At 38.0% G+C, this 288,358-nt stretch overlaps 3 protein-coding genes and 2 long non-coding RNA genes across 73 annotated transcripts in view; 3 read left to right on the plus strand and 2 right to left on the minus strand.

Annotated features, from left to right (window-relative positions):
- Window positions 1–7,730: 7,730 nt before the first annotated feature.
- On the plus strand, window positions 7,731–36,669 carry arsj (arylsulfatase family, member J). 3 transcript variants are annotated; one of them, XM_073907385.1, is made up of 2 exons: window positions 7,731–8,442; window positions 32,864–36,669. In XM_073907385.1, exon 2 carries the CDS (start codon window positions 32,982–32,984, stop codon window positions 34,239–34,241), a length of 1,260 nt encoding a protein of 419 aa, XP_073763486.1. In that variant the 5' UTR covers window positions 7,731–8,442; window positions 32,864–32,981; the 3' UTR covers window positions 34,242–36,669. The 3 variants fall into 3 exon arrangements, with proteins under 3 accessions (XP_073763486.1, XP_688265.3, XP_073763484.1); XM_683173.7 differs by lacking the exon at window positions 7,731–8,442 and adding an exon at window positions 22,711–23,453; XM_073907383.1 differs by lacking the exon at window positions 7,731–8,442 and adding an exon at window positions 30,766–30,901.
- Window positions 36,670–51,189: 14,520 nt separating this feature from the next.
- Window positions 51,190–52,935, minus strand: LOC141375152 (uncharacterized). Its single transcript, XR_012382744.1, has 2 exons — window positions 52,889–52,935; window positions 51,190–51,994 (listed from the first exon to the last, which is right to left on the minus strand). It is a non-coding gene; the product is annotated as an uncharacterized lncRNA (long non-coding RNA).
- An 18,391-nt stretch (window positions 52,936–71,326) lies between these two features.
- camk2d1 (calcium/calmodulin-dependent protein kinase (CaM kinase) II delta 1) lies at window positions 71,327–226,132 on the plus strand. 18 transcript variants are annotated; one of them, XM_068222230.1, is made up of 21 exons: window positions 71,352–71,599; window positions 72,092–72,186; window positions 131,466–131,525; window positions 141,827–141,881; window positions 146,596–146,661; window positions 157,837–157,909; window positions 177,497–177,599; window positions 180,213–180,296; window positions 182,734–182,828; window positions 185,514–185,636; window positions 186,146–186,229; window positions 193,801–193,843; window positions 194,403–194,437; window positions 201,878–201,937; window positions 208,400–208,444; window positions 210,064–210,112; window positions 212,280–212,579; window positions 220,011–220,086; window positions 220,187–220,281; window positions 222,467–222,700; window positions 224,536–226,132. In XM_068222230.1, exons 1-20 carry the CDS (start codon window positions 71,538–71,540, stop codon window positions 222,697–222,699), a joined length of 1,836 nt encoding a protein of 611 aa, XP_068078331.1. In that variant the 5' UTR covers window positions 71,352–71,537; the 3' UTR covers window position 222,700; window positions 224,536–226,132. The 18 variants fall into 18 exon arrangements, 12 of the variants coding, with proteins under 12 accessions (NP_001108180.1, NP_001003602.1, XP_068078331.1 ...); XM_068222231.1 differs by lacking the exon at window positions 157,837–157,909 and adding an exon at window positions 163,139–163,211; XR_012382377.1 differs by lacking the exon at window positions 212,280–212,579 and having other exon boundaries at window positions 208,400–208,451.
- A 4,814-nt stretch (window positions 226,133–230,946) lies between these two features.
- On the plus strand, window positions 230,947–232,198 carry LOC141375153 (uncharacterized). The gene is made up of 2 exons (XR_012382745.1): window positions 230,947–231,063; window positions 231,531–232,198. It is a non-coding gene; the product is annotated as an uncharacterized lncRNA (long non-coding RNA).
- ank2b (ankyrin 2b, neuronal) overlaps window positions 232,096–288,358 on the minus strand; it is a 245,000-nt gene continuing 188,737 nt past the window's right edge. For 21 of the 50 annotated variants that reach the window (XM_073906471.1, XM_073906470.1, XM_073906469.1 and 18 more), the window contains 22 exons: window positions 285,226–285,324; window positions 284,383–284,537; window positions 282,828–283,039; window positions 282,012–282,219; window positions 279,970–280,066; window positions 279,580–279,808; window positions 274,554–274,679; window positions 274,349–274,471; window positions 273,877–273,909; window positions 273,424–273,445; window positions 264,416–269,311; window positions 263,860–263,937; window positions 260,581–260,712; window positions 260,099–260,245; window positions 259,510–259,684; window positions 259,346–259,418; window positions 246,938–247,027; window positions 246,668–246,751; window positions 244,583–244,747; window positions 238,212–238,400; window positions 237,946–238,037; window positions 232,096–233,530 (listed from right to left, as the gene is read on the minus strand). In XM_073906471.1, the coding sequence (XP_073762572.1) occupies window positions 233,302–233,530; window positions 237,946–238,037; window positions 238,212–238,400; window positions 244,583–244,747; window positions 246,668–246,751; window positions 246,938–247,027; window positions 259,346–259,418; window positions 259,510–259,684; window positions 260,099–260,245; window positions 260,581–260,712; window positions 263,860–263,937; window positions 264,416–269,311; window positions 273,424–273,445; window positions 273,877–273,909; window positions 274,349–274,471; window positions 274,554–274,679; window positions 279,580–279,808; window positions 279,970–280,066; window positions 282,012–282,219; window positions 282,828–283,039; window positions 284,383–284,537; window positions 285,226–285,324 (7,654 nt within the window). In that variant the 3' untranslated portion in view covers window positions 232,096–233,301. The remainder of the gene's footprint in view (window positions 233,531–237,945; window positions 238,038–238,211; window positions 238,401–244,582; window positions 244,748–246,667; window positions 246,752–246,937; window positions 247,028–259,345; window positions 259,419–259,509; window positions 259,685–260,098; window positions 260,246–260,580; window positions 260,713–263,859; window positions 263,938–264,415; window positions 269,312–273,423; window positions 273,446–273,876; window positions 273,910–274,348; window positions 274,472–274,553; window positions 274,680–279,579; window positions 279,809–279,969; window positions 280,067–282,011; window positions 282,220–282,827; window positions 283,040–284,382; window positions 284,538–285,225; window positions 285,325–288,358) is intronic. The other 29 variants (XM_073906502.1, XM_073906501.1, XM_073906498.1 and 26 more) reach the window with 9 other exon arrangements.

A 288,358-nucleotide genomic window follows, 5' to 3' on the forward strand; every position in this document is an offset into this window, starting at 1 on the left:
AAAACCAAACAAATTAAGGTAAATATAAGTGTTTTGTATACATGAAAAGCTAGTACCAATTCTAAGCTAATCAGTGAAGCTATTTTACATTTTTTCACAATAAACTGTTAAAATGTCATTTCCACCGGTCATTCCCATCACCGCACACATTTAAAAAAAATATTTAAAGAGTTCTCATCACACATTAAAAGTGTATTCACATTGTATAAGTTCATGCTCTACTATTTCATATACAAACTTTTTTTATTTTCTAGTAAGCTCTGAACCAAATTAATATTCAATTTTAGAATGTGTTAGGTGTACAACTCAGCAACTAATTTATTTAATTGACAAATGTATAATTATTATATATATTTTGGAAAGACTGATTAAATTAGATACAAAAATGATCTTAGACAATGTTTGACTGCCATAATTTATATCATTTTAAAATAAGCTGTATGTTGAGATGTTGTGGAATTGAAAATTATATAGTTTGTGATGGAAAAAATGTTTCTCTTTTATCTAAGTTTGTCCTCTTACACATCTCAAAATTAGACAAATTGTTTAAACTTATGAGGCTGTGTAACGTTAATTTTGAACAATTTTTTTTTACTCAACTTCACAAGGCTTAAAATGCCCGTAGTTGAAGAATGGCCCACTAGTGAAATCAAACAAACACTGTATGAAATGTAATATACAATACTTTTAGTTCAATTTAATTAAAAACAGAGATAAACAGAGTATGGTAAATTATATTTTTTTCTGATAAAAACATTTATTATTATGTTTATCACCTGAATTATATATTTTTTTATGTTGAAAGAAATGGGTAAAGAAGAAGAAGGTTGCTGATTCAAGCCCCGGCTGGGTCCGTTGGCATTTCTGGGTGGAGTTTGCATATTCTCCTCGTGTTTGCGTGGGTTTCTTCCAGGTGCTCCAAAGACATGCGTCATAGGTGAATTGAATTAGCTAAGAAAATAATAAATGCTTGAAGATTTTGAAAGCTTAAACTGCAAAATTCTGTCAATTATTATTTCATGACTAAAGTCTAAAGATTCAATATATTTTTGATTTACTTTTAAATATACTGAAAACCTGTCTCCAATTTAAACTGTTTACGAAGAAAAAATCTCGGAACCCGAGAGAGAGTGTTTAAAAGGATAAATGTACATACCTCCAGAGCATTACACACATCACATACCTCAGAACTTGCTGGAATCTCAGGCATCAGGCTTGCCAGTGTTTCAGGGTTCAGTGACTCTAAGAAATGCACAAACATACAAATGTTCTCTAAGTTGGAACTTTAAGTAAAAGAAAAAAAAAAGATAAATGAAATATAATGGCAAAATGGCAAAAGGATTCACATTGTGTGAAATTGTTGTATACTAAAAATTCATTTATTCATTCATTTTAGTTAATCTCTTTATGAATCAGCGGTTACCACAGCAAAATGAACCGGCAGCTTATCCAGCATGTTTTACACAACTTTTCTAGCTGCAACCCAGTAAACACCCACACTCTCACATTCACACACATACACTACGGCCAATTTAGCTTACTCCGTTTACCTATAGCACATGTGTTAGGACTATGGGGGCAAACGGAGCACATGCAAACTCCACACACAAATGCCAACTGACCCAGGCTGGGCTCAAACCAGCTACCTTCTTGCTGTGAGGCTAATTGCCTCAGTGCTAACCACTGAGTCACTGTGTTGTCCTTATGCTAAAAATAATTGACATTATAGTCGTATTATGTCTAGATTTTCTGTTAGCTAGAACACCCCAATAACACAAAAATTTGTTAAATTAAGTTTTCTTTTTTATTATTATTACAGAATTATTATTAAGGACATTCAGTAATGTTCCTTAAAATTTGTGTAAATGTTAGCATAATTTTGTCAAAAAAAAAAAAAAAAGTTTCTGGAAAACAATGTTAATTAAATAAAAGAAATTAAAACATTTTTAGAGAACAATGTTGCTGGAAGGTCTTTGGGATGTTACAAGTACTTGGATGTTTTCACAATGTTGATAAAAAACCTTCTTAGAACATTAATCTAATGTGAATTAAATGCTCTAATTAAATTTTGAATATACATTCTGAGAACCCTATTGTAGAATGAGACGTTATGAAAATGTTTCGAATAACATCATAAAATAATAAAATATAATGCTAAAAATAATGTTAATATATTGTCTAATGGGGCGACATAGTGGTGCTGTAGGTAGTGCAGTTGCCTCATAGCAAGAAGGTCACTGGTTAGTTGGCGTTTCTGTGTGGAGTTTGCATGTTTTCCCCGCATTTGCATCGGTTTACTCCGGGTGCTCTGGTTTGCCCCACAGTCCAAAGACATGTGGGACAGGTGAATTGGGTAGGCTAAATTGTCCGTAGTGTATGATTTTGAATGAGTGTGTATGGATGTTTCCCTGAGATAGGTTGCAGCTAGAAGGGCATCTGCTGAGTAAAACATATGCTGGATAAGTTGGCGGTTGAGGGCGAAGCAGTGGCACAGAAGGTAGTGCTGTCGCATCACAGCAAGAAGGTCGCTGGGTCGATGGTTCGAGCCCCGGCTCAGTTGGTGTTTCTGTGTGGAGTTTGCATGTTCTCCCTGCGTTCACATGGGTTTCCTATGGGTGCTTTGATTTCCCCCACAGTCCAAAGACCCTGGATTAATAAAGGAACTAAGCTGACAAGAAAATTAATGAAATAATTAAGTTGTCGGTTCATTCTGCTTTGGCAACCCCAGATTAATAACATTTTTTAAAAACATTTTTACTTACTGAGAATTAAAGGATAACATTCTTCAAAAATGTATATAATATGAATGGAATGTTCTGGGTTTCCTAGAGATGGGTTGCGGCTGGAAGGGCATCCGCTGCGTAAAAAACTTGCTGGATAAGTTGGCGGTTCATTCTGCTGTGGCGACCCCGGATTAATAAAGGGACTAAGCCGACAAGAAAATGAATGAATGAATGTTCTAGGTGGCGAAGTGGTTAGCACTGTCACCTTACAGCAAGAACATTGCTGGTTCAAGCCTCAGTTGGGCCAGTGTCATGATTACCAGCGATTGTATTCCATAAGATCGCTGGATTGCACGAACAATCACCATGGACTACAAATCCGCCATTTCTGGACTACATATTCATACATTCACTCCGGGACACATGCTTTCTCATCTAGACTGATTACTCGCACCACCTGTGGATTGTCAGAGACTGATTACACACACTATTTAAGCCACACACTTACCCATTCAGTTTGCAGAGTCTTGTTTATCAGTAGATGACATTACAACACGTTATTCCTTGTCTTGTTTCCTCGTGTTTTACCTAGCCTTGTATTCTCGTTCTCCCTGCCTCTGACCATCTGCCTGTTATTTTGACTTTGACTCTGGATTGCTCTCATATATCTGTTTGCCCCTGTATTGACCACTGCTTGCCTGATTACGAATAAACCTGCATTTGGATCTTACCTCAGTTGTTGGTGTCATCCCCAGTGGTTACAGCCAGATGCCATTTATGTGTGGAGTTTGCATGTTCTTCGCTTGTTGGCGTGGGTTTCCTCCAGGTGCTCCGGTTTCCCCCAAAGACATGTGCTATAGGTGAATTGGGTAAGCTAAATTAGCTGTGTGTATGGGTGTTCCCAGTGATGGGTTGCAGCTGGAAGGCCATACACTGCAAAAAATATGCTGGATAAGTTGGCGGTTAATTCCGCTGTGGCAACCCCAGATTAATAAAGGGACTAAGCTGAAAAGAAAATTTAATGAATAAAGTTAGCAGTTCATTACACTGTGGCGACCACTGATTAGGGATTGTGGGATGTTTTCCAAAAAGAAAATAAGTGAATGAATGAATGAGAAAATGGAATGTTCTAATAATGTTATAAACAATGTTAAAACGGCATACATTAAATGTTATGAAAACATTTTGAAAATGTTAACCAAAAAGCCAACAGCCTGTGTGATAAGGAATTAAATAAATATGTAATTTTTAACAAGACTGCATCTATACCTTTTTCAGAGCCATGCCTAGAACTGTGTACGTAAAATCATTCATTAATAATCTTATTTTAAAACAACTGACTGTTATTGCAGTATAAATCTTCTGTTGCCGGATTGGTTTTGGCATATAGACATTTGTTTACATATGGGGCAGCCAGAAGATGGGCTCCATCTGCTGAGCCCTATATTCCCCCCCGAGGTTTCTTTCCTCGCTGCATTTGCCTTTGGCTTGCTTACAGAGAATGTGAAGGTACTCCTTTGTGAAATAATACAGGTTGTGAAAAGTCTGTTAGGTGTACAGTTTTGAGTAAACTGATGTGCCTGAATTATTGGTCTATTTGTTCTTCTTTGCTGGAAAGATTGCACTATGGATTTGTAGATTTTTAAAATTGTTCAAAACAGGCCTTTGTTAAAGATCAGTTTTTCCTGATGTGTCACAATGTTTTTAATTAAGGAAGAAGAAAAAGCATTATAGTGCTGACAATGTTATCTAAAATCACACGAAAGTTTTGAGTGGACTGGATCTGCATGTGCTTTGCAACACAAAAAAGTGGTACCTGGTTAAAACACAGTGCTATTTGCTGTTATGTCTTGCAGGTGTAATGGCACACGTCTGTTACCACACATTCATCAAAACAGGAACATTCCATCAACAAACTGCATGCCTAACTTCAGTAAAATATGACAACAAAAAGCTATTTTTGAGCCTGTTGTGCCCAGACATGTTGAACACACAGCACATGTGTTAAGAAAGTGACTGTCAAAGAATCTAGTACAGGTAAAGCATTGATCTGCTTAGTGGTGATCTTATTAGATGAGCAAACCATTGATTTTGAGGCACCTGAACCAGACATCTTGATACTTAAAGGGTTAGTTCACACAAAAATGAATTTATTATTAATAATTACTCACCCTCATGTTGTTTCAATTTCAATAGAGATCTTAGTTCACAAATTCAGATAATTTAGATGAAATTTGACAGCTTCCACATCCTTCATTTAAACCAATTGTCAAGACCTTCCAGAAAATTAAACAAAAACATTATCAAAAAATTCCATGTAACTTCAGTCCAATCATAGGTATTACAGCGAACACTTTTGTGTGCCTATACATCTTAGTTCATTTATATATTCTATCCTGTATCAGGAAAGGGTGCACATTTGGTTGGGGGAGATGTATTGCCCATATTAAATACATGCCCTGACCTGATATACATCTTCCTGGAACCGACTCTGAACTGCACAATATGTCTCCTTTGTCACATTAGAGTTTGTGCTTGCAAAATTCTGTCGTATGGCACTGTTAAATGAAGCGGGCTTAAACAAGTTGATTAGATGTTGAAAAAGTGTGCGATTGCGTCATATACTTAATTTCTGTACAGAAAAGTCATGTTTTGATCTTCAAGTGGTCTCATGCAATTGTTTGATGAGATTTCACAGGTCAGAGTTCACCAAGCTTGAACTATGCTGTGCAGTGACATGTGAAACTTTTCACACGAGCTTGCGTTTCCAGTCTGGACCCAGTCGCCGTATTTCAGAGAAGTGCATACTTGTTCTTGAGGGCTGGTGTCCTGAAGAGTTTTGCTCTAACTTTAATCAAAAACACCTGAACATGTTAATCAGTGGCTTTAAGATCACTAGAAAGCTATATAGTCAGGTGTGTTTGATTAGGCTCAGGGCTAATCTTTGTTGGACACTGGCACTCCAGGACCGAGTTTACCCTGCCCTGCTCTAATTAGTTGCTCTGTGTCTTATTAAATCATTGCCCACAGTTGCTCAGCAGCGTTTGTATGAATGTTGCCCTGTGTATCATCACTTTTAGAGGTGACTTATTTCATTGACTTGGAATTTTAAGGTTTTATCTGCATTTTAAATGATTTTGACATTTTGAGCGTCAAAGTTTTTGTATTCCATATGGCAAACAATATGTGTGTAAATAAATATTGTTTATTTTTTCATACATTATCATGACAAAGACCCTAAATGTACTCTTAAATTCTCTTAAATTTGGGGTAAAAAAAAACTAAGCAAATGCAGATAGAACTTTCTAAACCTAATTTCCCACTTGAAAATATACAGTGCATCTGGGAAGTATTCATAGCGCTTGACTTTATCTACGTTTTTTATGTTACAGCCTTACTCCAAAAAGGACTAAATTAATTTATTTCCTCAAAATTATACAAACAATTCCCTATAATTTTGAACTGACAAAAAAACCCTGAAAAATCACATGTACATAAGTATTTATAACTTTTGCTCAATACCTTGTTGATGCACCTTTGCCAGCAATTACAGCCTCAAGTCTTTTTGAATATAATGCCACAAACTTGGCACACTCGTCTTTGGGAATTTTTGCCCATTCCTCTTTGCAGTACCTCTCAAGCTGTATCAGGTTGGATGGAAAGTGATGGTGTACAGACATTTTCAGATCTCTTCAGAGATGTTCAATAGGATTTAGGTCTGGGCCACTCAATGACATTCACCGAGTTGTTGAGAAGCCACTCCATTTTGGTGGTGTGCTTTGGGTCATTGTTCTGCTGAAAGAAGAAATTCTTCTGTAATCTTCCCCAGCCTTGTGCCTCAAGACAATCCTGTCTCAGAGGTCAACAGACAATTCCTTTGTCTTCATGCCTGGTTTGTGCTTTGACATGCACTGTCAACCCTGGGACCTTATATAGACAGGTGAAAGACTTTTCAAATCATGTCCGATCAACTGAATTTACCACAGGTGAACTCCAGTAAAGCTGCTAAAACATCTCAAGAATGATCAGTGGAAACAGAATGTACCTGAGATCAATTTAGAGCTTCACGGCAAAAGCTGTGAATACTGTTGTACAAGTGATTTTTCAGATTTTTTTTAAAATAAATTTGTAACAATTTCAAAAAATATATTTTTTTCACATTGTCATTATGGGATATTGTGTGCAGAATTTTAAGGGAATAAATTAATTTAATCTATTTTGGAATAAGGCTGTAACATAAAAAACTGTGAAAAAAGTAAAGCTCTATGAATACTTTCCGGATGCACTGTAAGGTTCTGTCTGGCACATAATTAATTGAAGCACTTTTCAAGAAATACAATTAGTCTGCTTGTTAATTTAATAATAATTAAATATATATATATATATATATATATATATATATATATATATATATATATATATATATATATATATATATATTGTTATTTTGTAACAATATGTTGATGTTTCAGAAATTATATATATATATATATATATATATATATATATATATATATATATATATATATATATATATATATATATATATATATATATATTTTTTTTTTTTTTTTTTTTGCTTTTAACATTTATTTAATGTTTTAGGATCAATATTTTGTCTTGTTCAAATTAAGTGTAACCCAGTAGAAGGAAGTTCTACAAGTTTTAAAGTAATCTTAAGGTTATTTATTTATTTATTGTCTATCTATCTATTTATTTATTTATTTATTCATATTGGTTCTAGAACAGAATTAAATCTAAAATGTGTTTTGCATTCATTTGTGAATATACATCCTAATGTTGATGTGTAATATATGAGCGTCTATCTCTGAGAATATGATAAGATAGCAAGTTTGATCAACCTTTACTGAAATACATGGGGTTAACAAGTTTGGTAGGTGTTCCTACATGATTGGTTTATATGCGTGTAGTCCCGGCCTCTGGTGTGGAGTGTGAAATGTGATTGGCTGTTGGGAAGAGAGAAGGGAGAGAGGAGACACAGCCGGCAGTTTTGGAAACTGAAGGGGAGACTCGCGTCGCGGCTGTTATGATTGCGTAACATTCACGGAGAATAAAAAACAAGAGATAGTAATAGATATTGCGTGTGAACAACATGTTTTTGATTACTTTGAGTTTGTTTTGTGTTTGTTTTAAGTTCGCGGTGTGTTTTCATCATATAAGTTTCCAGTGTCAGTTATTAGTCAGTTAGAGTGAGTGAGCATTTTTTAAATGCCTAGATTGTCAACTGACAGTTACGGAGGACTAATGCTGAACTGAGAGAGAGACGGTTAAACTGAAAATAAGGAGGAGAAAAAAGAGACTGTTAGATTAGTATGAAACAAGGATGAAAGAGTCAAAGAGGAGCAAATAGCACCACAAATAACCTGAATACTATGTGAGATTTGCCTCTCATCAGCTGGGGAGGAAAAGTGAAAGTGAGGATTTGAAAGACCCGCGGCAGAAGTTCGCCGATCGATCGCGGCTCGTTGGCCCGTTGTTCACAAGTGTTGTCAGTTTGGAGAACTGTCATATATTGCTGTCATCTGGATCGCTGTCATTTGGATTGCTGTCATCTGGATCGCTGTCAACTGGATCGCTGTCATCTGGATCGCTGTCAACTGGATCGCTGTCAACTGGATCGCTGGCATCTGGATCGCTGTCAACTGGATCGCTGTCATCTGGTTTGCTGTCATCTGGATCAAGGTCATCTTCATCTGAGGTATCTTGTTTAATTTTATTTGTGCTCAGGAGAGTGAAGAGGCCATTTTCATTTTCCCGGCCACAACGTACACTAGCAGCGATACAGGCCTGCAACGGGGGTGTATGAATGTGTGAGTGTGTGGGCCCACAGAGTATTGAGTTGTTTATGGAGATGCAGTGAGCATAAAATACTGCTGTGTGTTTTACAGTATAGATTTATACTAATAGTTTATATAGGTTTAATTCAGTGTGTAATTTAGTGACACAATTGTGGCCACTTTCAAAGAGAAACATATTCAGTCACTCTTGGTCACTTGTTGATTTGTAGGTTTGATTGTTGGAGTGTAGAAAGGTGGTATTTTTCTATATTGGTTTAATTGATATTCTTCATTGTACTGTAAATTGCTGGGTTTGACTTTGGGTCATTTTGCTGTCTTTTAGCGGTGCATAAGTTCTATATTTTGTATTTTGTTTTGCATCTGGGGTTTTTCCCAATGTTTACATTTCTATTCTAATTAAATTATTTATATTTTCTGATTTATCTAAGAGTTTTATTGTTCAAAGAGTTTATTTATAGTAATTTATTAAAACACAGGAAATATTTGTATTCTCATCTGACTTATTTACATTACGTCATTGAAATATATCAGAGGGGCCTACTTCAACATATTTGTAGGCGTTTAGTGTATTGAACCTGGAGCGCTATCTTAAACTTAATACACCTAGGTGGCGCTACATAAAGTGGGGGCTCGTCCGGGATCTCCCTCTGATACATCAATGATAAGTTCATAAAGAAAGAAGAGACAAGTTAAATTATCTGAATCCAAGCACCTACTGTCTTCTATTCAAAAGTTCATAAACTGTCGCTATGGCTTTGAGAAAGGACCCCAGTCTTCAAGCAGAGTTAACAAAATGGTGTGAAGCAGCCAGTATTGATTCTACTCATGCTTTAATCCTGTTAAATGTACCTGTTTACACAGAAGTGGCAGAGATTGAAGATGTAATGGAAACTGTCAAAGCTCTGGGAAGGGTTCGAGTGAGGGACACAAGAGAAGGACCTACTGCCCAGTCTATGATGGTTCTATGTGAGTGCCGACAAGCCACTGACTCCACCCGTATTCCTCCTGAAGTGACAAGGGGGGAAAAGAGTGAGCCCTGGTCAGTTATCGTGATTCAACCAAGTGAAAGTGCCTCTAATACAGATGCTGAAGGATTCTCTGAAAAGCTGACAAAGTTCCTGATGGAGGAAGGGAAAACTTTCAGTGACGTAAAAGCTTTAATTACACCCCACAGTGCTGGTGATAGTTCTCCTGAATCAATTATACGTGCAATGGGTGAAGTACTGGAAAAGACCATAAAGCCAACAAGTGATGGAAATGCATACCGACGACTTCGGACATTTTCAGCCATTGTTCCAACCCCAATTGGAGAGGAAAATATGGATAACTGGATAGATCAAGCAAGGCTCATGATAACTGAGTGTGACTGTACTGAAAAAGAAAAACGACGCAGAATCATGGAAAGCCTTAAAGGACCAGCAATGGAAATAGTGAGAGCTGTTCGTTTCTCAAATCCAGAAGCAGGTGCTTTAGAGTATGTGGAAGCATTAGAGAGTTCCTTTGGATCTTCAGAGTCTGGTGAAGATCTGTATTTTAAGTTTCGACTTATGCGTCAAAATGCAGGGGAGGCATTATCAGAGTTTCTGAGGAGAATTGACAAAGCTCTAAAAAAAGTGGTGGAAAGAAATGGCCTGTCTTTCAGAATGACCGATAAAGTGCGAGTAGAACAACTCATTCGAGGGGAAGTGAATTCTGATCTCATGTTGCTACAGTTGAGGCTTCGAGAACGTACAGCATGCCCACCTTCTTTCCTGAGTCTGCTGAAGGAAATACGTGAGGTAGAAGAGAGTGAAGCTTCTCGCCACAGAATGTCAGCTAAAGCCAAATCCATACAGTATTGTGATGAAACCACAAGCACATCTGTCATTCAAGAACTCAAAGGAGAGATTCAAGAGCTGCGTGCACACTTATGTGGAGTCATGCCCAAAACTGTTTCTACTTCTTCTTTGGTGGTTAAATCCAGAGAGAAACCTAACCAGATGGAAAAAACAGAAGATGTAGAAGTTCAAGAGTTAAAGAAACAAGTTCAGTACTTACAACAACAGTTGGCAGTTATGAGTGTCAGTCCTTCTCAGGGCTCACTAGAGGTTACAGAACAACGGCCAAAACCATCACAGTCCACTTCATCATTATTTAGCCGAAAGTCAACCAGAACAAAAGATGATTATTTCTGTTACAAATGTGGACAAGACGGTCATATTGCGACAAAATGTCAAGCCCCACAAAATTCAGACCAAGTAATCCAGAAGCTAATTCGTTCTTTGCGGCAAGCTAAGAGTTTTAAGTCCGAGGCTAATGAAAGCAGAAAAACCCAGAACCAAGTTTGTTTCTCTAAAAAGAGTCAGACAGACATAAACAAAGCCAGCAGTATTCCAAAAGGCCTAGTTGGACCAGCATCAACAGTAGAAGTGACAATTAATGGACATTTATGTCAAGCCCTGTTAGACAGTGGATCACAAGTGACAATAGTGTTTGAGAGTTGGTACTCTAAGAATTTAAATTATGTACCGATTCACCCCTTGACTGGATTATCCATATGGGGCCTCAGTTCGTCCAGTTATCCTTATAAGGGATATATAGTAGTGGATGTCACTTTCCCGTTCTCAGTCAGTGGAGTAAAGGAGCCGCTGTCCATCTTGGCTCTCGTATGTCCTGAACCTCAAGGGCCCTCCCAGTTACCAGTCATTATTGGAACAAACGCCAGTTTCTTCCAGCGCCTTGCTACTCTCAGTCATGATGTAAAATCATCCAGCACTGCACAAGCTTTAAGAATTCATACTAACCTTCCTGAAATCCATCTCAATCAGCAGACATGTAAAAATACCTTAATCGACCAGCCTGAGGGGAAAGTACGGTGGATGGGACCTGAAAAGTGTGTAGTTCCATCTAGAGGAGAAGTACTGGCTGTCTGTAAAATAGAGACTGAAAAACCCTTGAGAAAAGAAATTTTTGTGGTAGACTCACCTGAAGAGGACAATCTTCCAGCTGGTACATTCATAACTCCATTTGTGCTTCCCTTTTCCACCATTCAAGATAACAGTGTGCAAGTGTTAGTCCATAATGAAACCTCAAAGGACATTTCAATTCCATCGGGTACAATAATGGCCAATGTGTACCTTACTGACACACTTACTGTTGGTTCTGGGGAAAAAAGCTCTCAAGTAATTGACCCAAGCCTGTTTAAATTTGAAGAGTCATCCATTCCTGAGTTATGGGAAATGCGACTCCGTCAGAAGTTGGCAGTCAGAAGTGATGTCTTTTCTACCAATGAGTGGGATGTGGGATTAGCCCAAGGAGTTGAACATAACATTAGACTGACAGACACCAAACCTTTCAGAGAGCGCTCCAGACGCATCGCTCCTGCAGACATCGAGGATGTGCGACGCCATATCAAAGAACTTTTAGAGGCTGGAATAATTACAGAATCAAGAAGCCAGTATGCATCGCCCATTGTAATTGCAAGGAAAAAGAGTGGAGCAGTTAGGATGTGCATTGACTACAGAACTCTAAATGCTCGCACCATCCCCGATTAGTGCACTACTCCCAGGATTGATGATGCTCTGGACTGTTTGGCTGGCAGTAAGTGGTTTTCTGTGCTAGATCTTCGCAGTGGATATTATCAAATAGCTATGGCTGAGGAGGACAAAGAAAAGACAGCATTTATCTGTCCTTTAGGATTTTTCCAGTTTGAACGTATGCCTCAAGGGATTACTGGAGCTCCAGCCACATTTCAACGGCTAATGGAAAAAGCTGTTGGTGACATGCATCTCCTTCAAGTAATAGTCTATCTGGATGATATCATTGTGTTTGGGCGCACTCTTGAAGAACATGAAGAGAGACTATTAAAAGTTTTAGATCGACTCAGAGAGTGTGGCCTCAAAGTTTCAATTGATAAATGCCAGTTTTGTCAGTCCCAAGTACGTTATGTGGGGCACATTGTGTCAGCTGCTGGAGTATCACCAGACCCAGCTAAAGTTGAGGCAGTAACCCGCTGGAAAATGCCCACTGATCTGAAATCACTGAGATCCTTTCTTGGTTTCTGTGGATTTTACCGACGATTCATAAAAGACTACTCAGCCATTGTAAGGCCATTAACAGAACTCACTAAAGGGTACCCACCAACATCTGGCCAAAACAAAAAGACAGCAGATGTCAGAAAATATCACAAAACGTCTGAGCCTTTTGGAGAGCGTTGGGATGATAACTGTACAGCAGCATTTCACAAGATCATTTATTGTCTCACACATGCCCCAGTACTTGCTTTCGCCGACCCTAACAAATCCTATGTTCTTCATGTGGATGCTAGCCTTAATGGTCTGGGAGCTGTTTTGAATCAGGAGCATCCTGGTGGACTTAGGCCAGTAGCCTATGCAAGCCGAAAGCTGAGTGCATCTGAGCAGCGTTACCCCATTCATCAGCTTGAGTTCTTGGCGCTTAAATGGGCAGTTGTGGACAAGTTCCATGATTATCTTTATGGTGCTCAGTTTGTGGTGAAAACAGACAACAATCCACTTACCTATGTGCTGTCCAGCGCCAAGTTGAGTGCAACAGGTCACCGATGGTTAGCTGCTTTAGCCACATACAACTTTAGCTTACAATACAAGCCTGGGAGTCACAACACGGACGCTGATGTATTGTCACGCTACCCCTTTGAATCAGCTATCTCAACAGAATGGAAGGAAATTTCAAAGTCAGGAGTAAAAGCTATTTGCCAGCTGGCAAGAATTAATGAAAGTGATGAGTCATCCTCCAGGCTAGTGGATCATCTATGTGTCTCTCCTCACAGTATCCCAGAAGCATTTGCTTGTCCCACTTCATTGAGTTTCAGTCCTATGGAACAGTTGAGCCATGAGGAGTTAAGTAAGGCTCAAGATGAAGATCCTGTAATTGGTATAGTGAAGCGAGAATTGGAGTCTGGACAAATACTTACTGATACTAGGAGTTCAGATGATTCAATTGCTCTGTTACGGCGGCAGGGACCCAAGTTGAAAATTGAGAATAAACTTCTGTACAGAGTTACCAACAGTTCCTGCAGAAAGGAAAATATACAGCTTGTCTTACCCTCAAGGTATTGGTCCCATGTACTGCGCTCCTTGCATGATGACTCTGGTCATTTGGGGGTAGAGAGAACAACTGAACTACTGAGAGATCGATTCTATTGGCCCCGAATGTCTCGCTATGTGGAGCAGTATGTTAAGAATTGTGGGCGATGTGTAACAAGAAAAACAGTACCTAAGAAGGCTGCCCCACTGAACCACCTAACCAGCAATGGGCCATTTGACTTAGTATGTATTGACTTTTTATCTATTGAGCCTGACTCCAGAGGTCTAAGCAATGTTCTGGTTGTAACCGACCACTTCACTCGCTACGCACAAGCATTTGTAACCAAAGATCAGAAAGCACTAACTGTGGCCAAAGTACTGTGCGACAAATTTTTTGTTCACTATGGCTTACCCACCCGAATCCACTCAGATCAGGGAAGAGACTTTGAGAGTGGTCTCATAAAAGAAATGCTTAACATGCTTGGTATAAGAAAATCCAGAACGTCACCCTATCATCCACAAGGAGATCCTCAGCCAGAAAGATTCAACCGAACACTGCTGTCCATGCTCGGTACTCTGAATCCTACAGAGAAACACAGATGGAGTCAGCACATCAACCGATTAGTGCACGCTTACAACTGTACTAAGAATGATGCAACTGGATATTCCCCGTACTATCTTCTATTTGGAAGAGAGGCTCGTCTGCCAGTGGATGGGTGTTTTGGAACTTCACCTGATGGAAAAGGAGCTGGTAGCCATCGACAATATGTAGAAAGAATGAAGTCAGAGTTACAACAAGCATATCAGTTGGCAACTGAAACTGCACAGAAAAGTCAAAAGAGAAACAAACGATTGTATGACAAGCACATAAAACATCAGACACTGGCTGTAGGAGATCGTGTGCTGACAAGAAATCTGGGTATGACTGGAAAGAACAAACTTGGTGACAAGTGGAATTCTGTTCCTTACCTGATAGTTGAAAAGCTGAATAACTTACCTGTATATCGTTTAAAACCTGAATCTGGAATGGGAAGTGTGAGGACTCTTCACAGAGACCATCTCTTACCTGTTGGGGATGATGTGAGATTGTCTGATTCAGGAAAAATTCAAAATACAGCTGCTCCAACAGAGATCAGGACAGAATCTGTGGGGAGAAAATATGGAAGAGGATTAAAGGAAATAAATCAGAACATGACAGGAAGTGGATTGAGAAATGACTCAGACAGTGAAGAGGATGACTTGTGGTATTACTACCCGAATAGGGTCGATGAAACTCAAAAGTATGTAACACAGGAGGAATCTTCAATAAATGAGGGAGCAGTTTACAATAAGGATGAATTGGAAACACCCGCTGCAGAGATGGATGACACATCAGTCACTGACCAGGGCCACGAAGCAGTATTGGAGCAGACTCCTGAGGAGCTTGAAGATCCTGCTCTAGAAGGGGGAGATCCTGGAACAGCCAATACTACTAGAGAGGTAGTAGAGCATGTTCATGTGCGACCTAAGAGAAACACAAGACCTATAGACCGATTGAGCTATGATTGTCTGGGGAGACCCACTAACAAGTCTTTAACCTTAGTTCACAGAGGAATGGTTGTAAAAGTACAAGGTGGGGATAGTTCACCAAAGTTTTGTAATACAGTGTGGTGCCACCCTATGGCACGGTGTACTCATTGTGTTCAAGTAAGCAATTGTGCTGAGCCTGAGATCACTATTGAAGTTTAATGAGGTAATCTCATGAGGACATGAGATGTTTAGAAGCGGGAGCATGTAACCCAGTAGAATGAAGTTCTACAAGTTAAGTTTTAAAGTAATCTTAAGGTTATTTATTTATTTATTGTCTATCTATTTATTTATTTATTTATTTATTCATATTGGTTCTAGAACAGAATTAAATCTAAAATGTGTTTTGCATTCATTTGTGAATATACATCCTAATGTTGATGTGTAATATATGAGCGTCTATCTCTGAGAATATGATAAGATAGCAAGTTTGATCAACCTTCACTGAAATACATGGGGTTAACAAGTTTGGTAGGTGTTCCTACATGATTGGTTTATATGCGTGTAGTCCCGCCCTCTGGTGTGGAGTGTGAAATGTGATTGGCTGTTGGGAAGAGAGAAGGGAGAGAGGAGACACAGCCGGCAGTTTTGGAAACTGAAGGGGAGACTCGCGTCGCGGCTGTTATGATTGCGTAACATTCACGGAGAATAAAAAACAAGAGATAGTAATAGATATTGCGTGTGAACAACATGTTTTTGATTACTTTGAGTTTGTTTTGTGTTTGTTTTAAGTTCGCGGTGTGTTTTCATCATATAAGTTTCCAGTGTCAGTTATTAGTCAGTTCAGAGTGAGTGAGCATTTTTTAAATGCCTAGATTGTCAACTGACAGTTACGGAGGACTAATGCTGAACTGAGAGAGAGACGGTTAAACTGAAAATAAGGAGGAGAAAAAAAGAGACTGTTAGATTAGTATGAAACAAGGATGAAAGAGTCAAAGAGGATCAAATAGCACCACAAATAAAGTGAAAATACTACGTGAGATTTGCCTCTCATCAGCTGGGGAGGAAAAGTGAAAGTGAGGATTTGAAAGACCCGCGGCAGAAGTTCGCCGATCGATCGCGGCTCGTTGGCCCGTTGTTCACAAGTGTTGTCAGTTTGGAGAACTGTCATATATTGCTGTCATCTGGATCGCTGTCATTTGGATTGCTGTCATCTGGATCGCTGTCAACTGGATCGCTGTCATCTGGATCGCTGTCAACTGGATCGCTGTCAACTGGATCGCTGGCATCTGGATCGCTGTCAACTGGATCGCTGTCATCTGGATCGCTGGCATCTGGTTTGCTGTCATCTGGATCAAGGTCATCTTCATCTGAGGTATCTTGTTTAATTTTATTTGTGCTCAGGAGAGTGAAGAGGCCATTTTCATTTTCCCGGCCACAACGTACACTAGCAGCGATACAGGCCTGCAACGGGGGTGTATGAATGTGTGAGTGTGTGGGCCCACAGAGTATTGAGTTGTTTATGGAGATGCAGTGAGCATAAAATACTGCTGTGTGTTTTACAGTATAGATTTATACTAATAGTTTATATAGGTTTAATTCAGTGTGTAATTTAAGCTGCTTTTCCACTATCGTGCCAAACCGTTCTAAGAACACTTCGGTACGGTTACGGTTGTTTCTCCACTGAGCCTGGAACGGCGCGGCACGATTACAAACCGTTCTTGGCCCGGAATTCTCGGCACGGTTAGACAACCGTGCTGAACTGTGCTGACAGATTCTGTGTGTTGACGTCGCGACTCGGTTGCTAAGCTACCACAGCTGGCTCAGCAGAAGCGCGCTAGTCATCAGACATCCTCAATAAACTACAGTACATTTAATATAAAATAATGATCCAGGTCTAAACGATACAGTTTGAAAAGGGTTTTAAAACCATAGAGCAGTCTCTGGCAGAGAAGTGAATAACTCATCACATTCTTACGAAGATATTTTATTCATTAAAGTTATTATTTTATTGACTTGAATACAGACCTACTTCGCCTGCTGAATGTGAGTTTATTGCACACAGCGCTGTATTACACAGCACAAAACTCGCTCTGATCCGGGAGAGACATGCCAGCGACTTGCGCTGCTGACTTTTTTCTCCTGCTGCGCATCGAATAAAGCGAATAAAGTCACGATTTGCATCGTCGATGTCCAAATTCCACAACAACATCACTACATCCATGGAACACGAACTTGCAGACTCTTTTAACAACGAGGAAATAATTGCACTTTTTAATTCAAAGCCAGGACAGCTTGTTAATACCGGCGAGACCACCTGAAGGACGGCGTGTTCGTGTTGTAATGTCGGCCGTCCAAAAGACTTTGCTTGAAAGCTTTACGGAGCGGCACTGTAACTGTCCAAGGTACTGTTGTATGATTTATATTATAGCATATGCACTAATAAACAAGTCAAAAGAATGAATGAATTAAATAAATATGGATTCTTAAATGTCAGTATTGCTTTTACTCAAAAAATATCAATACGTTTTGACAAATGTTTTATAAAAATAAAATGAGCAATTTTCATCATTTCAGCTATAGGCCATTATATGATTCAATTATACATAAGTTATATGACATTTATGAGGCATGTAACATGTTTCTGTGTTTTTTTTGTTCTTAGTGATCTTTTATATAGCTACGCAAATATTTTCTAAAACGTCTAGCAATAATTCGCCTACAGCTTGTTAGTTAATTATGAACACAAAAATAATTATAATAATAAAAATAAAATGATCAAAATAAAAAGATAATAGAGCATCATTTTGCTAAATATAAAAGTGCTTTATATGCTTTAAATCCTGCGATATATTTTCATATTCGTTTTTTATTTCACTTGCTGCATTCGTTATTTAATGTTTGAATAGTAAAACAAGTAACAGCCATCGCTTAATTGGTTTCATTTTACCATCAAAATGTAGTATATTTTATATCATTATCAACTTTTGATATAAAAATGCAGTGTAATTTAATTAATTGTTAAAAATGAAATAATTTATGTGCTGTGTTTTTATTAGTGAAAGTGCCCGCTCACCTTTGACAAGGCCTGTCCAAAATTATATTTCTGCCACTATAATGCAAATGCATTATTATTGTTGTCTTATCATTGTTTATTTTTCTGTTATGTTCAGAGATTTTAAATATTATTTATTTCCCCTACAATTATTTTCAATCATCACGTTACATTTTGGTAATTTTCCCTCCAAATAAAATTTAGCCAGAGCTGCGCAAGATATGAATAAATAAGGGTGCACATGTACCTATATTTAGCACCCCTATATGATAGAGCGGCATAACAGTGTTTAGTCACATGGTTGCTTTTGCTTTTATGAAAAAATAAATAAATAGTTTCGGCTCTTATTTAACTTTAATTGAACAAAGGGAGCCGTTTACATTGTGTTACCAAGGCAACTACTGATGCGTTTTGTGTAATGTTTTAAAGAGCTTTGTCGCAGCACGACCGTGGAAAATGAAACCGTATCCGTGCTGTCTGGCCCGGTTTGGCACGGAATGGAACAGTTCTGTTTAAAGAACGATTCAGCACGATAGTGGAAAAGTGGCTTTAGTGACACAATTGTGGCCACTTTCAAAGAGAAACATATTCAGTCACTCTTGGTCACTTGTTGATTTGTAGGTTTGATTGTTGGAGTGTAGAAAGGTGGTATTTTTCTATATTGGTTTAACTGATATTCTTCATTGTACTGTAAATTGCTGGGTTTGACTTTGGGTCATTTTGCTGTCTTTTAGCTGTGCATAAGTTCTATATTTTGTATTTTGTTTTGCATCTGGGGTTTTTCCCAATGTTTACATTTCTATTCTAATTAAATTATTTATATTTTCTGATTTATCTAAGAGTTTTATTGTTCAAAGAGTTTATTTCTAGTAATTTATTAAAACACAGCAAATATTTGTATTCTCATCTGACTTATTTACATTACGTCATTGAAATATATCAGAGGGGCCTACTTCAACATATTTGTTGGCGTTTAGTGTATTGAACCTGGAGCGCTATCTTAAACTTAATACACCTAGGTGGCGCTACATAAGCATACAAAGCTGTGCTAAATATTTTGTCCAGTGCAGATGTAGCAATTTTTTAAAATTAATATGGTCATATTTATGAAATGAAGAAACAAAACTATATCAAAATAACACAAACAGGAAACAAAATTATGTGGAATTTAGACTGCTTTTGAATTTAGACTGCTGTTCTTGACAAGATTGTCTATGAAATACTCAGACAGGGAGGTTTCTTCTCAATTTTGTATAGCACAACATTATTTAGTCGATTCTGGTTTTGCGTTTCTTTACCACTGTCAACTGAGCAGAGTGGTGAAATGATAAAGAAAGCTGATCCTGATTTGTCCTTGAACTTTATAGAGTCAATCTAGAGTTGGACTTTGTAGATTTGAAACCTTTTTTTTTTTGTCATTTAATAAGAATATGTCAATAATTCAGTTTAGACAAAAATGCCAGACAGAACCTTATAATTCTAAGATGAAGATTTGACTTAGGCCTTAGTAAATTTGTGAAAGAATGCATTGCATCTATGCCAACTAATTCTTATTAGATTTTAAGTAGTCTGTTAGGTTGGGGTTAGGGTTAGTGTAAATTAACATGTACTTGCAAAGTTTCTTATAGTCAGTTAAATGTCTGTTGAAGGAACAGTATCAACAGATATTAACAGACAGTCTACTAAAACTCAAATGGACCATCAAAATGAAGTGTTACCGGTGAATTTGCCACACTGACCAACAGAAAGCTATTGTGCTTCATACAGCACTTGTCGCTGAGAACTTTGTTATGTAAACATTTGCTAAAAAAATGAATTTACGTACTTTAGAATATTTGCAGAACCTCCACAGAAATAAAGGAGCCATCAATAGGGCAATACCTTTTCAAAAAAATGTAACCAGTGTCTATATTGGTACCTCAGAGGTACATATTACAAATAAATGTACCTTTCATGTACCATTAAGGGCACTTTTGAAGTGACAATGACAGCTTCTGTATCTTTCTAAAAGTGTGGATTTTCTGTGTTTTTTCTGTGGTACAGGATAATTGCAGTGCTTACTATGATCAACTAAGAAGTACACTTAGAGAGAATTAATTGCTGCCCCTGATACACCTTTGAATTGCATATGGTTTCTGCATTGTTTCTGAATTAAGTGAATGTGTTAACACTGCAAACATGCCAAAATTTAGCACTCAGCATGATTTCCATGGCTCAGTTCCCCATCTTGCAGGCTGGCTCTGGCTGCAGGGGACTTTTCTGAGCATTACAGAATTCAGAAAACCAATCAGCTCTTTTAAAAGAGAAAAAAAAAGTGAGCACAACTGGACTTTGAGCACTGAGTGTAAAGTGAATTACTACTGCTAATATCAAGACAATATGTACAAAAATCTCTCTTTTAAATATACCTGTTATCCTCATGGAGTACTATCAGAATACTTACGCCTTTTAAATAAGGCGCTATAATAAAAAGGGTTATTGAATATTGAATATCAGACTTTTTTGACTAAGAAAATATATTCTGAAGTGCCTAAATTCTATGTGTGAAAGTATGGCACACTCAGTACTGTATCGTATTTTACTGCATGGAGATGTGGTTTAGTACAAAAAGTCCTTTGAGATGCCTCTTTTTCTTTTAAATCAGGCCAAGGCAAAACACTGTAGATTCCTTCCTCAGGATGTATTAGTTTTTATGAGCAACGCGATGGGAAAATCTATTCATTGTTCTGACATGGAAATAAAGAGAGTTTGGAAAATTATACATTATCATAACATCTGACTGTACTTGACAAAAGGAAAAGATTTTTTATTAATGCAATAGAACTGCAAACATAATGCAACACAAAGGTACAGCTCAGACTGACTGGAATCATGAATTTCAGCAAATGTAATACATATAACTTAAACATCAAGGGGAATATGAATTTAACTAAACAATAAAATCATAAAAAAACAGAAAGCAATCCTTAATGATTTTGGGTTTCACACCAGTTCAGTTTCTAAAGTACCCAATAATATGGATACAGCCTTTATGATGCAAGCTGAGATTGCATCACTCAGCGATGCAATGTCAGACACAATGCACTCAGATGGAGCTAGTGACGTCACAGTGAGGGGTAGGGTTAGGGGTTAGGTTAGGTGAGCCCATTAAAAAGCATTAGATGCAGCCCAAATTGCACTTCACCAGGTCTGCATCCAGATATCTCTTTGTTAATGAATATGACTAAACTAATATTATAGGTACTGGAAACATTCCTTAGAGATTTTGGTCTGAATATGACATGATAGCATCACGCAGTTGCTGCAGATTTGTTGGCTGCACAACCATGATGCGAATTTCCCATTCCACCACATCCCAAAGGTGCTCTATTGGATTGAGATTTGGTGACTGTGAAGGCCATATGAGTACACTGAACTCATTGTCATATTCAAGAAACCAGTCTGAGATAATTCACGCTTTATGACATGGCGCATTATCCTTCTATGAAGTAGCCATTCGAAGATGGGTACACTGTGGTCTTAAAGCGATGGACATGGTCAGCAACAATACTAGGCTTTGGCATTGACACTATGCTCAATTGCCAAGAAAATATTCTCCACTCCATTAAACCACCACCATCAGCCTGGACTGTTGGTACAAAGCAGGATGGATAAGCTTTCATGTTGTTGACACAATTCAAATGTCACAGCAGACCCAGACCAGACCAGGCAACATTTTTCCAATCTTCTATTGTCCAATTTTGGTGAGCCTGTGCGAATTGTAGCCTCTAAAATCCCTCTAAAAAAAGTAGATCAGCAGTTTCTGAAATACCCACACCAGCCCAGCTGGCACCGACAACCACAGCACATTTAAAGTAACTTAAATCACCTTTCTTCCCCATTCTGATGCTCGGTTTGAACTGCAGCAGGTCATCTAGAAACCATGTCTACATGCCTAAATTCATTGCGTTCCTGCCATGTGACTGGCAGAATAGAAATTTGCGTTAACAAGCAATTGGACAAGTGTACCTAATAAAGTGGCCGGTATATATTTTTCAACTTTTGGGAAGCAGTCTACGTGATTTTAACCAGGCAGTCGGTAAGGAAGCAATACTTGGACTAGGCTACATAACAATTATGTATTTAAACAGCTTCTCTGTAGGCATTAGGTGTTTCCTATTTTGTATAAAAAGAACAGCATTACATAGTCTTATAGGTGTAACTAAACCACGAACCCAGATCTTGTGTGTTTCTCCATAAAGCTGTCCTGGGAAGTCCCATTCATTTTAGTGAACCGGTTCTTTTAAGCGATTTACTGATTTTGCTGCATCTGAAATTCAACACTTAAACGTGTTTCAAAACTTAAATACGTTTTGTTCCTTTTAAAATATCAAATCACACTGCTTTTTATAAAGCTGTAGATTATTTTACTTATAATGGTAGGCTTAAATATACATTTAAAAAATAAAAGTCAGTAGACATATCCAGTTGTTCAACTGAATCATTAGAAAGATTCAATTCAAAACGATTCATTCGCGACTTGGACATCTCTGTATGGAACTGAAGAGTAAACTTTTGCGAAAGATGAGACAGGGACGCGCTGTCTGTGGAGGCGGAGGTATCGACATCGACAAAACGACTTTCTTAGAAAATGTTGCTCTAACTAGACTATAAAATTCGCTTTTATTTGCTTGGTAAAATGATTGCTTTGTTCCTTTAAAATGTTATATGCGAACAATATTGAACAGAAATAGATGGTCACGGCGCAGCAGCATTCAAGTCCGTACAAAGGCTACAATACTTTAACAATGTTAGTGATGACAGGGTAGAACAAATTGCGAACCTAATTTCCAAGCGCGTCTGTTTCCCCAGTATCCCATCCTATAACATGACATGCAGCGGTGTTATTTTGCGCTGTGACACGAGTAAAATAGTGGGACCTGGTATTTTCAGTTTGCCTACAACTTCGCAAATCTTACTTATTGGGGAAATTATAGTGGATGGGGTCACTGTCAACGCACGGACAAATGGAAAAAAGTACCTTTCTTTTAACGCTTTTGACTACTTTTAGCTGCATTGTCAGCTCAACATACGGAACGTGGAAGAGCGGTTTCCAGTCGAATCTTGTGAACAACATGGACAAGCCGAACTCGCAGCCTCACATCATCTTTATCATGGTTGATGACCAAGGATTTCGAGACGTAGGGTATCATGGGTCCGAAATTAAGACCCCAACGCTGGACAGGCTCGCTGCAGCAGGAGTCAAGCTGGAGAATTACTATGTGCAGCCTCTGTGTAGCCCGTCCAGGAGCCAGCTGATGACCGGCAGGTGGGACATTAATGATGACATTACAAATCTATTGCTTCCAAAATGTTAGTACACTTTTAAAAATATTTTTGTTTGTTTTTACTACTTTGTTTTTAAACATCAGTAAGTTTAAATTAGAAAAGTGCATTACATTGTTAGAAAAACCGTAAAAGATTTAAAAAAAAAATCAACAAATGGATAAGCCTGGATTTCGTCGTTACTTTGAACAAACTAGCCTATACAAATTAGAAAATTTACTTTGCAGAAATGTTATTTGTGAGCTTATTTGTCTTTATAATAAATGTTATGTGATTAAATCATGGCACTGAAATGTTGCATGTGCATTTATTGCGGCTTTAAATTAATGCCTATTAGGTATACATTACTTCATAGGCAGTATGCTATAACAACTTATTTTTTCATATAAATACATACAAAAATCTGTTTACTAATTTTTCAATAGTTCAATAGTTTTACAATTATACTCATACTATTGAGGCAGAATAGTTTATTGTACAAGTTAGCTAGTTTTCTGGATTATTTTTTAGTGTGTGTGTGTGTGTGTGTGTGTGCATGCATGTGTATGTGTATGTGTGTGAGCTTGCATGTTCTCCACCCACAATAGTGTTGAATGCTTGACACCACCATTCCCATAGTCATGAAACATCTGGTCCACGCCTCAGAAAACAGGAAGGTTGCTAGGAATCTCTTTTGGTAATTTGCTTTGGAAGCAATGAATGAATCAACCCCTCCCCACATTCATTTACAATGAACGTGCTAAACAGAATGGTTTCTTGCCTGTAAAGAGGTTTTGGGGTGATATATGGTAGATCACTTCAAAGGATGTTCAGAACAGTCAGAAACCATTAGACATATCAAACAGCTCTGTAGAGTTCCTATGGTGGTACATGATTTGTTAGGCGCTTTGGATATAGCGTCTGTTAAATGACTAAATGTAAAAGTGACCTGTTTATTGTAATCCTGGCTTTCAGACTTTTCTATTCTCAGTGTAAAATGACAAATTAACTGGTGTAACTAACAGTGTAAACTGAGAAGTACAGTGCTTTTGATTGATGATTTTATGCCATGGAGAAGAATTAGGAAGAACTCTTACGCAATCAGGGACAACTCTAAGTCTAAATGACTTTATTTGCATTTATCAGAGAGCTAAAGACAACATTCCACCCTTTTCACTTTAGCATTAAGCTCTTTGATACATGTTGACATTTTTTATCTTAAGAAATGGACTAAAGGTTTTAATGCTTCTTTTATGAATTAACAGTTTCATAATTTTCAGCCTGTGGATTGTTTAATCTCTAAAGCTCTCTTCGCTAAAACGATTACATTACAGACAAAAAGGCTGAGATGTTTATCTTGGCCTCTGCTACGCCATTTCCTAATAATGAGACAGCAGTCTAAATGCTGAATGTGAGAGGAATAGGCAGTGGTCACGGTTTTGTTGGAAAGCTTTATGGTTCTCTGATGGGTGCCTGAATCCGATCCCTTTAGATCAGAAGTCTAAAAACATCACATCTGCCCGTATAAACAAGCTTAGAGTTTACCCTTTTAAGGTAATCACTACCATCTGATAAAAGAGACGAACTTCTCATAATCCTTCAAGTCTGTTAGATGTTCTGGCTTTATAGATTTTGTAAATTTAAGATTGTGTGAAGCATTTTGTAACATTGAAATTAAAATCAAAGCAAACAGTTTTGTGTTTAATTGATGTCTAATAGACATCAAAGAATAGCCCAAAACTAGACTAGTGGTCAAATAGACAGATTAGACAGACTTTATATGTGTAGTCATTCATTTCTGTCTAATTTTGGCTATGTTTAGACGCCTATTAGACATCTATTAGACATCTTTTAAAAGGAAAAAATGCTTGCTCGGATTGCTTATAAACAGGTGACACAATTGCCAAAGCGTACATTTTGTTACGAGTCAAAATTCCCATTTTCTGACCACCACCCTGTATAAGAAACAGTCCAACTATAGCCAAAAAACTGCCAAGCAAAGCAAATGAGATAAGCTATAATTACATTCTGGTCTTCATCAAACTGCCATCTATCATCACCACATTATAGTAAATAGGACTGCGCCCTTAGGATTCTTATCTTTGTACTTTATTCAACACAACAGATTCAGCTTACTAGCTTGAACTGTAAAAAGTTAAATAAAAAAACCCTGTTAATTAATTACATTTAATTCTGCCTTAGTTTTAAGTTAACTTATTTTAAATCTACTTCACTTTAAGCTGACTTAAAATAACGTCAAGTCAAATCTCATATGGCTTCAAAAAAACATGGTTGAAGCATGGTTAATTTATTTTAGTAAGCATAAAAAATATGAAAACAAATGTTATGGTGGGCATCCACTGTGTAAAACATATGCTGGATAAGCTGCCGGTTCATTCTGCTGTGGCGACCCCATATTAATAAAGGGACTAAGCCAAAAAGAAAATGAATGAATGTTATAGCATGGGTGGTACGGTGGCTCAGTGGTTAGCACTGTTGCTTCACAGCAAGAAGTTTACTGGTTCTAGTCCAGGCTGGGTCAGTTGGAATTTCTGTGTGGAGTTTGCATGTTCTTTCTGTGTTAGCGTGGGTTTCCTCTGGGTGCTTCGATTTCCCCCACAGTCCAAACACATGTGCTATAGCTGAATTGAATAAACTAAATTGGCCGTTGTCACATTCACCAGTGATCTCTAACTACCAGAGGTCGCTGGAAAACATTCTCATTCACAGAACTACAAATGTGTTTGTAAATGGACTTCAACTTCATACATGCTCTTCACCCACACACCTGCTTCCTCATTTAGGCTGATTGCACTCGCACCACCTGAGGACTTTCAGAGACTGATTAACGCACACTATTTAAGCCACACATTCACCCCTTCACTTTTCCGAGTCTTGTTATCTGTCACATTGACATTACAACGTGGTTTCTTTGTCTGCCTTTGCCGTGTTTTTGATTATTAGCCTAGCTTATCCTTTTTTCCTTGTCTGCCGCCTGCCTTTTGACCTTTTGCCTGTTATTCGTCTTCGATTGTGGATTGTCTGCATATATCTGTTTGCACCTGAATTGACCATCGCTTGCCTGGCTTTGAATAAACCTGCATGTGGATCTTAACTTCTGTTGTTAGTGTCACTCCCTGTCGTTACAGCCGTAGTGTATGGGTTTGTGAATGAGTGTGAATGGATGTTTCCCAGTACTGGGTTTTAGCTGAAAAGGCATTCGCTGTGTAAAACATATGCTAGATAAGATGGCGGTTCAATCCGCTGTAACAGCCCCTGATGAATAAAGGGACTAAGCCAAAGAAAAATTAATGAATGAATTTTGTGACACTACAAAAAGTAAAAGGCTGACTTAAAGTTTAAATTAAAGTTGAGTCAAATTAACCTTATTTTTGTCGTCTTGACTTAAATTTCACTTGCCTATTTTAAACGGCTTGTATAACTTAGAAATGTTAACTTAAGTTTTATACAACAGTTCTGTCTGATTCTCGAATCTGAAAGCAAGCTGAAATCAGTGTGATATTCTGCAATCCCAGAAGACACAGCCTCCTCACCCTTCTGTATTACTCCAACATGGAGTGACAGCAGAAGTTTGACAAATATTGCAGCTGTTGGACAGCATAATGTACTTTTGTAGCATTTTTAGTTGAGAATGTAGTTGTTTAGATTGCAACTATGCAGTTTATTTTTAAGGATAGTGGCTATCTTGAATATTTATAATTTCGGAGATACAACACCATCCACAAGGTGGTGACAGAGACTGCATAATAAGCCCCTAGAGGAGGAAAAACCCAGCGTAATTTCAAACTACAGCTGATCAAATCATTATAAAACTGGTAAGTGACTTTCTAAGTCGATCTCCCTTTTTTGTATGTTGTAGTGCTGTATTTAAACCATAGACATTGTAGTGTGTTGAGTGTGAGATAGAACTCACATATTAGGAATATACGTATTTTGTGTTGGCCACTTGCATAACCCTGTTTGGCCATCTGTTTCTAATGAGTCTCCCGTTGTCGTCACTGCAGACTAGTTCTATAAACAGAAGGAAAGAAGAAATGCCCGCATATGTTTAGCATTTGTCCTAATCGCAAACACAACAGTAATCTGGTGGTGTTTGCCTTGCTTTGCCTTTTTTGGGGATAATTATTTTGATATCCAGATTGCAACAGAAAAACTGGAAAATCCAGCCTTATAATCTTGAACTGTGAGCAAAATCACCTGTTTTGTCATCACTTCAGACATTACGTTAGAGAATCATTCAAATACTAGCTCTAAAGTGACATTTGTAAAGTAGCAACAGTTTCTGCTGTTCTGATGTCAGCTGCAGATGTGAATAAACAGCAGAAGAAAGTAGTTCCTCATACAAAAGGTTATTTAGACGATTATGGCGTTGAACAGTTGTATAAGTGCAGTATCACACTCGTAGCAGTGCGATATGACTGCATATCGTCACTGGTGGGACACTAAGACACTTGGCCATTATACAGTCATATCGCACTGCTGCTCATGTGATATTGCTCATATAAATACGTGAAAACTTATCGAGTCTGCAAATATTCTGCATATATATACTGCATATATATATATATATATATATATATATATATATATATATATATATATATATATATATATATATATATATATATATATACATTGTTTTTTTTTACAGTTTATAAAGTAACATTTTTACATTTACAGTAATAGCAGGATGATGAGATAATTAAAAAAATTAGGTAGATAGAATATGGTGACTTGACAACTTTGTGCTAAATTGGAAAGTTGATTCCAACCCAAACCTAACCCATGTTTTTTTTTTTTTTTAACATTTCATGTACAGATGTTGTTTAAATGATCTCTGCTCACATGGATCTTCAAAAGCAACAAAATATGCAATATTATGCATGCCAGGCCAGTAGTCTGTAGATGATGTCATTACTACAGTACGTGCCTGCACACATATACATTCTTTTACACAGAGGTGAATGCAAAGAATCATTGTGGCTCAGAATCTCAAATAGCACAAACACAGTCTTGTTGTCTACTATTGCTGTTTTGGTTGTCAAGTACTCAAGTATGCCAGACTTATAGCAAGCAACTGATATCACACTTTTTTTTTGTATTTTTTTGAGTTGCTTTTAAAATATTTCACTTTGGAAATGTGTCTAAAGGAATGGCTTAAGGGGCGACGTGGTGGTGCAGTAGATAGTGCTGTCGCCTCACAGTAAGAAGGTCACTAGTTCGAGCCTCGGCTGGATCAGTTGGCATTTCTTTGGGGAGTTTGCATGTTTTCCTTCGGATGCTCTGGTTTCCCCTACAAGTCCAAAGACGTGATATAGGTGAATTGGGTAAGCTAAAATTATTCGTAGTGTATGTGTGTGAATGAGTGTGTATCGATGTTTCCCAGTGATGGGTTGCAGCTGGAAGGGCAATCGCTGTATAAAACATGTGCTGGATAAGTTGGTGGTTCATTCCGCTGTGGCGACCCAAGGTTAATAAAGGGACTAAGCAGAAAAGAAAATGAATGAATGAATGGCCAAAGTCTTTTTTTTTTAAAAAAGTCTGAAAAAAAAGTTGTTGAATATCAAGACCTTGTTTGGATGAAAATGTAAATTTTTTCAGTTGACCCAATTCACTTGTAACAGATGGCGCTGGACAATGTAGATGAGGTTTTATGTGAAGTTTATTTAAAGAAAAGTGATGCAGGCAATTGTAGGTAATGTGTATGTGTAATGTGTATCCAATAAAAGTTGTCAAAATACATAGACTAATGCTCAGGCTAGGTGACAAAGAATCAAACAGTCAAAACATGGGAAGCCTAGACAAAGGAAAACACTTTATAATGTGTGTGAAAAAACAAGAATTAGGCCTAATGTATGTGTGTGTGCTGAGTTTACAGTCCAAGAAATCAGTACAGAATGATCTTCCTGCTGTGTGTGTAATCAGTCAGAATCAGAAGCCGGTGTGTGTGTGTGCGGTACACGGTGGAAGTTGCGTGTGTAATTCTCAGCGATCTGCAACTGTGCGATCACAGCATCACTAAACTAGTCTGAAATATTTGTCCACAACTCATTTGTAGCACAGAAGATCACAGAACATTGAATATATTTGTGGAATAAAACAAGATTAAGTAAATAAAAATGCGATAATTTTCCCTTTAGAATGAGAAACTTTTGGTTGGTTTTCTAGATTGGATGTCTCAGGACCATTGCTTTATATGAAGGATCAAAGAGCTCTTGGATTGCATCTAACATACAGTTAAAGTCAGAATTTATATATAAAAAAGAAGTATTCAATGGGGGCTAATAATTCTGACTTTAACTATATATATATATATATATATATATATATATATATATATATATATATATATATATATATATACACACATACAGTTGAAGTCAGAATTATTAGCCCCCATTGAATATATTTTTTTTTATATACTTCCCAAATGATGTTTAACAGAGCAAGGACATTTTCACAGTGTGTCTAATAATATTTTGTCTTGTGAAGAACGTCTTGATTGTTGTATTTCAGCTAGAATAAAAGCAGCTTTCAATCTTTCTAAATCCATTTTAAGTTCAAAATTATTAGCCCCTTTAAGCTGGTAAATATATGGTAAATATTTCATATTTATATATTATATATAATATATATTTAATATTTATAAATATTTATCAATAATAATAATTGTGACTTCAACTGTATTTTAATTTTCAATTTTGGCTAAACTAATTGTTGTAAGTTGAGCAAATAGCAGAAGATTTCTACAAAATCTAACCTTATACCACAAATACAAATTACATTTCACAATAAACCACTATTCTGAATAAATGCCCATCAGAAGTTCCATCTCCAAAATCACCAAAGTACATTTTCAAATTGTAGTAATATCCTCATTGACATTATTCTTTAATGCACATCAATCAGCATAACAAGCTGTTTTTAGAAATCAAGAAATCAATGGAAGTGAATGAGACCGGAAACCTCGAGCCAAAAAGATGTCCAATGGCTGCTCCCGTTCATCCATGTTGAATAAGGTCAATAAACAAACCCATGTCTGCAATCTTAACAGTGATTCTAGTAGAATAATTCACAGTTGGCAACTAATCAAATTCGAGAACCAGATAGAACTGTTAAATATAAGTACTAGATATAAAGAAGACATCATATCATGAGTATGTCAGTGTCTAATGCTGTGTACTGGTTACTGAAAAGAGAAAGAGGGTGTAATGAGTGTAGTGGGAACCAGGGAGCATGTTTTAAAGCTCTGTGGTCTGAATTTGATTAGCTGTAGAGAGGAGTATGTCCCTCTTATTGAAAGCAGATGTGGGAGGGATGTTGGAGCAAGCAGAAGAACATGGGTCAGCAAGGCTTCCAGCTGAGGTTGGTAGAGGATTAGGATTTTCTGGTGGCTTTTGTGGCCATGTCTTATGGGGCATTTAGATGGTGGTAAGTGGAATTTTTAGTTTAATATCAGCTACAGTATATGCTGGGGTTTTATATTTGCAAATTTGGTTATGCTACGCAAGAATGAAGCTGTGGTTGGAACTGTATTGTGCGGTAGGTGGATCATAACTGCTGTTTTTTTCACAGAGACAAATTTGTTTTGAGCTTGTCCTATTCAGTTTTACAGTCCTATTCCTGCCTTAATTCTGACTTTTAAGAATCTTATGATATGCATTTGGTCATTATTTGCTCTGATTGTTACATTGAATACTTTACAACGATCCTGTTACAGCTTAAGTTTGTGATTTTTGGTAGAAAAGAAAAGTATTTTACTATTTGTATTACCTCTTTCTTCAGTGCTGGACTCTTCATCCATATTTTCACTTCAATCACTTTTTATAGATTTTATAGTATATTAGTTTAGGGTTTTATTAAGGAGGATGATATATTTGTAATACAGGCACGTAGTAAAGTTGTTTTACAGTCCATATTATAATGACTAAGCACTTTGACATTAATGGATTAATTTCTCCATAATCTGGCTGATGGAAAGCAGAATAGGTAGAATGATCTGTGTCATTATAATGGCATTGACAAACTTGGTTGGTAAAAAAGTGGCCAGTATCAGAGGTTTTCGCTAAAATAACTAAGTACAAGCGTGAAAGCAAAAATGTATAATTATAAAAAACACGGCAAAGCAAGACAAGTAAAAAGCGTCATAATGTTTACTAACAGTATAACAAGACTGAGCAAAGAAAGACTGTGTGTTATTGTGCTGTATGAATAGTACAAACTAATCAGTCTTTGAGCAGCTTCAGCTGTGTGAGTGTAATCAAACGGGATCAGGAACAGTGTGTGTGTGGGGTGCATGACTGAATCTTGTAGTTCATGTAATGACGGATTTGTAGTTCTATGCAATCTGTGTGTTTACCAACGATCTGTAAGGATTTGATCGCTGGTGATTGTGACAATATGTGACATCAAAGGCACTTAACACTCATATGATAATATGAAAGTAAAATCTAATGTAATTTATTTACCTGCTTGGTCTAAACTACAGTTATTCTGTGTTTTCTGATGTGCAAATAACAGGTTGAGGGTGAGGGAAATATATGGGGCAAAAAGCTGTTAAAAGTATGTTACTATCTGATTGTAAAAATTTTATATTTTTATTTTTTTAAAATAATAACTCAATTACAAAACCTTTCCTTTTTGCCTTAATAATAATGTACTGTGTTCATAGTATAGTTGTACATTAAATAAATATAAATATTTCTGTTAGTTGGTTAAAAAAAATATCTGAATAATAGCATATTACCTGTAATATATACTATTATTTTATATTTGCTGTATTTGCTGTGCAAAAAATGTTGACTTTACAGTGTTCTGCTATCTACTCTTTCTCCAAAGAATTTTTCCAATGATCAAGCCATCCAATTTTTAATTTGAAGAACATTGTAAAGTTTCAAAGAATCGTTTTCATTTCAATAATGCAAAGAGTGTTTTTTTTGTTTTTTCATTTTAAAGAACCTTTAATGTGCATGTAACCATTTGTTTAATAAAAGATTTTGGTCAGTTTGCCTGCACTAGTTAATAGTTGACTTTTCAATCATGAATCAAAAAGGATTTTAATCAGAAGTTATATGATCATATCATGGATTAATACTGGTTATTTCCATTAGTACAACTGGCTAATTCCTACACAGCTACAGTAGTGTGATATTAAAGTAAGTGGACAAATATAATCGTATTATTTAAGGATAGCATATATATGTTCATCCATTTACTCCATTTGATTTTTTTTTTATCTTTCATTTAAAGGTCATTTTTTTCAAGTTTTTGCACTTTTTCTTGATTTGGATGGGCAGTTTAGGCCAATATATAATCTCAAATAAAGATTAAATGTCAGTTTTATTCGCTCCTTGTCATCTGTTGTTACTAATTTAGTGTCTGTTTATTTCTTAGATATCAAATCCACACTGGCCTCCAGCATTCCATCATCCGACCTACTCAACCGAATTGCCTTCCTTTGGAGAACATCACTCTTCCTCAGAAACTGAAGAACGCCGGCTACTCAACGCATATGGTGGGGAAGTGGCACCTTGGCTTTTACAAGCGTGCATGTATGCCTACGCAGCGTGGGTTTGACACCTTCTTTGGCTCTTTGTTGGGGAGTGGTGACTACTACAGCCATTACAAATGTGACAGTCCAGGATTGTGTGGGTACGATCTTCACGAGGGGGAAGAAGCTGCCTGGGAGCAGGACCGTGGCGTCTATTCCACCATCATGTATACGCAGAAGGCTGTGAACATTCTGGCATCTCACAACCCTAAACGACCCATCTTTCTTTATTTGGCCTTTCAGGCTGTGCACTCACCCTTGCAGGTTCCTGCCCGCTACCTCGAACGCTACAAGTCTATCCCAAACTTGCATCGTCGCAAGTATGCAGCAATGGTCAGTTGCTTGGATGAGGCGGTACGCAATCTAACTCTTGCCCTAAAGCAGTATGGTTATTATGACAACATGGTTATGGTCTACTCTTCAGACAATGGAGGCCAACCTATGGCAGGAGGCAGCAATTGGCCGCTAAGGGGCAGTAAAGGAAGCTACTGGGAGGGTGGAATACGAGCAGTAGGGTTTGTACATAGCCCTTTACTGGTCAAAAAGGGCACTAAAAGCAAGGCTCTGATACATATTACTGACTGGTACCCAACACTGGTGATGCTTGGTGAAGGTACACTTGATGAGAACCAGAATCTTGATGGTTATGATGTCTGGGAAGCTATCAGCGAGGGACGTCCCTCACCTCGACTGGATATTCTCCACAACATAGACCCCATCTACACAAAAGCCAAGAATGGCTCCTGGAAAGCAGGCTATGGAATTTGGAACACAGCCGTGCAGGCAGCACTCCGTGTAGGTGACTGGAAGCTTTTGACTGGTGTGCCAGGATATAGTGACTGGATTCCACCTCAGACTTTCTCCACACTCCTGCTGGCCAACCGTTGGCACAATGAGCGTGTGAGCTGGGATCGAGGCAAGTCTGTATGGCTCTTCAACATTACAGCCGATCCATATGAACGTGTGGATCTTTCTCGACAATACCCACATGTGGTTAAGAAGATGCTCTTTAAGCTTTTACGGTACAGCAAGAATGCTGTGCCATGTCGTTACCCTCCCAAAGACTATCGCTCCAATCCTCAGTATAATGGGGGAGTCTGGGGCCCCTGGTACACAGATGATGACCAAGATGAGGATGATAACCTTCTCTCATATGATTTAGAACAGATGAAAAGTTGGAAGAAAGCAAAACGGAGAGGGAAATTCAAAAGAAAGATTTGAGGTTGACAAAAGTTTATGCTGGCTCCCAGTTTGACTATCATGGTACACTTATGAACTCAGGGATGATTGACTGGCACAGTCATTTTCACTGATGTATGGATTTACCTTCAAACTCAAAAGTGAATTGTGTCTTATTTCAAACTTGTCTTTTCCGGTTCAATGTGCAAAAAAATAGTTTCACGCGGCCGCCTTTTTAAAAGCAAAATCAAGGCTGCAGTTAGGAAGAAACCCAAAAGTATCGCCTGTGCATTCTCAGTGCATTTATTGTGCATGGCCATACACCCATCACAATCATGAGGAAGGTCTCTCCACACCACCACCATTTTGCTCACAGTGATAGAGGCAATTTTAAAAGCAAAATCAAGTCTGCAGTTAGGAAGAAACCGAGAAGTATCGCCTGAGTTACACAGGAACATTGTGTATATATACTGATAATATATAATGGCTGTATATATTGTCAATGAAGAGAAAGTGAAATAAATTTATAATTTCACTGCCTTCATAGTGACCCAAAGGTATGTTTTGAATAGATAGTAAAAATAAAAAGGGATATCAGACCTCATTTTTAACTAAGTCAAGTGAAATGGCACTAGTTAGCTAAAGATTTGTTTCCCAAACACATGTTTTAGATGCCATTTATCAAACTCAGGTTAATGAACTGATTCTTTCACTATAATAGACTTGTCACGATACAGAATTTTCCACTAACATTTAAGCACTGTTGAGGGTGTTTTTAAACACCGCTGAATTGCCATTGTGTTCACCAGTGTAATGTAATGTGTGTATTTATATAGTGCTTTTATTGTGTATGGCCATACACCCTTCACAGTCATGAGAAAGGTCTTTCCACAGCACCAACAGCGTGCTCACAGCGATAGAACCGATTCAGGGAATGGGAATGATTGGGAGGCCATGATGGGTAAGGGCCAATGAAGGTAATTTGGCCAGGAGACCGGCATTACACGCCTATCTTTACAAGAAGTGGCATGGGATTTTTAATGAGCACACACAGTCAGGACCTCAGTTTAACGTCTCATCCGAAAGACGGCGCTCACTGACTGTATAGTGTGCCCTACACTTTTACTGGGGCATTAAGACTCACAAAGACCGCAGGTTGAGCACTCCCTGCTGGCCTTACAAACACCACTTCCAACAGCAACCTAGTTTTCCCTTGTGGTACTGACCAGGCTCAGTCCTGCTTAACTTCAACAAAAATTACTGTGATTGACCGTGAAGGTCATCAGTTCACCGCACTTAACAATGTTTACTGAGTGCAAACACAGACAAGCAATCCGCTGACAACTCGACTGATCTTCACAGCTTTAAAACAATTTAGTGTCCCTTTATTTGCACTCGGTAAAGAGCGGAGAACAGATGACCTTCACGGCCAAACACAGAATACTTTGGCAAAACAGCGCTGTATAAGAACGCGCCCAGCGGCACTTAAATGTTAGCGGGAAATTGACTTTTTAATATTTCCGTACTAGGACAACCCAATTACAGACAACACAAGGGTGTGCTACAGAGGACTGTATTATTAATCACTCACCTGGTTACATAGGCTAAAGCAAGGAAGCATCCCCATGGTGTTTACCTGGTGCCATGAACTGAAACCTAGGAGGACACCTAAGCGTAATACTCTTAAAGAGATTGTGACTTTGTTTGATGCCTAATATGCTTTTAATTGATTAAATTAAACTTAACTGAAGGATATTAAAGTGATGTTTACACCGCATCTGCACTTCGAAATGGCAGCAACAGCTTGAGGTTTGTAGTCCACAGCATGTTGTCGCAATGCCTACAGTGCTGATCCTGCAACTTCAAGCCGCGAAACAAGCTGTTTTTAACGTCTAAAAATGAATGGAAGTAAATGAGACCGGAAGTCTTGAGCCAAAAAGATTCAAATGGCTTCATCTGCTCGAATACTTGGTGAATACTTCTGTGTTTCTTTCTTTCGTCTTTTAAAATGGCTGCTGAGTGAAATAAGCATATTGACAATTTGTTTGTAGAGTGTAAACACTGTGGGACATTCAAAGCATGGCTGATGTTTGAATAGACTGACTTATGAACTTTTAGATCAAGCTATTTTTGGGCCAGGACAACCATCATCAAATAAAAGAAAAGCATCTCAATTTGGTGCCTTTCGATGTAATGATAAACATGCTGATGAAGGAAACCACTTAAATAACTACTGCAAGTCCAAAAGCTTGAACTAAATATAGATTTTTTTGTTATTGTTTTCTCGTTGCTCACAAATTGAAACTGGTGCTGTTTGAATTGAGAAAAGTGTTATAAGTGTTTTATCGATTACGAAATGTAAAATTTAGAGCTGTGTTTTACTTCATTAAACTGTTTTGTTTAATTCTTGCCTTGTCAGGCACCAGTTAAAACAACTTGAATGTAAGATCAATACACACTTCTTTTCTAAGTCACCTTTTCTCACAAATTTGTCCTTACTGCTAAATTTAGTTTGGTTAAGTAATGTTATACATGACATAATATATTAAGGGCCATATTTACTGAGCAGGGGTGCTTTCCCAAACAATGACATAACTAGTGGCTGAACGATCATAGTATGATGCATTGCTTGAGAATGAACTATGTGGTGACAAGTGCTTTCCCAAAATCGTAGTTTTGTTGTTGCAGATTCATCGTTTAGACCATTTTAGTTATAATGTAAAACCTCTATAATGACGCTCTTAACATGACGGAGTAACAACTTCTCCAGAGAAAAATAAATAAATAAATATATATATATATATATATATATATATATATATATATATATATATATATATATATATATATATATATATATATATATATATATATATATATATAGTATAAAACTGTATTTACATGCAAGCAGTAAAAAAAATCCAATATTAGTTTTAGTAAAAACATGCACTCGTTTTCTATATTAACTCAAATATACGTAAACTGCTATATATTTTATTTTTCACACCCTTACAAACAGTTACTGCAGTTTTTAAAGGAATACTGCAGTTTTAGTTAACTTCTGAAGTCTTTTTGGGCACAAAAAATTTAAGTATTTAAGTATATTGCATTATTACTGCAATACAACTAAAGTACTACTACAGTACAACTTTAGTACAACTACTGCAATAGTACTTCAGTTTACTGCAACTTATACTGCTGTTAAACTGTATTGTGCTGTATATGAACTGTGTTTATACTTCATTGTATTACAGTTTTGCAATTGTACTTCAGTTTACTGCAGTTATTGCTTGTAAGGGCAAGCTTTGGAGACGTAACGTAAATTTAACTTTTAAATAATAGGTCACCTATAGCTCACGAGCCATGACTGCGTTCAATATGGCATAAATGTTTTTAAAGTGCACTACAAAGTGAGCAGAATTGTCAATATGAAGATTGCTAGCTGTAAAAATACTTTGAAAGCAATTGACACCTAAGAGAGATGACTTTAATGTTTTTTTTTAAATCATTCTGAGTTTAAATGTTGGGCATAAGGTGGATAACTGGGAATAGAACACAACCAGGAACTATTCTTAACTACAGCTCTAGAGGTTTGCGATGCAGTTTTTAAATGTTCGTTGGAACGATGGATTTGGGAAACACTAAATCAAAAATGTTTGTAATGATGTGACCTGCATGAAGATCAGCATGAAACCTGTGGTTAGTAAAGGTACTCGTGGGGTGAAAAGTCCTGCAGGGGAACTATTGAAAATGCCCGAAGTTAATAACAAATACATCTTTACTTTGCATACTTTGCACTACTTGTGTGTATTGCCTCATCTTGTTGAATCACTAAATTCCTCCTCAGTTGTAGGTTGCTTTGGACAAAAGCATGTGCTAAATGACTAAAGCTAATGCCATCTACCAATAGCAATGCAAATGACATTGCAAATTAGATGGCTATAATCATATCTATCTATCTATCTATCTATCTATCTATCTATCTATCTATCTATCTATCTATCTATCTATCTATCTATCTATCTATCTATCTATCTATCTATCTCTCTCTCTCTCTCTCTGTATATATATATATAAATATATATATATATATATATATATATATATATATATATATATATATATATATATATATATATATATATATATATATATATATATATATTAGGGCTGTAACATACACAATATAAAATCGAAATCGCGACACTCAGATCTACGATCCTGTGTCGCGGTGTGATAAGGGAGAATCGCGACACACCCCGTGATACCTTTCCAATAACGTCACGCGTGCCAGCAAAATATGAGCTAATTAACACTTTTTTTCGTTCGACATTACAAGCACTGCTCCGTTTAAGCCCTCTAATATTTAGCCGGGAGAGCTCGCACGGAGCTCTTAGTAAGGGACCGTCTGAATGGGATATCAAAAACAAAACCAACTTAACCCCGCTTGACAACCGACAACGCCAGAAACATTGCCAATGCTGTCAAAGCATTCAGCGCATATACGATGATTTGCTCACACTGTTAATGTGGCTGCGCAGAGAGGGATGGGCATTCACCAGATGTCAGGTAACAGCGCAAACTTTTCTGTAACCGTGCTGTGCGATTTCTGTTTGAACCTTTGAGAGTGCTGACTGACAGGTGCTTTCAGTTAAGATGAACACAGTTTCTATAGTTATACTTTATTTAGAGATAAAGGTTTATGGCTCTGCATACAATCACTCTATCTTGCTGGAGTTTATAGCCATTTCGCTTTACTTCAGGATGCATTAACGCCGCTCTGAAGGTCTAATCGCTGTTTTAAGTTATGCAGAGCTGTATGAATATACAAATCTTGAATATCACAATAGTATTAAATATTACAATTGTAACAACACAGACAGCAACACTTTTGCACAATCGATACCCAGCTGATTCAGTCATTTCATAAGAGGACCGCACTTCTTCTTTTTTCCTTGTCAACATAAAGGCAGTGAGGTGCGCCTCGTTTTCGGCCCCTTGTTTAACTGCAAGGCATACTTAATTTGCGGGACCATAACGTATAACCCGTGCTGACACATTTGCCAAAGAAGCAAAATGGAAGAAGAATATTGCTGTTTGATACAGACCTGTTGATGCTAAACCAGCGCTTATGTTGACCTGGATCTGCGTAATAAATGCAACAAATAGGCTTTACTTTTTATTTTACAGCTTAAAGCATGTACGCAGATTAATGCAATATCATATTCAAACAACAAAACTGTTTACAAAAAGTCTGAGCGCATTGTTGCTGTCTTTTCATCACGCAGCGCGCGCACTTGAACCGCGAGGGAGAGAGAGGAAACCATAGGCTATATCAGGACATAATCTTTAAAATAATGATTTCTATTAAAATGTAAATGTTTTTGTTATTATAATCATAACAGCGGGGGATTAAATAAATGCATATTTTCCGTGGATCGGGCAATTTGAGGAAGTCTGCAATTTTTATTTGACGGAAGAAAAAAACATATGATTGGGGAAAAAAAGCCTATGCCGGTGTAGCGAGGCAGAGGGAAAACAGCGGCACAACAGGATGAGTTTACAGACAAGTCCCCGGAGGGGTGCTTTATTTACAAATTGTGCGTTGTGTAAAAGGTGCTCTTCTTTAAGGTGAGGTGCTCTGGTGCTCCGGGAAGTAGGTGAAGGACAGTGAGTAGTCGGGTGAAGGATCGTCACGAGCTGGAGTCCGCTATGGAGAGACAGAGAGACAAGCATTAGCACAGGGAGTCATAGAAAGAATGAAGCTCATCTTCTCCTGGTGTAGGTTGGGCTTATATGTTTCTCTGCTTGATGCCGTCCAGCTGTGAGCGATCCTGGCTTGATGATGGTCCAGCTGGGTGAAATTAGCGACCAGGGCGACGTGGCATGTAATCGCTCGCTACATTCTCCCCCCCTTAGCGTCGTCCTGGTCCTGCGGAGGAAAGGTAGAGTATTGAGAGGGGGGGTAGAATGGTTTGACAGACCTGCCCATCCTGACCATAGCCTTGAGAGCCCGTCGGCATTTCCGTGGGAGGCCCCGGCTCGATGTTGCACTGTGAAGTTATAATCCTGGAGCGACAGGAACCATCTGGTGACTCGAGCGTTGTTATTTTTCGCTGTTGACATCCATTGAAGTGGAGCGTGGTCGGTCACCAGGGTGAATCTTCTGCCAAGGAGATAATACCTGAGCTCCAGGATTGCCCACTTGATCGCCAGGGCCTCTTTCTCTACCGTGGCGTACCCGGTCTCTGCAGGGGTAAGCTTCCGACTCACGTACATGATGGGGTGTTCTTCATCGCCGTGGACCTGGGAGAGGACCGCGCCCAGGCCCGAGTCGGAAGCGTCTGTCTGAAGAATGAAGGGGCAGCCAAAGTCAGGTGCGTGCAGTACCGGTGAGGATGTTAGTGCCGTCTTCAGGGCTTGGAACGCGCCATCTGCTTCTCTGTTCCATTGTATCCTCTCTGGCTGCCCCTTTCTGGTCAGGTCTGTCAAAGGGCTGGCTATGGATGAGAAATTGGGAATGAAACATCTATAGTAGCCCGCTAACCCCAGAAATGCACGTACCTGGGTCTTTGTGGTGGGTTGTGGAGTTTCTTGTAGTGCTCTGATCTTGTTCTGTTGTGGCTGTATGAGACCTCTACTGATGTGGAAACCGAGGTATTTGGCTTCTGCTAGACCCAGGTGGCATTTCTTGGGATTAGCTGTGAGCCCAGCCCTACGAAGATCAAGGAGCACCCTCCGTAACCGGGATAGATGTTCTTCCCATGACTCGGAGTGGACGATAAGGTCGTCGAGGTATGCTGCTGCATACGGCTGGTGGGGTCTCAGCAGGATATCCATCATTCGCTGGAATGTTGCTGGAGCCCCGTGGAGCCCGAAGGGAAGAACCCGGTATTGCCAGTGCCCACCGGGAGTGGAGAAGGCGGTTTTCTCCTTGGCGCTTTCACTTAGTGGTAATTGCCAGTAGCCTTTGGTGAGGTCGATCGTGGATATGAATCGGGCTCCACCCAGCCGATCCAGCAGCTTTTCCACCCGAGGCATGGGGTACCCGTCGAATTTGGAAATTTCATTCAGCTTCCTGAAGTCATTGCAGAAACGGAGGGTGCCGTCGGGTTAGGGGACCATCACTATGGGGCTGGACCACGGGCTACGAGATGGTTCGATGATTCCCAATTTCCTCATCTTTTGGATCTCCTCTTTAATAGCCAGCCGGCGAGCTTCTAGTACTCGATAAGGCCTCTGCCGGACGGTGGTGCCAGGTGGGGTGATGATGTCGTGCTGGATGATGGTGGTTCGGCCCGGTTTCTCTGAGAACACATCCCTGAACTGACCGACCAAGGCTTGCAGCTCCGCCTTCTGATTCGGTGAGAGTTGCTCACCTATATGGACAACGGGAGAAGTTTCTTCTGAGAAGGCAACTAGATGACCTGGAGCTGCAACCCATTTCTTCATCAAGTTGATATGGTAAAGTTGTTCTTCTCTTCTTCGTCCCGGTTGACGGACTCGATATTTTACCGGCCCTACCCTTTCTACCACTGTATATGGCCCCTTCCAGGATGCCAAAAACTTCGAGGTGGTGGTAGGTATCAGGATCATTACCTTGTCCCCTGGGTGAAACTCTCTGGGTTGGGCGGGCCGGTTATATAATCTCTGTTGGGCGCGCTGGGCTTCGGTCAGATGTTGTTTGACGATGGGCATGACTTTTTCTATTCGTCCTCTCATGTCCCGCATGTGCTCAATCACTGACCGTTGTGGGGCTGGCTCTTGTTCCCAAGCTTGACGAGCCACGTCCAATAGCCCTCGTGGTTGGCGGCCGAACAGCAATTCAAAGGGTGTGAAACCTGTAGATCCTTGGGGAACTTCTCTGATCCCGAAAAGCACGTACGGGATCATGAGGTCCCAGTCGCGCCCATCCTCTGCCACCACCCTGCGGAGCATCTGCTTCAGCGTCTTGTTAAAGCGCTCCACCAAGCCATCAGTCTGCGGATGATAAACAGAAGTTTTTATTTGCTTTACCTTTAGGAGGCGGCAGAGGTCTGCCATCAACCGGGACATGAATGGGGTGCCCTGGTCGGTCAGTATCTCTGCTGGTATTCCTACTCGGCTGCATAATAAAAACAGCTCCTTAGCGATTGCCGATGACGTGGCTTTTCTCAGAGGGATCGCTTCTGGATATCTGGTGGCGTAGTCGAGGATGACAAGGATGTGTTCATGTCCCCGGGCCGACTTCGGCAAAGGCCCTATCAAGTCCATGCCAATGCGGTTGAAGGGCACCTCAATGATGGGTAATGGTATCAGAGGGCTGGGGGGTGGTCGTTGGGGAGACGTTCTTTGGCAGATGTCGCATGCCTGACAATACCTCTTGACTTCTCCATCCAACCCGGGCCAGTGGAAACGATCTCTGATCCTTTTGATCGTGTTGGCTGCTCCTAGATGTCCTGCCATCGGGTGAGTATGTGCCAGTTCCAGAACAGTCTCCCTTTTGGTCCTCGGGACGACCAATAGCATCTTCGTTTCCCCCCGCCTCTCTGCGACACAGTACAGCAGACCATTTTGTATAATAAAATGTGGGAGGGGGTGAGGGCTGGGAAACCGTTCGTTACCGTCTATGATCCGGACTTGTGGCCAGCAGTGCTTCAACGTTTCGTCTTCACGCTGTGCTCTTCCGAAATTGCCACCTGCGGTAATCTGTTGGAAAAGATCATAGTACAGGTTAGCCGATGATGACTCACCCCCTCTGTCGCTCTCGGTGGCCATCAGCGCTGGTTGGCGGTCCCGTTGAGCCCGTCCCTTACTGTTCTTCTTTGCACGAGCCGATCGAGCCTGATGGTGGGTGAGGAGATCATCGAACCCCGGCCAGTCTCTGCCCAGAAGAAGGGGTACTGGAAGATCTGGAACCACTCCTACTTCGACGCGCCAGCTTCCCGACTTCGTCGCTATGGTGACTCTTTGGGAGGGTACGTGGCGGGTATCACTGTGTACGCATGTAATCGGGATTCGACCTTTCCCTTCTTGATGGGATTTTAATGTGTTTAGGTGGACCAGTGTTATTGCACTTCCTGTATCCAGTGTGGCCGTCTGCATTTTCCCATCTAAGCATACTTTTCAGGTGGGAGCTTCGGGAGGGACGTTGCGATGTACCACGCACCCTTCCGTCCAGGCCGGGGTCGAGAGTGCTGTTGGCTCTGTGGGCATCGGCTCGTCGACTGGGCTGGGGACCGCCGGTCTGCTGCCTGGTCGTGCTGTGCCCTCCACCGGTCGCCATGGCGCATTTACCCTCCGGGGTGGCAGAGCCTCTCTCTTCCCAGTCTCCCGGGCCACGTGAGCTTCTGCCAGCTCCACCGCCTCCACCAAAGCGGCCAGCGAGTCGGGGTTCCTCATGCTGGTAAGTGTGCGGAGCCGTCTGGGTAGCGCCCTCATCATCTTTTCAATGACCACTTTCTCAGCGACCTGGACTGCGGTTGGATCTCCTCCCAGCAACCATAATCTTCCCAATCTGGATAAGTTGGCTGCTTGGGTCCGAACCGGCTGTTTGTCATCATATGACCACTGAGAAAATTGTTGTGCTGCGTTTATGTTGGAGAGTCCCATTCTGGCGAGTATCTCCTTTTTCAATGCTTTATAGTCGTCGTTTTTCGGTGTCTCTAATGCGAAATAAGCTCTTTGAGCTTCTCCAGTCAGGAATGGTGCTAACATCCTCGCCCAACTTTCCTTCGGCCATCTCTCTCTTTCCGCGATTACCTCAAAGGTGTGCAGGTAAGCATCAATATCGTCCAGGTTGCTGAGTTTTGTGATAAATCTATGGGCGCTCACCTCAGAAAACTGGCTGGAACCAGCCGCTTGGCGGAGCTGTTGTTCCATATGGTCTTGTCTGGCGGTGAGTTGTTCAGTTATCACTTGTTGTCTTCTTGAGATTTCCGCTAGATGGCGTACTACCTCTTCGATCGACATGACTCAGGAGGGGATGACAGCCGAGTAAGAGAGCGTGAGTGAGAGAGAGAGAGCGGATGCCTGTCTGTAAACAGAAGAAAAACAGAGAAAATTCAGTGGTTACTTCTTCTTACTGGTAAGTGCTGAATTTTTTTCCCTCTGAAAAAGCGCGCATTCTCCACCAGTTGTAGCGAGGCAGAGGGAAAACAGCGGCACAACAGGATGAGTTTACAGACAAGTCCCCGGAGGGGTGCTTTATTTACAAATTGTGCGTTGTGTAAAAGGTGCTCTTCTTTAAGGTGAGGTGCTCTGGTGCTCCGGGAAGTAGGTGAAGGACAGTGAGTAGTCGGGTGAAGGATCGTCACGAGCTGGAGTCCGCTATGGAGAGACAGAGAGACAAGCATTAGCACAGGGAGTCATAGAAAGAATGAAGCTCATCTTCTCCTGGCGTAGGTTGGGCTTATATGCCTCTCTGCTTGATGCCGTCCAGCTGTGAGCGATCCTGGCTTGATGATGGTCCAGCTGGGTGAAATTAGCGACCAGGGCGACGTGGCATGTAATCGCTCGCTACAGCCAGTTATTAAAAAGAATCAGTCTGTATTTTCGTTTTGTAATATAAATTAATTATTTAAGTGAAAATAATTTAGGGCAGTCCTATTTATTTTATTCATTTTATTTAGATTATTCTGCTCTTCTGTGCTAAACACTGCAGGTGCGTGGAAATGCTCTATTGTTCTGTTCCGCTATTAATATATAAAAATAAATCAGTATTTTAAAATGCAATATTTAATGTGTCAGACACAAAATAGACACGTCAATTTGTTTAATATAAAATTAATAGTAATCTGACCAGTTAACCGGTAATAACCGATTAATGAGCGGTGGTTGTCGGTTAGCAAAATTAACGAAATGAGCATCCCTAGTAGCTATTTAATTTACTTTTTCTATGTAAGAGAACTTGATTGAAAAAGAATTTTCAACATGCTTGAACCATCTGCACAATGGAGTTTAGTTCTGTTTGTAAACAGAAGTGATATAGCTTTGGCTATTTATTTATTTTATATATGGCTATATTTATATTGTTAATAATTTGCATAGTTAATATTGTTCTTTGATGTTAAGTTTATAAAGATTTTTCAAATGTTATTTAATAAAAAATAGTTTTAAAAATCTTTTTTTTTCCCACCCCACACGAAAAAAAAATTAATAAAAAATCGTGTTACGAACCGAATCGTGGGTCAAAAATCGTGATACGAACCGAATCGTGGGTTTGGTGTATCGTTACAGCCCTAATATATAGATAGATAGATAGATAGATAGATAGATAGATAGATAGATAGATAGATAGATAGATAGATAGATAGATAGATAGATAGATAGATAGATAGATAGATAGATAGATAGATAGATAGATAGATTTGTATCTGATTAAAAACCTGACACTCTGGCAGCTCAAATTGAAATCCTGGTTGGCTTTTTCATCATTACTGATGCAACATACTGCACTGTCTTATGCTGACAAAATCTCTTTGATGTAAAATCACTTTCCATAGGTGTATGGTAATTAACAGACACATTGAGCCTTATTTTAACAATCTTGGCGAATCCATTTCATTTTCACACATTCCCTTTAAGAATCAGCGTCGCGTTGCCTCGCTAGCGAGAAAACAGTTAAAGAGACCATCTGCAGCACAAGGATAAAGAATAAGCCTCCTCCATTCAATAGTATTTGGATTTTATAATGCAAGTTGAGATTGAATCTGTCAGCGATGCAATGTCAGACACAATGCAGTCAATGGAGCTAGTAATGTCACTGTGAGTGGTGGGGATATTTAAACTGGTTGCATGCAGCTCAGACTGCATCTGCACCAGTTCTGCACCGAGAACACTCGCCTTCCATTCAGCATCTTTCTTCTTGTACACACTCCACTGCAGACATCTATTAGCCTACATATTTAATTTAGTTTGTTAAGTGCAAGGATTTGTTTCAAAACTTCTTGTAAATTCAGTTCTAATTTCCAGCAAGCAAATAAATAAACATTAATTAACATTAATGCAGATTGTCCTGAATAAACTGAAAAAGCCCCCCAAGATGAGGCATAGAGGCAGTGGTTTTTATATTTATGTCGAAAATAATAATTTTTGTAACATTTTATTCCTTTAATTGTTTTCTTATGTAAAGATATTAGTGTATTGCTGTACATTCTGTGTGTATTAAGCAATGTGTAAGCATTTGAACCTGTATAGGTTCATAACTAACACACTGTGCTTAGGACTTTACACCAGTTTTAGTTTTGTCAATAGTGCTGTCTCTTTCAGTTCCTCAAAATAACAACAAACCATTAATGCGCCTTAACACACCTCCTTTAGAGATTGGCACACCCATGAGTCCACAAAATGTTGCAAATGAATTTGCTATTTATACAACATGGCACAAAGCATGAAAATTACAGCTGCACTGGTCTGAAAATAGCAACAAATCTCAGCAAACATGTCTTGAACCTTATTGGTGTATGATAGGGCCCAAAGTCTGTAATGTTCCATGTTAACTACACTAGTTCATAACATTCAGTGTGTAGAAATGTCTTGTTGGTTTATTCTTGTTGCATTGTGCTTGGTTAGCAGCACACATTCTAATACTTTCCTGCATTTCATCTTTTACTGAGTTTGTTTAGTGAATTTCAGCTGTGCGGTCTTGTCAGTCAATAAGCCAGATGCATGTGATCCTCAGATGCATGTGAACATTCCAGCAAATAGAAAAAAAATGAACATGGGTTTTATTGTTCCGTGCTACTCTTGAGCTCACCAAAATGACGCAGCTGGATTACATAATCTGGACAATTTCCTTGAGAACAATCCAATGATCCCTGGCCAATACAGCACAGCTGTCTTCATAAAGATAGCGTTAAGGAAAGCTGGAACTGATTATAATTCCCCACTATAATGCACCATATAACTAGTAGAATGACACCCTACCAGTTTCATATGTCAACAGGAGGTATTAAGCTTCCCTGTGAGACTGAATCTTTTGGCAGTGCATTGAATTCTTTGGCGCTGAGCTGTTTCATTTTTTAACTTCGTTGTTGGTTGGTTCACATGTATTCAATCTGTCAACGGACTGCAACACCTTGTTAGAGGATGTACTTTTGGTATTGCATCATTTTGCCACACAGCAACTTTTATATGCACACATTCAAGAAATGGTGTTTGCTGTTTGTTCAAACAATGCAATTTAAATGAGCTGAAACAACACAATTCTAGGGTTTATTTTGGGACAACTTCTTTTAAGTTCCAATCCAATTAAATTTGTAAAAACTAATACATTCATTTAATAACTTAATACTTCATTTTGTTCTAACACAAATCGATTGTGTGGAAGCCAGCATTTTTACAGTGTGCTTCTCAAACATGTGCTTGGTGTTTCAGCTATGTATTCACACATATTTATTTTTAACTGATAACGGTGTTGGAAAATTTGGGAACTAGTCCAAAAGAAAGGCCCATGGTTAATTATTAATGATGCTTGCTTACACATCTTATCTGTCTTTTGTTTTGTTTTGATTTTTGACTGTAGTCGGCTGTGAATAGTTGCATTTCAAAGCTTTAAAATGAATCAGAATTAGAAAGAGCTTTATTGCCAGGTATGTTCACATACGAGGAATTTGTTTTTATGACAGAGCTTCTACAGTGCAACAGAATTACAGAGACAAGACACAAAACAGATAATAAATATATTTTAAAAATAGAAGTTAAAATGTGGAAATGCATCAAGGCATTTCCAAATCAGCCATGGTACAGATTATATGTGTGAAATATATATTGCTCTAATCTTAACCATAATTTCAAGTGATGTGCGATACCACTGGTTTTTCTATACGATCTGAAATCAAGTAAAATAAAGGAGAGTATCGGCGATACTGATCTGATACCAATATTTTGCCCAAAATTACTGCTTGGAAAATTAAAGTAACAAGTAGTGTTAAAAATGTCACTTTAAACTAAATATTAGACATATTACGGTTTATTCTTGTTTATTGGTAAAAATTTATCATACTAGCGACGCAGTAGCGCAGTAGGTAGTGCTGTCATCTCACAGCAAGAAGGTCGCTGGTTCGAGCCCTTGCTGGGTCAGTTGGCATTTCTTTGTGGAATTTGCTTGTTCTCCTTGCATTGGCATGGGTTTTTCTCCGGGTGCTCCGTTTTCCCCCACAGTCCAAAGACATGCGGTACAGGTGAATTGGGTAGGCTAAATTGTCCGTAATGTATGAGTGTGACTGATTGTGTATGGATGTTTCCCAGAGATGGGTTGCAGCTAGAAGGGCATTCGCTGCGAAAAACACATGCTGGATAAGTTGGTGGTTCATTCCGCTGTGGCGACCCTGGATTAATAAAGGGACTAAGCCGACAAGAAAATTAATTAATATTTTATCATTCAAAAAAAAGCCAACTTACATATTCATTGTCACAAAAACTCAAGCCCCCAAAATATAGCCACATCGCCACATTTTCTCCCTCTGTACCTGGATAGTGCCTGCCTGCTAAACCTAAGTACTCTGAAAGCGATGTCTGTCTCGCTGTAGGAGAACCTGTGCCTCTCCTTTCCTCCTCTTCTGACCGCCTAGTCATGACGTTGTTATATGTTTGTGGTATTACCACAGTACCTCACTGTTTTGTTACATTAAGTTTATGAAAGTGAACTCAATGTAACAAAACAGTGAGGTACTGTAATACCAAAAACCATATTACGCACATAACTTTGCAGGTGAAAGAAAAAGTAGTTCCGATTATTCAGATAAACTAGGGTAATTGTGGTTATTTTCCTCTGTATTTCTACTTCTAATAAATTACAAATTTGCACCAAATTACTGAAATATCAATATTTTGATAAGAATCAATTCTAGAATATACAAAGCTGGTATCTGAGATATCAATTTTAGAATCGATTTATACATCTCTAATTTCAAGTTAATGACATACATTTAGTGTTAATGTGTACAGTGTTTGAAGGGGAATTTGTTTTTTTCGGGGTCAGCATATGGGTAAAGTATTGTTTTGTTCTAACATCACGACGAAACGGCTAACGAACTGAGTGTGTGATAAATCGTTCAAATTCGATTCTGAGTTCCTGACTTTTGATTTATTTATTTATTTTATTTATTTTTTTGATAAACACACTTTAAACATGCTGCACTTTCAGATTTAAACTTCAGCTCAGCTGGATGTTTTCATTGGCTTAGAGATGTGTTACACACCACATGGAAGATCATTTTCAAAATAGGAGCTCTTTAAACAATCATTCACTCTAGGGTTGTTCCAGTGTAGCCATTTATGAAGCGTATAAACAGCTGTTGCCAGTATTTTCAAGTGAAAAGAAGAAGCTTGGACCCAGAAACAGTTTTCATTCAATTAAACTAAACAGTATTAACAGTAAACTAAAAAGTATTTTCAGATGGCACCAGAAGTCTTCCCTTGTGTAATTAATTCCACCAGTACTTTAGATTGATGTCTACAATAGAGGCGAGGATTTAAACATCATAAACAAACCTGCTGATTGGCCAGATTAGAAACTTGCAAGTTAGGGGAAATGAAAGGTAAGGAAATGTGGTAACGCTTTCTTTTACAACCCGCAAAGTACCGCGTAAGTACAGTGAAATTACAGTGTACTTTTCTGTACTTACTGTGTAAGTATAATGAACGTATGTGTAGGTATGAGGGAACAAACCGTAATGCTTGGGTAAAAAGGGGGTAACAACCAGATGTTCATCACGAAAATGACCGCGTAAGTACAGTGAAATAACGGTGTACTTTTCTGTACCTATAGTGTAAGTATAAATAACGTTTACGTAAGTATAAGGGAACAAACTGTAATGCTCGGGTAATAAGGGGATAACAACCAGATATTTAGCATAAAAGGTACCGCGTAAGTACAGTGAAATAAGGTTGTACTTTTCTTTAAATTGCAAAAGAACAAACCATAATGTTTGCGTAAAAGGGGAGTAACAATAAGATATCCATCACGCAAAGAAGTATATTAAGTTTACGATGTACATTTCTTCAAGTATTGTATACATATAAAGAATTATGCAAGGATGGTGACAACCTATTGCTATCTGCAAATGTACTGTATATGCACCTGCGTGGTACATTAGTACTCTTATTCAGTGCTTGGGTTTTATATGGGGTGTTTAATGAATAAAAGGTTTACAACCTGTGAAATTATGAACCCTTATTGTATACTGTATGTATTTTAAATCTGCAATTCAATATAAAATATATTTCCATACACTACTTACCTTATGTTTACTCGTCGATCTCACCAAAGCCATCAATGTCTCCATAACTCACTATCAACAAATAACTTTGCATGACATAGTCCTACCGTCAGGGTTCAATGCAGATTAAAACAGGCTCGCATCTTTACTGCTGTTGCACAGGGGGGCTAACTGTTGCATTTCAGTAAATGTATAGCTGATGCTTTATAGAAAAATCTAGTAATTTGGTCTTCAATCAATAAAAACTGCTGCTGTAGTTTACTCTGTTCTTAGTGTTCAAGTATACACTAGTATGTTAAAGTTCAGCTTCTTCCCTCTTTGTTCCCTGTAGTTAAAGGGTAAATACAGTATTTGTTCCCTCCTTGTTCCCTGTACTTACAGGGTAAATACCACATTTGAGGGTTGTAAATTAAAGTGAAGCTTTGTTCCTCTCTTGTTACCTCCTTGTTCCCTGTACTTACAGGGTAAATACCACATTTGAGGGTTGTAAATTAAAGTGAAGCTTTGTTCCTCTCTTGTTACCTCCTTGTTCCCTGTACTTACAGGGTAAATACCACATTTGAGGGTTGTAAATTAAAGTGAAGCTTTGTTCCTCTCTTGTTACCTCCTTGTTCCCTGTACTTACAGGGTAAATACCACATTTGAGGGTTGTAAATTAAAGTGAAGCTTTGTTCCTCTCTTGTTACCTGTAGTTAAAGGGTAAATACAACATTTGTTCCCCCCTTGTTCCCTTTAGTTTACAATGTAAAATCTTAAAGGCAGTGAAATAAATATACAAACACACAATATATTTCTTCTTTACTTTGTAACCTTTATTTTAATAAATAAGCATTTTAAAAGACTTCATATTAATCAAACATTGTCTTGTCTATCATTGCCTATACTCATTCATTTTCTCTTCGGCTTTGTCCTTTTGTTAATCTGGGGTCGCCACAGTGGAATAAACCACCATCTTATCCAGCATATGTTTTACGCAGTGGATGCCCTTCCAGCTGCAACCCATCTCTGGGAAACATCCATACACACCCACTCACACGCATTCACTACGGACAATTTAGTCTACCCAATTCACCTGTACCGCATGTCTTTGGACTGTGAGGGAAACCGGAGCACCCGGAGGAAACCCACGCGAACGCAGGGAGAACTCCATGCAGAAACCTTCTTGATGTGAGGAAACAGCACTACCTACTGTGCCACCGTGTTGCCACCCAGCTGCAACCCATCACTGGGAAACATCCATACATACTCATTCACACACATACACTACGGACAATTTTACCTTACCCAATGTCACCACATATTTTTGGACTTGTGGGAGCACCCGGAGGAAACCCACGCTAACATGGGGAGAACATGCAAACTCCACACAGAAATGCCAACTGACCCAGCCGAGGCTCGAACCAGCGACCTTCTTGCTGTGAGGCGATTGTGCTACCCACTGCGCCTGCCTATACTCAAACTGCAAAATAACACATTATTTCCTTCCCCCTTTTTTTCTGGCATCTCTTGCTTGGCTTCCTCTTCTGCTCTTCTCAGCTTCCACTGAGGACTCTGATGGCGAGTGGCTGATGAAATCCCATGGGTCTTGCTGCTCTGCATTTATATAAAATATATGAACAGACAGAAAGGCTTTTAGTAAGCTATAGACATGTTTATTTTCCTGTTTAATGTGTGTGTAGTGGTTGTCCAACAATTTCACACACTAAACATTTACAGATACCATACAGACACTATACATTACTTACTATCAAACAAAAGTACTATTATCAGATCATATGGGAGATTGTGATCATTTATAGTGATAATAATTAAAGCGCAAAGGGGAAAAGGCTTAAATATATGTGCAGGCAGTATAGACTTTGAAGTAAAGATTATTTGCAGTTCAGTGTACATATTTAAATTCTGTGTCACTCATTAAATGGTAAGTAAATGTAACGTTTGGGTTAACTACCCCTAAGGTTAGTTTTTGATTAAAGTACATGTCTTATCCCATCATTAGTCCTAAATAAAGTGAAAGATAACATAATATGGTTGATGTACTGTTATGGACCCTTTTTACATTTCAGCACAGTGAATGGGAAAGTACAACACATTTTTTTACAATCTTCTTTGCTCAAATAAAATGAAAACTTTACGATGGTGTTGTCTCGACAATTAGAAAAATAAAAATATAGTGTGAAACTGATAACGCCAGCAAGAAGAGAGATTAGCTTCTAATTTACTCATGACCATAGACACTGTTTGAAACACCTCGCACATGTAATCATATTATATAATGCATACGTAGATACAAATAAATGTTATTTTATAAAAAAAAGTCATATAAAAAACTCAAGGATTTTAGATCCTGATGATCGTTAAACGCGTCATAACAGTGTTGTAAAAAGGGTGTAATTGTTAAAAATAGGTACAAACTTCAGATATAAACAAAAACCTAAACAAACACTTATATGTACATAACGTCATAAAAATACTTGTTTTATTTACCTCGCGCTGCCGTCCTTGTACTGCCGTGAACAGGAAATTCTGGGAATGGAGGACGGAGAGTTGAATCGATTCGTCTTCAACAAACCGATCAGTGTGACATCAAAACATCGCGAGAACAACAGACAGCTCCGTGTGCATTACCGTACGTTCACACCGAAAGCGGCGAGAGCGTCCAAGGTCGCTCTGGCCGCCCTGGCGACAACGCTGTCTGCCTTCAGCTCCGGCGGCGAGAGCGTCAAAACTCGCTACATTGATCTCGTACTTAAAGGAGCCGTTGCAGCATATCAGTTACATTCCTGCATAAAACATGTTTTTAGCGTGAAAATGTTGCGCACTTTTTATCAAATTCATATAACAATGGAAGATCAAGTTGCGTGTGGTGTGGCTTTGCTCTATTTATCCAATATGTGTCCATATGTCTGAAATATCCTGAAGCAGCAGTACTGTTTTGTACTGTCACATCGCGTGAGATTCCCGCTTTTTAAAGATAAATTTATATAACATTAATGAACATCAGTAACTTTTTTAATGTATGTCCCTGTAAGAAAACATTGGAAATCCGGCGACCGCAATAATCAAACCCTTGGGAACAATTGTGGTCGGAACCAAAGTTCACAGGTCTGTGTTCCCTTAACTGCTATCAAGCGGTGGACGTCTTCATTCTGATTGCTTGCCGCCGAACCGCGTCATAGCTCATTACCATAAAGTTGACTTCATTTCAACTCTCCTCGACGCTCACGCCGGCGAAGACGCGCCGCTCTGCTCCTCGCCGCTTATCGTCGCCTATCGCCGCCGCCTCTCATTGAAAATGAATGACTTCCGGCTACTTTGACGCTCTCTCCGCTTTCGGTGTGAACGTACAGTTAGAAATCCATCTCGCGATATTGTATCACTTCAGGTACGCGCCTACTGATTCGTTGATTCAAACGAGTTGTGAATCAAGAAGCCTCTAAAGATCCGAATCAAACTGCAGCAGCACGCCACGAGGTTTTGCCCAGACTTTTGGGACGTTTGGAATTGCTCCGTCTTGTCACAATGTAACACATGTGAGTAAATCGTTGTCAGTAAATAAGGCTATTGTTACGATTAGAAATTGTGCATTAACCAGATTATATTTATTTTGTTTCATTTGTTTTTAGCGTAAAATTAACGCTAGTTCATGGCCGAATCTAAACGGCCAGCAGCGAATATTTACCAATGTTTACTGTCGTTTACTTTGCACATCTTAGAGATGTTGCCAAAGTTCTTATGGATTTAGTTTCTTCATGTCATTCCAGAAAGACTGGATGATGAGCAGGTCAGATCTCTGTGGCTGTTGTCATACTGACTGTGCTGACGATTTTCTCCCTTTATACGTTAATTACAGCAAAGTTAATGACAAAATTAATGTTTGGAAATGTAAATTGATATTTTCTGTAGCATGCCAGTTTGATATATCAATACCCCCCCCCCCCCCCCCCCAATTACTAGTAACGTTTGCCTAGGACTTTAGCACAGTAGCCTACTATTTAAGCCTTTTCCCCTTTGCGCTTTAATTATTATCACTATAAATGATCACAATCTCCCATATGATCTGATGATAGTACTTTTGTTTGATAGTAATGTATAGTGTCTGTATGGTATCTGTAAATGTTTAGTGTGTGAAATTGTTGGACAACCACTACACACACATTAAACAGGAAAATAAACATGTCTATAGCTTACTAAAAGCCTTTCTGTCTGTTCATATATTTTATATAAATGCAGAGCAGCAAGACCCATGGGATTTCATCAGCCACTCACCATCAGAGTCCTCAGTGGAAGCTGAGAAGAGCAGAAGAGGAAGCCAAGCAAGAGATGCCAGAAAAAAAGGGGGAAGGAAATAATGTGTTATTTTGCAGTTTGAGTATAGGCAGGCGCAGTGGGTAGCACAATCGCCTCACAGCAAGAAGGTCGCTGGTTCGAGCCTCAGCTGGGTCAGTTGGCATTTCTGTGTGGAGTTTGCATGTTCTCCCCATGTTAGCGTGGGTTTCCTCCGGGTGCTCCCACAAGTCCAAAAATATGTGGTGACATTGGGTAAGGTAAAATTGTCCGTAGTGTATGTGTGTGAATGAGTATGTATGGATGTTTCCCAGTGATGGGTTGCAGCTGGGTGGCAACACGGTGGCACAGTAGGTAGTGCTGTTTCCTCACATCAAGAAGGTTTCTGCATGGAGTTCTCCCTGCGTTCGCGTGGGTTTCCTCCGGGTGCTCCGGTTTCCCTCACAGTCCAAAGACATGCGGTACAGGTGAATTGGGTAGACTAAATTGTCCGTAGTGAATGCGTGTGAGTGAGTGTGAATGGATGTTTCCCAGAGATGGGTTGCAGCTGGAAGGGCATCCACTGCGTAAAACATATGCTGGATAAGATGGTGGTTTATTCCTCTGTGGCGACCCCAGATTAACAAAAGGACAAAGCCGAAGAGAAAATGAATGAGTATAGGCAATGATAGACAAGACAATGTTTGATTAATATGAAGTCTTTTAAAATGCTTATTTATTAAAATAAAGGTTACAAAGTAAAGAAGAAATATATTGTGTGTTTGTATATTTATTTCACTGCCTTTAAGATTTTACATTGTAAACTAAAGGGAACAAGGGGGGAACAAATGTTGTATTTACCCTTTAACTACAGGTAACAAGAGAGGAACAAAGCTTCACTTTAATTTACAACCCTCAAATGTGGTATTTACCCTGTAAGTACAGGGAACAAGGAGGTAACAAGAGAGAAACAAAGCTTCACTTTAATTTACAACCCTCAAATGTGGTATTTACCCTGTAAGTACAGGGAACAAGGAGGTAACAAGAGAGGAACAAAGCTTCACTTTAATTTACAACCCTCAAATGTGGTATTTACCCTGTAAGTACAGGGAACAAGGAGGTAACAAGAGAGGAACAAAGCTTCACTTTAATTTACAACCCTCAAATGTGGTATTTACCCTGTAAGTACAGGGAACAAGGAGGGAACAAATACTGTATTTACCCTTTAACTACAGGGAACAAAGAGGGAAGAAGCTGAACTTTAACATACTAGTGTATACTTGAACACTAAGAACAGAGTAAACTACAGCAGCAGTTTTTATTGATTGAAGACCAAATTACTAGATTTTTCTATAAAGCATCAGCTATACATTTACTGAAATGCAACAGTTAGCCCCCCTGTGCAACAGCAGTAAAGATGCGAGCCTGTTTTAATCTGCATTGAACCCTGACGGTAGGACTATGTCATGCAAAGTTATTTGTTGATAGTGAGTTATGGAGACATTGATGGCTTTGGTGAGATCGACGAGTAAACATAAGGTAAGTAGTGTATGGAAATATATTTTATATTGAATTGCAGATTTAAAATACATACAGTATACAATAAGGGTTCATAATTTCACAGGTTGTAAACCTTTTATTCATTAAACACCCCATATAAAACCCAAGCACTGAATAAGAGTACTAATGTACCACGCAGGTGCATATACAGTACATTTGCAGATAGCAATAGGTTGTCACCATCCTTGCATAATTCTTTATATGTATACAATACTTGAAGAAATGTACATCGTAAACTTAATATACTTTGCGTGATGGATATCTTATTGTTACTCCCCTTTTACGCAAACATTATGGTTTGTTCTTTTGCAATTTAAAGAAAAGTACAACCTTATTTCACTGTACTTACGCGGTACCTTTTATGCTGAATATCTGGTTGTTATCCCCTTATTACCCGAGCATTACAGTTTGTTCCCTTATACTTACGTAAACGTTATTTATACTTACACTATAGGTACAGAAAAGTACACCGTTATTTCACTGTACTTACGCGGTAATTTTCGTGATGAACATCTGGTTGTTACCCCCTTTTTACCCAAGCATTACGGTTTGTTCCCTTATACCTACACATACGTTCATTATACTTACACAGTAAGTACAGAAAAGTACACTGTAATTTCACTGTACTTACGCGGTACTTTGCGGGTTGTAAAAGAAAGCGTTACCGGAAATGTCAAGTTGTACCCAAAATCATTCCCTATACCACCATTCACCATTCCCTGCATTAGTAACCTAATATATTCTATTTGAAGGAATGAAAAAAAAATTATTGAGTGCACCTGAAGGCATGCCATTTTCTCTAAAGAACATCTATAATGAAAATGCTCTTTTGTAAGCTGTTTGGACAGATCTGTGTGTGGGTATAATGTGTCCAAAGTAATATTGGAGTGCTAAAACACAATACGTCTCTTTTTTTATATTTCCTATTGTAAAATAGGATCCAAATCCATCCTATTTTGAGGCTCACTGCAATGTGACGTAGGAGTGCGGTTTCCCCACCCATTGAGCCGATTGACAGCCGCGCATTAACATGTCTCCACAGTGATATGTATAATCATATTAACAAGACAGGTCGTGCGCAAAGCAACTGGGATTAAAGTTCTGTTGAGGTCTCTGTGATCATAAATCATCATCAAATGTTATCAAGAGTGAGTTTTAAAAGTTTAAAATGTTTTTAAAACAGTGCATGTTTGATATGAATTACAGCAATTTTAACGTCTTTATGAACACAGTCATGTGTCAGTACAATTATAAAAGAAGACGCTTCAATCCCGGTTTGTGAATGTTAAATCAGGTTTATTTTGTTCATTAACATAACAGATATCCATACAGCAATGATTATTAACCGGTATCCTGTCACATTTGGCGTGCAAAAACAGTGAAAGGTAAACGTGTGTGCCATGTGTGTGTGTGTGTGTGTGTGTGTGTGTGTGTGTGTGTGTGTGAACTTTGTAACGACATTGTGTGTGACTCATCATGCAGAAAGGCTTGAATTAACTGCACAACAATTCATCCAATTTTCAGTATTTCTCAAAAACGTTACATAAGATCTGCTTCCTTCATGTCTGTCACTGTGCTGTTTATCTGCAGAGGTGGAGACACCGACAGGCACATTGAACGGTGGACGGGGAAAACTAGCATTAAAGGAACAAACCACAAAAACAAGGTACATTTTGATCAAAGCTGAAAATTACAAACTTCTGAAAGCTATAATAAATAATCTGCTGGGTGTTTTGAGCTGAAACTTTACAGACACAATCTGGACAAACAAAAGACCTATTTTAAATCTTGATTAAGGGGTAAACTAGGTGCCCTTTAAAGATTTCATACTTCTTGGTGAGAAGATGTGACCATTATTTATTAATAGTTAATTAATTATATAATACTTAAAACTTATTGAGCTGTCTATTTGCAATTAAGCAAAGTAATTGAATTTCTGTCATGTATACAGTCATTAAATCAATAATTTGTTTAGAAACTTCCACCAATAAGATTCCGCTATGGATGTCATCTTGTGTAAATCAACTTGGCATGCTAACTCACAATGCATCATGGGTATTTTCTAGCTGTTGAGTGTACACTAATTTTTCACCCTAAAAAAATACTTGGATCCACACAAATCCTTCATGTTTTCATAATACAAATTGATTGTTAACTTATTTTTTTTTTTAAATGTTGGTGGATTGAATGTAAAACAATGAAGTTGCCTTAAAAAAAGAGAATTGTGATGTTTCAACTTATTTTAAATAAGTAGTTTAAACAAGCAGCAAAAGTATTTTTTGTGTGTTGGGGTATGTTGTAGGTTGCACTGAGTGCACTTTAAAATGTAGACTATGGTTTTAGACATATTTAGAAATGGCTGCACCCTCACTATTTAAGGGTCTACACTCAAGCTATTACTTTTACTGCATGTTTAAACTATTTATTTAAAAAAAAGTTGAAACAACACAATTCTTAAAGGTGCTGTATGTAAGTTTTCGCCTCTTCAAAAGCATAAAAATACCATAATATGTGTGCAGATATTTAAGAAACATGCCAAGTGAACAAACTTATCTGAAGTCAGATATTCTGCTTTGTAAATGTGAGTTACAGAATACCTATCTTTGTTTTGGTCATTTTAACCTGCCCAATTTAGAAAATAAAAATTTCAGCAGCCCCGGTTGCCTTTGTGGAAAACAGCATATTTCATTTAGGCCATGTCTACACTAATCCGGATAAATTTGAAAACGGAGTTTTCCTCTAAAAACGCTTCACATCCACACTGTCGTTTCTATTCGTTTTCCAAAACTTTGTCATCCACACTGAAAAGACTACCAATGCTTTCAACCTGTACTGCACATGCATGAAACGTAAGACGCTTCGTCATGCGTCATTTCTGGCTGACGTTTATTTTCTTTCCGGCTCTTTGAAACGTTGCGGCAAAATGTCAAGGAAAAGCACAGAGTTTTTTAAATGGACTGACAATGAAGTAGAGTTGCTGCTTCGAGTAACACATGAATACAAAGTTGCAAAAGAGAGTGAAAATGTAGACTGGGAGACGTGCCAAAACAACTACGCCGATATACTGGACCGCTTTAAAGAACAGTATCCTGCTGATGACGCTGCTTACCCTCACAGTAAGGACGACATCACTAAAATCATAATCACAACGAAAATAAAGTAAACGAATTAGTAACATGACTGACTGTCACATGACAAAAAACGTGTCATCGTTTTCGAAAGACAGTTTTCACAGTCTACACTACAAGAAAAAGGCGTTTTTAAATTTATCCACTTTGGAGAGCGTTTTCAAAAATATACGTTGTGGATGGAAAGGCAAAACGGAGACAAAAATATGCGTTTTCAAATGAAAACGCATTAGTGTGGACATGGCCTTATTCAGTCATTCAGAAAGGCTCTGAAAGCATGCATCCGTGAACTAAATGTGACCTCTGGTGGACAGTAGAAGACTCCGAAATGAGATGCAGATTTAGTTTCACATGAGGTCATTAATAAGCAAATAATATGAATATTACAAACGTAAACATTAGGTGAGCGGGTTACATTGAAACCCTGTGTCCTAGCAATGAAATGAAATTTGCAATGACAAGCAATTTGGTTGCTTGCGTAAAACGAAACATGACAGCAATTCAAAAGCACAGAATAGTGCTCTTACTGCACTCCAACGAAATAGTAAGGTTTATTATCCAATTAATGCATATTAAACCTCTTTAACATTATTAAATATGCATGCTGAATCACTCATATGTTTAGTTGTAAAGTTCAATTTCAAACTGTTTATTTTCTTTTTAAGATCTGAGGTGAACTATCTGCTGCTGCTTTCAGTATGATGGCAATAAATGTCATGTAAAATGACATTCAAACTCACAGTATTAGCATTTAACACTAAACAAAGCTCATGAGGTGTTCTTGAGGTGATCAGTGTCAGTTTTCTGTTTTCACCTGTGAGAATAGAAGCCGTTTCTAAAATTTCTAAGTTTCAGGTGTTGGTTAGAACAAAAACTCCTTTTAATATGGAAAATATTCCTTCTATCGTGTGTTTTTGCTTTTATTTATAACACAGGTTAAATCACTCGCTCCTGTCATCAATTTGTCAACTTGCTCTTGCATTTGTTTTAATTTAGCAGTGCAATACTTATTTCAAATTACTGGGTGTCAGACTTACATACTGCACTTTTTTAGGACACCTTAATTGTTTTATGTTCACTCCACCTAAATTTGTAAAAACAATTAAGTTAATTTAATAGACTTGCGTTGGGATAACATGAAGAAATTATGTGGAACCCAACATTTTTACAGTGTAGAGAGCAATTTCGGATACAGCCCTCTTCTTACTCATACTAATGGATGCACAGTGTTTGACTTCTATTGCAGATGAAGTTTTATATGACTTTGAACATGGGCAAGGGTACTGTATTGATGCTCATATACTCTTCTGCCCCCCTTTTGCTCAGTGCTTATTTGCCAGAACCCATCAGAGCCTTCAGAAACCTGGAAACCAGTCTCCACCGGTTTAACAAGAGAGCTGGGCTCACAGACCTAGGAATGATGCCATGCCTTACAGCAGCATAGCCATTTGGCTTGTTGATATGTTTCTGAAAAGCCACTGCTCACTCCAGTGGATGGCACAGATCACCAGAGACCCACAAATTCTCCACATAGGAAAAGAGGGAGTGGCTGTCTTTCTCTGCCCTTGAGCTGATCTGAGATGGAAATCTATAAGGCTTCATTGCCATCTATACAAGGCACGCTGGCTGCCAACATCATGGAAGAAAGTCCCTCAACATTAGAGCTAATTCTCTCTTCCTCTTTAAACTCACTCAAACAATATAAGCAACTCCCTGCTTCAAAAAACCCTTAGTCAAATGATTCAGAATATTTTCTGAAGTGTTTGTTAACTGGTGCAGAATTTTGGATATGTAATGGCTAACCATTTATTCATTCATTCATTCATTCATTCATTCATTCATTCATTCATTCATTCATTCATTTATCCATTCAATGTATTCAGAATTTGCTTTTATTCTGGCCCAGATCTGACCTACACCTTACACTTGCTGGGTGTGGCAAAGTACAAAAGTCCCAGCATGCATTGCAGTATGAATACATTATATAGCTTATTAATGCTACAGTTTTCATTGCTTTTAATTCTGCTGTTTATGTTGACATTGTTCATTTTGTCACTTTTAGTATCTTTTTTGTGATGTTTGTTCATTTTGTTCATTTTGTTATTTGTCCCAATTTTTGAGGTTCATACTCTGATTATTGATGTCTCTGTGAGCAAAAGTTGAACCCTAGAATTTTTTTTAGCTTATTAACCTTCATAGTTCTGTGGCATGCGCAAGCATCTTATTACGTTACTTTTAATAATGGATTAAACATTGGTTAACATCAGTGAGTTTTATTATTTCATCACAGGTTGTGCCTTAATTTATTTATTTATTTATTTATTTATTTATTTATTTATTTATTTAGTTAGTTTTATTTTATTTACTTGGCTTGTTTGCTGTAATGAATCATTTTTCAAGCAAAGTTGTTAAAAGTTACAGCAGCCCAAAATAAAATGTATATTTAGAGCTTCAGGGCTATGAGCCTAACTAAAGCAAACACTTTTCTTGATGGTGACTTTAATCTATGTGGTTCACATATGTTTTAAGATAACTGCATGGGCCACATTAGCCATATCTTCTCTGGGCCACTTTAGGCTCACATCCACATTAGCCAGAGCTAACTGTGCCAAATATTTGCCAAAAGTGGCCCACATTAGTTTTATGATAACTGGTCCACATTTGCCATATCTTCTGCGGGCTACTATAGGCTAACGGCTGCACTTTAGGTTTAGACCCAGATCACCCTTAAACGACTGTGTTGCATTTTTGCCCACTGTGGCCCACATTTGTCCTCCATCATTTTGGCCCAATTTATAATTCTCCACATGGGCTACATTAGGCTCACATTTAGATTACATGTTGCCATAAGGGCCAGATCTTTGCCAAAGGAAGACCACCAGTGCCGCATAATTGCATGAAGTGGCCCACATTCGTATGCTATCTGGGGTAGGGTTTCTGAAAGGCACAAGATTGCTAAATCCTTCTTGTTCATTTATGCTGCCAACTTGGGACTTGGCATTACTTATAAAAGTTCTCGCTGGAGGCTTTTAAGGTAATGAGGTGGCATACTTGATAGCGTAGTCCAAAAAGCCACACACAAACAAGAAATATGAACCCACTGCTAGGGAGATGTGTAGGGCCATGCATATTATGAAAACAGCAAAGAAGCCTACTCTCAGAAAGAAACGTACACGGTGATACAAATAATGTTCCATATGGAACAGTTTTGTACCTTTGTAAAAGTTGTACCTTATATGGTACAGAAAAGACCATTTATGATACGGTTCTGTACCTCTTATGGTGCAATTGACATGAAGGTACACAATTGTTCTCATTAAAAAGGTACGTAAGTGTTGGACAACTCCTTTTTTATTACAATATCTATAAAAATTAATATTACTGGAAAGACAGATATTAAAACATGAATCATCATTTAAAAGCATAAGTGTGTACATTCAAATTGTGTATTTTCACAACAATAAACTTTTTTTGTAAACTGAAACATTGTTTAAAATATATTTAATGTTTCATATTTACTGAAAATAAATTGATGCGTTTTGGATATCGCAAAATGCCTTTAAATAGTTCCTGAAGGAACACATTTGACACGTAAGGTACAAAGTGTCTTGTCACTGTAGTAGTACCTTCATGGATCAGATTTGTACCTTTGATGAAGGTAAAATATTGTATCCAAAGCTACAAATTATGTCCTTAAAGGTACAAACTGCAACGATACAAATTAGTTTCTTTGTCTTAAGGTACATTACAACTCTGTTCCATAAAAAGGTACGGCTCCAGTGATAAGGGTTTGTGCCTTCTTTGATACAACATTGTACCATTTTTTCTGAGAGTGTATGACATTGTCGAATGATTGGACTTGTATAATATGGGAAAATAAATTTAGAGTCGATTCATATTATAAACAGGGAAAATTAAGTACAAATTTGCTTAACATTTTGGTCATGCTTTATTCTAAGGTACAATTTATTCTGTTAACAAACCCTTAACTGACTTGTAGCTCAATAAACTCCTAATTTGCTTCATATTATTTATTAGCTTGGTTTTGATATTGGTAGGGTTGGTGGTGTAGAATAAGATCATGCAAAATATGTACTTTCTAAGTACAAATAAAAAGAAAATATCTCAATAATAAGCAGGTCCCTCACAGAAAGAATCTATATAAACATATGTTTCAATATAGGTTTTGATATAGGTTTTTAATATATGTGACAGATAAAAAAAAAAAAATTGTTCGTTTTTCTATATGTACATGTATACACATTTATGTGTACATATATACGTGCATACATGTACACACAGTTAAAGTCAGAATTATTACCCCAACTCCCTGAATTATTAGCCCCCCTGTTAATTTTTTTCCCAATTTCTGTTTAACAAAGATTTCATCAACACATTTCCAAAAATAATAGTTTTCATAGCTCATTTCTAATAACTCATTTGTCATGATGACAGTAAATAATATTTTACTAGACATTTTACAAGACACTTCTATACAGCTTAAAGTGACATTTAAAGGCTTAACTAATTAGGCTAACTAGCCAGGTTAGGGGAATTAAGTATGTTAATTGTATAATGATTGTTTATCTGTAGACTATTGATCAAAAATATAGCTTAAAGAGGCTAATAATTTTGTCCCAAAATGTTTTTTTTTTTTTTTTTTTTTTAACTAAAAACTGCTTTATAGCCTAAATAAAACAAATAATACTTTCTTCAGAAGCACAAATACTATCAGACATACTGTGAACATTTATTTGGTCTGTTTCACATAATTTGGAAAATATTAAAAGAAAAAAGAAAAATAAATTCACTGTATATAGGTACACACACACACACACGCACACACGCACGCACGCACGCACGCACGCACGCACGCACGCACACACACACACACACACACACACACACACACACACACACACACATATATATATATATATATATATATATATATATATATATATATATATATATATATATATAGTAAAATTATTGAGATTTGACCTTGTAAATGTTTCAGTACAACTGGTAGACATCATAGTTTTCCATCTCCCATCACTTATTTGTCATAATAAAATTTCTTATCATGCCAATTTTTTTAAAGTTAGTTCTTAGTTAATGTCTTAATAATAGAAAATATGAGCTAAGCATCGTGTATTACAGTTCACAAAGTGAGATATGAGCTATATAGGAGACATCTTGTATGTCTTATATGTGGATATACTGTAAAGAAGCAATACAGGAGACTTATATGGCTTCTATATGCACAGATATGCACCTCAATTTTTCATATATGTGACATATATACACATATATACAGCATATATGTTACAATATATGTGCATTTATACTGCATATAGGTTTCGTATATGCTCATATATCCTCACATAGGTTCTTTCCATGTAGGGTAATAAGTCACTAGTTAATAGTGAGAATTGGTACTTAAACTAAAGGGTTACTACAATTTATATTTGCCGGTATTCATTTACATTTACATTTAGTCATTTTGCAGAGGCTTTTATCCAAAGCGACTTACAAATGAGGACAAGGAAGCAATTTACACAACTTTAAGAGCAACAAGGAATAAGTGCTCTAGGCAAGTTTCAGATATGTAAAGTGTAAGAAGCAAAACATTAGTAATTTTTTTTTTTAATACAGTTAGCGGTAGAACCAGAGAGGCAATTGCAGATTGGGAGGGAAAGTGGAGACTAAATAGTTGAGTTTTTAGTCATTTCTTGAAGACAGCGAGTGACTCTGCCGTTCTGATGCAGTTAGGGAGTTCATTCCACCAACTGGGCAGATTGAATGCGAGCGTTAGGGAAAGTGATTTCTTCCCTCTTTGGGATATAACCACGAGGCAACGTTTATTCACAGAACGCAAGTTTCTGGAGGGCACATAAATCTGCAGAAGTGAAATAAGGGCAGATAAGAAGGAGCAAAGCCAGAAGTCGCTTTGTAAGCAAACATAAAAGCTTTGAATTTGATGTGAGCAGCAACTGGCAGTCAGTGCAAATGGATGAGCAGCGGAGTGACATGTGCTCTTTTAGGTTCATTAAAGACCACTCCTGCTGCTGCATTCTGAAGCAGCTGAAAAGGTTTAACAGAGTCAGCTGGAAGCCCGGCTAGAAGAGAGTTGCAATAGTCCAGTCTGGAGAGAACAGGAACAAGGAGTTGAGCTCAGGCCCGGATTGGCTAATCGGGAGGACCGGGAAAATTCCCGGTGGGCCGGTCCGTTTTTTGGCCACGAGGGCCGGTGTCCCTAGTTCCAGAATCTGTTGCTCTCAGCAGTCACACTTTTTAAAAATAATTTATTTATTTACTTGACCACAGCCTTCTTATTCATTATTTTACCGCAGCTCTGCTCAGCTCTGCTCTACTATGACATCTATCAGACATTGGATTTTGGTTGATACCGTTATTACCATTATAAATACCATTATTTAATGTCAATGTAACACTTGTTTAAGATGTTGGCTCGACATTGGATTTTGGTCACTTTCTAACAACTTAAAATCAACTAAATATCAGTGTCATTTGATGACATTATTGGACATCAAAATAAAGTTCTCCTTAGAGCTGGCTAGACATTGAATTTCAGTCACCCGACATTTCAACCTAAATCTAACCTAATATTAACGTCTTATGATGTTGTGTGCTTGCTGGGCAATAACTAAACGCACTACAGAATGTTGCGTTTACACAAATTACATGTAAACCCATCAGCTTTTTACAGCGTTATACTCACTACTCTTGAGTATTTATGAAAGGGCTACTTTTTACTCACACTTTGAGTAATATTTACAGCAGGTATTTTTAATTTTTAATTTTTAAACTACATTTTTGGCAAGTAGTGCTACTTTTATTTGAGTATGATTTTTCAGTATTTTTTCCACCACTGGTTGTCTCGCAAAAAAAAAAAAAAAAGAAAAGAAATGTTGATAAATATATTTATTTTTTATTTTAATTAGCACTGAACACAAGACTTAAGCTACCTGTTTTAAGCTACTGTTGTTAAAAGCCATCCTCTGCAGACCATAAGTCTCTTTATTAGTTCGTGAAGACAGGGGAGGGGATCTCTGAGAATTCTTTGACAAACATTCCATCTGCCGTGTCAAACATTATTGCTGACCCTCACACACCCATCCCATGAACTGTTTACCCCACTACCATATGGAAACTTGTTTGAAAGAATCCATACTGCCACAAGACACTTTAACAGCTTTTCCTCCCAAGCTGTCAGGCTCCTTTCATTCCCTTGCAGCCCACTGACCTAATTGACATGCATTTGTACTGCTCATTGTTTACATTATGCAAAGAGTCCAAGTTATACAGAAAGACAGTGTTTACATGCTTTCTTGCTCACCACTGGATGCTTTTACATGCTGTGTCCTTACTGGACTAATGGATTTAGATTTGGTTATTTTTAAAATTATTTTAATGAGTTATTTGCTGTAACAATGCTGTATGTCTACTTAATATTGTGAGTAATTTAAAAGGAAGGTATGCATTAAAATATATTATGGCTTAAAAAGATGCAGTGAATTTTTTAAATTCCAGAATTTTGATTCCGTTATATTTGACACTTCAAACTAAAGTTTCTGTCACTGAAGCTTTTGTAGTTATCATTGTGCTTGCATATTCAGGGCTCAGCATAAATGAGTTTACCCCTCACAGATCTCTCTTTTAAATTGATATTTTCTATAGGATGTATTACAGTAATGCAAATACATTTGTGCAAATACATTAGATGCGTCAGTATCAAATTCAAAACTGTAACTAATTTACCCTCTCCCCAAATAAATAAATAAATAAATAAATAAGATCACAATTTATACATTAGTTTATGTTGGGGAAATTACAAAAAAAAATAGTAAGTTGGGGATAATATTAATAAAAATTTTAATAAACAGGAAAATTCATTCATTCATTTCCTTTTCGGCTTAGTCGGCTTAGTTATTAATCAGGGGTCGCCACAGCGGAATGAACCGCCAACTTATTCAGCATATATTTTATACAGCGGATGCCCTTCCAGCCACAACACAACACTGTGAAACACCCATGCACTCACATTTACACACACACACTACAGTCAATTTAGCTAGCATATTCAACTCACCTATAGCTCATGTCTTTGGACTGCGGAGGAAACCCACATGAACAGGGGGAGAACATGCAAACTTGACATAGAAATGCCAACTGACCCAGCCGGGGCTGGAACCAGCGACCTTCTTGCTACCCATTGCACCACTGTAAAGCCCCAGAAAAAATCAAGAAGCATGAAAAATACACAATTTTGCTGAAATGTTGTTTGTAATTTTTTTTGCAATGATTTAGTTGAATTAAATGTTTTATCTTTCAATTCTAAATATTTTAATGATAGTAACTGTTTAATAAAAATGTTTTGTTTAAATGTACCAAAACAGATTGTCTATATTCCCTGTAAAATAGATAAAAATGTTCATTTTCAAAAGATTTTGCTCTCATATATGCTGAGCACTCTAGATTATGAACAGTTATACATTTATTTACCATGTGATATACGCTCACTGGCCACTTTATTAGGTACACCTGTCCAACTGCTTTTTAACGCAAATTTCTAATAAGCCCACCACATGGCAGCAACTGAGTGCATTTAGGAATGTTGACATGGTCAAGATGATCTTCTGCGATTCAAACCGAGCATCAGAATGGGGAAGAAAGGTGTTTAAGTGACTTTGAACGTGGCATGGTTGTTGGTGCCTGGCGGGTTCTACAGAAAAGGGTTTTCTGTATAGGCGCAAATGCCTTGTTGATACATCATAAAGTGAAACGGGAGATTTGGATCATGGATGTGCAGCCGACAAATCTGCAGCAACTGCGTGATGCTATTGTGTCAATATGGAGCAAAATTTCTAAGGAATATTTCCAGTACCTTGTTGAATCTATGCCATGAAGGATTAAGGCAGTTCTGAAGACAAAAGGGGGTGCAATTTGGTACTAGTAAGGTGTACCTAATAAGTGTACCGGTAAGTTTATATGCTAACTATTATTTTTCAATGTAAATAAATACGATTATAAAAACTATAAGGATGACCTAACTAGATAATACTCATAATGAACTGTGAGGGTCAATGAACTCCGCTAGTTGAATCATAAATCTGTGCTTCAAACCACTGGACTGGGATTCTATTATTAAGTACTTTAATTGGGATTTATACATGCTAGTCTCCATGAAATTAAAATCAATTTCAGTTTGCTGATTTTTAAATGATCACACTGTAAAAATGGATTAGTTAAAAAAGTGTCTTGCCTTAAAAACAAATTGACTTTACATTAAAAAAGTAAGTAAACTTGTAGTTTGGAACTGTTAAGTTGACTTAACTTGATTTTTATTATTATGTGAACAGTTCATTTACTTAATTTTAGGACATTATGTTTAATCATGGGTAATACAGTGGCATAGTGGTTAGCACTATCACCTTACAGCAAAAAGGTCACTGGTTTGAGTCCTGGCTGATCCTCAGCATATTTGTGTGGAGTTTGCATGTTCTCCCAATGTTGGTGTGGGTTTCCTCCAGGTGCTCTGGTTCCCCCCACAGTCCAAAGACATGAGCTATGGGTGAATTGAATAAACTAAATTGGCTTTAGTGTATATGTGTGAATGTGCGAGGGGATGTTTCCCAGTACTGGGTTGGCATCTTCTGTGTAAATCATATGCTGTATCAGTTGACAGTTCATTCTACTGTGGTGACCTCTGATGAATAAAGGGACTAAGCCTAAGTAAAATGAATGAATGAATGAATGTATAATCATTTTAAAGTAAATTCAAAACATTGCTTTAAAAGCAACATGTTTAATCACTTTAATAAAAAGTAAAGTCAAAACTAAATGGTTTTTGCAGTCTAGACCAAACAGCAAACTAATCCAAGCTAAACTCTAAAAGCCAAGCTTGTGTGGTGTTTAGTGTCTAAATTCATTAACCTGTTTTCATTCACGCCTACATTAGTGGACTAATAAAAACCCCATGGAGGGATTATGATCACAGACTATAGCAACAGATAAGAAGGCATAACAGGGACCAAGGAATTAGGAACCAACACACAGGAAATGAACAAAGAAAAAGTTCATTAAACGCTACCCACTGCATTACCATGACGCCCCGCAAAAGAAAGTTATCCCAGTAAAATTTAAAACTGTCACAAGGAATTTGTCAAAAAATGTTTAATTTGATTATTAAGACAAGTGGATTTATTTATGTATTTATTAATCTATCTATATATATAACTGTCTGTCTGTCTGTCTGTCTGTCTGTCTGTCTGTCTGTCTATCTATCTATTTATGCATAAATCATGTAATGGAATGATATCTCATAAAATTTAAATACTTGAATGAATGAAAGAATGATTGGGTTAATGAATGAATGAATGAAGGATCTAATCATCAATGAATAGTTTTATTATCATAAGCACATGATTTCAATGATTTGATTTTTGTAAACATGTAATCTTGTGCATTGTTCGTAATTTGTTTTGTTTAAATATATGCTGCAATACAAAACAAGTATTATGTTTTTATTTATTTATAAAACAAGAATGGGTTCTTCTATGGTTCTGACAAGATATTTTCTAAATGAAAACATATCCCACAACAATTAAAATACTTGAATGAATGAATGAATGAATGAATGAATGAATGAATGAATGAATGAATGAATGAATGAATGGATGAATGATACATTTGCATGATTTCAATGATTTGATATTTGTAAGTATATAATCTTGTGCATTGTTTGTGATTTGTTTTGCTTAAATATATGCTACAATACAAATTATGTAATATGTTTTTATTTATTTAAAAATCAAGAACAGGTTCTTCCGTGGTTCTGACAACATAGTTTATATTATATGAAAACATTCCACAACGATTTGTTTTACCCTACAAATAACCCAGTATAAGTGTGTGTGTGTGTGTGTGTGTGTGTGTGTGTGTGTGTGTGTGTGTGTGTGTGTGTGTGTGTGTGTGTGTGTGTGTGTGTGTGTGTGTGTGTGTGTGTGTGTGTGTGTGTGTGTGTGTGTGTTTAGTTCAGGGTACCAACATTTTTCACTAATTTCACTTTACAAAACAACCCTGAACCAGAAAAGGTGACAAACATAATTTGTAAGAAAATCAAAAAAGAAAGGAGCTTTTGTCATCAAAGATTTTTAAGATAGCGTGTGGAAGAGGGGAAAAAGATACAGCGCTGGATTTGAAGGCTTAGTAAGTTAAGAGGATAATTCGTCATCCTGTTAACTCAAGGTGACAGATACGATAGATGAACGCTGCTATTTCATGCTTTAATTTAGGCAAGCGTTAGCCTACATAACAGTCTTAATATTAACAATTGTATCCTCGCCCATTCATTGATATCCTGCGAGGCAATAACTTGTGCACTTGTGTTCACGCCGCAAGGGGGAGCGCTTGCATTAAAATTCAACCAGATTACAGCAGAACGATATGACAGATCAAGCGCTGTTTGGAAACACGAGTCAATTAGTGAATCGATTTGTTAAAACGATCTGGTCAAAGGAATCGATTCATCGCTCTTTTTTAATCACAACGCAACAGCTATTTTATCGCGCGCTTATACAGAGAAAAATAGATCTATATCATATTAATGAGCCACACTGACTATGAGCTCAATGTTAAACATTAAGAATTTTATTCCAAAAGTTTCTAAAGGCAACTTTTCATAAACTCAAGCTTAAAATTATATAAAAAGAGACTGATGCATAGACAAGCCACTCTGCTAAATAAGGTAAAATATGGGATTCCATCCTTTAAAACTGCACGATGCTTGCAGGTTAAATGATATGTAAATGTATTTGGTTCGCAACAAAAGCGAGCATAGCCTGTAACAATGAAAATCGAATGATCTTCACAGACGGTTCAATTGAATCATCAAAAAGAGCCGGTCCACCAGAACGACACGTTAGCGAGTCGAACCCCAGTGATCAGAAGAGGTGCGGCGCTTCAACTTCAAATAGGTGTCACAACAGTGCGAGTCAGCATCTCAGACCTGCAGGAGCAATTGTAGTGAAAGACTTGGGCATTTTCATTTTTTTCCATAGTTGAAACATTTACTTTCGATCTGCACTGGGGATATACAGGAAGAGGCAACCGCAGATTACACTTTTGCGCTCAGATTGTTCTTCCTCACTTTCAGCATGGCTTCAACAACCTGCACCAGGTTTACCGACGAATATCAGCTGTATGAAGAACTGGGAAAGTAAGTATCACTTTTGCAGACGCTTCATATAACATTTTGAAACGTTTTCTGGGGGGTCCATGCTGGTAGATGAACTGACAGTTCACCTGTTAGTCTCAGTATTCTTCTGTACCTGCGGTCGCAAGTCTCTTCTCGGATTTCTTTTATGAGTTCTACTTACAGGTGATGTAAGCTTAATATGCTGCTATATTTTCTCTCATATTGGCGGGAATACCGAAAGACGGAATTCCCCCTTTGAAAAGCCATGCTTATTTTGTTTTCAAGAGAGAATTCTGTGAAGTTGACATGCATGTCCATACAGGTCTACCCCTGCTGTTCTATAAATACTTGACATATTCAAGACGAAGCAATTGTTTGTTTTAGAAAAAAATCTAACTTTCTTTAGAATGCGCAGTATTTTAGAGGAATAGATGGAAACTTGTTTAAAATAATTGATAAAAATACAACTACTGAAACATAAGTGATATCACAAAAATTATGTTTGACTTCCAGAGGAGCGTTTTCTGTGGTGAGAAGATGTATGAAAATCTCCACTGGTCAGGAGTACGCTGCCAAAATCATCAACACCAAAAAGCTGTCTGCCAGGGGTGAGCTCATGTTCAGTCTATCATAACAAAAACAACTTCTTGTTGTCCAACTGGTTCCACTGAAGTAAATTTAAATAAATGTAAAGTTATTTGTGACATGTTGGAATGTTCAATAGTGTTTCTTTGATGTATAATTGAGGTTCAATAACAGGCAGAGTTAGGTCATTGTTTTTAGTTGCACATACAACATCACAATTACTTTGTCATGGTCATGTAGTGTTTATTACAGATTACAAAAGCAAGCATCACATTATTGGCCTACAGCTGTTCATAGGGGTCCAACTACCACTTATTCTAAAAGTGTTCATGAGCATTTTATGTTTATGTACTTGTAATGTTAGTATGATCATTACATGAAAAATATTTGCACCTTACTTTAAATTGTTCTTTGCATGAGATTAATGTCACCATCAATTAGGCTGTCAAGATTTCAGTCTTGCTTTTTAAATCCCTGAAGATGTGACTTATTGCAAGCACACAATAGAGTGCTGCAGCCATGATGTCAAAACCTGAAGACTAAATCACCACTGTTTCCCTCGGTACTTAGACCATGAGTAAATTAAATTTACAATACACAAAACTTGTGATAAACAAACTTTGGGGTATTTTAATATTTCGTTTTACAATGTAATTGACATTTGATGCTAGGTAAAAAAAAAATTAGATCACACTTTATTTTTAATGGTCCATTTGTTGAATTTTTGAAGTTACAATGCATCTAAATGCTAACTAATTATCATTAGATTATAAGTAGACTGTTAGGTTAGGGTTAAGGTTGGAGTTAGAGTTAGGGTTAGTGTAAGTTGACATGTACTTGCAAAGACTCTTATAGTCAGTTAAATCTGTTGAAGGATCATATCAACAGAAATTAAGCAGACAGTCTTCTAATACTCAAATAGACAATAAATAAAGTGTTACCAAAATTATATATTTTGAAAGCAGCTCTCTTTAATTAAAAAAGTGTAATACAGTGCTGATACCAATCAATCATCTTTTCTCCTGTTTACTTCAAGAATTGCACTTTGAGGATAACACTTTCTCAAAAAGTTATTGCATTGAAGGAGGGTTCTAACCCTACTTTGCAATACACTCTAAAACATTCAAGAAACATGGGAGGAACTCAGTAAATAAATACCTAGCAAGCAACCACCTGGAGCACTACTTAGCAAAACCACTCAGAACTACTTAGCAACTGCATAACAAAACCCAAACCAAACACAACACCCCTTTGTTGTGGCTGTGAGTTTTGCATAGACAGGTACTGTATCAGAAGGTAAAGGTATGCAGTTGTGACAAAGTTACAACTAAACTACCAAACTGGGCGACTAATTTGAAGGTTAAATCATTTAAAACATTGTTTTTACAGATAATTTAACATTAAATATAAATGCTAAAAATAAAACCCCATAAAATACACATTTGAGCACACAAATATGTTTAATAACTTTTACTTTGAGTAAGAAGCACTGTAACAAGCAATCATGAATAAATGTGCACATACATTGACTACAAGGTAAGCACAAACTACACAATGCACATTATTGAGCAAATAAAAAGCACTGTAAATGAGCAACAAAACAGTGTTAATTAATTAACAACTTGAAAATTTATAAAGGACATCTATTTTACCCCTTTTTCAAGATTTAGGATAAGCCTTGTCTCCAGAATGTGTCTGTAAAGTTTCAGCTCAAAACACCCATTAGATTATTTAGTATACAATAGTATATTACTATTACTATTATATTACTATTTAGTATTTATAATGTATATATACATATGAGAAGTTTGTAATTATCAGCTCTGAGCATCTTGTAGCTGTTTTTGTTGCCTGTGCCTTTAATGCTAGTTCTCCCCACCACTGTTCCCACGTGCCTGTCAGAGTGTGCCTCAATCTTTGGCTTGGCTGCGTCAGATAAAGAGCACAGTGACAGACATGAGGGAAGCAGATCTCTCGTAATGTTTGTGAGAAATACTACAGTAAGAACTTTCCTAATGAGTATTGGATGTATTTGTAGTGGAGTTAATTCAAGCCTTTCTGCAACAATGAGTCACGCATGTGTACTCAAGGTAAACACATGTACGTGTACTCAAGTTAAACACATGTAAACATGTACGTGTTTAACTTTGCACTGCTTCTGCACGTAAATGTGATAGGATACATGTTAATATCCACTGCTGTATGGATATCTGTTATGTTATGCACTGTTTTAAAACATTTTAAACTTGTAAAACTCCTTCTTGATCACATTTCATGATAATTTATGATCACAGAGAGCTGAACAGATTTTTAATCCCAGTTGCTTTGCGCACAACCTGTCTTGTTGATATAATTATGCGCGTTAATATGGAGACATGTTAATGCGCAGCTGTTATTCAATTTAGGGTGACGCAGTGGCACAGTAGGTAGTCCTGTCGCCTCACAACAAGAAGGTTGTTAGTTCGAGCCTCGGCTGAGTCAGTTGGCATTTCTGTGTGGAGTTTGCATGTTCTCCCTGCGTTTGTGTTTTATGTCCTGAAGTAAAGCGAAATGGCTATAAACTCCAGCAAGATAAAGTCATTATATGCAGAGCCACAGACCTTTATCTATAAATAAAGTATATTTATGGAAACTGTGTTCATCTTAACTAAAAGCTATGTCACGTTTGCTAGCCTCACGCATCCCGCACCTGTCAGTCAGTCAGTCAGTCAGCATGTAATCTCAAAGGGTTTAACAAATAGCACACAGCACTATACGGTTACAGAAAAATTTGCACTGTTATAATTCACCTGTTAATATGTTTTAGTGCAATTATAATCTGCTATTAAAAACAACAACAATGAATGACTAAATGTTTTTAATGTGAAGTTGTAATGTAGAAGTGGAAGAATGCATTTTGATGTGGCACCTTGCCATGGAAGAATGAATGTAGCGAAAACCTTGCTCTTTAAAAGTTCTCTGTAGTTGTCTTGACAACACAAACACTGCAGCTCTGTGATGAGCTGCGTGCAAAACACTTGTAGCCGTTAGTAAACCATTCAAAAGATGCCCCTCTTAACGCAAAAAGTGCATTCAATTGCCCCTTATGCAGCCAAACTAAAAATGATAAAAAATAATATTGTTTAATCGTTTAACTGATACCATTAAACGGTTACGAACGCACCCTTTCGGTTAACGGCTATTTGATTATTTTGAGCATCCCTAAACAGCTCTCAAAAATTCTCATTCTCATCATAGGTGACCTTTAAGACATAAAACAGTTTTAAAGATTATAAAGTCATTGTCTGCACTGGGTGTGCACAAAACACTCTAAAGGTTCTTTGCTAAAGCCCAGACAGAAGGTTTGTTGTGTTCAGGGCTGTGTGATTTGGGAAAAATATCTAATAAGGATTTTTTTTGTTTTTTGTCAGATATTGTGTCTTCGATTTGATTTTCGTTTTAATTTTTTAGTCAAGCTTAAGCTCAGTAATCTCTATTGTAGCTTCGTGCTGCTTAAATGCATTGAGTGTTAGTTTAAGAAAGAAACATAAAATAAATTAACTTATATTATTTAGCAAACAACTCTCAAATTGTACTTTGCTTTTGCTTGCTACTAGATTCGAGTGTTATTGGCTTTTAGTTATTACTAAGTTCGTAATACGTTTTGTTTCTACGTTTTAGCACTACTCTCCTCATATAGCAACCAGTGGTGCTTTTTTAGGTGCTGGTTGTTGTATTTCCTCATGCTTTGGAAACAATTCTGTGATAGCTCTTGCAAATGATCTGTTTTTGTTCAGTGTCTGTGACTTTAAAACCAAAATATTTCCATATTACCGAGATGCTGTTTTTCTTTGATATTAATTAGTGTAGTAATGCTTCTGAAGCGGCAGACGCCATCATTCCACTCATTCGCACTTTCCTGTTTGTTTGTTTGTTTTATTGTGGGTGTCCCGCGTAGTTCGGATATTCAGCGCAATTATAATTGGGCAGAACGAAAGTGTGCTCACTCATTTGGCTAGTCATGCATTTGCTCTGGGTGGGGGAAATTACATAATATATATTTTGCATTGCAGCCTCGTGCGATTAGCTAAATCCAACGCTTTAAATCGCGACTGCAATTAGATTTCAATCATTCGCACAGCCCTAGCCGTGTTATTTTGGCAATTTATTATTGTTTCATTAAATTAATCTCTTTAAATTAATTTTATTTATTCATATATTTTATAAATCAAATAATCTACAATCTATATCTTTTACCCAACCTTAAAGTTGGCCTAAAGCACGTCTGAGGCATATTTACCTTACAGCCCATTTTAGTCTTTTTGTAAATTTTCCTTTTATGTCAATTTAATTAAATCATACTGTGTAAATGTAAATGCGTTTTTTTCCATTCATTAATGAGAATCGTTTTACATCTTCTGCCTTGATGACAAGTAGGTTGGCTTATCATCATAAAAATCACTTGTACTTAAACTGAAAGCTAGAAGCTTGTGACATCACTTGCCGCCCACTGAGCAGGCCTGTTGCTTACCTTTTCGGTCTTTCATGGGTCAGTCTGTCAATTGCATAATAGGCCAGGGGTGCTGTGTAAGCCTTGTGTTTCATGTCTGACTGAGCTTTCATAGGCAGCTGTTTGCTGAGTGCAGGCGTGGGATGGATCTGGTGTTCCTATATTGACTCATACTCTGTCTTTAATAGTCTGTCAAGTGATTGGAAGAAATCCGTCCTTTGTGTGTAAGAGAGACCTCATTACTGTTGGGAACACTTAGGAGGGTACAGAGTCAGTGCAGTGGCAAAACCTTAAGGCTGATGTAGGAGTGTAAGTTATATTAGAATAAAAAATATAATAAATATAAATTTAAGTCATATAATGTAATAAAACACACACACACACACACAAAATAAAACTAAATTGTAACCTTTAGTTTAGTTTGTAATCCTTTTATTCTTTTTTATATTATAAATCTGTTTTTATAATATAAAAAAGAAGTAAAGTTGGACCTGAAAGGTATGACTCTGCTTTAAAGTATGTGTAGTTTAAACAGACTAATGTGAACACCCTTAAGAGTTAGACTTTCCATTAGCAGTAGAAAATGACTTAAACTGGAGGCAGAGTATATAGCTGGGGCAGTAGTTTGCATTTTTGCATGCTCTGTTGAGCTGATGTTTCAGTCTGACTTTATGCATTTGTGTAAATTTCTGGTATATAAACCATTACTTCTGCTGATAGTGGCACCAATACTTGATTTGGTTATCCTGAACATCCCTTATGGGAATCTGAAATATGGCAATATATTCAAATTACATATATAATGTAATGTATTAACATATATAATGACCCATCATATATCATACAAGATCATGTTTGATATAAAATATTTACTTAAAAAATATTTTTTCTGCTTGTTCAAACTACTTATTTATAATGAGCTGAATCAACATAATTCTTGAAGGTTTTTATGGGATAACTTTATTGTTTTATGTTCAATCAATTTAATTTGTAAAAACAACAGTGTTTCTCTAGGATTTTTTTCCAGCTGTGGCGGTAGCCTTTTATACAGATTCATTAACTACCTACAGTATGACTTTATTTGTTCGTGCACACAACTTCTTGCATGCCCCCTCAAATATACGCTGCTCTAGTACAGATTTTCTTGTGCGCACTCAAATAAACACCGCTAAAGTGTGATTTAGTGCATTTATGTAACGGGTATGTCACGGTGGCACAGTAGGTAGTGCTTTTGCCTCACAGCAAGAAGGGCGCTGGTTCGAGCTGCGGCTGGCTCAGTTGGCGTTTCTGTGTGGAGTTTGCATGTTCTCCCTGCATTCGCGTGGTTTCCTCTATGTGCTCCAATTTTCCCCGCAGTCCAAATAAATGCAGTACAGGTGAACTGGGTAGGCTAAATTGTCCGTAGTGTATGAGTGTGAATAAGTGTGTATGGATGTTTCCCAGAGATGGGTTGCAGTTGGAAGGGCATCCGTTGCGTAATTATGCTGGATAAGTTAGCGGTTTATTCTGTGGCGACCCCAGATTAATAAAGGAACTAAGCTGAAAAGAAAATGAATGAATTTTTGATTGAATAGAGCTACAGAGCGGTATTATTGTTTTCTGAAATAAAGTGAAAAGCCATAAACTTTAGCAGGATAAAGTCATTGCAAGCAAAACCATAGACCTTTATTTCTAAATAAAGTTTAATTATATAAACTGTGTTCATCTTAACTGAAAGCTTCGTTGTGTTTGCTATTGCCTGATGCATCCCGCACCTGTCAGTCAGTCAGTCAGTCAGTCAGTCAGTCAGTCAGTCAGTCAGTCAGTCAGTCAGAATGTCACCTTAAAGGATTAAACAAATAGTGCACAGCACAACTACGATTACAGAATGGTTTGTGCTGTTATAATTCACGTACCTTTTAATACGTTTTGGTTTGATTATAACTCACTAATAAAAACAGCAACGACTGATTGTTTTAAATGAGATGCTGTAATGTAGCTGTGGCGGGATGAATTTTGGTGTGGCGCCCCGCCATGGAAGAATAAATGTAGCGGAAACTATAACCAATACAGTTAATGTAATCGATATGTGTCGAACATGAAAAAATTGTGTAGAACTCTCCATTTTTACATTGTAAAATATATTTCTATAATATATGCAACATATTTGTAAATATTGCAAAAATGGGCATTTGCATACATTTTGTCCAACCATTTAAAATACAAACTTGTACATATATGTTCAATTATATTAGCTGTAATTTTATATATATGTTCATTGTATATATACATTTATATATATGTTCATATATGGCCATATATCAGAATTGGGCATGTTATATTAATTACAAGCTTTGCCGCTTAGAAATGCACATTTGACTGTTACTTGATTAAGAATAGCAAGAGAGTGATTTGTGATCCAGATGAAGTATTTTATTTTAGAGAAGCAATCTGCCATCTGTACAAATTGTAAGAAATTCATGTTATGAATATGTGTAGATCAACTAGGGTAGTTCAGTAGTTCAATTAGGGGTTTGTATCTGAAAGATCTGTAACAAATTTGAAAGCTAGTTTGCAAAATATGACCATTAGCCCTGGTGATCTTACAGTGAATTATTTGTGAATTCTTTCTTCTATTTTACAAAAAAAAAAAAAAAAAAAAAAGACAACATTAAAGAAGAAATAATATTTATACTCACGGACACTTTATTAGGTATACCTTAATAGTACCATGTTGGACCCTCTTTTGCCTTCTGAATTGCCTTAATACTTCTTGTTGTAGATTCAACAAGGTAATGGAAATATTCCTCAGGGATTTTGGTCCATATTGACACAATAGCATCACGTAGTTGCTGCAGATTTATCGGCTGCACATACATGATGCGAATCTCCCATTCCACCACATCCCAAAGGTGCTTTATCAATTTGAGTTCTGGTGACTGTGGAGGTCATTTGAGTACAGTGAACTCATTGTCATGTTCAAGAAAAAAGTCTGAGATAATTCACTCTTTATGACATGGCGCATTATCCTGCTGGAAGTAGCCATCAGAAGATGGGTACACTGTGGAAATAAAGAGATGAACATGATCTGCAACAATAATGGTACTTATGGGCTCAAAGTGTGCCAAGAAAACACACCATTACACTACCATCACCAGCCTGAACCGTTGATACAAGGCAGGATGGATCCATGATTTCCTGTTGTTGATGTCAAATTCTGACCCTACCATCCGAATGTCACAGCAGAAATCGAGACTCATCAGACCAGGCAACATTTTTCTAATCTTGTCCAAATTTGGTGAGCCTGTATGAATTGCAGCCTTATATTCCTGTCATTAGCTCAAAGGAGTAGCACCCATTGTGGTCTTCTGCTGCTGTAGCCCGTCCGCCTGAAGGTTTGCATGTTGTGTGTTCAGAGATGCTCTTCTGTATACCCCGGTTGTAATGAGTGGTTATTTAAGTTACTGTTGTCTTTCTATCAGCTTGAACTAGTCTGGCAATTCTCCTCTGACCTCTGGCATCAACAAGGCATTTGCGCCCACAGAACTGCTACTCACTGGATATTTTCTCTTTTTCAGACCATTCTCTGTCAACACTAGAGATGGTTTTGTGTGAAAATCCCAGTAAATCAGCAGTTTCTGAAATACTCAGTCCAGCCCACATGGCACCAACGACCACACAATATTTAAAGTCACTTAAATCACCTTTCTTCCCTGTTTTAATTCTCGGTTTAAACTGCAGCAGATCATCTTGACCATGTCCACATGCCTAAATGCATTGAGTTGCTGCCATGTGATTGGCTGATTAGAAATTGGAAAGAGCAGATGGACATGTATATATTTGTAATAAGGAAAGATAAAGTGAAAATGTGTGCCCACTGTTTAACTGTGTCTTAGAGAGAGAGAGAGAAAGAGAGAGACAGCAAGGGAGATAGAGAGCAAGAAAAGCCCATTTAATTTTCATCATCCACTGAAGGTCACCTCTAAATTGGGATTCCCTCTTCTCTTTTCTACTCTGCTCTTATGCTCTGAATATTAAAGGACTTCTAGTTGGAAATCTCTCGCTGCAGGGATTTATCGATTTCAATTATTTTTCTTCACAGTAACAGGTAGAAGCTCTTACTGACTGATGGAGTATTTAGTGCTAAAGAAATAGCAGTGAGCTGCTTTGATTTCATTAATCCTGCTTAGGCTTTGACACTCTAAATGCATCTGTCTTTAGCCAAGTTGTCTGAGTAATGGACATGGAGAGAATGGAATCTAAAATCAGTGCAGAGACACAAAATGTCAGAGTTTGAAAATCCACTGGTGCAGCACTATTTGGTCTAAAAATCCAATGATTAATACTAATTAAATTCTCAGTTCTTTAATTTGGTACTATTATTTTTCATTCTGAAACATTGGTTTTACAATATGTAGAGTTTAACGTTGATTAAATGTTCAAAAATTCATATTTAAATTTTTTAGATTAATTTTTTTAACTTATATATGCATAGTGAATTCCAGTGTGTTTTTTTGTTGTTGTTGTTTTGGTATTAAATGTTCAGAGTATCTATATGGGAGAAAGGTCATTGAACTGATTCATAGCACAGAGTCTGATAAGGTTGTTGTTTCAATTTATGGAATTTTTTACAATTCATCTTGGGAAAGCCAAGAGAAAAGAGAGTGAAAACATGATAAAAAACAGCAATAAGCCTACCTGGAGCCTGACCAATAGGACAATATAAGATATTCCAAAGCTTTTTAACGAAAAAAAATATATATATATATTAAATAAGAAAATAAAGTAATAGTCATAGAAATTACCTATTGAGGCCATAAAATCAACATTTTAATGCTTGCTAAAAGGCCTCACACTCTAAAATCAGAAGCAAACTGTATACTCTAAACTTCATAATCTAAAGACGCATTTGTATAAAGCCTTGGGATAAGGACTGATAAAGTTCTTGGTGTATTCTTTTCATTTCACTATTGTGGGTTGGTCATTTTATGACCCAAAAGGATAAACATTCTTTTATTGCCATAAGATGTGAACACAGCCAAATTCAATCCTTCAGCCTATATATAATAAGCATGTTTAAATGGACATCAATAATCTGATTTTAATGCGATTAAGGCAATACTCTAATCAAAATAAACAGAAGTCGGATTATGATATGTGAAGTATGCCAATTTTAGTGTCATTAAACACCTGAAATTACATGAAACTCCGGAGGAAATGTGGATACAACACGTAAAACGGGATCATGAAGCATGAAAGGAACATTCAAAGAAAAACTCATGTAAACGCCTTAATCTTATTACTGTCTTATTCTGAATAAGGCAAATAATTTGATTGCATGTCCATGTAAGCATAGCCAATGTTGCCATAGACTGGCAGGGCACTATGTTGCTTATAACTCAAAATATTTGCCATCAGTAGGCAGACTATTTGGGTGTGGAAAAATGGAATTTGTAGGAAATTGCTCTTAGTTGAAACTTTCATTTTTAATTAGGAACTTTTATGTAATATTTTAGTAATAAACCCAAATCCACCAAAACATATTAATTTGTGGTTTTGAATTGCCTTATGGGAGGCATGATAGCTCATGCGTTAGCACTGTCACCTCACAGCAAGAAGTTTGCTGGTCCTGGCTGGGTCACTAGGCATTTCTGTGTAATTTGCATGTTCTCCTTGTTTTGAGTTAAGAGTATGTCTCCAACATTTATTAGCTCTGTAAGGAATTTTTATGAATGTCTCCAATAGACCCAAAGAACAGCATTAACCTTAAAGGGTTAAACAAATAACACACAGCACTACTAAGATTACAAAAAAGTTATTTCTGTTATAATACACTTACATTTTAATACGTTGTGATGCGATTATAGGTTTGTTGTTGCACGCGTACTGAAGAGCGGTGTTGTCGCGCGCGTTCTGATCAGCTGTGTTGTTGCGCGTACTCAGCGGTGTTGTCGCGCGCCTACTGGGCGGGACCGAGGGTATGCCGCGTCGCGGGGGCACTTTTGATCATTTTGGAAGGGCACTTTCTATCCAAGACTAAAAAGGGCATGTGCACTGCACAGGTTGAGCCCTATTTGTGCACGTGCCTGGTGCACCATGACCTGATCATTTTAAAGATCTCATTTCCTGGAGTTTACACACACATGACAAAAGCAGTGTTTTTGAAAACACTAGCAAAAATAATTGGCAAAAGTAAAGTTGGTAAAGTTGACAAGAGCCTTAAAAGCTTTTTCAAGAAGTCCTGTAGTGCATCTGCCTCTGCTTCATGTTCACAGAAGCAGATAATCAAGCAAGGGCCAAACAGCTGCATTCTGTCAATTGCACTGACTCTCTGGAGTGGTGGACATTGCAGTGATGTAATTTCCTGCATGCAAGTTGCCTGGCAAATAATACGTCTCCTCTGCAAGTTCACCCTCTGAGAGTGCACTTAGGATAACTGGGGGCATCACATGTGAAGCCAGAAATGGTTAACAGACATTGTTCCTGGCATGGAAGCAGTGATGAAGCAGATGCTTGGTGGTTAAGGCTTGAAATGTTTACTTTGAAAACAATAGAGTTAACATACATAGTTTTGTGTTAAGACCTTATTATCAATGTAATATTCTTAAATTCTTGTTTATTTGAAAAAAAAAACCTTAATGTATTTGAGAAAAAAATATATCTTTTAAATTAAATTTAGGCCTTCTTCATGCTGCAGTTTTGCAAAACAACAACAAAACCACAACAAAAATAATCAGCAAAAAAAAAAGCATTTACACTGTTAAAAAAATTGAATGTAAAAGTTGATGTTGGTATTGGGTTTGAAAACATTTCAGTAGTTCACATATTTTGAGTTAAAATCTACTTATTTTGTATGTTGTAAAATACTTTATTTTTAAACTTTTCTTTCATGCTTATTAAATCTTTTTATTTTATTCAAATGTAATTGCAATCATATTAAATTGATGGGCTTTATTTTAACAATCTTGGAACAAAGTCTTTGTTAAGCACACTTAACACTTTGTTAAGATTTGTTTCAAAACTATTTTGAAATTCAGTTCTAATTTCCAGTAAATTAATAAATAAACAATAATAACAAAGTGTGCTCAAAAAACTGAGTTATATTTAAACACACGTTCTATTCTTATGCCCCATAAGGTGATGCAGATGTCGCCAAAACCCCACAGGTGGACAAATCTAAACTTGCATGTAATAAATAATACTGCTAAAAATAATAGCATTATACAAATGCAAAGTTTCATGAATAAACTGAAAAAATACATTACATTACATTACATTACAAATTATAGTTGTGCTGGTCTGAAAATAGCAACAAATTGCGCCATTCATGTACTTTTCAGGTCTTAGACTAATGCTCTATTGAGGTCTATTAAATTGGGAAAATAGTTAATTTCCAGTATTTACTGCTATCACACCTAGAGTTTTGTTTCGGAACCTGTCTTGTTTGCCCAGTTAGCGCGGTTCGTTTAATTATATGTGAATCCATCAGTCGCTCTGAGATTTCTTGAATGAGGTGGTCTCGGCTCGATTGAAACAAACTCTGTAGCGCATCAATTGTAGTGAGAAAGCTATACAATATGAGCCCTGTTAAAACACAGTGTTTTATGGATATGTAATTGGCATATGGCTATATGAAGAGAAAATTATGAGAAGGGCAGGAGGTCATTCCAGACATCCCAAGTCTCCCGCAAATGCACAGAGACTCCAGGATGCCCAAAAAGGAGTGATAATCTCCTGGAAATCGCACATATCCCTCCCGGTCCTCAAATACATCGCATATTCTTCTCACCCCTCCTCATGGCATCCCTCCTCGCTCTTCAGACACGTCGCGCGCACCCTGCCAAACCACCACCTCCCAAGACAGCAGAGCGGGACTCTGCAAAATAAACCGTGAAACTGACCAATGTGAGGAGAGTTTACTCACACATAACTTGTTTTAGCTCTTTTGGTCTGTTTAGAAACACTCAGTGTGAAAGCGAACCGCACTAAGAGCAAAGAGCAACAATGTAACAATTTTAATCCTTGTTTCGGAACAACTGAATCAATTCACTGGTGTGAAAGCACCCTAAGGTTTGCAAACTCTTGCATCACATAATTTTAACAAAACAGTTTTGGGGAAAAGCCACATACAAAAGTGAATACGTATATAATCTCTCTCTCTCTCTCTCTCTCTCTCTCTCTCTCTCTCTCTCTCTCTCTCTCTTTCTGCTCTATGTACTTAAACTACTGTAGTTAAGGTCATTCATTAATTATGAATGATTATTTCTAAAAGGACACTTTGGAATTGAGGCTTTGGGTATTGGTATTATTAAGGTCTGAAAATGCATTTGCACACTGGAGTCAGAAGTTTCATCACCATATTAGATGCACTTTTTTCAGTTTTTGTCTTAGTTGGTTAAAATTAGATCATTAATGAGCCACTGTTACTACACTGGTTTCAATCAGAATTGTAGTGTGGTCCACAGATATTTAAAAATAAAAAAAATAAATGAATAAACTAACAACTTGGGAAAAAAACAGATTTACTTCTGTAGTATTTGCTGCATGGCTTTAAGAGACCATGTGTAATGTAAATCACATTTTTAAGACTCTGCTACTACAGTGTCATATTTTCCTATTGCAATTGTTTGATGAATCTTTTATCATAGTGTTATTATCATCACTGAATTTTATTAGTTAATAACTAAATGCTTACAATTGTTTTAATGCATAATTAGTGATTAACCAAGAAATTTACATCAGCTAATAAATGCATTTGTAGTTGTCATTATTGACCTAAAAACTAATGCTAACACATGGAAAAGTACAGAGAATTGTCAAAAGGCCTGTAAATAGGCACAGAATTGTTATTGCCGTAAGCCAGAAAAAATGTGGAAATGTCAAGGTTTGTTAATAAATTAATGTTTAAATAATGTTAAATGTCAATAAATCACCTATTAAACCTTCAAGCATGAATGAACACCACTGCGAACACAACTATCTGAACATTCTTAAAAAGCACTCTGTGTTAAATGATTGAATACCGGCCTATGTCTAAGCACTCGTGATGTAAATGTCACAATTCTTTTAAGTGGGTATATAGTAAAAAGCATGTTAACTATTTTAGACAATTGTACTATTTATATTATAATACAAATATATTGTTTATTTAATATTCTTTATATGTTGCTTTTGCAATTCAATAATTTCAGACAATTCATGTCTGGTTCGCTATGGTTTTGGCCCTGTATTTTGAACATGAAGACCAGTGAATTTGACAGATGGATAGCACAGGTGGTCTCTAATAGACTGACATTAACTGGATATTTATATTTGAACACACAGTAATCAGTAAAAAAAAAAAAATCTGACAAAATACATACAAAAACCTAAACAAATGTTTTTGAAAAACAGTCAGGTTTGTAAATGTTCTAAGATTTAATTTAATGGTCACCATCAGGGATGAACTCATAGGGCTCTATTTTAATGATTTAGTTGCAAAGTATAAACCACATGGCTCAAAAGCATCAAGGGCATGTCCGAATATACTTTTGCTATTTTAAGGATGGATAAATACGCTCTGTGCCCTAGCACAGGTCTAACAGAATTGTGCTTATTCTCTTAATGAGTTATGGGTGTGTTTTGAGCAAAATTGTGCATTAAACCAATCAGAGTCTCATCTCCATTTCCCTTTAAAAGTTAATAGCATTCGCCATTTTACATGGCAGACTTTGTAAGTAGAAAAACTAGTAGAAAATAGTTTAACAGACCATCTGCAGCTCAAGGATAAAGAACAAGTCTCCTCCATTCAACATCTTTACTTTCTCTTTACTTTACTTTTACTCTTTACTCTTTTACTTTTGTGGATAAGGAAGCAGTGTTGTACACACTCCACTAAAGACATCCATTAGCCTACATATTTAATTTGGTTTAAGTTTAAAGATTTGTTTCAAAACAATTTCTAAATTCAGTTCTAATTTCCAGCAAAAGAATAAATTACCAATAAAAATGAAGTCTGGTAAACAAAAAACATAAAAAAAAGTTTTGACCAAAAATGTGCTCGAAGAGTTATATACCAACACAAGTCCTATTCTTATGCCCCATATGCAGGGCTGGAGCAAGCTGATTTATCGATCTAGGTAAAAGACGGTCACGCCGCCCTCAACCCAAAATTAATGTGGGGGTGGGGGGTAGGGGTTGCTTGGGAGGGCATAGTCCATGTCAACTGTATAATCATTCATTCTTTTTTTTTTCAGCTTAGTCCCTTTATTCCGCCACAGCAGAATAAACCATTCCTTTTCTTTACGCATAGTTAATATATACAGTAGATAAATAAATTTTAGTATTTATCATATTGAACTAATTACTTTGTATATGTTACAAAGTAACATATATGTATATGTTAGTATATTCAGCGTACATGGACGTTTCTGCCGCCCTTAACGCGGATATAACTGAGGGCGCGGGTGGTGAGGGAGGTGTCATGGACGCAGCGCTCTCTATTCTGCCGTGCTAGGCGGCCACCTAGGTCGCCTCTATGGACGCGCCGGCCCTGCCCATATGGCGGTGAAGACCTCTTCGAAACACAACAGGTAGACAAATCCAAGCTTGTTTTTATTACAACAAATAAAAATATGCCAAATATTACTGCTAATAATAACATTTACAAATGCAGATTCTCATGAATACACATGAGGCATGGAGGCAGTGGTTTTTATATTTATTTAGAAAATGATTTTTGTAACATGATTCTTTAATTTTTATCATATGTAAAGATACTTGTGTATTGATGTACATCATGTGTGCATTAAGCAATGTGTACACGTTTGGACCTGCATAGGTGCATAACTAATGTGTGCTGTGCTGGACTTTAGACCAGCTGTCAGTTTGTCAAAGGTGCTGTCTATTTTAGTTCCCTTAAAATAGCAACATGCCAACAATGCACCTTAACACACCTTCTTTTTAGACCAGAAAACCCATGAGTAAACAAAATGGTGCAAATGGATTTGCCATTTAATCAACGTGGTGCAAAATGTGAAAATTAGGGTTCCGCTGGTCTGAAAATAGCAACAAACTGCACCAAAAATGTCTTGTCCCTTATTGTGCTGGCTGTATGACAGAGCCTATAGATGTGAATTGTTATTTTCGTATTTCTCTGATCAATGCTATGTCTGACCCAGTCAAGTTAAATGGATTTCTTATGGTTAATCCTGCAATTGCATGAAACCACCCACTGCAAACATGAATGTGTCAGGATAAATCAATTAACACCTTTTACATTTATGTATAAACTGATGCTGATTATGGGCATATCCACTTTTGTTGAATTTAAATATACCTCAAAGTACATTCAAACTAACTCTGATCGCAGACATGCTGGTTGTTATGTAACAGTGATTAGCTCACCAGAAAAAAAGTGTACACATGCACAGAGTGCACATAAAGACCAAATCCGAAAACCTCACAATTACTGTTTGAGCAACCTTCTATTCTCCAATGAATTCACCACTGACATTCTACAGTTGCATCAAACAAATGTTTGTGTTGGTTAGATTTAACCAGAAGTCTTCCAGCTGCAGTCTGTCTAAATATAGTGCTTCTAAAAGGAAAACTGTGAGAGACAACCATATCCACATCCAGAGCTTTATTTTGAAATGAAACCATGATCATGCTGCTTTTCCTGGTGTTTTCTTAAGAATTTTTTCTTTACTCTGTCTCCCACACATTTCCCATGTTCATGTTTCAGTGTCAAGCATCGGTTAACTTCTTTTCATGCCTTGAGCATGTCTGTTTATATCAGAGAGTTTGACTTCCTCAGGAGTCTCACTAGGAAATCAGTAGAACTGTCAGTCCAACCCAAGACTGTCCATTCACAAACCTATCATATGTTTGTACTGTGTTTGGTAGCTAATGCAGATTTTCCTCTTACTAGATTACATTTAGCAAATAATTCTCTGACTTATGTTTTGTTTTTAAACATGGTCAAATTTAATGTTTTCACATATTCATCCTTTCAAAGCAAATTACATTTATAGATGTGTAAATGTGCTACAATACCTTTAAGAAAATAATCATTACAATGGTATGTGTAAACAAATCAAAAGATTACACGTACTTACTCACAGATACGAGGTTTGATGTGGATTTTAAGGTCAAAATTATTAGCCCTTTTAAGCTATATTTTTTCTTCGATAGTCTACACAATAAACCATCATTATACCATGACTTGCCTAATTACCCTAACCTGCCTAGTTAACTTAATTAACCTAGTTAAGCCTTTAAATGTCACTTTAAGCTGTATAGAAGAGTCTTGAAATATATCTAGTCAAATATTATTTACTGTCATCATGGCAAAGATAAAATAAATCAGTTATTAGAAATGAGTTATTAAAACTATTATGTTTAGAAATTTGTTGAAAATTTGTCTGCTCTCTGTTAAACAACTTGGGGAAAAAAATAAACAGTGGTGCTAATAATTCTAACTTCAACTGTATAACCATTCATTCTTTTTCTTTTCGGGCTTAGTCTCTTTATTCCGAAACAAGAGAATGAACCACCCCTTTTTTTTTACTTATAGTTAATATATAGATAAATGCATTTTAGTATTTATCATATTGAATGAATTACTTTGTATATTTTATATATGTTTAGTATATTCAGCGTACTGAAGACATGGAAACTACTGAAGAGTTAGCACTGTGTTACTTTATTTGATTAATCGTGAAATATAGAGGTCATTTCCTGTTGTCTCAGGCAGCCAATTTCCTGAAGAGTTTTATTATGCACAAATGACCGGACATTATTCCTTACTTTCATTGTGGCTTATTGATTTTCTCTTGCCTGAACTGCTCTAAATCTTGTGTGCCTCTCACATGACATAAACAGACATTTAATTAAAGGAATAATACTAGATAAACAATGATTCTGTTGATATACAAATAAAAACTATTTTTAATGGATGGACTCTGGTCTATTTAGGGACAGTGATTTAACATGATAGTACAAGACAATCATTATGCAATGGATATTTGTGAGCCCTCAAATGCACCATTCTAGTTAAACAAGTACTGAGGTTTAGTAACCTGAAACCATAGATTTTTCAGAGATAAATAGTGGGTGTGTGAGGTTTTATACTAGAAGAAAGGCTGTCTGACAGGTTCCATGTTAATTTGTAATATTAGATAAAATGCTGGAATTTCAGAATATAAGCAAACATGCTTCCATTGTCAGTATGTCATACAAATAAGGCTAAATTAAGATTGGGTTTTCACCAAACTCCACCAGTCATTACAAAAGAAGCGTTAAAGTTCAGAAATATGTAAACAATGCTTAGGGGCTGTTTATACCTGATTACTTCATACATTATTTTTTGATTGGATGGCTATACAATAGTGAAATGGACAGCAAAAGCACAATGCAACTTCACAGATCACAGTTTAGGTTTAGTTTAGATGTTTATTGGATTAATAAATTGTTTTGCTTCATTCTATTTTGACTGTTACATAATACAAATAGAAAATTGGCATTAATATGTTAAGTCAATTAAAAAAATGACAGCACTTGCAACAAAACATAGTGTTTCATTCATTTACAAAGTCACAGCGTTTGTTTTTGAGAGAGTATTACACATTTTATTGTAAACAAAAATTTTATTGTTTACATTTTTGATTGATGTCTTTTTCATATCTGTACAACAACAACAAGAAAAAAATGTTTTATTTAGCCAACAATGATGGTAATCATGTAGTCTGCTATGTGTGATGATGTTTTACTAGAAAAAAAGTGAAGTTCTACAAGCGTGTAAATTACTTATTTGTATGTCTTAAAAATAAGATACGAATATTGCAATTAATGTATTAATAATTATTAAATAAGCCTCAGATACACCCATTTTACGTCCATGTAACCTATATAGCGAGTTAGCTCAAAGGGAAGAAGATTAATTTGAATGGGGCTTCAAAAGAATTGACTCTTTAAATCCAAACAAATGAATCATTCAGCGATCGTTTCAACGGACAGTTTACTTTAATTACGGCTATTGCTATTAAAATAAAATCCCATTTATGTTTAAGCAGGGTAGCAAGATTGAAGTTTAAGACATTAGATTCATAAATATGCACAGGCACCTTTCTTTATACAAAATGACACTTTATTGACTAATTTAACAGAAACTAACACCTAACACAAGCACACATTCATACAAGTGTAGAGAAGAGTAAATAAAGTAAAAAAGGAGTGTAATGGTGGAAAACCTCGGATTTTGTAAGAACAAACCAAACGAACCTAAAATAATCAATTTAACCCTTCTATGGTATCTTTAGGCTTGCATTTAATTTACACCAGTTCAGATGGAAGTGTTACTTGCGTTCCTTGTGTGATGTGAAGACACTTCCTCTGTTGAGCACGTGGCTAGCTGGTTGTTCGTTGTCCTCGCGAGGTTTAGAGTCGGGTGGAGTCGGTCGTTTCAAGTTTTGAAAGCAGCAAAAAGACGAATTGTGCTTGACTACTGGTTTTGCGTCTCACTAAACTTAACTAGACTCTTGGCGGAAAAGAAATAAAGAAATGTATCAGAAATAGGAATGTCTGAGCTGTGCGATTAACCCATTTTGTCTGGGTCCCCCCCTGTTCCCTGAAGTCCTCTAGGGATCTCCATACTGGGTACAAGTCTTTTTCTGGTCTGGGCTTTCTTCTTTGGCCCGGGGTTTTTCCTGGCCTAAGGTTTCTGGTTCGCTGGGGTTTCTCTGTTTCTTTTGGGGTTTCTCAGTTTCAGGATGATTTGTACCCCCCCCCTACAGGGCCTAGTTGACCAGGCATGTTTTATAGTCCTTTGTTCAGAAGTGGAGTGATTTGTAGGTATTTTGATGTAAACTGAGGCAGAAATTTTCATGTTTCTTAAAATGCTAACATGTTTCACACGTATTGATGGAAAATGTAATGTAAAGCATTGCTCAGTACACCAAATTAGCTTTGGAGGGACATCAAACATGAACTATCTATGAACTATTTTGCTGTGGTAGAGTTAAACATTGGCTGCAGAAGTATTAAAGCCATAAAATTAATACAGTAGCTAGAGAAACGTTGCAAAACATCTGATTACACATAAAGAGAGAATAAATGTTTACATTGACAAGCCCAGAGCTTATAGAAGTTTTCTCTGTGTCCAGTTCTGACCACATTCCTTTGTGTCGTAAATTCCTTGGGATTGGGTCACAACTGACCCTCTAGTCTTTTCAAGAGGAGAAGATGGTGCTGTGCTTGCTGACACGTTTGTTGAATAAAAGCAAAATAATTATGTGTCTGATCTGCCATATTCGTTACACCTAGTTAAAATTGAATATACAGCAGTGGGGGATTTGGGGATCGGAATAATTTCCATTTAATGGAGATGCATTATGTGGCCAAATGTAAATTGAAAAATTTAGCAAAAACTAATAGCTTTTTGATAAGACTAAATGCATGAAGTGACCAGGTGTAAAGAGCCTCATAGAATGAATGTTGTTTGACAGGTATTAGGTTTAGAACAGTGGTTCTGAACTCTTGTCCTGGGGCTCCACTGCTCTGCATATGTTGTGTCTCTCGCTTATCTGACACACAATGTTTGATGCAATAAGCTGATAAGCAGAATCAGGTGTGCTAAACAAAAAAGCCAATCCTTATCCAGTGCAGAGCGGTGGGTCTTCACAACAGGCTGTGCTTTATATCAATTCACATTTAATTTTTAATATACGGTGAAATGGCAATGGCCAGGGTAAGTTGTATGTTCCATTTGAAGGATTATCAGACTTGTGTGCTCTTGTTCTCCAGAGTTGTTCTAAGTATTCAAGGATCTTCTAAATATTCTTAGTATTGAGAAACGCCTACAGTATATATTTTTTAACAATCAGTACACGTGTGTTCATTGCCTCATTAAAAACGTGGCAAATTTCACAATAAACACAATAAATTAACAAAACATACAATTAAATATACATTATGACTTCTCAGGTTGGTGCTGAATACATTTATATTACGTATAGGCATGAAACCCATAACTTGTTTCACGATTTACCACTGTATGGAAAAGACAAGGTTTTAACCATTCCTATGGTTTTTAGGGCAACATTATTTGCAGCAAAAAAGAGCAAAAAAGAGAAACCCTTCACACAAGAGTTAACTGGTCAGCCCACGATTCAGAAAAAATCTGAAAATTACAACACCCCATTTTTATTTTATGTACGTACAGCAAAATTAAGACAAATACAAAATATAAAAAAAAATCAAATGAACAATAAATAACAGGGTGAGAATATCGTAAAATCTGAAAACATGGTAAAAATGAGACAAGTGCTTTTTTTTCTGTATTGAATTTTAAAACTGTCGGTTGGGTTTGGGAAAGGGGGTGATTGGGTACATTTTCAGAATCAGCATGGGCTGGATTTATTTTAATTATTTAGCCAAACATATTTACTGTTCTAAAATACTTTAAATGTTTCTTAAAATAAAAATAAATAAATAAAAAAATTTTTTTTTTTACCCCGCCATTCAAAAAGATAACATTTTAGAGCAGTAACCACAATATCATGATACTGTAAAACCATAATATATTTATCCAAGGTTATGAGAATCTTATACAGTCCCATGCCTACTGTAAGTATGTCCGTACAATATGTAAACTGATAGCTTGTGGATTTGTTCAAAACATTTTTAAAATAAGAGAGCGATTAATATAAACTTAGATAAACTTAAAAATAAGGGAAGAAAATGATCATTGTTATAAATAATCTCGCTACAAAAATGCAACATGGAACATATATATTAATAATCTTGTGTGCAACATATCAGTCTGTTTTTTGGCTGCTGTACTTCTGATACCCCAGGAATATTAATAATTTTAAGCTTGACTGTAAATTCATTGTTATATTCAATAAATGTAATATATTTACCAACCCAGTCTCACTGTGGATACATACCCAGGTCTACATTTCCGGAGACCATGAAAAATGTAGCCAGATGTATGTCCAACCCAGGCTCATTTTGAAAAAGTACCTCCACATACATTTCTAAAGATCAACAAATACGGTTCAGGCGTTATGTTTATTTATTTATTTTTTTTTTTTGCAGTTTTTGTATTCGTAAATCCACCAGAGGCTGCTGTGTACAGATCTCAAATTTAGCAGTCAGTGAGAACATGAAGAGGAACAGAAGCTGTTGGCGGCAACATACCGCCCCATACAGGGGTGTAGTAACCGGAGGGGACAGGGCAATACATCCCCCTCAATTTTAGAGACAGACCACTTAGAAACAGGTGATTAATAATTATATGACCGTAAACGTGCTACACCTATGGCCCCATAGCATTCATTTCACAGGCAAGATGCAGCCAGATGTACCTCTGGGTACATATTTCACAGTTTCCAGAAATGTAGACCTGTGTACGTATACACAATGAGCCTGTGTGGCAATTTATTTCCCAAAGTCAATGAGTAATTTTGTAACATTTTCATGATTGCTATTGCTGATAATTGTCTGTTGAGTTGCAACTATGATTGGGCACAAGCATGATTTGTTGATATACAAAAACATTTTTATAGGTCTCTGCTATTGTCTGAAACATGCCTAAACACAAGTAAGCAGAATGAAGGGTACCATTGTTGTTATACTCCAGCACTATTCTTTGGCCACAACAGCATCTTATATCAAACCCTTATCTATGTGAACCATGGATATGGACACAGAAGATGGCAATGGTTCCTCTAATTACACCTGTCTGAATGCCTCCCCATCTTGAGAGAGATTGAGAGCTCCAGAAGACAAGATAATGAGGTGTACTGTTTAAAGGACACAATAATGAGGCCGGTTTGCAAGCTTTTCTTGTACTGTCATACTTTGCTGCCAGGATAATATACTTAGAAGTAGAATCATAAAAAGACCTATGATCTTGTTGACAGCTCAGTTTTAATAGTTTTCAGAGGCAGTTTAATTGGTCTTGAGGTCTATTACGAGTAATTACAGTTCATAGTAATAAGCAAGTTTTGTGTTATTAACATTAAATTTAAATTTCTACTGATATAATTTTTTATGTACACTTCACTTTTTTTTTAGAAATAGGCTAATTCCCTAGTGTTAAACAGTTGAGGTTATTAATCTGCCATTTCTCCACTTCAAAATACAGCTTAATTCTTAATTCATAATTCAGATAGGTCTGATACATTTTGTGGCTCGTGTCGATACAGTATGTGTGGGCATCTCTCTGGGCTGAAGCTAACTGTACCTGTACACTGCGGTAGTTCACCTGAATTAAACGTGAAAGCTGATAGTGTAACAGATCACAAATTTCATGGTTCGGATCATGTTATGGTTTTTTTAGTTACAGATCAGACCATTTTTTCAGATTACCCAAAAAGGGCTGGAGACAAATGTAATTTGCTTTCCATTTATTACTTAAACTGTACTGCAAGATACTTTTGGCTTTAACAAATAAAACTTAGAACCTGAAAGTTTATAAATACATTTTATAAATTAAATGAAGAAATAATCAGCTAAATAAAAATTAATTGTAAAATATTCAGTACTGGGAAAAATTCACTGTTCCTACTACTGTTGCTGACAATGCTAAATGTAAAAATCTAACATTATAATTTGTACAACCCAAATTTATTTTTGCTCTAATTTTCAATGAACCAGTCAGTTATTCACTCATAAAACTTCATAGATACAGTATATCAGTTTTGAAGAATTATTCAGTGTTAATCACAATTATTCAGTATTTACCATAAACATCACTAGTTTTTATCTGATCTATAATCTGTTCTGCCAGTACTTCTGTGTTATTTGATTGTAACTTTATAACTAACTCAAAAGCCTAAAGACTCAATTTTTTTTTATTTTTGTGTTTTTCAAACAAAGATGTAAATGTAGCAATTCGAGTGATTAATAAACATATGCAAATCGTGTGTGTGTGTATGTTTCTCAGAGATGGGTTGCGGCTGGAAAGGCATCGGCTGCGTAAAAACGTGCTGGATAAGTTGGCGGTTCATTCCGCTGTGGCAACCCCGAATTGATAAAGGGACTAAGCCGACAAGAAAATCAACTCTCATAGTAGATATTACTTTAAAAAATACTACATATTACTTTCTTTCATTCATTTCTTTCATTTTTATATTTTTTATTAACCCTCTGAACTGAATGACCCACTCAGCAATCAATCAATCAATCAATCAATCAATCAATCAATCAATCAATCAATCAATCAATCAATCAATCAATCAATCAATCAATCAATCAATCAATCAATCAATCAGTCTTTTTACTATAATTTCAACTGATATGCCATTAGCACTCATAACTCAAATAAACACAAACAATACATTTAAATTGCTATATGTATTTATATTAAACAATTTTGTTTAAAATTAAGGAAACAAAACATAATCAGCACAGTAATGCTTAGTTTTTTTGTGAGGTATACCTGTGATTCTGCTCAAATCTTTATATTTAACTCCTTTGGTTTCTCTGATTGCCCTTGCATTCAGTAACACTGCCTATTAACCCTCAGTTCATTCGGGTTACTTTGCTCTAAATTTCTGTACTCTAGCAGGCGGCATAATCTTGTGTTAATCTGTTTAATGAGCTGTATTTAGCTTAGCCTTTCAGTTGACACAGGGACATTTTGCTGGACTGAAGAAGGAAGATGGTACTAATTTAAAAAAGTTAAATCAAATTACACAAGACAATAAGACTTTTTTTTTTTAATTTAGTTTCTTGCATTTCAGATTCAAATTTCTTATAGTAAAGTATTCTGCCAATATTTTTTTTGTAGCCACCCTTTTATTACTTTAAAGGAATTACTTTTAATTTTATTATTTTAAGGCCATCCAATAAGTCACTTTTTATTCAGTGGAACATCAGTGTTGGGCAAGATACTTAAAATGTAGCTTAACTACATAAAAAAGCTACCGTCATGGAAATGTAGCAAGTTGAGCTAAAAGCTACTTGGCAAAAGTAGCTTAGCTACATCCAGATGTTATGCTTTTAAAATACTGTGGTAATTTATAGTTAAGGGAAATATTTTGGATATTGTATATTTTCAACTCTTTATTAATAAATTACACTACATAATGTAGTATTATTAGCTGTCGTGAACTAATAGTAACTACCAGTACCAGTCATAATTGCCAGTTTACCACTACAGTATGTATATATATATATATATATATATATATATATATATATATATATATATATATATATATATATATATATATATATATATATATATATATAAAAGCTGTGTATCGATAAAAAAAAAGTAATTAATCACACTTTTTTTGAAAATTAATCAAGATTATTTGCGATAATCGCATTTAAAAGACTAAAACTTTTTCATTTTGGCTATTCAAATGTAAAATTAATGTAAACGCAAGACAAAACGTACTTAAATTCAAAATATAATTGTTTATTAGAATTTTTGTTTAACTTGTAACACAGATTTCTTCATGTAAACAACATACCCACAATAAACCATCAAGATCCTGGCTTGACAGCCATGTTTATTACAGAAAAAAAACATAGGCATGTTAATGCCATTTGAATTTTAATACAATTAATACCAATAAAGAAAAAAAATTCCAAGCAGATATGGAAAATGGAAAACGTCTCGGGTTACGTATGTAACCATAGTTCCCCGAGAGGGAACGAGACACTGCGTCTAACCAGAACACTAGGGGAACACCTCTTTTATACGCGTCTTGAAGCACATGTGAAATCAATCTAATGTAATTAAGCAGGTGTCGTCACACCAGAGAGTATAAAAGCCTGTACTGAGCATTCAGTAACAACTTCGAATTTGCTTGAAAGAAGTAACAGGCAGAAGAGAGTATGGCGGAATACGCAGTGTCTCGTTCCCTCTCGGGGAACTATGGTTACATACGTAACCCGAGACGTTCCCCTTCTAGGGAACTTCAACACTGCGTCTAACCAGAACGCTAGGGGAACGCAATACCCACTAGGCCAGACTCACTGCTGACTGTGAACGCACACTACGCAGTGAGAATAGAGGACCCTGGTGAGGGGTCTACATCGAGTTGATAGTGACGCACAAATGTATGTGGAGTCGACCATCCTGCCGCCAAACAAATGTCAGAAAGGGCTGAGCCCGAAATAGAAGCTTTGGAGGCCCCGACAGCCCTTGTGGAGTGGGCCTTAACAACTTTAGGTGCAGGGCGTCCAGCAGCCTGATAGGTAAATGAGATAGTCTCAACTATCCAATTACTTATTGTCTGCTTATTTGCCGGACTCCCCCTTTTTGAGGGTCCGAAGCAGACCAGTAACTGTTCACTCTTTCTCCAGTTGATAACCCGGTTAACATATGTATTCAGAGCTCTAACTGGGCAGAGTAAGTTTAACTTCTCTTGGTCCGACGACTGAAATGGGGGCGGGTGAAAGGCCTGTAGCACAGCAGGTGTCGCCACATGAGTGGGCACCTTAGGCACGTACCCCGGTCTGGGATAAAGAAAGGCTTTGGACATGCCTGGAGCAAACTCCAGAAATGAAGGTGCAACCGACAAAGCCTGGAGGTCACCAACCCTTTTCAAGGAAGAAATAGCTAATAAGAAAGCTGTTTTTAGTGTCAGAAACTTATCTGACGCCTCCTGCAGTGGCTCAAATGGGGGAACAGAGATGCCCTTGAGCACCAATGTTAAATCCCATGTCGGTACCCTGTGTGTGCTGACAGGCCTTAGCCTTATGGCTCCACGAAGGAAGAGACGAATTAGCGGATCCTGTCCTAGTGACTCATCATCTAGGGGAGAACGGTAGGCCGCTATAGCTGACACGTACACTCTCAGAGTGGATGCAGCTAACCCAGCAGACAGGCGATCTTGGAGAAATTCCAGCACTGAGGCTACCTGGCAGCTGACTGGGTTCAGCTGGTGTTCTCTGCACCAAGCTGAAAAGAGAGCCCATTTTAGGGCATAAAGCTTCCTTGTGGAGGGAGCCCTGGAGCTTAGAATGGTCTGAGCAACCTCGGTTGACAGTCCATACTCTATGAGGTGGGCCCCCTCAGAGGCCACACCCACAGTTTCCACAGGTCGGGTAGGGGATGAAGTATCATTCCTCCCGCCTGGGACAGAAGGTCCCTGCTGATGGGGATCTCCCACGAGAGACCCGCCAGCAGGGCTATGAGGTCCGAAACCAAATCCTGGTAGGCCAAACCGGGGCTACCAGCAGTAACTGTACTCAGTCTTGACGGACCCTCTCCAGGACTCCTTGGAGCAGAGCGATCGGGGGAAAAGCATACAGACGTAGCCTCGGCTATGTCTGAACCATGGCAACCAGTCCCAGAGGGGCTGGATGCGAGAGAGAAAACCATAGTACGCAATGCGTGGTCTCTTGGGAAGCAAACAGGTCTACCTGCGCTTTCCCTAATCTTTCCCAAATGGACTCCACCACCTCGGGGTGAAGAAGTTTCCATTCCCTGGATCTCACCCCCTGCCTCGACAGGAGATCTGCTCCCATGTTCAGATGGCCCGGGACATACATTGCCCTGATGGACAGGATTTTGTTCTGGGCCCACAGGAGGATCCGATGTGCTAGTTTGCATAGCATTCGAGACTTCAGACCCCCCTGCTGGTTGATGTAAGCGACCACCAATGTGTTGTTCGTGCAGACTAAAACATGATGGCCCCTTAGATCTGGGAGAAAGTGTTTTAAGGCCAGAAACACGGCCATCATCTCCAGGCAGTTTATGTGCCAGTAACGATGATGTTCTCCCCATCGTCCCGCTGCGGGAAGCCCCCTCAGGGTATCAAGCCCGTTGCATCAAGCCCGTTGCTCCCTAAGCCCGTCAGAGAAGCATTTGTCATAGGCATGACGCGATGACAGACAGCCCCCAACTCTGGGCCCTGGGACAGGAACCAGGGCATTTTCCACATACTTAAGGCTCGAAGGCAGCGCCGCGAGACCTTGATCATGCGGAAAGGATTCCTCTTGAGGGAAAACCCCCTGGATTTGAGCCACCACTGCAGGGGTCTCATGTACAGCAGACCGAACGGAATCACGCTGGCTGCTGCTGCCATGAGACCCAACAACCTCTGAAAGTGTTTCACAGTGATGAACTGGCCTAGTTTGACTCTGTGTACGGTTGACTGAATCGAAGCGATTCATGGCGGGGACAGACGTGCTCGCATCGTCATGGAGTCCCATAGCACACCTAAAGAAATGGTCGTCCTGGCTGGAACAAGCACACTTCTTGCGGTGTTTAACCGAAACCCCAACCTTCTGATATGGGTGAGAACGACATCTCGATGCCAAACTGCCATATCGTGAGTCTGAGCTAGAATTAGCCAATCGTCTATGTAGTTTAGGATACGTATCCCCTGCATACGAAGTGGAGCTAGTGCCGCTTCGACTATTTCGGTAAAGGTTCGAGGTGACAGAGCTAGGCCCCCGCAAGTGAACCTCAGGTATTTCCTGTGTTGGGGAAGGATGGAAATATGGAAGTATGCGTCTTTCAGGTCTATCGTCACAAACTAGTCCTCGGACTGAATTTGTGACACCACGTTTTTGATGGTTAACATCCTGAACCTGAGGGCCCCGACGGACCGATTTAGATTTCTCAGATCTAATATGGGACGCAATCCCCCATCCTTTTTGGGAACTATAAAATACCGGCTGTAAAACCCTGACTCTCTGTCGAGTGGGAGAACACGCTCTATTGCGCCTTTTATTAATAAGGCCAGTACTTCCTGTTCCATAACCAGGGCCTGTTCTGGCTTCACTATGGTGGGTGCAATACCGTTGAAGTGAGGTGGGCGTGCACAAAACTGTATTTTGTAGCCATGTTCTACTGTGAACAGGACCCACTGGGACACCATCTGCAGGTGTTTCCACGCTGCCAAAAAATGTGCTCGGGGTACCAGCCTCTCGAGACTGGCCTCTGGTTGTTCTTTGACCCCTGCAGAGGGGGTGGGGCCCCCAATGCCCTCAGACACTGAGGAACGCCCACCCCGGGAGACACAGAGCCCCCCACCAACATAAGTGGTGAGGTGGCCTCTCCCTTTCTCCACGGACCCTGGTTCAGTGAGAGCGCTGAATGGTGCTCTCGGTGTCCAGGGGGGGGGCCCTGGAAAGCCTGACTCCCAACACATCAGGACTTTGTTTTATCCTTTGTACTTCATGATATGAGGAGCTGGTTGACGGCTGGGACTGTCTTTTAAAAGCCCCCTGACTTTTTGATCTTGGGGGGAGAAAGTCCCCGAGGGAGCTAGAGCGTTTTTTTACTCTGTCGATGGGATTTGGCGACGCAATCGACGGCGTCACCGAAGAGTCCTGAGCTCGATATTGGAGCGTCCATAAGAATAGCTCTATCGGTTTCTGACACTTCTGCTTGTGTCAGCCAGAGGTGCCGCTCAGTAGCCACCAGGGTAGCCATAGATCGCCCCAAACTAGAGGCTGCCTCTTTAGTAGCTCTTAAAGCTAGATCTGATGCCCGAAGAGCTTCTCGAAGCTGTTCGGGTGTTGCTCCCCCACCATCTAGGCACTCTTTAATTAGGTCAGCCTGATATGCCTGCAGCACTGACATGGTGTGCAGGCATCCAACAGACTGACCAGCCGTCATATATGCTTTACTGACTAGACCCGATGTTACTCTTAATGGTCTCGACAACAAAGGAGGGACCCTTGCAGATTTTAGATCTGAACGACGATGACGTGCTAAGTCCTCTTCTATCATTGGCATTACTGTACATGCCTTTTCCCCTAGCCCACGAACTGCTGAATAAATAGCTGTTTTTGGTGTCATTAACCATGCTGAATACGGATTTTTCCATGATTTAGAAACCGCATCATGTAGCTCGGGACAAAAGGGGAGGTCCCTTAGTGGAGGATCTACTCTGCTGGGTAATTCTCTCTCATCCAGCATTCCTGTCAGACGCAGCTGCTGCTGCTCACGTGCTGGCTGCCAATCTATTACTTCGAACCTGTCAGCAGCACGTGAAATCACCTCCACTAACTCCTCATATTCCACTGACTGGGGCGGCAGATTCCCCGACCCTCTTTGTATTTGTTGCTGCGGCGCCTCGGTTTCCTCGGAAACGGAGGACGCCGCCCTCCCACGAGGCGCAGAAGAAACCGCAGAGCGTGCTTCTGACGCTCCCGAAGGAGGATTAGATCTCACGGATCCAGAGAGAGAAAGGACAGAGTCCGTCTCCATCTCATCCGCCAGATCTAGCTGCGAACCCCACGACCGAAGTCGACGCTCGGCCTCAGCACGAGCGGGACCCGAACCGTGAGGAGCGTGCGCCACGGAAGCTTTATTAAAGAACTCTCTCCGACTACGCAGCTCTTTACGGGAGAGGACGTCACAGTGTCCACAGTCAGCATTCTCAAATGCTGCCAGGGCATGCTCTTCTCCCAAACACTCTAAACACAAATCATGTGAGTCACCAGCCGCAATAAAGCGAGGGCATGGAGGCACACAACGTTTAAAGTTTTTCTCTGCCATACCAAAATAAAAAAATAAGTTGTCAGTTTTTTTGTATTTTGTGTATGCAAATCAGTTATGAAAGTTCACAGAAAGAGGGTGTATTTTCACGTGCGTGCTTCTTGAAAGCAAAGAAGTTGATACTGAATGCTCAGTACAGGCTTTTATACTCTCTGGTCTGACGACACCTGCTTAATTACATTAGATTGATTTCACATGTGCTTCAAGACGCGTATAAAAGAGGTGTTCCCCTAGCGTTCTGGTTAGACGCAGTGTTGAAGTTCCCTAGAAGGGGAATTATAGTTACAATAAAGAATTGAATAGAAACAATTGTACTCATTGTAAAGTTGTATTGCTGTGAGTTAAGAACATTAATTATAAAGTAGAAACAATTTTGCTTAGTCCTCCTTTACATTCATCCAGTTGCTACTGTCCAGTCTTTTCACATTATCGGGGGACAATGTGGACCTTTTCTTTTGAATGATGTGAGCTGAGAGTGCAAGGCAATCTCACGGCAATGCGTAACTTTTTGATTTAGTAGCTAGACACTGACGTTTAGGCAGGTTTGTTGCCAAGAAACACACACAGACCAGGGCCGTGCACAGGGGGTGGCCCGGTGGCTAGGGCCACTGCCCCTCTGCCCTTATTGGCTGAGGTACCCCTCTCAGGAGGCACTTGCTCATCACTTTGCGATCACGTTGAGCACCTGCCTCTGTAAGGGTCTGTGCTTTGTGCATGGGCCTGACACAGACACACACACAGAGTCACACACACAAAACGTGCGCAGGTCAGTACAGGGCAGCCGGAGCGACTCCCATCAGATTCAAACTTAATGACACCTTTGAGGGCTCATGCTGAAAGGCAGAGGAATGCGCTGTCTTTGACAACTCAAGACTTCATCTGACACACACACATATATATATATATATATATATATATATATATATATATATATATATATATATATATATATATATATATATATATATATATATATATATATATATATACAGCTTTGTAAATTGATCAGCTTGTGTGGACGTCACTACTGAAAAGATATTTGATTTATAAAGTAGCGACAATACTGCCACGCTATTGGGAAATGTAGTTAAGCTAGTAGCTTCACTACTTGTACACTGGAACATTAACTACTGGACCTTTAAAAGTAACTGATGATATTTTGATTTCTTATCAAGTAATCATCGATGAAAAAAAAACATTATTAACAACATTAATATTAGCATTAATCCACAGCCACAGCAAACGGTGTGTTCATGACAGTTGCATAATGAGGATGTGTGTGTGTTAAATGGCTCATCATATTTATTTTTGTTTTTATTCTGGATGCTGTAATCTATGTAAAATGCAGTAAGCAAGCAGCTTCAGCTTATGTGTGAGCTTGCATCTGTGTGTACAGTATGTCGTTATGCAACACCAGCATCTGTCAATGCCTGAGAAGGAATAAATTAGCAGCAAATTTTCAATATTGGTTGAACTGTCCCTCTAAATTAAAGCCTATTCCATATGCAAGAACAAGATGCAAGGAAGGAAGAAATCTATATACGTGTGTGTCTAAAATTATAGCAATACCAGTTAATTTGTACCTAGTGGGAACATTTCTTGGGTTATAAAGCCGTTTATATTGTGTATAATGCGTGATCATCAACTGAGTCAAAGCTACTGTACTTTACTTTGGTCTCATAAATAAATAGTTACATTATCTTGAGCAACCTTGGAAGCTCTGTTGGCAAGGCATGCTGGCAACATATGAATCTTGTCTGTCTTCTGTTTAAGTGAGACTTGCTGAGGCAGCGATACTTAATAACGTTGATATGATGGTTGGCGAAACAGGTTTAACCAGCGCTGGGATTCTTGATAAAGATGTATCTTGGCTCTTAAGAGCTTTCTAAATACGTAAGGTTGCGAACGTTCATTGCGACCCTATGTGTGTTTCCCAAAATCACAGATAACATAATCACACAAAAACACTTTCAATGTGCTACTTAGGAGTCACTGTCCATTTCAAAAGGGCTGAAATGTGATCCTATATGGAATATTTTTTCCGAACATTTAACATCTTCTCTTGTGGATTATCAAACAATATAAAGCACCTGCAAATAGACTAGGAGATAAAACGGCAAAAAAATAAAAATAAAAAACTTGGTTGAGAGTTAAAAAACATAAGCTTATTAATATGAAATGTCCGTTACATGGATAGGTTTCATGCATGTCCTTGCAAATCATTGACAGATTTTGTTTTAGTATGTATAGTTATTTCCCTATTGTTTTCTAGTCTTTCAAGCATATTTGATTTTATTTAAATTCTATTATAATTTTTAATTTAGTCATTTCATTTAGATGTGTATTTAATTTTTGTTAGTTCGTTACTGTGCATGCCCTTTTTATTATTTCATTTGCAAAATTCATTAAAAAGAGTAATAGAAAAAAAATTAAATAGAAAAATGGAATTGCAAAACTAATTATAATCACACTTCATATAGAAATTTGGCAATATAGCAACCTAGGCTCACGTACCCAGGTCTACATTTCTGGGGATTGTGAAATACATATTTATAATAGTAAAAAATATAAAAGCGTAATATAATTATTTTTTGCTTTACTTTATTTCTAGAAATGTTCTTTACCGGATTCAAACCCAATTGTTGTGGCCAACACTGCTCTGCATACCAAGTCTGCCAACATATGCAGCAAGCCACTGGGCAAACTGGTAACACTGGAAAAGCTGTTTGTTTAGTGGTAATCAGTCAGCTGGTAGCGCTGAAATGAACAGAAGCGTCAGTGGTGTCATACCGCCCGTAGCTTACGACAGACCATGTAGTTTTTTTGTGATTTTACGATCACTAAATCCAATGCAAAATCAACAAAAAGTCCCAAACTTTTGCGATCCTGCAAAATTGTTAATTTAAACAAAAAATAATGATAAAAAATGTAAATAATCTCATAAAAACATTCAATCCTAAACCATATAATCAAATTAGATCCATTTAAGTTTGTAACTAATTATTTTACATGACATATTTGAGGGTCTCTCGAGAAATGGCATCTCACCTGCTTCCTCACAATCATTAGTTTGTAATTAATTGTTTTACATGACATTTTTGTGGGTCTCTCGATAAATGATGTCTCACCTGCGCCCTCACAATCATTACATTACATGAAGGGGGCGGAAGACTGTTTTGCAGCCTGCCATCAAATATAATTGATTTTGTTTAACTCTTTCCCTGCAGTTAACGAGAGAAAACGCTTCCTTGCCATTGATGATTTTTATGGCAATCCATGTTTTAGGTGAATTACGGTAGGGGATAATCCTAACTCATGTCCTGAGTGACATACATGATGTCAGATGCTCCAGGGAGTAAAATCTAAGAGAGAAAGTGAGATCGTGGATAAAAATAAGAGTTATACAACCTACCTGTGGTCTAACTTTTTATTTATACTGTATATTTTTTAAATAGCAAAATTGTTCACAAATTTCAGTAAATTACCACCACAAAATTCATTTGTATTGCAAGAAATCACAAAAAATTGTGAAAAACTAAAGGGTCTGTAAAGACAAAATGCAGCCAGACATACCGCTGGCTACATAATTTGTGCTGTCCAGAAATGTAGACAGGGGTACATATCCACAATGAGCCTGTGTTGCAATATAGTCTATACGTAAATACCATAAAAGTTCATGTTTAGATACAGTATATAGAATGTTTGTCATATACTGTAAATTTCTACATTTACATTCAATTTACATGTTTTTTTTTTCAACCATTGGAATTACAAATATATTTTAATATACTGTATACTGAATAAGTTACAGCTCTACAGATTGCCCCACAAAGTTTTGTACTCTTGATGGACACATAACATCAGATTTCACCAGAGCACTCATAGATTTACAGTTTGCTTAGATTTACAGTTAAGATGCTTTTGTAAAACAAAACAAAGGAGCCGCACAATCATTCACTCGGGCCAAATTAGCTGAAGAATTCTGTATAAAAAATTCAAAACATTTGTAAAAATGTGAATCTCATAAAGGTGGCATAGTAGCTCATGTTGCTTCACAGCAAGAAGGTCTCGGTTGGGCCCGTTGGCATTTCTGTGTGGAGTTTGCATTTTCTCCCGTGTTGGTGTGGGTTTCCTCCATGTGCTCTGGTTTCCCCCCAGTCCAATGACACACTGTGCCTGTGAGTTGAATAAACTAAATTGGCCTTAGTGTATGTTTTATGCAGCACATGTTTTACGCAGCAGATGCCCTTCCAGCTGCAAACCAACACTGGAAAACATCCATACACTCTTGCATTCACACACATACACTACAGACAATTTAACTTATTCAATTCACCTATAGCACATGTCTTTGCACTTGTGGGAGAAACAGGAGCACCCTGAGGAAACCCACACCAACACAGGGAGAAATGCAAACTCTACATATAAATGCCAATTGGCCCAGCATAGGCTCGAACCAGCAATCTTCTTGCGTGAGGCGATGATGCTACCTACTGCGCCACTGTGACACCTGAACCAACCCTTTAAACTGTTAATTCCAAAGACATGGGGGAAAAACATGTTCAAATGTTTGTTTTTCATGATGGCCCTGGATTAACTTTGCTAAAAATGATATCATTTGCTATTTGAGTATCAGAAGGAGTGTGATACTCATGCACACTCATGCACTACATGCACTGCATACACAGCTTTCAGCTCATGACATAATTCCATTATCTCTACCTATCTCCCTAAAACCCCCACACTTCTGAGCTGGAACTCAATGAGCCCTCTGGCAAACAGTGGAAAATTAGAAGAATCCTTGCTTGATGTTCGAGTCAGCACATGCAAAGATAGGCAAGAAAACATGTATGAAGTCTGTACAGAAAGGGGGAATGAAGCCCAGCCACAGTCAAGCGGATACAACCCAACTAATTTCCTCATGGTTGCTATGGAGACTGTGCTACATTCCTTTGGGGGTTTAGATGACGTAATCCCAGATTCTATACCCCGAAACATACATGCACTCTCTTTTTGGCTTTCATCGTAACACAGAGCGCTCATTCAGAGAGCTTTTGCCTGGAATAATGCATATGCTACCATAGATGTCACACACACATCTTGGACTAGGGGTGTTGTTCAGGCAACCTCAGGTTTCAGTCATGTCTATTAAATACAGGAATATTTTATTTGTGATTGTTTTTATCTGAGGTTTGAAAAATATTTTGCGTTCCAAATATGCTATTGGAGTCATCTGTAATATGCAATACATAACAATAATTAATACAACAACATAGGGCTGTGCAATTAATCGAGAATTCGGTTTTGATTTCGATTATCAGAAACATTAATCAAGATAAATTGATGATTGCATCATATACCAAAAAATCCCCCACTGCTCTTGAATGAAGCACTGCTGTAGCTAAAGTGTTTTTTTTTTCCTAACGATGAAGATGCTTTATGTACAGTTTGTTTCATGTTTTAATTTAGTTGTATTTATTTCCCTTTACTTATTTACAGGGAGGAAAATAACTGTATAAATACAGTTGAAGTCAGCATTATTAGTTCTCCTGAATTATTAGCAACCCCTTTCCCCCCAATTTCTGTTTAACAGAGAGAAGATTTTGTTAAAACATTTCTAAACATAATAATTTTAATAACTAATTTCTAATAACTGATTTTTTTTATATTTGATATAATAGCACATAATATTTTACTAGATATTTTTCAAAATACAAGCATTCAGATTAAAGTGCAATTCAAAGGCTTAATTGTGGTAATTAGGCAAGTCATTGTATAACAGTGGTTTCTTCTGCAGACAATCAAAATATATATTGCTTAAGGGGGCTAATAATGTGGACCTTAAAATAGGTTTCAAAATATTTAAACCTACTTTTATTCTAGCATAAATAAAACAAATCTCCAGAGGAAAAAATATTATAGGAAATACTGTGAAAAAAAATCATTAAATTAAATTAATTAAACATCATTTTGAAAATATTTATAAAAAAAAATTTGACTTCAACTGATAATCGTTTTGAATGATCATGATTACAATTATAACCAAAATAATCGTGATGATGATTTGTCCCATAATCGAGCAGCCCTACAACAACATATATATATTTTTTTGAAAGTTCCTTGTTTTATTTTGGAGGTCTCTTGCAATACGGTTACATTAATCCAAGGTAAAAAAACAAACAAAAGCACTTTTTTTTAATGCACTTAAAGCCTAGTTTATACTCGACGTGTTCGCTGGTCTGCTTGAGTATGCATGGCGAATGTGACATCATCACTGTGTTTGCGGAGGTTCTCTTTGGGTGCGTGCGACATGATTTCGGCTGGTGAAGTGCACACATTTATTTTTTTTAAATCAAGCGAACAATTTGTGCGGCGCTGCATTTCATCACTATGAAGAGATTTTGTCTGAAACAGGTACGCCTGTACAGACATCATTATGACTCATCCATGCGTAATCATAAGGATAACAAAATGGCCAATGATTATTGGCTAGAAATTGCAACAGAAGTACAGGACGAAAGTTTTTGTTAAAAAGTCAGAAAAAAACCTAGAAGAATGAGTTTGTTAAAGCCAAAAGAGGCCGTGGCATAAATGTAGACCCAGGTACACAATTACAGAAAGTTTTTCTACCAGTCAGAGGTTTTACACTGATGCATATATTACAATTTTGAATTTAAAACTTAAAGTTTAATTGCAAAACTATAATTCAGGAACAAATAATTTCTTTGATAACAGGAAAGGAATATTTAATCCTATCAGTTTACAATATAGTGATGGCCTGTTTTTCTAGACTTTATTGGTGATAATGGTCTGGAATGTTGGACCATTATTATCTTTTTAGCATATAAGTGGAGGAAGGACGACAAAAAAAAGGTATTTTTTTAGTAAGCGTACTTTTTTGCTTTTATTCCTGCTATAATAAAACATTATTTGTTCTGTTGTCATTAATATTTTAAATAAACTATAATAGGTAAAACAGTCTCAGATGTAAACAAGTGACGCATCAAAGTTTGATTGTAAAAACATCTTAGATGGTTATTAAAAATTATTAAAACAATTAAGAAAGCTAATAAAAAATAATTAGTTTAAAATTCTTCAATAATATTAATGATATGATGTAGTTCTGGAAACATTTTACTTCTCTGTTTATCTGTCCATGACAGAGTGCCATACGAAAGTATTAATCAGTCTTAAAGCAAGCACTTTGTTGTCTGAAACGGTTCATTAAACACAAAAAATGCTTGGTTCAATGCAAATTTGGGTAAGATATTTGCAAACTCAATTGTTGACATAAATTTATAAAAATAAAAAAACATTTTTTATTTTTTTATAGAAATTTCTTCTAAATTTAATCTAAACAGTCATTTTTTTCTCTAAATTATAAGTTTGTGTCTGGCAGATCATTAATTGAACTATTACTTTTTAAGAAATACAATTAGTCTGCCTATTAATTTAAATTTTAAAATAAAAATTGCTGTTGTAATAATTTACACACATCTTTTCAGTTCCAGGTTTCTTCTCAGTTTTGTGTGTTGTGGCATTATTTAATCAACTACGATTTTGTGTTTCTTTGTGGTCTTTCCTGGTGTCATCTGAGCAGTCCGGCATCATGACAAAGAAACCTGATTAATCCTCATGCACGCATTCGAGATGCTGATTGGCTCACAGAAAGAACCTTTTAGAGCCAGACTAAAGTTTAACTTAAAGTTGTTAAAGTTTAAATTTTTTAAAATAAAAAGTCTTAAAATGTAAACAACAAAAAATAATACTATAATTTATTATAGAAATAGTTTTCATTTAATAATAATTTGTGAATAACTACATTTTGACAAAAATGTCAGATAGAAGCTTATAATTCTAAGATGACAATATGTACAGTAACATTGGCCTGCTGTTTATTAAGTCTGCACATTATATTGTTTTAGCTTCGATATTGCAATGTGTGAATCCATGATAGTCACATCGCAGGCAGGGATGCAACGATTTTAGATTTTGGATGTACAATTATTGTCCGAGAAATAATCATGGTTTTACGGTTATCACGATTATTATGCATTCATTCATTTTAAAACAATACTAGTTTTGAAAATCACATGAAAACTTTTTATAATTTTAAAGTGTTATTTCTTGCTGCTCAGTAACCACATAGTACAGCACAAAATAATGTTAAAAATAAACAATTCTCTCTTTGTGTTAAAAAAGAAGTACATTTGTTTTACATTTAAACATATATAATTTTTACACTGTAAATAAATGATAGAACAATGAATAAATAAATAAATAAATGTATTTGCCTAATGCAGGGCTTTTTTCACTAAAAATTTACTTAAGGGAACGCCATAAAAAAATTAGGAGCACCCAACAAAAGTGAATGAGCACCACTGCAATTTTTTTTACAGATTTATTGTATTTTAAAACAACATCAATCAGGACTAACAAAAACCAGAAACAACTAATTAATTCTGTTATCACTTATTGATATTTGTGCAATAATTCCAAAATGAATGTTTAATAATTAAGAAAATATTAATGACAATGATGACAATAACACTAACAATAATAATGTGCTTGAATGTGAGCTATGTGCTAAAAAAAAAGTCCTACTGTTACTTTATGAGAATAAAATCTATGGTTTGCATCAAACTAAAATAAAACCTTGCAGTAAGAAATGTACATTTTGTACTATTGTTTTTATACGCATGTTTCAGATGGTGTCATTTAAATTGCTCAGTCTTGTTGTTTTCATTTTTCTGTGTTTGGGGAAAAAAGCAGGTGAGTCAGCTGGCCGTTCTTTGTCATGAGCCGAAGTTTCAGTATAAACTTAGTAAAGTCGAGGTTCTTTGGCAACTGTTAGATTTTACATAGAGCGTCTATTTGTGCTGAACAAGCAGTGAATGCAATGCATCGAGGTTCGGGCCATTACACAGCAGATCCACCCGAGTCTTTCTCATTTGATCTTGGCGGATCAATAATCACCGCATCATCGTTCTCATCGGCACCAATTTTTGTTCTTCCTCAAACTTCAGCCGTTTGCAGTTCCCGCGGTTACAAAAGGCCCCATCTTAACTAGTGTGCCTGAAAAGTGTGTGCGCGTCGCGTGCACGTCCTTTCATTGGAAATATTGAACTTGCATGAGCTTGCCTTAGTTAATAGCCTCAGTCATAATTAATCCAGTGTGCGTGGTTAATAGTCTCGGTTTATAAACTTTTAAATAAAAATAAAAAGTTGCTGCAGTTTTGTTCTGTGCAGAAATGCGGTGTTGAGAAGCCTTTACGATTAATTAACTGTGACGAATTAAATTGCGGTTGATAGTGAAACCGGTTGATCGTTGTAACCCTAATCGCAGAATATGCAGTGCAGGGTCAGGATTATAGTTGACCAGAAAACCGTTTAGAATCATTTTGGAGTCATTTCAGTTTAACAAAGTAAAAAGTGATTTTGTCAAGTAAATTGCACTAAATCATTACACAATGAAGAATATACAGCTTTATTAGACATTTGACTCTTTTTTTTTTGTACCTGTGTAGTTTTAGTCTCCTTCATTTGCATATTTGCTCTACTTTATCTCTGCTAGTAGTTTGTTTATTATATTTTATGCAAATGTTCTCCCTTACAAAATGATACCATTCATTCATTTATTTTCTTTTTTGGCTTAGTACCTTTATTAATCAGGGATCACCACAGCAGAATGAACCGCCAACTTATCCAGCATATGGATGTCCTTTCAGCCACAACCCATTACTGGGAAACACCCATACACTCTCACATTCACTCTTACACAACGGCCAATTTAGTTTATTCAATTCACATGTAGCACATGTCTTTGGACTGTGGGGGAAACTGGAGCACCCAGAGGACACCCACACTAACACGGGGAGAACAAAGTCCACACAGGAATGCCAACTGACCCAGTCGGGACTCAAAACAGCGACCTTTTTGCTGTGAGGTGACAATGCTAAGCACCGAGTCACCATGCTGCCAATACTATTTATCATATCAGTTAATGCACTCTTGCTTTTGGGAAATTGTTAATTTTCATGTTCATGTTTATACAAATTAAAATTTACCCCTGATAAAGAAGAGAATAATGCGAAGGTAAGTGAATAAATCATGAATAAATAATAATGTATTTAATTTGGACAGATTTCTTCAATTTTTAGCAGAAGCCTTCTCAGATTTATTATAGAATTTTTCAAACAGTCATTTCTGCAGTGTTATTTTATGTCCTGTGAATGCAATCCAACTATTCAAATGAGCATTTACAGTGGAAAACAAAGCAAGGTCTGAGTACTCAGTTCATTTGAATATGGCTGGAGTTATCAGATGCGCATTTGCATATACAGACACGGGGGAGGCTGCCGAAAATAGAAGAGTAAAAAAGGAAACAGATAACATAAACAGAAATTTGAATGACGGATTGACATTGATCAAGATATGTCCAGAGAAAAAGAGAACAAGAAAGAGGATGAAACTACAGAAGGATCTCTAGAGATGTCAAACTAACAGCTGTGGAAAAGATTACAAGCCCATAGAATTCATTATGAAACCTTCAACTTCTAATTTACCTGCATATCACACAAAATGACATATGTTAATCTTTAATGTGTTAAACAGTATGTGAGAGTTAGATGTGGGTGCTTTAATTACAACTCCTTTTTTATGTAGATTTCTTAGGTTAGGTCTAAACTACGTCTGTTGCCAGCTGCTTTAAACATAATTTAAACAACCAGTGGTTTTCTCTTCAAATTTAACAAACTGAACTTTCCAGATCTTAACCTTTTTTGTGGGCTCCATAAAATTAAACCACCTCTCTGCTCGCTCAAGTTGCAATCTTACACTGTTCCCTAACCAGGCGCCACAAGACAATTACCAGAATCAAGACATTTATCTTTCCACACTGAGCACAAGCTGTTTATCAGTGATGTGGATAGAAAAGTGGCAGGAAGACTAAAATTCTGTCAAGTCAGTTTTTTATGTTCAAAATTTTGTTTTTATTTCCATCATATCAGATAAAAAAAGACAAATTTAAATGCAGCACTTTTGTTTTTGCTCTCATTTTTTCATGAGCAGATCTCAAAGATCTTAAACTTTTTGCATGCACACAAACATCAGAAAACCAGTTAATATATGGTGTGACCACCATTTGCAATATTACTAGTTCACGCTGTAGGATTTTAAAGGTGCTGTGTTTAAGTTTTTGATTGTTCTAAAGTATAAAAATACCTTAATATATTTGCAGATATTTCAGAAACATTCTTGTTTATCTGAAAAACAATGCTAAAGTCAGATGTTCTGCTTTGAAAATGTAAGTTACATGCCAGAACATCAGTCTTTGTTTTGGTCATTTATCCCGCTAAATCCCAGTTTAACTAATTATATTTCATTACCCTTGGTGAAAAACAGCGTATTTCATTCATTCAGTCATGAAGGCTCTTGAAATATTCAAGTATTCAAAATGCGACCTCCAGTGTATAGTAGCAGACTCTGAAATGAGATGCAGATTCAGAGTTCCACATGAGGGTATTAATTAGCAAATAATATAAATATTACTACCGTAAACATTACGTGAGCAGGTTACATTGTAACCCCCTGTCCATAACTACGTCATGAGATTTGCAGTGATAATCAATTTGGCTGTTTGCACCACATGAAACATGCAGAAATTAATTATAGTATAATATAATTATTAAATGACAACTTATTTACATTATAAGATGTTATTATTATAGTAGTAGTAGTAGTATATTATTATGTAACAAATATTACTATATTTGTTATGGGCATAAGTTGTTTACATTTTAACACTTTTTATCTTAAAAACAGTAGCCGCATTTCCACTATCAGGCCAGTGCGAGCCAGGGCTTATATCAGGCCAGGCCGGGCCAATCGCCTGGTAGGTTGAGCAGTGAGGCCGAAATCATGTCGCGTTTCCACTGTGGGGCTAGTAGCTTGCAGCGCGTCAGCAAACCCCGCCCCCAGAACATCCCCCGAATCGAACGTCACTCAAACCGCCCACTTCAGCGAGAATCATGCAGATAGAGCACATCATCACATCATCACGAAACTATTAAAATAGGACAACCAAAACAAACAAATGACACGTTACTGTACAGTAGTACAACGCATGTCTATACGCACATGCCTGTGTGTTTTCATTCATCATATTCATTTACTCGCCGACCGACTGGCATCGAAATACAGTGGTCTTGCCACCAACGGAGGGACCTAGCACAGGGAGCGCACACATCCATAATATAACACCACATATATAAAATTCTCCGTTAATAACTCGATATAAAATGTATTTTATAACATCCTCTAGACAGACGCTGTCCAACATTCATCCCAAATGCTCCGGAGAGAACTGAAACATGATTATTTTTCCCTATAGGCTTTACGACACTTAATAGGTGATTCCCTATTTAAAGATGTTGCTTATTATATAAAGGAAAAGTGTTCAGTGTTTCAGCACATAAGAGCAGCACGTAATAAAACAAAGCCTATATTTCGTTGCGCTCAGCAGCTATGCACTAATAAAGCTCTTTATGTATTTAAAATTTCCTTTTTTAATTTTACCACGTTATATAAAAACACACACACTTGTTTGAGGACACAGAACACATTTTGAACTTGCAGTTTTCCCCGTCAAAAAAGTGCTGCGCAGCTGCAGACAGAAAAAAGGTCGCCTAGTTTCTGCGTTCACTCACCCCGAAAATGCTCTGTTTGCATGATTTGATTAATATCATCGTATCCAAATACTTTATAAATAATATTTAAAACATTTTCCGGTGTTTATTTATTTATTTATTTTTTAGAAAATCTTTTTTTCAAAGAGGCTTTTAAAAAAATGAAAGTTTAATATAAATTTGAAACAGTTTGATATAGTACCTAATTGTTATAGCTATAGCTTTTGTTAGTTTTATATTGGTTAATTTATTTAATGTGATTTTAGAATAGGCCTATCTGATATTTGTATTTCTTTAAATTATCTAAATATAGCTTAGGCTATTTTATCTAGATATAACACTATTGTTTTGAGCCTACAAAAGCGGACATGAAAATTGTAAAGTTTAATGTCTTTCTGTTGTATTCATATAGTGTATTATCTCCTAAATAAATTAAAACAATAAAAAGAAAAGAAAAAAGCTGCTCGCGGCATCAACAGAGCTATGAATGGAGCGCTCTTTTCCTCGGTCTCACACACATACACAGGCATCTAAACGCGCAAAAACACACTTATTAAACTTGACAAAACCTCTTGAAATCCTTTACTGTCTGCTGTGTCTTTAATATGGTGTAAAGATTAGTATGCGTTATTGAAACATCAAAGAGATGCAGCAAAGAAAAGTCACTTATTAAAACTATCATTTTATGCAACAACCTTACATTTAAAAGAGAAACATAAGGGTGATCATATGCAAAAAAGACCCCAGCCAATAATTTGTTCCAGATGTTTTCTTTCTCTTATTTATTTATTTGTTATGTGTTTGGCGCATGTACTTGTGTGCGATCGGAAAACTGTGCCCGCCTCTCCTTTCACTCCGCCCCGAAGCCCAGGCTGGCCCTCTTTGGCCCAAGGTATTCGGCGGGCCGAAAAAGGCCGGCCGCTGGCCCCAAGAAAGCCCCGCTTTGGCCCGATTAGGCCCCGGAAGTGACAGTGGAAACGCCACTGGCCTTGGCTCGCCCTGGCTCGCTCGCTTTAGGCGCGATAGTGGAAACGCGGCTAATGTAACACACAGATTGCTTGCAATGGAATGCTAAAACTTTGAAGCTCAATATCTAAAAATCATTCAGGCTGCAGATAGAACCTTATAATTCCAAGTTGACAGAATGTCTGATTGCCTAGAATGGTCATCAATGCAAGTGGTACTCACGGCAGAGCCACATGGGCAGAGCTGAGCTCCTGCAAGGGGGAGCTTGATCTCCAGCTACTCCTTACTACACTTCTTCTGCAAGTATTGTCACTAAGGGTTGGGGTTAGGGGCAGAGTAGGTGTACGCAATAAAACATCTTATAGTAGGAGGAACGCTACGATTACTAAAGTAACCCTTCGTACTTTTGGTCGAAAATAACCCAGTAAAATAGGGTTTTTAACACGACAGCACGTTGGGAAAGCATTCTGTTCCGATAGGGAGGACGCTGTGGAGCTCACCTGCTACCCAAAAGAGAGGAGACCTGGTGAAAGCCTGTGGACTAGCCCCGAAAAGGGGGGAGTACATATAAAGGAAGGTTAGCGGGGAGGGAAGATACGAGTCCGCCTTATAATAGGGGGTACTAAACGCAACATTATCATGTTAACATAATGATCTAATGTGGCAATATGATCATAACTGTACTGTGCATTTACACCATGGCCATATTCATCTATGTAAACACACGGAAAACAACATTAACAAAATAGCAGACACTGGAAAAAAATAAATATAATGGGAAAACGCTCCTTCCCAGTATTTGAGTGTCATCAAGTGACAAAATTTTGTGGGACTGCTACACAGGAGTTATCATTAGGAAGCATTTTTAAAGTACAGACTTTGTATCAAAAGCATGGTGATAAAACATGAATGCGGCTATGAATATATTAAAGCATATGCTTGTTTGTTGTAAAAATGTGTAATAATGACAAAAAAATACTAATTTGAGCATCTCGTGACTTCCGTGTGCAGCAATGCTGTTGTTGTGGCTGGTGTTTTCTGGGAAATTTTCTTACCCCTTGGATTCGAGTGTGGTCCTGAAAAATATGGGCTATCTAGCCATTCCCCTTAGTTTTATGCCTTCAAGGTAAAGAGAATTGGACCACCTCTACCCCTTCATCATTTGTTTAGAAAGGGATTTTGCCAATATTGAGATTAAACTTCACCTTATGTAAACAAGCAGATCCTACACTTTCAGTTCAGAATTGCAATGTGTATCATCCATTTGCGCTTAATGTTTTGTTTAGTTTTATAAAGATAAACAACAGGAACGGCAGTGTTTTTTTTTCAAACTTTCAGTACAGGCTGAGGATTACATGGGAATTACCTCAAATAGCCCACCTTTATGTGTGTGCACATACACTATATGATCTGTTTAAAAACTTATTTCTTGCTATATTTTTTAGATACTTAAAAGCTTCAATTGACAAAGTATATATATATGTGTGTGTGTGTGTGTGTGTGTGTGTGTGTGTGTGTGTGTGTGTGTGTGTGTGTGTGTGTGTGTGTGTGTGTGTTCTACATACAATTTTGAATTTTATAAAAGGGTTTTAATTCAATGTTTGATTAAAATAAGAATGCTACCCAGTTAACTGAGAAGTTTGGCAAAGCAAGGAAGGTTTATTTATACAGCACATTTCATACACAATGGCAATTCAAAGTGCTTTTCATAAACATGAATAAAACTGACAAGTATAAAAAATAAAAAGAATAATATAAAAACAGATTAAAATGTGTTAGAAAAGAATGAAAAAGAAAAGAAAGACATAATAGTGCGATCTGTCAGACAAAACACAGTACTTGTTCAGTAAAGGCACAGCTAAACAGATGTTTTCGGTCTTGATTTGTATGTACCTAATGTTGGAGCACATCTGATAATGTCTGGAAGCTGATTCCAGCAGCGAGGGGCATAGTAGCTGAAGGCAGATTCACCCTGACTTGACTAAACTCCTGGAATTTCTAGTTTATATGATTCTAAAGATCTGAGTGATCTGTTGTGCAATCAGGCTTGTATTAATGTATTAAGGGCCTAGGCCATTTAGTGATTTATAGATAAGTAACAATACTTTAAAATCTATTCTGAATGTAACTGGGAGCCAGTGTAAAGACCTGAGGACAGGTGTGATGTGCTTTAATTTTCTGGTTCTGGTCTGAATCCTGGCTGCAGCGTTCTGGATGAGCTACAACTGTCTGAATGTCTTTTTGGGAGAGTCAGTGAGTCCATCACAGTAATCCATCCTGCTGGTAATAAAAGCATGAACAAGTTTCTCTAAGTTCTCACTGGAAACAAAGCATCTAATTCTTGCAATGTTTTTGAAATGATAGTCTGCTGATTCAGTTAGAGCTTTAACATGGCTACTGAAACTCATTTCTGACTCCAGAATATTCACAAGAAGGTTCTTTACCTGTTTTTTATTGTTTGACCCTTAACGCCAAGGTATGCATTCACCTTGAGAACCTCATCTCTGTTGCCAACCGCAATGCTTCAGTTTTTTTTTTTTGTGATTGACTGAAGAAAGTTTTGGCACATCCAATTGTTAATTTTATCAATGCATTGGGCAATGCATCAATCATTAGGCAGTAGGGCTAGGATAGATGTGAGTGTCAACAGTATATCTGTGTTAGGAGATTTGGCTCTTTCTCAGTATTTGGCTCAGTGAAGCAGGAGAGGTGCCAGAATTAAGCCTTGTGGGACTCCACATGTCATAGGTGTCCACCTTGACCTATGGTCACCTATACTGACATAGTAACCTCTCCCTTCTCCCTAGGCAGTATTTGCAGTGTGCATTGTCACAGGACTTCATGCTGCTCTGTGTTTAATTCAGATTTAACAGGCAAACTGAAGTCAATGTGGCACACTACTGTTCAAAACGTTTACCCTAAAAATTTAGCATCTCTTAAATTCTTTCTCTCATCTGAATCTGTTCCATGTTTTCCTATTTTTGACATTACATTTTGCCTCTCTGTTTTTGTTTCTCTTTCACCTCTTTTGCAATTATTTGCTTTTTATGCAAACTTTGTACCTGCCACGCTCTACAGCAGGCCTCTGTTGAGCTGTTGACTTCTGTAAGAGTAAGATTTGAATGAATGAATCTTGCATTATTGTGAAAGAACAACGACTGGACACCAAACCATTAATAAACACTTTTTTTCAGATCCTAAATACTCTTCAAAAGAATTGTAAGAGACTGGTTTTGCATTACTATTTACTTACCTCTCTTATACATTTGTTGTTTTGTTTACAGTTTTACAAAATATGATTATGTATACCTGTACATGCATTGTTTGTTTGAACTTAGAGGGCATCAGAGTCCTGTTTGACTGTTCTTTTACAGTACTATTTCACAAGAGATGTATGGTGAGTTTTGGTGAAACTAAGTTGAAACTGTAATTAGTTTGCAGTTCTCCCTAGAGCATATTGCATATTCCACAATAATTCAAAACTAAAGTGAATTTTTGGATCACACTATACCATAAGGTTTCATTAATAGTTAAAGTTAATAGTGCATACGCACAGCTAGTTTTTTTTCCCATACAGATAAACTTCGGGTGAACGGTTAATGTGACTTTTTTCAATTTTATATGGTTCCTTTTACAGCATTGATGTTGGAATCGAAATAAAATATAATCTGTTAAATAGACTTCAGTGTTTATTTAGTTCTTCAAATGTAAAACGGGATAAGAAGCTGTTTACACACATTAGCCTGTCAGCATTAGCAGGCTAGCTCTAAACTTTAGTGAAATGGATACTGAAGAAAAATAAACGTTAATTTTTAAAGACATGGCGTAAACAATTTTATTTCCATTAACTAACATGAAAAAATATGAATAAATATTGTAAAACTAATGCAACCTTATTTTTACAGTGTTAACCATTTGTAACTATTTTGATTTCTGTTATTTCTCTGTTCACCTTTTTTTTTATTTAACATTCTTCCAATTACAAAAGGGCTCTGTTCTGTTTACAGTTGAAGTGATAGTTAATAGGTCCCCATGAATTATTAGCCCCCATGTGAATGAACCACCAACTTATCCAGCATATGTCTTACACAGCAGATGCCTTTCCAGCTGCAACCTATCACTGGGAAGCCCTCATACACACACACACTCACACACACACACACACACACACACACACACACACACACACACACACACACACACACACACACACACACACACACACACACACACACACAACAAACAATTTTATCTTACCCAATTCACCTATAGCATGTCTTTGGACTGTGGGAGAAACTGAAGCACCCGGAGGAAACCCATGTCAACACGGGTAAAACATGCAAACTCCACACAGAAATGCCAACTAACCCAGCCGAGGCTTAAAACAGCGACGTCTTGCTGTGAGGCAACATCGCTCTCCACTGCGCCACAATGCCACCCACTCTGTGCATGTTTTTAAAAAAAAAAAATAGTTTGCCCATGTAATCTAAAATTGAAATCTGAAAATGCATTTCCTGTTTGTTTTCATTAAACTTCTAAAATTACATCAGTCTGAGCTATTGGTCGAGGCTAACATACTTAACCACACCCCCTGAACCTTCAGTTTTGACAGTGCTATGACAACATACAGAAATGGCAAGGAGGAGTTTGTTAGGTTGTAATAACTCTCCCGAAACTCTTTTTCCAGATCTTTCTGAATTAAATTGCTACTTAACTACATCTAATCAGCTCGTAGTTAAAAAAAAAAAAAAAATCTTATTTTATATTCTTTTTCTCTTGGAACTACCACAATATAAAAAAAAGATATGGTCACAGCTTCGGGTTCAGACTTTAAACATGTACTATGTTGATAGAAGACATCGCTGATGGGCGACAAACTTAACTGCTGAGCCAGCATCGTGATCCATCGTCCTGCCCTACATTTATATTGACATATAACTTATTATTTGTCTTTTCATGAGCTGTGTTAAAGGTTACATATAGCTGCCGCTTGCACGGCTGACAGCATCGTGAGGATTAAATGAAGTATTATAATCGTCATCGTGAGGATTAAATGAAGTATTATACAGCACCTCTCATGATTAAAATGAGTAGATTTAGTGGCAAACGCTGTTACCTGCAAACCCTGTCCCACAGACTTTACAGTAAATGGCTTTACTCATTTTCATAGCAGACTTGAAACACTGGAAATCTTTTATCCACTCTTAGAAATGTGTAAATGGTGGATTAACATTCAGCACATGATTACTAATAAGATGTGCCATTATTAGTAACTTTTGGTAAATCTGTCAATGTTATTTTCATTCTCTCATATTCAGCGCTTCACATTTTTGCTGTTGTAGCTCCTGTCATCTGAAGGCAGAAGGCTGATTTTAACCAATCATTCGCGTTCAGATTTAGAGCAGTGAGCCAATAAGCCAATAATAACTTTTTAAATCTGTTTTAACGAGTGCTGCGTTTGGCGTTTTAAGTGCAAAGATGCATTCTGCATAAATGTCTCCTAAATCCGCGCACACGGATTTTGCAGTGAAAACAATAAAAATGTATGCACTACAATACAGTGTACTCCAACTGAACTCTCGTCTCCTTCACCAGCTGTGAGAAAAGCTATTAGAACGACACAGATCACTGTGCGTATTCATGCCAGAGTCCTGCGGAAAAAAAAAGTGATTGAGAGGTGGTCATTTGTTTGTAACCTAATTTATTTATGGTTTGGTTATGGTTAAAGCAAAGACCATGTGGGTCAGGTAGTGAAAACGGTAGGCTACAATCAATTCATTCATTATGAATTGATATTTAACAACCACCCCCACCCCCCACCTACGACGATGATGGCATCGTTCATCGCGATGTTTCACATTAGACATCACCCAAGCCTACACTGTACTGTCAGTGAGCACTGTCTTTCAGATGAGATGTTAAACCGAGGTCCTGACTTTGTGTAGTCATTTAAAACCCCATGGTACTTCTCGTAAAGAGTAAGCTAGTAACCCAAACTCCCTCCATCGGCACTTACCGATCATGGCCTCCCAATCATCTCAATCCACTAAACTGACTCAAATCACTGTCTCTCCAATCCACGAATAGCTGGTGAGCACACTGGTGCCTTTGTCCTGTGGCTGCTGTCACATGATTCAAGTGGATGCTGCGCACTGGTGGTGGTGTGAGGAGAGCCCCTTTGATTGTGAAGCGCTCTGGCTGTATGGCCATACATAATAAATGCGCATTATAAATACACGTTAAATTACATTACGTTTGGCTGAAATTGCTGTAAGACTGTCTCTAAGACAGTAAAAGATAAAGAATAAATAATGAATATATAAATAATATGTGTTATACACATTTTCTTGCTTTAAAAATATCAATGGGCAGTTGACTTGATTTGACAACTTTGAAAATAGCTGCCCCATTTCTGGCATTCTCTCAGTTTCTGTCAGATGGGAAATGACTGAACTGGGTCAATGCAACACTTAAAATATGCAAAAAAAAACTAGATTTGAATGAACAAATCTCCATCTGGGACATTTAATGGAGAACGTGGATTTTGGCCAAACTGTTTTAATAGTGAGGAAAGGACAAAATTGATCATACCTGTATGGATCTAGCTTTTTTTTTTGTGTAACCCAATTTGACATGAACATTAAGCCACAAACAGTGAAGGACTTTTACACTCCGCAACCAATCAGTTTAATCATGTTATGTCATAGGGTGTTCATCTTCCTTTTAGAAACCCTTGCAGGAGCTTTTCTCGTGCCAGCAGTGGTTTATGGAGTTTGTGACGAACTTGATTATAACGGCTCCAGACTGCATGCTGCGACTCATTAATGGCTTGAGTGGTCAGGATTATGAAAGCAAAAGCTCATATGAATGATCTTATTGGCTAAACAGCATCTGTAGGGTTTGAGGACATTCTTTGTAACTGCACTTTTTGTGGGATCTTTAAGAATTAGAGCTGTACAATTCTGGCTAAAATGTGAAGCACATATTGTTTTGCTTAAACTCACAATTTTCCTCACGATTCTGTAGATGTAAAATAAAGCATAATATGAGTAGACTGTTGTTATTGTTATTTTTAAACATAAGGTAAAACAACAATAATAATATTAGGCCTATGTTTTGGTCTACTGTTGGTTAAAATTATAAATTTTGTAATGACTTGGAATGGTGGACTTTTGAATGGTGGAATGGTCAACTTCTGGTCATTAATTCACAATAAGTCATTACATCAGAATGTAATTATTTATAATTCTGAAGTTGAATTATTTTGTGTGAGACATACACTTGTCATTTGTTATCGACAACATTATTAAACCATGTTTTTCACTAGTAAAAGGAGACATTTGTCATTATTAGACTCATAACATTATTGGATAGAGTAGTTATACTGACACGGTTAAACGTTTATTCTCATGCAAAAGACTCTATGTTTGCTATGAAAGGAAAGAAACATCAACTGTGTTACATAATCATTACTCTAAAGTGCAATATCGTCATTTTAAAGATGTGGGCAGTTTCGGTTTCACTTTTACTACCGTGTGCCCTCATGTTATGGCTGCTTTTTCTTTAGCTGCGTTCACACTGCGAGGCTTAGTGCTCAAATCAAATTTTTCCCAGATCTGATTTTTTTGCAGGACTGTTCACACTGCAGTCATAGATGTAGCCAATATCAGATTTGCTGTGTGAACAGATTATGGTGCTAAACTGACCTACATGCGCAAAAGTACTGTTACGAACAGAAAAAAATGTATGTTTATGCACGCAACCGATTGAAGTTGTCAGATCGTGCTTATATGATTATTGCCCTTTTCACAACTGTGGTGTATTTCATCAACTGTAAAGGGTTGTTGTGCTACTACTGAAATGTATTTCATCATTTGAAATCTAAAAGAAGTTACTTGTGATTAAAAACATTGATCATTTGTGATTTATGACAACTGCGGTGCGCATCTTTCTGACCACCAGTGTCGTGAAATAATAATGAGCAGCCGCAGACTTCACTGTGAAGGCATAGTTTGTTTATGTCTGTTTGCAGAGATAACAGGCACATGCAGAAGGGGGGTTTGGCTGCTGGAGCACCTGCCCTTTTTTAGTGGAGAGAAAGTTCATCCTTAAAATTAGGGATGCACAGTATATTGGCGGCCATATCGGTATCAGCCGATAAATGCTATTTTAAAGATTATCGTTATCGTTCCGATGTCTAAATTAGGCTGATATCTTTAAGCCGATAAATTACATAATTTTACAGACCTGCCTGCCGCGCTCACGTGGGCAGAACTTGTTCAGACTTGTCCAGTGCACAATAATGGATCTCTCCCCACACTGTTTATTCCTTCAGTCGGTCTTTTTTTTTTTCATGTGGCATTGCTGTGCGTTAATAACTCCGTAAGTAACCACGTTTCGTATCATAGTAGATATGTTTGATTGTCATTGTGTATTTTGTTTTAAATCCCCTCAGGAAAAATATTACATGTGTAAACCTTTCCTGCTATGTCTCTTTGTTGTGTTAGAGATAGCAGGGGAGATTCACTTATTACTCCAGGGCCGAATAATATTAGTTTCGTGGTGAACTGCCTTCTATTTTAGTTGCAGCGGGTGAATGAAAGAGGACACATGTAACTTGCTCCAAAATCTTTATTACTTTCCGTGTGGTACAAATCGGTCACCAAGAGGGAACATCACTGAAAATATTCTCATTGAGAAAAAAACGCTCCTCTTATCTCTCTCCCTCTCCGCTTCTCACACACCCCAAACTACAGCCCAGTCCCTTACAGGACCTACACATTTTACAACACATGTAAACATAACAGTTGTTTGAAATCTGATTATTTTTTATTATCAATGCGTTGCTTGCCATGTGTTGTTGATGTAAGATTGTTTTCAGTTTGATTAGAATATTCATATTGATTATAACGAGCGTGCATGAGAGCTATCACCTATCACACACACACACACACACACACACACACACACACACACACACACACACACACACACACACACACACACACACACACACACACACACAAACACTGTAGCACGGGAAAGAGGTGAGAGGTGAATCCAGTCAAAGGGGCTCTCCACTAGTCGCTCATTCTGTCTTTATATATGATGCTCTGTGCTTGTCAAAGTCAGCTCAATGCAGGTTTTGTATCAAAATCTGACTCTGATGGCAACTTTGCCTCTACAGTTAAGTAAAACTCTCAGCGGTTTATCATAAACTTTTCATCAATCATTTTCCTGTGATTGACTGCAAGAAAGAGTGCAGAAGCGCATTCTGATTGACAAGCAGAACCTACATGTGTTCAAAAGAATCTAAAACGCCAAATAGGATGAATCTGTGCCGCATTTTCTAAACGTACTAAAAGGTACTATCTCTATTTAGCTGTTTGCTTGTACAGTGGCTCTAAACTGTCAAAACACCTCTGAAAAAGGCTTTTTCGGACATGACATATTTGTACATATGTACATCACTGTAACACATTTTAACATTTTATTCAAGACCATTTGAGCAGGTTTCAGTCCTTAGTCTTTATATATTATTTTATTAATATATATTAAAAAAAAAAAAAAATATATATATATATATATATATATATATATATATATATATATATATATATATATATATATATATATATATATATATAACTTGCTTGTTAATTAAATTCCATTTTGTTATTTAACCTATTATTTTTATGCAACAGTCAAGTTGCATGTTAATTTGCTATGAAGAAAAGGGAAATAACTTTTTGCATGCTGATTTATGTGAAATCGTGAATATAGGGCTATAATCACCTTGCAATTTTGAAGTTATAGCTTTTTTGCTTTGAGTTTATCAAACTATTCGGTTCATAAGAGCAGCTCAATCTTTTATGAAGTTTGCTGTTTAAAAATACAACATTTGGAAATATATCGGCCTACAAAGTCTGAAGAATTATCGGTTATCGGTATCGGCCAAAAAATTTATATCAGTGCATCCCTACTTAAAATGAAAGTGCACCCTCCTTTGTGCACGGATCCTTTGTCCACAACAACCACAACGCTCTTCAGCTTTGCGATCAACCCGTGCCCCAATCGTTAACCAGATTTACAGGTTTACAAGCAACAGTTTTGCCTTCAAAATTTTCTTCAAAATGAACAACCAACTTTCTGTGGTAAAATAATTACCCTGTGTGCCATTCTACTGCTAGATGATGTTTGCAGCACAAAATGATGACGCTTGTTGCTCCAAGATTATGTATAAGTCACATGAAATCCGGCATAACCGTTTACACTGCGGCCGCATTGCAAAACGTCAGATCGGTGTCTGATTTAGGACTACATATGAAAGTGGCACAATACTGAAGTGCAAAGATCAGATTCCATGCTGTTTGGGCTGTTCACACTGTCATTACCTGAGTCACATGTGGGCAAAAAAATCAGATTCGGGCCACATTTGGATGCAGTGTGAACGTAGCCTTTGAGAAAAGAAACATACATGCAAATCATCCTTCCCGCGCAGCTCCCAAATAATCACTCTGTGCAACAAACTGAATGCTATTCACAACTGTTATTCACTGCCTATACAGGTTCTGTTCACTAAAGTAGACATCGTTCTAAGGCAAGCCCGTCCTTTCTGGTAAATACACAGCTCATGTTCAACTTATGTGGGATTTTGCGGCCACGAATACGTCATTACATTAAGAAAGAAATAACATATTTGGGTGAATTATACCTTATAAATGCAGTATGTGACTTATTTCTTATTGGAGTGGATCAGTATTATAGTATATTTTCAGTGATTTCAGTCCTACAAATTACACAAAATTCAAAATAGCCTACACATTTTTATTTACATTAAAACAGCTAGGGCAGCAACAACGAATCGATTAAATCGATAAAAATCGATTACCAAAAATGTTGGCAACAAATTTCATAATCGATTTGTTGTGTCGCGCGACACAGGAACATTTAAATAAAATAAAAAAATACTTTAGTCCATTGAGGAGCAGAGGGAACACGGTGTCTCTCGCGCACTGATACAGAGTTTGGCGCCTCATAGACAGGGATGAGTGGGAAGGGAGTTTAACAGCAGGTAAACCGTAAAGTTCCTGGTGCTGTTGTTTTTACTTGGTTTCCATCTCAACAAGCATGACAAGTTAGCGTCAGATCAGCAACTGAAAAATCCAAACTGAGCTTTGTTGGCTGGCACTAAGCCAGTGAAAGACGTGTCATATTATCACTATTATGCTGCATTTATGTTTTAGACATGTAAATACACACAAGTACTAGTAAAACAATACATTTAGAGTCTGTAAAACACAGAAGGAAATCTAACAATACATTAAAATATAATTTGATGATGCGTTTTATTTATATCAGATACTGTACACATAGTGAAAGTAACTATAAAGTTGAATCTACTCTTCTCTAAGTTGACCAGCCACTTACTTGCATGTATGTTGAGAGTAACGATTGAGTTTACGTGCTGAATCCTGCATGTTCTACTTTATAAATGAGGCAAACACATGGCTGCAAGTAAACATAGCAAAGCTCATCTCACGTCATAGATCACGATCACTTACACGTTGTTGTGAATTGGAATATCAGGTAGCTGATGACATGATGAGCAAGCATGTGAATATGTTGAATTAAAACAGAAAAAGACACATGCTAAAATGGGTACATCTGTCACAGTGCTATTGCGGCTGCGGTGTGTCACGTGACAAACGGCGCGTCGCCACGGAAACATTAATGGTGAGCGTTCTAAAGTAATAATTGCCTAACAAAATGACTATTTTAAACTTACCAGTGAAAGGGTTAATAACAGTAATAAAGCAGCGGTGGTGGAGTTATTTTGCACTGCAAGACTAAAGACATGTCTTTATTCACTCACCTCTTTTGGATCACTAATTTTTTCATCTGTTGTCATGTATAGCTACACTGCAAAAAAAAAAGCTGTTTTTACGTAGTAATTTCATCTCGTTTCCAGTCCAAATATCTCAAAAATACTTCAACGAAGACTAGGCAGGAAAAATGGCATGAGAAAATTAAGTGTTTGATATTATATCTCATTAAATGTAATTTTTCTTACCCCATTGGCAAATATTTTTGCTTGCTTTAAGCAAACAATCACTTAATTTTGAGGTCTTTTTTCAGAAAACAAGACATATTTTCTTATGCTACTTGATGTGTATGGATTTTAATTAAAGATTTTTTGAGATTTGGATTGAAAACAGGACAAAACTTCTTAGTTAGCTTTTTATTTTATTATTATTATTATAACAGCTCAGGGATTAACTTTTTTGATTAAAGGGTTGGAAATAAATGCTTTGCTTGTTGTTTTTATCCGATTCGAATAAATGATTGACAGATTAATTGGTTATTAAAATAATCGTTAATTGCAACCCTAAAAACAGCACTTTGATACTAGGGACTGATGTGGGTCAGACCCAAGAAATTTCATGTCTGAGCAGACAAACCCGATTTAGGGCTGCCTTAAATCTGCTGTGGAAATATGACTTTAGATTACTTCTGACATTTTTTTTTTATGTTTTTTAATAAATTACTCTTGCCTGACACACTTATTTTTGCACATAATGTTTATGGTCAGTTTAGAAAGTAATAGTTGGATTAGCAAAACAAAATCTTTTTATAGATATGATTAAAAAAATACCTTTTCCTAGGATTTCATGGTTTTCTTCTTCATGGTGTATTTGGAGTTTTCACACAAGAGCATCCTCTGGCCTACAGAATTAGAAAATTTACTACTAGTCGCAGAACTATGCTTTCCTGCTTTTACTAGATTGTTATTGGATTATGGATGAATTGTCCAGCCCTATTATTGCCACTTAATCCCATTGTCTATCACTCCGATTCCATTTGCAGTGCCTTTTTACAGTTTGTATGGGAGCTTTAGGCCTCTCAGCGTAAGGCTCCAGGCTATCACAGGCTATGGGGTGCTAGGAGCATAAGTCCATCATTATGTGTTTTTTGCACATTTATGCAGTTTAGCACACACACACACACACACACACACACACACACACACACACACACACACACACACAGGCATATTCTCATTTTTTCCCCCTCCATTTTCTCTCATTTGTGCTTCAGAAAAGGTCTGAATCTTATGTGAATGTCACTGTTTTGTGCCCTGATTATGACATTCTACCTTTTGCTACCTTTTGCTGCAATAACACTCGCTCTTTATAGTATGTACTAGTGTAACATTGGAACGCTGGACAACGGAGATAAGGATCCACACAAAGTTTATCTAGGGCTGCAGGATTCATCGAAAAAAGATCATAATTTCGATTCGACCTTACACACGATCTGAATTTAGCTTTTCTACGATTCAGCCAATTATATTTTCAAGATCAGGAAGGGGCGCAAAGCAGTCATACAAGTCTTCACAGCAACATGGGCGCCTCCAAATGGCGTTAAAAGCAGCACATTTGTATTTATAAGACATAATTCACCCAAAAATGTAATTTCTGTCTAAATGTAATGTAATGCACGCCAATGATGCTGACTTCAGTGAACAGAAGCTGCAAAGGCTGTGAATACCATCTAATAAAGTTTTAAATAACGTTCAGTTTGTTGCACAGAGCAATCGTTTGGGGCCGTGAAGGAGGTTAGATTTGAATGTATGTGTTTTTTCTCACAGTGACGGCAGCCATGAGCCGCACTCTGAAGTGAAAATAAAACTGGCCGCACATCATTCAAATGATCATAACACATTTTACAGTTATAATTACGACAAGCATTTTTCTTTCATTGCTAACACATAGGGCTCAATTTTGACGATCCAGGCGCAAAGTTCAAAGCATTAAGGGCTTGTCAGAATCCACTTTTGCTATTTTAAGGAAGGAAAGATCTGCTTTGCGCCGTGGCGCATGATCTAATAGGTTTGAGCATATTCTCTTAATGAGTTACAGGTGTTTTTTGAGATTAAACTAATCAAAGTCTCATCACCCATTCCCTTTAAGAGTTAGTTGCGTCAGGCCATAGTGCATTTGCTTTTTAATGACTTTGTAAGTGGAAAAACTGAGCACTTCACTAGAGATAAAACAGTTAAACAGAGCATCTACAGGGCAAGAATGAGAGATGAGCCTCCTCATTCTTTACTTTTACTTTCACTCTTGTGGAAAGAAAAATGTGATGTATGCACAGACATCCATTAGCCTAAACATAATTAATTTTGTTTATTAAGCACAGAGATTTGTTTCAAAACTATTTTTAAATTCAAGTATAATTTCCAGCAAACAAATAAATGAACAATAATAACGAAGTGTGTTAAAAAATGTGCTATGCCCCATATGGTCTAGCCCTTGTGCTGCATTGTGCCGGCTGTATAATAGGGCCCATAGTGTTGTGCATGAAAATAAATGTTTACTGTGTCAGTATAACTACCCTAAACTATCTAATGTTGAACATAGGCCAAATGTAAGAAGGAAGCTGATAATGACAAATGTCTCTTTTTACCGGTGAAAAAAATGGTCTAATAATGTTGTCAACAACAAATGACAGGTGTTTGTCTCAAACATAATAATTCAACTTCAGAATTATAATTAGTTGTATTCTCATGTCATCACTTTAGTGTGAATTAACAAACAGGACATATTAAAAGTCTGTTCAAGTACAGAATAATGACTATATGAAATTTAGCATTTTAAGCAATAGTAGACCTACATATAGGCCTAATGTTATTATTGTTATTTTACCATATGTTTCAGGATAACAATAATAATAGCCTACTCATATTAACTTGTATTTCACATCTACAGAATGGTGAGAAACTCGTGATCTTGATTTTCAGCAAAAAATAAATAAAAATAAATAAAAAAATAAATAAATGTGATTCACATTTTAGCCAGAATGGTGCAGCCTCAATGGTCAAACAGGTGCAAACAGAATCATAAGGGTAATCCAAAAGAGTAGTCAGAAACAGGTGAATGGTCAGTAGAGGAGGCAAAACAAAATTAACGAGAAAACAAGGCAAGGATCAAAACACAGAGGGACAAGACCAGAAAAACACTTTATGCTACAGACTAACAAGACTCAGCCATGTGTGTGTGTGTGTGTGTGTGTGTGTGTGTGTGTGTGTGTGTGTGTGTGTGTGTGTGTGTGATCAGAGGGAATCAGGAATTGGTTTGTGAGAGGTGCATGATGGTATTTGTAGTTCTCCTGCAATCTGGAAGGATTAGATCACTGATGATTGTGACACCTAGATTTTACACAGTTTTTAATCTATTAAAAATGTTACAGTAAAGTAAAATTATTTTCTTGATTATGAATCAAACAAACAGAGAAGGGAATCAATGAATGGATGTGGAAGGAGGGAGATAGAAGAGCAAGAAGTGTGTGTATTTACGTACACACATACATATATATCCTCACATATATAAATCCAACATTTCCTAAATGAAAAAGACTTGTCTATTTGTTTGTATATTGTGTCTGTTGTACTTGACTTCAATGGAATGGCTAAAGAAAACAGTTATGGCTTTTTGGGTTTTCCCTTAGATCTCATTGATCATTAAATCAATTAGAGAAAGCAGATTTCAGAACCATAACACACTGTATCTGTTGTGTGGTATTCACATTTTTTATAGATTTTTTTCAATAAAAGTTGACAATTAGCTAAAATGGTATTATCTGGATGCTAGTTAAATATTTTGGTGCTTAAACAGATTTGTATTATTTATTTTTTCCAACATGTCTTTTAATGTCTTTTAGATCACCAAAAACTGGAACGAGAGGCCAGAATTTGTCGTCTACTCAAGCATGCTAATATTGGTGAGTGCAACCACACACACACAAACACGCGCAAACACGCACACATGCACACACGCATGCACAGACACACACACACACACACACACACACACACACACACACACACACACACACACACACACACACACACACACACACACACACACACAGTTAAGGTTCCTTTACCACAGCCTTAAAGCACTTAATGTTCCACAGATTGATGAGCTGTTTTATGTACATTACATGTAGCATTTAAAATATACTAGTATTTAAACCAGATGTAAAATGACAGATTCAAACTTAAAAGTAATTTTTCTGTCCTCACTGAACACAGAAAGTTCACTCCCTGCTTGGTGAGTGCTGATGGTATGAGAAATAAACACAAAGCCCAGAGTGGATCTGGAGTAGAAGCGTTAACAGACTCCAGACATGCTGAAGACAGAGCACAGATGCAACATCAGACAAACAAACAGGAGCTGCAGTCAGATTGCTGGGCATCTCCCAGCCTAACCAGCTAAGATCAGGCTGGAAAGGGCTGAAAACTAGCCTGGAAATAGCCAAAACCCCTCTAAAACCAGACTGGTCGACCAGCTAATACCAGCCTAGGCGGGTTTAAGCTGGATTTTTTTGGAGGAACCTTTTACAAGATCCTATTTTATACATTTTTCCACCAGGGGGCTGTTTTGTCATGCTGCGCCTTTAAGGATAGTCCTCCCCGCCTATCGTTTCTACGTGCCTTTCTGCATGCCTTAATCTTCTCTCTCGGCTGCGTCAGACAGCAGACAGACCTAATCGAAGAAGATCTCACCTAGCGTTTGTGAGAAATACTACATTAAGAACTTTACCAATGAGTATTTGTTGTGCAGTTGCATCAATAAGTCACACACAATGTCTTTACAAAGTTTACGTGCGCGCACACACACACAGATACACACGCACATACACAGCGCAGAAAACACACACACACACACAGACAGACAGAGCGCGCGTTTAGCTTTGCACTGTTTTTGCACGCATATGTTACACGATACAGCTTAATCTCCACTGCTGTGTGGATATCTGTTATGTTAATGTACAAAATAAACCTGATTGATAAACCTAGCTTGATAAAGTTGGTTGTAGGTTTAATATTTGCCGGACATTCACGCACGCAGTTTTAGGAATCTTGTGCAAATTACATCGAAGCTTTGTAAAAGTTGTGTTTGCATTTTATTTTTCAGTTTGGCTTTTCATTTTAATATTGGCAGTCTTGACACGGAAATGCAGTGAAAATAAAATTGGCATTCGTTTTAATTATCAATTTGACAGGAAAGATGTGTTGTCAAAGTGAAAATTTAATAATTTCATATAATTTTCAATTTCGGCAGATATTTTGCAAACAGTGTTTTAAAATGAAATTGTTAATCTGATTTTCATTTTCATTTCCATTGTTTATTTGATTTATTTAAAATTGGCAGGATTTACCTTCCATATTTATGTAGCTTCATTAAAAGATAAAATCAAAATAATAAAGTTAAATGATAAGATAAGATTTGTTCGCTCAATTTAGTCCAGAAATAACCTTCAAAACAGTACCCTTCTGTGGAACGATCGTGCTAGCCACTGCGCCACCATGCCACCTGGAGTCAACATATTTGCCTGTTATATCACATACAGAATCAAACAAGATTTACAATTGGTACTTCTCTAATTTTTATTAAAATATAAAAATAACCCATGTAACATATATTACTGTGAAGAGTATTGAACAGTATAGAACAGCATTTAACTTGTTTTGTGAAGAAGCATTCCATAAGATAGCTTTGTAATGCATTACACTAATTGTTGTTGTTCTTCTAAGAGGGACAAAGAGTGTTTGTTGGGTGACAAACTTAAAGGAAGGTTCATGTGTTTTAGGATAATGCATTCATTTAAGACGTATGGTGTTTGGTTAGTTTTATTGCATTTTGGATTTGATATGCCATGCTGCACCAAAGTTGGTAAGCAGAACAGTGTGAAGAGTATTGAAAAACGTCCTGCGAAAACAAGTCAATTTATGCAATTAGAGAATCTTTCATGGCACTTACGTTTATGAATCTGTGCTGAGTGATTCATCCTAAAGAGGTCATGCAAATCTGACCTCTCGCTATTAAGGTGGTAACAGCTAAAAATGGCCAAGCTTTTCTGCCCACTCTCACCCACCTCCTAGCCAGCTGCAAGATTACAAGCGTGGGTGTTATCTAGCTGTAATTATGGCTATAACACAAAGCTACAGATACAGAAAATTTAGTATCACATTCCCGCCCCCATATGTTCATCTTCTTACATGAGAACACTAAGCCATTGAAACAATTCTGTTTGTTCATGTTCCAACGTTTAAATAGACTTACATATTTTTAGCAGTGTTTATTCAATTATTTGACAACCTCTCTACTCTGCTAATATTTAATTGGGTTTTAATTATTTGGGTGCCACTTTCGTTTAAGTATTAATTCCCATAGCTTATTATTATTATTAAGATATTGGCTGTTTGTTTGTACTTATAAAGTATGATTATATTCTACAACCCCCAATCCTACCCACTACCTACAGTTAGCCCAACAACTACCTTACTAAATATTATTAAGCAACAAATTTATTACTTTATTCAGCTTTAAATCTTAGTTAATGGTTTGTTAATACCACAATTTTTACCTTAAAATAAAATGTAATAAAATTCACTTTGTTCTACTTTTATACAATACAATACATAAACATTTTTGTGTCTATGGTGATTTGATATAAATATACAACACAGACTCATTGGGGGTATGTGCAGGGCTACATATTTGAAAAACCACAAATACATGCCCTGGCATATGTCTGGTTGCCTTTTGAGTGCAAAACAAATGCTATGGGGTGGTCAGAGATAATTACACTAGATGCTAATTGGAAGGAATGTGTCAATGTAGCCACCATCTTACTACAGAGTAACGCTCCTTTGAAACGAACTTGGGACCAAGGTGCAATGGCGGACTGGCCCTCTGGAGCTATATATGTGTATACATACACATATACATTCAGTGCACAGCATAAATGAGTACACCCTATTTTGAAAATGAATATTTTTATTCATTTATCAGTGGTAATGTATTTTGGTGGATTTAAACAAAACAGATTTATTAAACAGATATATATTTTTCAAATAATATTTAAGTCACCAAACACATTTAGAAATTGAAAGATAATACAATTAAATTTAAGCAAAATATTGCATAAAAACATATATATATATATATATATATATATATATATATATATATATATATATATATATATATATATATATATATATATAAATATATATATATATATATATATATATATATTTTTTTTTTTTTTTGCTTTTTTGCTTTTCCTGTTTTTTCCTCTTTTAAAAATTAGTTTTTAATATTTTTCTATCACATAAATTTAACTGCACTGGTTTTTGGGCCGTTATCGTAAGTTATTTTGTTATATGAGCTCTAGATTTGGCTAGATTAGTACTGACTAATCTAATATATATGCACAAATTAAAATACAATTTCATAACATACAAAATCATACAAAGACAAACACTTACCCAAAAAATGTTATGCCTTTATGCTTTGTTTTGCTATTTTGCTCGTTACTACACTCTCAGAAATAAAGGTACGCAAGCTGTCACTGGAGTGGTACCTTTTCCAAAGGTACACATTTGTACCTAATGGGTCCATAATGGTACCACAAGAGTATATATTAGTACACTAACATTTTAAGAAGAACATATTTGTAATTTTTAGGTGTTAATGTTTACCCTTTAGGTATTAATATGGACCTTGAAGGTACAAATGTGTACCTTTTGAAAAGGTACCACGCCAGTGACAGCTTGCATACTTTATTTCTGAGAGTGCACACCCATACACAGCGCAAAAGTCTGGCATGTTCTGATTGGCTTTGGTCTTGACTAAGTGTGGTGGAATGTAGGCATTGAACGATGACTGTTTACAAGGTATACCACAGTTTGAAAAAGTCAAGATTTTAAACTCTTCCGTTATACCGTTTCTATGGTGTATGTATGTTTTTTTTTTTTTAATACATTTTATTTTAAGTTTTTTAGGACAACAGTATCTTCAGCAGAATAGATATCCAAGAAGCCATTTTAAATTGTAAATCTGTGTTTTTGAAACTAATAAAGACCACAGAAGTCAATGATTCATTTGAACTATAAGTTTCTCAAAATGAAATATATTGTGTTCAAAGGGGAAACAAAGTTTTTGTTTTTTACCCAGACATTTAAAAATTATATATTTAAGAGCAGTAAACACAATACACTCAAACCATGAAACCATGATATTTTTATCCAAGGTTATCATACCGTCAAAATCTGATACCAGCCCATGCCTACTTGAATGACCTTTGTCCTGGGAGCACTGTACCAATATGGTGGCGTTATTGACGCATGCACAGGGCCTGTATGCGATATCTATTTTTTGTATCTATGCGGGTAGGTGTGATACCGTCAATAACTTCTGTTCATTTTTACACTACTGCTGTCCGTTTATCTCTGTATGGACACCTTTTCAGTTTGCTTGGTAGCTCACCTTGTATGGCGTCAGACTTGGGGTTTGCATTAGACCAGTAAACAGGGGTTCCTGAAACCAGGTAAAAACAAAGTTTGGTTTATTTATAAACTAATTTCGAGAGAATCGCATGCTTATGATTGAACACAGCTGGTACAGCATTAGCTCCACATATTTGCACCAATCAGATTAATACTGACACACTATAAATTATCTGAGCTTTCTACTCCAGTGAGTAGCACTCTTGCCTCACAGCAAGAACGTTGCTGGTTCGGCTCTCTCCAGGCCACTTGTCGTTTCTGTGCGGAGTTTGCATATTCTCCCCGTGTTTCGTGTGGATTTTCCCTGGGTTATCCGGTTTCTTTCCACAGTCCAAAAATATACACCATAAGTAAATTGAATACTTCAAATTGCATCCTAGCAACTCTTAGTCTGATATATCTCAGAAGTTTACAAGTAGGGGTGTTCTCGAGAACCACCTAAGCTCAAACTCTCCTCTTGCCCTTCAAACGGTAGGGAGCCCTGGGCTCAAGGATATTCTGAGCTCAGGGCTCTCTCCCACAACAGCATGCCATACACACTTTATTATCAATCATCACCTAAGTATGTACTCTTGAAAAAAGTGGCTAGAAATAAAGGCTGCAATGTGATATACTTTAGTTTGCTTAGGGAAAGGGATGAATGGGTCACTCAATGGCAAGCTAATATACACACAACAGGCTGAAAGGCCTCTAATGGAAGTACACGAGAAGGACTTGTAAACAGCACATATGAGAATATGTGGCTCAATATCATATTTAACATTGTCAACAATGTACACAGTGGCATGTGGAATGGATTTGTGAAAAAAAAAAGCAGATGTGGCTTCGCCCCCATATTTTATAGTGCCCAAAAATCTAGTCCTGGGCACGTAGTTCCAATGAGACTGTGTTGCAACTATGACAACATTATGAATTTAAAATCTCAAGTTTTGGGAATCAAGATGTAGCGCAGTAAAATGTGAGGGCATTTGCGGTCAACAGTCAGATTTTCATCATTATGGCAAACATGAAACCCAGTGGCTTTCCTAAACTAACAGAGGGATTTCTCCTCTCTAAAGCAACCCTCAGCTGGAAAGCAATTCTCTTTCTGTTACCATGGCAACAGGTTTGCGCAGGCAGCTGTATCACAGATGAGAGAGATGCTTGAGATATTTATACGGGGGGATTCCTCTATGTCTCCTGTTTCCCCACGCAATCTATCCATGTTTGTTAATCAAAAGGTCAAGCTATTTGATTCCTCTGAGGAACTGCTAATTACACACTTTAATGAAGTAGCTGTCATGATGCTTCAGTAGAAGATTTCCCTTCTTTTGACTGGGGTTGTGCAACCATTTGGATTGTGTAGCTCTAGGGCACACCTTAGTGCACTGCCTACCTAGACACTGTTTTAGGCACTGTAGGCGTACTCTTTACATGCTGTTCTAGCAACTAAATAGGGCTACAGTATAAATATCTATTTTTCACTAGATGTTGCCATTTTTATTATAAGAGCAGGATTTTCATCTCAGCAGCTTATAATAATAAACACTGCTCTATAGCACAAATAGTTTCAACAGTTGTATTTGTAGTTGGCTGTTGTGGTTGTGGCAAAATATCCAAAATAAACTCCTTTAACCATATGAATGAAAACAGGGGTGCTCAACCCTGTTCCTGGAGATCTTTCTGCAGTGTTCAGCTCCAACCCTTACCAAACACACCTAAACCAAAAAAATTATGACCTAAACGGCACTTGATAATTGTTTCCAGTAATGGGTAAGTTGAGCCTAGAGAACAAAGCGACAAGCAACCATTCATTTCAACAGAGAGTGAGCAACTTCCGGCAATGTCCGTCTGCACAAAGGATATCGACTGTTGGCAACCAGTTGAGATATATTCAGCTGCAGACCCGTAGAACCACACACGTTCCAGGCACACACAATCTAGCACACACGATCTAGGCAAACTATATATGGTAACTAACCAACTCCTTTGGAGCATTATCGACACCTTCTGAATTTCACAAATATGGTGATCGTGACCGCCCGTGTAACAACTGCTATTCATTTTGAAATGTTTAAGGCTTCCCACTTCAGTCATTATGTCATCATTTTATCGTTTTATCTTTTTTAAACTCAGATAAAAATAATTGGTTAAACACATGAATTTATTCACATATCCACATACAAAGAAAACATAATAGACCAACTGTAGAAAATTAGAGAAAATTAAGTGTAATAAATTAATTAAGGATCATAATATTATCATACTTGGTTAAAATCGTTTTGCTGTTAAATATAAAAAAGCAAACAATGATGTCACATTAAAATAAATTACTATAGTTAATCATTTAAACAATATATAGTAGCTATAAACTGACTATCTTAACTGATTATTTGATTATATATATATATATATATATATATATATATATATATATATATATATATATATATATATATATATATATATATATATACACACACACACACACACACATACATACATACATACATATATATATAAATATATATATATATATATATATATATATATATATATATATATATATATATATATATATATATATAATAATAACATTTTTGCTATATTTGTTGCAACTATAATTACCACAAATTACCAGTACTTTTTGGTTTAAAATCAATATATTACTTACTACAAATTATAGTATTTAATGTGGGAAATCATTAATAAAAAACTTATTAAAAATGAGCAAATAAATATTTTTAAATCGCTTAAGTAAAATATTAATATATACATTTAAACATGTAAAAAGATTTGTATTACATATAAAACTGTATTATTGACTATATTACCTTGATTTTCTTCTATTATAAATGAATCCATTATATAAAATAAACCTGTCCAATTTAGATCGTTCAACAAGGCCAGCGAACGAGTATCTGCTATATTGACTCTGTCAGATAAATAATGACTGATCATCTATGATGGATGATAGAAAACTCTTCAGTCTATTATATTGAATGGCCTGTCACGATCACGATATTTGTGAAAAAGTATGCACCATTGTTTATGGTGTACAATATTTATTAACTATATATAAAAATATAATGATGATGATGTTCGAAAAAAACGCTAATAACATTAACATTTGTCGTAACCATATATGGTTTGCCTAGATTGTGTGTGCTGGATTATGTGTGCCTGAAATGTGTGTGGTTTTGCGGGCCTGCAGCTGGATATTATTGAACCAGTTGAGCATATCGAGCAAATAGACATAGTTGAGAATCCTTCAACTTTATGCAAATGAAGAGCGACTTTCTTGAAGGACAGCTAATAGGAGCACCAGTAGATCCTCTGTCAGCTCGCTCAGAGGACGGTTGTACTCTTCATGCTGTAGACCTACATTACACAGACCTACGTTCTCAGCAGGTCGCCATCCAGAATGACAGACAGCTACATAGTTGCTGCTACTGTGAATAAGGCATAACTATCTATCTGGTCAGCAGCTAGCTCTCTGCAACTCTCACATGGTCGGCATTGAAGGTAAGCAGGGTTGCGCCTGGCTTTATACTTCTACATCCAGTGAATGTTGTAGAGTGTTTAAAATTGTCAAGTCCCGTGAAGGAGCTGCAGATAGAAACTGTTGTTTTGTGTTTACCTTAAGTTGTTGCACATCTGAATGAGCAGGTTTTAGCTACTTGTATATAAAGCTAAGGTTCAGAAAAAAACAAACACCTTTAAAGAAACTCATCACAGAGGAACATAAAAACATACTGCCAGCTTGCATTTCGAAGTGCTATTGCAGAGCAACACAAACAGCATGCAGACGTATAAATGCATGGCCAGTTGCAAGACATGAGCCGTGGGTCACACTGATTTCTTGACGCTGAAGTATAAACCAGACCTATAAGAGACAAGCAGGGGCTGCTATCTTTTAGATGAGGTATTGAACCACGGTCCTGACTCTCCTTTGTCATTAAAAATCCCAGGATGTCCTTCAAAAAAAGTATAGGGGTTTAACCCTGTCATCCCAGTCAACTTTTCACACTAGCCTCTGTGCATCATGGCCTCCTCACCATCCCTATATCCTAATTGGTTTCATCACTCTATCTCCTGTCTACCGATTCAATCTTTATTTCTATAGCACTTTTTCAATGTAGGTTGTGTGAAAGCAGCTTATGAATCAGCAGATGTCTGTGGTCTGGTGCAATATGGCTGCCATCATGTCATCCAGATAGACGCTGCACACTGGTGGTGGATGAGTAGATTCCCCCTAAAAATGTGTAAAGCTCTTTGAGTGTCCAGAAAAGCACTATATAAAAGTAAGGAATTATTATTATTGTTATCTGTCCAAGCATTACCTGTGGCTCAAGCCACTGGGTTAAAATTCCTATTCTCTATTCAGCACCATTAAATACTGGTTTATATGTGTTTTTTTATTATTATTTGAAAGATTAAAAGTAGGCAGTTGACTTCAATTAAGTGCTTTCCATTTATATAAAATAATGTAAATGTAATAAAAAAAATATGGCTGTATTATTTAACATACAGTTGAACACAGAATTAATTGCGCCCTTTTGACTTTTTTTTCTTCTCAAATTATGTTAAACAGAGCAAGGAAATATTTACAGTATGTCTGATAATATTTTTTTCTTCTGGAGAAAGTCTTATGTGTTTTATTTTGGCTAGAATAAAAGCAGTTTTTAATTTTGAAAAACCATTTAAAGGTCAATATTATTAGCCCCTTTAAGCTATATTTTTTCAATAGTCTACAGAACAAACCATCGTTATACAATAACTTGCCTAATTGCCCTAACCTGCCTAGTTAAACTAATTAACCTAGTAAAGCCTTTAAATGTCACTTTAAGCTGTATAAAAGTGTCTTGAAAAATATCTAGTCAAATATTATTGTCTTCATGGCAAAGATAAAATAAATCAGTTATTAAATGAGTTTTTAATTTATTAAATTGCCATTTTTGGAGCTTTGGTGTTGCCGTGTTATTTTAAATACATAATTTTGTACTTTTTGCTGTTTGGCTGAGCACTCATGTAAAGTGATGTGCATGCCTTTGTGCATTTTTCTATCATATAATATAAAATATTCTGTATTTATATCAGATACATTTAAAATAAATCATTTTTCATTTATCCAGAGTCACCACAGCGGAATGAACCACCAACTTATCCAGCAAGTTTTTACGCAGCAGATGCCCTTCCAGCCACAACCCATCTCTGGGAAACATCCACACACACATTCACACACACACTCTCATACACTACAGACAATTTAGCCTACCCAATTCCCCTGTACCGCATGTCTTTGGACTGTGGGGGAAACCGGAGCAGCCACACGAAGGCAGGGAGAACCTGCAAACTCCAAACAGAAACACCAACTGAGCCGAGGTTCGAACCAGCGACCTTCTTGCTGTGAGGCAATAGCACTACCTACTGCTCCACTGCCTCGCCTTTAATAAAAATATATAATCATATATTAAATATGTACATTTCCATGGAAATCTCTTAGAATTGACACACTGTAGATATAGAATATAAAGCAGAGATATAAGTATTTTAACAGAAAAGGCCTAAAAGATCTGCCCATTATTCATCTGGCAATGAAAGGAAGCAGAGGCAGAAATAATTCCAATTTGTGCAGTAAATGAGTCTGTGAATATCTTACTCCCACGATCTAATGAGAATAAAAGTGAGCTGTACGATACAATCTAATCAGTCTCTCTCTCTCTCTCTGTTTTGTCGACAGTGAGGCTCCATGACAGCATATCAGAGGAGGGTGTTCACTACCTTGTCTTTGATTTGTGAGTATTTTTCTGTGTGTGTGTGTCTCCACCTGTATGAGGTCATGTCTCCAGTTTTCCTGTTAAATAAATGTGACTGTTAATTAGAGCTCCTCTATTCACTCCTAAAAGCCACAATTCACAATTCAGACTGGTTTAAAATATATTACATGCATTATCATTATGTATATCTTTTACTCAATACTTACAGTATATTAATATATATATATATATATATATATATATATATATATATATATATATATATATATATATATATTGTTTTTAAGCAATATCACACTCATAGCCATGTGATATTTTATACGGGGTGTAAATAAATAGGAAACAAATACAGAGTGTCTTAAAACCTTTGGCCTACCTTTGGTCTATCTTTTAACCTTTGCCTATCCAAGTCTTAGGAACAACAAATAATAAATTGACCTATAGCTGATCGTTTGCTATCAGAAGTGGCTTATATGAAAGGCAAAGTCCTAGATTACGCTTATTTTACCAAAATATAATATAATCATGGCTTGACTTTTAATTATTTAATTAGGACAGTAAGGTCTTTTGCTCAAACAAAAGCCGTCACTTAACAGAAATAATGTACAGTATACAATATAAAGTCATGCTTGTCATATTGTGTCTGACTTTCATGAGCTTGGAGGACTGCATCCAAACATCTCTGCAATGACTCAAATAACTTAATAACCTCATTAACCTCATTACCCGATGACTTCCATATGATTCCATATGATTAATAAAGTCATCTGGAATGTCAAAGAAAGCGTTCTTGCAGCACTCCCAGATTTCATCAGGATTCATTTGATTCATTTTCTTTGCCTCCACTTTCATCTTACCCCAGACATGCTCAATAATGTTCATGTCTGGTGACTGGGCTGGCCAATCCTGGAGCACCTTGACCTTCTTTGGTTTCAGAACCTTTGCATGAGAAGGAGCGCTATCCTGCTGAAGAATGTGCCCATTCCTGTAGTTTGTAATGTAATGGGCAGCACAAATGTCTTGATACCGCAGGCTGTTGATGTTGCCATCCACTCTGCAGATCACTTGCACACCCCGATACTGAATGTAACCCCAAACCATGATTTTTCCTTCACCAAACTTGACTGATTTTTGGGAGAATCATGGGTCCATGCGGGTTTTTCTACAGTATTTGTGATGATTAGGATGCAGTTCAACAGATAATTTATCATAAAAATATACCTTCTGCTACTTTTCCAAATGATCAACTTCAGCAATAGATTCCAGAAGAACTGTTCGAGGGAAGGCTGCTCTCAGGAAGCTATACAGTACATGCCAGTTATTTATTTTGTCTTTCTTTTAACATTCATTTTTAACATAGTTGTGTTCATTAGGTTTCCATGATTTTCTTAACAACCTGTTAAAACATAAACTGCTAGTTTAAATGTAGTAGATATGTCATTAGAAGTATAACTACATTTTTTGACCAAGAAACTGGGCAGGACAACTCTTCTCTACTGTGTGTAGCTTATTTGCATCATGATGGTCATATAAATGGCTTTGCTTGCCTGTTATGTAACCATGTGGCATCATTAGAGCTAATGATTCCCATGAGGTAAATGGCCATACCATTTCAAATGCCTGACCACGTTGAAGAGTGGGCAACAGGCAGTGTGGGTGAAGGTATTTGTTGGCTTAATTTAAATATGATTCATTCAACCCAAGCTGCCTTTTTACCATGGTTTAATATTTCTACTTTCAGGTACCGAGACAGAACCTCTGGGAAACTGTGCAATTTATAACTATTTCAGTCTATTTTATACTATTATGTTATCCTTTTTAAACTGACAGCTAATATCAACACATGACAAAATGATTTCATCAGATGACCTTAATTGCTCTACTGCAATGGTCTCAAACTCCTGGATGGCTGCAGCTCTGCATAGTTTAGCTCCAACCATCTCCAACTCACACCTGCTTAATAGTCTATAGCAAAGTTATTATAGGTAATAAAAATGAACGAAAAATTACAACTAACATTTAAAATCATTTTCGTTAACTGAAATAAGAAAAAAGAGTTAAAAAAAAACTAGAACTAATTGAAACTGTATTGTATATATACAAAACTAAATGAAACTAACTATAGTTATAAAGAAAACCTCCTTGGTTTTCATCTTTGTCAGTGTATTTAATGTACATAAGCCTACTGTTTGCCTTTTAGAAGTAAATTTATTAACGCTTCATTCAGGTGTTTGACCCGTACGGCACCTCAGAGTCTGTAATCCTGCTACTATTGGCCAGATCGAACCCCCACTCTGGAGCATGTGTGGGCCCCACACCGTGGGGCACGTGTGGGCCCCCTTTGGGACAGCCCAAAATGTTGGCTGACTGTCGACCATCCTGCACTAATCAGAGCAGGTTAGCTACAGTCAGCCCACACTTTTGGGCTCACACCAGCCCCACATTTCACACATTTTGTGGGGTTGGTCTGCCACACTGTCCCACAGTAAACCCACACCTACCCACAGTGGGTCCACACTGGCATGTTTGCTGGGGAGTAGACATGACAGCTGTATGGTCACAGCATTAAATACAGAGACCTAAAATTATTAATTTAACACAATTGTGCCCAATAATGGGTTTTATTTCTGTATTAGTCATCGCTATCACAAACAAATCTTTTTAACCAGATCTTCTAAGTGAAGTAGTTGAACTAGTTTACCAAATTGAACTAGTTCACCAAATTGATCTGACTATTTTAAAATGATTCACGTCTCCAGTAAGCACTCTTATCCGCAAATAAATTACTTTTTAACATGCCTAATACCTCCTCTGACTTGAAATAAACCAATATACACTGAGTCAATCAGTAACTAGTACAGTGCACAGATATCAGATTGGAGAAACAGTGAACCGATAATTTTGCACATGCGTGATTTAGTAAACCAAACACAAACAGTTAATGACAACCTGCTGTGACTGAAATAAACTTGAACATCTTAGGGGAAACTAAGCACTTAAATAAGAGGATCTGGTGAAAAGTTTATTTCATAAAAGAAAATCGTAATGGAGTTTAAATATGTGAGTCGTGCTTCAGTTGGGTAGCAAAACTTAACTGTAAGAATTTTTTAGATCATGGTGATGTTTTAACTGACTGAAATTATGATTGCTGTCTACATAATTTTGGTATGTGGAGTCCTAACATGCAGGCATTGTCACAACAGATCCAGTTTACGTTAAAGATCTGAACTTCTCATCACTAGTGTGTATCTAACCTCAGAAGTAGCCTTGCACACATATTTTACCAAAGGCTGCTGTCTTTTGGGCTATTGTGTTTGAATTTAAGGATGGGTAAATGGTAGTGGTAGATGATAGAGGTTATGTGTCCTCTGAATCCATGTTTCAAAAAATGTATGGTTGAGTTTTTATTATACAATATTTATTATGATGACTTTGAATCTTGCACCTAACAAATATCCTTATTATGAAAAAAAAAACTAATTTAAAAATATAGAAACCAATAAAAACTAGTAAATCTGCCCCTAAAAATTTATTTTAAAACTAATTAAATTTGAAAACAATAAGTCCAAATGAAAACTAATGAAAATTCTAAAACTATTATAACCTTGGTTTCTAGTATCACGCAAATCCGTGTCTGTTATGAAGTGAATTTGATGCATGAATGAAGCTGATTTGATGCGCGAATGAAGCGAGTAAACTCAAAAAGTTAATGCGTCTATTTATGCGTGTATATGATTTATCCACGTGTACCATATGTAGTGAGAATAGTTTTTTTTTTTTTTTTTTTTTTTGCAAAAATAAACTTCAACCACTAACTCTTCACAGCATAATCTTTGGGTAGAGAAACTAACTTTCCCTCACACTTCAGAGTACAGCGTCTATGTGACTTGATTCAGCCGGGATCTGCTACAGTGTTTCTGGACAGACATTCATTATTCCTGGCTCTACGCGTGCAACAAATGGGCGGAACTTGAGTTTTATATCAACGTCATGCCGACACAGCTAAAGACTCGTTACAGCAGCAATTAATTCGAACCACTATGAGTCGACTCTTTTATAGATGTAGTTTTAAACACAGGTAACTTATAGATTTAAGCCTTAGCTGGATATTCACTTCACTTAGAACTGTGTTACACACTGCATTGAAGGTCACTTTCAAAAACCCGTAATAGGGGCTCTTTAATATACATCTGACATTATTCATCATTATCCTTTTTTTACCTTTAAACCTGTTTTTGTGTACATATAAATAAATAATCACTACAAAGTATTTTTCAAAATGAAGTCTTTAGCAAAGCATAATATCAAATATAATTTTGGGAAGTAGTTTTTCTGTTTTTGATGAATATTTCTTGCAATTCATGATAACATGAGGTAAAGTATTCAACATACTAGACATTAAAAAAAAAACTTTTTAGTAGATGCAGTAATCAAAATTAAATTTGCTTGAAGATTCCTAAATGGTTTAATGAGTTTTGCTGCTGTGTTGCCAAGACAACCTTTTAATTCAGATGAAAATGCCTGATGTGTTAATTTTTGTACTGTTCAGAGTACTTACATCAGAGTGAGCGGAGTAATGCACAGTTTCTAATGGAAATTGTCTCATTTTTATACATTTTTCATCATGTACTAAAAACTTTTCTCGTTTCTTTCTGTAAATCTCTTACACGCTGAGCTTCCTGTTTATTACAGTTGCTGAAATTACACTGTCTGATGTGTTGAACTTTTTCAGAGTCACAGGAGGGGAGCTATTTGAAGACATTGTTGCCAGGGAATACTACAGTGAGGCTGATGCCAGGTTAGTGTTTGTGGCCAAATACAAATATATTTTAACCCCACTTACAGTATTAGAAGGCATTCATTTAACACTGTAGGCAACACTGTTAACTTAAGGCTAATTTATATAATTGTGAAGCTTTAAAAATGGCAAATATACATAATTGTAAAAGATATTATAAACCTATTCAACAAAAATGCACTTACAGTGGACGTTTATAGGGCAAGACTCTATCATTTAGTATATCTGCATCTGCACCTGTCATTCCTCCCACCAAACAGATCCATCATCACAATATTATCTAATCCCCTATCTAATCCCCCATCCCCTCGTCCTCAATCACATATCACTTTCTTTTGGCGTATTCCCTGCTTTTTCAGGAGTAACCACAGCAGAATGAACTGCCAATTACACTGCAAATGTTTTACACAGCAAGTGCCCTTCCAGTCACACAACCCTAGCTCAATTTGCAGTGCTAGGAAACACCCACACAATCCTTTTCCATAGTTGCTTAGCATTTACCTTCTACTGATTTATGTATTTTTCCCAGAGATGGGTTGTGGCTGGAAGGGTATCCGCTGCATAAAAAACAAAAAACTTGCTGGATAAGTTGGAGGTTCATTCTGCTGTGGCTGCCCTGGATTAATAAAGGGATGCCACAGCAGAATGAACCGCCAACTTATCCAGCAAGTTTTTATGCAGAAGATGCCCTTCCAGCCACAACCTATCTCTGGGAAACATCCACACACACACATACACACACACTCATACACTACGGACAATTTAGCCCATCCAATTCACCTGTACTACATGTCTGTACCGCATGTCTTTGGACTGTGGGGGAAACCGGAGCAACTGGAGGAAACCCACGCGAATGCAAGGAGAACATGCAAACTCCACACAGAAATGCCAACTGAGCCGAGGTTCGAACCAGTGATCCAGCGACCTTCTTGCTGTGAGGCAACAGCACTACCTACTGCGCCACTGCGTCGCCTGCAGTGGTTTGATTGTGTCAAATTGTAAAAGTAGACTTTTAAAAAATAAATAAACAATATCCTGTTTTAGAATATAATATAGCATATTCCCAATAATATTTGTAAAGGAAACATAGGCACTATATGTGCCGTTTACATTCAATTAAAGGGGACACGGTAGCGCAATAGGTAGTGATGTTGCCTCACAACAAGAAGGTCGCTGGTTTGAGCCTAGGCTGGGTCAGTTGGCATTGATGCGTTCGCATGGATTTTCTCCGGGTGCTCCAGTTTCCCACACAAGTCCAAAGACATGCGGTACAGGTGAATTGATTAAGCTAAAATTGTCCTTAGTGTATGTGTGAGAATGAGAGTGTATGTGTGTTCCCCAGAGATGGGTTGCAGCTGGAAATGCATCTGCTGCGTAAAACATATGCTGGATAAGTTGGCGGTTCTAAGCCTAAAAGAAAATGAATGAATGAACATTAAATTAAAATAGAAAACTAGTGCATGTTTTTACCAAAACTAATACTGGATTTTTGTATTTTTGTGTGTATGTGTAAAACAATATAATTTTCACAAAAAGAGTAAGGGGTTTTTCTCTATAGAACATGTGACCCCGTATCATTATGGACATTTTACAAGATAGCATATGTTGGTCAAACAATGGATCTGCGACAAAGCAACTACGGTTTTGGGAAACACTCATTTCTATATAATTAGTTTCTCAAACGATGCATGGTACTATGATAGTTCAGCCACGAGTAATGTCGCTGTTTGGAAACGTAGCCCTGTATAGTACATTAAAAACAATATACGAGCAAAGTAGTGTTTCTGAATTCCTAGTATTCGAAAAACAATAAGCGAGAAGGACCCTGATGACCTACTACTTCCAACAAGATTCTGAAGTGTGCATTCAATATCTCAAGATGCATTGTGAGATTATTCATGAATAGTAGCACAACTGATGTTGGCTGGTCAGGTGATAATGACAAATGGTGGATGCAGTACGTCCGAGCTCCATTTATACTATTAAGAACGTACTTTTCTAACTGTCAAATAGTAAATTTAAATTTAAATGTAGTAATCACTGAGTAGTGAGATGTGCTGCATTAATAAGTTGGATTTGCTGTTATTGAAATATAGGTTTGCAAAGTTATTAACATTAAAAGGAATGTTTTGTTGATGCAGCTTTCATATCTGCCACTGAAAGATGGTACGAATAGTCTGATAGTGGCTCTCTTACCGGTGAAATAGCAAAGCAGTTCTTGGAAGGCTTGACTTTTGAACCAGCTCTCAACTGGCAATAGCACTAGCTCCACACGCGGTTTTTCGAGCTTGTGGAAAAGGGGTGTCAAGATCCTTTGACGTCCCAGTTTTGTTTGTTTTAATTGAATTGAGTTCTGTTTTCTGAACGCAGCTGTACACTATTAAAAGATTTTAAAGAATATCAAATGTGATGCCTTAAGGTCACTATATTATGGCGCCATCATTATTAGCATCAGGACCAAAAAATGCAGTAGCTATGTCCAAATATACAGTAGTTGCATACTACTCGATTAATAAACATTTGAATTTGAATGTACATATCCACGGGTAAAAATGAGATGAACATTACCGTAAAAATACAGTAGTAAATCCACCATGTCATTATCACGGCATACCCACATCAACTGTGTCGCTTCACTCCCTTTCATAAATTGTCACTCATGGCCTTCATAGTCTCACCAGCTGTAGTAGTTCATCCTCGTACTCCTTACATATTTGGACATATTATTAACTTATATAATAATTTTTACACATAATTTATAAGTGAAGTATTTGATTTGGGATGCACCAATCCAGAAGGGGAAGTGGGGATCAATTAAGCTTCAGTTAGGACAGTTTTTACGAGAAATCCATTTATCAAGTATCCTGCAAATGCAAGCAAGCATTCAAAGACCTGCAGTTCAAAATACATGCACAACAGACATTACTACATATTACATTACTAACATATTTTCTTTTAAATTGTCTTGTAAATGTTTCCCCATAGACCACTGTAAGTGCATTTCATGGAAGCCAGAACATTCTACACAAAATTCACAAATTAACACATTCAGAAGAACATTTACCTATACAGAAGAAGCATTGTTTATTTTTAAGTTCAATGTGGGGATGTTGTGGTGATTTTGGTTTATTAATTAGTGGGAAAACACCAATTTAAATCTAGCTTCTTTCTAAAGAGATTACTCACCAGCTAAAATGGTCAATAATTACTTAGTCACACATTGTTCCAAACCTGTGAGAGTTTTGTTTATCTTCGGAATACAATTGGACAATTTTATGAATTCTGAGAGATTTCTGTTTCTCTATTGATAACAAGCATGTCAAAGGTCTAGAAAAGTAATAAAATCATTACTGAACTAGTCTATGTGACTCCAGTGAAATTTCACTTTCAAATTTGCAGTCATGTGCACTCTGTGTAAGGCAGGGGTGTCCAAACTTTTTGCAAAGAGGGCCAAATTTGATAAAGTGAAGATGCCCGGGGGCCAATAGTTTCTTCTGATATTTTTTCGCCACAAAAGTTACATGAAAATACACACTGTTATAAAACAATTTTTACTGTCACAATTACCTTTATTTTTCAAATGGCAATATAACCAAATATAAGCCACTCAGGCAGGAATGAACAACTTTAAACACACATTTCTGCCTTTCATTCATATCTGGAGAGTCAGATAAAATTTAACAAACTGTATAGAATACCTTACATTTCCATATTTGCCTCATGAACATTTTAAACAGTAGTTTTAAGTAATGCAAAGTGATCTGTTATCATTAAATTTTAAAACAAGTGAATTTTGCTCTTGTCTTTTACAAGATTTTTCAGGATGCCAACTACTTTATAAATCCCACAACTGGGAAAATCACTTGCCACCACAAGAAATAAACTCAGATGTACAGTAAACAAAGTAAACTATGCTTGCGTTAGTTTGCTTTATTGCATTGCATTAATGTGCTTTAGACTTTTTGCTGTGTGAACATGACATTAATGAGAAGGGTAATAATGAGATCTAGATTTTAGTAAAGAGACCAGGTCCGGCTTGAGGGCAGTGGTTGAAATGTCACGCAAGTGGGAGTCACTCATCTTTGATCTCAATCTGTTCTTGTTTAAGTTCATGACTGAGAATGTTTGCTCACACAAATATGTGGAGCCGAATAAGCTCAGCATTTTCTTAGCAAATGGTCGCATTTCATGAAACCTGCCTTTGTCTAGTTGCCGGTAAAAGTCAACAAGAGAACAATGCTGTTGTTTTCTGAGGCACTCTTCGCCACACTGCAGCTCAATGAGCTCCAAATGAAGCTGTGGACGAGCATTATCAGGGTCCGCTGATAAAGGAGAAGAGAAAAGCAGCATGTCCTTTTCAATTACTGCAAAGTCTTGAAAGCGTTTGTTAAATTCCACAGAAAGAGATGCGATGGCTGTCACATAACCCTTCATTTGAACTTCGATATTGTCCTTTGGGAAACTGTCAATGACCTCTTTCAAAGCTGGGAAGTGCGCGGTGCTGGGCTTTGTTAGGGACAAGTGTTTTTGGACAAGTTTGATTCCAAAGGCCTTGATGTGAGCGTATAGCTGGCTTACCACTGCATCTTTTCCTTGAAGATTGACATTTAGCTCATTCAGATGCTTTGTTATGTCAACCAAAAAAGCCAGATTTGCCAGCCATACAGGATCGGACAGTTGTTTCATTGGTTGTCCCTTCTCGTCCAAAAAATGTCTTATTTCCTCTTTGAGAGAGAAAAATCGCTGCAGTGCGGACCCCCGACTTAGCCACCTCACATCGTTGTAATATATTACGTCACCATATTCAGCTTGCATGTCATGCAAAAGCTGCTGAAACTGTCGGTGGTATAGAGCTTTTGAGCGAATAGAGTTGATTACCTTTGCCACTGGTTTCATAACATCGTCAAGTTTCAGATGTTTGGGGCAGAGAGCCTGCTGGTGAATGATACAGTGAAGTTTAATAGCGTTACCTGCTTCTTCGCTGCCTTTATTGCAGATCAGATTGGATAATCCACTTTGCTCACCAGCCATAGCAGGTGCGCCATCGGTAATGATCCCAGAAACTTTACTCCATGACAGTTTCATATCATCGACAGCTTCACAAACAGAAACAAATAAATCTGTTCCTCTGGTTTGCCCTTTAAGGCTTTTTAGGTCAAGCAGCTCCTCTGACACGTTCATGTTGTCATCAACCCCTCTTAAAAAAATCAGCAGTTGTGCAGTGTCAGAAACATCAGTGCTTTCATCGCAGGCTAATGAGAAATAATCAAAAGCCACTCCTCTGTCCCTTAGCTGTCTCAGAATATCTGATGATGGGTCCTCAACTCTCCGTGCCACTGTGTTTCGTGCCAGGCAAACATTCATAAATTGTTACCTTCAGTAAAAGGTTTGCCATGTTTAGCTATTAACATGGCCACTTCGTAGCTGGCTTTGGTGATGCTTTCGTTTGACTCACAGGCCCGCGTGAAGAATCGCTGTTGTGATGCTAGAGCAGCTTGAAGTTGTTTCACTTTTTCAGCGCGCTCACTCCCTGTTAGCTTGTCTTAAATTTTAGCATGCCTAGTTTCGTAATGCCGCTTAACGTTGAAATCCTTAAACAAGGCAACCGTCTCTTTACAAATTAGACAAACACAATTGCCTTGATGTTCAGTAAAGAAGTATTGTAACGCCCACCGCTCCTGAAAGCGCTGGCCCTTACTGTCAACTTTTCTGTTTTTTTTTTTTTTTTCGGTCGTCATGGCAGTAATAAGCGGAGAAAAGTTCCCGCCACAGGTGCAGAGGCAAATAGCATAGAATGGTGTTGACATCAAGTGGTAAAAGGAGGAATTACATTTTTAACTTCTATGGTTTATTCTAACAGAGTTAGCGAGCCATAAATAACACATTATGAGATAGAATCTGCGGGCCGTATGAAATCTGACTGCGGGCCGTGATTGGCCCACGGGCCGGACTTTGGACATGCCTGGTGTAAGGTGTGGCAATACTGCACACACATTTAAAAGATACACAGATAAGATACTGATGGCCAGGATCTGCTGAATCCTCTCCCATAATCCTCTTCTTGTAGAAAAAGTGAAATGTGTCTTTTTGTAAGCAAATCCTGAATCCTGATTCTGTCTTCTGCTCTTGTGCTTTTTGGAGCAGAGATGATAGATTCAGTTTATAATTGTACAATCTGTTTTCCAAATGAACTAAATACACTGTTTCTATAAAAATGCAAAATGACAGGGCTTGCAGCAGCGTAGCAAGTAATATAATCAGTGTATGGATAAACACTGTTGTTCTGCTCTAAGCAGTGTGCGTTTCTGTTGTGCTTTGGCATGGTATGCTTTTATTGTGAGTGCAATTCAAGACTGCACTTGTGCCTTTGAACGCTAAAACCAAAATTTCCAACATAAGCTCATTCTATAAACATAGTCCTGTATACATTTCTGGAGATCGATGCATTTTGTCTTTAAAACGAATGCTACAGGGCCTTATGACACCGTTCCTTTTCGTGCTTACCAGCTGAACACTTACCTCTGTATAGACGGCTTTCCCACTATTAAAAGTTTCCGGTGGCTTGCCATGTACGGCAGCAGACTTTAAATGCAACGAAGAGTTGACCATGACGAAGAATTGTTCCAGAAAGCAGGTAGAAAAAAGCAGAAGCCAAAAAACAACAAGTAAAAAACAGGTACAGAAAGTGGTCAAATCTGAAAACGTGGTTAAAAAAGGCGAGGGCTTTTCTTTTTCTGGATTGCTTTTTAAAACTCTCTTGAGGGTTAAGGGAAGTGGGTAGGCCGGTCAATCGATGCTTTTTAAGGCACTATTGGTTGAGTTTAAAGAAAGAGAAGGGTGGGTCAGTCGATCGGTCAGTTAGTCAATGGGCAGTGCCCTCTGGTGGATTTACTCGAGAACAGCAGGTGACAGCAGCCTCTGGTGGATTCGTGAAAACAAAAACTGCAAAAAAAACTTACCTCCTGGGTCATATTTGGTGCTCTTCAGAAATGTATATAGCATATTCAGAATGAGTCTGGCTGGAACATTTATCCAATACAATATTTGTCTCCAGGACAAAAGCAGCTGTATGAATGCTCAAGCTTTAAATAAAAGTTAAAGCATAAATAAGAAAGACTGACCCTCTTCATGTTTACAAATACAAGCGCAGCTGTTTAGAGGCCAATTCTGGTAAATGATGTCAGAGTTTACCAGTATTTTAAAAATGGATGTGTGAATGCTGCCTTCCTGGTAAAATTTTAGAACATCACATTTTTAATTTACTGAAAAGTCATTCTGGAACTTTTTTGGATATTTACTGTTGGTGTTGCTGTTTGAAAAAAGCTATTCTCTAACCAGCATATGACAAGGGGGAATTTTGTATATACTATACTGTATATGTTGCATACATAATGCTCTTCTGTCTTCATGTGAAGCTTGTAGCAAACCTAAATAAGTTTTTGTTTTGTTTTTCACTGGAGTCACATGTACTACTTCATTTATGTTTTCACTGCTGCCAATCAAGGAACTGAAGCCTCTCAGATTTCATTGTACAATAAATGTATTCGATTGTGTTTTTTCGACAGGTTTGAAAGTGTGAATTATGCCTAACTTTGTTGGTATCACAAAACTGAAATAGAACTTTTTAAATATTGTCCATATGTTTTACATGAATTTATCCATTCTTTGCACAACTATAAGATGTAATATCCTAAAGTGTAGTATGCCTTTTAACTTATTTGTACTTTAACTTTCCATCTGTATAGTTTGTTTTATGCTGCTTTTTTGAGGGACTACATCAATTTGGAGATTTTAGGCCAGTGGTTCTCAGCTGCCATCTTTGTCTTTGCTATTTGACAAGTTCATGGAGATTTGTGCCAGTGAGCTGATAATCTAAATCAGTTTTGTTAAATACGAATGACATACAAAATGTGTGAAGTGTTGAGAACCACTGGTTTAAGCTTATCTTTTTGTGTGCTTCTGTGATCCTTTTATTTAAAAAATTATAATTCACCCATGAAGAAAAATTCTGTCATATTTATTTTACCCTTTACCCATTAAAAACCAATGATTAAGTGGAAACATTTGTGTTATATTCGAAATTGCCACTTCCCCGTACCCTCATTCACTATTTTCTACATTTGTCCACCTGAAGGAGTGAATGAAAATAAGTGAGTGAATTCGAGAAATAGACCAGAAGGGATACTGTTTTGTTTGTGCTTTGCTAATTTTAGATTTGTGAATTTTTTAATTCTGAGAGCTGTCTAGTAGTAATGAAACAAACAGGGTATCCGCTGGCTTTTAAAATATCTTAAAATGTCTTAAATATCAAAAGCTAAATTTTAGGCCTTAAAAAGTCTTAATTCTACCAATATATTGTGTTGTAGGTCTTAAATCTATTTGACAGGTCTTAATTTACTTTTGTTCATGTATAGCTAGCTAATCTGCCCATAACATACAATCATACAACAATGTATGCTCATACAATACCAAACAATCCCAATCTCAGTACTTTTTTTAAATTTAAAAATAGCATTTTACCTATATTTACTGTAATGTATTAATTACTTTCTGTACAGTAACATTTGTTTAAAGTTTTCCATATATTTACTGCAGAGGATACTGACCTAACCTAATTTTTTTTGTATTAAATTATTCTTATTGTAATATTAAATGTGTTTAATTCTAACCATTTTTGAAAGGGCAAGTGAAAACCTTTTTCAAATGAGACATTTGAGAAAAAAAATCCTTGCACTTTAGACTTGTAAAAGTCAAAAATTTCATTCTTAATTGTTTTTTTCTTTGCCATGATGACAGTAAATAATATTTGACTAGATATTTTTCTAGACACTTCTATACAGCTTAAAGTGACATTTAAAGGTTTAACTAGGTTAATTAGGTTAACTAGGCAGGTTAGGGTAATTAGGCAAGTTATTGTAAAACGATGGTTTGTTCTGTATACTATCAAAAAATATATAGCTTAAAGGAGCTAATAAGTTTGTCCTTAATATGGTGTTTAAAAAATTAAGAACTGCTTTTATTTTAGCCAAAATACAACAAATAAGATTTTCTCCAGAAAAAAATATTATCAGACATACTGTGAAATTTTTCTTCCTCTGTTAAACATCATTTGGGAAATATTTAAAAAAAGAAAAAAAATTCAAAGAGGGGCTAAAGATTGTCTTGAATAATAATAATAATAATAATAATGGGCAACGCAGTGGGTAGCATGTTCGCCTCACAGCAAGAAGGTCGCTGGGTCGCTGGTCCGAGCCTCGGCTCAGTTGGCATTTCTGTGTGGAGTTTGCATGTTCTCCCTGCCTTCGCGTGGGTTTCCTCCGGGTGCTCCGGTTTCCCCCACAGTCCAAAGACATGCAGTAAAGGTGAACTGGGTAGGCTAAATTGTCCGTAGTGTGTGTGTGTGTGTGTGTGTGTGTGTGTGTGTGTGTGTGTGTGTGTGTGAATGACTGTGTGTGGATGTTTCCCAGAGATGGGTTGCGGCTGGAAGGGCATCCGTTGCGTAAAATCTTGCTAGATAAGTTGGCGGTTCATTCCGCTGTGGCGATTCCGGATTAATAAAGAGACCAAGCCGACAAGAAAATGAATGCATGAATGATTAATAATAATAATAATTATTATTATTATTAATAATGTTAATAGTAATAAAAACAATAATGACTGGAATAATGATTTTATTTGAAAGTACATACAATAAATAATAAATAAATATTAATTTAAATAAATAATTTACCAATATATATTTTTTTACATTTAATAAATGCCGCCTTGAAACATCCAGGGATCTATACAGTTTGTTCCTGTTGTCCCAACACAACTAGATTAAGTTAACTAAGCACATTTAAGTGGTTTGAGCATAAAGCAATTAAGTTGTCCCCAAAAAGTCTCAAGAATTGTGTTGTTTCAGCTCATTTTAAATAAGTAGTTCAAATAAGCAGCAAAATATTTTTTTCAGCGTATGATATCAAAAAGGCGACGCAGTGGCGCAGTAGGTAGTGCTGTCACTTCACAGCAAGAAGGTTGCTGGTTCGAGCCTCGGCTGGGTCAGTTGGCGTTTCTGTGTGGAGTTTGCATGTTCTCCCTGTGTTTGTGTGGGTTTCCTCCGGGTGCTCTGGTTTCCCCCACAGTCAAAAGACATGCGGTACAGGTGAATTGGGTAGGCTAAATTGTCCATAGTGTATGTATGTGTGTGAATGAGTGTATGGGTTTCCCAGTGATGGGTTGCAGCTGGAAGGGCATCCGCTGCGTAAAAACATATGCTGGATAAGTTGGCAGTTAGTTCTACTGTGGAATTAATATATTGATAAAGGGACTAAGCCAAAAAGAAAATGAAAATATCAAAAAATGTATATATGCAATGACAAAACCAATCCATATCTTAACTCCCAACTGATTTAGATTGCATTTCCTAAATACTATAGACTATTTTATGGGCTGAAAACAATAACATTGGTCCTACCGTATTTCCTGTTTTACATTTTTAATTTCCATAGCTTCCCAGAATCCAAAAAGGTACACACATTGATAAACCATGTTATGAGAGCTGTTTTAATGTCAAGTTATGAGTAAATTGCGTCTTGTTACAGTTAAGATATAGTTTAACAACAAGAAAGAAATATTCATGGGCCAATGACATCATCACATTGAAATGTTCTATACTAGCCTCATCATATCATAGAGAGCATTGGACTTGGAATTCTTATGGGGATACTACACTGATTCAACTCCCCGATTAATTCTTCTCGCAGCAATTACAGATAATGAGGTAAAAACAAATCAAGTCTGTTTTCCACATATTTTGGCTTCAGATATATTAGAATATTTCACTGAGATCCTTTTGTGTTCTGAAAAGCCTGAAATCCACATTCTTAGTCTGGTAAAATAGCTCTGCTTTTGTGTTCCAAAGAAAACAGAAAGAAATAAACCAGTAAAAACAGCATGTGTGATTTTCGCTTCTGGGTGAATTATAACTTTTAATGCACCTTGTATTAAACATACAAGCATATTATAATAAATTCAACAGACCGGAGCAGAGTATTTGTTCCTGTCTAAGCTGAATTTGCTTTCTGTTTGCACTGTTTTCATTTTTGCTTGCTGCATTTATTTTCTGACTGTGCTTGCTGAACTGTTCAATCTCTCTTCTTTGGCTTCCTCGCTGTGTCTCTCTCTCTCACACAGTCATTGCATACAGCAGATTCTAGAGAGTGTTAATCATTGTCATCTAAATGGCATTGTACATCGAGACCTGAAGGTTAGTATGACAGGCTCAAACCTCCACCCCTGCCGGCACGGTCCTTTCAAACCAAACAATAAACCAAGGGCTGCCGTTGCGGAAGCCTTCTCTACTCACACCAACCTGATCCCTCAAAACACGGCTACATACTGAGATACGTGTGTGACGGTGGGCTGAGGGGTTAATAACTCAAATGATCGTGCATGTAGCTCCTCAGAAATGTGCCTAGCCCGGGGACTGTGCGCTTGACTCTTTAGGATTTTCTTGGATTTCTGGTGTGATGATGGTGACTGTGCCCTTTTTGATTGCAATGCAAAACGGGCACTAAAAGTCAATGATTTAGTGGGTCAAGCATGAAGTCGCCCAAGCAAACACCACTTCTGGATTGAGATTTGGGGAGCAAGACAGCAGATGTAATGATAGGCAATTTAAGATATATTAAATGGAACAACACAGATATTTGCTAACTCATTGATTTATCATTGCACTGTAAGGCTGGGCAATAAAAACACTTATAGATATAGGAATCTGCTATTGTAACTGGTAGAATATTATTTCAAAGTTTGATCTTTAGGAAATATGTGTGCTAATTAAAATTGTATTGAACTTCAAAAGGGCTAAAAATAGTTTTGTATGAATGTATGGCAATTGTGTAGATATTTGCATGATACTTCAAAATATACAGTTACCGGCCACTTTATTAGGGACACCTTACTATAGAGTGAAGGAACTATGACGTCTCCTTGTAGGCTAATCGGCTGCTAGCATAAAACTGGTTCCCTCGTGAAAATCCCTATTGGATTTTCCCATAGGCTTTTTGAAGATTGCAAATAATAAACTCTGTGCTTAAACACTGTTGATTGCACTTAGTGCTTTGTCCAGCCGAATAATCCTCACACCAAAAAACAACTTTGAGCACTTTAGGATCTTATATGCAAACGCAAGAGTTGAAAAGCTAACATTAGGCTATAAACCGACTTCAGTGCCTTCGCTTGCCTATGATGTTCGCACCACTCTGCTACTGTGCTACAGACAAGTTTTCAAGCTTATTTTTACAAACATGGTGCAAGACAATGATTTACTCTCTCGGTTTATTACAATATAATTCACGCTATAGACGAGGGAACCGGAACTGCTAAAATGCTACCTCGCTTTCGTGTTTTTGCATACAAATTGACGTCATAGTTCCTCCACTTTGTTACCCAGTTGGACCCACTTTTGCCTTCAGAACTGCCTTAATCCTCCATGGCATAGATTCAAGAAGATACTAGAAATATTCCTAAGAGATTTTGGTTCTTATTGACATCAGCATCAGGCAGTTGCTGCACATTTGTTGGCTGCATATTCATGATATGAATCTCCCATTTAATCGCATTGTCATTTTCAAGAAACCAGTCTGAGATGATTTGCGCTTTATGACAAATCAATAAGGCGTTTGCGCCCACAGAACTGCCGCTCACTAGATATTTTTTTCTTTATCAGACCATTCTCTCAGTGGCGCCCCCAGAAAATTTTCATAGGGGTGTCCAGAAGAGGCCACACCAAATCTTGGGGTGGCACACAAAAAATAATTAATTTAGTGTAATGTTATTTTTTTATTTCTGGTAAATTGAATAATGTGATTTTAATTAATTTAATTAATTAGTCTTAAAATATCGCAATTTATTCCTTGAAATAATTCAGCAAGTACATGTGCAAACCAAATAAAAATTAATATTTAGTTTAAAAACACTTCTCATATAAAGAAATAACTTTTCAGTTATTTTTCACATACATTTATTGTATACCATACAGTATATGCCATGTCTAAAATTAATGGAGATTAATGAGTTAAATAATAAAACAAACAAGTGAACAAACTGAACAGAAGGCATTACTACACACACACACACACACACACACACACACACTCACTATACAGACCCTAATAATATCATTTATCTATATCCCTTTTTGAGCCACTTTATTAATGCGGCTTCTATTGATGTACCTTAAGGTAAATTTCATATAGCCATTACTGTCTATTGAGAGAGTGTGTGTGTGCTGTCAACGACTATCAGGGAGGGCAGTTTGGTTGACACCCTGGGCGAACCACCCCATATACCCACCCTCCTTAAATAGTTACATTTATTTTTCAATAAATATTAAAATGTATTTATATTTATTCTAAATAAATACAATTTATATTAAGATTATTATACAATTATTATTCTAAAGAAATAACAGACATCAATCCTAAATGTTACTGGAAAACAATGTAACAGAGTGATATGCTAAGATTACTTAGGGAACCTTTTGCATGAATATTAGTTATGACAATTCTATAGAATACAAAAATACGTGTTTTATAGTATTATCTGTGGTCTTAGACCCGAATTATGGCCGAAAATTAATGTTATGAAGTCTTACCTTCCTGACTCTTTATCCCTCCTTTCTGCTTTATAGCCATGCTTAGTGAAAGTATCATCATCATCATATTATATAAACTTTAGTTTTGTCGACTTTCAAAACACACTGCGTGCTGACACCTCTTCACAAAAGGCTTACTCCGGTTTCATGGCGCATGAGCGGCGCGTTTTTTATCAGCGTGCATGTAAACAACCGGGATTCACACACGAGTGCATGAGGCGCACGGGAATGGTTTTCTGCACGCATGCGTCAGTTTGCTTTCACCAGCGTTGTTTCTGTTGCACATAGAGAACGCGTGAAAAAGATGTGAACGGCCCTTAATGTCTTTATTCTGGGATTGCCACTCTAAGTTAACTCACGTGCATAAAGTAAATGGTATCCCAATGCTTTTACTAGGGGATGCTTTTTGTTGCATCATCTCCGCGTGCCGCCCCCAGCAAGATACTTGCGACGCTGCCCTGGCATTTGGCATATTGCCCAAATCCGCCACTGGGGAAGAGAGGGACAGTGAATCAGCTACGTTAGTGGCACAAACAATAACTGCATGTTATTTATTTCTCTATAGAAACATTGAGAATTTACATAAGTAAATTTAAGTTAATAATATCAACAGCAAAATCATATTGGGGTGGCCACAGGGGTGGCCAGAGTTTACCCAGGGGTGGCCACGGCCACCCCTTGGGGGCGCCCCTGCATTCTCTGTAAACCCAAGAGATGGTTGTGCGTGAAAATCCCTGTAGATCAGCAATTTCTGAAATACTCAGACCAATCAGTCTGGCACCAACAACCATGCCATGTTCAAAGTTACTTAAATTGCCTTTCTTCCTCATTCTGATGGTCAGTTTGAACTGCAGCAGATTGTCTTGACCATGTCTACATGCCTAAATGCATTGAGTTGCTGCCACGTGGCTGCCAATTGGACAGGTGTACCTAATAAAGTGGCCTTGTGATTGTATATTTGAAGTTGGAATATTTAGAATTCATTAAACCTTGCCTTTTCAGCGTTTAGCATTGTTCAAAATATTAGGGTATAAATTGATCAATTCTTGAAAATTCTTACAGACAGTATAGCCAAGTAAACAGTATTTTTATATAAATAGATTTGTTTTGTTAAATATGCAATAATTATGAAATACTAATGCGTAACTATGTACTATTTTTAGATTCTCTCAAATTATTACAGAGATAATGTAATTTGTAATGATTATTTATTTGTTAATTTGTATCAATATTTTTAGATACTTACATCTTAAATATTAGAGTGATCTGTCTGATCTATAGGGTCAAAGAAGAAAATAAGGATCTAAAATAAGCTGTTGAACAGAGATGGCCAAGCTAGGGCCCGCGGGCCATAGTTGGCCCATGGTAACCTTCGATTTGGCCCTGCATCCCATCTGAAAAGAGGGGAAGAATGATGGGGAACTTGGGGAAGAATGCCTTTTACAGAGATTGACATTTTTAATTTAACATAAATTTAGTTTTTTAACTGTTGAGCTGCATAAAAGCAAACTGAAATTAAATACTTAAATTAAATGTTGTGAATGAATCAGATTTAAAAACAAATAATACAGTCACATGATGCTTAGCGAATACTGCAGAACACATCAGCAAACAAATAAAGGCAAAGTGTATTTTTTTTGTGTTATAAATGGGATTGTTCATGTTTTTTTATTGTGAGATGTTCATTATAAAATGTACAAAAATGTATAATTATTAAAGCAAATAAAGTATTTTAAATGTAATAAATTATAGTATTAATTAAATTATATAATGAATTTTAACAATAAATTAGTAAATAACATTGACAACTTTACAGTTTGTTATATTTACCTCTGGCCCACCACCCTTAATAAAGTTTAGTTTTTAGCCCTTCATAAGAAAAAGTTTGGGCACCCCTGCTCTTGAAGAAACAGAAAATATAGTCAGAAACACACACAACTGAGACAAAAAACAAAAAAAAATTACATTTCAGTTTGACTTTTTAAATTATGCCCTAAAATATGAACTCTGAAATATGAAATACATTATAATCCGCTGTTTTTGTCTTGGTCATGGCAACTTGACATTACCAAGAAAACGTCATTGCAAACATTATAATTGTGTCATGAATATTTTTCTGATAATTGCATTGCAATTTTTCAGTGGAAAAAATTTTATTTGTCATTAACGTTTATCATTAAAAGTGTCAAGTCATTTTACAACAATAAAAATATTAATGATAGTGTTATAAAATTCAAGACACAATGATAATGTTTAAGGCAAGGCAAGTTTATTTATATAGCACATTTCATACACAGTGGTAATTCAAAGGGAGCACATAATATTTTTCTACATATTTTCAAGATTCTAGTATTCAGCTTAAAGTGACATTTAAAGACTTAACTAGGTTAATTAGGTTAGTTAGGGTAATTAGGCAAGTCAGTACGTAACAGTGGTTTGTTATTAGTTGGAAAACACATTGCTTAAGGGGGCTAATAATATCGACCTTAAAATAGTTTCAAAAAATAAATCTGCTTTTATTACAGCCAAAATAAAATAAATAAGACTTTCTCCAGAAGAAAAAATCTTATAGGAAATACTGTGAAAATGTCTTGTTCTGTTAAATTCACAGGAGGGTGAATAATATTAATTTCAACTGTAGTTAAAAATAAAACCTACAAATAAATACATTAATAATGCTCAGCCCTACTCAAAATCGTTTGAAACTTTAAGTAATGTGAAGCCCACTTAAGTCCTTATTCATCACCTCCAAGCTCCTGCTCCCTTGCTCTCAAAGCTGTGCACAGACAGTGAGTGTGTGCTTGTCACTAACCCACACCCCCTGGTGTTTGCATGCAGTCATTGCATTCAGCAGATTCTCGAGGCCGTTCTCCACTGCCACCAGATGGGAGTGGTCCATCGTGACCTGAAGGTGAGTAAAGACACACTGAGGGTCTTAAACACCAAAGTCCTTCTTCCTCTTTGTTCTTATACTAATCAAAGGCCAGTGGCTTTTACTTCAAAGGACTACAAAGGGCTTAATGATTATAATTCAAAAGCATAAAAAATGCATATCCTAATGCCCATGAAGTCTACTTTTGTGTTGCAGTTGGGAATGGAGTAGTCAAAATGATTTGTTGCATCATTGATAACAAGGAGCTATAATTTAAGCCTGCATGTGTTTAGGTGCCAGTAGTGTTTCCACAAGCTCTTGTCGGAGCTAATTTGCCAATCAAATGAGGCAGGTGCAACCAAGAGATTGTTTGCCCTCCTCTTATAATCTTCACCTGAATTTGCATCTGCCTGTAATCTGCTCAGTGATTGGCTGCTGTCATACCGTTACCATGGTGAACTGGGACTTGCACCAAAAAAGAAAAAAAAGGAAAAAAGAAAACAAAGACAAGTGAAATGAAGCAATATTATTCTCCATACACATATACACATGTAATACATATATAGAGCCCGCAAACACCTGAAAGATCTGAAAATATTGACTAATGTAATAAAGACTTATAATAAAGTAACAATAACAACGGATTTCTTTTATCTTTGCCATGATGACAGTAAATAATATTTTACTAGATATTTTCTACACAGCTAAACTGACATTTAAATATAGGTAATTAGGTTAACTAGGCAGCTTAGGATAATTAGGCAAGTTATTGTATAATGATGATTTGTTCTGTTGACTATCAAAAAATATATAGCTTCAATGGGCTGGCAATTTTGACCCTATATGTTTTTAAAACAATAAAAAATTGCTTTTATTCTAGCTGAAATAAAACAAATAAGACTTTCTCCAGAAAAAAATTGAAAATACTGTGGAAATTTCCTTGGCCTAATTATATATATATATATATATATATATATATATATATATATATATATATATATATATATATATATATATATATATATATATTATGTCAGTTTCTAAATATGTAATATCTAAAAAAAATCAAATTTTAAGAAAAACATTTCAAGAAACATTTCAGTTTCTTGTTCTTACCTGACAGGAGTGCGGCACCTGGTGTGGTCTTCTGCTGCTGTAGCCCAAATGCCTCAAGGTTTGCATGTTGTGCATTTAGGGATGCTCTTCTGCATACCTCGGTTGTATCAAGTGGTTATTTAAGTTACTGTTTCCTTTCTGTCAGCTCCAACCAGTCTGATCATTCTCCTCTGACATCTGGCATCAACAAAGCATTTGTGCCTCTCACTAGATATTTTCTCGTTTTCGGACCATTCTCTGTAAACCCTAGAGATGATTGTGAGTGAAAATCCCAGTAGATCAGCAGTTTCTGAAATATTCAGACCAGCCTGTCTGGCACCAACAACCACACCACATTTAAAGTCACTTAAATCACCTTTCTTTGCTCATTCTGATGCTTGATTTGAACTGCGCAGATCGTCTTGACCATGTCTACATGCCTAAATGCATTGAGTTGCTGCCATGTGATTGGCTGATTAGAAATTTGCATTAACGAGCAGTTGTACCCAATAACGTAACCAATATGTGTAAATAAATAATTGGCAGAATATTTGTTAAAAAAGGCACAGTGTGACAAAGCAGCGGACATTGAGTTCTCAATTTTAATCAGCATATTTAATCCTTAGCCATGGCAAGGGACAAATTTTAAAAGTTTCAAGCAATTAAGAGTGAAAGTTTTTCAGATGCCCATTTCCCCAAACTATGAATGTCACTTAAAAGCTCATTAGCAAAAAGGAGGTCTATCTTATCTTGTTATGACTTCTCAAACAATTTGAAGATGAGCCGTTGGAGATTTCCTACCAGAAAGCTGTTTATTTCAATTTTATTGAAGTTTCAAATTGTTTATATAGAGCACATGAAAAGATTGTGTAACAGCAATTTACAAAGACCAATAATGAGAACAAATTATTAGTCATGTAGAACAGACCTTAGGGTTGGAATCTAGAATATTTTATTATGCAAAAATCTAGGGCAACAAAAGAGCACTTGCCATAATGTAATACCAAATCCTGTTGTTTAAATTGTCCTATGGGGAATCATAGATCTGCTGTCTAATCTACTCTATTTGTCATCATCTCTCTCTGTCTCATTTATTAAAAGGGACTGCCTATTTAGCTATTCTTTTTGTTATCTTGACACCCTGTAATTAGCTTGCGTATTTCCCTAAGCCTCACTTGCCTCTGGTATTTGATTCTGAAATGGAAATGCATACAGCACTTACATGTGGTGTTTGCAAAACAAGACTAATTTCTTGTTTGTTAAGACTAGAAATGTAATGCGACTAATAATGTAATTGCAATCTACAATCGGTTTGTGACCCACTTTAATTTTTGTCTCAGTCAGACAGTTCAGATCATTGAGTTTGATCAAGACAGATCCTAAATGCAACGAGAATTAAATGACACAACAGTTTTAGAAATGCCCAGAATGGACAATTGAAGTGTATATGGTCAATGGCATGTAAACAACTGAATAATTTTGCTATCGTAAGCATTACAGATGATGAGAATAACTTACTTACATGTATCTGAAGATTTCGTGAAACAAATTCTCAAACAAATCATCATACTCTCAACAATATTCCCAACTCATCACACGTATGCTTGCCCTGTTCCCCTTGAAGTTACTTTTATATCTGATAATTAAGCATAAATTTTGTACATACTCTACCTTAAATGAAAAACCTTTGGCATTAGTACTCAAACACTAAGGTATAAGAAAGTATGTACAATATTAAGGTTAATACTGACATTGTGGCAGTATACACACACATACAGTGCATTCGGAAAGTATTCATACTGTAGCTTTTCACATTTTCCACATTTTGTATGTTACAGCCTTATTAAATTCATTTATTTTCTCAAAATTCTACACACAATACCCCATAATGACAATGGAAAAAAAAAATTTAAATTGTTGCAAATTTATTAAAATAAAATACTTAAATAATCACATGTACAGTACATAAGTATTTACAGCCTTTGCTCAATACTTTGTTAATGCATCTTTGGCAGCAATTACAGCCTCAAGTCTTTTTGAAAATGATGCCACAAGCTTAGCACACCTGTCTTTCCACACCTGGGAATTTTTGCTCATTCCTCTTGCTGTACCTCTTAAGCTCAATCAGGTTGGATGGGAAGCGACGGTGTAGAGCCTTTTTCAGATCTCTCCGGAGATGTTCAATTGGATTTAGATCTGGGCTCTGGCTGGGCTACTCAAGGACATTCACGGAGTTTGTTTTGAAGCCATTTCATTGATATTTTGGTGCGCTTTGGGTCATTGTCCGTATGGAAGATAACACGTTGCCCCAGTATGAGGTCAAGAGCACTCTGAAGCAGGATTTCATTCAGTATGTCGCAGTAAATTGCTGCATTCATCTTTCCCTCTATCCTGACTGGTCTTCCAGATCCTTCTGCTGACAAATATCCCTACAGCATGATGCTGCCACCACCATGCTTTACTGTAGGTTATTAGCCTGGTGATCAGCTGTGCCTGGTTTTCTCTAAACATAACGCCTGACATTCACTCCATCAGACCAGAGAATTTTGTTTTTTATGGTCTGAGAGTCCTTCAGATGCCTTTTGGCAAATTCCAGGCGGGAGTTGCTTCCGTCTGGCCACTCTGCCATATACCCCTGATTGGTGGATTGCTGCACAGATGGTTGTCCTTCTGTAAGGTTCTCCTCTCTCCACCGTAGAACACTGGAGCTCAGGCAGAGGGACTACCTTATCGATCACCTTCCTGACTAAGACCCTTCTACCCTGATTACTCAGCTTAAATGGCCGGCCAGCTCTAGGAAGAATCCTGGTGGTTTCAAACATCTTACACTTGTGGATGATGGAGGCCACTGTGCTCATTGGAACTTTCAGAGCAGCATAATTTTTTTTCTGTAAACTTCCCCAGCCTTGTGCCTCGAGACAATCCTGTCTCGGATGTCTACAAATAATTGCTTGGTCTTTATGCTTGGTTTGTGCTTTGACGTGCACTGTCAACCCTGTGACCTTATATAGACAGGTGTATGCCTTTCAAATCATGTCCAATCAACTGAATTTAGGTTGGACTCCAATTAAGCCGCTAAAACATCTCAAGAATAATCAGTGTAAACAAAATGTACCTGAGTTCAATTTAGAGCTTCACGACAAAGGCTGCGCATACTTATTTACATGTGATTGTTCAGTTTTTTATTATTATTATTATTATTATTATTATTATCTTTTTTCACATTGTCATTATGGGATATTGTGTGTAGAATTTTGAGGACATAATTTAATTGAATCTGTTTTGGAATAAGGCTTTAACATAAAAAAAAAGTGGAAAAAAGTGAAGCACTATGAATACTTTTCAGGGCACAAGTGGCCTCTGGTAGATTTGCAAAAACAAAAACTGCAAAAAAAACGTAGTTCCTAGGATGTATTTTGCTCTCTCCAGAAATGTATATAGGGGTACGTAATCAGAATGAGCCTGGGTTGCAGATTCTAGTTAAGACATGCACAGAAACTGGTTTTGTACTGCCTGTAAGAATAAGGCTTAAGTAAACTCATCCTCCGTAAAAACAGCATAGACAGGATAACCCGTGATGCTCCTCAAGGCCTACAGGATTATCTTTAGTTAACAAAGTCAAACCAGCCATGACAGTACCATCATGCATACAGTATTGTACCATTATGGTTATCTTTGTTTGACTATCATTAAACACCTACATACCTCACAGCTGATTGTTTCAATTCAATTCAATCTTAGCCAGAATAAAATCTTAAACTTAGTTTACCCCTAAGCCAGCGGTTCTCAATTCCGGTTTTCAGACCTCAACGTCTTGCACATTTTATCCTACTTGACACACAAGGATCAGTTCATGGATCTCTCTGTTATCAAGCCAATGATCTGAATTAGGAATGTTACGTAAGGAAGACATATAAATTGTGCATGGCAGGGCAGCCAGGGGACCGGAATTGAGAACCACTGCCTTAAGCGAAGATCAAAAAAGAACTTCGCTTCAGTATATCAAGTGTGGCCAAGAACACACACATATTCACACACACATTGGATTTTCATTTATTCTGTATAAATTCCCTGCTAAAAAAAAACAAAAAAAAAACAGAATATCCTGGAAAGGTATGTTTTGATGCTGATATGGTAGACTTGCTGGTTTCAGTGCTTTTTTTTACTGGTCTCAAGGTTGGTCCTGAGATCAGCAAGACCAGCATTGAGACCAGCAAGACCTATGGTGAGCACAAGGTCAAAAATTCCTGGTATACATATGGTCTCCACAATGTGCTGAAGACCAGGACCACATATACAGTACACACACAGTTTTATTTCATCATTTTGGATTGTTTGTAAGGTATGAAACGCAATGACTGCATGACAGTTTGAACTGCACTCCCTAGCATGTTAGCACCTTGATCTTCAAAATCCACCAAGTAAATGCTGAATAAACTAACTGCATGTGACAAACTAGCCTTACTTTATATACTGTATGTACTATTCTACTTGTCTATCTCTCTCTCTCTGTTTTAATATGTGCAGGTTTTTTTTTTTTAGTAAATACTCCTTCCAGACTCCCCTGGCATACGAGTGTGTTCAGTGTACAATACTGATAATGACATAACCCCCATGGAAACCAGTATAATATCATTTCTACAAATCATAGGCGTATATCAATTACATGTTGTAACAGCAGTTCCCCTTCGGGGGGAACTTCAGCACTATAAGTGGATTTGATTGTAAAATCCACGCATTGGGAGGTTCGGTTCAGAAGCTACTCGTCTGAAAGAGTATTGAACGGGCCAATTAAGAATAAATTGGCAGCGCAAGCCTGCGCAGGTGAGCGGCATAAGCAATCAACTGAGTATATAAGCTCACCTGGCGCAGCAGACGCTATCCTTTTCGCTTCAGAGACTTTCTGATCGAGTCGATGAGGGTTCCTCCTGCTGTGACCAGCGATTCTGAGCGAACGAGAGCATTCTCCCGGTCCAGAGTGTGTACACGCAGTGGCAGACGGTCGAGCTGGGTTTCTCCCTTGCCTGGCGTTCTTTGGGTCCGGTCCTCCAGAGCGGTGCGTATAAAGTTGCAAACTTCACAGAAAGAGCAACACAGTTGTGCAGCACGTCCTTATCAGGACGGCGCTCCGACTGTGCGTTTCTGGATGCGGTGGTTTCCTGTCCTCGGATGATGGGCGCGGGCACTGTGTTACATGTCTGGGGGTCCAGCATGTTAATGCGCTGCTCGCGGGCAGTTCATGTCGTCATTGCGATGCCATGACTGTTGCGCAAGATCGCGGTTAGCCTTTGCAAAAGGGCGAACCACCCCAGTTGTCCCCTGCTCTGCAGCGGGCACTCGGGCAGATCTGAGGGTTTCAGCGAGAGATAATCCGTCGCCCACGGGCCCGCGGACCTCCCGCTCCTCTAAGCGCTCCATCCAAGCTTCGGGCGGGGGAAGCGATCCGTCTAACAGATGGTAGCCCTTACGCCCGATGACACCGGAGACCAGATGTCCACCGCGGCATCGGAGGGTGGGCTTTCATTGTCCGATGATGATCCAGACCCGCTCGCCCCCTTCGGGCTGGTGAGCGCTGTCACTACGGATCCTGAAACGGACATGTTAGCCGTGCTTTCCCGGGCTGCTTCGGCCGTGGGTTGGAGATGGTTTATCCCCCAGCTCCGCGGCCGGACCGACTAGAGGGGCGTTCCCTTCTTCCCGGAGGTGCACAGTAGGCTCACGCGGTCTTGTAAAGCACTTTTTTCTGCTCGTGCTGCGTGTTCCTCCACCCTAACCACTCTTGACGGTGAAACAGCCAGGGGGTATGTGGCGATTCCTCAGGTTGAGTGCGCGATGGCGGTAAATCCGCGCGGCGCCTCTTCTTGGCGGGGTCCGCCTCGTCTCCCATCCAAAGCCTGTAAGTTATCTACCTCCCTCGGAGCTAGAGCTTACATAGCTGCGGGCCAGGCTGCTTCCGCCTTGCATGCGATAGCCACCTACCAGCGCTACCAAGCGCAGGCGCTGGCCGAGCTGCACGAGGGTGGGTCCAACCCAGGCTTACGAGCTTCGCACCGCCGCCGACTTAGCTCTTCGGACTACTGAGTCCGCTGCGTGTGCGTTGGGGAGGACGATGTCCACATTAGTGGTCCAGGAGCGCCACCCCTGGCTGATATGCACAAAGTCGACAAAGTCCGCTTTCTTGACTTCCCCATATCCCCAGCCAGGTTCGGCGACACTGTCTGTGAATTCACCCAGGAATTCAAGGCGGTGAGAGAGCAGTTGGTGGGTGATGTCTTATCGGCGGTCCGTAGCCCGCTCCGCCCGCCGTGCCATTCATACCTGCTCCTCGCCGAAGGCGCCCGCCTACGAGAGCTGCTCCGCCCCCGCACACGCCTAAGGCGAAGCGAGCGCGTCGGGCACCTCGGAAGCAGGCAGCCCCCCTGCCCAGAACGCCGCTAAGTCCGGCAACGGACCGCGAAGCGCCCCTGGGACAGGCCATCTGGAGAAGAGGGAACTTGCTCTTTCCCCGCTGGAGGGCGGGGCCCCATTTCCAACGGCACTTTTTACTGCCATGAAAACATTATGAAAGGGCACTTTTCATTTCCCCAGATGTGACAGCCCGAAATCTGCCAGTCTGGGACGCTATGCTTTCTAGCTTGCAGATTCGGTGCGTTTCGCCAGTGGCTCACGAGCGCTGGGAGGACGGTCTCCTTTCTCCCACCCCTCGAGCCTCCCCTCCGGAGCTCGGGTTTGGAGTGAGAGCAAATATCTCACCTCCAGCTTTTCCGTGGGACCCGCGAGCTTCCCGGATCAGCACACCCACTCCGCGCTGCCCCACTGCTGGTACGTCAGCGATTGTAGCGATGAGTCCATTAGCGAGAGCTCTGCCTGCCTGGTTAGCGCGGGCCAGCTCTTCGCGGTGGCTCATACGCACAATCAGACTCGGCTATGCGATTCAGTTCGCGAAACGGCCCCCCAAGTCACGGGTGTGTATTCACCAGGGTCAGCCCCCTGTCCGCCCCTGTCTTGCGAGAGGAGATTGCTGTCCTCCTGGCGAAGGATGCAATCGAGCCGCTCCCTCCAGCCGAGATGGAGAGCGGGTTTTACAGCCCACGCTTCATCGTGCCCAAAAGAGCGGTGGGTCACGGCCAATCCTAGATCTGCGCGTTTTGAACCGCTGCCTGCACAAGCTGCCGTTCAGAATGCTCACGCAGAAGCGCATCCTCCGGTGCGTTCGTCCTCTGGGTTGGTCTGCAGCATTAGACCTGATGGACGCGTATTTCCATGTCTCCACTCTTCCTCGCCACCGACAGTTTCTGCGGTTTGCGTTTGAAGGTCGAGCTTGGCAATACAAAGCCCTCCCCTTCGGGCTCTCTCTGTCTCCGCGGGTCCTCACCAAGCCCGCGGAGGGTGCCTCAGCGCCCCTTCGGCTCGCGGGCATCTGCATACTCAATTTCTTTACGACTGGCTGAATTGCCCTCTCTTTTGATTATGCACAGAGTTGATTATGCACAGAGACAAAGTGCTCTGGCACTTCCACCTGTGGGGGTTTCAGGTCAACCGAGAAAAGAGCAAACTCGCCCCCGTGCAGAGGATCTCTTCTCTCGGGCTGGAGCTGGACTCGGTCACCATGGCAGCGCGCCTCTCCGGAGAGCGCGCTCAGCTGATGCTGTACTGTCTGAGAGAGCTCGACAGTAAAATAGTGGTCCCACTGAAACTATTTCAGAGGCTCCTGGGGCATATGGCATCCGCAGCCGCTTCATGCCGCTCGGATTATTCTATATGAGACCACTTCAGCACTGGCTTCACGATCGAGTCCCCAGACGCGCATGGCACGCGCGCGCACACCGAGTCTCTGTTACTGCGCTGTGTCGCCGCGCCCTCAGCCCTTGGAGCGACCCCTCGTTCCTACAGGCCTGGGTGTCTCTAGAACAGGCGTCCAGTCTTGTTGTCGTTTCAGCAGACGCTTCCAACACGGGCTGGGGGGCTGTGCGTTGCGGGCATGCGGCTGCGGACCTGTGGAAAGGTACCCAGTTGCATTGGCATATCGCCTGGAGCTGTTGGCAGTGTTCCCCGCTCTCCACCGTTTTTTTCCGGTGTTGGAGCGGCAACACGTGCTGGTCAGGACGGACAGTACGGCGGCGGTGGCGTATATCAGCCGTATAGGGGGTATGCGCTCTCGCCGCATGTCTCAGCTCGCCCGCCGTCTGCTCCTCTGGAGTCATCCGCGGCTGAAATCGCTGCACGCCATTCATATTCAGGCAAGCTCAACCGTGCAGCCGATGCGCTCTCACGGCAGCCTTGCGTCCTGGAGAATGGAGACTCCACCCCGAGTCTGTTCAGCTGATATGGGCGCGATTCGGGGAAGCCCAGATCGATCTGTTGCTTCCCCCGAGATCGCTCATTGCCAGTTGTTCTTTCCCTGACCGAGTGCTCTCGGCACGGATGCACTGGCTTACAGCTGGCCTCGGGGCACGCGCAATACGCGTTTCCCCTAGTGAGCCTGCTCGCGCAGTTACTGTGCATGGTCAGGGAGGACGAGGAACAGGTTGCTGGTTGCGCCCCTCTGGCTCAACCGGACCTGGATGTCAGAGCTCTCCCTCGCGATAGCCCTCCCCTGGCAGTCCCTTCGAGAGAGCACCTACTCTCTCAGGGACAGGGCACCACCTGGCACCCTCGCCGATCTTTGAAGAGATTTTTAGACGCGAGGAAGACTTAGGTAACCTCCGATTGCGGTGGCTAATACCGTCACTCGGGCTAGAGCCCCCTCCCCGAGCGCGCCTATGCCCTGACGTGAAGTCTATTCACTGAATGGTGTGTCTCTCGCTGAGAAGACCCCCGTAATTTGCCAGATCAGCGTTGTGCTTTCTTTACGCCGAGAGAAGTTGGAGAGCAGGCTGTCGCCCTCCACACTCAAGGTTACGTGGCTGCCATCTCCGCTCTCATAACGCGGTGGCTGGCAGCACCGTGGGAACGCATAACCTCATCATCCGGTTCCTCAGGGGCGTTAAGCGAATTAATCCACCCCGCCCCCTCTCATGCCCTCTTAGGATCTCGCCCTCGCTACACAAGCCGCGTCAGATCCCTTCGATCCTCGACTCAGTATTTTCTGTCCCTGAAGACAGCTCTGCTGGTCGCGTTGATATCGATTAGAGGGTCGGGGACCCGGAGGCATTTTCCGGTCAGTGACTCGTGCCTGTAATTGGGCTGGCTTCTCTCACGTATGAGACCCCGCCCGCGATATGTGCCCAAGGTTCCTACCACTCCGTTTTAATACGAGGTAGTGAGCCTGCAAGCGCTGCCCTCGGAGGAGGCAGACCCAGCCCTTCTTTATTGTCCAGTTCGCGTTTTGCGTATTATCCGGACCGCACTCAGAGTTTAGATCATCTGAGCAGCTCTTCGTCTGTTATAGCGGTCGGCAGCAGGGAAGTGCCGTACCGAAATAAGTTCCCACTAGATTGTGGATGCCTTTCTTTCACTATCAGAGCCGAGATGAGCCGCGTCCCCCGAGAGCGCGTGCGCACTCCACTCGGAGCTTCGCATCCTCTCGAGCGCGCGCACGCGGCGCCCCTCTAACAGACATCTGTAGAGCTGCGGGCTGGGTGACACCCAACACATTTGCAAGGTTTTACAATCTGCGAGTGGAGCCGGTTTCCTCAAGGGTATTAGGTAACCCTTGGTGATTGAGGAAACAATTCGGTAGGGTGTTGAAACACGCTTGCTGCGCCATTTTCCCTAACACGGAGATACGTGCGCCTTTTTATCTGTCAGTAAAGTTCCCCGTCAGGTGAGCCCTGCAGATTCCTCCGTGGCCCCCAGCACTGACTCAGCGGAGGAGTCACTTGCTGGCCCACTACGTTGTAGGTCTGCCCGCTGGTCAGCCCGCGTTTTGGGTAAAGGTGCCTGCTATGCGTGGTCCCCACTAGGCGATCCCATATGCTTATTCAGCCACGGTTAAGTCCCCCCCCCCCTGGGCGGACCCGTGTCTTCCCTCCTCGCTAACCACTCTTTTGCTATGCGTACTCCCCCTTTTTAGGGCTAGTCCATATGTAAATTCTGCCATCTATCCCCCCTTGGGTAACGGATGGCCTCCGCAGCGTCCTCCCTATCGGGATTGCACGCTTCCCAACGTACTGTCGTATTTTCCTAGAATTATCTAGATGCTCACGACTTCCCAAAAAATATATATAAATCCGTAAAACTTCTGTTGAAGTAGGATAAATTAGGGCCAGGGACACGTTGGAGGACCGCGCCCCCCATGATGTGGGTGCGTCACGCTTGCTTGACTATCTCCTCATCGGGGGTGTTGGTAAGGTGCAGTCATTATGGCGCTTTCAATGGGCTCCCAATGCGTGGATTTTACAATCAAATCCACTTATAGTGCTGAAGTTCCCCCCGAAGGGGAACGTTCGAGGTTACTAAAGTAACCCTTCGTTCCCCGAGGAGGGGAACGGAAGCACTATACTCCGTCGCCATAATGACTGTCCCTTAGCTGTTGAAAGTCTCTTCAGCTTAAAAAGGATAGCGTCTGCTGCGCCAGGTGAGCTTATATACTCAGTTGATTGCTTATGCCGCTCACCTGCGCAGGCTTGCGCTGCCAATTTATTCTTAATTGGCCCGTTCAATACTCTTTCAGACGAGTAGCTTCTGAACCGAACCTCCCAATGCGTGGATTTTACAATCAAATCCACTTATAGTGCTTCCGTTCCCCTCCTCGGGGAACGAAGGGTTACTTTAGTAACCTCGAACGTTCTCAAACCATGTCCTGGTATACTTTTAATGCTTCAGATGTTTGTTCCTTTCGGACATACAGTAAGTGCCCTGCAAAGTGGAAATCATGGGATATTTTGCCATGATTCCAATTAGAAAGAAGTGTGTTCGTTTTGTCTGGCTAGACGTGGCTTGTACAGTATGCTAATGTGATGATTACGGTTTAGTGAACTTTCAGATTTCTGTAATAAGTTTCATAAGTAAACTTTAAGTTCAGTCCCTATGTACAAAGAGTAGAGAGCAGTAAACACTATGGAGGGAACATGTCAATCTTGGTTCATTTTTGCTGCACTCTTCTAACGAGCTGGTTATCTAAATCAGGTGTGTTAAACTAAATATGGGTAAAGTCTAGATGGGATAGAGCTGTGGATACTCTGGTCAATATAGCATCATTTTTGTGACACTGTACGACTATAATGAATATTTTTACAATACTGAAATCATTGAGGTAGAAGTAGGCATTAATAAAATACAATTTAAAGGGTAATTTAATGAGTAATACAAATACTTTTCCTTATAATTAGCGTTTTTTAATTCACTGTGCGGTTTGGGGTTGTGGTAGAGGTTAGTTAAACACAAATAATAGGTGATTTAATAAATAATATCAATAATTCACATTAACTTCCAATTACAGCTGTATCCTTTCTAGAAACAATCCAAAAGATGCAGAGCAGTGGCACTCCAGGACTAGGTTTGAGAATTGCTATTGTAATATACTCCATTTTATGCTTTAAAAGGCTCATATGGAAGGGGTTGTCTAAAGGTGTTTAGTTTGTATGTGAGGTGTCATCCCTGGTTTATGATTTCTTTATATCTTTTTCTTCACAAAAAAAAAATATAGGTTCTTTAAATGTTGACAAAGAGTTATTTCCATGTGCAGAGTTGCTGAATATGATATCATTATTTTTAGGGATGCTCCAATCAGGATATTTTCAGCCGATACAGAGTACTGATTCTTTGTCATGTAGATCTGTCGATACTGAATACCGATTCTGATGCTTTATAATGCATTAAGCATTTTTTTCCTTTAAGTATGATACTTAAGCGGAGATCTCGCCTTACCTAGGAGAATAAATGAAAGATGCTGCATATAATCCGTAAACACATCTCATGTCATGACTAGAAGCTGTTTTACATAATAACTCTAATGAAAAAATTGGAATTTAACATGTGTCTGTTAAGAAAAGTTTTGGACCACATATTTGATGCAAGAAGTTAAAATGCACACCTATAAATCCATTAATTCTTTACTGAAAGGAAACTACTATTAACCCATAAACTATAAAAGGCCTATAAACTACTATTAATTGCAATGAGTGTTCACAAGAAGTTATATTATTAATTAGCTAGGCCTGGGGTTGGGGCTCGTATGCAAGCACCTGGTGGCTGGGTTTTATCCCATGGAACCCGACCAGGCTCAGCCTGAAGGAGAATGGGTGGTAGTCGAAGGTTAGGACCACGACAACCCGATCGTCAGGCACAGAATCAAGCTCTTGGAAAACGAGATGTCACAGCAGCTTAAAACCCTGGAAAAATAACAAAGAGAGCTTCAAAACAAAGACTCGCGCCAATAGACTGTATTCACCATATTGTCTGCCGACGAACGGGCACTGCCATTTGAATCTTTTTGGCTCGAGACTTCCGGTCTCATTCACTTCAATTCATTTTTTGACGTTAAAAACTGCTTGTTATGCTGCTTGATGTTGCAATTTGATTTTTTTTTATTATATTATTCTACTTGGTCTGTATAGTCATGCAAACATTTGTTTGTAGAGTAAGCAGATTGACCATTTTTTGCCGTTTATTATTCCTAGTCATTTCTCCCATAGGCGACTGAATCGGAAGTTCTAAGACAATCGCGATAACAGACGCACTTCCGCATTTTAGAATAAGGTCAATAAATAGGTTGCACTGCATCTGTATATATTTTAGCTGTTGTGACACCAGCGCAATGATTACTCAAGCCCTCACGCTACTGATCTTTAGCTGATCGATCGGAGCATCCCTAATTATTTTCTTCTGTCTTGTTGAGTTGTGCAGAGATTGCTACTGACCTATTAATGTTTTTACAAATATTAATAAAAAAAAAAACATATATCGCTACAGATAAATGTATTTAGATTCATATCAGATAAAATTAATATTTGCACAAATAAGGTGTTCAGACATTTTAATCCATTTTAATCCAAATTAAGTGTTGCTATCTGATTAAAACATTAAGTCTGGTCGCAGTGCTCTTCTGCATAACACTACAAATGCTGGAACATTTTGAAAGACTTGGCTCAAAAATACATCCAAGCAAAAACATCTATCAAAAATGAATTTTCATGATCAGTTTTAGAAATGTTAAAAACTTGTTTTTGTGTTTTTGACTCAAGTCTTCTTTATTGCATCAGTTCTTTGAAGACTGATGTCCTCTTTTTTGCCTGTACCACAAGTAATTTGAATGAATTCCCTCATTTGTTTGTCTTTCACCAAAGCCAGAGAATCTTCTCTTAGCCAGCAAACTAAAGGGTGCAGCAGTGAAACTGGCTGATTTTGGCCTGGCTATCGAGGTACAGGGAGACCAGCAAGCATGGTTTGGTTAGTATTGACTTTTAAAACACTGGATTAAAATGTTATTGTACTATCACTATGCAAATTAGTCAATGACATGATAAGAGAGAAAATACTAATCAAACAGCATAGTCCACGTCAAATAAGAATTTCTGTGCACTCAGCATATTCCAGATAAACCAAGACATGCACAGTTTTTGTTTATCTATAGAAATGCTGGAGATAGCAGTAGAATAAAATTTATTTATTGATTTTAATGGATTATTAAATGATAATTAATTTATTCAAATGTCTTTAAGAGAATTGTTCACTCAAAATGGTAAATCATTTAATCACCCTTGACTTTCCAAACCAGTTTAAGGGCCCTATCATACACCCGGCGCAATTGTTATTTGCTAATATCAGCTCGGTGCAAGAGTCATTTTGAGATGTTGCGCCACGCTGTTTAAGTAGCAAATGCATTTGCGCTCATATGTGCGCCCTAAAAAAGCAGGCGTGTTTTGGCGCATTGCTGGTGCGTTGCTATTTTGAGAAACTATAATATTCTGTTCTTTAGACCTGAACAAAGCTGTTCTATTGTCTGGCACAGAATGCGCCTGGCTTACATACTGTTTAATACACACAAGATGTAGAGCAATACGCAAATATCTTTACATATGAAAAAGATATATAATATTAAGGATATATATATATAGGATATAAATATAAAGTATTAAAATATTACAAAACATATTATTTTCTAGCCTACATGAATTTAAAAACCACTGTCTTCATACTTTCTTCATCTCGGGAGGCTTTTTCCGTTTATTCAATTTGCTTTTGCATAATGTTATCATTATTAGCAATATTATTTATTATATGCATATTTATATTTTTTTTATTAAAAACAAGCTTAGATTTGTCCACCTGTCAGGTTTTAGACCATATGGGGCACAGCATGTGTATTAGGATATAACAGTTTTTGAACACACTTTGTTATTATTGTTCAATTATTCGTTTGCCGGAAACTAGAACTGAATTTAGAAACAGTTTTGAAACAAATATTTGCGCTTAACAAACTAAATTAATTATTTAATGGTTAACTGATGTCTGTGCGTACAAGGTTTCCCTATCCCCGAGAGCAAAAGTGAAACTAGATTATGAGATGCCTTATCTTTCAATCTCACGCTGTAGATGCTCTGTTTAACTGTTTTCTTGCTAATGAAATGCTCAGTTTTTACACCTACACTTACTTTACGTCATGTAAATAGCAAATGCGCTTATGGCGCAATGCAACTGCCTCTTAAAGGGAATAGAAGATGATTGTTTTTTTTCAAAACACACCTATAACTATAACTTTAAGAACATAAACTCAACCCTTATAGACCATGCGCCACAGCGCAAAGTGGATTTTTCCGTTCTTATATTAGCAAAAATGGATCCTGACATGCCCTGAAAGCATTTGTGCCCTGCGCTTTGCGCATGGATCGTCAAAATCGAGCATTAAGTGTTTTTGTGTGTACATAAAAAAGGACATAAAAGGAGATATTTTAAAGAAACCTGTAATCATTTACATGCATATTACAAAACACAAATATCATGGAAGTCAATAATTACAGGTTTAATTTCAAAATATACAGCAAAAATCAGTCCAAGGCACTCGAAAAATGTGGGAAAAATATAAGAAAGCCTTTATTGAATGGCTATTCCTTAAAACTGTGCCATTTCAGTGCTGTTTTAAGGAATAGCTAAGTCAATAAAGACTTTTTAATATTTAATTCCACAATTTTCGAGTGCCTTGGATTGATTTTTGTTGTTTATTTTGATGAATCCCTTACCCAAAGAGCGCAGACACATTATTTAAGCTACCCCTGGGCTCTTTTTGTTTGATTTTTGATTTTTCAAAATATCTTTGACATAACATTTGTAAAAAAAAAAATTATAACAACATACGTTTTCAGGTTTCTATAATTATTTTTTTAAAGGTTAATTATGTTTAAACTTTATTTTTTAAGTTATCCAAACTTTAAACGGATGTTTTAATTGATGTATGTTGGAATGATTCAGCTGAAAAATATAAGGCAGAAACATTTACATTTTTTTAGATTTTTTTTTTTACAATTTAGGAGGAAAGGTAAATATATTTATCTTATTTAAAAGAATTATGATTAAAACTCTACTGGCTTATTCACATACAATTTAATTACATTAGGGCTATTAATCAATCATTGTTTAAAAAAAATCGATGTAGCCTTTACCTGTTTTATTGTTTTAGTTTTTTTCTGTAAAATGGCTTTAATCACAGAAAAGACTGATCATTATGTTTTATGACCAAGCTTTATGTGGAAGTTGCGTGATTAGTCTTACATTTGGACAAACCCTGGTGGTGTTACCGTTTAATTACAATGATCTCTTGGGCTTTATACTCAGCTCCAGTTTTCCTCTTTGGCTGCACTCTCATTATGGGCTTGTTTGCCTCTAGGGCTTGATGGGACATCAGGGACTAAAGTTATTTTAGAATTAGGCTGCAATCCAAAGGCAAAACTGCCTTAAGTAAATTGTACTTGGGATAATTCAGGGAGAACTCATTTTGTAGACTGTTTAAAAGAGAAAAAGCTTTAAGTTTAAATGAGGTCACTGCTTTTTTTTTTTTTTTTCAAGGGTTTGCTGGAACTCCAGGTTATCTGTCTCCTGAGGTGCTGAGGAAGGAACCTTATGGCAAACCCGTAGACATGTGGGCATGCGGTAGGTAGTTAATCATTGGCATTTTTGCAGCTTGCAAGTGAGTTTTATTTCTGTATGTAGCTTTCTAACAATATTGCAGCATGTAGTTTGATCACAACACAAAATATAATACATTGAAAGTAATAGGTTGCTCACCTATTTCTAGTTTACTTTACTGTAATCATGTTCTTATCCCAATTTCCTCACTGTGTTTTTTTCAGGTATTTTCAACATTTTGCTAGCAAAGGAATATTTGTCTTTATTTGTGTTCCTGAATGTAATATGTTATTTAGAAAGATAACATTTTGCTGCTGTTTCATCCACATATAATCTTTCTTGCCTGCCACACTGTGGCAGAGTGTGTTTTTGTGTGTGTGTGTGTGTGTATGCATTTACAAGTTTAATATTTGGGTTCAAAGAACAAAAACTTACATTAAATTCAGAATCAAGAAAAGTGAATGAAATTATGAGAATGAACACTACTTTCAACAGGCGTCACAGTGGCCCAGGGGGTTTTACGATCGCTGAAGAAGGTCGCTGGTTCGAGCCCCGGCTGGGTCAGTTGGCATTTGTGTGTGAAGTTTGCTTGTTCTCCACATGTGCTCCATTTTCACCCACAGTCCAAAGACATGTGGTATAGGTAAATTGAATAAACTAAATTGGCCGTAGTGTATGGGTGTTTTCCGGTGTTGGGTCGCAGCTGGAAGGATATATGGTGTGTAAAACATATGCTGAATAGGTTGGCGGTTCATTCCACTGTGGCGACCCCTGATTAATAAAGGGACTAAGCCAATAAGAAAATGCATGGACACTACTTTCTACTTTTGCTGAAATAAAATTTATTAAGAAAGATTTTTTCTTATGTATATTTTGCAAAAATAAAATAAATAAATAAATAAATAAATAAATAAACAGGTCAATCTATTTTGCCACCTAAAATAATTATTTTTAATTGGTAGTTAGTTATAAAAAATTTTATGTTTAAAAATCTTCTGTCCATTACACAGCACATTCATTCATTTATTACGTGCTCACTTATTCAGCACATTTTTACACAGCGAATGTCTTTCCAGCCGCAACCCATCTCTGGGAAACATCCACACACACTCATTCACACTCATAAACTCTTACCTTATTCATCTGTACCGCATGTCTTTGGACTGTGGGGGGAAACCTGAGCACCCGGAGGAAACCCACGCGAATGCAGGGAGAACATGCAAACTCCACACAGAAACGCCAGTTGACCCAGCCGAGGCTAGAACATGCAACCTTCTTGGTGTGAAGTGACAGCACTACCTACTGCACCACTGCCTTGCCCTTACACAGCACATTGAAAAATAATTACAATTTCACAAGAGAACTCTTATATTATTATATATTGATGGTGATTTATATAATCATTATCATGTTGCCATTTTTTAAGTGACTGTATACTCACGGCCACTTTATTAGGTACACCTTACTAGTACCTGGTTGGACCCTTTTGCCTTCCGGACTGCTTTAATCCTTCGTGACATAGTTTCAACAAGATACTGGAAACAATTCTTAGAGATTTTGGCATGATAGCATCACACAGTTGCTGCAGATTTGTCGGCTGCACATCCATGATGCGAATCTCCCATTCCACCTCATCCCAAATGTGCTCTATGGATTGACATCTGATGATTGTGGAGGCCATTTGAGTAGCGAACTCATTGTCATGGTCAAGAAACCAGTCTGAGATGATTCGTGCTTTATGACATGGCGCGTTATCCTGCTGAAAATAGCCATCAGAAGATGGGTATACTTTGGTCATAAAGAGAAGGACATAGTCAGCAACAATACTGTGGTAGTCTGTGACATTTACACGATGCTCAATTGGTACTAATGGGCCAATAGTGTGCCACAAAAATGTCCTCACACCACCACCTCCACTGCTGCTCACTGGATCTTATCGCTTTTTCAGGTCATTCTCTGTAAACCCCAGAGGTGGTTATGAGTGAAAATTTAAGTAAATCGGCAGTTTCTGAAATACTCAGACCAGCCAGTCAGGCACCAACAACCATGGCACATTGAAAGTCACTTAAATCATGATTCTTTCCCATTCTGATGCTCAGTTTGAACTGCAGCAGATTGTCTTGATCATCTCTACATGCCTAATTGCATCGAGTTGCTGCAATGTGATTGGCTGATTAGAAATTTGCGTCAACAAGCAGTAAGAAAGGTGTACCTAATAAAGTAGTCGGTGAGTGTACGGTTTCTATAGCTGTATCAAAAAAAATATTGTCTGTAGTAAGCATCAGGAAGTTATTGAGCCTTCTTTGGGTGATCTTAATGCATTATATATATATATATATATATATATATATATATATATATATATATATATATATATATATATATATATATATAAAAGAAATAATGCATTTTATATATTTGATACTTACAAATATTTCCATTGCCTTTTTTTTATCAATAGGTGTGATTCTTTACATCCTTCTTGTGGGTTACCCTCCTTTCTGGGATGAAGACCAACATCGACTTTACCAACAGATCAAAGCTGGTGCATATGATGTAAGAACATTAGATAATAAATATGATGTTATTTATACAGTAACTAAACCATACTATATGAATGCTTAATTTTTTTTATAAACTCTAACAGTTAATAAGAGAAAGAAACACAGGCTGACCACAAATCATATTTTGCATGATATATTTTGTGCTAGGCAAATCTTTTTTCCCCTCAGAAAATTAGTGACAGAGGAGGAGTCCGCTGGCTTTTGTCCTGTTTGGCTCAGATGCGCAATTCTGTCATTTATTAGGATGAGGCTGAATTATTCCCAAGTGCCTTTTCACACACATCCTCATGCACTCAAAAAAATGACATTTGCTGCTTGTTCAAACTACTGTACTTATTTTATATGAGTTGAAACAACACAATTCTTAGGTTTTTGGGGAGACAACTCAATTGTTTCATGTATGTTCATTTAAAATCGTAAAAACTAATAATTAACTTCATTCCTTCAAATTGTCCCCACACAAATGAATTGTGTGGAACCGTGACTTTTAGTGTGTGGATTGTCTAAAATGCTGTTATTTATTCACAGGAAATGCAGAAATTGTTAAAGCAATGTCGTAATTACAGTGGTGTAAAGTAATGAATTTCAAATACTCAAATTATTCTAGTTGATTATTATTTCTCAGAAATTGTACTTTACTAAGTAGTTAAATAATGTGTACTTTTACATTTTCTCAAGTACATTTTTAGTGCTGCAACGGTATTTTTACTTTCTTCAACATGCAGTCACTACTTTGTTTATTCTTTCTTGTCTGACGTGATTGGCTAAGTTGAACAATTTAGTTCCCTGATTCCCATCTAGCCTTATCACGCACAGAAAATATTTACACCAGAATTACCGACCTCAAGACGGATGCTTTATAAAAAATGCAGAAACTGGTACAGTGTGGAAGCATTCAAATGTTTATACACAACAACCAAGAGATTATTTAGACTGCATGTCAGTGATGAGAAGATAAATGATGCCTACTGTATGACGAGTAAAATCACCAAATGCTCTTAAAGGTGCTGTATGTACGTATTTGACTCTTCTGTAGTATAAAATACTATACTATGTTTGCAGATATTTAAGAAACATGCTGAGTGAGTCAGATACTCTGCTTTGAAAATGTGCTATGTGCCTGAACACCTGTCTGTTTTAGCCACTTTAACTGTCTCAATGCCAGTTTAGCCAATTTTTTTCAGCACCCTGGGTTATTTATTCAGTCAGGAAGGCTCTCAAAGTGTGTGTCTGTGACCGAAATGCAACCTCTGGTGGACAGTAGAAATAAGATTATATATATATATATATAATATATATATATATATATAGGGCTGTCAAATAATTAACGTTAAAATTAACATAATTAATCATGAAACGCAATTAATCATGATTAATTATGTTTAATCATTAATCACGAAATGCTTTATTACAGAAATAAAAACACAGGCATGTAAGTGCTATTTGAATTTCAAAACAATCAATGCCAATAACTAACAAAAATTATTTCCATGTTGGTTTCTAAGTTGACTATAGCAGGCCCGGTGAGCGAGGGATCCCTTAAAGGCAGAGAATAGGGCTTTGACAGATTGCGATTTCATCTGACCACTTTCACTGAGTACATTTACATGGACACCAATACTCTGCTTTTATGATTAAGATAGGCCTTATACTAATTAAGAGTCTACCGTGTAAGCAGCGATTTTTAAATACCTTAAAGTATCACATGAGTCCCGAAATGTGGAGGTTTTTCATGAGGTATCAAATTCCATTAAAACATTCTGAATGAAAATATGCTGAATGAGAGTAAACTGCTGAACTGCAGTTAAAGTCTAAAGATTAAAAGTGAAACGCCCGAAATTGCATGAAACTCTGGAGGAAGCTCTGGATAGCCTGGTGATGCGATATCAATTGTTTTATACTGAAACTTTTCATCTAAAGCACTTCCTTGGTCTTATCCATAATTCCTTGCACGTTAAACAGACGTTACACACGCAGGGCCAGAGCAAGCTGAACTGGCGCTCTAGGCAAACGACAATCACGCTGCCCTCAACCCGAAAATTAGCGAGGGTGGGGGTGGGTGTAGCGAATGAAAATGAGGAACGGGTTGTTCGCTTACTGTTATGCTGTCCAAGGCGGTCAAGTGGGTCGCACAACAGGAAATAAAAGAAAACTGCAACTGCGTTATTTGCGTTATTTGTTTAAGCTTTAATATTTCAAATCAATCACGTGTGTTAAAGTGCTAATTTTAAAAGCCCTAATATAGGGCTTCAAAAGCCTTTATATATATATATATATATATATATATATATATATATATATATATATATATATATATATAATCATAATATATATAGATAAAGATTATGATTATGTGAAAGAGATATTATACAGCTGCAGCATCCCTGTAGACACATTTAGACCACTGTAAGTTTTCCATGTCAGTGCTTTTTAAAACTGAACTGATGATCTGTTTCTGCATGTTAAAGAAAGTAAACACACTGTTGCTCACCAGAACCCAGATCAGAATCCATTGAACTATGTGTTCTGAAATCATAGTGTAAGTTCTGTTGGATGTGTTTGTGTGTGTGTGTGTGTGTGTGTGTGTGTGTGTGTGTGTGTGTGTGTGTGTGTGTGTGTGTGTGTGTGTGTGTGTGTGTGTGTGTGTGTGTGTGTGTGTGTGTGTGCATTTTTCTAGTTTCCCTCTCCTGAGTGGGACACAGTGACACCAGAGGCCAAAGATCTGATTAACAAGATGCTGACGATAAACCCTGCCAAACGCATTACCGCAGCTGAGGCACTCAAACACCCCTGGATCTGTGTATGTCCATTCACTCACACACACATGCACAAAAGTATTACAGCAGCTGAGACAATCTAACACAACTAGATAAAAAAAGCACACATACACATACTTTGCTATCTATATGTTGATTTACAGCTAACCCTAAAAGAAAACATTCAGCATTTTTTCTATTTAACATGACAACAATATGAATAATACATTTGTTACACTATTCTTATTCAGATTTATTTATTTAGCACCTGTTTTGTGAGTGGTGACAAAACACATTAAGTGTGTGTTAAGGATTTTTGCGTACAAAATAAAAAAAATGTTTGCATATGTTTGATATTTACTTTACACTTGAGCTGATTGTGGCAAACTTGAATGTGTCCTAAATGTGTGTGTTCTTGTTTTCACACAATGACTTCTTGCTTTTTTTCAAATGATTCAGATTTATATCAAGGATCTGTATGATTTTAGTTTTTGGAATTTAAGAAAAGATCTCCAACTGTTGTGAAGTTATTCTTTATTTGTCTGCATTATAGCAACGTTCCACAGTGGCTTCCATGATGCACAGACAGGAGACGGTGGAATGTCTGAAAAAGTTCAACGCCAGGAGGAAGCTTAAAGTAAGAAACACATTCATGCTATACTGTACTACAGTTAATGAATTTTAAAAAATCCCAACTTAAAATGGCATTCACAAAACTTTTATTTGCGTAATCTGATAATTCCATATAAAACAGGATCATATTTGAGACTTGTTTGAAACCTAGAGCTGTTAACACCTGGTCATTATGTGTGTTTTTTATGATTTGAGTGTGAAATGGACAGGTGAAAATACCCTCCAAAACGCATTTGAGACATACATAAATCCAGTCGCTCAAACCAATTCAGGAGGTGGTCTGGGGAGCATTCTATACAAAACTGGACAGGACTAAATGCATCTGGTTGTTAAAAAACTAACTTAGTAATATTTACTCCTCCTAAAAAAATAGTAAAATAATATTTACTCCTCCCAAAATTAAAAGTATAAACATGTGAAAGAAATAAAAGTGTTAAGGACTATATGAAGAAATAATATATCAGAAATAATAGAGAAAATTCAATAAGCAACAGAAACGTTCGAGGTTACTAAAGTAACCCTTCGTTCCCCGAGGAGGGGAACGGAAGCACTATAAGTGGATTTGATTGTAAAATCCACGCATTGGGAGGTTCGGTTCAGAAGCTACTCGTCTGAAAGAGTATTGAACGGGCCAATTAAGAATGAATTGGCAGCGCAAGCCTGCGCAGGTGAGCGGCATAAGCAATCAACTGAGTATATAAGCTCACCTGGCGCAGCAGACGCTATCCTTTTTAAGCTGAAGAGACTTTCAACAGCTAAGGGACAGTCATTATGGCGACGGAGTATAGTGCTTCCGTTCCCCTCCTCGGGGAACGAAGGGTTACTTTAGTAACCTCGAACGTTCCCCTTCGGGGGGAACTTCAGCACTATAAGTGGATTTGATTGTAAAATCCACGCATTGGGAGCCCATTGAAAGCGCCATAATGACTGCACCTTACCAACACCCCCGATGAGGAGATAGTCAAGCAAGCGTGACGCACCCACATCATGGGGGGCGCGGTCCTCCAACGTGTCCCTGGCCCTAATTTATCCTGCTTCAACAGAAGTTTTACGGATTTATATATATTTTTTGGGGTGTCGTGAGCATCTAGATAATTCTAGGAATACGACAGTACGTTGGGAAGCGTGCAATCCCGATAGGGAGGACGCTGCGGAGGCCATCCGTTACCCAAGGGGGGATAGATGGCAGAATTTACATATGGACTAGCCCTAAAAAAGGGGGAGTACGCATAGCAAAAGAGTGGTTAGCGGGGAGGGAAGACACGGGTCCGCCCAGGGGGGGGGGGGGACTTAACCGTGGCTGAATAAGCATATGGGATCGCCTAGTGGGGACCACGCATAGCAGACACCTTTACCCAAAACGCGGGCTGACCAGCGGGCAGACCTACAACGTAGTGGGCCAGCAAGTGACTCCTCCGCTGAGTCAGTGCTGGGGGCCACGGAGGAATCTGCAGGGCTCACCTGACGGGGAACTTTACTGACAGATAAAAAGGCGCACGTATCTCCGTGTTAGGGAAAATGGCGCAGCAAGCGTGTTTCAACACCCTACCGAATTGTTTCCTCAATCACCAAGGGTTACCTAATACCCTTGAGGAAACCGGCTCCACTCGCAGATTGTAAAACCTTGCAAATGTGTTGGGTGTCACCCAGCCCGCAGCTCTACAGATGTCTGTTAGAGGGGCGCAGCGTGCGCGCGCTCGAGAGGATGCGAAGCTCCGAGTGGAGTGCGCACGCGCTCTCGGGGGACGCGGCTCATCTCGGCTCTGATAGTGAAAGAAAGGCATCCACAATCTAGTGGGAACTTATTTCGGTACGGCACTTCCCTGCTGCCGACCGCTATAACAGACGAAGAGCTGCTCAGATGATCTAAACTCTGAGTGCGGTCCGGATAATACGCAAAACGCGAACTGGACAATAAATAAGGGCTGGGTCTGCCTCCTCCGAGGGCAGCGCTTGCAGGCTCACTACCTCGTATTAAAACGGAGTGGTAGGAACCTTGGGCACATATCGCGGGCGGGGTCTCATACGTGAGAGAAGCCAGCCCAATTACAGGCACGAGTCACTGACCGAAAAATGCCTCCGGGTCCCCGACCCTCTAATCGATATCAACGCGACCAGCAGAGCTGTCTTCAGGGACAGAAATATACTGAGTCGAGGATCGAAGGGATCTGACGCGAGGGCGAGATCCTAAGAGGGCATGAGAGGGGGCGGGGTGGATTAATTCGCTTAACGCCCCTGAGGAACCGGATGATGAGGTTATGCGTTCCCACGGTGCTGCCAGCCACCGCGTTATGAGAGCGGAGATGGCAGCCACGTAACCTTGAGTGTGGAGGGCGACAGCCTGCTCTCCAACTTCTCTCGGCGTAAAGAAAGCACAACGCTGATCTGGCAAATTACGGGGGTCTTCTCAGCGAGAGACACACCATTCAGTGAATAGACTTCACGTCAGGGCATAGGCGCGCTCGGGGAGGGGGCTCTAGCCCGAGTGACGGTATTAGCCACCGCAATCGGAGGTTACCTAAGTCTTCCTCGCGTCTAAAATCTCTTCAAAGATCGGCGAGGGTGCCAGGTGGTGCCCTGTCCCTGAGAGAGTAGGTGCTCTCTCGAAGGGACTGCCAGGGGAGGGCTATCGCGAGGGAGAGCTCTGACATCCAGGTCCGGTTGAGCCAGAGGGGCGCAACCAGCAACCTGTTCCTCGTCCTCCCTGACCATGCACAGTAACTGCGCGAGCAGGCTCACTGGGGGAAACGCGTATTGCGCGTGCCCCGAGGCCAGCTGTAAGCCAGTGCATCCGTGCCGAGAGCACTCGGTCAGGGAAAGAACAACTGGCAATGAGCGATCTCGGGGGAAGCAACAGATCGATCTGGGCTTCCCCGAATCGCGCCCATATCAGCTGAACAGACTCGGGGTGGAGTCTCCATGCTCCAGGACGCAAGGCTGCCGTGAGAGCGCATCGGCTGCACGGTTGAGCTTGCCTGAATATGAATGGCGTGCAGCGATTTCAGCCGCGGATGACTCCAGAGGAGCAGACGGCGGGCGAGCTGAGACATGCGGCGAGAGCGCATACCCCCTATACGGCTGATATACGCCACCGCCGCCGTACTGTCCGTCCTGACCAGCACGTGTTGCCGCTCCAACACCGGAAAAAAACGGTGGAGAGCGGGGAACACTGCCAACAGCTCCAGGCGATATGCCAATGCAACTGGGTACCTTTCCACAGGTCCGCAGCCGCATGCCCGCAACGCACAGCCCCCCAGCCCGTGTTGGAAGCGTCTGCTGAAACGACAACAAGACTGGACGCCTGTTCTAGAGACACCCAGGCCTGTAGGAACGAGGGGTCGCTCCAAGGGCTGAGGGCGCGGCGACACAGCGCAGTAACAGAGACTCGGTGTGCGCGCGCGTGCCATGCGCGTCTGGGGACTCGATCGTGAAGCCAGTGCTGAAGTGGTCTCATATAGAATAATCCGAGCGGCATGAAGCGGCTGCGGATGCCATATGCCCCAGGAGCCTCTGAAATTGTTTCAGTGGGACCACTATTTTACTGTCGAGCTCTCTCAGACAGTACAGCATCAGCTGAGCGCGCTCTCCGGAGAGGCGCGCTGCCATGGTGACCGAGTCCAGCTCCAGCCCGAGAGAAGAGATCCTCTGCACGGGGGCGAGTTTGCTCTTTTCTCGGTTGACCTGAAACCCCCACAGGTGGAAGTGCCAGAGCACTTTGTCTCTGTGCATAATCAACTCTGTGCATAATCAAAAGAGAGGGCAATTCAACCAGTCGTAAAGAAATTGAGTATGCAGATGCCCGCGAGCCGAAGGGGCGCTGAGGCACCCTCCGCGGGCTTGGTGAGGACCCGCGGAGACAGAGAGAGCCCGAAGGGGAGGGCTTTGTATTGCCAAGCTCGACCTTCAAACGCAAACCGCAGAAACTGTCGGTGGCGAGGAAGAGTGGAGACATGGAAATACGCGTCCATCAGGTCTAATGCTGCAGACCAACCCAGAGGACGAACGCACCGGAGGATGCGCTTCTGCGTGAGCATTCTGAACGGCAGCTTGTGCAGGCAGCGGTTCAAAACGCGCAGATCTAGGATTGGCCGTGACCCACCGCTCTTTTTGGGCACGATGAAGCGTGGGCTGTAAAACCCGCTCTCCATCTCGGCTGGAGGGAGCGGCTCGATTGCATCCTTCGCCAGGAGGACAGCAATCTCCTCTCGCAAGACAGGGGCGGACAGGGGGCTGACCCTGGTGAATACACACCCGTGACTTGGGGGGCCCTTTCGCGAACTGAATCGCATAGCCGAGTCTGATTGTGCGTATGAGCCACCGCGAAGAGCTGGCCCGCGCTAACCAGGCAGGCAGAGCTCTCGCTAATGGACTCATCGCTACAATCGCTGACGTACCAGCAGTGGGGCAGCGCGGAGTGGGTGTGCTGATCCGGGAAGCTCGCGGGTCCCACGGAAAAGCTGGAGGTGAGATATTTGCTCTCACTCCAAACCCGAGCTCCGGAGGGGAGGCTCGAGGGGTGGGAGAAAGGAGACCGTCCTCCCAGCGCTCGTGAGCCACTGGCGAAACGCACCGAATCTGCAAGCTAGAAAGCATAGCGTCCCAGACTGGCAGATTTCGGGCTGTCACATCTGGGGAAGTGAAAAGTGCCCTTTCATAATGTTTTCATGGCAGTAAAAAGTGCCGTTGGAAATGGGGCCCCGCCCTCCAGCGGGGAAAGAGCAAGTTCCCTCTTCTCCAGATGGCCTGTCCCAGGGGCGCTTCGCGGTCCGTTGCCGGACTTAGCGGCGTTCTGGGCAGGGGGGCTGCCTGCTTCCGAGGTGCCCGACGCGCTCGCTTCGCCTTAGGCGTGTGCGGGGGCGGAGCAGCTCTCGTAGGCGGACGCCTTCGGCGAGGAGCAGGTATGAATGGCACGGCGGGCGGAGCGGGCTACGGACCGCCGATAAGACATCACCCACCAACTGCTCTCTCACCGCCTTGAATTCCTGGGTGAATTCACAGACAGTGTCGCCGAACCTGGCTGGGGATATGGGGAAGTCAAGAAAGCGGACTTTGTCGACTTTGCGCATATCAGCCAGGGGTGGCGCTCCTGGACCACTAATGTGGACATCGTCCTCCCCAACGCACACGCAGCGGACTCAGTAGTCCGAAGAGCTAAGTCGGCGGCGGTGCGAAGCTCGTAAGCCTGGGTTGGACCCACCCTCGTGCAGCTCGGCCAGCGCCTGCGCTTGGTAGCGCTGGTAGGTGGCTATCGCATGCAAGGCGGAAGCAGCCTGGCCCGCAGCTATGTAAGCTCTAGCCCCGAGGGAGGTAGATAACTTACAGGCTTTGGATGGGAGACGAGGCGGACCCCGCCAAGAAGAGGCGCCGCGCGGATTTACCGCCATCGCGCACTCAACCTGAGGAATCGCCACATACCCCCTGGCTGTTTCACCGTCAAGAGTGGTTAGGGTGGAGGAACACGCAGCACGAGCAGAAAAAAGTGCTTTACAAGACCGCGTGAGCCTACTGTGCACCTCCGGGAAGAAGGGAACGCCCCTCTAGTCGGTCCGGCCGCGGAGCTGGGGGATAAACCATCTCCAACCCACGGCCGAAGCAGCCCGGGAAAGCACGGCTAACATGTCCGTTTCAGGATCCGTAGTGACAGCGCTCACCAGCCCGAAGGGGGCGAGCAGGTCTGGATCATCATCGGACAATGAAAGCCCACCCTCCGATGCCGCGGTGGACATCTGGTCTCCGGTGTCATCGGGCGTAAGGGCTACCATCTGTTAGACGGATCGCTTCCTCCGCCCGAAGCTTGGATGGAGCGCTTAGAGGAGCGGGAGGTCCGCGGGCCCGTGGGCGACGGATTATCTCTCGCTGAAACCCTCAGATCTGCCCGAGTGCCCGCTGCAGAGCAGGGGACAACTGGGGTGGTTCGCCTTTTTGCAAAGGCTAACCGCGATCTTGCGCAACAGTCATGGCATCGCAATGACGACATGAACTGCCCGCGAGCAGCGCATTAACATGCTGGACCCCCAGACATGTAACACAGTGCCCGCGCCCATCATCCGAGGACAGGAAACCACCGCATCCAGAAACGCACAGTCGGAGCGCCGTCCTGATAAGGACGTGCTGCACGACTGTGTTGCTCTTTCTGTGAAGTTTGCAACTTTATACGCACCGCTCTGGAGGACCGGACCCAAAGAACGCCAGGCAAGGGAGAAACCCAGCTCGACCGTCTGCCACTGCGTGTACACACTCTGGACCGGGAGAATGCTCTCGTTCGCTCAGAATCGCTGGTCACAGCAGGAGGAACCCTCATCGACTCGATCAGAAAGTCTCTGAAGCGAAAAGGATAGCGTCTGCTGCGCCAGGTGAGCTTATATACTCAGTTGATTGCTTATGCCGCTCACCTGCGCAGGCTTGCGCTGCCAATTCATTCTTAATTGGCCCGTTCAATACTCTTTCAGACGAGTAGCTTCTGAACCGAACCTCCCAATGCGTGGATTTTACAATCAAATCCACTTATAGTGCTGAAGTTCCCCCCGAAGGGGAACATTCAGATGTGGCTACTGAGAATGCACAAGTGAATTAAAGGGATCTCACACGGTACTGCAGTACTGCATGGCACTGCACAACACCATCTAACACAAGATATACATAGCCAGCAGGGGGCAGTTATGTAACAGTGAACATACCAACCAGAGACCCTCTTGCTGTGAGGCAACAGTGCTAACCACTAAGGCCATCAAGCAGCCCTGTTTAATTTTATTTTTTATTTTTATTTTGTATTACCATGAAATATAAAATGTACATATAACACACATATCAATACCACTTTATTTTACACGTGATACAAATGTAAATTTATGTATGATATCATCTAGGCGTCATCTAGATATTTTTCTGAGCAGAGTGATAATCAAAATGAGTTGGATTAGCTATAGGTTGTAAAATTAGTCTATGGTTAAAGGCTAAAGGTTGAGTTTTGAAAATGATGAAGTTACAGTTTTTATCACATTTAGAATAATGTGCAACATATACAAAACCACAGGAACATGAAGGACATAAATAATTTACATGGCTGGTTTATGTTAAAATAGTGTGTTTTGGTGCTGTATTTTCAATGGCACAATTTAAATATGACATACAGTGGTGTGAAAAAGTGTCAGCCTCTTACAGGTTTTTTTATTATTCTGCATGTTTATAACACTTTAATGTTTCAGATCATTAAACAAATTTAAATATTAGACAGATAACACAAGTAAACACATAATGCATTTTTTAAATGAAGGTGAAAAACCTGTGTGAAAACACTTTTTCTGTTTGCAGTTTTCCCTCTATAGTAAAAGCCTTCATTTGAATAAAGCACAATGTGTTTATTTGTGTTATTTTTCACTAATATTTACATTTTGTTTGACGATCTAAAACAATAAAGTATGAAAAACCTACAAAAAATAAGAAATCTTTTTCCACACTAGTGTACTTTAAAAGGTTAATCTGGATTAATCGTTATCCACTAGCACTGACTAATGTTTTACAAGACTTAAGTTTAAGTGATGTTTTTCCTTTCTGCTTTTTCTGGACTGTTTTTAGGGTGCTATTCTTACTACCATGCTTGCCACACGGAACTTCTCAAGTAAGAAACTATTGTATTCTGTATGTAATAATTGTTCCTTCTTTTAATTAAAAAAGTTGTAGTCAAGCTTTTTTTGCCTGAGATGATATAAAGCATGCTAGATGTTGTAGAAAATAATATTTTCATTGAAACATGAAAGCAGAAGCAACTCTGCAGATAGCAGATATACAAGCAGTAGCGTCTCTGCATATTTATTATTTCACAGTTTAAACAGCAATCACAATATGTTTCATGGTGTTTTTTTAGATCATTTTCTGTAGCCTTATGATCCTGCTTAAAAATAAGCATTTTCATTCTCAGAAATTAAATTTCATTTTTAACACTGCAAACATTAATTCATATTAAATAGGCTTCTTAATCATATTTCATTACATAATGCAAATCTTTGATTACAGACTATTCAGAGGTTTTGATTTTGAGGTCAATAGATTATTAATATTCATGGCATACTGCAGTGATTAAAGTTGTGAATTTTAATTTTGTACTCTTTTAGATGCGATCTGCACATATTCTCTTCATTCCATTGTTATATTCATGTTTATTTGTATTCCCTCAACAGGCAAAAATCCATACAAGAAACCTGATGGTGTCAAGGTAAGTTATAAACCACTAAGCCGAACAATTAAACATTGATACATTGATACATAACAGTTACATTGATACATAACAATTAAACATTAATACTAAGCTTTTCACTCATCATAGCACATGTGCTGCTGATGATGTGACAATAAAAAGTTCTACTGCACCATCGATGTGATTTGTTATTATTCACTGGATAATGACAAATTATGTGAAACCAGTATGAAAAAATTGCAACTCAGGTGTGAATGATCTGAAATTAAAACACCCGCTTTGAATGTTATCACTTAGTTGAATGGCCGTTATCAGTGGTTATCAGCTGATAGATATGGGCCAGTAGGGGCCTTCTGCGCCTACTGCTAGGCTCAAAAGGCTGTTATCATCCATCCACATGGTTAATCAGCTATACTAATAGAGAATACTCCAGATCCAGATCTGTTTTTACATTACTGTGATGGTTGGGTTTAGGGTTGGGGTAGAGGTAAACATTAATAAAATACAATTAATGCGAATTTAATAATAATATAAATAATTCTTGTTAACTTTACGCCACAGCCATGTGTGATTCATAGCTGATTAACCATGTGGATGGATGATAACAGCCTTCGACTTATTAAAAAATATTAAACCCTATCAGTTTATTTGGTTATACTGGCATCCAGTTCTTACTCCTGTTTTGAAGAAAGTACTATAAATAATTGTAAACCATAATACCATTGCCACCCTTTTTATGCAACTCAATGGCCAATGATTATGCTTGTTCATTAATATTGGGTTGCCTGGTTATAATATTGCACAGAAGGAGAGACTGTAGGACTAACTTTATAAAGATCAGCATTAATTTAATGTACATCACAGAGTTTTGGGGTTGAGCTGTTCTGATTTTGACCATTATTAATTCACTTACAAAACATCCTATTACCATTACTTAAATCACCATTGATTACCATAGAAACATAGCAAAACACCATAGTTTCATGTCATGCGTTCATTTATTCATTCTCATGTTTACTAGTGTTTACTCATATTTTAATTACCAGAGTCTTTACTCAGTTTTAGCGTAACCTAGACCTTAGGCATATGTGTATACATTGCATGAGATAAATGCACATGCAGTATCGCCTACTTTATGTCCATTGTCATGTTTTTTTATCAATTAAAAACTCACAAAGAGTTTAGAAGATGTAGAAGGAGGCCTTTCACTGAAAACCTGTTAAAAGGAGATGGTATTGTAGCTCATGTGGTGAAAAAAAACCCAGTTGTAAGAGCAACACATAATAACTTGACTTCTAGTTGATCTTTTGGAAAGTGGCAGAAGGTAGATTTTTCTTATGATTCATTCGTTGAACTGCATCCCAATCATCACAAATACTGCAGAAGACCGAATAGAACCCACATGGAGCCAAGATTCTAACAGAAATTAGTCAAGGAAAAATCATGGTTTAGGGTTACATTCAGTATGTTGGCGTGGGAGAGATCAGCAGACTGGATGACAACATCAACAGTCAGAGGTATCATGACATTTGTGCTGCCCATTACATCACAAACCCCAGGAGAAAGCAAATTCTTCAGCAGGATAGCGCTCCTTCTCATACTTCAGCCTCCACATCAAAGTTCCTGAAAGCAAAGAAGGTCAAGGTGTGGCAGGGTTGGCCAGTCCAGTCACTAAACATGAGCATTATTGAGCATGCCTGGGGTAAGATGGGGGAGGTATTGATGAATCTAAAAAATCTTGATGAACTCTGGGATTCCTGCCAGACTTTTGTCAGTTAGTGTGTGCTAGAGCATTCTGTCTTATTTGGTAGCATGTTGTGACATCATGTCTTGTTTTTGGTTTGTTTAGATGTGCTTGAACATGTGATAGATGTGTTCATGTTTCAGTCAAACTGCATCAGTGTTTTCAGGAACTTGATCCACTTGTTGTTTGGCTACCAGGGTTTGGATAGCAGAGTTGACTCTGAGTGATTTAGGGTGCTTTCACACTTGGTTCAATTGCCTGGACCGTACCCAAGTTTGATTGTCCCACCTTGCCACCTTCTTGGTTGGTTTGTGTTGAATCTCTTTTCTCTTCTGAACCCCGGTATGCTTGCGTCATCGAGCTGCTGTTTTGTTTACGGCTGTTGTTAGGTGATGGTCACGAAAGCAAAGCAGCAAAATGGAAAGACATACGCGGACATTGCGGGCATTCTGCTTTTACTGAATCTTTTGATATTGGACATACAGAAAGCGACTTGCCGCGAAAATCTTCAAAACGTTCAGAATATCATGTGATGTCTGCAGTAGCTGTTTTTGGAGGAGACAAGCAACATTAACACTGTGTTTGCCCTGCCTCAGTCCCACTTGTCACCAATGTACAAGACACACACACACACACACAAATGAATGTTATGAAAACGATAGCTAGTTTTACCACTGGCAGTTTACTTCCATTATTTGGTACGATTACATTTATACCAGAGGTGAACCAGTCCAGAGATTGAGTGTACAGTACCCCAGACCACCTCTTTCAGGCAGACAGTTCACAGGTGCACAGGTACAGTTCACAGGTGCACACCCGAGTTCAAGAGGTTCAAGAGACACATTCACACTAGCTAAAGGTACCCTACTCTGATGTCAAAAGAACCTGTGTGTGGACTAAAAGTGCTGGTGTGAAAGCACCCTTAAATGCACTGATAGAGTTTGTCTTAATTGAACCAAGGCTCCCAAGCCTGAACACACCCTTACATTCATTTTACTTTCAGTTTAACTTTTGAAACACTTATGTTTACTTCACTTACCTCAATCATTTCATTTCTTGCATGCACACCCATACAACAAAATAAAAAAAACATGAAAATGCAATGAAGCTTACTCCTGATTGTCGGCGGCTGCACATACATGTTTGCTTAGCATGTTTAATGGGTGAGCAGGTGCATAAGCACGCATTACTGCTCTTTTGGGTCATGGCTTCATAAAGCTTTTATGAAGGTTAGGTCACCTCCATATGGAACATACAGACAGATTGGACTCTCATTGGACTATCCTGTTCTTGAGGTCAAAAGTCACTGAGTGGCCATGGCTTTATATCTCATGCTCTAGTTCACTGCTCTCTCTCTCCAAACTCCTGTCATCTCACACATGGGTTGTATCTTTCAAAATGTGTAATCTGTGTTAATCGGTGCCAAAAACTAGTTATAAACATGTAAGTTTAGTGAACTTAAATATTGAAGTTAACTCTCTCTTACACTGCGACCAGTTTTGTTTTTAAATTTACTTATACCACATGGCTTTAAACTGTGAGGGAAACTAGAGCACCTGAAGGAAACTACTGAGTCAAACCAGTGACCTTCTTGTTATGAGGCAATAGTGCTAACCACTGGTCCACCATACCACATTACTTACCTTAAATTAATCAGGGCAACCAATGATTCCACTAATGGACCATGTTTTTTTTATATTAAATACTGTTTTTCAAAGTCTGACAATTACATTTTTACCAATCAAAGCAGACATCTGAGAGAAACCAACAGAAGACAAACATACACAACAATACAATGAGAAAATTATGGTCAGTGTTGCCAGATAAACTTTAACATTCCAAATTCTCCAAAACCCTCCAAAATGTACAAAAAAGCACCTAAAACCTACACGCTTGCTTTTTGTTAAATATTTAACATAAAATGAACATTCAAAACATGTAAACTGATCCCAAACCTGTCCAAATTTTGTCAACCCGCTTAAGCCTTTTACTACCAGCACAATTAAATTCTAAACCTGTAGAAAGACATTCATCCTCTGTTATCATCCAAAAGTAAACAAATATAAATTTAAGTTAAAGTATTAATAAAATAAATTTGCACATATCTGTACTATTAAAAGCTCATAAACTTTAGTTTATATAAATGAGTTCAGCTGACTTTTTTAAGTATAATAAGTTCAGCCAAGTAAAACGTTGATTTATAAGTTATGTCCACACATTTAAACCAGAAAACATACCACAAAATATTCTGTCATTATTAATTAGCACAATAATTTTTTTTACAGTGTAGGCATTAATGCGCTTTCTGAATTCTAAACACAGCTTAATGGTGAGCCTGTGGTTCATGGACTTTGCTCCTGGTCAAGTAAAGCCTTTTTTGTAACAGAAGCTAGAGTCTTGCCAGACATACAAAGACCTGCCTAAACTTGTTTGGCCTTTGAGACACTGATGTTTAAAAGATCCTTTTGTTTTTTAAAATACAAATGCATGTGGCCACAATGGCTCTGTGTGAGCATGTGTCTATGTTGTGTCTAAAACAGTAAACAGCTGATGATATTCACTGCACTGGCTCAATATAATGTCTTCAATAATCTGTGAAAACATAGAATAACGTCCATATAATTCTTGCTGATACCTAATTATACAAATAATACGTAAATTGTTCTTGTTTTAAGTCACATATATCAAAGGCTGGGCCAGTAAAATATGTAGGGGCAAGGGAAGAATGAGATGTTAAGCAGATGTGAGATTTAACAAAATCAACTGAAACCAGAGCAGATCAGAGAACCAGAGCAGGAATAGCAGGATAACATGAACCATGAAACATACTGTGTAACATACAGCATCAACAAGTGACAACCAAGAAACAATAACAAGGATACATCCTGCTCTCACTCTTTATAAATAAGGTTATTATGTAACAAGTGAGAGAAAGAAGATAAGAAGACTAGCATTGCTATTATCGTTTTATTTTGCTCTAATGAGAAATGTATTCATTATTTGATAGTTTAGTGTTAATAAGGTTCTATTTTTCATGTTTTACTCTATTTAACTGCAGAAAAGAAAACCTAACTGCAAAAGTTGTAATGGTGAGGTGTGCTGGTTATAAAAATATAATTTTACATATGATTCTCTTGTTGTTAGTTTTGTTCTCTGCAAGAATTTAGTGTTTAGACTAAATACCGTAGACTGAAAACCTTTTCACCAGTTGTTTAATTATAAGGGAAATAAGTATTGGACACATCACCATTTTTCTCAGAAAACATATTTCTAAAACTGCAATTGACTTGAAATTTTCTCCAGATGTTGGTAACAACCAAAGAAATCCATATATGCAAAGAAAACAAAACTAGTTGCTTTACAAATTAAGTTATGTGAAAATGACACAGTGTAAAAAGGCAGTGAAAGGCCAGAAAACAGCTGAAATCTCTCAGTAGTTCTTCAGCAACCTTCTACCCTTCATCATTGTAAATTAACATTAGCTGCTTCAGTCCAACATCCACATTAGCAGGATATTGATGATGAAACCAGGGTGGACATTTCAGCATGACAATGATCCAAGAAAATTCTCAAATGCTTTCAGAGAAAAAAATTCAAGCTGTACAATGGTCCCAACCCATCACCTGACATGAATCCAATAGAAAATACAAAATAAAGATCAGATGTGATGGACGAGACCAACAGAACCATCCAGATTTAGACACTCTGCATGTTGAAGTCTCTGGAAAATCTTACATGGGCAATTTATGTGACTTCATTCCCCATATGAGGTATCTTTTAGCTGTCATCACCAAAAAAGTCTTTCATTTAAACAGGGTTTCTGTGGGGTCTTAAAATGTCTTAAATCTCAAAATCCAAATTAAATTCACTGAAATATTGTTTTGTAGGTCTTAAATCTTTTTTAAACAGGTCTTAATTGTCTTTGTTCGTGTATTGCTACCCAATCTGGTCAAAACCCATACTATCACCAACAGTCCATCTCAATAAAACTATAAACTTTTTATTTTAAAAGGTAATTTTAATGAACTCTGTTTATCATAATGGTGTGAATATTTTATTTACAACACCATTTGTTTAAAAGTTCTCCATATATTTACGGCTGAGGACACTGACCTGGACATACTTGTGCGTAGATTTAGTTTATTATAGTTTTTTCAGTTTAACATAGTTTTTTTTAGTTTAACATTAAAACATTTGTTAGTTTTTTTATGTTAAAAAAAGTGTATGAATAAACGTAAAGCTGGCTTTTTTTTTTACACAATATTTAAATATTTTGCTATGAAATAAAATCTAAATTATTAATGTGATATTGTATTATTTAATGTACGAAATAAATATATATATGTGTGTGCGTGTGTGTGTGTGTGTGTGTGTGTGTGTGTTTATGAAACACACACATATACATACATATATATATATATATATATATATATATATATATATATATATATATATATATATATATATATATATATATATATATATATATATATATATATATAGGGTGATAGGGCAAAAAAAACCTTTTCTATCTGGGCTATTTAAAAAAATTCCTAGCCTTTATCCCTTTATGAGTCTAAAATTTCATTAAAAATGGTCTTTAAAATGTCTTTGAAAGTCTTGCATTTAACTTGATGGAACCAGCAGAAACCCTGTTTAAAGTATTAAATATGTTTCAGTAGCTCAGTACTTTCTCCTTGTGTCATTCTATTGTTATTAAACAAAACTACATTTTCAGATTTTTTTATTTATTTATTTTTTTTTCTATGTTTGTATTGTTTGGGTTTTTACCAAAATCTAGTTCAATTCCATGTCAGCAGCTCCTTTAAAAATAATATTCCCAATATTCTAATAATGAAACTTTTGCAACTTTGCAAACAGCTCAACTTGATACATTACAGACATGTTTGTGGCCAACAGGTTTTAAGTTTTGAAAAAAGTTAAAAGAAAAAGAAAAAGTGTAGAATACTCTTTTGTTTTTTATTACCGTTCAGAAAGACAAGAGAAAAAGGTGGTCTTCTCTGCTTAGCATTATGCTTGCTGTTTAGTTAGTTTCACAACATCAGTTTTTTGATGTCCTTAGTCCTCATCAAACCCAAAAGCAAAATAGGGGTAATATTAATTGGCTCAACAATAATGAATGTCAAGCAGCGACATGATTATTACTAAAGCTGAAATGTATTCAAAGCTACCTTCAAATCAGCTTGACTGCAGTTTCCATGGAGAACATACAATTATAGGCTGTTTTCTCTTACTATGATCAAATACATTAGCAATTTAACAAATAAGAAAATACATGCAAACAAACATATTCAGTTAGAAATAAATTACTGCCTAAAATAAGAGCATTTTGAAAGCTTTAGGCTATTTTCCTTTTTCTTTTTTTGTTCTCAAGAGTCTTACTTTTGTGCCTGATAGACATTTATGGCTTTTTGTGAAGTCTCCAGCATAATTCAGACAGAAGCATGTGCGTTGTGTAAAATGTCATTTTACACAAAACACAGTTTCCAATGGAAAATCTGATTATCTGACAGTCCATTTGGCTATAGCTGAGCAATGGTTAATTATTACCTATTGCTACAGCGTCCAGGAAATGTAAGCTGTGTAAAATGAGTGACAGTGTCCCTCATTTTTAGATGAGTGGAATTTGACTTGTCCTCTTGCTTTGCTGCTCTAAAGCTTTGCTTGTCTGCCTCTTCCCCTCCCAACTATAGATCAACAACAAAACCAACGTAGTCACCAGCCCTAAAGATACTGCCCCCTCTCCTGCTCTGGTACTTTGTCTCTATGACTGTTTGTCTTTTTTTAACCATTATCTTTACATTTCTCATATTTCATTGTTGTTCTGTTTAATTGCCTTTTCTTTCTCTTTTAATCCAATCCAGCAACTAATTCATATACACCTACATTATATTTTTGCAATCAATTAATGGAGTCAAATATTTAACAGTGCCTCCTAAAAGTTTGACTATTTACTGTTCTCAAGTCATATTTTGTTTCATTTCTTATATCTTATTTACTTAAAACTACACTTACTGGCCATTTTATTAGGTACAACTAATTGTTAACACAAATTTCTTATTAGCCAATTACATGGCAGCAACTCATTAGGGTATGTAGACAAGGTCAAGATGATGTGTTGCAGATCAAACCGAGCATCAGAATGGGGAAGAAAGGTGATTTAAGTGACTTTTTGCATGGTTGTTAGTGCCAGACGGGCTGGTCTGAGTATTTCATAAACTGCTGATCTACTGAGATTTTCACGCACAACCATCTGTACGGTTTACAGAGAATGGTCCGAAAAGAGAAAATATCAATTTACAACACACGTCAGCAACATGAAAGCATGGATCTATCCTGGCTTGTATTAATGGTTCAGGCTGGTGGTGGTGTTTAATGGTGTGGGGAATATTTTCTTGGCACATTTTGGACCCATTAGTACCACCTGAGCATTGTGTCAATGCCACAGCCTACCTGAGTATATTGTTGTTGACATGTCCATCCCTTTATGACCACAATGTACCCATCTTCTGATGGCTATTTCCAGCAGGATAATGCGCCATGTCATAAAGCGTGAATCATCTTAGACTGGTTTCTTGAACATGACAATGAGTTCACTACTCAAATGGCCTCCACAAGCACCAGCTCTCAATCCAATAGAGCACCTTTTGAATCATCAATGTGCAGCCAATAAATCTGCAGCAACTGTGTGATGCTATCATGTCAATATGGACCAAAATCTCTAAGGAATATTTCCTGTACCTTGTTGAAACTATGCCATGAAGGATTAAGGCAATTCTGAAGGCAAAAGGGGGTCCAACCTGGTACTAGTCAGGTGTACTTAATAAAGTGTCAGTGAGTTTAAATTCAAGTTTCATACTTGCATTGTAAGAAAATAACAAAATAATTACTTTTAACCAAGTGACACATGAAGCAAGTGCAAAATATGTATGAAAACACATAGTCTATGAATTCTGATATAGAACTGTTTTTATATTTAAAGCTTTTAATTATTTAACAAGAGGTGCTTAAAATGTTGAAATCTGACATTGGTGACATGCATTAAATCGTTAAATCGCAGTGTGTATTTAGTGTCTGCTTGCATGTGCATGTGTTTGTGTGTACTGAATAAAAAACCCTGTTCTATTTTACAGCTGTTTTTTAATATAATTAATATACGTGCAGTTCATAAAGACCAGATTTATGATCATCTGTTTCTAATGGTGTACAGTAAGGTTTTTTGTGCTTGTTAATAATTATCTGGTCTCACAACTTGCCGCATACAGTAATGTATTTATGGTGGGTCTTTGCTTTTAAAACTGGCTGGTACTCAAATTTGTATTTTAAAGATTCTTTCCTTGTGCATACATGAACCATATTATTTAAAATTGAAAAAAAAAAGACATTAGTGAAGGTGTTATGAATGCACATATTTATAACATTTTTAACAATATTAAAAAAAAACATTTTTATTATTATTTATAATAATAATAATAATGAAACATAACACAGTCTGATGTAAACAGCAATTCAAAATACAGGTACAGTATGTACAGTGCTCAGCATAATAGAGCACACCCCATTTTGAAATTGAATATTTTTATCCATTTCTCAGTGAATAGGCGATGTATTTTGCTGCATTTAAATAAAACAGATTTGTTAAACAGATTTATTTATCAAAATAATATTTTAGACAACAAACATATTTAGAAATTAAAAGATAATGCAATTAAATTCAAGCTAAATATTGCTAAATAAATTACAACCAACAAAATTTCTTCCATTTTTTTCTTCTCTGGATTTCTCCTCTTTTTTAACATTTGTATTTTTTATTTTTCTAGAACATATAAATTTGGGTGTACTAGTTTTTGGACTTTTATTTTGTTAGATGAGCTCCAGATTTGGGGCGAAGCAGTGGTGCAGTAAGTAGTGCTGTCGCCTCACAGCAAGAAGGTCGCTGGCTCGAACCTCGGCTCAGTTGGCGTTTCTGTGTGGAGTTTGTATGTTCTCCCTGCATTCGCGTGGGTTTCCTCCGGATGCTCCGGTTTCCCCCACAGTCCAAAGACATGCGGTACAGGTGAATTGGGTAGGCTAAATTGTCCGTAGTGTATGAGTGTGTGTGTGGATGTTTCCCAGAGATGAGTTGCAGCAGGTAGGGCATTTGCTGCGTAAAAACTTGCTGGATAAGTTATTGGTTCATTCCGCTGTGGCGACCCTGGATTAATAAAGGGACTAAGCTGACAAGAAAATGAATGAATGAGCTCCAGATTTGGCTTCAATACTGACTAATCTAATGTATATGCACAAATAAAATATTGTATAGCTACTTATTAAAATATGAATTTAAAAGATTAATTTGTGAGGGGTGTACTTATATATGCTAAGCACTGCATTCACCGATGAACTATATAAGTTGGAAATTAATTATTACAATCAAACTGACCCCTGTTTAGACAGACATTTTAATGCATATCTATTTTGTATGAAAGTAAATAGACCTTTCTGTGAGAGTAGAGACTTAAAGACGTGCACTTCTTTATTTATGCATCTGCTCTATTTTATTTATTACTTATACACACACACAATCAAACAAAAAATCATACGAATGAAGCTACCTTTGACTGAATGTTTTGGAAAATTGGTTTGCTTTACTGCATGCGTGTACTGTTGTTCTAGTGAAAATGTACTGTAGTAATGACACATCTTCCCATTTCACAAGTACATTGACAATTTTCTAAACAGCTGTACTCTTCTTCCTTTCTAAAGTTCACCAAGCTTTAATTATTTTAAGATATTGAACAAGTGTATTACCCATAAATGTCTTGTCTACTTTATTTAAGGAGTAGAGCAATAGTGATGATGAACATGACTTCAATCATCATTTTTGAATGGCATAATTAAATGAATTCAGCTGTGTTTGTAATTTATGAGATTCTTGAAGTTCTGCAGTAAACACTTTCCATAAATATGGTACCCTTTACATTTTATTTATTTATTGTTGATAAGTTTTATTGTTTAGAACTAACAAAATCATGCTTTAGAATTGTTTTTACAGTAACATGACTAAAATGTAGGCAACATTTGGGGCGCTATGATGCATAAATGCAGTTGGTGTTTTGGTACTGTAGTTTCAGCCTGACACAGTTATCATTTTCATTTCCAGCCCCATGTTTTTTTTTTTAAATAGCAAATGCATTTGGGATTGTTTGTGCACTCATGTGCATGCTGTTCTGAAAACAAAGTATATTCATGCACATTAAAGGCATGTTGCTATTTTAAGGCAACTGAAATAGACTGTGACAATGACCAACTGAAACCAAGTCAATATGTTTGTTAAATAGCACATTAGTAATATTCACCTATATCTATCCAAAACACCCGCACTCTTTGTTTATTACACATAAAGGTACACTATCTGACAAAAGTCTTGCCGTTGATCCCAGTTGTAAGAGCAACAAATAATAACTTCTAGTTGATCATTTGGAAAAGTGTCAGAGGGTAGATTTTTCAGATGAATCATCTGTTGAACTTCATACCAATCATCACAAATACTGCAAAAGACCTATTGGAACCAACATGGACCCAATATTCACACAGAAATTAGTCAAGTTTGATGAAGGAAAAATCATGCTTTGGGGTTAAATTCAGTATGGAGATGTGCAAGAGATCTGCAGAGTGAATGGCAACATCAACAGCCTGAGGTATCAAGACATTTGTGCTGCCCATTACATTTCAAACCACAGGAGAGGGCAAATACTTCAGCCGGAAAGCACTCCTTCTTATACAGTACCATAGACACCACATCAAAGTTTCTGTAAGTAAACAAGGTTAATGTTCCAAAATTGGCCAGCCCAGTCACCAGACATGAACATTATTGAGCATGTCTGGAATAAGATGAAGGAGGGATGAATCCAAAGTATCTTGATGAACTCCTGCAAGAAAGCTTTCTTTGTCATTCTAGATGACTTTATTAATAAATGATTTGAGTCGTTGCAGAGATGTATGGATGCAGTTCTGCAAGCTCATGGGAGTCATATGAAACATTTTTTTAATTCTGCACCGTGACTTGATATTGTATTCTTTACATTATTTCTGTTAAGTGACAAGAGTTTTGTCTCAGCAAAGTCAGACCTTACTGTACTAAATTAATTAAAAATCAAGGCATGATCTTATTTTATTTTAGTATAATAAGCGTAACCTAGAGGCTTTTGTCTTTCATATAAGCCCCTTCTGATACCAGATGATCAACTAGAAGTCAAGCTATTATTTGTTGTTCCTAAAACTTGGATAGGCAGCAAGACTTTTGTCAGGTAGTGTATGTGCAGTGGCACACTAACACGCCCAAAACACACCTGTGACACATTAACAGAATAGGTGCTGACCATTGACCATGTTTCCCATTGTTAAAGGTGCCTTAGAATGCATTGATACATTGTTTAAATTGTTGATATCTAAGGTATGTGGCTTAGATAAGTGCCAAATAAAAGTTTTACAAGCTTATTTACAACCCTAGGAATTGGCCTAGGAAAGGATAGGTCTTATAGGAGTTATAATTCTATTTGACAAACGAGAATTAGATGTATTTAAAGTTATTTTCTCGTGTATGAAAACACAGGCAGGAGTTAATATCAACTTCCACATAAACAGATCTTAAGAAGGCTTATGACATTTAAATCAGTCTAGAAAAGACACAGTAAGGGCTGCAAAAAAAAAGTACAAAAAAAAGTACAAAGCTCATAAAATACACTGCAAAAAAAATATTTCTTACTTAGATTTTTTTTGTCTTGTTTCTTGTCCAAATATCTAAAAAGCATTTTCTAGTAAAGAAATTTTATTTAAAAGATATTTGGACTAGAAACAAGACAAAATAAATACAAGTAAAAAGAAGCATATTTTTTGCAGTGTAATGCATAAACTCGCATCAAACACTTGTTCAACTGTGAACATGTCTGTTACCTTATTTCAATTGTACAGAAAAATTCACAATATCAGCCGTGGCTCATTATGGATACATACCCCTGTATACATTTCTGGAGAGCATGAAATATGTCCCAGTAGCTACGTTTATTTTTATTTTTTTGGTTTTTGTTTTGCTGCATGTTTTGTTTTCGCAAACCCAGCAGAGGCGCTTTGTACGCTTTTCGAGATCACTGCCTGCTATTTTCGCATACACCAGAGGCCGCTGTCGACTGTCTGACTGACTGACTGACTGACTGACTGACTGACTGACTGACTGACTGACTGACTAAGCGACCAACGAACCCACCGCCCCACAGCTTTCCCTAAACCCAAGCGATAGTGTTTTCAGAAGTAATGCAGAACAAGAAAAGCCGCCTGATTTTAACCACGTTTCCAACCCTTACCACATTCTCACCCTGTTACTTATTTGTTTATTTTGCAATTTTGTTTTTGTCTTACCCACTTTCTGGAATTGTTCTTGGCAGACCTGAACTCCGTCGGCATGGTCACTTTTGCTCTGTGTCTCAGGCCCATCGATATACATGGTAAGCCATTGAGTAAAGTGGTCAGCGGTGTCATACCCCTCTGTAGAAATCTTTGAAAGACAAAATGCAGCCATACGTGTACGTACCTCTGCATAATTTATGCTCTCCAGAAATATATACAGGGGTACATATTCACAACGAGCCTGTGTTGCAACAATATACACAATAAACTATTAAAATATATACTTTTAAACTGACTTTACACCTTTTCAAGCTGGTGCTGAATAAATTTTACTAACGATGCTAATAAACGTGTGAGCAATGTCTGGGTCAGTCTTTTGTTCAGATTGCCCTGATTTCCACTGGAATTTACATCCCCTGGATTTATAAGAAAGGAAACAATGGTGTTTGAGGCTAATTGTATGTTATTTAAAAGTACTCAATTATTGTATAAATACATTTTTTTATCCTATGGCATCTTTAAACTATCAAATATGGATTCTGGCATGCCTCTAATGCACCTGCATCATGCTTTTCAGATTATTAAATTAAAGCCCATTAATGTCTAAAATAACAAAACATAAAAAGTCATTTGTTTAAAAGGTTTGTACCATTTTGTACCATATGTGTAGAAGGTGAAAACTAGATCATTCAGGACAGTAAGTACTAGTGTGTCTGCATGCAATGCTTGGTGTTCTTTAATTTTTCAACTCACTACTACTTATTCTGACAGTATATCACTTGTTATTCTCTTTTTATCTTCCTTTCTTTCCATAAACACCACTCTGTCAGGAGCCTCAAACCACTGTTATCCACAATCCCACTGATGGAAACAAGGTATTAAGTGTTTATTGAGGGTATGGTGTGGTGTATTGGTGTAAATGGGATTTTTTTCAATTTAGTGTCATTTGATGTGTGCTGTCTAAAACAAATCAGTTTGTCCAGCTATAGCTTAGCAGGCAATGAAATTGTAGTGATGCATTTAAGATTGTTGGTATTAATGAAGAAAGAAAATAATTTATAAAATACACAAAAGGATGACATTATTTTGAAAAAATGTGTTTTTCTATACAGTGAGGTCTAATACAGTAACAGTGATTTGGCCTGACTATTTAATAGTAAAACTTTATGAAATAATGGGTTAGCCCAAAGGATTTTATGATATGGGATCCAACAGCATGTTTCTCCTTAGGTGTATAATTGCTTGTTAATGGGGCTTTTTAGCCTTTTTTCTAACAGTACACCCCAGAGCTGTGGCAAGAGGGGGGTGGGGGGGTTGTGGTGTGCTGCATGGAGGGGCTGTTGTTGATGACGAAACTGAAAATTAAAGAGGAAAAAAAAGGGGGTTAGGAGGTGGACATAATTTGGGAGGGTTGGTGAGCTGCAAAAGATAGTAAAGAGCTGCTGGGTTGTGTGTGTGAGTAGGAGGAGGATCAGTAAAATAAGGTGCGGTATGGCGCCTTTCCTTTTCACACTACCAGCTTACCGATTACCTCCGCTTTCCAGTTAGAAGTTTAACTAGTTAGCTCGCCATGTACTTCAGTGAACTTGAGATGCAGATAGGAGTTGACCACAACAATGGGGTTTGAGTCCAGCAAAGAACGATTCCAGAAAGTGGGTAATATAAAAACAGAAGCCAAACAATAAAATCAACAAGTAAATAACAGAGTGAGAATGTGGTAAAATTTAAAAATGTGGTAAAAATCAGGTGAGGGCTTTTCTTTTTCTGGATTGCTTTTTAAAACAGTCGGTTGGGTTTAGTGAAGTGAGAGATTGTGTCAGTTGGTGCTTTTGAAAACACTATTGGTTGGGTTAAGGAAAGGAGGGTGGTAAAGGAGCAGGCGTGAAGAACAGCAGGCGCGAATGGCACTCGCAACAGTAATTTTAAGATGTCAAAAAGCATATACAGCAGCCTCTGGTGGATTTACGGAAACAAAAACAGGAAAAAAACATGGGATGTATTTTGCGATCTGTATATAGCGCTACATTTCAGAATGAGTCTGGGTTGGCCACAAGATAAATTCAAGAGAAGCAAGATTTGACTGAAATGAGACTGCATCGGTGTTGTTTTGTGGTGGGTGCTGAAACCACAGATATTGACATCATGCTCGGTGTGAAAAAAAACTAAAACTATATTTAGTGAAGGTTTTGCTGTTAAAGGGAAAATGTGTGAGAGGTTCAGAGCTTACATTCTCATATTTTATGAGATATCTGGAGATTTTCAAAGATTTCACAAATTTTTTGGACGTCTATTAGGACCTCATGTATAGAAAGTGTCGGCAACATGCTTGTGTTTATTCCTGTGTCTATCACACTTTATTTGGTGGGAATTATTTCTTCCTTGCTTGGTTAGGAAATAAAATAAAACACATGGTGAATTTTAACCTAATGAAAGAGGGTCGAAGCATGATGTGAGCCATGATTGATTGACTAATTTGTTGACTGAATTCTTTCAGGAATCATCAGAGAGTACCAACACCACTATTGAAGACGAGGACATTAAAGGTACAGTTGAATGTGACACAGTGTACAGTGTAAGATCAGTTGGCTCTCTGTGGTCAAAACGGTTTTTACTTTACATATTCATAGTAATATTCACATTCATAGTCACCACATTAGTAAACACTAGAGGAAATAATTTGCATCAGAACATTTGAGGATTCATCTAAAATATAGTCTGAAGAACCAAGCTTGTAATAACAGACAATGAAGAGCCATTTTCACCAGTACACCACGTTCTTGGATTAGTGATTATTGACTCTTGATCTTTTACTCTGAGGCTTTTACTCTGCTTATTTAGTACTGATATTTTGTGTCTCGCTTTACTAAACACACAATGAACATGGCTAACCACCTGTTTCCTGCATGTGCACTGTTTTATTAGTTTGACCCATCATAGACTTAGTTGTGGTCACAGTTGGTGAATATCTGTTGAGATGAGAGTTTTTATTTTAAACTCTCTTCTCACCTGTTTGCTGACTTTCAGTTCCTATTTTTATTTATTTATTTTTATTCTAATTTTTTTGGAGCTTTTAAAATGAACAATATTTGTCATGTGGTTCCAAAACTTTGTTTCTTTATTCTGTCAAACAATAAAGAAGGCATATCGAAGAAAGCTGAAAGCCTGTAACCATTGACTTTCAAAATAGGCAAAACAAACACGATGTAAGTAAATGGTTACAGGTTTCAAGCTTTCTTCCAAATATCTTTAACAGAAGAAAGTCAAACAGGTTTGGAACAAATGAGTGGTCATTAAATGATGACAGAAGCTTGATTTTTGGGTAAACTATCCCTTCAAAAGACAAAATGGTGCAAAATGGTGTATTAGGGAGTAATGAATCATGTAATACCTGTGTATGTGTCATATTTCACCTTAAAGGTGTAGTATGTAAGTTTTATACCCAGTGGTTGAACTAGTTATTGCATTCCCGGATCAAAAATAAAAAAAAGCAAGCTTAGGTTGCCACATTGAGGACTAAAAGAAGCAAAGACGTTAAATTGTGTTCTACGCTGTAAAAAAAGAAATTAAAATTTTAGTTTTATAGTGGAGCTTGGGTGCCGGAAAAAAAAGAAAAATAACAGCCGTTAAATGAAAGGAATTTGCTATAAAATAACAGAGATTGAATTACAGAAATTTACCAGAAATTTAATGACATTTTTTTTTGCACCCCGGCTGTTTTTGTCCTTACAAACACCGAAAATTGATACAGTATATATATAGAAATGGCTTCTATTTCTCACAAATGAGCAACAGAAAACTGACAATGATCTCCTCAGGTGCACCTCATGTGCTTTATTTGGTGTTAAATGCTAATAATGTGAGTTTGAATGGATCACAATGTAACCTGCTCACCTAATGTTTATGTTTGTAATATTTATCTTATTTCTTAATTAATACCCTCATTAGAAACTCTGAATCTGCGTCTCATTTTTCGGAATCTGCTACTGTCCACCGGAGGTTGTATCTCGGTCATGAGCTCAAACTTTGGGAACTTTTCTGAATGAATAAATTAATCAAATGCACCACGTAATGCACATTTTCAAAGCAGAATATTTGACTTTATCATTGTTTTTCAGATAAGTATGTTCACTTGACATGTTTCTTAAATGTCTACAAACATATTATTGTATTTTTATGCTTTAGAAGAATCAAAAACTTACACACTGCACCTTTAAATATATGTTTAAATCGAATTTAATTAAAACGTCTTAAAAAGTTTTAGTCAACGCATACCCCTCTAAATAACAAAAAGTTACAGCATTCACTAATAATTTTTCAACAAATGTATGAAATGGACTGTAAAAAGTGTGTCAAGATGATGCAGTTATTTCTTACATATCATGACGTCAAAGCCTTGAAGATTTTTTTTCAGTTTTTGAAAAACGTGTTAATGAACTTGCTGAAGAGATAACAACAAGGGAGATGTTTCTGTGCCATTTGTCTTTCCTTTGCTGTTCATTTCATTCATGTCTTTGTTTTCAGGGAACGTCTTGCAAACAATTTGCAAATCTGTTATTCACATTTTATGTCATTTCTACTCATTTTTTTCCATTTTCTCCTGTTTTTAAAAACCCTTTCCTTGCTTTTCTATGTCTTTAATAATTTATCCATCCATCCACCCACCCATTCTGAGTTTGATGTTCTTCCCATATATACCCTTCACTTGGCCAGTGTACCGTCTGTCCTATACTCCTCATAGAATGTTCACACGTGAACAGTCTCATTCCCAGCAGTCTTGTTCTTCCGCCGCCTCCTCTGTCTCCTCTTGCTGGTATCTCCCTAACATGTGGCCTCAAGAAGACTGCTGTAACCGCATTCTCAAAGCCCTCCTGGCATTCTACCTGCTAGTTTTCCTATTTGCCTTTTTGGCCTTCCTCTACATCAACTCAACAGCCTATTGTGGCCAGTCTATTAATCCCAAGACTGCTTCCAAATGGTCTCAACTAAACCAGAGCCACATCAACATTCAGTGTAAGTGACAGGGGAGGAAGACAGCAAGTCAACACACAGTGTTCTTTAGAGGAAAGCTCCACTTTTTTTCTTTTTTTTTTTGAAAATAGGCTCATTTTACTAGTCAAAAAACTGTTAAATGGTTGATTTTGTCCAATTTTAAATACATTCACCCAATCTCTAGATTTAGCGGGAGCACTATTATCTTAGACCACAGGATAAAGTCAACAAACAGAAGTTAAGATTGTCATTTTTTTTTGGTATTGTGACATACATTTATTTAAAACTGTCCAGAAATTAGATTAAAAGGGTGGTGCATGACTTCGTTCTTTAGGATCTGATTGGATTGTTAAAAGACACGCATTGCTAAGTGCACAGATACATAATTTATAACAAGAACTACTATATACATATTAAATTACATTTTGATTTCATGACAACATTAAATCTTGACTTTCTTCTCATTACATTTTTCACTAATTTTTTATTACATTTCACAAGTTTTCCAAGACATTAAGACTTTCTAAGACATTAAGATTATGCTAAACTAAGCTAAAAATGCTCACTACATCCAGATTGGCTAAATGGATTCAAAAATGGAAAAGTTCTACACTTTACTGAGCCTATTTCCAGAAAAAAAGTGGAGTGTTCTTTTAAACTGTTGCTGGAACAGTAGTTTGCATGATTGCAAATGAGTAAAAATGACTTCTTACATATACTCAGTTTTTTTTTTTTTTTTTTTTGAATATGCACTCGCAAGCTCAGCTGTTGTTGCTTGTGCCAAGTAATTTGTTAATTTTAGACATTGCCATCTGTTTATCAAAATGTAAAATATTTTTTATAATGTTTTTGGAGTCCCTGATGAGAAAATGAATGACAAAACTACTTTCTGGAACCAAGTCAGCTGGGTATCACTATGTTTATTAAAGCAGACTTCATTGAGGGTGGGGCTACCCAACAGTTAACAATGAAACCAGTATGTCATCTGTCACTTGCTCACTTTAATGGTGCTCTGCAGAAGCTAAAACTATTTAACTGCTGACTAGAAATACTTATATTTCGAAAATTATATTTAGAAATGCATTAAAAGTAAACTTGACACTGACAGAAAAGTCTCAGTATGTACACATCGGTCAAAATGTTTGGGGTCAGTTTTTTTTTTTCATTATTTTTTTTAAAGAAAATGATTCTGTTCATCAAGGCGGCATATATTAGATGTAAAAAAAATGTTTAGTTGTTAAATATGGATAAAAATGTTAAATAACTGTTTTCTTATTGTATGTTGTTCATTCATTCATTCGTTTTCTTGTTGGCTTAGTCCCATTATTAATCCGGGGTCGCCACAGCGGAATGAACCGCCAACTTATCCAGCAAGTTTTTACACAGCGGATGTCCTTCCAGCCGCAACCCATCTCTGGGAATTGTATGCAGTTTAAAATGAAATTATTTATCCAATCATTGCTTTTATTATTATTACCATTAATAAAAAATAATTATAATACTAATATAAATAACAATAATAAAAATTATTAGAGTGATTTATGAAGGATTATGTGACTCTGAAGACTAGACTAATGAGGCTGAAAATTCATCATTAAAATGACTAGAATAAGTGATAAAATTAAATGATAAACTCTATGATCGGTTATTTTATCGTAGAATAACATTTCACAAGTTGTACTGTATTTTTGATTAAATTAATGCAGCCTTGGTGAGCAGGAGAAGCCTTTTTTTAATATTTAAAAATCCTACTGACCCCAAAGGTTTGACCGGTAGTTTAATTATATATTCTAAATATACTTGGCTCATAGATCTATTCAATTTAATTTTCACACAAAAGTCAGAGGTGAAGTTAAAATAGTCTTAGACTAAACTGCATGTTTGAAATTTATAACTTTAAATAATATTTTAAAACCAACAATTGACTAAGATGCATGTGTGTTCACTACTGTGTCAGGCCTGTAGCCAGCCTGGTGAAAGGGGGGGTTGTTTTTTTCTCAAAAAGTGGACTTTTTTGCTATTAATTTCTATTTAATTATGAGGTTTAAAACTCCATTTAGTGACATTTTAAGCACTATTTTTAGCTGTCAGTTAGCTTGTCGGGTGTTAAGTTTTTGATGTACCTAAAATATTTCCTTAAGCGTTATAATGAAGAAATATGAAAAAAAAACATATTTTAAATGCAAAGTTATTACAGGTTATTCATAAATTATTAAACAAAATGGAACCTGTTGTTTTTTATTAGACAAATAACAAAGTGACCAGCACAATTAAAAATAATTGAACAATTGAATTAAAAACTAATTAAAACATGATAATAATAATAATAATGTAGAGCTTCACAATTTTTTTAGCCTAACTTAAAAAATGTGAAAATTCATAGATAACAATAACAGCCTAATTAAAATTAGCTTTATTTGGGGTTGCTTTTGGTGTTTCAGACCTTTTCATTGGGCATTTTTTTCTTTCATGAATAAGGTCCAAGATTTATAATAAAAGTTAGGCTACTTTATTCATTTATTCATTTTTTTGTCGGCTTAGTCCCTTTATTAATCAAGGGTCGCCACAGCGGAATGAACCGCCAACTTATCCAGCACATTTTTACGCAGTGGGTGCCCTTCCGGCCGCAACCCATCTCTAGGAAACATCCACACACACATTCACACACACTACGGCCTATTTAGCCTACCCAATTCACCTGTACCACATGTCTTTGGACTGTGGGGGAAACACGAGCACCCGGAGGAAACCCACGCAGGGAGAACAAACATGCAAACACCTCACAGGAACGCCAGCTGAGCCGAGGATCGAACCAGCGACCTTCTTGCTTCTTTTTTTATTTATTTATTTATTTTTTTTCTGTTTAACAGCAGTAGGTCAATAGCAAACCTTGACTTCACTTACATCATATTCTTGCGAACCACCCAAACCCCCCTGGCTACGGGCCTGTGTGTGCACACTTGGAAAAGTTAAATAGTCCAAGTTTTGAGTATGGGACGTTGTACATTGCCACATCTTTTTCAACTTTTCTTCTTTCACAAACTATTTGTTTACTACAAGTTTTACACACTAAAAATTTTGTACAGTTGAGTAAAAAAAAAAAATAGTATGGCCTGCTTGTGCAAATTTATCAAATGAAATGAGTGTACTTAACTCAAAATTTACTAAAAGTTAATTCTACTCATTTAAAATAAGTTTTGAACTCAGTGGTGAAGGTAATGAGGTAATTAAAAATTGTTAAATACATTTTTTCACAAAACAGTATTTTTCACAAATGGTTTGCAATCAGTTTCCTCAAACAATTTGAGTTGCCTTAACTTATTTGGTTTTACAGTACCAAGTTTGTTTGAGTTGTCCATTTATTGGGTTCTATTGTGCTCAAAATGCTTAGTTTCAACTTAATTTGTTTAAATTCAGCACAAAAAAATAGTTTACAACCACTTAACATAAAAGGAATTATCTTTGAATCATTTAATTTCACGTTATATGTTATCATTACCTTCTTTGTACAGTTTTTATCTGCAATTCCAGTAGCTGTTTTCCAAATCACCCGCTCTCAATTAAAATGATTGACTTCCAGTTCTCTGGAGCTTTAAGTGAGCACCCATACCATGACGAAATATAATTTATGAGGATTTACTAGCTTGGTTGGACATGGTGAGCATATTTGTAAATAAGCTTACTATACTCTAATGATGTTTTCAGAGCTTGGAGTTGGATACAATCCAGCGAGTGTATTTGGTGCTGTCATTTCATCAGTGTCACCAAAGCACTGAGGCATCTCTGCAAACATCTGGGGTTGTTGCTTTATTTAATTTTGAACTGTCTCTTGAGGTTCTGGTGTTTAATAAGACATTTAAGACTACCGTGGACCTTTAGTGCTCTCTAGTGGCAATAAAAGCAACTCCACTAAAACAAAAATCACAATTTTTAAAGAGAGGTGTCATGCACATTCATGATGTAACTGGAATATTAGCATCCTAACACAGCAAATGCACTACAGAAACTATTAAAATCCATAAAATCACCATATAAATGTAATAAATGAATGAATAACTCTTGAAAATGACATCAATACTGATGACACTTTCCTATAACCTACGAGTTAAATACTCAATTTTTGCTTGTTAACAAATAATGTTTTGCTATCAAATGGTGTTGTTAAAACATAAGAATAAAAGCCTAATTCATAATTACTCGCTGGTAATACTGTCTGCAACAGTACAGTATAATCACAATTGCTTAGAGAGTAGCTCACAGCTTTAATAAGCATAAATCTGTTCTAAAATGCCAGCATCGCAATTTATTGGCAGTCAGTGGGAAAGCTGAAAACATGCCATATGGTGCCTGTTTATCCCACGTGAGATGCTGTGGCCTTGGATGAGTTTGCTTGTGTGTAGATTTACTCATGCAGGTGCACATCTTCACAAATTCTGCATATTGTTCACATATTTATGGCAGACACTTGACTGAAAACAAAACAGCAAGTACTTCAGAGGTAGGCATATGCGGTTTTGAGCTGATAAAAATGAGGGCAGGTGCTTGTTATTCATTTTATTAACATACATTTTAACGATAACATTCATAAAGCACACAAAATCATTTGTATTTGGCACAAAAGGAAAAATTCGATACATCTCTCAACACTTTTAGAATCCAATTGTTGCACATTTCTGCTGTGTGATTGGCTTTTGGATCAAAATAGAGTAAAAAGTCCAGAGCTTATAATTGTTTTTGACATAAATTGTATCGCGATTAGATATAATATTGTTTATTGGTCCTATATGGAAGCATTAAAAGTGCCCTAAATCATGAAGTATCTGGGAGCTAAATTGTTGTGAGCTTTACAAATAAGAGTTTTGATATCATACTGGCAGCCGGAGAAATATTTTGAAACTGATTGGATGTCATGTTGACTGTATAGGATTTGTGTTATGTGGCAACCCATGAGTAAATGTTCAGCTGTGTTTTGGACCTTTTAAAGTTGTGAAAAAGAAACTGAGAGAAGTAACACATGCGCAGTTTATAAACTAAAAGGCTTATAAACTTTTTCCTGAAAAAAAGGTTTCACTTTTATCAAAATGGCAATCTGATAGAGTTCATACACGTTTAATATCAGAGGTGATATAGGGGTTTAAAATGGGGTCATTGGATGTTCTTTTGGCCCAAATTGGATCTTTTGGGTTTTGTGGACAGATTTATCTTTTTTTTTTTTGTTCTGGATAAAGATGATGTGTGTAGTGAATCCAGGAACATGTTGCACTTGGTAAAATCAGATTCGCCATTGTAATACAAAGTTTTTCATTGTGTAATGCAATAGTTCATGGTATTACATTGAAAGTTATTGTCGTTCCATAAATCTGCAAGAAATAACATATAAAAGTGCTTGCTTCAGTTATGTAACCCTTAAATATATATATATATATATATATATATATATATATATATATATATATATATATATATATATATATATATATATATATATATATATAAATATATATATATATATATATATTTTTTTTTTTTTTTTAATATATACATATGGTATACTATGCTATACTACACACACACAAAAAAAAATTATGAATATTTGTATCCATTTCTCAGTGAATATAGGCAATGTATTTTGGTGCATTTAATCAAAACAGATTTGTTAAACAGATATGTTTATTAAAATAACATTTTAGTCATCAAACATATTTCGAAATTGAAAGATAATACAATTAAATGAAAACAAAATATTGTATAATATATATATATATATATATATATATATATATATATATATATATATATATATATATATGGGCAAAGCAGTGGCGCAGTAGGTAGTGCTGTCGCCTCACAGCAAGAAGGTCGCTGGTTCGAGCCTCTGCTCAGTTGGTGTTTCTGTGTGGAGTTTGCATGTTCTCCCTGCGTTCGTGTGGGTTTCCTCGGGGTACTCCGGTTTCCTCCAAAGACATGCAGTACAGTTTAGTATTTTTCTATAACATACATTTGGCTGTACTAGGTTTTGGTGTATTATCGTAAGTTATTTTGTTAGATAAGCTCCAGATTTGGCTTCAGTACTGACTAATCTAATGCATATGCACAAATATAATATTGTAGATTTTTTTCTATTAAAAATATTCATTTAAAAGAGAGATTTGTGAGAGGTGTACGTACATATGCTGCATGAGCGTTGTACACACACACACATATACTGTACAAATTTTGTTTGTAAATTTTTGTATAAACAGTTTTTTACAAACAAATTTTAAATGTCTAATTGAAAGATTAATCCATCAAATGCAATCATCCAATGTATTGAAATATTATTAATAATTTGTATTCTTCCGTGGTCGTCTCTGCTAAACAGGACATTATTTACTCTTATTAACTATTAACTTTTATTAACTATTATTATTCATTTTAATTTAATAAATGTCGACAAACTCTTAAAACTGATCAGAGATCAGGTAAAAGCTAGAGAAATAGCTCAGTGATCCACTTGCTTGCTCTGTGGAAGCTGTAGGAAAAATCATGACTTTTAAGCTTGAGATTCTGTGATGGTACACATATGCAGCACATTGTGAAGTTGTTCATTCTCCACAGTTGTTTTTAAAGTTTTTTTGAAAGCTGTTGTAGTATCGCACATGTCATCATCAGAATGCTCTTTTTCCCCAAGCAGCTCCACAACAGACTAGCTACTCTAGTCTAAAACAAAATAAAAAGGCTGTTTTCAAGCTTAAAGGACGTTAGATTGAAAGTAATGTTGTAAATTCAAACTAACATGTAGTATGTTTTTCATTTGATTATAAAATTAAATATAGAACCATTGTATTATTTAATAGCGTATTATTTTTCAGATCATTGCACACTGTAAAGAAGCATCTTATTGTACCTCTGATTCGCACTACATGCTGAGAAACACAATTACCCACACTTTTTATATAATTCTTTGAACTACATTTAAAAATAATTTTATTTTTGGACACAAGTCTCTGGATGAATTTTATTTATACGGTGGGAAATAGGTGACAGTGCATGTGTATTAGACTGGTTTGATGTCGGATATATTTATTTAGAAAAGCACGTTTTTAAAAACATCCAGCTTCATTCATTTTAATAACCACAGCATTTATCCTATATTCTAAGCTTCTGAAATAACACAAGCAGTGTTTAGAAAACAAGTGGCCATGGTTTATGTCAGATAAAATGTAATGTCTTATGAAGTAATTTCTCTCTCTTTATCTCTTTCTTTCTAGTTCTACTCTTCTCTTCTTTTACTTGTCTCTAATCTCTCTTTTTTCTATCAGTTCTCTAAATGAATATCATTTAATTATAACTCTCATTGTATTTATAGCTTATTACTGTAAAATGTCTTCTGTACTGTTGCTCTGCTGCAGAATTCTTACTACACTGTTAATAGTTTTAAAAATCATTTTTCCCCTTTTCCATGTGTTTCAGCACGGAAACAGGAGATCATTAAAGTAACAGAGCTGCTGATTGAAGCCATTAACAATGGAGAATTTGAAGCGTACACGTGAGTTAATTTATTTTTCATTCTTTTGGCTTAATTTGTTTAGGTTGTCTAGTCATGTCTGCTTTTAAATATATTTTTACATGTATATTGTGCTCCACAGGAAAATTTGTGACCCTGGACTGACGTCTTTTGAGCCTGAAGCTTTGGGAAACCTTGTGGAAGGGACAGATTTCCATAGGTTCTACTTTGAAAACTGTAAGACATCATGTTATATCATAAAGAAATGACAGAGTTTTAAGCTAAGTGAAAATATGTCAGCATTTACACCATTATTTATTGACTCCATGGAACACACAAGCAGATGTTCAAATGTTGGCCTTTTTTTATCAAAGTTAAAGAAATAATTTCTAGCCCATATGATTTGTGAACCATGTCTTCTTAAACCATTAAAGTCAACACAGGCTCATTCTGAAAACGTAGCCCTATATACATTTCTGGACATCGCAAATTATGTAGCCAGAAGTACGTATGGCTGCATTTAATTTTTAAAATCAATGTAGCTATGATGCCGTTCCTTTTTGCGCTTACCCGCTGGCACCTTACCTCCATATGGACCGCTTTTCCTCTGTTACCAGTTTATCCAGTTAGCTCCCCATGTACATTGGTGGACTTGAGGCGCAGAGAGGAGTTGACTACGACAAAGGGGTTCAAGTCTGGTGAGGAATGGTTCCAGAAAGCGGGTTCAACAAAAACAGAAGCCAAAAAATAAAATAAACATGTAAATAACCGGGTAAGAATCTGGTCAGAGCTGATAATGTGGTAAATATTTGGCAAGGGTTTTTCATTTTCTGGACAGCTTTTTTAAATTGTCGGTTGGGTTTAGAGAAGTGTGTGGGTGTATCAATCGGTGCTTTTGAAAACACTTGTTGGATTTAGGGAAGGAGAAATGTGGGTCAGTCAATCGGTCAGTCAGTCAAACAGTCCGTCGACAGCGGCAAGAGAAATTTGAGATCTCAAAAAGTATACACAGCAGCCTCTGGGGGATTGGCGAAAACAAATATCGCAAAAAAACATACCTCCTTGGACATATTTGGTGGTCTCCAGAAATGTATGTAGAGGTAAAAAAATTCAGAATGAGCCTGGGTTGATTAAATTATTTATTCATTAAAATAACAATTTACTGTGTTCATATAAAACTTGCAGAAAAATATATAAAAATGCACTCAGAATCGGCTTGTTACTTTCGCAAATACTTACTAATAAATGGCAAGTAACATTAAATAAAATAAGTAGAGTCTGAAATAATATATTCTTGCAAACATACTCCAATAGTCCACGTTTAATACTACAGAAAATAATTTTCACAATGAAGTTGCGGTGTTCAATTAATGCATCAAAAGCAATTTTTGTCAAATCTATTTGTTGTCAACTCACCAATGAAAAGGATTATTTTGTTGCGCATAATGCTTGTATGGACATGCTCAAAACATTTTTAAAATCTTGTTTTGTCATTGTAGTTTTCAAATACCACACTTTATTTTCTTGTGCAGTCTTATGCTGCGTCTCAATTCGCATACTTGTACTACTCCCTATATATATATATAACTTATTACTTTGTGAAGGAAATGTACATACTGTTTAACAAAAGAGTATGAAAGCTTTGGGACATACTACTTTTTCGTTAACAGATCGTTATGTTGTTTAGTTACATCCCCTGTCAATCATCTTGACACATTCGCATATCTTTCATATTTGATTACCTACTTAAGTATTGAAGAAGTAATTGAAGAAGTAGCAGCAGGATAATCTGCCATTAACGAGTCTTTCATGCAGAGGAATCTCCTCAGATTTTTAGATAATTATGCATTCAGATGTTAATGTACAGACATATCTTAATATAAGTTCACATTTTTGCTGCAGATGAAATATAACACGGAAAATGCGGTTTAAATATGTTACAGTTGGCTAGATATTGAATAACAGTGATTCAAACAACTACCTAAACCTCCCTACATGGTTTGTCTCGACTGCCCCTGTGTTTGTAGTTTGCTTACACTTTTCACCGCGTTTGTAGTTCTAATTAATTTCACATCCAATGTGCAATGTACAGTGTGTATTAGCGGTTAGAGTATGAACACTTCTATACTTTGAGTTTTGACCGGAAATAGTAAATAATCCAAGAACCTTTGCCATACTGTTTTTTTTCAACATATTAAGGTTTGGGACATACTAATTTATTTTAGAATACTATTTAGGATGGATAGTATGCGAACTGGGTCACAGCATTAGTTTGGGAACTAATTTTCATAATCTTTTCTTAACCTTTCATAATCACTGCAAGTAAAACAAATATGCCCGTTTAATTAAGTTAGTGAATTGCATTAATATAATGTTTTGTTAATGCAAAAACAAAGCAAAAATATATTTCTGTCTTCTCTAGCTCTGTCTAAAGGCCACAAACCCATCCACACCATCTTGCTGAATCCTCATGTGCACCTGATTGGAGAAGACGCCGCGTGCATCGCTTACATAAGACTCACCCAGTACATGGATGTCAACAATATGCCTCGCACCATGCAGTCTGAGGAGACGCGTGTCTGGCATCGTCGTGACGGCAAGTGGCAGAACATCCACTTCCACCGATCTGGCTCACCAACTGTGCCCACCAAGTGAGGTCTGTCTTTGTGCATGTGCTGTAAATAGATTTAAACACAAACAGGCGAATCTGCCTGCATTTATTTAAACTTTAGAACATACCTATATTGTACTTACTACATTGTCCAGTAAATACTAACAGTTTGAGTTCCTTTTGAAACAAATTATGTTTAGAGGGGTAGATTAGCTATAAAAAAAATTTATCATAGTGTATAATTTGTAAACTAATACACATTCATGTTACAGCATCATATGTAATACTCCATAACAAAAGCACTGCAAAAAAAAAAAAAATCTTGATCATTTTAGTGTCTAGTTACTTTTCATTCACCCTGAAAAAAACATATCTAATTATTTGTAGATGTGCTTTAAGTTGTTGTTTATTTTTATTGCACATTTATAATACATTTTACTACGAATCATGATTTAATTGTGAAAACATCCATAGGCACATTTCACACATAAATTTATGGTTTCACACTTACAGATATTTAAAGAATAAAGCATATTAGGCATGCTTTCCAGGGTGATAGCTCTGAGCTCGGTAAAGACACGCAACTTGTGTTATTCCATTTGTTTAAGTGAAGTGTCTAGCCAGGCCCCAGAAGGCTCCCCCTGTGTAGATAGTGTTGAAGAGGTGAGGTGTAATGAAAGTAGGACGAGTTTGGTATTCATGGGGTTTTGGTCTAATAAAGATTGGATAATATAATGATTGTCAATGAATTGTTAGAATTGCTAAAACATGTGCGCATGCTCCTCCTGAAATTTATCTATAAAACGTCACTATGTGCAAATGCACCGTAATATTTTAAGATTTTTAGAAATTTGGAATAGAAATTAGACATAAGCTCTAAGTAAGAAAAGCATTTTTTAAAGTGTCTAGAAAATACCTGAAAAACATGTTTAATTTCACATTTGTTTAGGCCAACATTATATTCATACTAAACTATATTAGATTTTTGTGTTGGTGGTCAATTTTATTTATTTTTTTAATGCAAGAAAGCATTCATCTTTTTAGGATCCTTTACTAGGTATTTTTATTATCTGAACTACAATAATGTGTACAGTACTGAATTAATACATCACCAGACATATTTATCATTGAACTGACTTTGAAACAAGCTTTAAACAACATTTTTCATCACTGTACAGTTTAATAAAATTACTTTGCATTTTGCTGTTATTGGCGTTAACGTGCTACATTAACGCGAGACTCTTATTACGCGATAAAAAAATATCACTGTTAATCTATTCTCAAAGTTTGTTTGAGAGTTGGGTCCATTATACGCAAGCTATGATGACTTACACCTTGATGTTTTAGCGTGGATGTATACCTGACCGGTGAGCTGTCTGAGAAAAAGGTGCCCTTCTGAATCAAATAAGCAGAATGCCTGACTTTAACTGCAGTTCGACAGTTTCACTTTAACTCATGAATATTTCAATCATGCCGCCGTGACAAACTGGGGTATTAGACGCAAATAAGGAGTAAGGACTGGTGAGAGTAATGCGCATCTCCAGTTTCCAAAATGCATCACAAACTGCTTGAGAAACTCTTATATGATAATTGGTGATGAAAATAAATGATGTTCAATAAGTTTTACTTGTGTTTACTAACTGTTTATTGTCATGTAGGACATTTTTTATTTTATTATTTAATACCATAACACTCTTAGTTCATAAAGTTCATAAAGATGCACATGGTAATTGTTGGATTCTTATAAGTTTTGCAGCAAATGACATAAAAACAGTCAAAATTCCTGTATTTCTGCAAATTAAACCCTTAAAAATGAATGATTTCCAACTTGATTAATGTCTAAAAATGTAAATACATTTGTGATGTCTTTTCTGTTTCAGTTAACACGGCCTCTTCTGTCAGCTGAGCTTCAACAAGTGTCTGTCCAACTCATAGTTTGCTCTTCTGAGTCTTGTTTACATTCACCGCTGGACTTCTAGAAAATAGAGAGCTGGAGAATCATTTCAGACCAGGATATGATATCTTTGTATGCCAGTACATTAACATGTATTGAGTATGCTGTTTACACAATATACTCATTTATGTGAAAAGCATGTTCTTTCTTAGTACTTTAATCTTTTTTAAAGGGTAAATTTTTGTATAACACAATATATATGGAGCCGTGTGTTAGTAATCTGTGGTGTTTGGGAGAAGGTACTGTATATCAGAAATGAATCATTCATGTTTTCTCTCTTTTAATGATTTTATTTGATTTAGTTGTTAATGACAGATCCCAAAAATAGCAGGTACGGTAGATAATTTGCTTTCCTAAAATCACAAATATGAGCTTGCTTGGTTTTCAGTGATGTACATTTTGTGAAATTATGTGAAGTGCTATCTCTGCTTTACACTTTGGAGTATTAATAGTTTATTGTTAGCACACTTAGAAAGCATTGTAACATTTAATCCATCAAAATTGGAAAAAGGGTCAGACTTTTATTTAGATTTTTTTCTTGCTCGTGAATTGTCATACAGACATGAACAAAAGGAAAAAAGATTGTAACAGCCCGCACTGTTCTTTTGAAATGCTCATTCTTTAAAAAATAGACACACACAAATGATTAGACATGTTTTCCTGCCTTTGTAATGAATTCTCTGACATTTTATTTTGCTGTTGTATCTTAATTATCTACATTCTCTAACGTGACTGCTAATGACTCAGTAGTTGTTTTTCTCTTGAGGAAAATCTGACAGGTTGTTTTTTCCAACTGAGATTTAATGAATAATGCATGACGTCCACTTTTATTCATCTTTCAAAACAGACATGACCACTACCATCTTTAATCAAGTTGGGAAAAAACATTGAAAGTTCTGCTCACATAATTTGCTACAAGTGCCCTCATACCACTGTGTACAACTCTATTTACAAAGACACATACCTACATTGCTCAGCATATATAAGTATACCCCTCACAAATCTTTTAATAGGAAGCTCTACAATATTATATTTGTGCATATACGCTAGATTAGTCAGTACTGAAGCCAAATCTGGAGCTTTTCAAACAAAATAACTTATGATAATGCGCCAAAAACTAGTACACCCACATTTATGTCATAGAAAAATACAAAATACACATTTTTAGAGGAAAAATGAAAAGATGCAAAAAAAAATTATGTTTAGTTTTTGCAATATTTATCTTGAATTTAATTTTATTATCTTTCAATTTCTAAATATGTTCTTTGACTAAAATAGTATTGCAATAAATATATGTGTTTGATAAATCTGTTTTGTTTAAATGCAGCAAAATGCATTGCCTATATTCACTGAGAAATGGATACAAGTATTCGTTTTCAAGATGAGGTGTACTAAATTATGCTGAGCACTGTATATACTCACTGTCATACTGTACCACTATATATCATTATAGCTTATATTGCCAGAGGACTTGGTTGATTTCTAAATGCAACATCTGATAATAAAATGTGTGAGATTTGCAACGTGTTGAAATTATTTGGATTTAATGTTTGTCAGCAATTCAGATGTCAATGAGAAAAGGTTAGTTAACCTTTGTTATAGTCTCATGATTGTAGTGTACTATTAGTAATAGGAACTAACACATGATTAATTACCGTATGTTGGATGTTGGTTAACGAAAGTGTAAAACACTGTAAAACATTTTTTTATCAAGTTTTTATTTTGTGATTAAGGCTGTTCACTCCATTGTGGAGACCCCTCATAAATAAGAGACTAGGTCGAAGGAAAATGAATTAATTAATTTTGGCATTTAACCCTGTTTTGCATTTTACTGCTTAGTAATAATTTCTCAATTGCATGTCAACCACAAATCAGCTTGATATGTGCAAATTGCTTTGTTATAAGTCAATAAGTCAAACCTAACAGTCCATAAAAATCAATTTTGTTCATTATTTATGATTATTATCAACAAGTTTTAATATATATGTAATAATACCGTTAGTTTCTTGCAGTTAGGCCACTTCAGAATGAAATCAATCATAGCAGGCTTTTTTTAAAGGCAAAATTTTTCAAAAATTATTGTGTACTGCAAAAATATGAGGACAAATATGGTTAAGATCTTACCTGTAGTAAGTCACTGAGGCCTCTGTGAATGTACTACACCCTTTAAAATAATAAAATACAGTAGGGTGAATTACTGTAAATATTTTTCAAATAAATTTGTGTACTGTAGAAATATGAGTAAAAATATGGGTAAAATCTCACCTGTAAACTGGCCTCTGTGAATGTACAACACCCTTTAAAATAATAAAATCACAGTAGGGTGATTTAATGTAAATATTTTTCATATACATTTGTGTACTGTATAAATATGTGTAAATATGGGTAAAATCCCACCTGTATTAAGTCAGTCTGGCCTCTTTGAATGTACAACACCATTTAAAACCATAAAATTACTGTAGGGTGAATTACTGTAAATATTTTTCAAATAAATTTGTGTACTGTAGAAATATGAGGGTAAATATGGGTAAAATCTCATCTGTAGTAAGTCACTGAGGCCTCTGTGAATGTACTACACCATTTAAAATCATGAAATTACAGTAGGATGAATTACTGTAAATATTTTTCAAATAAATTTGTGTACTGTACAAATATGAGTGAAAATATTGGTAAAATCTCACCTTTAGTATGCCAGACTGGCCGAGGCTAATGTACTAGAACCTTTAAAATCATAAAATTACAGTAGGATGAATTGCTGTAAAACATTTTCAAATGAATTGGTGTACTGTAGAAATATGAGAGTAAATATGGATAAAATCTCACCATACTGTACAAATATAAGTGAAAATATGGGTAAAATACCACCTGTAGTAAGTCAGTCTGGCCTCTGTGAATGTGCTACACCCTTTAAAATTATAAAATGACAGTAGTATGAATTACTGTAAAAAAAAGTTTAAATGAATTTGTGTACTGTAGAAATATGAGAGTGAACATGGGTAAAATCTCACCTGTAGTTAGTCATTGAGCCCTATGTGAATGTACTACACCCTTTAAAGTCACAAAATTACAGTAGGGTGATTTACTGTAAATATTTTTCAAATATATTTGTGTACTGTAGAAATATGAGTTAAATACATTATTTGGGTAAAATACCACCTGTAGTAAGTCAGTCTGGCCTCTATGCTAATGTACTACACCCTTTAAAATCATAAAATTATAGTAGGATGAATTACTGTAAAAATATTTGTGTACTATAGAACTATAGTAAGTCACTGAGGCCAAAAGAGGGCCAGCTGGGGCTACGAGGCCAAGTGAAAGTAGAAGCGGACACTAGTTTTAAACAAATAAGGGAAAGAAAACATATAGCCTTATAGGTTGGGTCTTTTGCTTATGATCACCCTTATGTTTCCCTTTTTATTGTTGGGCTGTTGCATAAAATAATAATGCAAGGCGCGTACTCAAGAGCTGTGTTGTCGTGCGCCTACTGAAGGGCAGGAGGGGGAAGGGGAGGGGAGGGGGGGTTGTCGCAGGGCACTTTTTATCATTTTGGAAGGGCACTTTCTATCCAAGATTAAAAAGGGCATGTGCACTGCACAGGTTGAGCCCTATGTGTGCACCTGCCTGGTGCGCTCACTGTGCTGGGTCCCTCCATTAGTGGCAAGACCACTCGATCCACAATGCCAACAGTTGGTCGGCAAGTAAATGAATATGATGAATGAGAACACACAGACACGATTAGCCCGGCCCAATAAAAGCCCTGGCACGCACTGGCCCGACAGTGGAAATGTGGCTATTTTGGTGAAATTTTGTGTGCTGTAACATTGTTATTTTTCTGATAGACCTGTTTTAATTTTTAAAACTGCCAGCTGTCAGACGACACCTGTTGGGTATCCTTCATTGACAAAGTTCTTTAGCATGTTATTGTCATTCACATGAACAGCTGAGAATCACCTTTTTTTTCTTTGATCTGATAATATAGTACCCACAGTTGTCTGTGCTGTCAAGGACTTAGTTCACCCAAAAACTCTAATTTGGCTTTTAATGAATCACCCTCAGGTCATTTAAATTCCCAGAGAACACAAATTGTTTGCCTACATCTCTCCCACATCAGGTCAGGGTGCACGTGAACCACTGAAATCACATTAAATGGTATGACAATGGTGTATGGGTGTTTCTCAGTGATGGGTTGCAGCTGGAAGGGCATCTGCTGCATAAAACTTATGCTGGATAAGGTTCATTCCGCTGTGCCGACCCCAGATTAATAAAAAGACTAATCCGAAAAGAAAAAGAATAAATGAATAATTTTACTGTTTTTGGCCTCTTTTTTGTACTTTGACTCCAATGCTGTCGACAATGACTATACGTTAACATGGACATCAGTAATCAAATTATTTGCCTTAATCTAATTAAAACAATGATAAGATTAAGGTGTTTACATGAGTTGCTTTTTGAATGTTTCTTTCATGATCCCGTTGTACATGTTAAAGCATGTAACTTGATTAATTTTGCAGTGTTATCCGCATTTTCTACAGTTTCATGTAATTTCGGTTGTTTTAATTTTAATTTGTGGATTTTAACTGCAGTTTGGCACTTTCTCATGCATCCCCCCCCCCCATGACAAACGAGATATTGGATCCATCTATGAACTGCCGGAAGAGTTGTTTTAATTGAAGTTCATACCGCATGCTGAATGGAAGAAAAAAAAACCTTCGCATTTCACAAGTGTCTGTGACTCGGTAGATGCAAAGAGTGTCAACCAGCCATGTGTGTGAGTGTGTGTGTGTGTGTGTGTGTGTGTGTGTGTGTGTGTGTGTGTGTGTGTGTGTGTGTGTGTGTGTGTGTGTGTGTGTGTGTGTGTGTGTGTGTGTGTGTGTGTGTGTGTGTGTGTGCGCGTGTGTGTGTGCATGTGTGTGTGCATGCATTATGAACATGAAGGTGATAGTTTGATTAAGGTGTTTACATGTCTGTACTGCACTAAAATCATCATACCCTAAGTCTTAATTCGATTTTTCTTTAGTTTGATTAGAAGCTTAACCCAAATTAATCAAAAAATCTCAGTTTACATGGTAGACTTTTAATCAGAGTATTGTCTTAATCATTATAAAATTGAAATATTGGTGACCATGTAAACATACTCAATGAAAGAGCTCTTGGACTTAATCTAAAATATCTTCATTTGTGTTACAAGGATGAAAAAAGGTCTTGGAATGGCATTATCTAATAGATTTCAGGGCTCAGATTTTAGAAAAAAGTATATGTGGATCATTGGTCCAGATTCGGAAATCCCCTGTTTTGCTATGTATCCAATATTAACTGATCCGTCTTACTGTTATGACAGTTTTAAAGGAACAATGGATTGGGTCACTGTGATCCAAATACCAAATTTTCAGGATTACCAAATCCTGTTTACCCGAGACATAAATGAAACCACCAGTACAGGTAGGTATATATATATATCATTCATTTTCTCGTCGGCATAGTCTCTTTATTAATCTGGGGTCGACACAGCAGAATGAACCACCAACTTATCCAGCACGTTTCTACCGAGCAGATGCCCTTCTAGCCGCAACCCATCTCTGGGAAACATACACACACACACTCACTCATACACTGGACAATTTAGCCTACCCAATTCACCTGCACCACATGTCTTTTGGGTTTTAGGGGAAACCGGAGCACCCGGAGAAAACCCATGCGAACGCAGGGAGAACATTCAAACTCTACACAGAACGCCAACTGAGCCGAGGTTTGAACCAGCGACCTTCTTGCTGTGAGGCGACAGCACTACCTACTGCGACAATATATTATATTATATTATGTTATATTAGTTTGTTCTAGTATATTGTTTTAACTGCTTTAATTTTGTTTCGTTGTTGTTTACCATATCTCATTAGATGTGACCTGCATCACAATTGAGACGTCATGGTGGTGCAGTTGGTCGCCTCACAGCAAGCAAGAAGGTCACTGGTTCGAGCCTCGGCTGGGTCAGTTGGCTTTTCTGTGTGGAGTTTGCATGTTCTCCCCATGTTGGTGTAGGTTTCCTCCTGGTGCTTCGTTTTCCCCCCACAAGTCCAAAGACATGCACCATAGGTGAATTGGGTAAGCTAAATTGGCCTTAGTGTATGTGTGTGAACAAGTGTGTATGGGTGTTTCCCATTACTGGGTTGCAGTTGGAAGGGCATCCGCTGCATAAAACATGCTGGATAAGTTGGTGGTTCATTTTTGGTGTGGCAACCCCAGAATAATAAAGGGACTAAGCCAAAAAGAAAATGAATGAATAAAATCACACTTTCTTATCAGGATAATCCTGTTTTTTTTTTTTTTTTTTTTTTTTTTTATCAAATAGATACCAATCTGAGTTCAAGTTTTAAATAACCCAAATGGCAAGTTTAATGCAAGTTAAAAATAAGATTGGTTTAGATCAGGGGTGGGCAAACTCGGTCCTGGAGGGCCGGTGTCCTGCAGAGTTTAGCTCCAACACTAATCAAACACACCTGAACATGCTAATAAGTGTCTTCAATATCAACAGAAATCTATTGACCTTATTCTCCGCAGACGAGCGGGCGCTGCCATTTGAATCTTTTTGGCACGAGACTTCCGGTCTCATTCACTTACATTCATTTTTAGACATTAAAAACTGCTCGTTTCGCTGTTTGATGTTGCAAACTGATATTTCCTTGTTATATTATTCTACTTGGTCTGTATAGTCATGCAAACATTTGTTTGTAGAGCAAGTAGTTTGACCGTTTTTTGCCGTTTATTATTCCTTGTCATTTCTCCCATAGGCGACTGAAACAGAAGTTCTAAGACAATCGCGAAATCAGGCGCACTTCCGCATTTTAGAATAAAGTCAATAAGGTTGGAGCTAAACTGTGCAGGACACCGGCCCTCCAGGACTGAGTTTGTCCACCCCTGGTTTAGATGTTCTGATCTTAATTCAAAATCCCTCTGTTACTTTAAAAAAAAAAAAACATTTTCAAGATTTTATTTAATCCGTGATCCAAATCCCCCTGGATTACTTTTAAAAAACTGTGCCCTGATGAAAATAAATTAGGAGTGAGTACATTTTTACCATTTCTACAATTTCTGGACATATTACACACCAGTGTTCAAACACCATTTCAAGAGTTCCCACTTAGATATGCTTGGCATTTATAGCAGGTTTGGCATGCATCCTGAGCTCGGAGATATTTGAGCACAGGGCTCCCCCCCAATCAATAAAGGGGATACGAGATCAGGTAGGTCTCAATAGCTCCCCCTTTAGAAAGGGGAGAAAAAGGAGGAGATGGGGTGGAAGGGGGGATTCTTCCAAAATGAAGATAGAGCAATGAGAAAGTGATCCATTTATATTAAGCTAGGATCACTCTGATTGGATTATTACTGATTACGGATGAGTGGCCAGCAGTGCTCAATCATATCACATGCTGCTCTCGAAATTAGTTTATGAAACTTCACGTAAAAGAATTTCAAAGAAAATAAGGTCATAGTAGAGATTAACATTTTGTTTTTTATTTTACATCATTGCAACAGCAGAGGAAAACAAACCAACAAAAAAAAAAAAAAAACTGCCATTCTTTATTGACTGGCCCTCTGTTCTACTGTTAGCGCCTAGAGGAGCATCACAAAAAGGGAAATGATACAAGTCAAGCCCACGAGCACAGCTTTGAAGGGGGATTCAATTATTTGTGAATTCAATTCAGCCATACTTAAAAAAATACAGAAAATGGGATTGACTTAAAAACATTCATTTAAAACAAACAAACAAAAAAAACATTCATTGAAATGACTTTCCAATAAACACAGACATCGTTGCATTGTCACAGAGGAGATCTGAACACACGCACACACACATACATACTCTGTACAGTACATAATGTCTCATCAATTTTGTAGTACAGTAACAGCAAAACTAACAGGTTGATGATGGACAAAGTAATGACAGCATTCTTAGCGAACGTATGAAAAAACAAGCAGTTCGGCAATTTAAAACTGAGAAAGTCTTAATCAGAGTACAAACCATTCAGAAGCATTCTGGGATTAGGAAAGACTACAGCATGATATTTATTCATTGTTTTCAATAGCCAGTATAAATACATAGCCAGTTATTTCAGATATCTGATCGCTTGCACTTGATTAACTGCGGTTACAAACTCACATGCCCCAAAGATATTTTGTTGATATTTGATCAGGTCAGTGGTGAGATTTTAAGCAAATAATCTGACATGTTTATTTTTTATTACAGCAGTTCATTGATGCAGTTGTACAGCGGTTATAGGAGATGGAGGAGTATATGACTGTGTTTTTAACATTCTCTCTCAAAGTCCATTATGTACAAATGTAGCATCCAAACTGACCCATTTTTTAGTATTATGTTTAGTTCTGCTTCTACAATACGACACGGCAACCAATATGACACGCACGCACTCAAAAAACAAAAGAAAGAAAAGAAAACATCAATGTTTCATACGATTCACTCAGCAATTCAGAAGAACACTATCTTTGGTCACAAAATGAGAAAAACAAACAAAGACATTCAGCCATGAAGCATTTTAAATGTTTCCATTATTTGCAAAGAATGAGCAATAAATAATAACAATGATGATCAGGAAGATAAAATGGCATCTGGTTGCCGAGCGAAGGATAAATTCTTGTGTTTTAAAAAAGGCTACAGACAGGTTTGCAGAATATTGTATCAAGCGTCTGGTCTTCCAGCAGGTGGAGGTTGTGGTTTGTCCTGCTGTCCTGCGGGTGGATGTGGCTCTGGCGTACAGTAGCGCTGGAGCAGCTGATGCAGGTGCTGCTGCAGGTCATCGGGTCGCAGGCTTTCCGCCGTGTCCTCCAGTCGTTCTAGGTGGGTTTGTTTGGCCTCTCCATCCTTCACTACTGTCCGCTTCTGAGTGCGCGTCTTATGCATGCGGGTCCTACAAATCAACAGATTACAATTACTAAAAACTCTGAATATTTTTGAAAAAAATTATATAGTCAAAAATAGAAAAAAATCAGATTAGTGACACTCTCCAAACATTAAATGCACTGACACACAGTGTTGTGGTGGGGTAGCTGCAGTTCACTTGTGACCCGGGATTACAAAACCAGTCAGAAGTGTACATTTAAAAAAAAAAAGTATGAATACATAAGATTTCCATTTATGTGTGGTTTATTAGGATGAAAGAAATTTTTGACAGAGATACTGAAAATGTGAAATATGGAATCTGAGGGTTTAAAATCTAAATACTAAAGACTAATTGCCTTTAAAGTGACATGTCTAAATACTAATTGCCTTTAAAGTGGTCCAGATTAAGCTCTTAGTATATTACTAATCAAAAATTACGTTTTGATATATCTACAGGTGACGCAGTGGCAAGTAGGTAGTGCTGTCGCCTCACAGCAAGAAGGTCGCTGGGTTGCTGGTTCGAACCTCGGCTGAGTTGTTGTTTCTGTATGGAGTTTGCATGTTCTCCCTGCGTTCGCGTGGGTTTCCTCCTGGGGCTCTGGTTTCCCCCATAGTCCAAAGACATGCGGTACAGGTGAATTGGGTAGGCTAAATTGTCCTTAGTGTATGAGTGCGTGTGTGGATATTTCCCAGAGATGGGTTGCGGCTGAAAGGGCATCCGCTGCGTAAAAACGTGCTGGATAAGTTGGCAGTTCATTCTGCTGTGGTGACCCTGGATTAATAAAGGGAATAATCCGACAAGAAAATGAATGAATGATATATCTACAGAAGGAAAATGAAAAAGTCTTCATGGTACAAGATTTTCACTTAATATTCAAATATTTGTTTATAGAGGAATGAACCGCCAACTATTCCTGCATTTTACAAAGTGGATGCCCATCCAGTCACCCATACACACTCATTAACAAACACTCATAGACAATGCCATTTTAGTTTATTCATTTCCCCTATAGGGCATGTCTTTGAACTGTGGGGGAACCGGAGCACCCAGAGGAAACCCACACCAACATGGGGAGTACATGCAAACTCCACACAGAAATGCCAACTGACCCAACCGGGACTCGAACAAGCAACTTTCTTGCTGTGAGGCAACAGTGCTAACCACTGAGATGCCCTATTTATAATATATCTGGCATCAAAAGAAAATCAACAAATGTTTACTGTTGAAAAAAATTTTTGGCTATTCCCACAAATTTGCAAGAGCAACTTGTGGTCCAGGGTCAAGCTCAGCTACTTATGAAACCATGTAGCTGTCCCAGTAGCTAGCTACTTTTCCCAGCAAGAGTAGAGCATCTGCAGTACATTCAGTGAAGATGCCATTATCTAAAGCAGCACAGCATCAGCTTACAATATAACATCCAGCACAGTGCTTAATTTGAGCCAGATCTTGTCCGCATCTTGTTCCGAAAAATGTCAGCTATTTGTGTTTTGCCTTTTGCTATTTATTTTAATGAATCTGGCATTAAGTTGTGTGTGGTGAATACCTGCAGGTATGTGTGTGTGAGAGAGAGAGAAAGAGAATGTGAATGAGTGCAAGCGGAGGCTATGTGGATTGTATGTGCGCGCAGATACACATGATGGTAGTCACCATCCGCAAGTTAAAGCAAAAGTCACGTTTAACTATTGACCCTCAACGATATATTCAGCCAAATAGTTTTATTGTGTTTACAATCACTCTTGTTGGTTGGTGATTAAGAAGATGAAACTGAACCCCTGGATCAGGACAGCACGAGATAGAAGCAAAGCGATCTCAAGTCAGCCAGAAAACATGATAAAAGAATGGTAACTGACGCCTTTTCTCAAAGATTAGATTGAGAGAGTCATTTAATGAATTTTTTCAATTGACACATAATCAGGACCGTGCTGCTCTGATACTGTTCAAGCCGCCCTCTGCTGGCTGCAGATGTAAGACATAGGTCCATGCCGCCCCTAGAAAGTGATGTGGTCAGAAATATAATGCTCTTTTTTTGTGCTGTCACTGTTTAATGATGTCATGTTCTGGGAAAACTTAAATAATTTGGTGCACGTCGGTCAAGGCAACTTTTATTTCCTGGTCTTTTTACGGGAATTATTCAATTACAAATTACTTGTATGTTAATTACAGTTTCCATATTTTGTAATTCTTTTTCCATTTATTTAAGCTTCTTGAGTGTATTATGGGAGCTGTATCTTTTTCTTCCTACAACTTTGGATGGTAAAAAGTTTCAAAAAGAAATTCTATTGACATATTTAATAGTTTGATGTGATATATTGCCTGAGTTGGTATAGTAAATTATGACCAAGCAATAAACTGGCAATAAACATTGTTCGCTGATCAAAGTTGATCTTTGAATAAAAGTCTCTAAATAATAAAAATTAAAATAAAGTAACTTCTTAAAGTGTCATAGACAACATTTGAAAAGACAGAAGTCTCTCAGATAATATCTTGTTTTCTTCTGGGATTAGAACATGATGCAGGTGAGTGCAGGTGAGTTTTTTCATTGTGGGGTGAATTAACTCTTTAAAATATTATTTCATATTAATACTTAAGTCAGAGCAGATCTGACAGTCACTTTAAAGTTCACCTCTGTAGTAATGGGAAGTGTCGAACATTCACAAAGATCTTTTGTCTTTAAATCCAACTGGAAAGAAGTATTGAGAGGGTGGAGCTTTATAACACTTTATAATAACTACACACTATGATTAATTTACTAAGCATTTGCATAGTGAATTCATTATTTGTTAAGCATTAACTCTACATTTATGTGTGTTAGTAAGCAGTTTATAACTAAAGTTACAAATGCTGTATTGTTGACTTACAACCACATTTAAAATGTGCTTAATAATTGTACTTTCATACTTTGTTAATGATTTGTTTTTCATTACTAAATTAAGTATTGCATTATTTACAAACCATTTGTATTTAAGAGTAGTTGGTGGTTTTTAAGGTCATTCAGAATGAGTTAGTAAATGATTAATAAACTATTAAAATGAATGTCTATATATCTTATTATTCAGACGTAATGGTTACTATGTATGTAAATAAATGGTTTATTACCTCAACTTTCATTTACCTCAGTTTCGTGACCTAATCTAAAGTGAGGACCATTTATGCTTTATAAATCCCTATAAATGACAATTAAAGTCTCAGTATCAAATGAACAATAATCTTTCCTATCTTATCTAAAAAGTAAAATTGCTGTTAAGTTTAAACATTGCTCAATGACAAGAGTGTCAAAATACAACATCAAATAGGATAAAACAACAACAATATAATAATTAAACATTAAAATAGGATGCAATGTTTAAACTGTTTAGTCATTTTATTTTAGATAAAGTTGCAAAAATGTATTTTTCATTTGAAGTACAGTTTAATTTGTGTATCTTCAAACGATTTCCTTGTTTAGAATTTAACTGAGCCTTTAGTTGCCATTCATAAGAGATTTATAAAGCATAAATAGTCCTCACTTTAGATCAGGTCACTGGATTAAGATGAGGTATTAAAGCATTTATTAACATACAAATTAACTATTAATAAATGCCTAAATAATAAGAATTATAAATGTTCATTTTATTGGTTTACATATCATTTACTATCTCATTCTGAATGATCTTTAAAAAAAAAAACAACCAACTATGCTTAAATAACTTTTTTGTAAATAATGCAACACTTAATTTAGTACAGAAAAATAAACCATTAGTAGTATGAAGGTACAATTATTAAGCACAATATAAATGTGGTTATAAGTTGAGAATAAAGCATTTGTAGCTGCAGTTATAAACTGCTTACTAATGTTTATTAATGTAGAGTTATTGATTAACAGATAATGCATTCACTATTTGCTAATGCTTAATAAATGGTTCCTAGTGTGTAGTTATTCTAACGTGTTACCGAGCTTTCTTTTTGAGAATCTTTCTCTCTTACTTGCAGTAAGAGAAGTGTGGTTAAGAATGTTGTGGCTGAAGCCATCAAACTGATGTCAACAAATCAGGATTGCCACTATAAAACATGGAAGCAAAGGGTCAGACTTTTCTATCAGATAAGTTAAATAACCGCTTCCAAAAAAGCTTGTCATATTTGTACTTGGGGAAAAGGCAACATATTGGCAAATAGCCAGATTAATACTGGAACAGGTTAGTAAACTGACATACTTTAATTTAGAAGAGCACAAAATCTTGTTTGGCTTTAAGCACAAGCATGCCTCTACAATGATCTCCACAGGCTCTCATTTATAATGCTAAGTTTCTATTGTAGAATCAATTTTTAGTCAAATTGAAAACACATGCTGTGGATAAAGAGCAACTGTTGCAGCTTTGGTGGATTGAGTATTAATAACTGCTCTTTTATTATCACACCATTCACCTAATCAACTACATTATAAACTGACATGCCATTGTCCAGACCTTCTGACCACTGATCCATCCTCTTTCACCGTCTCTTTCTCAACTAAATGAGGCAGAAGCACTTTCTCAAAGCCTTCTACATAACTCAAAGCCTAGACATATGAGAGAAATACAACTGAGCCAAGAACAAAATTCAAGACATGTAATACTACCCGAGCACTAGTGCACACATACTATATATTTTATACAAATTACTCTGAATCAAATGGTATCTGAATAACAGCCATAAGATACAATTGCATTAGATAAGAAACAAAAATGTAGACCTTTTCAAAGTCGTCTTTGGCTGATGGGAGATCAGATGAGAGAGAAGGGTCTCCGATGAGTTTTTCCATTCGATCACCTTGCACTACCATGGTTTTGACAACCTTGCTGACCTTCCGACCTTGAACAGGCTCTTCTTCAAATTTAGATGATGTCGCCCCAGCATAAGAGAGAGGTTCAGAGAAGGTCACCTGAAATGCAAAGACATGATTTTACTGTAATTTACCATACACTGTCAAATAACGTGCATCAGCATAGTGAGATTTCAAAGCATACTCCATTTAATACTATGGGGAACACAGATGCTCAACCACTAGGAAAAAAATTAACGAAACTTATAACCACACCTTTTTGATCACTATTGGAATTGTATACGTTTTCTACTTGAAAAAACTTGATGATCGATGAAAACCAAAAGCATTTTTTAAAATATCTTGTTTGTGTTCCAAACTAGATTAACATGACCATGATTAACAGAAGATTTTTTATTTATATTTTCTTGGAGAAGTTTCCCTGGACTACCACTGTGCTGTATGTCTGTAAACATACCAAACAAATAAAAAAGCTGATAACTGATACAAACTAAGGTGCAATCAGATTTCTACAGCATGTCTTTGCCCTACCCCTTTACCATAATCCTCCAGTACACCTGTTAACATGAAAGGGTAGGAGTATCTCGATACTCTTTTGGTTTAATGGGTGCCAGATAACCCTTCAAACAAAGGGTTGTTTGGGACCACACTACAAATTAAGATGTATGAAACATTTCTGTAAATACACCAGGTACAGCAGCAACATGGCTGTCCAAGCGAGCAAGGAGACCTACAAATGTAAAACAAAAAAAAGCCAATCATTATTTTTACTATAAAGCATCATCTGATTTTATTACATTTATAAAGACATTCTGTCACATCCGTCAGTGACCACCTGTGGGCGTTGTAGTGCATCAGGACTCAGATAGCACTACAGCGTCCCAGAAGGACTAAATTTCCATACATTCTTTCGTGCACACATCCGGTCTGTCATCTACACTGATTGCAATCACAGCTGTCTCTGTCTTACTGTTGATTATCTGGACTATTTATACAACCATTCCATCTCTGTTTGTCATCGCGTCGTTTGTCTTCCTTGTCGTTCTTGTCCCCAGTTCTAGTAAGTCTTGCATACTGAGTTTCTTGATCTTGTTCTTGTATTTTTTGCTAAAGTCTAGTTTGTAGAGTTATTGTTCCCCTTCGGTTGGGGAACTTCAGTGCCATAGAGTGGATTGATTGAAATCCACAAAATGGGAGGATTCGGTTCAGAAGCCGCTTGTCTGAAAGAGTATTGAACGGGCCAATGAATGCAATGAATTGGCAGCGTAAGCTTGCACAGGTGTACTTCATTGCCAATTATCCCAGCATATAAGCACAACTGGAGCAAGCAGACGCCATCCTTTTCGCTTCAGAGACTTTCTGATCGAGTCGTTGAGGGTTCCTCCTGCTGTGACCAGCGATTCTGAGCGAACGAGAGCATTCTCCCCGTCCAGAGTGTGTACACGCAGCGGCAGACGGTCGAGCTGGGTTTTTCCCTTGCCTGGCGTTCTTTGGGTCCGGTCCTCCAGAGCGGTGCGTATAAAGTTGCAAACTTCACAGAAAGAGCAACACAGTCGTCCAGCACGTCCTTTTCAGGACAGCGCTCCGACTGTGCGTTTCTGGATGCGGTGGTTTCCTGTCCTCGGATGATGGGCACGAGCACTGCGTTGCATGTCTGGGGGGTCCAGCATGTTAATGCGCTGCTCGCGGGCAGTTCATGTCATCATTGCGATGCCATGACTGTTGCGCAGTAAAGATCGCGGCTAGCCTTTGCAAAAGGGCGAACCACCCCAGTTTTCCCCTGCTCTGCAGCGGGCACTCGGGCAGATCTGAGGGTTTCAGCGAGAGATAATCCGTCGCCCACGGGCCCGCAGACCTCCCGCTCCTCTAAGTGCTCCATCCAAGCTTCGGGCGGGGGAAGCGATCCGTCTAACAGATGGTAGCGCTTACGCCCGATGACACCGGAGACCAGACGTCCACCGCGGCATCGGAGGGTGGGCTTTCATTGTCCGATGATGATCCAGACCCGCTCGCCCCCTTCGGGCTGATGAGCGCTGTCACTACGGATCCTGAAACGGACATGTTAGCCGTGCTTTCCTGGGCTGCTTCGGCCGTGGGTTGGAGATGGTTTGTCCCCCCGCTCCGCGGCCGGACCGACTAGAGGTGCGTTCCCTTCTTCCCTGAGGTGCACAGTAGGCTCACACGTTCTTATAAAGCACTTTTTTCTGCTCGTGCTGCGTGTCCCTCCACCCTAACCACTCTTGACGGTGGAACAGCCAGGGGGTATGTGGCGATTCCTCAGGTTGAGTGCGCGATGGCGGTAAATCTGCGGGGCGCCTCTTCTGGGCGGGGTCCGCCTCGTCTCCCATCCAAAGCCTGTAAGTTATCTACCTCCCTCGGAGCTAGAGCTTACATAGCTGCGGGCCAGGCTGCTTCCGCCTTGCATGCGATAGCCACCTACCAGCGCTACCAAGCGCAGGCGCTGGCCGAGCTGCACGAGGGTGGGATCTCTTCTCTCGGGCTGGAGCTGGACTCGGTCACCATGGCAGCGCGCCTCTCCGGAGAGCGCGCTCAGCTGATGCTGTACTATCTGAGAGAGCTCGACAGTAAAATACTGGTCCCACTGAAACTATTTCAGAGGCTCCTGGGGTATATGGCATCCGCAGCCGCTTCATGCCGCTCGGATTATTCTATGTGAGACCACTTCAGCACTGGCTTCACGATCGAGTCCCCAGACGCGCATGGCAAGCGCGCGCACACCGAGTCTCTGTTACTGCGCTGTGTCGCCGCGCCCTCAGCCCTTGGAGCGACCCCTCGTTCCTACAGGCCTGGGTGTCTCTAGAACAGGCGTCCAGTCTTGTTGTCGTTTCAGCAGACGCTTTTAACACGGGCTGGGGGGCTGTGCGTTGCGGGCATGCGGCTGCGGACCTGTGGAAAGGTACCCAGTTGCATTGGCATATCGCCTGGAGCTGTTGGCAGTGTTCCTCGCTCTCCACCGTTTTTTTCCGGTGCTGGAGCGGCAACACGTGCTGGTCAGGACGGACAGTACGGCGGCGGTGGCGTATATCAGCCGTATGGGGGGTATGCGCTCTCGCCGCATGTCTCAGCTCGCCCGCCGTCTACTCCTCTGGAGTCATCCGCGGCTGAAATCGCTGCACGCCATTCATATTTAGGCAAGCTCAACCTTGCAGCTGATGCGCTCTCACGGCAGCCTTACGTCCTGGAGAATGGAGACTCCACCCCGAGTCTGTTCAGCTGATATGGGCGCGATTCGGGGAAGCCCAGATCGATCTGTTGCTTCCCCCGAGATCGCTCATTGCCAGTTGTTCTTTCCCTGACCGAGTGCTCTCGGCACGGATGCACTGGCTTACAGCTGGCCTCGGGGCATGCGCAAATACGCGTTTCCCCCAGTGAGCCTGCTCGCGCAGTTACTGTGCAAGGTCAGGGAGGACGAGGAACAGGTTGCTGGTTGCGCCCCTCTGGCTCAACCGGACCTGGATGTCAGAGCTCTCCTTCGCGATAGCCCTCCCCTGGCAGTCCCTTCGAGAGAGCACCTACTCTCTCAGGGACAGGGCACCACCTGGCACCCTCGCCGATCTTTGGAGGTCATTAGACACGAGGAAGACTTAGGTAACCTCCGATTGCGGTGGCTAATACCGTCACTCGGGCTAGAGCCCCCTCCCCGAGCGCGCCTATGCCCTGAAGTGGAGTCTATTCACTGAATGGTGTGTCTCTAGCTGAGAAGACCCCCGTAATTTGCCAGATCAGCGTTGTGCTTTCTTTACGCCGAGAGAAGCTGGAGAGCAGGCTGTCGCCCTCCACACTCAAGGTTACGTGGCTGCCATCTCCGCTCTCATAACGCGGTGGCTGGCAGCACCGTGGGAACGCATAACCTCATCATCCGGTTCCTCAGGGGCGCTAAGCGAATTAATCCACCCCGCCCCCTCTCATGCCCTCTTAGGATCTCGCCCTCGCTTCAAGCCGCGTCAGATCCCTTCGATCCTCGACTCAGTATCTTTCTGTCCCTGAAGACAGCTCTGCTGGTCGCGTTGATATCGATTAGAGGGTCGGGGACCCGGAGGCATTTTTCGGTCAGTGACTCGTGCCTGTAATTGGGCTGGCTTTCTCTCACGTCCTGAGACCCCGCCCGCGATATGTGCCCAAGGTTCCTACACCTCCGTTTTAATACGAGGTAGTGAGCCTGCAAGCGCTGCCCTCGGAGGAGGCAGACCCAGCCCTTCTTTATTGTCCAGTTCGCGTTTTGCGTATTATCCGGACCGCACTCAGAGTTTAGATCATCTGAGCAGCTCTTCGTCTGTTATAGCGGTCGGCAGCAGGGAAGTGCCGAACCGAAATAAGTTCCCACTAGATTGTGGATGCCTTTCTTTCACTATCAGAGCCGAGATGAGCCGCGTTCCCCGAGAGCGCGTGCGCACTCCACTCAGAGCTTCGCATCCTCTCGAGTGCGCGCACGCGGCGCCCCTCTAACAGACATCTGTAGAGCTGCGGGCTGGGTGTCACCCAACACATTTGCAAGGTTTTACAATCTGCGAGTGGAGCCGGTTTCCTCAAGGGTATTAGGTAACCCTTGGTGATTGAGGAAACAATTCGGTAGGGTGTTGAAACACGTTTGCTGCGCCATTCTCCCTAACACGGAGGTACGTGCGCCTTTTTATCTGTCAGTAAAGTTCCCCGTCAGGTGAGCCCTGCAGATTCCTCCGTGGCCCCCAGCACTGACTCAGCGGAGGAGTCACTTGCTGGCCCACTACGTTGTAGGTCTGCCCGCTGGTCAGCCCGCGTTTTGGGTAAAGGTGCCTGCTATGCGTGATCCCCACTAGGCGATCCCATATGCTTATTCCGCCACGGTTAAGTCCCCCGCAAAACGTGACATTCATGTTTTACACTATTTCAAACTACATCATTTAATATAAGCTAAAACATTACAATTCTTGAGATTTTTTGGGGGACAATTTACTTGTTTTATGTTCAATTCACATGATTAAGTGAACTTAACTTAATGAATGAATTGTACCCAATGACAGTGTATCTAAAGGCAACAGAATAGGCCACCCTGCCAGGAGAGTCAAGTTGCAGGGATTTTGCATCTTACAGTGTAGGGTTGAAAAAAAAAAAAAACATCACATGCACACACACACACAAACACACACCCACTGGCATGTGCTTCAGCATGGGGTGCTTTGAGCACAAAACCCCAGAGAGCAGTGCACATCAGACAGTTTATTAAGGATGTACTACTAGATTATGTCTCACTAGTTGTTAAACGTTATATCTAATTAATCTTGTCTTTATCTAACGACTCTTTGGTCTTTTGATTCTATCAGTTAACTTGTCACAGCGTCAGTACACCGCTTCAATCTATCGATTTCACGCTTGTACTTAGTAATTTTAGCGAAAACCTCAGATACTGTTGGTTCCTGTTGGTTGTGCACCTTTTTTTACCAACCAAGTTTGTCTGCCTATTCATGCCAGAGTCCTGTGGAAAAAGTGCTTGACAGGCGGTAAATTGTATGTAACTCATCTTTATTTATTTAAGATTTAATTTTGGGTCAAACAAAGAGCACGCGCATCAGCTTGTTGATATGGTAGGCTACAAATTATTAATTAGTTATGAAGTAATTATTGATAATTAATTTACTGCTGCTTACAATGACGATGCCATCACAATGTTTCACATTAGACACCGTACGATGCCAAATTGTTCAACATCGCCCAACCGTATTACAGTGTCTGTCACAACTTTAATGTTGTTTTCTTGAGGTTACATTCATGAATTTGAGCACTGCTTAAATACAGTACATGCTTACACTACTGACAATCCACCAGTCATAACAGGGACACCTAATGTATTCAGGAGTCCTGAAAATGATGTTTTCTAAAATTCTAGTACAGAGCAACACACCTTTGCAAGGGATTACTGTTTAAGGCTACTGTGCTTGTGCTTTCTGGAATGACAACAGCAGATGACATATTGTATGATGTATGAACTAGCGACAAAATACATTATGATGACATGTGGAGGTTTAGTAATGGTTTCCTCCCTACCCCTTCACACTCTGTTTCAATGAACAAGGGAAAGGTGTGTGCATAGCCATAGGGATATACAATAGAATTGTGAATGAACTCAGTATGTGTGTTTTACTAATATTGTAGTTTAATTGTTCATTCTTTTTTCTTCTTAATTGTGTTATATGTGTTGAACTGTTACATGATTTAGGTAAAGTATATTAAGAGTAGCTGGTATGGAACAAGTAAATATGTCAAATTCAAAGAAGAATTCAAACCTCAGTCTGATCTCCTCCGCTCCGCACCACTGTCCTCTTCACCACTTTAGAGAAACTGTCAGCTTCGTCCACAGTGACAGCTTCCTGCTGCGGGCCCTCCAACATCACTTCCTCTCTCTCTACGCCATCTGCTGACACATACTTGCGGATAACTTTCCTTGTTATCTGTGAGGAGAAATTAGGCCAATGTTAAAATTGACAAAGGCAATCATGTAAACTTTACATTTGAGAAGAAAGTGTGCTATACTATCTTACTGCATATTTTATTAAATATCAGGAACTTTTTTTACATCTTAATGGCCCATGCACACTGCTTTTCATTCACATTTTCATTCCATTGTGGCCACACCAGATTAATAAGGGGACTAAGCGGAAAAGAGAATGAATGAATGAAGTTCATATAGAGTCATCTAATGTCAGCGTGGGATTTTGTGTGCTTACTCTGCTCAACACCTGAGTTTGTATGTAGAGAAATGGCTCGAAAAACGCTGACTATAAGCACAAACGAAAAGCGTCCCAGTGTGTTTGAGCCTTTACTCTGGTCAAGAACAACTCACTGAAACTGGAAGAGACCAATCAGAGTGTGATTTGTATAATACCATTAATTTTTATTTCTTTATTCATTTTTACTTTCAAAAGATTGCATTTAAATTCTGATTTATAAGGTAACTCATATTTCTTTCAGATATCACTAACGATTTTAATGGCAATTTATTAAAGAGAATATATAATTCATTATAAAAAACATATTTTGGTTTTGGGGGTCTCCAACAACAGGCTGATATGCATTCAAGGTTAAAAACACTTTCATTGTCTTTTAATATGCATTTTTTTTTGTACCCAGTTATCCCAACCACTCTCACATGATTTGTTTAGCGATTCATTTTTTTCCAAACCAAAGCGCAATGCTTATCTGTGCTGATTGTTCTATTGACCCAGTCTGTTGTGATTGGTTGACTGCGTTCAGCACCATGGCTTATCAACATTGTTGAAGTAGTCAGAGTGCAGAGTGTATGTGTGAGCCCAATGCAGGAGTACATTAAAGTAATGCAGTTAAACACCAGCATATTGATCTATTCTTAACCATAAGTAAAAACAATGACACACATTCAGTGTTAATCCACACAGTGGCAAAAGCTATTTTGAACCTTGATCCCCGTACGTGTGTAGGAACAGCTGACGGAGCCTTTATCTAGTTTGTAATGCCCACAAGGTCATCGGTGACATACAGGATGAATCCCATTACATCAGCGCTAAAACTTCATTTTTGACCATCTACTTTTCAGTCCTACATCCCGTCCAAACATATAGTTTATTAAATCCCCATGTACTTATCGAGATCTTGTCTGGTGATAAACAGATGTTAAAGTGGTCAGACTTGGTCCAACTTAAATATTACATTTATTGAAGAATAAAAGAACAGACCCTTATGACTAGAACAAATTAGTATATAAAAAGAAATATGATGAATAAAATGAATTTCCACCACACTGATCCATGAACTTTGTACTGATAAATTTCTGCTCTGACAATTTGCCATACATCATTAGTCTTTTCTGATCCTTCTTTTAACAAACGGCCTACAAATCCACCATTGCGGGGTTGATTATTGCATTAATCAGCATAATGTTCACTCAATGTTCACTCATCTTCAGTCATGATCAGTCTCACAGACACCCGCACTCTGTTAGCGTTTAAAGGGAAAGATGAATTAACATTTTACTGGATCCAGTACCTCAATATTGGTATTGTTTCGATTTGACATTGATACAAACAGGCAAAAAAACGGACTAATGACAAATCATTTAAAGGACTAGGAGTCGAAACTTTTATTTTAAAGATCTCAATTTTTAAACAAGATGTACTTTCAGATTTAAATCTCTGCTTGATGTTTTCATTCACTTAGAGCTGTGTTGTACACTTCATGGAATACACATAATAGGGCTCTTTAACAAATAAGTTTTCCACAGCAGCATTCTTACATTTTATTTCCAACTGTACCAATCAAGTTATTGTAATACGAGTGCAATATACTGTAAAAATATATATATTGGTTTTAAGACATGAAAAACTTGAAACTTTTACCTTTTTGACCACCATGTTTCCATATTCGTCAGTGTATTGCTCTTCTGTCACTGTCTGAGGAGGAATTTCAGGCATGTCGTCACCCTATAAAAGACAACCAACAACAAATTTAAAATACAGTAAAATTACTTTGTAAAAATACTTTGTTGTAATGAGTGAGACCCAATGTGTCTTTACTGAGAGCCATTCATTATTAGTTCATGTTTTCTTTCATAATACCAACAAAAAAAAAAAAAGGGCTCAATGACACTCGCAAAACAGGTACAGTACCTGAATTACAACTCTGCGCCGCACCACCCTGGTGGTCAACACCTCTTCCTCTGAACTATCAGACAGCAAACCTAGCTCCTCAGCTATTTCCTGAGAGTAGCAAAGATGCATTGTTTTCGCAATTACTGTCATGGATCTCATGTTCTTGCATGTCACACCATGCAAAGCCGATGTACTCAGAAAGTTTCTTTTACCTTTTTATATAAAAACTGTTCTGTCATGACAACTCTTGGAGAGATTTAGTATGGTGATGAATATAGCTGCTTCCCAAATGGCAAACTATGCACTATGCACTAAGTAATTATGCATTTACACACTCAACAGCATATGATATGTATGTAGTGTTATCCCAAATTGAACACTAATAGTTTTTTACTAAGCAGAAATTAAAACCGTTTTTCTGATGATTGATGGTTGAAAAATTAGTCAAACAAATGACCAAACTACCAAATAATACTTGAGTATAACTGCATTCACTATCGAGAGGGGGTATAATCACTCTTGTAGAAGAAATGTGCTTTCATAATCCAAAATAAAATATTTTACTGATACTTGAATAAGTGCATCATTTGGGTAATTAAAGCACACTTATTATTTTTAGAGCTTTCAGTGTAAACATACTACTTATGTATGTGATTTGGGACGCACCTTGTGTATATGCAATCTTGATATGTTTGGTCTTGGTGGCATACTGTAGATCTGCTACTGATTAAATTATTGGTGCAAAGCAAGTATTGAGACTTGCTACAGTCAGTATATTCACATTGTCAGAAAAAACAGTTTAACACTCTGCCATTGCAAACATAACATACAGTAAATATAACCGTCATTGCAGATCTAAGCATAGGTGGAGTTGGGGCTGAAGAGGGACAGAAAGTTGCAGATTGCTAGTGCAAATGACACTGAGGTACTCTAATGTTGAAGAGCAAGCTCATTTGCTGATGACGTGACAGCAACCAATCACTTGCACTATTTGTTTAATAGGGTTGTAGGCAGATTGCAAAGGACCTAATTGCATGCCCATAGAGTTTCATGACAAAAACTTTGTATTGATTTTAAGCACTGCTTTAGCATTCCAACATTTGCATTTCAAGACTTCACACTTAGCTATTGTTTGATAAAATTTGCAGATTTGGCATGCTGTTCCAGGAGAGAACCCTGAGCTTGGAGATGAACCCAGGGCTCCCGCCTGGTCATGTAGCATTACAGGGGGTCTGAGATCAGGTAGGTCTCGAGAGTGCACCCTGGTAGGGTTGTAACAATATACCGGTATGACGGTCTACCACGATTTGAACGTGCACGATTATCATACCATGAACAATTGCATATCAACGGTTTTAACCCTTAAAGACCGAGACAGCCGCCCGCGGCTAAAAATAAGTATTGCTCTTAAATGTTTAATAACTTTTGATCCGCTGATCCGATTCATACAATTCAAAGATTGGCATAAAGAAGAGAATGTCAGCTTTCCAGTGCTGTATCACATAACATATCACATCACATAACATGCAGACTTTCAGAAGCTCCGGAATCAGTGCGATTACGTCATCAAAATTTGACAACGCTGATTTGACAAAGAAACGCTCGTCACTGTGTCTCCTGACAAACCAGACATGATACATTGATGCATTGTCCCTCCTCCATGCCCAGATTGGTTCAAACTCGCTATATTACAACCAATAAGCACAGGTTTCGCTTTTGTTTGTGGACCAACAGTGAGCTTTTTGAACAACACGGAATGAGAGATAGGCATACATTTATGCGCGGCTAAATAAAACGCAAAAAAAAAAGTTTTGCATGAAATAATTCTCATACTAAGTACTTTTGCATGCACAGCAGCACAGAAACATGACAAAACAGTGACACAGCAAAGACGAACTGCTGCTCTTGCTGTTTTCAAAAGACGCAAATGAAGGTGCAGCTGTTTGTCTGCATTGCAGACAACCATATCCAAATCCATATCCACAGACAACCATATCCATGCTGGCACATAAAACCTAAGGATGGTCCATATTGAATCTAGTTTCATTATGTAACTATTTATAGTATAGTAAATATTTATATCTATTTTTTTACTGAGGATTTGCACCATGTTTATTTGGACTTTATTTGGACTTTGACACATTATTTATTATTTTCTTATTTTTTTATTTGTTCATTGTAAGTAGTGTTGTTTATATTAACTGAAAATATATTATTTGGAAAAAGTTAAATTTGCTTCACTGTTTTATTATTTTGTAACATTTGTAACATACCGTATACCGCAAAACCGTCAAACCGTGGTATTGTTTTAGACGATTATCATACCGTAAAAAATTCATACCGTTACAACCCTACACCCTGGTAAAAGAGGAAAGGGGGAGATGGGGGGATGGTGGAATTCTTCAAAACGAAGATAAGGAAGGTAGGATGAATTGGTTTATTTATTCGAGGCTAGAAATCATCTAACTGGTTTAGCAATGATATCTGATTGGACTAGCAACGATTATTGAGACCAGCCGTGATCAATCATAACACATGCTCCTCTCGAAAATAGTTTGTAAAATTTCATTTGGAGCAATTTATTGCAATGCAAAAAATGCTGATGAATAAAGTGAAAAGCAGGAAATTAAATCCAACCAACATCGTGCACATAAAACTAGTTAAAAAGGAGAAAAGTTATTGTCACATTACTGTATATCAAGTTCTTTAAGTTACCGTGAGGTGCACATATTTGTATCAATGTATGTTTAGCTTGTTAGCACTAAAAAGTTTTAAAATGTTTATTAGATTACAATTTAGCTTGTTAGCACAGTCCTCCGACCCAAAAACAAAAAGCGAAGGCAACTGTTTTACTCATGCTAATGGCTTACCCTCCCTAGAGAGTCATCATCGTCATCATACTGTACTTCCTCCATTGGAGGTAACTCTTCAGCAAAGGGACGCTCACCTAAATAATCATAAGGGAAAGCCTTCTCCTCAGCACTCTCACCAGTAAATTCATCCTCTGGTTCTAAAATTATGGGTAAGTCCTCACTGCTCCATGATAAGGGCCGATCCTCTTTTTTAAGCTGGGTGAACTCTTTAAGTTTAGTGATGCCTGTCAGATATTCAGGGCTACTTGATACAGATGGAAGTTCTTCAAAATGGTAAATTGCTTGAGGAACATCTAAAAGTTCTGGTGATCCCACTTCTTGTTCAGATGTATCAGAAAACGTTTGGCGACAATCGAAAAACTCAGCATCTGACTCAGTGCTATCGGCATGAATGGGTCTTGCTCTGGCCTTGAGACTGAGACTGTAAAATGGAGAGTCAACATCTAAAACTGAAGTAGCTCCTAATTGCAACTGGTCATCTTTCAGTTTTGTCGGCATCTCAGCAACTGAATAAGCTCCAGGAATGGCCAAACTTGATTCGTATGTTGGCAATGTATGTTCACATTTGATGACAGATAAGTCAGTTTTTGACATCTGACTGCTTGCTGGTGGTGTCTTCACAGATGAAAGCACATTTTTGTCATCGGGTGATTGAATACGCAAACTAAATGGAAATGAAATTCGATTTAATTCAACTCTTCTGTGAGAGTCTTTTGGATGAAACTGAAAAGGATTTACTTTTTGCAATGCACTTGGTGCTTTAGGTTGTTGAGATGATGAACCAGGAGTGGAATTGAGGACCTCCAAATCAAAGACTGGTTGAAATCTTTTCTGCTCTGGAATACTGGAGACTTGTGTGGTCAGATGCGACTCTTGTGACGATTCACTTGTCTGCAAGGATGCTAATAACTGAGGCTTTAAGGTTCTTGAAATAGATGATTTATTTATTTTGCTTAGACTTAAATCTCCCTTCACTTGAGGCTCTAAATGAGTGTCCTTTGGGATATCCTGTGCAGAACAAAGGGAATTAAAACTGTTCTTCTTCTCATTTAATTACACCAAACACAAACTATTTTCTTGCATGGTAAGTCTGAGCAGATGCTTTTACTTCCAAAGCAAAATATGGATTTTAGTTTGTCTAATGTTGATTCAAACATGCAATAAAGAATAAAACTTATTTAATTCCTAAAGTTAGATACGAAAGCCACTGGGGTGAATTAGTAATACTTTACACTGTTCATAAGTTGTCCATTTAGTCTTGATTTGTTAGTAGATCAAACAGATCTAGTAGATAAACTAAAAAATTATATATGTTTCAGGGTAGATCTGACACTGCATTCTCATTGGTTAACAACACACAGAATTCACATCTGCATGCTCGAAATCTTACCACTTTGTTTGAGTCTTCTGAGATTTGTTGTCTTGAATCATGTCCTAGATCATCTTTTTGTTGCTTTGGATATTCCATTTGTTTCTTTTCATCATTTTCCATTATGTGGCTTTCACTTGCTTCTTTATTTGCAAATGAGCCTGCTGCTGTGATTACATCCCTTTCTTCACAGCAAATAATTGTCTTTGTTACAGTTTTTGTGTCCTTTTTTGCTTGGCCTGAGGCTATTTCATTAGATGAGTATGGTTTTAGTCCATCATCGACCGAACACTCAATATTACTTAAAATAGATGAAATAGATTGAAGCCCCTCTTTATCGGGCCGAGACTCGATTTGTACTGTGCATTTTTCAAATGTCACTAGATTCAGCAAAGCAGAATCATTTTTATTTGCAGACAGAAGTTTCTCATCAATATCAGAAAGTGGCAAATCACACAAATTGTCATAAAACTCTTCTGAATCAGATTCAATAATCATTGATTCAGGAGATTCAGGCAGATCAAGTGTCTCAAAAACTAAAGGTTCTGGAGTAACAGATTCAGTTAGTTCTGTTAGTAATGTTGCTGCTTCAGGTGATGGGTTTCGCAATTCTGTTTCAGAACAGAACATCTGAGGTGATAAAGACCTAGAATCTGTGTCCGAAATATCAGAGATAGATGATAAAGGCCTGTTTTCAGACATAGTCCATTGCGGAAGTGGATAAACAGATGAGAATGATTCAGGGTAACATGAGTCCATATCCAAACTTTGATCATTACACACTGAAGTGGAAAATGGATTGACCATGAGTGTGTGCTGGTTGGTTGGAACTGGTGATGTTGTTGAGTATTCAGGTACAGGTGAATCAGGTGAAAGACTCTGAAATTCATTAACTGAGAATGCCGAATCAGGAGATGAGGGTCGACTTTCAGATAAAATCTCTGGACATGGTAATGAAAGTTTGTGCTCAGGAATTGGTGATTCAGGAGATAGCGGTCTGAACTCATTCATGGATGTGTATGATTCTGGTGAAGAGGCTCTATTATCTGAACTGACCAATACACATTCATATGAAGTTGTAGAATAAAAGAAAGAATCTGTGGGAAATGCTTGACTTGTCGAAAATAAATCAAAGGATTCTGGTTCCAACTGTGATCCTTCTTGTGACTGCAGAGAGCTGGTATCAAGAGACAAAGATGATTTATCGCTAAAAGATTTACTATTATTGGGGATTTCAGAACTATGTTGATCAGTGCATTGATCATTTATCTTTATTTCAGTGAATGTCTTAACAGCCTCCTTTTTACCTCCAGCATACTCAAACACACCTGACTTTGGACAGAATGTTTCACCTTTATATTGAGGATCATACAAATGAGACATAAATGCTAAGGGAACAGCTTTGTACACAAGCTTATAACGAGGGTCTATTCTCACAGGCTTTTGTAATGACAGATATAGTACAGTTTCAGATATGTCCCATATTTCTTGGGCAAATGGTTGTTGGCTGTTGTCAACAGTCTGGTTGTGTTCTATTTCTAAATTACTTTGATCCACAGGAGATATTTTACCTGACTCAGGAGAAGAGCCTCTATTTTCAGTCCATGTATTATCCTCAGCTGCAAAGCTTGCCATGTCATATTCTATATCAGATACAATTGATTCTAGGGAGGATGATTTGTATGTGACATCTTCACACACATATGACTTAAAGTCAGATATAAGTGAGTCTGGTGATAATGGTGTTCGTTCATTCAGTGATATGATTGATTCAGGTGAGGCAGGTCTTGGGTCACTAGCTTGAGGTGCAAAAACCCAAAGCTCAATGTCTGTCTCTGATGTTAATGACTCACACGACTCTGATCGCAATACATTTATTGTGGATTTTTTATGTTCCAAAAATTGTGGAACTGGGAAGTCTGGAGGTAATGGTCTACACTCCTCAATATCTGTACAAGGAGTTATTGGTCTGTATTCAGCTTCTAAGTCAGGGGAGAGTGGTTTGTGCTCAATTTCTGACGTTGCTGATTCAGGAGAGTCAGGTCTTTGCTCTGTTCTAAAGTCCGCCAGATAGAATTCATATTCGACATCCAAAGAAACTGGAGAAGTTGGTTGAGAATCTGACTCTGGTATGATACATGTGTAGGTAAATGATGTGAACTCGGGAACAGGTGAATCAGGAGATAGATGTCTGTTTTCATTAACTGGTGAAATTGATTCAGGGGAGGACAATCTATGATCAGTCAGTGAGTCATGAAACACTTCTGTGCAAATATCAGTTTCTGATAATGTTGACTGAGGGGATGACGACATGCAACCTGTTATCATTGTTGGCTCAATCTGAGAAGTATAGTACTGAATTATTGGAGAATCTGACATGGGAATAGGTGAATCAGGGGAGAGAGATCTGCCTTCTAAAGTTAAAACAATCAGTTCATGTTCCTCCTCTGACAACTCAGACTCTGAGGACACGAAACCCGATGAAAACCTACAACCTGGAACTTGTTCTGGGTAATATGGTATAGGTGAGTCTAAACATCGACATTCATACATGGACTCTGGAGAGGAACCTCTAGTAAACTCTTCAAAAGAAGGTTCATATTCTGTTGTCTCTGAGCACAGTGATTGAGGTGAAGATGATCCATGTTCTAACACTGGTAAAGTAATCTGGGGTAATAATACACTGAATTGGGGTACAGGTGAGTCAGACGCAAGTTTTGTATCCCCAGTTTCTGATATTATAGATTCTGGAGAGTCGGGTCTTTGTTCTAAAATAAATTCAGTTTGACAAAGATTGTTTTCATCATCTAAACTATCTAAATCAGGGGAAGCTGGGCAGGATACTATCTGTGGCATGATAAATATGTGTGCAGATGGTGCATAGTCAGTAAAAGGTGAATCAGGGGAGAGTTTTCTGTGTTCATTAATAGATGTAATTGACTCACAAGAACATCTTCTAAGATTAATCAACTCATCAAACACATCGGAATGCATATCTATATCTGACAGTAAAGATTCAGGAGATGAGGATCTATAGCCTGTTGAAAGAACTGATTCAAAGGTTGCTGAAAAATACTGTGGTATAGGTGAGTCTTGTCTGATCTCGATATCTGATATTATAGATTGAGGAGAGTCTGCCCTTTGCTCTGAATCAAGGTCAAATTGACACAAGCTGTTTTCAACATCCAAAGTGACTGATTCTGGAGAGGTTGTGCGGGAACCTTTAGGTGGCATGATAAATGTGTGTATAGCTGGTGTAAAATCAGGAACAGGTGAATCAGGGGAGAGAGGTCTGTTTTCATTGATTGATGTGATTGACTCAGATGAGGAACTTCTAATGTTAATCATCAAGTCATCAAATGCAGTTGTCTCCATTTCTATTTCTGACAATAGTGATTCAGGGGATACTGATATGTAACCTGTAACATCACTTGGTTCAAATGAAAAGCTATGTATCTGAGGTATTGGAGAATCAGGTGATAAAGATTTAAAGTCATAATTTTCTTCATTTATAGATTCTGCCGATTCTGATGTAGAGTCTAGGATGAATACATTTAATTCACATTCCTCCTCTGAAAATACAGATTCAAGGGAGGAGGACCAATATTCTTTTAAAGAAACTGATTCGAAAAGAGCTGGGAAATATTGTGGTGTAGGTGAGTCTGGAGATAGAGGCCTATATTCATTCAATGATCCATTTGACTGTGGAGAAAACCCTCTAATGTCTTTTAAAAGCATTGCAGATTCAGGTGACATGGGTTTCCATTCAGGCAAGGAGTCTGGGGAAAGTGGTCTTGTGTCAGTATCTGATAAAACTGAATCAGGTGAGTCTGGTCGATATTCGAATGTCATCAATTCTTCAAGGAAAGTTTCATCTTCTGTATTGTCTGAGCACAGTGACTGAGGTGAACACGATCTATGTCCTGTTGCTGGCAAAGAACTATGAGAGAATAATGCCAATAATTCAGGTACAGGCGAGTCAGGGGGCAATGGTCTAATCTCAGAATCTGATATTATAGACTGAGGAGAGTCAGATCTTTGCTCTGGATTGAGGTCAGACTGGTCAAAATGGCTTTCAAGATCCAAAGTGTCTGGTTCTGGGGAGGTTGGTTGTGAGCCTATAAACGGCATGACCAATGTGTGTGTAGTTAGTGTGAACTCCGGTACAGGGGAATCAGGAGAAAGGGGTCTGTTTTCAGTAACTGATATGATTGACTCCAGAGAGGACCTTCTAAGATCGATCATCATGTCATCAAATAAATCAGTTTCTATCTCTTTGTCTGATAGTACTGACTCAGGGGATAAGGACTGGCAGCGTGCTGCTGTTATGAGTTCAAAGTGAGATGTACAATATTGAGGTATTGGAGAATCTGATATAGATATTGGTAAATCAGGAGAAAGAGGTTCATCAGTTGATTCTGGAGTGGACACTGAAGTTAAAAGATCTAGTTCATGTTCCTGCTCTGACAATATAGAATCATTGGACGAGGACCTAACATACAAATAATTTACAGGAATAAATTCAGTTTTTTCTGTGAAATATTGTGGGACTGGAGAGTCTGGAGAAAGCACCCTAAACTCATTAACTGAGGTTTCTGATGATGGTGTGGATCCTCTAAAAATATTTTCTTCAGTAAAAAGGTCTTCAAAATATGATTCATATTCTGTATTATTTGAGCACAGCGAATGAGGTGAACCAGATACATCACCCACTACTGGGAAGATACTATCACAAAAAGGTCCGCTGAATTCGGTTACAGGTGAGTCAGGAGATAGTGGCCTGAATTCATTAACTGATGTTACTGATTCTGGAGACATGGGTCGACACTCAAATTCTTCAGGGATGTCATTCAACTCAGGCGATTCTGGAGATATTGGTCTAAATTGATAAAACTCATAGTTAGACACTGTTGGAGTTCTATAATGTGAAGGAGATGGGTATCTTTTTAGTGGATCATGTAAAACCTCAGCTTTTTCTGCAGCAGTTGTGGTCTCATCATCACTATACTTCAAAACAGTGAGCCCGGAGCAAAATGTCTTGCCCTTGTATTGTGGATCAAATATCTTAGCAATAAGATTATTAAACATAGGCTTTGGCAATTTACTCAGATTTTCTTCCTCACAGTGTAGTGTTTCAGCAGGAAAAATATGTAATATTTTCTGTGAGTTTGTTCCCTCATCTTTAAAAGTAACACTTTCTACTATAACTGGGGACAAAGGAACATAATGAGGCTCTACAATTAAGGATTCTGGGGATTCTGATCTGGGTTCACAGATGAAGGGATCACACTGTGAATATTCAATATCAGAGGTTTCTATTTCAGGAGAGGAGTCTCTATGGATTCCAAATGGCATGACACTGAAGAGAAATGGGGTATCAAACACAGGTATAGGTGAATCAGGTGAAAGGAATCTGTGCTCATTTATTGATTCAGGAGATGATAGTCGAATGTCACACAGTTCTTCTGAAACTGGTGTGCTTTCATTGTCTGAGATCCCTGACTTTTCTGAGTCAGACCAATACACCTCAGCATACATGGAACACTCCCACAATGTTTGAGTAAAGCTGGGAAGAGGAGAATCAGGGGAAAGACATCTCTGAATTTTGTCAGATAGAGTTGAGTCAGGAGATGGCGTACGACTTCCAGCTAGACACTCTAATGATATCAAATCAGAGTCTACATCTGAAACTTCAGACTGATTTGATGGTGATTTGTATCCTTTTACAAATGCTGTGTAGCCATTTTGCACTTCTGTTACAAAACAAGGTATTGGGGAATCGCAGGAAAGGGGTCTGTGTTCATCTATTGACGTAAATGATTCTGGAGATGATAGTCGAGTTTCACAGAGCACTTCTGAAATCGGTGTGCTTTCATTATCTGACATCCTTGACTCTTCTGAATCAGACCAATACACCTCAGTAGACATGGAACACTCCCTCAATGTTTGAGTAAAGCTGGGAAGAGGAGAATCAGGAGACAGGCATCTCTGGTTATTGACTGACACAGTTGATTCAGGAGAAGATGGTCGACTTCCAACTTGACACTCTAATGATACCAGGTCAAAGTCTACATCTGAAACATCTGACTGATATGATGGTGATCTGTATCCTGACTTGAGTGCTGAAAAATCATTGTGCACTTCTGTTACAAAACAAGGTATTGGGGAATCACAAGAGAGAGTTCTGTGCTCATTTACTGATGCAAATGATTCAGGAGATGATGGTCGACTTTCAGGTAGTACTTCTGATACTGGATCGTTATCATTGTCTGAGATTACTGACTCAACTGAATCAAAACTATATATTTTAGTAAGCAATGAACATTCTAGCAGTGTAGCAGTAAAGCTGGGAAGAGGAGACTCAGAGGACAGGCATCTCTGGTTATTGAGAGATGCAGTTGATTCAGGAGAAGATGGTCGACTTTGAACTAGACCCTCTAATGGTCTAAGATCAAATTCTACATCTGAAACATCAGAGTGAAATGATGGTGATCTGTTTCCTGACATGAGTGCTGAAAAGTCAGTTTGTACTTCTGTTACAAAACAAGGTATTGGGGAATCGCAAGAAAGTACACTATATTCATTCAGTGATTGAATTGACTCAGGAGATGATTGCCTTAATTCAGTCAAGAATTCAGAAGTAGATGGAGTATAATTTTCAAAGATGCTCTCGGTGGATGGCTCCCTCTCTAAAATGTCAGAACTGATGGACACAGGAGACCAGGATCTATTTGATTCTGGTGTTAATGACCGACATAAAATCACAGAGCCAGGTGAAATAGTTCTTTCTGTTTCATCAGAAACCAGCAAATAAGACATTCCAAGTGTATCTTCTGCAAGAGGGGCCACTGCTTCAACATGTATTGTAAATTCAGGCATGTCATTTTCAAAAGCAGTGGGCAAAGGCGTACCTGGTCTAAAATCTGGCAATGGGGAGTCAACAAAGAAAAGAGGGCTGCCATTCAGTGAAGTTACAGATTCAGGTGAAGATACTCTTAATTCAGCCATTAAAATGGACGAGTCAGGTGAAGAAGCTCTGTAATCAAATGGTATTGGAGAGTCTAAAGGCAAGGATACTACTGATTCAGGTGATGATGATCTATATTCACATAATGTCATTCCAGGGTCATAAACATACTCATACTCTATATCTGGTGACAATAATTTTGGCTCGCCTTGGCATGTTAAAGGTGTAAGAGGTCTATAATCTGCAACTTCCGATGATATAGAGGTGTTATATTTTGTTTTTGCACACTCAACATCTGTGGTTAAATTAGTTGGTACAGTTACTTTGATTCCTGCTTCTGAAGAACCAGAAACGGATATTGGACATGACAACATATGTGACTGCTCAGTAACTGAATCAAGTGACATTTGATTGAGCACAGAGGGAGTAATCTTTGCAATGCCGCTCTCAAGTGCCACAGATATAATAGGTTGTTGATCTAAGTTTTGTACACCTTCAGAAGACAATTCAGTGACTGCCATTTGATTGAAATAAATATCTTTGGAAGCATCTGAAGCCTCATTTACACAAGTAGAGCTGACGTTACAGTTGATTTCAATTGCAGATGAAATATCACTTTCAAGGGATTTAAAAGTCTCTACAGTTGCACTCTTTTCATGCAGCTGAGGTGAAACATAACTTTCACCAAAAAGTGTCCTATAAAATCTGTCAGAAACTTCATCAATATGGCGCTTTATATACTCCTCATTCTGACCTGGTTTCTTTGGAGCCTCATTTTCATTTGGTGTAAATGCAGTTTCTATGTCTTCACTTGATGGAGATGCATTAGGCTTTGTTGTACAGGAGACATGTGAGGCACTATAATCTTCAGAATCTTGCTTGAGTTCCACAGACAACTCATTGAAATCTGGCTCAGCATTCTCAGATTCCAACAGGGTGTGTCCGAAATCTGACAATGTTATTTGTCTCTGCTTCAGTTTGTAACTTTCCATTAAATGAAACATTGGAACATTCTGTTCATCATCCTGTTGAGTGGAAGCTGGGGTAAATTGACCCCCAGCTGCTCCTAACTCTTGGAGAGGATCACCCACAGTTAATATTTCATGGATATTTTTTGATGATTCATCAGGAAGGGTACCACCTTTGTAAACTGGATCATAAACATGAGACTGCAGTCTCCAGGGAACAGTTTTGTACAGGGTGAAGAAGGGACTTACTTGCTTGATAGTGCCTGGAAATTGTTGCCTCAGTCCAACCATTTCAAAACTGTGTGTAGAGTCTCCAACCACCCTAAAAAATTTTGAATAAAATTTAAATGACCCACTGTATAATAATATAATAATATAAATATTTTTGTACAAGTTATTGGGAGTTGACTTACACTGAACTCGTCACTTTGTCGGGCAGCTCTTTCTGAGAATCACCCAGGGAAGATGCATTAAGGGAGAGATCCTCTATAGATGCCACCACAGGCACAAGTTCTGATCTTCTTTGACTAACATCTGCTCGTCGACCTGATCTGGGGCTGTCCATGTCCTCCTGTAAGGCTGAAAAACCTGCAAAAACAACAGTTTCTAAATGTACCGCCCAAGTTATATTTTTCAATGAAGTGCAGTGAACCATCATTTTCTATATAGTGAATAATGTGATAAAGTAGATGATGTTACTTTGCAACTAATAGTAAATTAACATTAAAATACAAGTAGATGGCTAGGTGAGTGCAATAAGCTGAAATCTTTACTTATTATTCATACAATGTCTGTTGGGCAACCATTCAAATTAGATGATGGCATATATTAAGTGGATTTTTGACTAAAATTTTAATAGGTGATGGTTGACAAGCAGTTAAAAATTTCCTTGGATTAAAACATAATTTCTAAAAGCGAAGATTAAACTAAACAGTTACAAACATTTTTTTTTAATCCAAAGCAATACCAAAGTAATAAGTTGTAAGTTATTATCATCCATACCTTCACTATGATCCAATGATATGGTTTGCTCAATTTCTGCATAGGTGTGTGATGAGTGGTCTTGACTGGACTGGATTATTTTTGTTTCGATGAGATGCACAATGTCCATACGATTTATTTTTGTGAGTGTCTTCATTAAACTGTTCTCTGTTCAAGAAAATAGAGATATGGTATGAACATGCTTGTCTACTAGAAAGCAACACAATGAGATTTGTACAGAGCAGATTGATTAATATCTTAATATCTACTTAAGGCAAAATGAGTGATTCATAGGTCTACTAATGCTTTGTTTAGAACTGTCAATGTTGAGCCATATAGCTGCTAAGTTATACATTTATTCAACAATGGCAAACCCAAATAAAAACTGTAATACTTATTTACTGTACACTGAACTTAGGTGTTATGTTGATGTAGCATTGAGTGATCTGGTAAAAAGAACATGTCAGGAAAAAAAGATAAAGGAAAAATGGACTTTGTCTCACCTGAAGCATTTTTTCCCTCCCTTTCTTTCCATAGTCTTATGAGGGCATGGCTTTGGTCTTGTAAGGAATTTGGATTCTCATTTCTTATCTGATTGATCTGTACATCACTAAATTCAAGTTCTCGAGCCAATTCTGATGGGAAAAAGTCAAGAAAAAAATATTTAATTCCCATTAGCAATGTACCCATATGAAATAAAATGCTCTTATGGATAAAATGCAGCATACAGAAACATAACAAAAATACATATGATATAATTTATATGGTTTGCCCAAAAAGCAAACCAATGACATTAAATCATTTTACAATTTTTAACCACAACATCTTTATTTCAAGAGTTTACACTTAGCTGATAATTGATGATAAAGTGTGTTTGGCAAGCTGTGCTGGGAGAGAACCCTGAGCTCAAAATATCCTTAAGCTCGGAGCTCCCTCCTGTTTGAAAGATGAGAAGGGAGTTTGAGCTCAGGTAGGTCTCGAGAACTCCCCTGCTTGTTATTGAGCTAGGAATTGCTGAGATACAGCTGACTAAGAGTTTGTCTATGATGCCACATTGGATTAGTCAATTTACTTATAGTTATGTCTTTGGACGGTGGGAGGAAACCGGGGAAACCCGGGGAAAACCCACGCAAGCATGGGGAGAACATGTAGACTCCACACAGAAACACCAACTGGCTGGAAATAACTTAAACTCGTGGCATTATTGGTGTGAGGTAACAATGCTAACCACTAGGTCGCTGTGCTGCCCTTGCTGTAAAAGAGGGAGGAGTAGGGGTGAAAGGGGGGATTCTTTAAGACAAAGATGACTGAAGTGGAAAACTTTATTTATAGTGAGTTATGCCGAATTAAGACTGCATGATTTTCAAAGTAGTCATGTCACAGATGTATTCACACTGCATGACCATTTGGGTTAGCATTCTGTCGGTGCTGTGTTTAGACTGTAGGATGGATCAGTGACAGGAGAGTTCAAACTGCATAACTTTACAATAGGAAGAATCACAGACAACTTTCACAAATCTCACAACCAAAGACTGTAAAATATATGGACGTAGCATCCATGACGTCACCCATAGGTTTCTGAAGAGCGCAAAAGAAGCCACAAGTAGGCACAGCCAATCGTCACCATTTTGTTTGCACATCATTGGACCCACGGCGGTATACCAAATAAGGGCAAAGAGGCGGAGAGTGAGCGGAGCTACAGACACCTGGTGGCATTTTGCTTGGACGTGGCCTAGACACACTTTATTTTGGGAGAATGCTTAATACTTTATCACCTGCGACTCGTTTGTGTTCTGACCACATGTGCTTGGCTGTACACTATATCAGTAAAGTGTTTAGACTTTTAAAAACACTGTAGTAATACATTGAGCCACTAAGTATTGTTCTTATGACGTTTTTCAATAGGAGGAAAACGCAAATTACTTCCAAACACTTCAGATATAGTCATGTGTTAGTAAATGCAGGACTATTGATGAAATTCAGCATAACACTGTATGACAACGCTTCAGATGACTGTTCTAGAGTCTACAGCTATTCAATCTGTCAGATTCTTGAGTCCATTACAGCTCTAAATATAAATAGAAACGATAAATGATCTTAAATAAAACAAATACATGTATAGAGATGGTATATAAGTATATAACTTATACTCACATGGGAAACGGAGGCCACATGAATGGTTTGTGAGCACAATTAAGTGCACACAGCATGCCATGCTATCTGATACTTGCAGGAAACAAGTCCAAAGGCAGTTGACTGTGTAAAGCCACATAAAACAACACAGAAATACGATGAATATGCCAAAATCAGTGGCCAGTCGGAGTCAGCTGAGGTGACGTGACGGCGACCAGCGAGACCTAGCTGTCACTCAAGTGGCCACGCCCTTAATTATGCAAACTTAATATAACTTAATATAAAGGAAACGGATTAGTTATAAAAAAATTCACCCCCCTCAAATTTGTCATGAAGTGTAATATTAGCTGTTTTAACCAAAATCTTTTTTTTTGTACCAGGCTGTAAACACCTTTTTTTCTGCTGTAAAGTTGGCCATTCTAACAGTGGGCTCAATTGAAATTTGCTCTATTATGGAGCCAGGAGCGGCCAGGACTAGCAGACAAACAAACAACCAAACAAACGTGAGAAGTGACATAAAAATAATGCAAGGTTACGTAATATATCTTTTGTTACTACATAATGGATAAAGAAGGCTTTAGCTTTAGAAACTTGTGTTGCTCACCTGGCTTTTGAAGAGAATTAACAATCTTTCCTCCACGTTTTTTACTTTTCAACTTGATTGTGATATTGCTCAGATGACAAGTCAAACAGACACAGTGCTATGGCCAAATTTACACTAGTTTTTCCTCCATTTCTTGGGTCCATATAAACTGAAAATGAGCGCTTTCAACTTCTGCCCCAGCCTCCCGCTGGCCTGCAGGTACCCATACTAGTGAATGCTGCGCTCTCGTTGGCTGTAGGTGATGTTATTTTTATTCAGAACATGTCACACGACATGATTTGAATCACAGACAGCTCCAGATATTTAACATGCCAGCGACTCATCTGCAATTCTCTCATATCGTGTCCTTGATAGTTCATACTGTGTGATTGTCACTCACATGAATGAGCACCAATTTGCCTGTGATTTCAGGTATTTGTCAGCAATTTCTCAAAACCTGACGGCCCGTCAAAATCAGGGCTAAAATCATGCAGTCTGAACTCGGCATTAGGATTTGTCTGATTGGCGTGATATGTGTAACTGTTTTGTGGAACCAGCCGGTATCAGTCATAAGCATGTGATCCTCTTGAAATGAGTTTATAAATAAACCACACCTATATCGCTGGGTCTCTCTGACACTGTATTATGTTAATTTCTGTATAAAAGTGTTGACATAAAAATACCAATATACCAAGCAGTGGTTCCAGGACATTTTAAAAACAAGATACATCTTTGTGTTCTTAATGTATAACTCTGTCTTGTACATTTATACACTCGCATCATCTTGTGTAAACAAATCAGTATATGGATAATATATACACAAAATCATATTAACATAACCTGTTTATATGATTGCCACATTCTACTGTACCAATTCTTGGCCCCTTGATTGAAGAATTTCACATCAATTTACACATGCATATTCACAGTGAAACATTGAAATGAGCACAGATTATGAAGCACTCATACAATACACTATATAATAGTCTGTTAGCTCAGCAACAGGAAACCACTGGTACAGAGAATATTCTAAAACATTATTACAGTTTCCAGGTAATCTACCAACCTGACCAGCTGAAACCAAGGTGGTTTGCTATCACAGCCAGACGACTTTCTTTTCTGTCTGCCTCATCCTGTGGATCTACTGCAATATCCAGGAAAGCAGCAAAAAATACATAAGCACACACATCTAATACTAACGTTATTTTACAAATTAACATTTAGGATATGTTCACTGGCTTTCTCATGTTAAAAATTAACTTGGTTTATACTTTGTATTTCATACAATGAGGAAAGACAAGATAAATGATCAATAATATAAATAATTATCCTGGGATTTCTGAACATGTTTTAAATGTAACCAATTTAAACATAAACTTACATTAAGCCAGTGAATATACTGGCCAACAACACAAGATAAATACCCCCCAAAGCATTTGACTTTATGTTAATCATGGAATTTAAGTCAGATAAAGGGAAAGAGACAATGACATACATAGCCCAAACTTTAAAGAAGCACCACGAAGAGTTGAAGCATTAGTTACAAGACAGAGAAGCAGCACTTCACTGAGGTGCTGAGGCAGATGAGAAAGAGATAATGGGCCCCAAGAGATGGGGGATACCTTGACTTCGGACTTTATCAGCAGGGATTCGTTCCATCTGCGTCTCAACAGGGTTGTCCCATCTGGGCCTAATGACCAAGGGATCTTCAGGGAAAGGCATTTTCATGTCAAGGAAAGGTTCATTCTCTATTACAGAGACATCGATGGTGCTGCTTTCATCATCTGATAAGACAGCAGCCTCCTGTTTGTCTTTCTCTGCCTGAGCCAAACTCTCTACTACCTTAGCTGCCTCTTGACTAATCTCTTCAAAAAATACAACAGGCTCTTTATTTGTATGAGTGGGGCGGCCCTTTTTTTGTTTTGCTGGTGTGGATGTTTGAATTGGCTGACCGGGCTTTCCCCTGACAGGTAGTCTTGAAGGAAGTGTCTTAGTTGTACTGGATAGGTCAGTACTTGTTGGACGATTCTGGTCCTTTTTGGCTGGTTTCTTGCTGGAATCACTTTCACAGAAGCTCTTTGCTTTGGAAGACTTTGTTATAGTGGGTATTAATGGGCCTGTGTCTGTGTCAGATTTTCTCCTCGACTGAGGTTTTATGGGCAACTTTGACTTTTTATCCTTGGCAGGTTCTAATAGTTCAGACCGGAGGGAGTTTGCCTTAACAGGGATTCGGGACTTTGGTTTCTCCTCCTCTTTGGAGGATGACATATTTTTTTTAGATGTAGTGGATGGAGAGGCTGCAGTGTGAATTTTAGAGCCAAGTTTACCATGAGATTCTTTCTTTTCAGGGGTTTTGGGTTGCTCTATAACTGAGTGCTGATCCTCTGGGGAAGAATCTGAGGACTCTTGTTCCTGCTGCGAATGAACTGATCTAGTAACTGTTGACACTGCTGTCTGAATACTGGCTATGACAGTGTCAGAGGAACCAGAATCAGATATTAAATGACCCTCACTAATAACTTTGTCTGATTTAATCTCTACTTTTTCAGACACTCCTTGACCTTTTTCTGAGTCTGTTTTGATGGGGGTTTTAGGCTTTGAGAGATCTGACTGTTTCGCTGTAGCGGAACGTACAGATAAATCTGCAGCCACTTTAGGTTGGTCTTCCTCCTCCTCTGCTTTTATTTGCAAAGAGAGGTTACAACCAACCTCCTTCTCAGCATCACCAGATGCTCCACCCGATTCATTTCCTCCTTCTTCAGCTACACCTTCCATAATGGGGTGCTCTATTTGATAAAATGCAAACCCTTCCTCCTCGTAACTCCTCTTTGTCATGTCTATTGCACCACTTCTTGTCATCTCAAAAAGTTTTCCCTCTTGAAAAAGGAAAGGGTTTTGTTCACTTGTTGGTGTACCATCCTCAGTAGGTGTCCTTGCTGGTGTTGTGTCTGGGGTCGCCCCTTGGGAATGCCGATCTACGACAAGACCCAAGATCTTTTGCTCTTCCTCTTTGACTCTTGCTGCAAATGCTTCATCATCTTCACGCATTGAATTCCAGGAATCTGTTTCTGCTTTTGCTGTTACTCCTCTAGATTCAGTCTTAGGAGGTTCTTCCTCACCATCATCTTCCTCTGTGTCATCATAAATACATATTTCTGGTTTAAAAGTTTCTTTGTTTTGTCCAATAATAACTGGCATAGAATCAATATTTAGGCTGCTGCTACAACTATCATCATATGATGTCCCTGCATGTCTCATATAATCACCTTTAATTTCATCTGTTACATTACGCTCTTCCTGACTTGCCAATTTATCAACATTCTGAAAGTTAGCTGCCTGATTTTGCATTTCATGACTATAAATTTCTTCACTTTCATTTATTTTTTGTTTTGCTAAGCTTTGCTCTTTTTGTTCATCAGTTATATTTGCAGCCAAATTACTCCTGCTTGAGGCAGTTTTGTTAAGCTCTGCTAACTCTGACTTAACACATTCCTGGTTAAATTTCTCACTATGAGATTCTTGAGGATGTGGTTTTATGGTATGCTTTTCTGTGACAGACTGAGGTCTCCTCATTGCTGATTCATCTGAAGATGCTGCACTGTGGGCCATGGTTTGTTGAATGTCCTCAGCTGTTTGGGGGCTCTTATGTATACCTGCTGGAAAAGGAGAGGGAGGTTGTACTTTAATGATCGGTTCAACAGACCGTGCTATCTCTGAGGCTTGTTTGGATTCAATAAACCCAACATCATCCACAGAGGATGTTTCATGTTTGGACACAAGACCAAACAATGTGATGATCTCCTGCCCTATATCAGACACTACCAAGGTCTGAGAGGCTTCACTATCTTTTCTACTGTCCCTTTTGTCTTTTGCATCTTGTTCCATTTCATCAAATGTTTTTATTTTGGCAGCCATTTTAAACATTTCTTCCTCTGGAGTAAATTTTCTCTGTGTCAGGTCACACTTCAACTCATCATCTTCTACTGTCTCCTCTGGAATTACTGATGCCTTAAAGGGAACAATCAGGACCATGGGGTCGGGGGGTTGGGGATTGACCTCATAACTTACCTCTTCAGAACTTGGTGTGTCAGGTGAGAGAGGACTCTTACCAGAACTTGTCATCAGGGATGCCTGCTCACAACTGTCATCGTCGACATTAGCCTCCTGTTCTTTGAGCATTCTATTACGCAAACTGTCTGGGGGGATTTGAGGGGCTTTGGAGGATGTCAGGGGCCCTGTGGTCACACTGGGTTGTTCTACAGTAGGTGGAAAGGCCAGGTTGCTTTTCATCTCTATAGGACTGTTTTCTAAAGAGTCACAGCATGGGGATTCTTTTGTTGGACTAGGTTCAATAGAGTCTGGGGTTTTATGGGAAGAGTTGTCCTCCATCAAGGGACTACCCTCTAAAGAGTCCTTGTGGCTAATATTAAAAGAGTCATCAGCTACTGGACTAAGGGTCTCTGAATCTTGGTGTCTAAGAGGCAGCACTAAACCACCATGATCCTGTGTAGCTGCCCTTAAGGTCAGACTGTCAGCAAAGGTTGGTGTTGGTTGACCATCACATGATTCATCATCACTCAAAAAACTCTCTAGTGTTTCAGAGGGTCTTTTGGTCAATTTTCGAGATTTGGATGACTTGGTTGAAATAGAAACAATGTCCTTATCAACAAATGTTTGTTCACCCCCAAAGTTCACCCCTTTTTTCCTATGAGGAATACACATAGACTCACTTTTTGTTGGTTCATCCACTGCTTTGCTCAGTGCTGGATGATGAACTGTAGCCTCAGATGCCTGTTCAATTTTTGTCTTCATCTCAGCAGAAAATGAAACAGATACTTTACTTGTTTTGGCTTTATGTGTGTCTGCTGTGGAATTTGAGGCTTTTGCAAGTATAGACTGAGATGCTTTTTGCTGAGGTGATAACGAGAGGCTCTCAGGGCTTGTTTCTGGAGTTTCAGCCATGCCTTCATGTTTACAACTTTCTTCAGAGCTCAATGGAGCCTCCACTTCAGCAAGACTGGCACTTGGTGAGTCGACCAACGCTTCAAGTTTAATGCTGTCAGAGCTGTCATTAAATGTACCATTCTCTGTACCATTATCAGGTAAAAGATCACTGGCATGTTTGGACACATTTTGAGCAATAGCTGTTGTCATGCTTGATTGTTGACCCGCTGATTCTACTCCAAAAACCAAACCCTCCCCACTCCTTTCTTGTTTACATACATGACTCTTTTGATTTTCTTTTGCATCTTTATCAAAAACTTCTTTTTCTTCATGGTGTTCGACAGGCCTTGAAACATCAAGAGATACTTCACGTGAGGATGAGTGGGGAAGACATTGGGAATTTGTAGTCTTAGCTTCTGATTTAATCATTGTTGTGTGTTCTGTTTTGGAAGGTCCTTTGTGTTCAAAGAGGCCAGACTTTCTTTTTGAGGGGTCTTGGCCAGTTTGAAATGCTCTCATTAGTTCTCTTACAGACATGGTTTCTTCTAGCCTTTCAGGCTCAGTTTTTGGTGACTTAGAAGATGACTGTTTCTGGGGTAAAGAAGTTTTCTTTAGACCTGTTGTTTTTTGGTCTTTGAGAACAGATGTTTTGGCTTCAGTGGATTTAAATGGAGGTTTTTGGCTTGTCTGTTTTTTATGACCTTTTTGTTCTTCCTCTACTTTCTTCTGAAGAGCTTTGACTTTCTCTTTGATAGGACCAATTGGTGTCTCCTCGACCACTGGGGATACAGGGGACTTTTTTTGATCTCCAGGGACAGGTAAGAAGGCATCCTCTTCTGATGCCTTTCCAGCACTCTTACTAGCGATATTTTCTTTTGTGCTAATGGACTGGGTTTCATCTGTGTGTCCTTGAGGCCCTTTCCTTCTGACAGGCTTTTTTATTTCCGTTGTATGGGCTTTAGTGTCTTTTGCCATCGTAGGAACAATTTTTCGACCACCTCTGCGCAGAACAACCTCAGTGAACCTTTGCTGTGAAGATGTCTCTTGAGATGCAGGGGCATCCAATAAGTATTCTTTAACTTCACCAATGGGAATGCCAGATCTCTCTCTAGCACCCTTTGGCCTCTGTGATCCTCTGTTGACTCTAACTTCCTTTAGAAGTGCTTCTTGAGATTCAAAGGCAGCCATCATTTTGGCTTCTTCGATTTCACTTTCTGTTAAAAGAACCCACTCCTCATCCTTTCTGTATCGACGATGCTCTGTTTTTGCAGACTCTTCCTTCTCACATGTTCCACTTCTTAAAATTTCACTAACTTTTTCCAAATCTTCTTTGACTTTTTCCATTATCTCAAAAGGCTCTGCTGACACCTCCTCCACCCCCTTTCCTAAATAATCCCCTTGCATTGGCCCCGCTTTCTCTGAGGAATCAGTGGTCAAAATAGCAGTCATTTTGATAAGGTCTTGCTTCATCTCTGACACATCAGAGAGTAAATCTGGACTTGCAAGGGCAGGAGAGTCTCGGATCAAGTGCGTTTTCAGGATTGATGTTTCAGTTGTTTCAGTGTCGTCGTCATCTTCCATTTGGATGTCATTTAAGGAGCAAATTAACCAAAATTTAAATTAAAGAGACAGAGATTGGAAAAGGAGATAAGGGATAAATTCAGATTTTTAAAGCTCAGAAGGCATCCGAATGACAAAAAAGGGGTAAGTGGATTGTGGGAGGATGTCTAATCGACTTGTGGGAGAATAACAACTGCAAAGCAAATGCTAAACAAATTTTAAAGACAACAGAAAAATAAGCAAATAAAAACTTGCTTATTTTAAATTTTGTTAAACAGCACACTCACAGACAAACACAAATAAAAACTACTACATGATTAATAAAAGGGAGACAAAAATAAGCCAACCAAAACACAGAGACATACACTGAAAAACAGAAACACAAAATAGACACTGCTCAAGATGTAAAACTCATGTCTACAGAAGAAAGAGAGAGACAAAGAGAGAATTTAAGAATGAACTTAATAAAACCCGAACTCATCAAAAATATTTAATGTCCTTTTTTAAAGAAAGCCAGTGATATGCAACTGAAAATGAACTGCAAAGGTGTTTTTTTAAATTTGAATGAAATCCATTAATCCATTATCCCTAAAATCAACCTAAACAAAATATTTAATCAAACTTCAACTAAAAGTAAAATACTGAAATGAATTATTTTAGTGTTAGTAGTGGAAATGATGGAAAGTGTCATACTAAGAGCATTACTCAGGAATAATTCACATACACAAGACAGCATTCCAAACATTCACCATTTGCGTTAATTTGCTCTGTAAATAAAAATGTTAATGTGTTGCAAGTTAGATTTATATTCCAGTTACTACGCAAATATGAACATTAGTCTAATGTATGCACTCCACATTACATAGTGTGGTGATTCAAATATTTATTAAAGCAATATTAAGAAAGCTATACAATAGTAATGACCAAATGATAAAGCCATATACCTAAGAAAAAAATTACTATATTCTTATAAGCTTACTATATTCTATACTCTATTCTATACTATTACTATACTATTACTATATTCAAACTTTAATTATTTGTAAATTCATTTAAAAAGTGAAAAAAAAAATCATCTGATTAGACTGGCATACATAAAAAAACACTTTATGCAGAAGCATTAAAATAGGTACTAAAGAGGGTGACTCCTACACATTTACTGTAAATGAGAATGACAATTTGCTTTGCAGACTGTTATTGTGTTTAATGAAGGGAATATGGATCTAAAACAGGGGAAAACAAACATCACCACAGTATGAATGAAATTCTTTGTATGTACATAATTATGCACACAATCATTTCTCTATTATGATTTGTGAACCTATAGAATAATTATAAAACTTGCTGTATCACCTAAAGCAGTGGTTTTCAGTCCAGGTCCTGCAACCTTCTGCACATGTCATGTATTTTTCTTAGTTAACAGGGAGTTTTAAAGATTAAAAAGATAAAGTTGCCAGAGCAATGGATCACCAGGACTAGGACTCAGAACCACTGGCCCAATGAGGATGAAAGCCTGGAGATAAGAGTCATTACAAAACAAGTGCTCTTTTGACTACTATGGAGTTAAAGGAAACGTCCACTTTTTTGTAAATATATTCATTTTACAAAACTCCTACAGTTAAACAGGTACGTTTTACTCTTTTAGAATACATTCTGGCAGGAGCACTTTTAGCTTTGCTTAGAATAAATCATTGAATCCATTTAAACCATTAGCATGTTGGGGTGTGATAAGACGCATGTCCCACAAGACAAGATGAGACACGAGACTGGGTCTATAAGAACAGGATGAGATTTTTTAAATTTGATATACTTGATGATAAAAATATATTTTGAGAAATAGGCTTTTATTTAACTGGAAAAAAACAAGATACACAAAATATAGGTACATTTTAGAATAATTATGTACTATATGAAATAAAACTTCTATTTAAAAATGTGAACATTGCAAAAAGTTCTCAAAAACTGACATTTGCAATATAATAAATTATAAATTAAAATAAATATTTAAATATTTATTAACAATTAGAAATTATATGTGTTTAGCATTATGTTCTGTTGCTATTTCAAATTTGGCACTTTCTTTTTGTCTCGTTAGTAAAAGTAATCCCACCGCCAGCCACAGATGCAAGCAGATCTTACTTTTATCCCAGAAAGATTTTGCTGCTACTTAAGAACCATTTGTCCTGGGGTTTGTTCTTTGTACTTCGGTTAATTTATCTATTTGACAGATCTAGGATCTTTTATTCTTGATAACTGATCTCTGGCTAATTTGGTTCTTAAAACAAATTCGCGAATCTGATTAAGATGTCTGAATCAACTGATCTGAGATAACAGTGTGTGTTGTGAAGGACAGATCTATCGATCCTCAAAATCATGATCAGCAATGCAACCTTTGGCTGATGACACAGCAGCACAATGACATCATCTGATTAATAGTCAATTATCTATGTGAGCAAAATTACACAAAATTTGTTGTAAACGGTTTGCTAAATATGATATGCAATAACTTACCACCTTTGTTGTGGGGTGCAGGCTTTACACTTTCATGTGTCAAGAATATATTCTTTATTAGAGGATTTTCTTTATTTTAGTAGCCTTGGCCTGTTTCTTAATCAGTGTAAGAAATAACTGGCTGTTTAAATTAATTTAGCATCAAATAAGCATTTTGATATCGGTAAAGGTGTCTGCAACTTTTGTGATGCATCAAATCATCATCATATTATCTGTCGAAACATGTGCATGACTGCATAAATTATAATTCCTTAAAATAAAACTGTCGAATACTGTGCATGTCTGTTATCATAAACAAATTAAATTAAAGCTGGTACCTAAAAATATGATGCATTTGTCTATAAAAAGTCCATATTAAAAAATGTTCTCTTTGAACTCCTTGAGGAGAACTACATCATGACAGTTTTTGTACTTTTATTTCGGACTGCAGAATGCATAAGTTTGACTTATATTTTGTAATACTTTATATTTTTTAAAACCTATATAAATTATAGATATAATATAAATTATATATAATTCTTTTTATTTAATATTTTCCCAAGTCCATACAACTACTACTGTTAGAAAATTTGACCATTTGGTACATACTTCAGTATTACTTTCAGTATTACCTTCGCTTAAAATTACCTGATCAAATTCTGTTTATGTGAAATAAGCCTGCTCCCGAGCAGGTTTGAGCTACCAGACCTGTTGCTATGACAACAACTCTCAGATGAGTTTTGAAGAACGAAACGATCCTGAATCATGTCAAATCATCAATAAGCAAATCCAGCTAATTGAGTAATCTACGTACGGAGAACAGACGCCTGGTTCAGAGCCGGTACTTTAGGTGTTAAAAAATAACTTAACTCGAAATGCGTTTGTGCCAACAATGATGTTCTCGCGACACCATTCAGATCTTATGCCACGAAAGATCTAGCCACACCCCAATTAAATTACACTCAAAAAAATCAAAGAAGAGCTTTGATAATTTTACTTTTTAAACTTGATTCTTCTGTAGTTACATTGTGAAGAATGACATACAATTAATGCTATTTTGTAGGTCAATATGGCTAGAAACTATACTCTCATTTCAGCGTAATAATCAATAAACACTGCTGCTGTATTCCATGGCTGCAGCGGGCTCCTATGATATTATGTAGCACCTGAACATATTTCCCAACTAGGTAATCATGTAACTGCACTGCCTAATATCATTACACCCTCTGCAAGCAATGCAAAAATGAGCCTATTTACAAAAAAGTGGATGAATTCCTTTAAATATATTCTTTGTCATCTACTGTTAAATGTTAGATTTACAGGGAAAATTTCTGTTTAAAAATGACTCGTGCATTTTAATAAATTAATAGTCATGTTATGATGTATACAGTATATGAACGTGACAGACTTTACTATAATTTTGAAGTTTATATTAGCATCAATTACTCTGAAATTAATAGTTGTAAACCAAGTAATAGTTAACTCACTCAGACAAACATGAGGACTATATACAGAAGAAAGTTAATGTCATGCTCTTTGAGTTACTTTACAGCTGTGCAATTTCCAGTTAGTATATTTAATAGAAATTATGTGGTGCAAGACAACATGTTCTAGTTAATTAAACTAGATATCTTACATTTCCCAAGTGTTCGGCTTGTCTGTGAAGAAAAAAACAGGTGAAGACATTTCAATGGCATATATGCTATTAAGCAACAACACTTTTATGTAAGTGTAACACTGCTAGTTTACCTACACACATACTGCGAATTGTACTGTGTGTTGACTTTTAGCATTACAGCTGTACAATACAGACCATGTACAGTTATAAGAAAATGTGTGTAAACCCTTTAGCAGAATCATGAATAGCTATTAAAACAAGCAAATAATAAAATAAACAAATTTAGGGAGTCATTCATGAAATCCCAAGGGTTGTTTTTAAACATTTTCCCACTGACCACACAATAGCTTCTCTTTATATAAAAGAATAATAATAATATGATAATATAATATTAGAATATTATATTATATAACACAATAATGGAGGAAAGCAAAGAGCCTTTTGTTAATTAAAGTGCAAAATCGCAGTTACCTCCTCATCAGGTTCTTGATCTGAATCTGATTCCTTAGAGGAGCAAGAAGCAGCAAAAGAGGAAGAAAGATGGACAGAAGTACAGGAGAGACAGAAGGGGACAGAGAGCAGGCAAAGCAGTTATAACAGCAACAGAACATGTCTGAGGCCAGCCAGTGCAGTGTGGGGTGACAGCCATACATACGAAAACATACATACGCATTTATCAATTTTTTCAACTAAAGTGTTATAAATAAAGGAAACAAAAACGGCTCAAATGACAAGGCCTTCCAACAGCACCATATAAATAATTTGTGTCGGAATAATTCAATTTTGTGGTGTTTTAACTATGCCTGCAAAAGTCACTTTGACCTTTATATTAAACTATGCAGATATTGTGATATGTAACAATCATATCATGGCAAAGGAATGAACACAAAGCATGCAATTTTGCCAGAAATGCAAACAATAACAAAATATGGCATGAACTTACCTTAGAGTAAGCTGGCAGGGAAATGTTTAGATTGCATACTGCACCATGACTCAAAGTCCTAAAAGATCTCGGCTCTTTTGTGAAGGACAAGCGTCCACAAGGCTCTTGAGTGTTGTCTCGTATCTAAAAGTCATTGATCAAGAATACAGTTAAACCCTCATATGAATTTGATTGTTTTCCTCAGATTTAAGAAGTGTTGACTTACTTTGATGAAAAGCGCCAGTCGGTTTTCTTTAAAGGCATAGAAGCTGAAGACATGATGCTGACCACTTTTTGTTAGAGGAACCAGGTTTCCAAAACAGTCTACATATATGGGTTTTCCTTCTAATACCTAGAATGCATAATGACAGCAAGCATTTTAAAGACCATAAACATATTTGTGCTACAGTGAAAATATTTCTAAATCATCAATAGTTTAGACTATATTTTATACTTTATTTACAATACTGATTTGGATTATTTGCATGATTATGTGCTTGATGACCAACATGAACCAATAGTTTTATTTATTTTAAAATGTCTTACTGCCGTTTAGACCAGGGGTGGCCAATCCTGTTCCTGGAGAGCTACCTTCCTGCATATTTTAGTTGCTACCCATATCAAACACACCTGAACCAATTAATTAGGACCTGAACACCACGTGATAATTACAGGCAGGTGTGTTAATTATGGGTTGCAACTGAAATCTGCAGGAAGGTAGCTCTCCAGGAACAGGATTGGCCACCCCTGGTTTAGACAATAAAAACAAACAGCACCGATTTTAACATACTTTTAAATTATTGTTTTTCATTTCATTTTATTGTAAGTTCACCTGTGATTTCAACCAAAATTGCCGAAATGATATGTCATCTTTCATATTCAAATTATTTACAAAATGTTCATAAAAGCAGCAACACTTAACTTAATGATAGCCAAAACAAATCTTAAAGTTCAAAGTTTTATACGGATTAACAGGTTACTCTATTCACTTTTTTATTAGCCATTTTAATATGTTTATGCATCTTCAGAATACAATGAAGTTGTGTTTTTCCAATGTCCACTCATTCAAGGCTGTAAGAGCATGACTTTTCTAACTGATGTGTTTAAACTATGTGTTAAGAATTTACGATACACGTCTAGTTCTTGCACTGATGGATGATGTGTTTTTTAATTAGATCAGGGGTTCCTGATTTTTAGCCTGTGACCCCCAAAATAACAATGCCAGTGACTTGCGACCCCAAAATATCCCAGTGGTGGTTATAAATTTACAATGATTGCACGCACAACAATAAACCTATATAAACAAATGCATATTGACAACACAAAAAAAGTGCAACAGTCTAACGACCATATAATTTATATAGTCATTTATTAATTATACATATATAATTTCATTTCATTTAATAAATATAAAATTTTTGGTTTAATTTTGGAGACCTCCACTCAGAGATCATTCTCAATTTTCAGTTGTGGCCTGTGTTTATGTTTAATGTATTTGATTGCCATAAAGGTGTGAGAAAGTTTAACCTGGGCTGTTTCTCAATATGCATTCTTCAGTGCTCTTGGGTTCTCATGTAACGTCATCATCAACTGCCAAAGTTCAGTTTCAAAACTCAAGACCACAATAACAGAGGATGCATGAAAGTTCCCAGATGTGTTCTTAATATCGAGGATGCATCAATGTGGACTTAAGCACAAAACACGCTTGAGAAGTCCCAGAAGTCATTGCGGTTAAATAAAGGAGGTGGGAAGCGTAGCATTTTATATAGATTTATAATTAAAGTTCAGAGATATAACTTACTTATCTCAGGAGTTTCCCTAAATAAAACATCACAACGAGAATCTTTATAAAGGCATAAAGAGTAAAGTTGTTTAATTGTTGAAACTTGTATGGAAATTGTGAGAAGGGGAAAAACAATAAATAGTAATATGAATGCTTTAATGTTTAAATAATTTACAATTTAAAAATCACGTGAATGTCACATGATCATCAGGAAGAACCAGGATAGAACGCAACATCTCAGTTCTCATAGGACGCGTTCTCTGTTCTCGCGGTCTTTGTTCTTTTGAGGTAACTTGGCAGGACTGCTCTCCACAAGAACGGAAGTCCGTTCTCTGCATTCTTGAAACTGAAAAACAGCCCATGCATTATAAAATCAATCTGCTGCAGACGCTAGCAGACGCTAATTGCAGCTGTGTTGTTAATCTAACACAAACACACAATCTTATAAAAAAAATTATTGAAAGGCTGATGGCTTTTTTTTTGCATGTTGTTGTTTTTGTAACTATAAGCTATTTTTATCTTCTGTTGGTTATGGATAAAATGTGGCATTAATAGTTTAATAAATTTTTGGTCACACTTTATATTGATCCGTTTGTAGAATTTAGTAACATTGCATCGACATGCCAACTAATTTTCCTTAGATTATAAGTAGACTGTTAGGTTAGGGTTAGGGTTGGGGTTAGGGTTAGGCATAGTGTGAGTTGACATGTACTTGCCAGTTAGTTAAATGTCTGTTAAAGCAGCAGTATCAACATATATTAAGCAGACAGACTACTAAAACTCAAATGGACCATCAAAATAAAGTGTTACCAAATTTTTTTTACTTTTGGAAATTCCCATGTGGCCCCCTGTCAGTGTCCCGCCATCCCTCAGGGCATCCCCACCTCACTTTGGGAACCACTGAATTAGATTAGAGGTTGATGTTTTTCTCAAAATCCCCACAGGATGGCAGCATTTTTTGTAAATCCTAAATGACAAGTTGTTAAAAATTGTAGAAATAGTAGAGAAACCCTGTACAACTCATTATTAGCAAATCTATAGTTCAAAACACAAATTCAAATTTATTTTTAAGCATGTTTACAGTATGCATTGTCAGAGGAAATTAGAGTGAATGAAAACTTTCTGGATTACATAAACATGTTTGTAAACCTATACAATAACCGTTGTGTTTAAATTATGTTATTCATGCCATTACAACTAATGAGCAGTTTATAGTATGATATATATGCTGTGTCTGTGATTGTTAATTTATTTCCCAAATGTTTACTGAGTATTGTATATATTGTATAAATATAATGAATGTTGATGTTCAACAGTGGCTATAACTGTATCATAATCAATAAAGAAATCATGAATTCTAAGAGTATGAGAAAATCACTAAAAATATATAATGGAGAATAACGAGTTTAGGCCTAGTTACATCCCGTACTAAAGGGTTTAATGACTTGGCACAGACAAATCATTAGCTGAGTCTAACCCAGCAGCATGAAAATTCAAGTCATGATATTTGACTTCACAGTACAGTACAACATGTGTGGATGTGTGTATTTATGTGTTAAGTTAGGCCATTTGTATCAGACAAGTTAATAAAGTCCAGTTTGTTTGAAAGCACAGGTGTCAAACTCAGTTCCTGGAAGGCCTCAGCTCTGCACAGTTTAGTTCCAACCAAACAAACCATTAAAAAAACCTGATCAAACTAATTGAGCCCTTTAGGCTTGTTTGAAACCTACAGTTAAGTGTTTTGAAACAGTTTGACACCCCTGTTTTGAAGACAGGTTAGTTTTGCTATTAGTTTTATTGACTTGCCAATAAAAGTGTTTTCACTGTAATGGATATTCCTTTATGGCCTTATGTGTTTTTATTGCTACAGAAGTAAATATTTATTCAATTAAATTGAATTGAACTGAACAGAGAGTTTAGACAAGAAGTTTTTAACCCTATTTCTGAAGACCAGTTGTCTTGCAAAGCTTATTTCTAACCTGTTTCCTGCCTGTGTATTTTCAAATGATCCTTAAAAGCTTGATTGTTTTTTTGTACTGTTTCGGATGTAGTTCCTCAGGTGGTTCTATTGCTATATATTGACACTGTCATAGTGAGTGATCTTTCAGCTTAAAACATATTTCACCAAAATGAAAATTCTGTCCTCATTTACACACCCTGTACTTGTTTCAAACCTTTATGTGTTTCTTTCTTCTGTTAAAAACAAAAGAAAATATTTTAAAGAAGTCTCTCATATTGACATCTATATCATTTGTTTGATAGAATTTTTTCAGAAGTCGATGGTTACAGGTTTTCAGCTTTCTTCATAATATCTTCTTTTGTGTTTAACGGCTGAAAGAAACTCATTAAGGTTTGGAACCACTTTCATTTTTGGCAATGAAAAGTTAAAAATCTCTTTAATAGCAACCATCTTGTTGTAAGTTCATGCCGACAGCCACAAGCATTATGCTGCTATCCTCTAATATTCTTTGGAAACATTTATAGAGGCTTTGTCGGTAATCATTAAAATGTTTATGAGAACTTTACCACATCCACAGTATGTGATATTTTTCAAACATTTTACATGTATCCGCATTTTATTGTGCAAGCTAAATGCGGATCCACCTGATGGCGCTGTAACATTGCTTCAATTAACATTTATTTATGCTTGTTTTTCCTGTGTATTTCAGTCTACTCTGTTCCACGTGTGTTTAAAAAGATGGTCATAATAAATCCATGCATCATTTCAACATCTCTGTTGAATAATATATTAATCTGCCTAGTTAATAAAGGAGGATTCTTTTAATAGGACAGAATACTTTTTACAATACTAAGAACTCTATACTATTTTATATCTTAAGCTGATTGAGTTAAATAGTAGTATATTAAAAGGTTGCCACCTTTTGCAGCATGTCAAATTCTTAGATTTTTTTCTGATGACTAAAAAGATGATTTTCCACAACCTTTAATGAATATAATACAAGGCACTGTCATGATTTGCATAAAATAGAAAAAGTTTAAGCTTGAATACTATTTTTCTAAATAGTGTTTATTTAATGGCCATTATGAGAGTAAAAAATAATAATAAGCTCCTGATTTAAAGACCAGTCCAACACCTAGTCTTTGAATTTTGCAGCAAAAGTGTGTCTCTTTTTTGTAGCTCTTGACGTTTTCATTTTCCTAGCATGTTTGCCTTAGGTAACAGATACTGCTCAGTGACAGCAATTGACTTGAGTGGCTGCTAGCTGATGAATGGCAAAGGAATAAAATGGTGCTAAAATGGCCTTACCATAAGAATAGGCAGATGTGTGAAACATGATAACAAATATGATTAGAAAATGTATATAAATGGAAACTAAAATTTAGGTGACATACAAATGTCTCTGAAAAGTCTCCAGAAATGCCATGATCCATCTGAACCCTGTTTTAGGAATCTGAAGTTAAATCCTAGTGTAGATATCTGGCTGTCAAGGGCTTGTCTAGAACTCACCTCCACATCTCGGCTACGTGCCACTTCTGAAAAGTTCTCTTGCTGCTCCAAAGTTTTATCCATTTTGTCATCAGTCATACAGAAGCAGCGCAACCGAGCCTCTATCGGGTCATGGGTTTTGGCAAAAATGACAAATTTGGCCATGTAAGGTACACAGATGATCTCACGATACATCAGGGTGGCGAAATTCACAGATTCCTGCACCTGCCTGCAGTCTATCAGCCAGAATCTGAGGAAAATATGGAAAATATAGGTGTTTAATTTTATTGTGGGTTCAACCAGGATTAAAATATCAGATTTGATGAATTTAGTGAGATAATGATATTGTTTTATTAACTGTAATACAATTTTCTATCTAGCAATGCTCGGCTTTTGATGAAGGGATTGTACCTGGCAGACACATTTGTGGTGAAAGACACACAGTCATTGGTGAATGTTAAAGGTGTCGTCCCAGTAATGTCCTCCCATTGAGCAGGAGTGGTTCCACCTGGAAAAAAAAAATATATATATATATATATATATATATATGAATTTGGTTACACAACACAAGCCTGTTGAAAGTTTATGTTCCCTAGTGAGAGCTCCACTAGAGGGCAATCCAATCTTTCCTTCTGCTACTCGTCTAGACTCTTTTTACCTACAACCCATTGCATTGATTTCTGTTACACCTTTTTTCCATTAAATGGATGATTTGGAGCTGTTGGACAGGTTTAAATGCCTTCCAAAATGCATTCGAGACGTATATAAATTTGATTTCTCAAACAACTTTATGAAGAAAGTGGACAGGTCTGAATGTATCTGGTTGTTGAAAGCATACATGTAAATTTTATTCCTCCCAAATTAAAAAAATAAATAAATGTGAGAGCACATGCTGTGGGCTATATGACTGTCAGATTTACAAGTGCAAATGCATAAGCAAAAGAAGGCCAAAGATGACAGTTTAAGGTGTTTGTTCCATTTGATTTATTTATTTATTTATTTTTTTTTTTTGGTTTTATTTTTGACCATGAAATTACCAAAACAATGGGTTAAATTATAATGAAATGGCAGCATTAACAACAGAGACACAGCACACATCTGCAGCATGAATCTCTGTGAAAAGTGAGGAAAAATTGTGGAAAAATATACCATTTGGTTCTTTATAATATATCAAAAATAAATTGTTTTGTTTTTAGGAGAGCACGCTATACAAAAATTATTACATTGAATAATGTCCTGCACATATCTACTATAAAAATAGATGTCACTATCAGTTTTGAAGACAGTAATCACGGAGCCCACCTTTTGCGCTTGTGGCATCTAAAATAATTTGTATGTCAAAAAAGATTACGCTTCTGTACATGATAAAAAGGGCAGGTGTATCTGACCCTTTAGTCAACATAACCTTGTTAAATTTGACACATGGATTTCACTGTGGTGGGCACTGATAAAAAAAGGGAGTAAGCCTAAGAAAAGTTAACTCTTCATTTTCATATGCGATCTGATCTACACTTAAACTCTGTCTTTGTATTTCATATCTAGAAGAACTAAATTCCCTTAACTGCCTTAGAACATGCGCTAGGGCTTCCCTTAACATTAAAACAAATGAAACACAGGTAGGATAAACTCAATGGTGAGAAGAAATTGACAGATATAGAAGTTGACAAGATATCTTGTTTATGGTGGGGAAAGAGTTAAGGAATTAACAACCTATTGATTAATCTTCAACATGTTTAACAGTTAACAGTTCAAAAGAATCACAAACAATTTTGCAAAAGAAAGGATTTAGTTTACATCACTTCTCATTCATTTCTATAAGGTATGCATTATGCAAATAATGATTCACTGTCATACAGATCTAACAGCAGTTCAATAAAGGAAATGCTGCAATATGATTGGTTTTTATTATACCACATTTGGCTCTGAAAATACGGGACACGTGAGGTGTCTGAATAACACAGCTCTGAACCAGGTAAGTAACTATACTATGCACCAGGTTTTGAGTGGCAGATGTGATCGGATACAGACTTTACCAAAAAGCCGAGAAGGAATTGGGGGGTGAAATTACGACAGTTTTCCGGGAGAAATAATAAAAATGGAAGATAAGTCTGAAATATGGGAGACTCCCTGGAAAAACAGAAGTGTTGGCAGGTATGGTTTTATTGCATAGTTTATGACTAATCTATATTCCATGACTATTGGTCCAAAGCAAAACACTGAGCTTGGTATCTCCTAGTTGTAATCAGAATATTGGGTAACAGCATTCAAAAACAAAAAGTGTAACAATTTGTCATCAAGTGAGTTAAATGAATTAAAGTTCTATGTTTGGCTGAAACAAGCTTGCAGGCTGAGTTAAGATCCGAGTCAGAGGGTGCAATTCCTTAACATTTTCAGCAAAATTATTTAACGTTTTTATTTAAATTCATAATACTCAGTGCTGTGTTCGTTCTCACCTGTGATGCTGCATAGCAAACGTAATGTAGGAGTCTCTCCACCTCCAAAGCTCCCAAGGGCCGGGTCAGCAGAACTCTTCGGGACAGGGATGGTCATGGTTATGGGTTTATGAAATTTCCTTCTCCGGGGTTCCAGGGTAACTATAGGGCTGAATGTGGCTTTATTACCCAGCATATTCCTCACCACATCAACACTCATAGGCTGCGTCTGGAAAAAAAAGCAAAGATAACATTGCAAGTCTGAGACTTAACAGACACATAAAATTAATCACTTAAAGCAGTGGTCATCAAACTTGTTCCTGGAGGGCCGGTGTCCAGCAGATTTTAGCTCCAAACCTAATCAAACACACCTTATCAAGCTAATCAAGGTCTTTCTAGGTACACTTGAAACATCCTTACAGGTGTGTGGAGGGAAGTTGGAGCTAAACCCTGCAGGGACACAGGCCCTCTAGGACCGAGATTGGTGACCCCTGACTTAAAGAATGTCATATTCTAATTTTGGTATGTTTAAAAACGATCAAATTTTGGACAGGACAACTGTCACAGTACATCAGCTAAATTATAAAGGTCCCATAAAGTGCTTTGAAATGTGCATTTTTATTTGAAAGAGTTATAGTAGCTTCTCTCCTTTTAAAAAATACAGCTTCCCCCCCTCCCCCCGCTCTGACAGTGAGAGTGTTTGAGCTCAAGAGCATCAAATGAAAAGCAAAAGAGAAGAAGGGGCAGAGCATGTCAGATCATTGAACCATTTAGGTGGAAGTGACAAACTACAAGCTTTATGGCGTTTTTTATTATTAAATCTCCATGCTACTGTACCTGCAGGCCAACACGGATGCGTTTCGTGAGAGCTCCCTCTGGGAATACAGCCTGTACTTCAGGAACCACCGTGCTGCTCAGAACCCCACCTTCTGGACCGATGAGATTACTGTCCTGCTTAATTCGTGACACCACAGCAAAATACTGTGGAAAGTCTCGAGTAATAATTCTGCAGATGCGCTTTTTCTCCAGCTCTTCTGGTGGGTCCAGCCCTAAAATGTAAGATTTTCAAATAATCAGCAATCTACCCTTAATATCAATTGTGCTATTAGACTTAGACTATCATTTACATTTATTGAACTGCTCTTTAGAATACTTGATTCTGTTCCAAGGTAAGTTATGTCCAGATAACCATTGTTTAAACTCATCTTAATCATGATATTGATACATGCACAAATATGTTTACATGTCATCCTTTTTTTCTGGAAGTTTTATATTTTATTAAAGAGCAAGTAAATTGTTACTTTGATCACTGCTTTTTTTTTTTTTTTTTTTTTTTTTTTAGTTCTATAGCAAATACATTCACTGGTCACTTTATTGAGTACACTTTACTAGTACCGGGTTGGACCCCATTTTGCCTTTAGAACTTCCTTAATCCTATGAGACATAGATTCAACAAAGTACTGGAAATATTCCTCAGAGATTTTGGTCCTTATTGACATGATAGCATCATGCAGTTGCTACAGATTTGTCGGCTGCACATCTATGAAGCACATTTCTCTTTCCACCAACATATCCCAAAGGTGCTCTCTTGGATTGAGGTCTGGTGACTGTGGAGGCCATTTTAGTACAGTGAACTCATTGTCATGTTCAAGAAACCAGTCTGAGATTATTTGCGCTTTTATGACGTTTTTCCAATTTTCTATTGTCCAATTTTGGTGAGCCTTTGCAAATTAAAGCCTCAGTTTCCTGTTTATTAGCTGACAGGAGTGCCACCTGGTATGGTCTTTTGCTGCTGTAGCCCATCTCCTCAAGGTTCAATGTGTTGCAGAGATGCTCTTCTGCAACTCTTGGTTTTAACAAGTGGTTAATTGAGTTACTGTAGCCTTTCGATGAGCTGGAACCAGTCTGGCCATTCTTCTCTGACCTCTGGAATCAACTAGGCGTTTGCACCCACAGAACTGTTGCTTACTAGATAATTTCTCTTTGTTGACCAATCTCTGTAAACCCTAGAGATGGTTGTGCATGAAAATCCTAGTAGATCAACAGTTTCTAAAATACTCAGACAGCCCGTCTGGTACCAACATCTATTCCACGTTCAAAGTCACTTTTCCACCTTTCTTCCTCATACTGATGCTCGGTTTGAACTGCAGCAGATTGTCTCGACCATGTCTACATGCCTAAATGCAGTGAGTTGCTGCCATGTGATTGGCTGATTAGAAATTTGCGTTAACGAGCAGTTAGACAGGTGTACCAAATAAAGTAGCCGGTAAGTGTATAAGTAGCTATGTAATATGTGGGATAATATAGCCAGACAGGCTTATCAGAAGCTGAATGTACATTGCTCCTCAATTATATATGCTCATATATAGACATTGTAGATGTTTTTGCTCACTCTCATCCATGCCGTTGAGGACCTGGTTGAGCTCTTCTTCTGTGTACTCGCAGTGATGCTCTTTCCAGCTCTCTCCGGTTTCACTACGTAAGATCACCAGCTCCCTCTCTTTTCCTCTCAGAGCTGCAAAGTGCGGGATCTCCACAATCACCGGCCTGTCACCACACAGGGAATTAAAGCAATGTTAATCACACAACTTTCTGTGTGTGTGTGTGTGTGTGATTGCTTATGTTTTAATTCTATGTTTATGTTCAAACATATACAAAAAAAATAATAATTCAGCTATGAAAACATCATAAAAAAATTAACTTATATTGAGACTTAATGGTCACACATTACACAAAAAAGTAAAATTGTAAAAAAGTGAATCAAAAGCAACCAGATTTGGTTGCAATACATGTTAATATTCATGTTATGTTCATACCAAAAAATGCAGACAGCCACAGACATACATGCTGCAACTACAAGCTCAGCAAATGGCAAACAAATAGAAAATAAAATAAAATGAGCACAAATAACTAGGCACAAAAAGGGGCTAATAACAATACAATAACACACTTGTGACATATCACTACAAATTCTATAACTAAGTCATGATTTTCCCAAACCTGTAATGTTGTGACAGTTATCTTTTTTCTTGATTAGCTTCAAGTTTGGAAACAATCATGAGTAATCAAGACTAAAATGGAAAATAAAAATGATGCTAGGGTGCACCTATCCAGTGGCACTTTACAATGAATGCAGAATACATCCAACACAACACAATTAAAAGGTCAACAGTGAGAAAGGAGAAAGTGAGGTGTGGGACTGGCATCCATTGATTGTTTCACGTGTCACTCCTACCCCAAAAATTTTGTCCCTGGTGGGCCCAGCTGCAGAATGCGGCTAACCAAACTCTCGCCCTCATTCAGAGGGGGCGGGGCAGTTGGGAGGTGGAGCTTACTGTAATCCAATAGCAGCAGTGAGAAAAGAGAGCATAGGTGGCATATTTTCCAGTTTGTTTAGAAAAACCTCTCAAAAAAATGTGGAAAGTGGAGAAATACACTTGGAGTTTTTTAATTCCTTGTTGTACTGCACTTGGTGAGCATTTCATTTATTTGATTTTAATTTTAAAAAGTTAAATAAATAAATCATCTGTGATATTATCTGTGATAATCTTATGCAAGTATCTTGGGACATTTTGGGACAGGTTTCTCATGCCATTTTTTTTTCCGGTTCAGGCGTGCATTTCCGATAACCATTTTTAGCTAACTAAGGTCGCAAGTTCTGTTGTTACAAACATAGTTTCCTGATTTGGCGTTTCCCAAATCCATTGTTCCAATGAACATTCGCTAACTGCATAGCAAACTTTTATGCTTGCAACTACACCTCTACAGCTGTGGTTAGAAGCATAGTTCCCCTTCGGTTGGGGAACTTCAGTGCCATGAATGGGAGGATTCGTATCAGAAGCCGCTTATCTGGAGAGTATTGAACGGGCCAATGAATGAAATTAATTGGCAGCGTAAGCTTGCGCAGGTGTGCGACATCTGCAATCATCTCAGCATATAAGCACACCTGAAGCCAGCAGACGCCATCCTTTTCGCTTCAGATCCTTTCTGAGTGAGTCGATGAGGGTTCCTCTTGCTGATCAGCACTTCAGAGCGAACGAGTGTGTCTCCCGGTCCAGAGTGGGTCTTCGCGGTGGCAGACGGTCGAGCTGGGTTACTCCCTTGCCTGCGGTTCTTTGGGTCCGGTCCTCCAGAGCGGTGCGTATAGTTGCAACTTTCCTAAAAGAGCAACACAGTCGTGCAGCACGTCCTTTTCAGGATGGCGCTCCGACTGTGCGTTTCTGGATGCGGGGGTTTCCTGTCTCCGGATGATGGACACGATCACTGCATTGCATGTTTGGGGGTCCAGCATGTTAATGCGGTGCTCGCGGGCGGTTCATGTCGTCATTGCGATGCCATGACCGTTGCACAGCTAAGATCGCGGCTAACTTTCGCAAGAGAGCGAGCCACCCCAGTTGCCTCCTGTTCTAAAAAAGCAGCGGGCGCTCGGGCAGATCTGAGGGTTTCAGCGGGAGCTAATCCGCCGCCCACGGGCTCGCGGACCTCTCGCTCCTCACGGCGCTCCATCCAAGCTTCGGGTGGTGAGAGTGATCCGTCTAACCAGATGGTAGCTCTCACACTCGCTGACACCGGAGATCAGATGTCCTCCGCGGCATCGGAGGGTGGGCTTTCACTGTCCGACGAAGATCCGGACCCGCTCGCCCCCTCCGGGCAGGTGAGCGCTGTCAAATCGGATCCTGAAGCGGACATGTTAGCCGTGCTTTCCCGGGCTGCTTCGGCCGTGGGGTTGGAGATGGTTTATCCCCCAGCTCCGCGGCCGGACCGACTAGATGGGTGCTACGTAGAGGACCAGAAGGCGAAGCCTTCGAAGCCTCTCGTCCCCTTCTTCCCGGAAGTGCACAGTAGGCTCACGCAGTCCTGGAGGGCACCTTTCTCTGCCCGTGCTGCGAGTGCCTCCGCCCTCACCGCCCTTGACGGCGGAGCTGCCAGGGGGTATGAGGCGATCCCGTCAGTGGAGCGCGCTATCGCGGTCAATCTTTGTCCGCGTGGCGCCTCTACGTGGCGGGGTTTGCCCCGCCTCCCGTCCAAAGCCTGTAGGTTGTCTGCCTCCCTCGGAGCCAGAGCTTATAAGGCTGCGGGCCAGGCTGCTTCTGCTTTGCACGCGATGGCCACCTACCAGCGCTACCAAGCGCAGGCGCTGGCCGAGCTGCACGAGGGCGGGTCCAACCCAAGCTTATTACATGAGCTGCGCACCGCGACCGACTATGCTCTTCGGACTACTAAGTCCGCCGCGTGTGCGCTGGGGAGGACGATGTCCACACTTGTGGTTCAGGAACGCCACCTCTGGCTAAACCTGGCCGATATGCGCGACGTTGACAAAGTTCGCTTTCTTGACTCGCCCATATCCCAGGCTGGCCTGTTCGGCGACACCGTCGGTGAATTCACCCAGGAATTCAAGGCGGTGAAAGAGCAGTCGGATGCGATGGGCAATGTCATCTATCGGCGTGGCCGTAAGCCCGCTCCGCCCGCCGAGCCATCCACCTCCGCTGTTCCTCGCCGAGGGCGCCCGCCAACGAGTGCTGCCCCGCCCCCGCCTGCGCCTCCGGCCAAGCGGGCGCGGCGTTCACCTCGAAAGCAGGCAGCCCCTCCTGCCCAGGGCGCCGTTAAGTCCGGTAAACGGACCGCGAAGCGTCCCTGAGACAGGCCATCCGGAGAAGAGGAAACTTGCTCTTTCCCCGCTGGAGGGCGGGGCCCCGATAACAACGGTACTTTTCAGTGCCACCAAAACATCAGTAAAAGAGCACTTTTTCCCTTCCCCGGATGTGACTGCACTAGTTCTGCCAGTCCGGGACGCGCTGCCTTCCGGCTCGCAGACTCAACGTGCTTCGCCAGTGGCTCATGAGCGCTGGGGGGACGGTCTCCCTTCCCTCAGCCCTCCAGCCCCCTCTCCGGAGTCAGGGTGCGGAGCCAGAGCGAATCGCTCTCCTCAAGCTTTTCTGCGGGACCCTCGTGCTTCCCGGATCAGCACACCCACTCCGCGCTGCCCCACCGCTGGTACGTCAGCGATTGTAGCGATGACTCCATTAGCGAGGGCTCTGCCTGCCTGGTTAGCGCGGGCCAGCCCCTCGCGGTGGCTCATACGCACAATCAGACTCGGTTACGCGATTCAGTTCGCGAAACGGCCCCCCAAGTTTACGGGCGTGTATTTCTCCAGGGTCAACCCCCTGTCCGCCCCTGTCTTGCAAGAGGAGATTGCTGCCCTCCTGGCGAAGGGTGCAATCGAGCCGGTTCCTCCAGCCGAGATGGAGAGTGGGTTTTACAGCCCATACTTCATCGTACCCAAAAAGAGCGGTGGGTCACGGCCAATCCTAGATCTGTGCGTTTTGAACCGCTGTCTGCACAAGCTGCCGTTCAGAATGCTCACGCAG

The sequence above is a fragment of the Danio rerio genome, chromosome 7, assembly GCF_049306965.1.
Source record: "Danio rerio strain Tuebingen ecotype United States chromosome 7, GRCz12tu, whole genome shotgun sequence".
NCBI lineage: Eukaryota > Metazoa > Chordata > Actinopteri > Cypriniformes > Danionidae > Danio > Danio rerio.

Bases quoted from the DNA above. Each gene is read 5' to 3' on its own strand.
- arsj (XM_683173.7), top strand. From the start codon at position 23,125: ATGGGGTCACTGTCAACGCACGGACAAATGGAAAAAAGTACCTTTCTT. The intron at 23,454-32,863 runs GTGGGACATTAA...TTTATTTCTTAG, and splicing joins AGCCAGCTGATGACCGGCAG to ATATCAAATCCACACTGGCC.
- camk2d1 (XM_068222230.1), top strand. From the start codon at position 71,538: ATGGCTTCAACAACCTGCACCAGGTTTACCGACGAATATCAGCTGTAT. The intron at 201,938-208,399 runs GTACTTTGTCTC...CCACTCTGTCAG, and splicing joins CTGCCCCCTCTCCTGCTCTG to GAGCCTCAAACCACTGTTAT. The intron at 208,445-210,063 runs GTATTAAGTGTT...GAATTCTTTCAG, and splicing joins ATCCCACTGATGGAAACAAG to GAATCATCAGAGAGTACCAA.